The sequence below is a fragment of the Podospora pseudopauciseta genome, chromosome 1, assembly GCF_035222475.1.
Source record: "Podospora pseudopauciseta strain CBS 411.78 chromosome 1, whole genome shotgun sequence".
In the NCBI taxonomy this organism is placed as follows: domain Eukaryota; kingdom Fungi; phylum Ascomycota; class Sordariomycetes; order Sordariales; family Podosporaceae; genus Podospora; species Podospora pseudopauciseta.
In genome coordinates, this window is record NC_085892.1 from 6,160,314 (window position 1) to 6,389,018 (window position 228,705).

Consider the following 228,705-nt stretch of genomic DNA (forward strand, 5'->3'; position numbering starts at 1 on the left):
ATAAACACCAAAGCAAGTAAGATCAACCCGAGGCAAGTCAATCCCATTTACATCACAATCACAAGCAGCATCGGTCAAGAAAAAAGATTCTCTCCATCATCATCATCCATTACAGATTCATATACACGGCTAGTACTAGAAAGAACATTGAGACATGTTCTTGCCCTCCTGAAGCCAGCACTATCATAATAATCCGAATCCCTTTGCCCATCCACATATATCCTAGCAAATATTCCTACCAAAAAATAGATTACCCAATGAAGCCTCTCGGCAAACAAGACATTAACCAAGAAACGACATTAGATAAACCATTTTTTATCGCGACAATCTAAGCCAAAAAGTAATTCCAAAACAGGTTTTCAGAGGTGGTGAAACCCCCTTAGAGGCGGGAGCCATGGACGACCTTCATGTCAACAGCCATCTCGCGGCCGTGGTCAGTGACGACGAGGACGCGGACGGAGCCACGGCCAGACTCGAAAGCCTTCTGGAGGCGGTTCCAGAGCGAAGACTGGTCAATGACGGGGAGGTTCTGCTTGACATCACCGGTCTCGGTCATGGCGACGATGGCGCCATCCTGCATGTCAAGGACGCGGTACTGCTTGAAGACGGGGCCGAGCATGGTCTGGACAACGACGCTGGGGGCGGGGTTGGAGACGAAGCTGGACTCCTCATGGAGCTGCTTGGTGAAGAGGTCAACACCGAGGTAGCGGTGCTGGCCGGTGGCAGCAGAGGTGCTGATGCGGATGACCTGGCAGGGGCGGCCCTGGAGGATCAGGATGTCACCGAGGCGGATGTGGTGGCAGGGGATGGTGACGGTGTTGGGAGCCTTCTCAACGGCAGGGGCGGCAGCGGGGCCGCGGCGGACGGAAGAGACCTCAGCCTCGACGTGGCCTTCATGATGGTGGTGGAGCTTGTCAGCCAACTTGTGCAACTTGTTGTGGAGCTTGTTGTGAACCTCCTGGCGGAAGGAGTGGTAGCGGTCTGTATGTTGGTGGGGCCACAGTGAGTACTCGCTCACATGTCGACACTCTCGTGTGCATGGGGAGAGATGGCATCAAGGGGCACCACCAAGACAAGACGCTAGGACAAGGGCGAAAGGGGCGGGGAGATACTCACTGTCCTCATCGTAGTAACCCATGTTGTTGGTGGTGGTGGTGGAAACGGTGGAAGGCGTGTAGGGCTTGTCGTCCAAGAGCTTTACCTCCTTCTTAGGGGCGGTAATGCGAGGGGGGCGGGGGAAGTCGACGGTGGTGTCGGTGACTTGGAAATGAGATTCCTTCTTGGCGGGACGGGTGATAGCAGCCTCGACAGTGAACTTGTCACCGATGGAAGTGCTGGACTTGAAGACCGGGCGACGGGTGGGAAGGTCGACGGTGGTGTCGTAGCTGGGGGAGGCTACAACGGTGGGTTCCTTGCGGTAGTTGGCTTGGGTGCGGGCGCGGAATTCACTCTCAGCAAGGTCGACGACGGAGCTGTGAGGACGGTGGCGGTGGTCGAGTTCGATGCGAGACTCGAGGTAGTTGGAGGCGGGAGGGGGTGGTTGAGGTCTGAAGAAGGCAAAGGAAAGATGTGGTCAGCAAAAGGAAAGAGCAGAGAATGTGTCTTCCTTGAGCCAGATATTGTTGTGGGAGAAGGCCTCGCGTCGCTTGGTCAACCCCCAACCCCCTGGCCCCGAAGACCTTGGCGGTGCCCTAGGGTCGATAGCTCGGCCAGGGGGGGTGGGCTGAAGAGCGGAGCAAAACAGGACAAACGAGGAAAATGGCTGCTCTGAGGCTCCAGCGGGGAATCCACACCCAAGAGATCCGAGCCGGGACAGGAGGCTGGGGATCAGCCATTGGGGCGGGCCAGGCCAAAGGGGCGGTAAAGAAAAACAAATTGACGGTGACGGTGATGCCGGCGACAGAAAGAGAAGTCAAAAACATACCTGCGGATCTCCTCGTGGAAATGGTACTCTTCCTTCTTGATGACGGGGACGGGGACGGGACGGCGGTGCTCTTCCTCCTTGCGGGTGATGCGGACCTCCTCTTTGAAGCGGTTCTCCTCGACGACCTTGGGGGGCGGGGGGGCAGGGAGAGCGGCTTGGGCGGTGAAAGAAGAGTCTTGACCTATCCGTCCAGCTGGGGGAACTTGGATCTTGATCTCCTCGTGGGTTTTGGTCTGGGTAGCGGTCTCGGACTCCCTGTAGGCAGACGGGAAGACGCTGAAAGGGACCGGGACGCGGGCTTCAAAGTCCAGGTTGCCGGTTTACTGGGCGCAAGAAACAATCTTCTTGACGTACGACAAGAAGATATCTCTTGCTAACTTCCTAGAAAAGAAGTCGAAAGAAAGGAGATGAGAAGGCGGTCTGTGAATCGACCCGTCTTCTGTGCTCTGGTTTCTGTTCGAGTCCTTTGAAAGGGAGGGCGGGGAATGGATGGAGATGATGGTGATGACTTGAGCTGACTCTGAGTGGAGGATGAGGAAGGAAAGAAGATCAAGACCAGGAGGGCACAGCTGCTCGAGCGAGCGCGGTTCAAATACGCATGGGGCGGAGCGCTTCCGGGCTCTGAACGTCGACCTTGGCCGGTTGGCAGGGGACCGTCGACGACGAGAAGGATGTGTGACCACAGGGGGTGGTTCCAACCAGCTCTGGAAGCCCTCTGTTTACCTTTTGTGGAGAAGAGGCCTGCGAGTTGTTTATCCTGCACCAATGGGGGATAGCGGACCCTCTTTTTGGAGGAGCCATGGCCCCACGAGCATGTCTCTGATTGCTCGGCCGTGACCGGGAGCTGGGACGCGTCCAGCCATTTCGAGCTAGGAGCTGTCTCGTTGGGAGCTGAAAGCACAGAGCTCGATCGCGGTTGACCCCTGGAGATGAGACGTCAGAAAGAAAAAGGCGCGCTTCTCCAGCCTCTCCAGATCCGGGGGTAGCAGAGAGCGCTTGCTGGGTGATGGGCGAGGGTTGCCCGGGCCTCCTGTAGGGCAGAACATGGACCTGGAGCGTCAATGGCTCGAACTGGTCTCTCAATTGATGAGAAGACACAAACAGAAGTCGTATCAAAGCTGTCTCTAATTGAAATTGGTCCACCCCCGTCCTCCTGCAGCTTCGTGCATCTCAGGGCGCCACCGACCACACCCACAGGCTGACGGGAGACGGACTAGCCAGCCAGGACCGGGCGCCCACGCCGTACACACGCTTGTGCCGGCATCGTTGATAGGTGGTTGGGGACGCGGTGGGGGCTCTGGGGCCGTGGTGTGCGCAATTGGGGAGGTCGGGAGCAACTCCCTTTTACTTTCCTCGGCTGCAAGCCAAGGAGAAGAGCAGATCACCAGCAGCTTCGTCTGACAATTGGCTGTTGCATTTATCAAGGGGGTGTCCCGTCCCAGCCTCTTTTTCCCGTCTGAGAGCTCGTGGGAGAAGGCCATTGGGTCGATAGGGGAGTTCCAGCCATCCACGACTTAATGCACAATTTTATTCGTCTCGTTTGATGTCTCCCGGTCCTCGTATCGATGTCGCACAGGCCGGCCGGCTATCAGTTGTCAGGCTGTCATCGAAACAGATGGCATCTGCCAGACCGCCGCCATCCCCGAGGTGTCTCCAGCGCCGTCCCCACAAAGCCGATTGCTTTTGCAGCCGGGAGCTGACACGACACGAGGCCTGAAAGTCAAAAAGCTGGACTTCCTCCCCATGCGCTACCGAGGCCATCTCCAAAATCTCCACTGGGAACAGCACACCATTTCCAGTTGTCCCGGCAACTGACCTCCTTTTGCGTCTTCTGCTCCGCCCCTTTGCGGGATCAGCCGCCGAGCAGTCCGATCCTACCCATTAACTGCCGTCACATGCGCGATGCGAGAAGACGGAGCCGACGCAGGGGAAACAGCCGCCGTCGGGGTTTCAGGGACTTTGGGACCTTGTTTACTTGCGACGTCGTCGACATCGTCGTTTGCTCTACCTATGTTGTTCAGGCATCCGGCCGTCTGTCGACTTGAACCTGTTGAGAGTTGTCTGATCAGTTCAACAACCCGTTAACCCGACCCGAAAACCGACCGATGACCCGGATCCGAATTCACAATCAGTCCCCCGGAGCACCTGTGCCGGAAGAGACGGGGAAATAAACTTTGGATCTGGAGTCCGGGCTGACTTCAACCTGCTATGGTAAGTTTTGTGATAGGGTCGTTCCGGACCATCAATCGATTTCGATGCAAAATTGGGAAATTGGACAAACTAAGCATATGCAACATGGCGTTTCTGGCTTGATCATGGCGGATTGGTGGCTCTCCATGCTGCAACTGCAAGCTGGAGATCTCGAGCCCAAAGAGCTGGAGATTCAAACTCAACAACCTCATTCCCGTTGAGTGTCAGGATTTAACTTTTGACGGCTGCGCAACCCCGGTTGGTGGCTTAATCATGACCGAGGGGGCTGCCATGGGCCTCAACAGACCGCTGTCCGCAGCATAGCGTAAAGGTACGAATTGTAGCACCATCGTAACAACTTTTCCACTGCTTCAATTGATCAGTTTCCGTCTCGTGTGTTGTCTTGTCTGAATATTCCTGTATATGTTCAGCACCAATGGAGGAGGAACTTCAACCACACTGGCAACAATCAGGTGCTGCCTTTATCGTCGGAGGGCTGCTTGCTGTCTTCGTGTTTGCCGTCATCTACAAGGTGTGCCTGTGTCAATACTGGTTAGAAAGAAACCCCCATCCTCGTTACCTGCGTTCTCGAAACCAGCAAGGCTGCTGCTGCTGTTGACAAGAAGAGGATCTGAGAAGAGCTTTGCCGTCGCAGTCACAGGCCGAAGAGACAGAAGCTTGGCAGACGTCGAAGGTGCCAGGTGCACTTTTACCCCCACCTTGATTACCCCTCCACAGCTTGCACCAAACTTCCAACTCGGCCCCGGATATCGCTGTCACAAGCTGAGAAACCGCAGAGAACATAGTCAAAATGAAGCAGAGATTCTCGTCCTTGGACGTAAAGGTGTGTGTAACCCCCCCTATATTCTCTTCACACGCATCCTGACCCCGCTTTCCAGGTGATAGCCCACGAGCTCTCCGAAGCCCTCGTCAGCCTCCGCCTAGCCAACATCTACGACCTCAACTCCAAAATCCTCCTCTTCAAGTTCGCCAAACCCGACAACCGCCAACAGCTCCTCATCGAATCCGGCTTCCGCTGCCACCTCACCGACTTTGCCCGCTCCACCGCCCCGGCCCCTTCAGCCTTCGTCGCCCGCCTGCGCAAGTTCCTCAAGACCCGGAGAGTCACCAGCGTCTCCCAGATCGGCACAGACAGAATTATCGAGTTTCGATTCTCCGACGGAGCCTACAGATTATACCTCGAGTTCTTCGCCAGCGGCAACGTCATCCTTACCGATGCCGACTTGACCATCATCGCCCTGTTGCGGAATGTTCCCGAAGGCGAGGGACAAGAGCCACAGCGGGTTGGGCTGAAGTACACCCTCGAAAACAGACAAAACTTTGGCGGCGTCCCGGAGCTCACAAAAGAGCGTCTGAGAGCTGCGTTGAAGACGGCAGCGGAGCATGCGGTTACGAAAAAGGCAAAGAAGAAGGGGGCGGACGAGCTGAGGAGGGGGTTGGCAACTACCATCACCGAGTTGCCCCCTGTGCTGGTTGATCACGTCTTTCGATTAACCGAGTTCAACTCTGCCGCGAAGCCCCTTGAGATTCTGGAGAGCGAGACTTTGCTGGATTCTCTGTTTCGGACGTTGGAGAAGGCGAGGGCGGTGCTGGACGAGGTGACGAGCTCGCCCAGGGCAACGGGATATATCATTGCCAAGCCTAATCCGCGTGCTGTCGAGCAGCCACCAACGGAGACTGAAGGGGAGACGCAGAAAGAGAAGCCTAGGGGTCTGCTCTATGAAGATTTCCAGCCTTTCCTTCCAAAACAGTTCGAGGATGATCAGGGGCTGACAACACTTTCCTTTGATGGGTACAACAAGACGGTTGACGAGTTCTTCTCTTCTCTCGAGGGACAGAAGCTTGAGTCCAAGTTGCAGGAGCGCGAAGCTACTGCCAAGAGGAAATTGGATGCTGCCCGTCAGGACCAGGCCAAGAGGATCGAGGGGCTGGTGGGTTTCCAGACGTTGAACTTGCGCAAGGCTGCCGCTATTGAGGCCAATATTGAACGTGTTCAAGAGGCTATGGATGCGGTGAATGGGCTGCTTGAGCAGGGCATGGACTGGGTTAACATCAACAAGCTTGTCGAGCGAGAGCAGGCGCAAGGGAACCCAGTGGCCGAGATCATCAAGCTACCTGTGAATCTCGCCGAGAGCACAATTACCCTGTTGCTTGGCGAGGAAGAGAAGGAAGAGGCAGGTGGAGATGAAGATATGGAATTCAACTACGATACCGACGAAGAGGTCGTTGATGCTGCTCCCGAACCTGAGAAGGCCAAGGGGCCGGATAAGCGATTGGCAATCGACATCAACCTCAAACTCTCCGTCTGGAACAATGCTCGGGAATACTACGAGCAAAAGAGGACCGCTGCCGACAAGGAAAAGAAGACCGTTGCGCAGTCGGTTATTGCGCTCAAGAGTGCCGAGCAAAAGATTACAGAGGACTTGCGGAAGGGGCTTAAGCAGGAGAAGCCTGTGCTGCAGCTGATCAGGAAGCAGATGTGGTTTGAGAAGTTTGTCTGGTTTATCTCCTCAGATGGCTATCTCGTGCTCGGTGGGCGAGATGCGCAGCAGAATGAGATTCTGTACAAGCGGTATTTGAAAAAGGGTGACGTGTATGTTCATGCCGATATGCACGGTGCATCCACCGTCATTATCAAGAACAGCCCCAAGACCCCTGATGCGCCAATTCCGCCTTCAACACTGGCTCAGGCGGGTAGTTTGTCGGTGTGCTGCTCGAGTGCGTGGGATAGCAAGGCGGCGATGGGCGCGTGGTGGGTGAATGCCGATCAAGTGTCCAAGTCTGCTCCGACGGGCGAGTACCTCCCGGCCGGGTCCTTCATGGTCAGGGGAAAGAAAAACCCGCTGCCACCGGCTCTTCTGATGCTCGGGTTCGGGTTGATGTTCAGGATATCAGAGGAAAGCAAGGCAAAGCATGTCAAGCATAGGCTGTACGACGGCGATATCGATCTTGCTCCCCCATCGAAGCCCGAGAAGGAGACCGAAAAGGAAGCCGCCCCAGAGCAAGACAACCACGAAGACTCTGGCACCGACGGAGACGACGACGGCCCCGAAGACGAAAAGAGATCCAACCCTCTTCAGTCCAGCGGTAAACCCCAGTCCGAGGACGAAGATGAAGAAGCCCCTGAGCCCCCATCAGACCAACTCTCCAACCTCGACATCGCCCCCGTGGAAGAACAAAAGCAACAAGCTGAACCCGAACCAACCCCCGTCTCCAATTCCGACTCTGAGTCTGACCACGAAGAGGAAGAAAAAGAAATCGGAACTCCCTCCAGAACCGGCACCTTCACCCCCTCCCAATCCCAACCCCAACCCCAACCCAACAAGAGACCCCTCAAACGCGGGCAACGCTCCAAAGCCAAAAAGATTGCCCAAAAATACAAAAACCAAGACGAAGAAGACCGCGCCTTGATGGAAGAACTCCTCGGTGTGGCTGCTGCACGCAAAAAGGCCGAAGCCGAAGCAGCGGCAAAGAAGCAAAAAGAACTAGACCACCTCGCCGCGATGGAAAAACGGCGCAAACAACAAGAGAGGCAACAAGCACAAATCGCCAAGCACGAAGAAATCCGCAAGATGATGCTTGAAGAAGGTGTGGATATTCTCGACGAGAACGAAAAGGCCGATGCAGGACCGTTGGACAGTCTTGTCGGGACCCCGATGCCAGGGGATGAGATACTGGAGGTTGTGCCTGTTTGTGGACCTTGGGGTGCGCTGGGGAAGTTGAAGTATAAGGTCAAGTTGCAGCCTGGGCAGGTGAAGAAGGGGAAGGCGGTCAAGGAGATTTTTGAGAGGTGGAAGCTGGCTGCCGGCAAAAAGGGGGTTGTTGACCCCAAGGGGGAGGATGGGGAGAAGATGTGGCCTAGGGAGGTGGAGCTGATTAAGGGGGTCAAGGTGGAGGAGGTGCTTGGGGTGGTGCCGGTTGGGAAGGTGACGCTCATGGCCGGGGGTGGGATGTTGGGGGGAGGGGCGGATAAGAAGGGTGGTGGTGGTGGGGGCCAGAGTAAAGGCGGGAAGGGGAAGGGGGGTGGTGGTGGTGGTGGGAAGAAGGGAAGGTAAATAAGGTGATGATGTGAAGTTTTGGAAAATGAGTGTAGATATTCAGTCAGGTGTATTTGACGCTAGTGTGTAAAAAGCGTTGTTTCCACCTCGTCCCAGCTAACCTCTGCGGATTTCATCCCATCCCCCCACCGCATCAAACTTTATACTACCTCTTCCTAACGTAAACAAACAACCCCTCGTCCCTCCCGGCAAAGCTAGGCAGAGGCACTTGAACCACCTTTTCCCACTTTCCCCTCTGTTCTTGCGATTCCAACATGAAACTATCCATCGTCCCCTTCCCTCTGCCGAAGGAAGTATACCCGTTCTTGTTTTGAGTCCCGGCCACAACGACGACATCACCTTGATATTCTTTCATCAGATCCTTGGTAAAAGAACCAGAGCCGTCTGGTCCCGTGATGGGGTAGACAAGGAGAAGGATGTGGGATTTGTGTTGAGAATCAGGAAGGGAGTGGAGGTAGGATGTGCCGGTTGTCAGGTGGGTGTCTTTGAGCCAGGTGACTCTCCTAATCAGGGCAGTCAGTGTGTCGCTTATAAAAGAAGGGGAGGTGTTTTTGGTTGGCGGAAGATGGATGGATGGGTAAGGGGCAACATACCATTCACTCTGCATATTGTCCACAGCCACAGTCTCCAGCCCACACTGCCCCAGCATAAAACTCCAATATCCACTCCCACTGCCCACGTCCAAAATCTTGAGCGGTGGTGGCTTTTCTTTTTTGGCTTTCTTTTTGGATTCCTTCTTGCCGTTCGTCGCCCCGTTCCCATTTCCATTTTCGGGCCCAATATTGTCATTTCCGTCAGCTGTGCTATCGCTGTTCTTCTTAACCCCCTCCACGGCTAGGGTTTTGATAATGGAAAGACTCTCATAACTGGGAACCACACAGCCAAAATGGTGCATAACCACCGGCAAAACCCAGTGGCTCTTCAACCCCTGACCTCCCACCGGCCCGCACCACTCGAGGTTTTGACAGGTCCATCTCCAGAAGTCAAGATACGGGTTTAATGGCAGTGATGCAACGTTCTTGACCCTGGGGATTTGGAGGGAGGGCCATGCTGGGTTAATGTAGCGTTTTGAGGATAAGTTCTCCGCTACCAAGGCTCGGATGGAAGATTTCCTCGCGTTGGAAACAAAAGACTTTAGCGCCGAGGATGGGGAGAGGGAGGGAGTGAAGAGATTTGTATAGGCGGCTATATCCGTTGTTGACGGGGGAGGAAGGGGTGTCTGGAGGGGGTGTTAGCTAGTCGTGGAGGAGAAGGGGCTGGAAAAGGGTGGGAGGGATGATCACAATATACCTCACCGTCCTTCGCCCCCTCGTACCACCCATGCAGCCCCTTCTCTGCCCCCATCTCAACCCCCCTCTGCACCTGCCCCAGCGTCACACTAGCCAAAGCATGATACACATAATCGTCCTTCCCCGCCTCCGGCAGACCAAACCACAACCTGACCGCCCCTTCAAAATCATTCTTCTCCTCCAACAACTTCAAGGCAGCTTGATGCCTGTCGTGATCACCCACCGCCTTCTCCGGCTCAAAGTCGGGATTGCCGACGCAGTGAACAAACGGTTTGGGTGTCTTGGTTGGCATTTTCAGTAGCAGTAGTAGGAAGGCTGTCTATTTACTTTGGGAACATCCACTTCGCGAAAAGAAAAAATCATCTGAAGTTTTTGGAGGTTGCTTTTGGTAAAGTCAAAGGGCAACGACCAAAACACATCCAGGCCGGAAGCGATGATGTCATTGCTCTGTTTGCCAACCACCACCAAGCTCAATTTCCATCTCCACTACAACTATCACCTCCACCCATCACACAGGAAATGACATTTTATCACATTCCAAAGAGCATTGGACATACATATACTATGAGGCCAGAGTAATTATAATCTCGCTAAATCCCCGTTGGGTGCTGCTGCGCTATTCTACAGTAAAACAACACCGAGACCGCCAGTCAGATCCCGTTTACATGCATACGTCTTCAAAACAGCAGCAGTCAGCATGGTGGGTTCGATTCTTCTCCAGTCTCGTTATCATATTCGATAGTTCGGATTAAGACTTGATGCCAACCTCGGTATGCATGTGTACCCCGGACCGCAGGTGTAACCCGGGACCGCAGGTGTGCTCGCAACCGCATGTGTTTCCAGCATAAAACGCGGGCCTGCATGCCATCTGAGGCGCCTCCTCATTCTATACCATGATTGATATGTTAGGAGATGTACTCTCGCTGCCATCAACTCCCTGCCTTCTCCAAAGAAGAGTCACCAGCATCCATTCCCCGCCCAAACTGGGAATCCAAGTAGAGAGAAGTTTGGAGATTCGAATTCGCGAGGGGTCAAACGCCTTGAACCCTTCTAACGCCTCGAAGGCTTGCTCTTAGTTTGTTTCACGCCTGGCTGAATTCGAGCCATCATCTCCTCCTTTGTGATCAAGTGATCAATCCGCTCCAGGTGACCCAACAGGCTCTTCATGTTGAAGCTCCACTCGTTCAAGATATCATCAGCATCGCGAGGCTTGGCAAAGTTGACAATGCGGGCAGGCCGGTCAATCTTGGCATACACTGTCTTGGATGTCACCAGCTCGCTGATGTACTTCTCCGTCTCTTCCTCGGTCAGATCCAGGAGTTGTGTCAGACGGCCCATCCGGATGCGGGTGTAGTACTTGGCCACCACGCGCACATTGTGCTCAATCACACGCTTGCGCAAGTCTTGCCATCTGCCAAACGCCTTCTCATCGCCCGATTGTCCCTCGGCTGAATCAAAGATCTCGGTGCTGCACAAATGGGGGCCGAACATCTTGGATACTTGAGGCCACCGCATCAGCTCCTGTACCGTAAAGAGCTCCAAGAGCTCAGCATCCTCCGGAACGGCGGTGTTTCGCGTGTCCTTGTGAATGCGGTGGAGCAAATCGTGTTGCTCGTTGTCGTATGGTGCCAGGATGATGAAGTAGATGATTCTTTGCAGGACCTGATAAAGAGTCAGCTTGTGAAACTACCAACAGTGGGCGAAGAAGAAACATACAGCTCGTAGTTTGACGGGGTCCTCCTCCACCGTCTCCGTGTCAAGCACTTGTCGGTAGTGCTTGCAAACATCCAGGTATTTGGAGTCATGCTTGGCGAGCGTGATCTGTTGCTCGTAGTACCGAAGCTTGAGATCTGTGACATCGTCCTCCTTTACCTCTGGCACCTCTTCGCCGGCCTTCGCCTTCTTCTCACGTTCCTGCTGCTCCTTGTCAAGCTGCTCCTGTGTCTTTTTGGGCTTGCGCGCCAGGTATCTGGTGCTGATTTTACGACTGAGAATACCGGCTTGGGTCCAGTCGCCAATTTCAATGCACAGAGCCACCTGCGCCAGAATAAATTCGGTCTTTTCCCGACGTTCCATAGACCCAAACGTCTCGACCTGGAGCTCGCACAGAATATCCGTCGCCGCCTTTAGATCGCCTTGCTGCTTCTTGATGTCTGACAGAATCTTGGTCACACGCGCCCGCTCGACCTCGACAAAGATCTTGCCCTCGGTAACGGTACGGAGGGTCTCGATGACGGAGAGCTTGATCTCTAGGGTGGGGGTCTGGTCGAGGAAGTCCATGACGGTTTGCACCATCTTGGTGATGGCCTGTTTGAGTTGGCCATGCTTCTTGGAGAGGATAAGGGTCTGTTCGCTGAGGAGGGCCCAGTCACCGGCATTCTTGCAGAGGGTAACGATGGCGATGAGGATTCGGGATGTGGAGGCGAGATCGGATGCCTGACGGGCTTGCTTCTCAAGAATAGACAGCTTTTCGATAGCACCCTGGAGATCCGTCTGTTTTCCCGCGGAAACGTCAGTGAAAATACAATGCAATGATGAACCCACCCAATACACAGTACCTTTGCGAGCTGCTCAGCCTCGGGAAGCTGCTGGTCCACCTCCTTGGAGTAGTCCTTCTCAGGCTTGAACGCAGCGTCCGCCATTGTGAGAAGTGCGATGGATTAGTGTATCTGGTGCGTTCTGTGTTGTCGAATGCTATTTCGGAGCTGTGCGCAGGCAAAAAGTTGGTCTCGTGGAAAAGAAAATGGCTGTCTTGAAGTGGCTTGTGGTTGATGTCGAGTGGTGTTGCTGAAGGCAAGCCCCAGTCTCCAGCCCAGCCCACGTCAGTTCGCTCTGCCTACCACGAGGCTGGGCTTGGCAGCTCATTTGAGGCTGGAGCTAGGACCAGCCCCACCTTTCAGCAGCTTTCCAGCCACACAATGTGGCTGATGCTCTATCAGTCATCACCAGGATCACAGAGGTACCTTCCAGGTCCCCAGCTGCAAGGCACGGACAGAGACAAAGAACAGTCCGGGTGGGGCCATGCCCTCGTATGGGAGACAGGCTTCCAGGCCCCTTCCATTTCTAATCCAACAACTCTCTAATGGAAGAAATCCTTCGTTCGGTGTCCGATGCATGTCCGGTTGACCCAGATCTTGGACCAAAGATAAACCAAAGTATATCGGAGGGTTTTGGTGCTTGTATATGTGTACGGAGTGCCTGTGAGCATGTGTATGATGAACAGATCTTCTTCTTCGCGGGCGGAACGGGTTACCCGTTGCTTTGAAAGCAGCGCACTCCCGTTGCCACCAGCTCATCTATCCATGTGCTGCACCTGACAAGCAGACGGGGTTTTTCCAGTCTTCTCTCCCAATCTGATTGGTATCCCGACAATCCAGTTAGGGTCCGAGATCCTGCATCTGCAATCTCTTTTCGCCCTCCCTACCAGCGGTCGGGATGTCCCTGAACAGAGCCTGTCACTTCGGTTCTTAAACCCAGGCACCACCCCCCACCGCAGCCACGAGCTACCCCAAGCTTGGAGATCACTGGACCCCCGGCGGTCCACTCGCCTGTCTTTCTTTCAATAAGAATCACACGGTCCTCTTTTCGCGATCCCAGATCTCTGTTTCAACCTAACTCAGGTACAAGTGTTCAGTCTCCTGCCGCCGGCTCTGTCTTTGTGAGCAACCACCGGCCAACCCGACAATCGATATTTTATCCCTGGAGTGCTTTTTGCCGTGTCGCACCACCCAGACGACGAGTTGCTCGTCATTGTTGTACGCTCGTCATCGCTGTTCATTCAAAAAAAAAAGACGGCACGATGGTTCAGTCACAGGGCAAGCCATCCACGCCGGTTTTGCCAGGTCCAATGCATGAGGGTATAGCCCAGCCAAAAGATGGACCATCGGATTCATCCAACGCGGCTTCAAACACTACCACTCAACTGACCTTGACCGGACCCCAAGACCTCCTCAACAGCACAAAGGGTCATGACCTGCCTGGCCGAGCCTCATTTGACAGTCTTTCGTCTGACCTCGGAAGGCCTTCTCTGTCCACCGAAAGCAACCGCTCGGTATTCTCTCTAGCACAGAATTACCATGTCGGCAACTCTTCAGAATCGCTAGACACTGCCTACTCGGCAGATTTGACCCTACCACCCATCCAGCTTCCTCCCATACAGCACCTGCCCCACCACAACCAGGACAGCGACTCCGACGAGGACACAGATCAAGACCAAACCGCTGCACAGCAGGCAGAAGAAGGCAGTATCATTGTTGATTCCGACGACCTGGGTACTGATGACGGTTATGGCTCTGACACAAACACCACGGCCTCCACGTCACTGGCAGATAGTGTGAGGGAGTTCATCTACGAGAACGGGCGGAGATATCACAAGTTCCGGGAGGGCATGTACAACTTCCCTAACGATGATGTGGAGCAGCAGAGGGAGGATATGAAGCATCAGATGGTCAAGCTGCTTTGTGGGAAGTTGTTCTTTGCGCCCCTTGACAGGCCGCAGCAGGTTCTGGATATTGGGACGGGGACGGGGATATGGGCCATCGAGATGGCGGATGAGTTTGTGGGGGCCGAGGTGCTGGGGGTGGATTTGAGTCCGCATCAGCCGGACTGGGTCCCACCCAATGTCAAGTTCATGATTGACGACGTGGAGAGCCCATGGTTGCACCCGAGTAATCATTTTGACTATATCCACTCGAGGCACACGGTTATGGCCATCAAAGACTGGCCGAGGTTGATGAGACGGGCGCAGGAGTAAGTTTCCTACAAGATGTGGAAAACCGAGATTTGGCTGACAAAGGAATAGATGCATGAGGCCCGGGGGTTGGTTTGAAATGCAAGAGGTGTATCATTTTCCGATTTCAGTAAACGACTCGATGCCGCCGAACCATCCTATCGCGCGGTACTGGTCTTTGATCAACGAGGGTTTAGAACGGCTCGGTGTCGACTTCCACGCCGTTGCCGGGGGCAAACTTGCGAACAAGATGCGTGACGCTGGGTTTGTCAATGTCACGGAGAGGGTGCTGCAGATACCCATTGGGACGTGGCCCAAGAACAGGATCTTGAAAACGGTGGGATTGTATTGGAGGACTATTTTGCTTGACGGCATCCAGGCAATTGCTCTCGGTCCCTTGACAAGAGGGCTTGGGTGGTCACAGTCGGACGTGGAGATGCTGCTGATGGAGGTTAGGAGAGCATACAAGGACAATAGCTGCTTGTTGTATATGCCGTTTCACATCATCTACGGACAGAAACCGGCGTGATGGACAGTATTTGGGATTGTTTGGAGGTTATTTGTTTCACGGTCATGCACGATACCAACATTTGTTCTTCTTTTGGATAATGCGCGTCATGTCTGAATCCTTCCCGATGTTAAGGAACGCACGGATCTTGTGCTGCCAGTGCCAATGTGGTATCTCTCCTGTCAAAGGGCTTTGAGCTGTCAACACAACATGAAGAGGCCAACCACATGTGTGAGACAAGCACCACGCAGGAGAAGGGTGGCGGAACTAGACCGCTTACCCAAGATGACAGCTTACCACACATGTTTTCTCATGACCAATGTACGCTAATGCGGTGAGCCTATTTTCACCTTGCTCACCACATGTATGTCATACGCCCCCCGCCGTGATTCGACAGGAGTTGTCCTGAGTGGGGAAGTATACCAGACCCGACAGAACGACAGCGAACTGCTGTGCGGATACCATGACCATGATTCGGAGCGGCTAGACTGCTAGAGAAGAAACAGAAACAGAAGCTATGGATATCGGTGGGTTGCGGCCGTTGTCCCCACCCTCCCGCGCTGCCCGCCGAGACCAGCAATTTTACCCGTTTGGCTGGGGGAATTTCCGAACATCCCATCAATCACCCCCTCAACACTTCCCCCGGGGCGGGCGCCGGGCAGTTTCCAAGAGACCGGAACCTACCCAAGAGCTGCAAATCGACCAAATGAATCACGCACTTCCTTGCTTGTGTTGCTCTCTGATTGGGCATAATTAGGACACCACCATTGCATGTCTGGGCAGAGACACCACTCAGTGGGACATGGGCATCTCTGTTCCCGGCACCCTTCCCCTTGCCTTCGTCTCTCCGAAACAGGACCCATGGGTATTTTGCGCCATCCCCCACCACGGAGGAACCACGCTCGAACCACCACCACCACAACGACCCGACACCTTGGCTGCTTAATCTAGGATAATTTGCCGGATTGACCTGCATGGCTTGCAGGAAAGAGAAGTTTTGATCTATTGTGATAGGCCCGGGAAGTCCCGACTGGGTTTCCAGGGACACGGTTGTCGATTTTTGGTGATGATGCTGGAGGCATCTTGACGATGATTTTGGCCGGTAGGTAGACCAGAGTCAAATACCGAAAAGAATCGGTAGGACCAACTTGACGGCATCACGGATCTTACTTGAGAAGAAGACGATAGTTTGCTGTGAATTACCACACTATCCTCCTTCGCGGATGCATTAGCCTGCACAGAAAGGAGCCGTTTCGCTGCACCTGCAGGGGCAGGCACCCACGACATGGTTCCATACTGGGGATGCTGCGGGCAGCGGGGCATGGGCAGGTCGAACGGAGTCCCAACTGGAGTCGCGGCTCACCCCTTTTGGCCCTTTGGAATCATGGGATTATCCCTCCAAAGGGGGCCTGGTGCCTTCACAAACCCCCTCTTGGCCATCCTTGGGGTGGAATGGCCCGTCTGCTGGGTCTTTTGCCAAAAGGCGATAAAGCGTCGGCAACCTGCGTTTCTTGCTTTGACGGTAAGACTTTTTCTCTCCCGGTTATGTGCGTGAAGGACCTCTAGCATCACGGACTGCAATCCTCTCTCATTTTTCCCCCATCCGACAAAAGAAGCATATCAAAGATACTGATCTTTGTACTTGCAAGGAGACCCCTGTCATCCCTTTTCACACACCACACACAAACACACACACCATCACGAAGCTCAACCGCAGATATATCGACCGATCGACTGCCTTCTGGCCTTCTGCCCTTGTTCTCCAAGCCGGACGTGATCACTTATTAGCATTGCTATTTTTATTCCTTTTTTTCGCTGACGTTCATAACTGGAGTTTTTGTATCTCGGTGTAACCACATTAATGAGACAATCCCATGCCATTTCTGCATAGTACGTTTACCAGCGAGACGGCCCCGGGTCGCCTTGTCCCACGTGGGAACCTTTCTGTCGGATCCTGGCTTATAGAGATTTATAGGAATTCTTGACTCCAGGTTTCACCTCGTGGTGGCTCATCGTTGAATTTTGATACTTGCGGGTATGTGACCTTTTCTTTTGTTGCTGGCGTCTGTAGGCCAACATGGATACACGCATACATCTTGGGACGTGATCACTTTTGGCTGCTTATCGACTGGGGGCCATATGATCGAGATGCGGCTTATGGTTGACAGTTTAAGAGCGAGCTACTCATCATCCTTCCGCCATTATCTCCCTTTGGATACTCATCTGATCTCACCCCCGAGCAGAAATCGCACTGGTTGGACTCAACTAACGGATCCCCCCTAATAGGACGGTTCAACTGGCAGAATTCAGTTCGGTATCCCCGGTTTTTTCGGAGGACATAAGTTGTCATTGTGTAATTCAGTTTTGCCTCTATCGACAAAGAACCACACTTGAAATCGCCCAACATGGCCAAACTCAAGCTCAGTTCCATCTTCAGCCCCAGCAGCTCCAACAATGCTGCCTCGACAACAGAGGGAGAGCCCAAAGACCTCAAAAAGTCCAACCGCCGCTCTTTTTCGGCCCTCTCTGCTTCCCTCCTCGGTACCAAGGACACGGAGACGAACGGTACTAGCGCTGCTACCTCGTCCAAGTCTGCTACCCCATCCGTGGCCCCGGGTCCGGCGGCGCCGGCCACAACGTCAGAGATGGTCGCCCTGGCCCAAAAGATCACCAGGGAGACGGAGAAGCTCGAGGCCTACATGAAGGAGCATGACCTCCCCATGCCGAGCTTTGACGCCAGTGCCCCGGCAGATTTCCCCAAGCTGCCAGATGAATTTGCCCAGAGCAGGAAGGCGATTATCTCGGCGACGAAGGAGCTGGGGCTGTTGGCTCATGGGCCGAGGGAGAGTGTGAGATGGGGGATTTGGGAGGTGTGTTTTTTTATTCTTCGCTCCCACCACCACCTCACAATACTGACTTGTGCTCCAGTTCCTTGACACGCTCGCCCTTGCCGCCATCAACCACTATGGCATCGGCAAGCTCGTTCCCCTCGACGCACCCATCTCCCTCGCCGACCTCCAGGCCAAAACCACGCTCGACCCCATCAACCTCGCCCGTTTGATCCGTCTCGCCATCACCAACAAGATCTTTTACGAGCCCACCCCCGGCTTCATCGCCCACACGGCCGCCTCCAGGGTCCTGGCAGAGGACTCTGACCTCCAGGCCTGGGTTGGCTTCAACGGGGAGGACATCCTCCCCGCCTCCGCCCACGTCCTCCAAGCCCTGCAAACCCACCCCGAGGCCACCTCCCTCACCCGGACCGGGTTCCAGTTTGCCTTCAACACCGTCGACAAAGAACCCATGTTTGTCACCTTTGGCAAGGACCCCGACAGAGCCAAGCGCATGGGGAAAGCGATGGTGTCGCTGACGGGCGGGGAGGGCTACGAGCCGTTTTGGTTCGTCGACGTGGAAAGGGGCGGGTATGACTTCGGTGAGATCGACGCGAGGGGGGGAACGTTGGTCGACGTGGGCGGCAGCCACGGCTTCATGTGCGTCGCCCTGGCGGAGAGGTGGAAGAAAATGAAGTTTGTCGTGCAGGACCTGCAAAAGACGATCGACAGCGCGCCGAAGCCGATCTCGTCCGACGCTCAGGTCGCCGAGCGGATCACGCTGCTGCCTCACGATTTCTTTACCGAGCAGGTGACCAAGGAGGCGGACGTCTACTTCTTCCGCTGGATCCTCCACAATTACTCGACCCCCTACGCGCTCCAGATCCTCCGCAACCTCGTCCCCGCCCTCAAGCCGGGCGCCCGCATCATTATTAATGATCACTGCCTGTTTGAGGGGTCGGGGCAGGAAGACCCCTGGGACGAAAAGGTCATGCGCCGCATGGATGTCGTGATGCTCAGTCTGCTCAACGCGCAGGAGCGTACCGAGTCCGAGTTCAGAGAGTTGTTCGCCAAGGCCGGGGAGGGGAATCAAAAGGGGGAGTTTGTTTTCAAGGTAATGTTTTTTTTTTTTTTTTTTTTTTTTTTTTCTCAACAATACGTCTCTTTTTGCTTATGGTGAATGTTAGCTGACAGAGTTGGGGGGGGAAATAGGGCGTCAAAAGACCAGAGGGCTGCAGAATGAGTATCATCGAGGCGGTCTGGCAGCTCAGGGAGGAGACTCCTATTGTTGCGGCTGTCGAGGAGGTCAAGGAAGGGGAGGAGACCCCTGCTGCTGTTGAAGAGCCCAAGACTGAGGAGAAGGCTGAGTGAAAGGATGCTTTCAAGATTTGCTGAGCACGTTACTGTTTCATATGGGCCCATTTGTTTAGCGTGCAACAAGCATCATTCATAGTTACATAATTCATAGTTTGAATCATCCAAAAATGTTCTCTCCAGTTTCGTGATTGCTAAAATGAGCGTAGATTTGCCATTGCCACAAGCATGCTCTCATGATCTGTCGTCCACGACGATCGAGACATGCATCCTATACATCGCTTGCTCCATCAACTTTAAGCAACTATCTGTGCCAGAAATAAGAAAAGACATGACTGAAACGGTATATAGTACAACGATTATCCATACCTTCCATCATCCCCCCTCCCCCCGCAGCCTATCAGTGAACGAGCTTGATGCCCATGCCCCCAACATCAGCACCGATATTCTCCCCCTTACTGCAGCATGGACCCCCAAGACGCTTCTCTCCACGCCCCCGAGCTTGTGGTGTTGTTGTCGGTGCAGCAGCAAAATCCGTTGTCGAGGTTGTTGTGCCATCCACTGGGGGCTCATCCTGGTGTTTTATTGGCGCGGACTGTTCCTCCTCAATCGGTAGTTCCGGACCGTCAGCATGACACCCTTTATGATTGCAGCACGTCTTTCCCGTCATTGTCTGCGGCTGCTGGCGCACAGGCTCCGATGAAGGTCTTTGTCTCTGCTCGGAAGATTGCTTCCCCTTCCCAGCACCGACTGGCCGTGGAGGCGGGGGCGTGCTCGTGCCACGAACAGGACGTGGGCTGGCAGGGAGTCCAGGACGTGTAACGATCAACCGAGGCACCGTCAGTCCTGCATTTCCTGGGGGGCTTCCGTTCACTCCATGACCACTGTTTTCTGTGGCCAAGTTGGTTACTGGAGCCCTCGTGCCGTTGAGAAGCTTGCTGACTGCCCGGTCGAGGATGAGGTGGTGAAGCGCAAAGATGTGAGTCGTGATGGTGTTGTCATTGCGCTCGGCCTGGGCTTTGTGGTGTTCGAATTTGTGTTTGTCTATAAGCTCCCACCTCAGTTTTCTCCACATGCGAGTTTCGCCGTCATCGTCAAGGCCGGCAAGGGAGCATCTTTGAAGGATCTTTTCTGTGTCGAAATCAGTATGCTGTTCATGTTAAGAGACAAACGATTCGTCATACCACAATGCTCAATATCAGCCAGGGCCTTTTGTATGATGAGGTCAATCCGCTGCTTGCTCTCAGGCTGAGACGATAGCAGGTGGTTGTGTTGCTCCCAGAGCCCCCTAAGCTCTCCCAAATGGTTGGAGTAAGAGTTCACGGTGGCGATACACCGTTGCAAGTCCGACTGTTCCAGCTCCGCCGAGGTCTCAGACGGAGACAACAGGGACCTACTCTTCGTCTTCACATGGCGATGGACGCTGGACACCAGCCGGCGCAACTTTCCAGTGTTGCGGGCAGGTTGATTCGCGGACGACGACGGCGGCAGCTCCATTGTCTGACGAGAAATCCAAAAAGGGGATGGTCCCAAATTTTGTGTCGTCCACTGAAGATCTGAAAGTTGGTGTGATCAAGGAGGCATGACGGCAAGAAAAAAAAAGTTCCCACGTGTGTGAGACGGGAGAAGGTAAGGTAAACAGAGACAGGATTGGAAACAACCAAGACACGAGGCCTTAGCCCGTGCCGAATAGTGTTTTATGGCGAGATTTTTTTCCCACTCATGACGCACTGGAGATCTGTGGGACGGTCGGGTACGAGTCGGCCGTCGTGAAAAGGGGGGGAATGGTTCGAGTATGCAACTTGTTTTCGTCGGACCGGTTGCCGTAATACCGTCCATATAAAGCTGTCTCTTTTCACTGGACTTGTGCTGGCGCGCGGCATGACCGACAACAAACAAGACCCTCGAGCGAGTTCGGAAAGGGTGGATGGGGGGAGGGAGCGGGCGGTTGACAGCAAGCATCCGAAACAGTGAGGGGAGCATATCATGTCGTGCGACGACATAGATGGATTTGTTGAGTGTTTAATACTCTTAGTTTCTTAGAGGAAGAAATATGCCTTATTAAAGGAAAAGGGTAACGTCGCAGAACGATCCGCGCAGTTCTGTAGTGGCAAAAACGACATTCGACTGAGTCTTAGGATCTTGGTATGGTTCAAGTTGAAAGCGATGTGTTTTTCCGTGTCCAACGGAAATGAAACCTCAAGGTCCCGTTTTGTGCAAGGTCAAATTGCCAGCAGGAGTTGGCGGCTGTCAAAACTAGGACCATAGAGCAGATGAAGACGGGAGGCTCGACTGACGTGGCCGTGGGTAATGAGGTCATGCCTTTCAATCAGGTGGATTGTTTGTGTGCCACGATTTGTGCTAAATAATGATTCTCATAGCTGTTGACGGGCACCTGTTTGCTCAGTCAAGATGTTGAGTACGCGTTACTAAAATGCACTTGGGACTCGAGAATAACAGGCTGGTTCAAGGGTGTCAAGCCATCAACTTCAAGCAAATTATTTGGACTTCTCGTCAGTTCTGACCAGTATTTGTGACATCAGGGTGTGTGTACCTCAGGGGCAAGTGGGACTTCCCCAATGTAAACAAACAGCCAACATCGAGCTGCTCCCTCCACATTGCTCCCACGGTATATGTACCAGTTCCTCGCACCTTTCATCACCGAACGAGACTCCCAACTCGGCTCTTGCCAAATGACTTAGCAGTATTGAGAGTCGCGGCACGGACTTGGGTAAGGACCAAGGAGGACCAAAGAGGACCAAAGAGTACCAAGGGGCGTCCGTTCGAGTCAAAGTAAAACCTGTGGTTTTCGTAGCCGAGTACCTCCCATTAGGGACTGCGCTGCTTGGTGAGCTTTTTGCACTTTCTACTACCTTTGTAGGTACGATTCCAACTACGGCTTTTCTTCTTCGATTGCTTTTATTTTGTAATAAAGGTCATCATAGATTGCCTTCTGCTTCTTTTTCTTTTAATCTTCCTCCTTTACTCGTACCGCCTGCGGACAGTGAATTGTCCGACGAGAGTTCGCCATCTTGCCCAATCTATTGGATAGACCAATTGGCCGACTTGCCGCCACAGGTCACTGTTCCCTGTCCGCCAACACGCAAAACACCATCGAGAGTCGCCTGATACTTTGAGATCGCCAACTTGACAATCTCAGCCGCATCCTGGTTGCCAAAGATAATCTCGTTGCCATCGCCATTGACCCGAACTTGGAGGTGGCAGCTAGCAGATGCAGCAAGCTGCACCTGACCGTCAGAGGCCTTGTAAGTACTGTTTCGGCGTTAGCTGGACCGTTGTCAAGGTGGTGTCTGGGGCTGGGAGGACTTTCATGGACCATTCTTGGCTCTCGCCGGTGGCTTGGATGGCGTAGCAGTCCATCTCGGCGGGTGAGTTCCAGAGAGTCTCTCTCACATCGGCTGTGTAGCTCTGGCAGTTCTTGATGGCTTCGGCGACGGTGAAGAGACCGATGAAGGTGATGGCAAATTTGGCGAGCTGCATGATAGCGGTTGGTGAGAGTTAGAATGCGAGGAACAAGCTGAATTGAGATTGACTGATGGTGAAAGCTGGATACTGACAGCCAGATGTTCAGAACTGCTGGTGAGGGAGGTATAAGTACCACCAGCATCAAAAAGCAAGCGGCATCTCGAACCCACCTTCTCCTCCTGTTGATGGAGTTATGGCCATCGGCGGTTTGATGAACCGCTATGTATCCATATCGGTCGACAGACAAGGTTATAATTCATCACCGGTTTGACGGCGGTAAATAAACATGACGAATTCCTCGGTCTCTTGATGTTTTCGGCCGACACACAAAGAGATGTTCTTCTCCACACGCCAGCTGATAGTTGAGAACTGGCGGAAACCATGACATCAATGATGCTCGAGGTCTTCTGAAGTCAAGAGGCTTCGGGCCTGAGAGAGAGCGCGTTTTCTCGCGGCTCAAGCTCAAGTCGCAGCCAAACAGTTAGCTGGCCGCAGTTGCCATAGAGGAGTGGTCGACGGAGAACCTGGAGGAGTAGGAACGATTGTCCTGTCGCTCGTTCCTGCTCCAGCGGTTCATTTTGTCTTTGAAAACTTAATCTCACGCCGTTAATTGCTTCCAGAAACTTCCTTAGTATCTGTCCAAGAACCACCTGTCGAGTTCCAGATCGAAAGCGCAAAACACGACGACACACCTTCCCCTCTTAAATCAGACATCCGCCTGATCTTCGAGACACCAACTCCTACCTCGATCGTTCTGATGAAGCTGAACTGCCGACGTGCCACCGTGTCCCCAGCCCAGGGACCCGTTGTCTCTGGTCTTGACACCGATTCCGCCCCCGCACCTCGCTGCGAGCAATCTATTCGTTATCTCCCGGGGATGACAAAGAGTCTTCTGGCGCAATGCAATACGCATGTCTTGGTGCGGGAGGAGGCAAAAGGAAGACCGATGGCCGCCACCGTGGGAGACAACATATAGATATCAGAGACAGCATCACCCTCCTATCACCATCCCAGGCATTGGATCGCGCCGTTTCATAACACAGCATCAGATCCTGCTGCACCCACAGATGCCGCAATCCACCAGTACCTTCCCCCAAGGCCAACCGTCGGCAACGGCACTGCAACGCGCATGGTTCTATCTGTGTCACCACGCGGGAAGACCGGACGGACGCGGTCCCATATCCAGAATCCTCCCGCAGTTTCCCTAAACCAGAAGGGGACACCTGAGACCAGATCACCTCAGATAGATACGAGTGATCATACTGGTCATACATGACACAAAGTCAGATGAGCATACGGAAGTGAGGCCATCGAGATTTCCCTCGCCCTGTTTCACCTGATTCCACCAGCTCTCGAAGAACAAGAAGAGCAAGGCATAGTCCCCAAGATGTGGTGAATCAGGCCTTTCTGATGGAGTTCAGCCACGCGCCCTGTACCCCGAAACCATCACTTCCTAGTGACTCTCATATGCAGCTGCCCTCTCAGCGTTCTGGTTTGCGTATGGTATCCTGGTCCAGAAAGAGCATCTTGTATGCGCGTGACACTTGGCACAACCAACCCGTCATTGCTCACTGTATCATTGTCACACCCTAGAGAAACATGCGGTCTCGGCAGAGTCAGACTCAAATCCGAGGAGTTCACTCCTCAAGGGGAGATTCTAGTCGGTCTTGCCCGGGATGCTGTTGCTCAAGTGGCACCATGTAGGCAGCACAGGGCTTGAAAGCACGTCAAAAAACGGCCTCAAGCCATCCGCAGTTGTTTCCGGCATTGTTGCTGTCGCGGGCGAGAGTGAGAAGCGAGACACGGCAAGTCAAGGCGGATATTCTCGATGTCTCTTGATCGCTGCAACAAGTACAAACCTGTCTCATATCTCCGCTCGCAAAAGCCTGGCCCCGGCGGCCCGGTCTGATCAAGTGGTCAGACAAGTCATCAGCCAAGTGGTCCAGAGCGCACGTTAAGGACGAGGAAGCTCTTAGGGTAACCAGGAGGAGTATCGAGGTATTTGGGAGGCCGATCCTCTCTTTCCCAGGTGGGTTTTCTCTGCAACCAAGCAGTTTCCGTCTTGAGCTGTTGCTTCAGACTCCATCTTGACTAAGAGGGAGGGCAAGTACGACTGCCCCAGTGAACCGAACCAGGAGACCGGGTCCTGTCATCCGCTTGGCTCCATTACATTGAAGCAGACTTGAACTACCAGTCCAACCAACTTTGTACTCCTGGCTTTTCATTTCTGCGTTTGCGCAACGGCCTTACTGTTGCCGAGGTCTTTTGTTTTTGGGTATCTCGAAGTTTTGGGGAAAAACAAGACATTATACTGGCTCGCCTGGACCGTTTACGGGACGGTGAGGCCACGACGACAGCACCAACAACAAACACCAACACCGCATAGGCGTCTTTTTTGGTCGAGTCATTGTCACCAACACCAGCAAAGTCGCCTTTCCGTAGTCCAAGATCACGAAGGACACCAATGACAACAACAACAACACCGCCGCCAACAATGACACTCTCTTACCCCAACCCATCCCTGTCCTCGATGGATGGCGAGGACCACCCCCGGGCATCACCCGCTTCGATATCCTCCTCGATGACAGTAACCAACACCGCCGAACAACTAGAATTTGAAGAGGAGAAGCTATCAGAGCCACCTTCAAAGAGACCAGTCATGCGTCAGGTCCTCTTAACTCTCGTGTATGTTTCCCCATCTTCAACCCCTTGCCATTTCCACTTCCTCTAAACCCGCCTCAGAATCTGCCTAGGCCTAATGTTCTCCTGCCTCGACACCTCAATCGTCTCAACCTCTCTCTACAGAATAGCAGGCGATTTCCAAAACACGCGAGACATCTCATGGATCATCCTCTCGTATCTCCTGACGTACATGTCCTTTGCCGTGGGGTTCTCCAAGCTATCCGACATTTACGGCCGCAAAGCAATTATGCTGGCGGCATGGCTGTTGTTTACTCTCGGGTCGATCTGGTGCGGTTGGGCGGGTTCAATGACGCAGTTGATTGCGGGGAGGGCGGTTCAGGGAGTGGGAGGGTCAGGGCTGTACTCGCTGGCGCAGGTTTGTCTTGTTGAGCAAGGACCGGCGAGGCCGGAGGTGGTGGGGGGGTTGGTGGGGATCACGTTGAGCGTGAGTTTTGTGCTTGGGCCGGTGATGGGAGGGGGGATAAGTGATGGGTGGTGGTGGAGGGGGGTTTTTTGGGTCAATATACCGGTTGGGGTCTTGGCCATGGTGGGAATCTTGACTCTGTGGCCGTGGGAGAGGATGGCGTTTGGGAGGAGGGAGGCGGAGTATCAACACCAGGGGGCCAAGATGGGGGGGTTCTGGCACAAGATCGCCAGGGTGGACTTTATTGGGAACACGCTGTTGGCGCTGGCGTCGATATTGCTAGTGTTTGCGCTGCAGGAGGCGGGGAGGTATGTCTGGCGGTGGGATAGCCCGGTCATAATATGGTCGTTGGCTATTTCGGTGGTGAGTTTTGTGTTGTTCGGAGTGTGGGAGTGGTATTTGTATCGAGGGGGAGAAAGCGGGAAGGTGAGGATTGAGGGGATATTTCCGGTTGGGTTGGTCAAGGGGAGGGTTTATGCTTGTGTTTTGGTGTAAGTTTGTCTTTTTCTCCCTGTCTGAACTTGGTACTGATGTGAACAGCAACACGTTACTATCCGGGTTCGTCTACATCGCCCTCGTGATTAACATCCCCGAGAGGCTTCAGGTTGCATATTTTGACTCTCCGCTCTGGGCGGGGGTTCATTTGCTGCCTATGCTTGGATGTTGCGCCTTTGGAAGTTTTCTTGGGGGGTTGGTTTCCAAGAAAAGGGACCTCACCTCTCATACATTAATCATCGGCAGTTTAATCCAAGTTCTTGGACTGGGACTAACAGTCGGGTTTGACTCCCGCGCTGGAAACAAACTTCCCCTAGGGCAATTATTGGGGTTTACGGCTGTGTATGGACTAGGAGTTGGCCTGTCTTTTGCCAGCGCCACCATCATCGCTGCTGTGGAAGCAGGAAGCGAGGATTTGGCTGCTGCGCAGGGGGCCGTGGCGCAGGCGAGGGTGTTTGGAGGCGCGCTGGGGTTGGCGGTAGGGGGGATATTGATGAATCAACGCCTTAAGGGGGAGTTGAGCGGGGTGCTGAAGGGGAAGGGGTTGGAGGAGGTGCATAAGAGTTTGTATGGGATTTTGAGGCTGGGGGTCGATGATAGGAACAGGGTGGTGGAGGTTTATGTGGGCGGTTTTGGGAAGATAATGTGGGTGTTTTTGGGGGTGGCGGTTGTATCAGCTGTTGTTGCTTGTGGGACTTGGAGAGGGAAGGGAGGAGAGAAGACGGTGGTGGAGGTTATGGAAGGGCATCAGGTTGGCAGGGGAGGTGGTGGGAGGAAAGAGAGGGAGATGGAATTGGAGAGTGCGAGCAGTGTCAAAAGGTTGATGGGGTGATTCTGGGGGGGAGGTTTCTTGATGTTGAAGAGGTTTTTTTGGGAAATACCCTGTCTTTTGTTTGTTGAGGGGGGTTGACTGGGTGAAGCGAGATGTTTTGTTTACGTTCAACAGGCGTTTTCATTTAGCGGTGTGGGGTTGTTAGTTGGTATAGGTGTTTGAACCTTTTATGTATATCACCACGTTTTTGGAGGGGTTATATCTTTCTTTTTCTGTTGGGGGGTCATCTTTCTATTCTTTGGGGGTAGGTTAACTTTAGGTTTGGCTTTTTTGGACGTTTTATTCTTCTGACAGAGTTTTGTTGAAGTTGGGGGAGAGAGCTTTTGTTTATTAACGGGTATGTTAGTGGATATGATATTAAGTTGTGTCATTGTCATGTCAGATTACCTTGCGAGTCAGGGCTCTAAATGCTGCTGCTGTTCTTGTTGTTGTTGTTGCTGTTGCCTGGGGTGATGCCCCTTTTTTGTATTCTCAAGATCTGCGGTTACGTGAGTTTTCTTGACTGGTCTGTAGATAGTCGTAGGCGGGGGTACTAGATCAGGGTGACTGAGAGAGCAACAAAATCCAGAGAATGATGAGGGTGAACGGCTGTGGGAAGTTTTCCAACAATGAAAAAGAGGAGGTGTTGAGACATGTGGGAGCATGTTGTGCAACGTTGTCAGCCGGGCACTCTACTCACGTTTCTCCATCAAGTGAGTGGGTGTGTGTGTGTGAGAGAGAGAGACGCTTGTTGTTCGACCATGACTGGTGATGTCTCATATCGAGATGAAGTGAAGGTGAATCTGATGGGTGGGATCTGCGTGGTGGAAAGCTGCCTCTGTGTGTGTGTGTGTGTGTGTGTGTGTGTGTGTGTGTGTGTGTGTGTGTGTGTGTGTGTGTGTGTGTGTGTGTGTGTGTGTTTTGCGTTGTGTGTATTGTGCTGTGCGACGCCGCACCTCTTGGTCTATCTGTTTACCACTTGTTGAGTAGGTAGCTGACTCGTGGACCAAAGAATCAAAAAAGGGGAGGGTGACAGAGAGGTGGGCAACCCCCCGAAACCACCTTGACTACCTTTCCCAATATACCTACAGTTCAGAACCTGGTTGGGTATCCAACAGTGCACAATTTAGCCCCGTGTCGTGTGTCAACTACATATGTGATAGACAGTAGCTGTGTTCATATGTTGTACCTGACAGAGTGAGTGAGCGGTGCTCAGTGTATCAGCCGTTACAACCCCTCGGATTGGACAGAGTCATGTAGGTAGTTCTTGTTCTTGCGTTGTTTTTTGGCTATTTACAAACATTTTGTAGGCCCTGCCTCGCTAAGGTATTTCCGCTGTCTTTTTCCTGCTACCAAGTCCCCTAAAAATGCAACGCCAAGGTAGTGATATGTTGTTCAGCACATGATGGGTATTTGTATTGCTAACCATTGCCTCATGTCTCACCTCGACATCGATTCCTTTCCTCCAGCTGCTAGGGGGACAGGAGAAAGTTCGGTTCATCACTATAATTAAGGTGATGGCCATCCTGGATAACTTCCCAGATCACCCTGGTCTCTTCTCCCGCGGATTTGTAGACCATGGGGATACACTCTATTGAAAATTGTGATTAGGTGCTGTAAAGTGCGGGAGGTGGGCAAAAGAGAGGGGACAGACTGACCAAGTTCGTGAATAATGCCGCGGTGAACATGGCGATAGATCCTGGGCTTCAAACTATGCTGATACCCAGGATCGAAGGAGAGAACAACTGACGGGGAGTATACCAGTGGCGGACGATAGGGTTGCACTGGGGGCGCTTGTCCTGCAGACGCTGCTGGACAATTTGATGGAGGGTGATATTGAGGTACCACTAGAGCTTGTTGGCCCGTAGCTACCGTCGTCTGTACTGTGTATCCTTCTGGGATCGGTTGTCGATTTGTGTGTCCGTATTGCGATACGTGAACAGGCTGCCATGGAGGTGGAGGTTCCCGGGGGGACTGTTGCGGCGGTTTTGGTGCCCTAGGTGCCAAAGGAATGGGTTGCTCCAAGCGTCCCATTGTTGCGGCACTATCTGGGTAATCGTGTCCCTCTGGTGACTTTGGGGGAGTATCTCTCATATCAACATCTTGGCTTTGTGACGTGCGTCCCGTCGCATCAGGCATAGGTTCGTTATACTGCTGTTGTGGTGGCGCGGCCAATGGTGGCTTTTGGTATCAAAATGGTTTCCAGTTAGTGACTACGCCGGTCAAACAATGTCGAGTCAACACACCTCGGTGGGCTCTAAAGGCTTTGATGGATAGACATCGTTGGGGTCCATCTTGCCGTCGAGCATTTTGGTGTAAACAGATAGTATAGATGTGTGGTCAAGCGAGAGTCAATATCCGTCTTCGTTTGGTTGCTCGGAACGGCGTGCAAACGGACGAACCAGGCAGAACAGATTGCGATTAGGGCTGGCAATTCGCATCTCTGTGGTTTCTGGGGAAGAAAGCTTAACTTATCGACGCCCGTCTCCGATGCAGGAGCGGTCGTCCAGGTTGTGCAGTCCTGCCAGAAAGACGACGTTGCCTGGCACGTCGTGATGGCTGATAAAAGAGAGTCGGTGGTTTGTGGCGTCCAAGGGGATTTAAAGAAGTCACTGGACAGACCTCTCAGGTTGTTGTTTGACGCTTGAAGATAGCATTGAGACTTGCAATACAGTTTAATCGGTTGAGAGTCCTAAGTTGTCTGGCCGCCCAATAGAAGCACTCGTCTGTTACATCTTGCTCAACGGTCTGTTCCATCCCTTGACAGCCGTCAAAGTTGGAAGATGAAGTCGCTAGCTCATCACCTACAGGAGCGCCATCCCACGCCATGCCCGTCACAGACCAATTCCGATCCCTAAATGCGTGACGAGGTTAGTACCAGATCTTACAGGTCACATCTATGACGGGCGATAAAACAAGTTCTCCAAAGTAAAATTCTAGAGAGTTAACATTAGAAAAAAGGCCATATCTACCACCTTAACACCTACCTAAGCCACAATTAGGCACTCACAGATAAGTCACCTGCTAAAGCTAAGTAAGCCCACTACCTACCAAGGCTAATATATTACTTACAAATAACTTTAATTTATTGACATTACTGCGGTATACTACATTACGTATAGTATTATTTCTACTGTATTTTTTATAGTTGTAAATAATATTTATATATAATTTTATATATAAAAAATATTTTACAAGTAAAAAAATTAAAGTATATAATAAAAATAGACGAGTAATTATGCTTATAAGATATTAGTAGTGTATACATGATATAGTAGTTAAATTTACGAAAGTGCAGTTGAAGAGCTATTATCTCTACTTATATAATGGCGGGTAGGTAGTAAGTGTACTGTAAAATTGGAAATCAACTCTCTGGATTTTTATCTTGGAGAACTTGCCTTATCGTCCGCTATACACATCCATCCCATCCGGTGTCTTACACCTACAACCCGAGTAGATCTGGCTGGTCTGGCTTCAGACAGACCGTGATCAAGACACCTACCTTGTTGTATTGAGAACCACCTCAATTGAGAACTCCAAAATAATCATGAAGCATCAAACTAACAGGGCAATTCATAGTGTGACCATCAAATTAACGGAGGGGGGGCAAGGTCTACGCCGCAACATGATGTCCAATTTTCTTGGCATCAACCAACACCCAACAGCTCCAACCTCCAACATTATCGCGTGGTCCATCGTCGACAAACAGATTAAAACCGCCCGAGTTTCTCTCGGGTTCTTGCATTGGGACATCTCCAACTAGACATCATCGCTCTAGTCAAACAATGGCTCCGTTTTCCCTCCCCGCCGACGCGGCCTTCCCCGCCGGCAAAGCCGCCATCCTCCCCGCACCTCTCCCAACCCCGTCTCACGGCGCCGGCGGCAGCTTCTCAATCGCGTGCTCAACCCGCATCAACGCGCCCCCGTCAAAATGTCTTGATATCGTCCGCAGCCCGGCAGACTGTATGTCTCAAATTATTCACCTTTTACAACACTCGACTGTGACGTCATGTTCTTCATTGCGAACCATCTCTTGTATTTCATGATCACAGCTTGCCTCACCTCACCGTTTATTTCACTTATTCTCAATCACGTACTAACGTCTCCCCAGACCCCTCCTGGAACCCCTTCTGCCGCCTCGTCGAAATCGACTCTCAACCCCCTTCCACCACCTCCTCCCCAGACCAATTCCACCTCGGCACAGTCTTCACCTTCGATGTGCACTTCAACACCTCACCCGACTCCAAGCCATCCACCAAGTCTCAGGAGCGCGTCTCAATTTTGGAGGACATCGTCGACCCCACCAGCAAGAAGGTAATCGGGCACAGGATCGGCTGGATCCAGATCGGTCCGCAGCCCGACTGGATGCTCAAGTGTGAGAGAATCCAGGAGTTTATCGAAGTTGAGGGGCCAGATGGGAAAGTGACGACAGAGTACAGAAACTGGGAGACGTTTTACGGGCTTTTGGCGGTTGTGGTCAAGTTGGCTGCGGGAGAGGGGGTCAGGAAGGGGTTTGAGGGGTGGATGGGGGGGTTGAAGAGGAAGGCGGAAGGGGGGAACTGAAAGAGCACCTTTGAGCCAGGGGCAGGGCAAGGTCAGGCCAAAGTATTCACAGTCGACTAGATAAACTTTAGCATTCTCATCTTCAGCTCGACACCTCTGCCCCGATCAACTAGTTCACCATCAACGCCGGCGTCCCCTCAAAGTACACCACCAAAGGCGGCTCCTCCACCCCCAACCCAGCCCCGGCCTTCTTCAACGCCGCATGCGTGGGGCACTCGTTGTCATAATAATTCATATCATCCAAACTGGCAAACTTCATGTTTGCCACAACGGTATACCCCTTCGATCTCTGATCCGGATTCGCGGTGCCGGCGCAGGCGTAGAGGATGTACGGCTTGCCGTCCTGTTCCCACATATATCATCAATCAGCCTCTCAACCAAACCCCTTTCAGACTTTCCCGGGGCCGGGGGAAGAAAGGAAAAAACCTTCTTCTGCTCCTCAGCAAGCTTGTTGTACATCTCCACCAACTTCTTCTGGTTCGCCGGATCGGGGACCTTGAACATGGTCGTCCGGAAGATCTGCTGGCCTCTTGAACCCATTGTTGTTGTTGTTGTTATTGTTGTTGGCGTAGTGGCTGTCACTGCAGTGAAAATTTTCCTCTCGAAAAACCCCCTGTTTTTCCTGTGAGCTGCTCCAAGGGTGGAATTGATCCTCTGTTGAGTTGTGCTTCGTACTGGGTTATTATACTCTTTGTTGACCCCTATTCCGGCCTCCGCCCCCTTCCCCTCCGGCACCCACACCAAACCCGGCGGCTCGTCGTACTACAGGAACGCCGCCGAAAGAGCTGCCCGATTCATGACAGGGTGGAAGCGGCGGTGGTGGCCGACAGCTCCCTCCTCCATGGACCAACAAGGTTTTCACCACCCCCCGCATTTTCCCCCGATGTCGAATCATTCCAGCCTGTCGTGTCAAGGTGTCGTCGTGTAACCGCCAAACAACCCACTAGCTCCAGACACCAAAACTGGTGATCAGAAAAGTTTCCAGGGAATAAAAGAAGACCGGTCTACGCCTCCGGATTTCCCCCATCTTCGACGTCCGCCCGCTGTCGAAAGTTGTCTGCCTCATGGCCAATGTCTCAGTTGACTGGTGGCTCCAAGGGCGGCCGCAGTCAAGACTAGCTGACACCAAAAAAAAAAAAAAAAAAAAAAAAAAAAAAAAAGGAAGTGGAGGTCAGACAGTCCCATTCACTGCATGAGTCAGATAACAAGTCAAAAATAAAGTCCTGATATCATCATTATTATTCATCACCAACAACCAACAGCCAATCACCAACCCCAACATCAACTATCACGACTAAACACACACAACAAACAACAACAGCAAATAGATATCTCAGCAACACACGACCCCCCAGACACCACCATCAACAACAACAACCAAAATAAAAGACTTTAATTCACTGTTAAATATTCACCAACCAGTCCCAATCCCCATCCACACACCAAAAACTCCCCTTCCATGGATTGATAATAATGCCCCATTTATAAAAAAAAAGAAGTCATGCTCCCCAGTGCCAAAAAAAGTCGCGCCTGTTCTCTGCTAAATGCTAGAAATACCCCCATGTTCCCCCGGCTCCCCATAAATAAGAGCAGTGAAGAAAGAAAGAAAGAACAAAAGAAAGAAACAACAACATCATGTAACCTCCTCCCCATTCTCCTTCTTCTCCACCCCATTCCCATTCACCTGCGCAACAACAACCCTCATCTTCTCCAACAACTCGGGCATCCTGTACGGCTTCACCAAAACATCATCACACCCCGCCTCCTTCGCCTCCAAAATCTGCTCCATCCGCGCATTCGCACTCACAGCAATGATCGGTATCCTCCCCCCCTTGATCATCCCCTTCCGTTCCAGCTCCCGAATATGCCTCGTGCACGTCAGGCCATCCTGCACAGGCATCTCGATGTCCATCAGGATGACCGACAGGGAAAACTTCTTCTCTCTGCTGCTGCTCTCCCCCTCATCACTGCCCGAAAAAACAAACCGATCCGTCTTCCTCAACTTGTCCAGGCACTCCACCCCGTGATTGGCCACATCGACATTGAAACCCATGTTCACCAACCCTCGACGAGTAATAAGCTGATTGATCAGGTTATCCTCCACGACCAGAATCCCGCTGATCGTTGGCGGAGGGGTAGACAGGCTGTTGGTTGACGGAATAAAAGTAGTCGACAACCCTGACGGAAACAACGGCGGGGTGCTGACCTCGCTCCCTGTAGATGGGGTCATCGGACCAGGCCTCGAAACACTCCCCCCCGGAGTGATGACCGTCGATTCACTCGGCGAGCCCCCATTCGCCGCCCGTCTACTGGCCGAGTTGCCGATGCCGTTCACCTTACCACTCAGCTTAAGAGCAGACATCTTGCTTGCCGCCAGCGCCGCCGCCTCGGCTTCTTGTCTCGCTTCCTCGCTGGGGATGGAAGCCTCGATGTAAAAGACAAACGTGCTGCCCACCCCCGGCTGGCTGGCAACACCTATCGCCCCGTTTTGAAGCTCCGTCAGCCGGCGGCTGATAAACAGCCCCAAACCTGACCCGCCGTACTTGACGTGGGTGCGACTGGAGGCTTGGACAAAGCGCTTGAAGAGGCTCTTCTTCTCCTCATCGGTAAGACCTTGTCCCGTGTCCTTGACCTCGAACATGACAAACACTGGTTTCCCGCGGGTGCGGGGAGCAGGATTGGACGGGTCATGTCCAAAGTAGTCCTCCTCCGACCGAGGGATAAACTGAACCTTACTAGAGCTCGCCGCCTCCGTCGGTCGGGTAAGACTGGCGCTGATGGCCACCGACACATTTCTCGTCGGTCCTGTCTTAGTGAACTTGAGAGCATTGGTAAGAAGATTGATGAGAACCTGCTTCAGCCTTGACGGATCAAAGTCCAGATACTTGATCCCGAGATCGCGGTAAGACTGGTCGACCACCATGCTCAGATTGATATCCACCCTGCGAGCCTCAATCTCAAACATTTTGAGCGCTTCTTGAACCATGAGAATCGGGTTGACCGTGATGGGCGTGATGGCAAGCAATTTCGAGTCGAGCTTCGACATGGTAAGAATATCGTCCACAATCCTCTTCTGATGCTGGGCACATCCGACAATGGTCTCGGCACTATCGATGCTGCTCTCGATGAGGCCAATCACATCTGTGCTGCAGTCCTCACTAATGTCTGTGTTCAGCGACAGCCCATCGCGAGACTCGGGTCTCGGAAGAGCCGCACAGGCTGCAGAGCCGCAAGGTGGGTTGCTGACCAGTTCCTGGACCCTCGCAAGCGTGGCGATGATGGCATCTGCGCAGTGGACGATCGCGCTTAGCGGATTCCGCATCTCGTGTGAAGTCATATCGATAAAGTTTTCCTGCTGTCGCTTCGACTCAATCGCCTCCTCCTTTCTCTTCTTCTCCATGTCAAGCTGCCACTTCTGCAATGAAACATCGCTCAGACAGCCCGTGAAGCTTTGGATCTGCCCCTCTGTCGTCCGCACCGGCATCAAAGTAGCCTGCACCCAACGGTTCGGCACGATGACCTTGTGGCCAGCCCCGTCGTCGGCCGTCCACGCCGTCTTCAAGCGAACCTCCACATTCTGCACCTTGTCCTGCCTCACCATCGTCTCAATCTTCTCGGTAATCTGCAGGTGATCCTCCTCACACACACAATCCTTCCAGGGCCGAAGCTCGACCTCAGACGGGTCAACCTTCTCGAGCCCGCACATCTCAAAGAAGACATTATTGGCCCCTAGTAGCTTCCCCTCCAGATCCATGTCATAAAGCCCAACCGTTGCAAACTCGGCCATCCTCTTCAAGTTCTCCGCCTGCTGAGCCCGTCTGACCGCCTCCTCAGCAGCCCTCTTGTGCGCAGTAACGTCCGTAAGGCAGGTCAATACCCTCAGAATGCTCCCATCCACCGCCCTCTCCGCCCTCGCGGCAGCAAGAACATGCCTCTCCTTCAAATCCTCCACCGACGACAGATCCAGCCCCGCCTTCTCAAAACTCGGCGACGTCCTCGTCAGCGGCGCCTCCAAATTGGCCTGCTGCTTCACCCTAAACTCAAACTCGACGTTGTTCACCGACTTGAGCCTGTCATACTGCGACACAAGCATCTGTCTGTCCTCCTCCACAATGCACGCCAAGAACCCAGAGCTCTTCACCGGACCCGTCCCAGGATACCCTGTAATCTTATACCAGGCATCATTGGCAAAAGTGATGTTTCCCTCCGGATCTCCAAAGCACATGCCCACCGGCACGAACTCAGCCACGGCTTCAAACATTTGAATCGACTCGTTTGCTTCCTTGGTCTGAACCGCAAGTTTCTCCTTGAGCATAGCCTGATCATACGCAGCTTGCTCAGCAGCGTTGCGGCCCCGTCTCGCTTCCTCCTCCAACAACACAATCGATGCCAGAGATGTCGCGAGCTTCTGGTTCAGTAACGAAATGTACTGCCTGTAATCGTTGTCGTACGGGCGCCGGGGATTCAGCCCCAGAAAGAGAAGGCCCATGACATTCTCCTTCTTGGTAGGTCGGACCGGACAGATGACGGCCGCTCGGCAGGGGTCGTCGTTGAATCCCCTCCACTGCAGACCCTCCAGCAGATGTGTTGGCAGACTCTCATCATGCGTCTGTAACAAGAGCGGGTGGGGTGCCTTGAGCGCTTCTCTGAAGGCTGCCGCAAGTCCGTCATCACTCATGCGCAAGCTGATCGTGTGCGGAGCAATAGGATGCTCCTCGGGCACACCCAATGCCCCTTCCAACCGGCAAAGTTTGGAAGGTCCCAGGCTAGGAGAAGGGGGGACAGAAGAAGCTTCGGGGTCTTCGTCAACACTGTAGAGAATCGCCAGCGGAATGTCGTACTGAGGGTCAACCGCCTTGAGCTGCTCGATCGTCTTCTCCCAATAACTCTTGACGTCCCTCGCTGTGATCAAAACCTCGCCCAAATCAATCAGCATCTTCATCCGCCGTTCCCACAACCTCATACTCGTCGTCTCGGCCACGGCATGCATGAATCCCAAATACTCATTGTTTTCAACAACGGGGATAAGCGACCACTTGAGATACGTCTCCTCTTGCCAGTTCGGACCGCCCTCCACCTCGGCCTCGCGCTCAATAAAGAACCTCCACTCGTCTTCCACAACGCCCTTTTGCTTAAGGCTAAAGCTCCGCATCGTATCCTTGAGCATCTTTCCTGCCTCGTGCCAAGCGTCATCCACAGACATTCCCAGCATTTCCGGGTGCCGGGAACCGCACAGTTTGCTATAGGCTTCGTTATAAATCATAGTGTACTCCGGACCCCAATACAGTGCTATTGGCCGACTGTCGACGAGGATTTGGTTGAAGGTCTGCTCCAGTCTCGAAGACCAGCTCTTCTGAGGCCCAAGTGGGGTTGCGGCCCAGTTCACACTGTCGATTACATCTCCGAAAAACGGCTCCTCTGGAATTGCACGTCAGCCTATGTTCTGTATCAAAACAAAAAAGAACTTTTACCTGGGTCGATATCGGGCAGAATCCATCCTGGGTCTGAGGCGGACCGTTCCAGAGACAAAGACTGAACGGTTTCAGCGCGCAAAGCCAGCCGGTCTTTTGTAGTAGTCTGAACCACGGCAGATGTAGATTTAGTCCGGTTATCCAGCGCATGTACCGGTCGAGCCGGTGAGACCGGTGCGGAGGGGGGTCTTTCCGATGCTATCTCAATAATAGTATCCGTCTCCGCAAATTCAACAGGCGGCCTCGTGCGCCGAGGCGTCGGTTCCGCAATGCTTTTGTCTGGCCCAGGGCCAGGGGTCATCGACTCGACTCGTATTGTGGGCGGTACGGGCCTGGAGGGTGGTTTCGCCTGCTCGTTTGCGCCCACTACCACCATCTCTTCATTTACTACTGCTCTCGTCCAGTACGTGTCGGAGTAAGAAAGTGACGGTCCGGCGGTCGTTGCCGTCGAGCCGCCCGAGATCCATTCCCATAGAGGGGCATTGTCTTCCTTTGCGGCTGTTACAAGCTCGAGGAGGCCCGGGTGTTCCCCAAAGGCCGGGTTTGTGTAGACGACAGTGGGCGGGTGAGGGATGAGGGCGACAATGAACGAAGGTCTCGGGTCGGCCTCTAGCAGATCGATAATGCTCGTCTCCAAGAAAGAGGAGCGCATGGCTGTGTTCTCAAGGTCGGAAGTGGTGTGTAAGTGGCGGGTGGGATGCGGGTAAAGAGAATCAGCTTTCGCGATGGAACGAGAAAAATGGACGGCCGTATGGGCGGATTGGCAGGGCGCAATGCATTATCTGTTGCTGACGTATGGTGTTGTTTTCCAATGCGACACGCGAGTGTAGAGGTTGGGGGAAGTCGCAACCAGAGATCAGGAAATCGAGGTTGACGTGCAACCCGAATCGAGTTTGCCAGGTGACCAACAGTGTGCGGCAAGGCGGGGGTTAGCTCAGCTGCTGTTGGTTAGGAGAGGGGAACAAAAGAGCGTTGAGCAGTTCAGAAGAAAGGCCTTCTTTCCATCCTTACACCAGTGTCCGTCTTTTCGGGCCGGCCTGGCTTGTTGACGAGAAATGTGAGGTGTGCTGAAGCAACAATCGTGGGGAGGTGGGATGTGGAGGACCGGTTTCCGTCGATCTTTGTTTCCAGACCGCGGCCGGTCGACATGGGACCTGGAACCGACGCTGAGTGGGCGCCTGGTTCGCCCGCCCCTCCGTCCGCCGCACATCTTCAGTGGGTGTTCAGCAGCGTAATCCGCTAACGTCTCCTTTGGGAGTGGTGGCACTTGGCAATATCACCAGACATTGCAGAATTTGTGGTCAGCATGCATCCAAAAATCCCGTCATTCCCAGAATTTTGCGGTTGACTAATGCCAGCAGCACTGGGTTACCAGGTCGACCCACCGAACTTTGTAGTGGAGATGCAACCGCTCCGTCTTTGTCAGGACCCCTAACGGGCAAGACTTTGACAACACAGGCATTCCCATTCATCAGTATCCAACCAGGTGAAGCACCCGGCGCCGTCCTAGAATGTCGGCATCATTGGGGGGAAAACAGCCTCCTCCACCACGCTACACCCGACAGCGGGCAGCATTACCCGTCCCCATGGTGCTTGCCTGCAGAGGGCCAATGAGGGGTTCTACACACCACACTATTTTTATTCTGTGACATGCCCATCTCGATACGATAGGCCAACCCGACAATCCCATGCATGTCACTGTTAAATCTGCATCTTTGGGCCCCAATTGACAGCAATCACAGCGGGACCTTTCCGGCCCGGTCTGTCGAGCCATGTGTGAAGAGATGTGAACGAAGACAGCAAGGGTTCAGAGGAGGACACTTGTTAAATGGGGATCACCACTTCTGAAGACGCCCGGTGGCTTAATCGCATCTTCTTTCCTACATCAACTGCAAGCTGGTAGATGCCCCCGAGTTACCTGGTTGCCCTGGTCCAGCAATCAATGCTTGATTAAATAGGTAAGAGAGATAATGATGCTGCCCCTCATTCTCGGTGCATCTTTTTTTCTCACCACCCCGCAGCTGACCACGATGACGCCTTACCCCTGAAGAGCCTCTTGCAATGTCTTGCCAGTCAGACGTTTGAAAGCATCCAAATACCTCTCGCTGGTGGACTGAGCAATATCAGCAGGCATCTCAACACCATCCTTGCCCTTGAGCCCCTCCTTGGTCAACCAATTTCTCAAAAACTGCTTGTCGAAGCTGTCCTGGTCCCGGCCAACCTCATATTCATCCGCAGGCCAGAAGCGCGAGCTGTCGGGGGTGAGAACCTCGTCAATGAGGACAATCTCATCTGTCTCCTCGTCCAGACCAAACTCAAACTTGGTGTCGGCAATGATGATCCCCCGCTCAGCCGCATAGGCCGCACCGGCCTTGTAGACCTTCAACGCCAGAGCCTCGATGCGTGCAGCGTACTTCTCTCCAACGATCTTGGCCGCCTGCTCGGGGGTGATGTTCTCGTCATGCTGGCCCAGCTCGGCCTTGGTGCTTGGGGTGTAGATGGGCTCCAGGAAGGGGGAGCATTGCTGGAGGCCGGCAGGCACGGCCAGTCCGTGTACCGTGCCCGACTTCTTGTACTCGTTCCACGCGCTTCCCGTGATGTAGCCACGCACAATAGCCTCGACAGGGAATACCTTGAGCTTGCGAACCTGCATGCTGCGGCCGCGCACCAGCTCCTTGTCGGCATCGCCGAGGTTGGCAGGAGGGTCCAGGGTGATGAAGTGAGTCTTGAGATCCGGGATCCGCTCCTGGAGTACCTTGAACCAGTGGGCCGAGATGTTGGTGAGAACAGCGCCCTTGAGGGGCACCCCGTTGGCCATGATGACGTCGTAGGCTGAGATGCGGTCCGTTGTTACGAACAACAGCGTCTTATCGTCGACATTGTAAAGATCCCGCACCTTGCCGCTGGCAAGCTTGGCCAGGGAGCTGAGCTCAATGTTTGTCACCACTGGGATCGACATGCTGTACTGTGTGATGTTGTCTGATGACTGCTGCTGTGGTGGTGACTCGAACCCTGTTTTTTCAATGTAGTGTAAAGTTGCGAGTGAGCAAGTCAGTAACTTCTTTGCCCAATCAGACCAGCGAAAATGTGTGTGTGTTATGCCCCAATCCGATGTTCGGTGCGGTGTTTTTTCTGATTAACCGGGCCCGGTCTTAGAGCAGAGGTGGTGGAAGGTGGGGCCGAGCCGGCACCTCCCGCACGCACATATCGGATCACTACCGGTGCTGGCCAATCTGTAGTCTTCATGTCTGATGATCCGGTATCTGTTCTTCTGATGCTACTCTTGAGTCTTTGGATTTCTCGATGAAACCTTCGTCGTGGATCTACCTTTCCCTTGACATGTGACTTTGTAGTAGCACCTGCAATTAGCTTTGCGCTTTGCTCAGGCCGACGGTTACCGAGACTGACTTACATGCGGAAAGACTACCCTGCGTACTCCACAAACTTCACGTGATATCTGGTAAATTATATGTACAGTAGAGACACAGAATTATCCCTTACGTCAAGACACAAGTAAAATGGATGACAAGCCCCCAAGAACTGCATCGCTCGGTTTTGCCCTCAGGTGAGCGGATTTCGGCAGACATATGTTGGCCGAGAGTTGGGCCAAGTTGCTGGGCCTGAGCTGGGCAACTTGGCGACGTCAAGCAAGACGGTGAAAGGAGCAATCGACCGGAAACTCCCACAAAATAGTCGAGGTGAAGACGGACATCGGGAAATTTGAATTGCAACAGCCTGGATTCTTCTAGCGCCGTCAGTGCCGAACACCCGAGTGACGGAATATCTCAACGGCACTCGTCGTTCCCCCAAATGGACGACAGCCCTCCCTCAGCTTGCTCAAGAAAGGCATCGTCAAATTGTCAGATATGCATGTTCTGCGCGGTGCGTCCAACACCGCCCCTAACATTCGCTAATTTGTCGGTATTTGCTGCTTTCGCATGCGGCTCCCACCACCCTACTACTCCGTATTGACAGGGTATCTCAAACTGAAAAGTAATTGTAGTGACCGTTGAATGAGAAGACCCACCTGTCCGAGATATCATGGGACGCCCAGCAAGCCTCCCAAGATCCCAAGAGCCGCTTGGGCTTGGCATCTCGTACATTTTCCACGAGTGAACCGGGAGCGCAAACGCGAGATCAGGTCTTGTTGGGCACAGATTTGCGACAATGCGGAATCCTCTCGGGAAGAGGCGTTAGAGCTTGTCGGATGGCCGCGGTGCCCAAGATTGCCCAGGCCGTGAACCAGAGGAGCGCCCATGGCATTCCCCAAACGAGCACCTGCGACAGTGCTGATCGGTCTCGGCGCCAAGGACAAATACAGCGTGGATTGGTCTTTGCGTGAACGAGGGGTCCTGCCCAGAACAACGCCCAGACCAGTCCAAGACTTGGGACGCCGCGCAACGCCAAGGGCTGAGAGGGAATCAAGGACATTTAAAATGGCGACGGAACCCCAAGGGCGAGAAGCATCACCGGTTCCGTCCAGTGTTGCTTCAAGCTCGTGTATCTGTTTTGGTTCCTCACTGGTATGTTTCTCCCCCGTCTTTCCACGCTGGATTCCGACATTGTCGATGCTCCCCAGACTGCCATTTCCTCTTGACGTGACTGACATACGATAGAAACACCTCCGAGCCAAGCGCATATATCGCCCATTGCCAGCGGCGCGAAGTCTCGGCGATATCTCCGACATGCCTTGACGTTCATCGAGCTCCCCTTTCCAGCCAAACCGCCTCGAGGCCTCCATTCGATCTTCTTCTCAGTCCCAGCCGTCTGGACGGCCTGGATTGCAACACGAAAGCTTTCAGCAACTGGCTCAGGGGTCGAGCCCCTGAACGACTTCCCCCTACGATCAGGCCGAATTCGAGCCTAGAAGCCACCCGAAATGCAATTGGTTGCTGCTTCCGTGTTGGCTCTGGCATCGGGAGTTTTCGCGCAAAATGTCGTCCAGTTCAATGTCTCGAGAGGCGTGCCAGGAGTGCACTTGGGTTCCATACCCGTGCTGGGCAAAAGGGCCGCCACCCATTCGGAACGGCTGATCAACTTCATGGCAGGCGGAGGGTACTATGCGCGCGTCAGTCTTGGGACACCACCGCAGGTCATTACCATGCTGCTGGACACGGGCAGCAGCGACGCTTGGGTCCTGAGCCACAAAGCCGACCTCTGCATTGATGACGATCTCCAACAAGAGACTCAGTTAATATGCGTCGACACGTTCAACCCCAGCAAATCCTCCACCCACAAGGTGATCGACCCCCGAGGCTTTCAAATCAAGTATCTTGACGGCGGCATAGCCTCCGGGGGCTGGATGCAAGACGATTTTACCATTGGTGGCACGACGATCAAATCCCTCCAGCTAGCCTATGTGACCAAAGCCAAACGCAACACAGGAATCCTTGGGTTAGGTTTCGCCGCCAGCGAGAAAGCTGCAACCATATACCCCAACATCATCGACCAGCTCGCCAACCAGAACCTCATCTCGTCCAAAGTTTTCTCCCTCTACCTCAACGATCGCCGCACCGACGCGGGCTCCATCCTCTTTGGTGGTATCGATACGGACAAGTTCATCGGCCCTCTCCAAATCATCCCCTTACTGGCCACAAACGGGACGTACACCTCCTTCGAGATCGACTTCTCCTCGTTAGCAGTCACCCTCCCCAACTCCACCACTCTCGACATGAAAACCTCCATGCTCAACCACGCCGCCCCAGCAGTCCTCGACTCGGGCACCACACTCTCATACCTCCCGGACGACATGGTCGATATCCTCATCGGAAACCTGGACACGTTTTTCGACCCAGAACTAGACATGCTCCTCATCAACTGCGCCTACCTCACCTCTTCCTCCCCTTCCCTCTCCTTCCAATTCTACTTTCTCAACTCCACAGCCTCAATCCGCGTCCCGGTGTGGGAAATGGTCCTCGACGTTTTGTCGCCATCTTACGTCCCCCCAGATAACGCCCCCTTCAAAAACGCCTGCCTATTCGGTATCCAATCCACCGAAATCTTTGAGACGACTGGCACGGTCAAGCAACCCAACTTCACCCTCCTAGGCGACACTTTCCTCCGATCAGCATACGTGGTTTTTGACCTGGGGAATTACGAAGTGGGCATGGGGCAGGCGAACTTGAATTCGAGCAGCTCGAGGATCATTGAGCTGAAGGAAGGGGAAGGCAAGAATGCCACGGAGACGGAGACTGCGACGAAAACAAAGGGGTTGCCCGAGGTGACGGGGGTGTTGGCGCAGCAGACTACTTTTACACCTACTACGGGGCCGGTCATGACGTTGGTTACTACCAAGAATAATGCCGCCGTCAAACTTGGGATGACGGGAGTGGGAGAAATGATGGGGGTTGTGGGAATCACGAGTTTGATGGCGGTTTTGGGGGGAGTGTTTATGGCACTTTGAAAGATTTGATATATATATATATATATATATCATTCAAGAGGCGGGCTTGCTTGATTTTGTACATGTAATGGGGGGAAACAAAAAGGTACATATACTTTCCTCTATACATTTTTTACACACTAGATATCCGTACACGACACATGATCGTTCTAGCTCTTCCTTCTCCTCTTCAAACGGTGGGGAGCACTACATAGATAAACAAATTAATTCAAAAACAAGTCAAATACCCCTTGCTTTCTACTAACAAGTTGTTTGCTAGTCAGATGATCGGCCATGCAACCAACATAACGCATCACATTCATAACGACACAATTGAGACTCAAATCTCACAAGGCAGGATCTGTCAGCCCACCCTATCTACTATGATCGCTGCCAGAGTGATCTGGTCTAACATCAATGACAGTTCCTAGTAGTTTAGCAAAAGGTTCTCCCCAGAAATCCCTCAGGCTTCTCACCCAAGTGCACAGAAAAAAGGTTGTCCGACTTCCATGGCTGGAAAACCTTCCCCCAACCCTCCTGCCAACCAAACAACAATTCCCATTTTACAAAACATTCGTTCGTTCCTTGCAAACGCGTAGTTACAACTTCAGAAATCCAACTTAGTAATTCTTGTGCGAGATGCTGACAGCACGGGCCCAAAAGTCATCGGCGGAGGCGAGTCTAAGCGCCGCATCTTCGGAGGGCCGTGTTCTGGGGACCACGAAAGTGTTGGCCTGGGGCGTGGAGGCGGGATCAGTCTCAACCTTTGGCTCTCCCGAGGTGTCCTCCAGCTGGTCCCTAATCGCTCTCTGGGGGGATTTCTGTACGGAAGAGAGAGTTGTCGGCTGGACAGGAGATCTGGGAGGTGTCGGGTTGTTGACTGCCAGTGCTTCAACAGTCGTAGACCTGGCAGGCTGGACGACACTGGGAGGAGGTGGGCCAGGAGAAATGATAGCGGACAAACGACTGTCAGCAGACGCATCCATCCGTGAGAGAGCAATCTTCATGGCGTCCTGGAGGATCTGCGCAAAGACTTCCTTGACCTCATCAGGTTTGGTAAGCACCTTATCTGCTACCTCTTGGACAATTGCCGTGTAGCCGGAAAACGGCGTGTCCGGGGTGTATGACGATGGGGCCTTTGTCGACACAGGCTCCGAAGCTGACGCCATGGTAGGCTCGACAACAGTGGTGACAGGAGACTTGCGCACCGGGGATCTGGGAGTCTGAACTTCGGGAGCCGGAGTCGCGGCGGGAGGCTGGTGAATGCTGATCAGGGGTTTGTGATGCTGAAAAGCTGGTTCGATAACAGTCGTCTCCTTTTCCTTGTTAAATTTGGCTTCGTTGAGGAGAGCCTGTTGCAACGCAAACTCATCAGCGCTCTCCTCAGCTGGAAACACCGCACCGTCATGTCCGACATTGACCTGCGCCTGCTGAATTGGATAAACTGGGGATTGGTTCTGTTTCTCAAACCAAAGAGATGGCGATTCCTCAACCTTGGCCACTTCCTTACCCTTGCCCTTGTCGGCATAGACCGGAGCAACTGGGCTCGGGAAAAAGACCTCGAGGGACGGGCTGCTGGTATCAATCGCCCCCAGGATTTCCATGTTACGACTATCGCCGAAACCAATGGCGGCAAGCCAGCGAGAGCTGGCCTTGAGGACGTCTTTGTCTTGCAGAAGCAAGCCGAGTTGCAAATCCTTGACTTGGGTAATAAAGTCCGTAACACTGCTGTTGACGAAAATTTTCACGTTGGCAGTATCGGTGCCATCATTCGCAAACTTCATGGCAATGCAAGCCGAGAGCCAGCGCGATGCACGCAAGAATCGCACAACTTTGTAGTCATGTCGTCTCTCTCTAGGACGAACGGCGACTTGATCAAACAGGTTGTGCGCTTCGCCAAACGCCGCAGCATGCCTCTTGTAAAAGGCGTCATCCTGATCGTAGCTGTCGTTCCAGTAACGGCACTTCAGATTGCCAGGCATCGGTAGATGCAGTGCCTTGGCAACACAGTGAGCCAGTTTCATGGAGGAGGCTCGATAATCGAGTGCATCGAAAACTTGCTTGAAGTGGTCATCGTCAGGGTTGGGGTGCTCCGTGAAGCCGCGGTACAGCTCCTGCGTCATTCCGGCTGTCTTCTTGTTCCAGTCGCCGGGACAGGTGCTGAGCTCAATGTCAATGAGGTAGCACAAGTGAAAGAACTGCGAGCTGCGTTTTCCTCCGAACGCTTCTCCGAAAAACTCCACGCGCCGGACAGCCTCGTAAAGAGGGCGATCCATGAACCTCGGGCCCCAGTCTTTCAGTGGCACACCGATTCTGGGGGCGAGAATCTCCCAAGGGTCGGGCCCATTCACCACGGCTGTGTGGCGGCTAGCGAAAGGCGAGAATCCGTGCTCCAAGATTTCGTGAACTCGGCCCTGGAGGTGATGTAGAAAGTTCTTCTGTTCCACGGTGGGAGAAAGCGGCATGAGGTCGTCATACCGTGCGATGTCTTGATGCTCTCGGGCTAACAGAGGCGACTGACGGCTGGTAAAGACTTTTATGAATGTGTCCGCAAAAGCTCCTCCCAAAGATCTCGCAATCAACTCCATGGCCTTGGTGGTGGAACATCTCGACGGCCCCATGAGACTAGGCCGGCAGTTCCAACCCCCAGTAAACGCAGAAGGGGTCAACAAGGTGACGGGAAGATTGGGGTTTCCCGTGGCTTCTGCGATAGTTCTACAGATTTCTTCTGTAGTCAAGAATTTCTTCTCGCCGAAGTCAATGCAAATATCATGCTCGGGAGTGACAGGCGTGAACATGAAAATAACCAAGGGGACGTTCTTGGAGGCAGCAGACTTGGCACTTTCGCCAATCTGCGTGAGAATAACGTTGAGAAATCCGGTATTGTCGGCTGGAACAGTGGTAATCTGATCACCATTGGGGCCAAAGATTTTTCTGCGCACAGGGCTCCCAGGACCTGCATCCAGTTTGGTGGAAACATTCTCAAGGAAGCAGTGCAAATCGAGAGAGCTCAGCCAAGTCTGTTTTGGACATATCAGTACTCGACACTAGTCATCGAATCATCAGAAGCAAATGTCATCAACGTACATGATCACTTGGGCGACCAAGACCATAGCAGCCGACTTTATAGGCAAGAAAGTCGGCAACTATCCAGCCGTATTTGTCAGCTTTGGCGTAATTGTCGGCAACACCGCAGACGCCGAGAATCTCGGTGTTTTTGCTGATGGGGAAGTCAGGAGGCGCATGGAGAATGAGCTGAACCTCGGACATGGCCGCCAATGGGTCGGTCACGTAAGGGCCCAAGGATCCCATCTCGCCTGATAATAGTGTCAGTCACGTTATATGAAGCAGAAAGTCGGATGGAAGCCGAAATGAACGGAAATATACGGCTCACAATTGACTGGCTCTTGGCCGTCAACTCTAAAACAGTAGAGGTCGCAGAATGCGATGGGAAGAGAGAAAGAAGGGGGTTTTTCGAGAGACGATGGTGCCCACCAGTGGTAGGGTTACTGTTTGGGTTCTCTCTGCCAAGTGTCTGGATTAGGGAGAAGGGAATGTGAATCGATTGTGCAGTTTGAGCAGGTGGCACTGTCCTGAATTGTGGCAGTGGGAAGTGGAAGGGAGAAGGCGGGGCGAGGAAGAGAAGAAGGTCAGTGGAGAGAGGGGAAGCCGAGAGTAGAAGAGGGAAGGAGCTGGGGACTGAAGTCGCAAAGCAGCTGAGGGTTGTAGTGGGAGTAAGAAGGCAGGTGCAACCAGGCTGGTTTTCACCTTGACGACAGCAATATCAGCGGGGTTATTTTAGACAGGACTTCGGGAAGGTACGGGACCAGGGCAAGCCGTTCATTATGGCAGGTACCTTGGAGGACAGGCAGACACAGAGTTTGTTTGCAACATCCCTAACCTTAACCTAAAGTGTACAAGAAAACCTTCATCATGGAGTTACCTAGAACTTGCCAAGTTGTTTGCACATGGTAAGCATGGAGACAAGCCACAAGGCTAACATAGTTCATCGACAACAAACGAGAGCTGCGGTCTGCACATACACAATTGCATCTACAGCGGTAGCATGCGTCAAGCATCCATCAGATGACATTGACGAACACTGACAAGTAGACTCAGACCTCGATGTCCAGGACATAACCTTTTTCAATCCTGATACCTGTGTCCATCTGGTCAAACTTCGTTTTTACTACAAAAGATCAAGAGAGTCTTCAATTTGGTCTGAAACGGGCGGAAAGAAAGAAAGATGCCCAGCACTGAAGACGGAATGCACTCCAAGGTCGTTCACTTGTTCAACGTATTCAAAGTCATTCACACATGGGTTAAGTTGTTGGCCGATAGATTGCATATTGTGACGGAGCTCACAGATACTCAAAAACACCGGCTTGGGCACTAGACTCTATGAATGACCGACTTACTGAGCCTCAATCTCAATCCTTATACTATGTTCTCTCCGAAATCCTCTTCGATAATTGTAGTCTAGAACTTCGGATGTCTTTCCGAGACACAAGGGAAGTTCGGGACTGGTCCCCGATCGACGAACCCTGGATCGCCAAGATGAATCTAACTGATGACCACCCTCCAATCAAAGGTCACGAAAGCAGTGGCGTTATCGGCTGGGTCTTGGCAAGTGGAAGGAAGCTCAACAACCTCGCATCGTCTGGTGAAATGATAGAATTCAGAAACATCATTGCGTCTTATTATATCTCGCACACCTCAGGGTTGACTGCCTGTGAGAGGGTATAGTTCGTGTTTCTGGTGACTATACTGGGAAGACGGAGAACATTGCTTCGTTTAGTCCCGCATTTTCTCATCCTCCAGATTCCCCACAGTCACCCCGCATTACGCTCTCTGAGCTTTGAGCTTACGACTATCAAAGGAAGTCTTGTCATTGAGCTCAGTGAGACATTCTCACCACCGAGCCTCCCCAATGGCGTCTCCAACCGAGGACCTCTCCCACATCCCCCTGGAAACCCGATCCATCATCACCACCGAATCCTCAGATGGCATCCCCTTCCCCGCCTCCCCCATCCCTCACACCCACCGCACCTGGGCTCGGACCTTCAGCTCTCGCCCTGAAGTCTACCTCCAGCCTTCCACCCTCCCTCAAATAACCAAAATCACCAACCTTGCTCGCCGCTGCCGTCGCCGTCTGGTTGTTGTCGGATCTGGGCACTCCCCTTCGAACCTCACATGCACCTCCTCTTGGATGGTCAACCTGGACAAATACTCTCGTGTCCTCTCGATTGACCCCACCACCGGCATTTGTGTGCTCCAATCCGGCATCAGACTATGGCAGCTCAGCGAGGCCCTCAACAAGGAAGGCCTCGCCCTCCCCAGCATGGGAAGCATCAACGAGCAGTCCATCGCCGGCGCCATCTCTACTGGTACTCACGGCAGCTCCCTCAAGCACGGCCTGATTTCCGAAGGAGTGGAATCCCTCAAGATTGTCCTCGCCAACGGTGAAGAAGTCTTCTGCTCACCAACAGAGAGATCGGATCTCTTCCGCGCTGCCTTGCTCAGCTTGGGAGCCATCGGCATCGTCACCGAGGTGACATTCAGAGCGGTCAAGGCGTTCAGTTTGGCATGGGAGCAATCGATTGACTCCGACAGCAAGCTGTTTGCCGAGTGGGAGTCCAAACTTTGGAAACAATCCGAGTTTGTCAGGGTGTGGTGGTTCCCCTACATGAGAAGGGCGGTAGTTTGGAAGGCGGACAAGGTGGATGAGAATGATTTGGACACGGGGGTGGTGAAGAACTATGATCCGCCCACGAGCTTTCAGGACAGCAAGATTGGGTATTTTGTCTACCACAACTTGCTGGCGTTGGCGAGGTGGTTCCCTAGGATTACTCCGTGGGTGGAGTGGTTTGTGTTTGGGCTGCAGTATGGGTTTGGGAATGGGGAGACGACAACTACGCGGGCGGTGCAGCCGAGTTACAAGGCTTTCTTGTTGAACTGTCTGTACAGTCAGTTTGTGAATGAGTGGGCTATTCCGCTTGCGAAGGGACCGGAGGCGCTGCAGAGATTGGCGGCTTGGTTGCATAGACTGCAGCCCGGGGATGAGGGGTATGTTGAGCATAAGATTCCTTTCAGTGCGGAGGGTCTCTGGGTGCACAGTCCAGTTGAGGTCAGGGTCAGCGATACCACTGTCAAGACCAGCGGCGAAAGGGGAAACAGGCCTTGGTTGGATATCACTCCTGAGGATGGACCGGCGTTGTATCTCAACGCGACGATGTACCGACCTTACCACAAGGACCCAAGCTACAATGCGACGGAAAGGTACTACGAGGCTTTCGAGTGGTTGATGAGAGACCTGGGCGGAAAGCCACATTGGGCAAAGACATTTGCTGTCACGCCGGACGAGTTTGCGAGCAAGCAGTGGTATGGTGAGAATTTCCACCAGTTCAGGAAGGTGAGAGATGAGGTCGACCCTCTGGGCATGTTCGTTGGACCATGGCAGCGCAAGTTCTTGCTGGGAGAGCCGGCGGAGGAGAAGGATAGGCTTGCTTTGGAAGAAGTTGGGTTTGAGCAGAAGCCTGCGAAGGAGGGTGGTTATGTTGTGACGGGGCACCAAAATGTGGTTGTCGCATGAGTGTTTGTGTTAGAGGCAGATAACACGGAGTTTGGCTCGCTACATTAAATGACGTAGTCGCTGGAGCTTCAATCGACATATCAAAGAAATCGTGGTCTCTTCTTCAAAGTGAAGCTATCCCAGTGTTCGAGGCACAGTTTCCGGGTTAGAGATCTCCGGCTGCGGGTCGCCCCGCCTACCGCACGGACCACAGGTTATGCTTGGCGTGCCCCGCGTCAAAACGTTCACTTGGTCAACGGCCATGATCTCATCCCATCAAAACAGACTTCCAAATTGGATTACACGGGATGATACACGGCGTAACACAGACGGTGTCTGAGTTCGGAAGAAAAAGATCACGGCGCTAGGGAGCTGGTTAGTTAGCTGCAGTCTAGACAGGTGATCGCAACAAGCCTCATTTACCAGCTCTTGACGAATATGCAGAGCGTCGTCGTTTGATGGGGAAAAGTGGTGGCTGGTGTTCCCGTCACCCAACCACCAGCTCCCACGCCATCCTCTTGGCTCTCCCAGGGACAAGCCCAACCTCTCCAGAAAACAACATGAAGCACGGCAGTCCCTGGTTTCCTGCGTTTTTCTTTCTTGTGCATCTTGCATGATGACATGACGCGCCTCTTCCCTCCTTTCCATCCTGTTTTCGCATCCATCACGATCCAATTGGCCGTGTCACCTGTGGATTTCTGTTTCTGAGCGAGAAGCGCCCCATTCTTGTTTGCGCTCCGATTCGCAGAAGAGACATGAGCTTCCAGAACAACAAGCAGCAGCAGCCTCGTGTGTACACCGACAAACCCCACCACCCTCGATTGGATTGCCTTGCTCACGGCCAATTTTAGGAACACATCTGCAGTACAATCTTGCACAGCAACAACATCCAAGATCACACTCGAATTCTTCTTCCGAAGTCACACCTCCACAGCGGGACGAGGGGCATGCAGCATCTGCCTCTCATCCCAGCTCCCTCCCACCACCACCACCACCACCACAAACACAAAAACAATTCTCTCACTTCCCAGCCCGGCCTAGATCGACAACCACCTATTCGGAGCCGGATTACGGAGCGGACCAAATTCACAACCCTCCCTCTGTCGCGCGCGCACATGGACGGCCCGTCATAGTAGAGGGACCTTATCTTCGTGGGACAAACATGGCTTCACCGCCAGGATATCAGCAGCCCGACTGGGAGCCTGCCTTCAATGCCAGGATGTTGACAGATTTCAGAGAGGACCTTGCCCGAATGGACGGAGTCATAACACCAGGAGTAGACGACACTCCATATATTCACCAAGCCATTGAAGCACTCACTCGCCGCGATCGCGATACTGGTTATTCCGCAAATGAGTCTTCGAGCAGTGACAGCGCACAGGCTGGACCGTCGATATATCCGAACCAACCACACCGACAGGTTTACCAACACCCTCAGCAAACGCCACGACCTATCTCCACGGGACCAATTCAGGAGGGGGATGAAGTGCTGCAACCACCTAATCCACAATTTTCGAAACCAAATCCAGCCGCTTCCGCCGACTCGCTTGCCGAAAGTTTGCTCAAAGGTGCTAGGAAACCTGCGCAGCCTCATGAATGGAGACCAGTGGAGAGGGAGGAGATTCTCAACAGGACTGGGGAATGGAAGGCCCAGGGAGTACCGCCACTTACCTTTAGGCCATGGCCATTACGAGCACCCGCTCTGTTTGGGTTCATGGCCATGTGTGTGCTGATGATCGCGGCTCTTGCCTTTGGTGTTGTTTGGTCACATCAAAAGCAGGGGTTAGTTGGTTGGGACGACATCGTGGGCGGCCGGTATTTCGTCTTTAGGATCCTCCCGCAACTAATCGGGGCTGTCTTCCTGCTCTATGCGCAGTTCATCATCACAACCATCTTCCGGATCCTACCGTTTGTGCGGTTGGCTTCTCACGACCCTCAGGTCCGTGATGGTGCGGTATACCAAAGACTCTACCCTTCGTTTCTTTGGCCGAAGTTTGTCGGACCGTGGAATGTCTGGGTGCCGATCTTTGCTACTTGGCTGATGAACTTTACCATCCCGCTTCAGAGCTCGCTTTTTACGGTTATTCTTGCGGAAAAGGGGGAGGAGAGACAGTGGGTTTGGGCCACATGTCAAGGGGTGGCTTGGGCCTTGGTAGGGTTATACCTGTTGTTGCTCATTTCAACAATCATCGTCTGGAGATTCTGGGCAGCTACCAAAAAGACCGGTCTGATTTGGGACCCTCGATCTCTGGCCGATTACATCGCCATCGTCTCCGAAACCAACACCGCGACCGACTATCGCGGTACCCAACTCGCCCGCGGAATAGAGGGCATCCGCTTCGCCCTCCGCCGCCGTGCTCACGATAGACTAGGGTATTGGACCTGGAAAGATGGTCGCCCGGGTTTCTGGCATACTCTTGGGAGCCCCATGGATAACGAGTCCAACCTCCTTCCCTTTCCGGATGTCACCAGCGGTCAAAGAATGGAGAAACAACCATTCAACAACCAAAGCCCCCTAATCGAAAACCCCGATCACCATCCCGACCTCGAAGCCTCGGACCCGAACGCCACAATCCGACACAGATACCTCCCCTGGTCATTGCGAACAAGCCAACTCCTCTGGTTCATCATCGCGAGCGTTATCCTCCTTGCCGCCCTCTTTGTCGTCTCCTTCCTCCCATCAACTCGTATTAGCAAGGGCTTCACCCCCGGATTGCGCGCCGACCCCCAACCAGGCGCGTTCTCCGCCGCGGATTTCCTCTACGCATTTGTCCCCTCCCTGTTGGGGATGATGCTGTTCCTCAGCTTCCAGCACATAACCACCCACTTCCTCATCCTCACGCCCTGGGCGGCACTATCTTCCCCCGGCGGTTGCCGAGCGGAAGAGGGACTCCTAGTCGACTACCCAGCCTGCCTCCCCCTCGAATCCAGCTTCAAAGCCCTGAGGAACAAGCATTTCCGCGCGGCGTTTCTGTCGTTCAGCTCAACTTTGTTTCTGGCGATCCCGGTCCTGGCAGGGGGGATGTTTATGGCCTTGACGAAACTATCCAAAACGAGAAGGGAAGAAGACGGGGTGGTGGTCGAGGACTGGGAGCAGGAGGTGAGGATGTATGCTAACATGCCTGCTTATACTCTTTTACTGGCGGTGCTGGGGCTGTATCTCGTGGCGTTGGTGAGTCTTGTGCCAAAGAGGAAGGAGGTGGGGATGCCGCATGGGGTTGGGTGTCTGGCGGAGGTGGTGGGGTATCTTGTGAACAACGAGTTGAGGGAGGAGCTGGCTTTCAAGAGGTGTGTCAACAAGGAGGAGCTTCTGGAACGGATGGGGGCGGGGGGGAGGGGGAATGGGGGGATTGATATGAGTCCGAGGTGGTATTTCGGGTTTGGGGGGGAGGGAGTGGCGGGTGTGCCGCTTATTGGGGGGGAGCAGCAGCAAAATGGGGGGATGGAGAGTGAGCTTGGGATTAGGAGGTTGAGGAGGTTTACTGAGAAGAGGAGGGTTAGGAAGAGCATGATTAGGAGGGGGAATGATGGGTTGTCGTTGTGAGGTGGGGGTTGGCTTTTGGGATTGTTTGGAGTTTTGGGAGAATACCACGGTTGATACATTTTTTTTTGGAACATTTGCGAAGCATGGCGAATGTGAAAACCGAGGGGGGGAAAATACTCGAAAATTGTTAGATACCAGGAAGATGGAAGGGTATAATGTCTGAATGTTGGTCAATGTATGAGAATGGAATGGAATGGATGGCGATGGGATGTGTTATGAATAATGTACGGAAATGGGTGGGCATAGTTGGGAGGGAGATTCTTTGTCACATACTACTTACTACTTACTCTTGTTAGACATGCCAAACAACAAAAAAAAAAAAAAAAAAAAAAAAAAAAAAAAAGACAATGCCGAATAAATGGTAGATACCTCTCTGAAATAATTGGTCTTTGCATTTGGCTGATGTGCATTAAATCAGAAGTCTGCAGATCCCACGAGCTGGCTGGGTGAGTTATCCTCCAATATCAACGAGAATTCCTAGCTCCATGACCTTGGTGAGGAGGTGAATAGGCCGGTTCGACGAATCAGGATAGGCACGCATGAGCTTTTCAAAAACGTATCATACTTTGGTTTGCTAAACATTTACCATGCCCAGCGGTAAGATCCATGTAGCGTCATGATAAAACCCTTCCACCACGCCAACTTCTTTTCAGATATTAACAACAAAAACGTGGTAATAATATCAATCAGCCGTGAGGCCTGTCCTGTCATATTCCCTTCTCCCACCTATACCGATTCGCCCCCTCTTTCCATTTGCCGCGAGGCATCCTTGTCCGTCTTTTTGAATTAAATGAGTTTTGTAAGCTCAAGATTATGGGTTAATCAACCCATTAGCATAAAAGTGATTGCTTCAGCCCATCCCCTTTTACACCATGCAAGGGGTATAATATGCAGCCTTATGTGCTTCTGGGGGGGGTTGTATCATCACCTTGCTGCCTCTCTCCCTTCCGACCGCCATATGTTTGGAAATGATGCTGGTACTGTTTGTCCCGCCATCACTCCCAAAGATGTGATAAAACGTAGTATGTTGATGAATATGTAAACAAGCCGTGTGCTCTCAAGAGTGAGCCTGAGTTGTTATCCTTGTCCTGCGATTGGCCGTGTGACCCGAGTATTCCTTTTTTTTATCCAGTCCATGGCGAAGCGGCGAAACCACCTCCACTATTATCATGTCCGATGTCGATGTGACCGATGCCCACGATCCCGTCTCGACGACCCACCGCCGCCTGACCGCTCCAGCTCACGCTCCAACTCCTCAGCACGCCGGCGATAGTCCCTAACAATATCCCGGATGTGTCTGATGCGGTCAAAGTCCAGCTCGAGCTCGTCTATCTGCGCCATGATGTCGTGGTAGCGCGCAATCTCGGCATCGGCATTGTCGATGAGCTGACCACTCTGGTCATAGACGCTCAGAGTTACTATTTGCGATTGTTCCATCAGGTACTCGAGCCGCTGCTGAATATGCTGCATGACTCGGTCAAAATGTCGGCCCAGCGCGGACAGAGACGAGCTGTCAATCATGAGTAGCCCCTGCGAAGACGCCCTGCTCGCGGCGCGGGAGGACGAGGACCCAGCTGCCGCCACTGCCTGCTGTCCATGTCGAAGGATTTGAATCTCGTCTTCTGTCAGGCCTAGTTGCGTGTCGGGTACGGCATTCGTGGACGGTTGTTGCGACGACGACGACATGGCGGCTGAAGCGAGTTTGAGGGATTGGCGACTGGTTGATTCTTCCTGCTGCTCCAGTTGTGCCGCAGCAGTTCCCAGCACCGTCCCAGATACTCCCTCGCGCTTTTGTCTTGTTGTACGGAGAGGAACTCCCTTCCCGGCTGGCCTTGATCAGCAACCGGCGCTTTTCCGGAGCTTCAGAATTTCCCAGAGTACGGTGCAATTTGTACACCAACCGTCCTGCCGCACACAACAGTGTGCCGACGGTGCACGGCTTGACCCAGAAATTCACAATGTGCAGCAACCTTATCGTCTCTGGGGTTCGATATGTGTCACGGCTGCGGGAGGTATGAGCTGCGGGGTACTGAAGGTGTCGTCGATACTGGACGAGCCAAAGTATGCAGACGGCAACGAGCAGAGGGCGTATAGACTGCACCGGCCGGTAGCTTAAGCGTCGGCGACGTTTTCAGCGCGCACGGCATCATCGTATCGATCCGTTACTGTTCCGGTGCCATAACAGCTAGCGTTGAGGGCGCTGGGTGCGGCAGTCGAGGAGGTTTCGTCGAAAGGATCTAGCCGAAGTCGAGGCAGGCTACGAGCTGTTGCGCACAAGGAGGGGTGGTGTCGTGGGAGCAGTGACTGTGTAAGATGCAGGCGAGACCGAGCCGGCGGGACCAGATTCCCGGTGATCTTGCTACGTCGGAGTGATACACGATCTTCGAAGCTGCCCGTGCGGGTGGTCGTCTAGTTCATGTACTGCGTTGCGCCAGACGTGAGCTTGATGGCGAGCTGAGGGTTACAGGAAAACCCGTGTGTACGTCTGTCAAGGGATTGTCGTCGGCGAGTGCTGTGTAATTGCTATGGGGAGATGTCGGCCGGTTCGTCAGGGGCCGTCGAGGAACATGAGCTGTTGGAGTGGGAAATCAGCCAAGTTGTATCGAAGAAGTGGCAGCAAAGTGAAATAAATGGTCCCAGCATCCCCAATTCCTCGGCAGCGCATCAGCTGATAAGAGCTCCTTTGATCCAACACCGGGCTTGAAATTGAGCCGAAAAAGAAATCCTGTAGCGCAAGCAATAAATATATACCGCAAGCAGCCGAGTGATCTCCAGGAAATCACGGGAGCCCATCAATATGATAAGTGAAGAGGGGGTCACAAAGATGTGAGACCTGCCGATAATACGTACGAGGAGGAGATCAACCGCGGGGGAATATCTTGTGGCCCCGGCAACCTCAAATCGGGATAGCTATCGTGGAACGGTGATGGCTGACTGTGTCGCCGTTCATCAACGTGTCTGCCGCGCCAACTGCGGCAACAGGAAACCACGAGGATACGGTCAGGAATCGAGGAAGAAGCATTGTGCTAAAGTCGGCGACCCCAGGATTTGTGCTGTCATCTCCAGCGCCAGCTCTTGGCGTGGCGGTCCTAGTCGATGCGTCCGAGCTTTGGCGTTTACAGGGGTTTCGGTCGTACATCAGTTGTATTGAAGCAAGACACCAAAGCCTCCCGTTTCAAGACTGAGCTGTACATCTCATGAGGGACCAGCGTGTCAGAAATATATCTCACAAACGAGATCCGAGTAAGCAATATTCCAACAGCGAGTGCTCAGTCAGAGGCATCAGATCAGGTCGACCCACCAGGAGCTTGCGGTGTAAGTGCGTCAAGGCTCCATCACCACCAAACATGAAGAATCTCCATCATCATCTCATGAAGCAGATCCGGAGCAGCGGCAGTGGCGCGTGAGGTGCATGAACCTTGATAGCAGATGCCAATCTCAAATTGCGAATCAAAAGAATAGGATCTGCGAAACTGCCGTAACCTGGCGCGGCTTCTTGTCCTCTGGAAGCTGCAATTGAGAGCCAATGGCTTATCAGACCCACAGAAGAACCCCTGGTCTGTCACTTCAGCCTCACAACACTCCCAGACGACTACATAAGGGCGACATTGTATAGATGTCTAACGTTATGGCTCGACGGATACGGGTTGCCCTGAAATAGGTGCCTTACCGAATTGCCTGAAAGCTACCTCTCAAGATGTCAAGCAGCCAAAATACCCTGGGTGAGAGCATGAGAGGGGCATGGACGGCCCAGCACGACATATGAGGCCTCAATGATATACAAACTAACCGATAGCTGACTGAGCAGCTATCGAGAGGTGTTCCGAATAACGCAAGACGACAGTCGTCAAGTCGACCTAGACAATCGAGATTCCCCATAACTCGGGGCTGGATGCTGGAGAAAGCAGTACGGAGCAGCCTCCTCCGAGGTCGAGTGGGAGAATAGAAATCTCGTCAGTTCCCCGCCACAGGCCGCTGCAGCACAAACCCAGATAGTGACCCTTTACGCCTCTTGAAGCTGAAGACTGGTCATGATAATGTCCAATGCAGCCCCCAAGGCAAGCAAGTCACCCACTTGGCCGAGATGAGCTTGGCAGGGGGCAGAATGCAGTGTCACTTCAACTGCAGATTCAACGGCGATGGCAACCAAAGATGAACAATTAGCCTGCATATCGGCCTCGACCTCCCGTGTTCCCCGTCTTCACCTCTGGGCGGACCATTACTTCCATCAATGGGGACCAGTTCACGGTGAGCCCACCGTGGGCTGCTCAAGTATAAACATGGGCCTTCTTCCCGGCTTTACTCACGCTCAGTTCTTCAAGCTCAGGTTGATCGTTACCCGAGCTCACCCTCAGAATGTTGTCCTTGTCAAAACTGGCCGTCCTGGGCCTTGGACTCATCTCACAAGCTTCGGCCGTGATCCTACAAAACGGCCAAATCAGAGAGACCAACTTCCCCAACACCCGCCTGGACAGCTTTTCTCCCTCTTCCTACAGGACATATCCCGCAAACGCGAGTGAGATCTCCTATAAGGGACGCTGGGACTCCAAATATGTCTCCTGGTGGTCGTAAGTTTTCCCATCCACCCCCCATCTCAGCTCATTGTTTCTAACCCTCTCCTCAGAGCCCCCGGCATCAAATTCGGCTACACCGGCCAGACCGTCGCCATCACCTTCGGCAACTTGACCACCGACCGCGTCCTCGTCGGCTACCGAATCGGCGGCCTCGACTGGATCTTCACCAACATCACCGCGGGCGCCACCCACCTCCTTGTCTCCCCATCAACCCCCGGCTCCTCCCTCACCGGCCCCATCAACCCCTGGACCTTTGAACTCCGAGTCTCCAACTGGGCGTACGGCATCCAAATCGACTCCGTCCACGTCGCCAAAGGAGAGAAACTGATCAAAATCCCCGACCATGGCCGCCGCATCGAAGTCATAGGCGACAGCCTCTCCGCGGGCATGTACACCACCTACGAGGGCCTCACCAGCTGGGCCTACGGTCTTGGGGCTGGTTTAGGAAACACCGAGTACTCCGTCACTGGGTACCCGGGCATCTGCGCCGCAGATCAAGACTGCTGGGGCAACCCCCGAGGGCAAGTCCATCAGTGGTTTTACACCTCCGACACCAGCTGGAGAGCCTCCCAAATTTGGGGAGACAACCCTGAGCCATGGGACTTTTCCAAGCAACCCGCCGCGGACATCGTCGTGATAAACATCGGCACCAACGACCACAACCAACACAACAACGTCTCTACCGAGGCGTACATCGACGCGCTGGGTAAGATCATCCAGGGTGTCCACGGCAAGTGGCCCAAAGCACAAGTCATCGTCATGTCCCTTTGGCTAGGGTTCTACCAGCAGGGGAATACCTACCTCCCCAACGCGCCGGAGGGCTGGGTGAAAGAAATCCAGGACTTGGTGAAGTACTTCAACTCGGACAAGTACCTCAGCCAGCCGGTGATCTATGACGGGGTGACGAAGAAGAGCACCAAGTTGAGGGTGAAGAGGAAGGAGAGCCCGTTTGTGCACTGGTTCAACACCAAGGGGATCTTGCAGCATAATGATATTGGGCCGCAGTGGCATCCGACTGATGTGGGGGCTATCAAGGTTGCTAGTCACTTGCAGCAGTTTATCAGGATCAAGTTTGGGTGGGAGTTGGAGGCTACGGGGCCGGAGGTGTGGCATGAGACGCTCTATTGGAATGATGAGAGCGGTTATTAGGGGGGTAGAGGTGTTCTGTTCTGTTCATAAGGTTAGGTATGAGATTGCGAGACTGGAAGTATATGAAATATATGTTTGGGACAGCTCGCAAGATTGAAAAGTGCCTGTGCGTTGTGTGTGTTTAGAAGCTCCTACACATGGCCGTTTGGATACTGCTTCCTGACTTGTTGTTGTATGAACAGTGTCCGTAGGTACCTCACGCAAAAGAAAAAAAAATACCATTTCAGCACAACTAAAGCACTTGTCATTCTGATACGAAGACCATAGGGGGCTTACAAGTTTTGGAAAACAGAAAAGTTCCCGCTGAACAGATGATATCAAAGTTCTACCCCTTGGAGTGTCAGTGTCAAGCTTTTTGAGCTTGACACAAAACCCGAGCTAAGCCACAATCCATACTCCTCAGATAAGCCGAGACATGATGCCTTGCATCATCCGCAAAAGCTCAGTCCATCTGATTTCACCTCATGATGTTTGTTTGCTACTTTGAAACGCTTCACATCCTACGACCGTGGTGTCCGAAGACGGTGCGAGACGATCCTCCAGCGTCACTGTGGAACATGAAGTATAAGTAGCAAACAAAATCCCAAAATCCTCCCATCCAGCCTGTCGGGTCTGTGTTTCCTATTCAAGACCGAAACCGGTTTCCCGGGAAAATTGTCGTGGTGTTCTGGAAGGGTCTGCGGTCTGGACTGAAGCTGAACCGGCAGCATCACTTCGATACGATACGTAACTTGTTGGCCTCGGCGTTTAACCTCCTCCCTATGGTAGATGATTATGATGGCGAATCTAGAACACAGGTGTGTTTTGATCCATCATACACCCCCTCGTGATTCAGAACAAGCCTAGGAACGAATTAACCAGCTCCAGGGGTTGCCCGTTTAGACTAGGGCCGCCCTGTGTCTCGATACACTGCCGCGGTTGAAGACCCGGCCATAGTTCGCATGAAAAGTCTTCCGCGGTCCAGCCTCATCAATGCGCGCATAACGCGGTTGTAGACTATTACCTCCTCGCAGGATGCAGCTTTGCATGGAATTCTGTCCTTGTCTCCGAGCTGGCCGGCCGAGCTGAAGCAACAATGGTGAAGCGGCCACATCCAGCATCGTGGCCGCCAGCAGGTCCAGACGTTCTCGTGTTGTAAAGTGGATATACCCTCATCAGCCCCCGTTGGAGGAAAAGTATCGCCCCCAAGGTCTAGCCTCGTCGCCCAAGCTGATGAACCGATCTATCTTTATCAGCTTCACCATCTCCATACATACCTCCGAGGTATGTCCGGACGACCTGAATGGCTGAGCCGGTCTGAACAACAACAAGTTCATCCCATGACGGCAAGGGATCCCACGTTGTCCTGAACCATCACCGTTGAACCGAGAGCTCAGGTGAGGGCCCTCGGAGACCCGGTAGGCCCAGCCTCATTGCTACAGCCGACTCAGCCGAGCTGCATCACAGCATCCTCCCTGTAGCAGACACAATCCACCACGTGCACGTGGAAGTTGAAGAAAAACGTTGAGATGTTCACGCAAGGAGCCGCATCACCAGGTTCGCCGCTGTTGAGATGACACGGAAAGAAAAAAAAGCATGGACCAGGCTCACATACCAAACCAAAGAGCTAAGCCTTCGGGTGATTGCCGTGATTTTCCAACAGGCAGGTCGATCGGTTCCCGGCCGCCTGTTAGAGTGGTGGATCTGGCTGTAACCCAGACCACCTCATCCCATCATCGAATCTTTCTTGTCAAGGCCTGCTCCATGTTCAGAATTGCGCAAGATATCCTCCGAACCCGGCATCATACGAGGAACATGGTTTGCTAGTAGTTTGCAAGTGTCTTCGGCACTTGGGGCTCTGCTTTCTCTTCTCCACAGAGCACAAAGAAAGTTTTGCCTCTCCAGATTCACAAAAGTCTCGAGTTCGATAGACCCTCGATAGTTTTGCCATATCCATCGGAAATATTTGCTCCATCGCATGCTGAAAAAAAAATCCACTGACTCGCGAAGCTTCTTAAACCCCACGTGATTTTCCCCCCTCTCTTCAACATGGCGGTTCCACCCGCTGAAAACTGAATTTTTTGTTGGCCTTTTGGGGACTGTAGTCTCTTCGCCTCTCGCTCCAATTCATGATGTTTTTTTTTTTTTTTTTTTTTTTTTAAAAAAAAAAAAAATTCTTTTAAACTCACCTTCCCATTACGGACTGACGGATTGTTTCCATAGTTTCCACACCCTAAGACAAACGTGATCGACGAACTCTGTTCCACTGTCCCATTCTCGGTATCGGTTCGGGGTCTGCTCGGGGATGCATGGATAGGGATTGTTTACTGTCTGGGTTTCATGATGGGTTTTCCCCCCTCTGTGTCTGGGCCGATGATGAATAGCGGTGAGTTGTTCGCCTTTTGCAAAACCGCTTTGTCATGCTACTCCCCATCCCGGGGGAAAAGGTTTCATCCAGCCCCAAAAGACCGTTGGACCGTTGAAAGCCGGCAGGGATGGCCCATAGCTGATGATACACCTGCTCCGCATGTTCACCGCATTGCAAAAATGCTACCATGTCTTGCATCGAGGTCGTCTTGTCGCTCCTGTAGTAAGGTCGCAACCATCAGCCCCTTCTGTCCTGCCTTCCTCTGGTAGCGTTGCGATGTGATGTTTGGTGATGTTTTGGTTCGCCTGGTTGAACCAACCAAGCGTGTCTCGCCAATTCGGGATCTGGCCGAACCGTGTGTCAAAAAGGGGGTTGCGCGCCTGTGTTTGAAACACAGAGGCTTGTCCACACGGCCCCCAATCACCCGGCACTTTCAAGCCTTCTCCGTTCTGATTCCCCAAGATAGGCAACCCGACGCGCTGGCCAAGGGGGTTTGTTCAATAACAACAGCCAACAAGAAGCGAGGCTGAAATTTTATTGTTGATGAAGCTGCAGCCTCGCGCCAACCTCGCTGTATTCGTATGTGATCAGGCGAGAAGAAGCAAGGCGGCTCGTCTTGTCATAGCCCTAGGGACTCCTTCCCGGCCGCCACGAAAGATGATCATCGTCCCATTGTTCGTTTTGGCGTTGCCCGTTCCCGCACAAGGGGTTCGTCACACACGGGATTGCGGATGCGGAGTTCGTGATGGGTGTTCACCCCATTGTCTCATCCCACGAGCCTCCTCTTCATCATCAGCGTCATATACCGCTGCGGCTGATGCAGGTAAGCAAGCCCAAGACAGGTTGAGAAACCATTCTTCTGAGACATGCATACAGTCGAGATGAAAGTTCTCGAGAGTTGAGCAAAGTTCACGATTGGTAGGGCGAAGTCCCGGCAGCTGGGTAACGGGTCACGGCTTAGCGATTGCTTAGCGTCATGATCTTCATCCGCCTCAGCCGCCATGCAGAAGCACAGGGCACAGATCACCACCAACCACCACTACCAAGAAGCCCATTGTTTCAGCCATTCCTACCGCGGCTTATCAATATTTTGCTCACGGAGGTGCCCCGGGCGTGCGTCCATCACCGAATAAATCGAGCTAGCAGTTAGCAGCGGCAGCGGCAGGAAGGGACGGGCTGATCGAGATCAGATCATTTGATGATGGTTCTCGGGGAATGCCTGTGTGAAGGATTCGCCTACCCCGAGCCGGTATCTTCACTCTTTTCAGCTTGTCCGTTATGAGGATAGGCCTGCCACTCCGAGGAGAACCTCGCTGTTGATGAGGGGCTTCGTTATTGCCGGCGGTGAAGGCGAGACTGGGACAACGATGAGTGGGCTGATTGAGGGGATCGCAACGTTGCGAATCCCGCAGAGGCCGGCGCTCTTGGCAGTGTTGGTGGATAGGATGTCCCAACCAGGCGAAAAGTCGTGCTCAGCAGGAAGAAGCCAGGGTCACCGGTGAGGGACCAGTCAAGAGATCTTGCATCATGGAAGGCAACCTTCGGGAACGCCAACCTGAAGCCCTCAACTACTTCCAAGATTTGGGCAATGATGCCGTGGAGAGAGGTGATGTATCGCAGAAAACTAAAATGGGGTCAGTGTCGATCCTGTGGTCGGTTGAAACAGTCAAACTACCTTGGGGAACCCTTACACTGCAGCTGCCATTTGCTTCTTTCCTGTGGTTTCCCGTCCTGCAATGCATGGTCGTGTGGCACATGGCACAGCCATCACCACAGCGCACTTGCGCATGGAACTTGCCAGAGGGCAAAAAGGGTCGTGGATCGTGTGGTGTATCCTGCACCGTGGCGTTGGATAATTGTGTCTCACTTTAGCATCTCGTCCAAGGCCAAATACTGGCAGCGGATATCTGCACAATGCTGTGCTCACCTTCATTCTTTTCCGCCCACCCTTCGCGATGTCCTCCACCAACAGAAAGCCTTCAGCAGCGACAACTTGACGCTTTCCTCCTAGTGCCATATCTACTATAAGCAAGGCTGTGATCCTCGATCTGTCAATCTTGAGTGCCCCGAGTGATCTTCATGATCTGGTCCCCGTTCAATCGCATAATCCGCACAGACGAGCTACTTTCCCCTTCGGTACTACCTCCCCAGCTGCTGATTCGCCGATTGTCTCACCTTACCTAATCCAGCCGGCGCGGTCCGACACAACCCACTCCGCTGGGAAAATGACATCAACCACACACCAACTAGAACAGCACAGACCACCAACCGTGCCACACCCTTACATCCGGTGCTGTTGCTGATCATCATCGGAAATCTTGCTTTGCTTCTTCTTTTCTCGCGTGAGAATGCCACATTCGAGAAGTTCTTCCAAAAGTTCCATCCACCACGACCTTTCTAATCTTGGCAGACGTGCAGTAAACGTGGTGATCGACAACACCCTCAACTTTGTCGCTCCCTCCAGAAAATGTGATGGATGACCTCTGACTCGCCCAATCCACACGCACGAACCACCACGACTTTGCGTCCAGAAGCACGCTAGAACAAATCACCCCCCAACCAACTTCTGCATTGCTGGTCCCTGTAGATGGGATGGGCAAAAAGAAAAAAACCTTGGACGAAAGACCTCGTCTCCACATGGCTCCACGGACATTGCAAGGAACATTGGCAACTGCAGATCTTTCGCACTCGGGTAGCTTTCCTTTCCACTAACGAACGAGCCTGCTGTCGTCACTTTTCTTCTAGCCTTCTCCCGTTCCTTGGGATCGGGGACAGACGAACTGGTCTCTGATAATTTCTTTTTATATTGGCAAAAATGGCATAAACCCAACTACAAACCATGTGGCTGGTTCATGTCACCTGGTTACACAATGCATTGTAGTCAGTGTACCCTCAAAAGTAACATCGCTGCCAGAGCACCGACCCCCACCACAAAAGCCAAATGTTTTGTTTGCATAAACGGCATTTCCACCCCCCAATGCACCACCTCATACCTACCTTACACCACTGCAAGATTCGCTGTCATGGCTGCTGACCCGCCTTCAAGACTGAAGATCCCATCATCTATTGCCTTGCCCTATCCCTATTCAGTGCCCTATCTCCGTCCCCATGCTCACCAATTGATTTCCGCATTACAAAGACCGGGCCGGCTCGCCCGCTGTTGTGTTTTTCTCTCTGCCCGCCAGTGCCGGCCGAAACCTGCCAAAAATTGCCTTTTACCCCTTGTCATCAATCATCATGTCAGCGAGACAACCCCCCCTCCGAACGCAGATCCAAGTGGAGTTTAAACCCATCATCCCATCTTCAACCCAGGCGGTGCCAAGGGACCCTGCAGAATAGAACATCATCGAAAGTAGTGTAGGGAATAAAGCGGCAAATGCAATTGAGGCAAATAGTACTCGCCCAAAAATCCCATCCACTCAGACAAACCCGACCATTCTCGCGAAGAAAGTTGAACTATCATCCAAAAAGAATAATCGAGTCATGACCACCGAAAGGACCGATGACGCCTCCCCCCCTCTCCCCCTCCTCCCCCTGCCCATCCCCCGTAAATCTCATCTTCGCATTAAACCGTTTGACTTGTGGAGGATCGTCATCGTTCAACACACTTCCAGGTTGGCCGCCCGCGCTCTTCTTCGCCCAAAAAGAAAAAAGCAAAAGCGGTAGTCACATCGTCAACGCTTAATTATTCCCACAACGCAACCATCAAGAATGCAGATCATTTTATCCTCATTCAATCAGGGGGAAAGTCATTCTCCCCAATGGGAATTCCCAAAGTGCCATCCATATCCCCATTTACACAAGCGACAAAGAGTTCCATGTTTGTGATACCAGCCCCGACTCGGAAGGATTTCCAAAAAACTTTCAAACTTGTATCACCAAGTATCCTATTTCATCATCAATTTCGCCACACACCTCCACCATACCAAAATCCACACAATAAAACCGCAAAAAGGAGATAAACTCTCCTGTGTGACGACGATCTGTTTCCAATTTTTGGATTTTCAATTTTCCCTGTTTCTCCTCACCCAACTAAACTGTAGCTAGCGGGTCGTGACAGCTCCTCAAACCTAGCCCCCTAGAGAGGCCCATATTCCTCCTCCTCCTCCATCTATATACACGTAATTATTCCTTTTTTTTTTTTGGCGTGTATATGTCTTCGCAACACAAACACACACCAGTAAAAAGAGAGGGGGAATCAGATCGTCAGATACATCATGCCGCACATAAAACAGAAAAGACTACCTCCAAAAGAAAGAAAGAAACGCCCCATGTAAATGCTTTGCCAAAAACCCCCGATGTTGTGAACCCACGCCTCCCCCCACCATTGATTGAACCCCAAAAGTTTCGCCGCAACCCCCTTCAACCCGCCATGGAACATCCCAGTTATGACGTTTGTGTTGTGCTCCCTTTCCCTTGCGCCAGAAGCAGTGGAGAAAGTCCAAAAGAGAAAAAATTCCTTTCACCCTCCTGTGTTTTGCGCCGACCCCAAAACCCAGCCGCCTTTCTTTGTTTTAGAAAAAAAAAATCCCAATTTGCGTAAGTAGTAATCTGATGCGAATCATGTCCTCGTCTTTCAAGAAAACTCTCGGCTGAAAAAACACCACCCAGCCAGAAAAAAATTAGAAACTAAAAAGTACCAGTAATTTTGCCATGGTGTGGGGTCGTTGTATGGTATAACGGTTTTATCCTGCACCGCCAGGGTTTGGGATGTATTTTCTTCGGCTGGTTTGTGGTTGTCGAAAGGGAGGGGGGGTTGATATTAAAGATAAACCAGCACTGGAGAGACCTGCTGTCCAAGCTCACACACGCATTCAAGACCGGCTGGCGGCGCTGCCATTGCTGCTGCTGCTGCTGCTGTCATAGTTGTGGCAACCGCGCTCGTGGCGTTTCATGTTGCTTCGCACACTGAAGGCCTTGCCACAGCCGGCGACCGGGCACTTGAATGGCTTCTCGCCAGTGTGGGAGTGGCTGTGGATGCGGAGAGAGCTGGGACGCGAAAAGGCCTTGTTGCAGGTTGGGCAGATGTACCTGTCTTGGCTCTGGGGGAACGAGGCGGCCGAGGACGGGGCAATGTAGTGGTGATGTTGCCATGGGTTCGCACCGGCAGGCGCAAGAGTCATGGACAATGGTGGAGGGAAAGACTGCGTCTATCAGTTAGCTTGGTGTTGTCCGGCTGTGTGCAAGAAAGCAACATACCTGGGGAAGAGGCCGCTGGAAGTAAAGGCCCGACATGGGAGGAGGAGGGGCGGCGGCGGGATAGTAGGCAGGAATGGTGGGTTGGGCAATGTAGGATGGTGCAGCAAAGTGTGGTTGGTATGCTGAAGGTTGAACCGACATTCTCGGGGCGGCAGCGGCCATCGGGGGAACGCCAGAGTCCATGGGCCCCAGTGGAGGAGTGGTCTCATAGTAGTAGTTGGAACCGTTCGAGACCTGGCTGGCTGACCTCGTGGGCGGCGAGTTGTATCCCTCGAAGGATTCTCCCGAGGACATGGGAGGACTTGGTGGGAGTCCCCTCAAAGCTGGGTTGCCATAGTGCGAGGAGTTGGGCCTGGCGTCGGACTTGGAAGAAGACGATTGGGCTGGGGATCTTGTTAGCACCGGGTTCCATGCAGTCGTGCTGCCAAAGTCCATACATTCTTGTTGCTGTTGCTGTTGCTGTTGCTGTTGCTGTTGAGCCTGAGCGTGTGTCTCAGCGGTGGGAGACCCTTGGTCGGCAAGTCCCAAAAGGTTGGAGATGGAAGGCAACGAGCATCTCGAGCCGTCATCCATTGGTGGTGATGGTGGAGGAATGTATCCATAGTGAATGCTTTGCTGAGGTGCAGCGTACTGGGTGGTGACCATTGTGCCTGCCATTTTGTTTTCTGGTGTGTGAAAATTTATCCCTTGTTGGTGGGGAAAGAGCGGTCTTGTCGTCGCAACTTGAAGCTTCAAAGCTTTGATCAAGTGTTCTTCTTGTGTGGCTGGAGTGGTCGGGGAGGTCGAGTATCGAGTGCCAGCTGGATATATTATGCGGTGGGTCTTGTCTTTGTCGACGACGAGTGATGTGATGGTATGATATCAAAGATCAGGATGTCCAAGTCAGGTCGGTAATCCGGGAGTGAGAGGGGGGGTGTGGCGGTTTAAGTATGTGCATCACAGCAGAGGCTTGTTGACGTCGGGATGGGGAGGGCAGGGTGTTTTGTACCGTCAGATCTCCCGGCGGTACATCCATGGAGACTGTATGAATGATCAAGCGCAAATCCACCAGCATCCACAAGTTGATCCCCGGACCAAGGCGGCCAGTGAGTGTTGTCACAAAGTGGGTGGGTCGGCCTTGGGGTGCTGTGCCAGGCCAGGGATCAGGGCATGGGGCCGATGGTGATCAGAGGGGTCTCCCCCGTTGTCGCCGGGACCCCCAGTCCGGTACGTACCTCAGACTGGAAATGCTCGATACCCTTCAGAGCATGTCACCCGTGCACCCATCCGTCCAATTCCATAGAGTTATAACGCCTCATGTTATATGTTCATACGGGGCTCTGACTGCCTCATTGTGCATTGGCGCTGGGTGCCCATCTCTTCTGCCTGGCTGTGCCTATTATTCTCCTTCACAACCTTGGTCAGTGTTTTATTACCTACACTATCAGAAAATAGGCCGACTCTCTTCACTTCATCCTTCAAGAAGGATGCTCTCGAGGTAAGGTCCAGCCAGTGTCATTGCATGACCAGGTTCCGTAGATAGGTACATATCTCACATTGTGTGTGTGCCGTAGTTACCCAAGGTCGGTTATGACTGGCTGTCTTTTTTCTACTGTACCAAACTGCCAGCCGGGCGCTACACAACAACGGGTCGGAAGGTCCCAGGAGGGGTCTGAATGATATGATTGCCATTGATCTGCCGAGTCCAAACGTCTGAGGCTCATGCACAGAGGCTGGTCATTCGACTGGCGAAACCAGTGCTTTGCTATGCATTCCGAAGTTTGCTGTTCACGGGTGTACAGTGTATTGTCTGTGTAATTACTCCAGGCTCAACTGGCGTCAACAATCTGAATGGCTTCTTCGTGCTACCAACCTGACAGATCCTTTGACGAGGGTGGCATGCCAACCCAAAGAGCGGAGAGCGGTGCACACATTTGTGTGGCGCGTATGCTTCTCCGGTCTAACCCAAAGGGGGAGGGTGTCTTCACTTCTCCCACTTCCCACACCCATTTCGCTGGGCTCGTGCATCCTGCAAAGCCCGCGGCGCACTATCCCAAACAGGAACTTCCCCCCCGGCCCCAAATGCTTGGCTGTTGACGATGTTGAGTACGTACCGAACACCCTGGTCTGTCACGGACGCTTGGGCGTATGGGAGACAGGCCCCTGAGCCCGGACGCGTGAAACTTGAGACGAGCAGCGACTCCGGATCCTTGTGCCTGAGCTTGCACTGCGACCGGATTCTCGAGCTGATCTTATGCCGTTCATCGTTACCGCCATGTCAACAGCCCTCTCGAAACACCAGTCTACTATGATTCGCATCGGCTGCTGTGCACATCGTGATGTCTGTCACCCGTGTTCCAGAACCCTCCCCAGGAGCCGTTGTGGGCGATCATGACATGTAAGTAAATATGCCACTCATCATAGACTCTTGATCTCACTGCCGTTAGTTGTCCTGCCCTGTATATGGGCCTGGAGGAGCATCGGTAAACTTCCTGCTGCGACCATCAGGCTCCGGTTTCCAAGATCGAGACTAGCAGACGATTAATGTGCTCAGTGGAACGGTACTGCAGAACCAGACTCATCAGACCGCTCTTGCCACCCAACTTTGCAGACAGAGTTCCAGACTCCTGTCCAGGACGGAATGGATGGCGGTCATGCAGGGGCATTCCCAAGAACCGAACGTTTTGGACATATCGGCAGCCATGATCTGTGGCCCTACAGGCACAGCAGAGCAGATCTTTTGAGGGTGTGCCGACAGTCTCAGAGCCTTTTTGTTTCGCGTATTCTTTTGGATACTACTGTTGCGATCGCTTGAAGGACCTGCCCGGCTATCAACATGTTGGCCACCACATCCCGTATGTGAATCGCATAAACCATGCAGTAGTATGTTTTAGTCAGCTCTTGTTGATACTGGTCGTCCTATACTGACGGGATGATATGGGCCGAGCACAGTATACATGGGCAGGGAATGACCCTAGCATAGACACCCCAGCGTGGAGCTTGGAGCATGTTTCTTGACGAGATATCGGGGGATTTCCAGAAACAAAGGCTAATCTCAAAAGATCCTTTCCAGTCGGGAATGGCGATAGCTTCTGGCATCAAGCCGAGATTTGCATCGGAGGCCAAGGGGATTTGATCTCCAGCGGAAGCGAGTCTTGAGAGCTGTCTGGGCCCTTGCCCTACCTACCTGTCTGGCGCTGCCGTTGTCATGTCTGGGATGCAGCAGGGGCTGCTGACAGATGGATCTTCCGCACTCTGTTGAAAATCCGGTACTCAAGTGCTCGGTGCACCTCTGGGGACGCTTGGTGTACGCTTTGGGCTATGGACTGGCCAGAACAGGCAGGGCGTCCAAAGGCATGACAACGGGATGAAGTTTCCGAGGGTAGCGTTGGCAGTCTGTCACCGACCTTAAACCCCTCTGTAGGCGCTTGGGCTTCGAAGTTGACGATGGTAAGCTTCAAAACTTGGGATGACACTCGGGCACCGCCCTCGACAGCTGCAGCCACCCGCGATGAAGGTCCTCGTGGCAGTTTGGCTCTCTAGGGTTTCCTGATGTTTCGATCCTGTTGTGACTCTTTACCAGAAAGGGAGCCGTAGTCTGAACAGCTGATGTCGCGGGGTTGCTGAATAGGTAGTATTCGACGAGAATCCGTGTTTCGGGCAACAGCTTGGCAAGACACCGGACACAGGGCTTTCCGAAAGCTTCAAAACAGCCTTGGGTCCAGGGGCTCTTCTCAGGTAGGTGGACTTTTGGACTTTTGGATATGCCTTCAAAGTGGAATATCGTGTGGAATATCGTGTGCAAATAGAAGTTGCACAAGACCTCAGGCCGAAACCAGAAGGGCAAGAATTGCCCCGCATGTCGTTGCTCCTTCCGAGACAACGAACATGATGTGTCACGGGAGGTTCATTCCATTCCCCACATTTTACGGGAGTCTGAACCTTATTTTCTTCAGCCACAGTTTGCAGAACAAGGTGTTCCTTTCTATTTGCCCTATCTTGCGGTAAATAATTTTGCACATGAATTGAACCCGACACTACGGCACCCGAGCTTGGGGTATTCTGCTGTGCCTCCTCATCCCATCACCACTGCCGCCATCCCCCGCCTTTTGACACCTTTGCATCTGAACTCTTCCCACTCTCCGGGAGCTTCGCCGCCGGGATCACGGTCGGCGGTTGGGTGAGGCGGTGCGGAGCCGGTACCCGCCCCGACCGGCCGACAACCCCGGCCAGACAGGTCCCACAAACGGCCACTAGATTCATTCAACGCCCGCTAAACTTCCACACTTGGACAGCCGAGTTCCAGGCCACCTCGCCGGCCAACTCTGCTGCAACTTGCGGCACGGAACCTTATCCCCCCATGTCTCTGTCTTGCTGTCATCGTTCATCAATCTTTCTGTCCGCCCCCCGTGCCGAGCCTCGAACGGATGGTGGGAGCGGTCCGGTCTCGCCAGCAGCTCGGTTGGCGAGAGTCGTCGTTTTTAATCATCGCCTGTCACTCTATTGATGATTGATATTAACGTTCCCGACTTTTCGACGGCGGCAATCCCACGTCAAACCAGGATCGTGAGGCTAGCCGGCGCCCCGTGGAGGCCATCTTGACGGATTGGTTCAGGGACAGCCGTAAACGGAAACCGAGCCCATATTGCCTGACCTCCAGCGAGCAGCGCCCTGTGGCATCGCTGTGGTGCCGTGGGAGTCGCGTCCCAGCCACTGGAGTATTACCTCGATCCTACCGCCCGCCGCCCTCGTTTTGTGGTAACGGGCTGGAGTTTGCTGCTGGTGTGTGGTGAGGAGCGGTGGTACCTCGGGCACTCTTTGATTGCCTGCCTATATGATGGCTGCTATATACCAGGCTCTCCAGCACTTCTTCCAACAGCGGGGTTACATTCAGCGTTCCCTGGTGTTCCCTGGCTTGTGCTCAAGCTGTTGCTCCAGCTCCAGCCAGATGGACCGTCCAACGTCACACGCTGAACCTCTGCCCCCCCTGCGAGCAATACCGGTTCCCAGGCGGATATTATCCGACTTGCGGGCAGATCGACGTGGCGCACGTCTTGGTGCCCCTCGCTTAGCACAGTCAAAGGCATTGGTCCCTCTTTAGGAATGGTTGATGATCGACGAGCGTTTTCGACGTTTCTGGGCTCGGGGAATATGCCACGCTGCCCTCGCATGCCATCGTCATGGTCTTAACCAGCTTCCTCTTTGGGCCACCGCACCACCATCCACATCGTCATGAGGAGAGCTGCATCGCTGACTTGATTGTCCGCCATTCGGGGCGATGCAACGTAGGCTTCTGGAGCATGCCAGTGTACCGTTGTTTTGTTTCCCTTTCGATGGCGGTGGCCTTGTTCTCGTCGTGCCCGCCTCCGAGTCAATAACGAGCGCTGCCATCGCTCCGGTCATATCACCGCCGCAGTATCGATAGAAGACGCCAGCTATCAGACCATGATGCTTACTACGCCGCAGTATCCAGTTCCGCCTGCCTCTTTTGAAGCCCGAGCCACATCGCTTCGCTGAGTGTGGTAGACAAGATCTGGGTTCGGTCAGACAAATAGGTACAGCGGTCACTGTCTTTTATCACGAGCCAAGCTGCAGCACGATCCAGGCATGCTCGGCGGGCAAGCTAAAGGCTTTGTCATGCTTTGTTGAGAGTGTCTCTCCGTACCAAAATACCTGGATATCCGCCAAGGTAGAAGTCACCTCATTGCAGCCTTATTCCATCGAATACCTACGCCAGTAGTGACGAAAATTTTCAGCTTCCCAACGTTTGCCTTGCGTAGCTAAGCTCCATCATTTGAGACATAAACGGAGTCACCAGTGGTGCAGCCAGATACCTACGTTAGCAATGACGACTGCACGAATTGTCGGGCTTGCTTCTACCAGTCACGACTGCAGCTCCGTCGCTAGAAGCTTGCCTCGCATGCAGAGAGCTCTTGAAGGCTGTTGGAGGTCGTCCCTATGATCTTCGGCTTCCCATGTCGATCAGCATGGTACCCATGCCTGACCTGAGCTTGATGGGAGGTGTGACGGCAACAGGGGAAATCAGCAAGTGCAACGTTCATCTGCTCCTCCACAGGCTTTTCATCCCTTCAGCCCGGATTGCTACCCAATCTAGTTTGGTGCACAACGGGGCAGCCCTGCATCTGCCAGGGTGTTATTATCGATCTCCCAGTACCAAACCTCTGGCAAACCAACCGCAAGGCAGGCTCTTGGAATTGTCCTTTGTCGCTGCTCAGGCGCGGGTACAAAGTAGCGTACGTAGCCTACCAGCCCTTCTCGCCGCCTTTACCGCAGTATGGATGTCCTTCATGCATTTCACATTTGTGGCGTCCCGTCCTGAACCGCCATAGCCGAATGCGAGTTGCAATTTACCACAACTCTGCCGCCGAGCAACCCCTCCTCCCCATATTATCGATATGATAGATATCAAGACCATCACAAAGCAATTAGCGCGCCAAGGCCCCCAAGCTTTTGTTTAGAGCGCCAGGAAATGATATCTTTTAGACACGATATGACAAACTGAGCTCTGGTGCGAAGCTACTCCAACACAACTTTACTTGTCTCCTGGCCTCTATCTAAGCACGATGCCCTCTGGCGCCAATGGAAGACTGGACCAAACCACAACGTAACGTCGTACTGAGTTGTAAGCCTAGTGAGCAGCGTCACTCAGTGTGGCGCAGACAGCTCAGGAAGCAGACAGGATCGTACTGTGCAAGCTCTGGAGGGATTGGCGTTATCTTCACTTCCGAAGACATATCTCGGTAGTTTTTTTTTAAAAAAAAAAAAAAAATGGTGGAACAACTGGTACTGGTACTCGGGGGAATTTGCGGCCGAGATTTCGTATCAAGGTCCCTCACGGTACCTTCACCTCACGCCTCTTGGGCCGCCCTAAGACGGAACATCGCTCGTGGTATCCGGTGGTTAGGGAAATTTCGCACCTTGGCAACGCTTTGTTGGGTCACCGACGCACTACGGCTGGAGGAGAAGGAAGCGAGGCCGTTAGTGTGGCGGTTGGCGAGATCGTGCTCCGGCTGGCAGTGGCTGCTGACCCAGGCTGTATATCAGTGTGGTGACTGCGATCTTTGGGTCTTCGATATTGCGACCCTGAAAGCCTTTTATCTACGCCACACAACCGAGCTTCCGTCATGTTCAAAGCTCAAATAGGAAGCTCAGTAGCGAGACCACCACCAATTCAAGTTGCTAGCCGTCCTAGCCGTTGGATTATCACCAGTCCACCAGCAGTGGAGGTGCCTCAGGGTACACTCGCGACTTGCTTCTGGCACTTCGTCGGTTTGGCTGGTACAAGCGGGTCCTTCAGGACCTTCTCCCACACGTATTCCGGAGAAAGAATGACGGAAACATCTCATGAAAGTGTGGAACGCGGGAGGATGGGCCTCGAGATATGGCCATTCTTAGCTCCCCAGCAACAGCATGCTTCTTCTGGCCTTGAAGCAACAGACTGTCTCGCGAAGCTTGCCGTTGGAGCCAGCGATGGGAGGACCGTTGCCTAGGAGCTTACTCGCTGATGGTACATCTGTCACCTGCATGTCGACGACGTCTTGCTGGCACCTCAACATCACGAGTTCCCAGGTTATCCATAGCGATCCCTGCGATCGAATACATTGGGGACCCGCAGACGCACGTTTGCACCGCTCTGGCCATTCTCAGTATCTCTACTTGTGCACCTGGCAAAACTCACAGAAGGGTAGGCTGGAACAGATCTATCATCCATGTTGAGGCACAGAAAGGACAGTCCTTTCCGCCAACTAAGATGAAGCGCCGAATGTGATTCAGGACTATCGCAAAGAAGATGACGAGCTTGATACAAGTGGTCCGGCTTGTCTGTGTCTCGCTCCTCTGGTCGAACAAGCCCATGGTGACAGAGGAACCTTCACCTCTAGACCGGGCCTTTTTTTTCTCGTGTCACCGTAATCCAGGCTCGAAGTTCCGGCTGGAACAGATGTGGAGTGATAGCTGATTCGGGAGATTGGATTTACTGAAGCATCGACAACACCAGAGAAAACTCATCGGCCATACGTACGTCCCTTGACCCTGGCACCGTGAGCCTACTGTCGTCGAATGAGCACGCGACGTCTCGTGTTCGCAACGTAAACATTACATTCGCGCCACAGGAGCAACGACGATGGTCTAGGCATGTGGTAACGAGCCAAAAGAACAATAGCCTGTGTATCACCCCGACGTCGGAAGAAGGCTCAATGAACACCACTGAACAAACTCGGAGTCTGCACAGCTGGCGCGCAGTTGCTGCCAGCCTATATCCAAAGAAGAAAATCATCTTGCAGTAACCAACCAGACCCAATGCTACGCAACTCAGCCCTCCCTCCCCAATGCGGGAGTCGCACCGGCACTTGGACGGTCTTGTCATGGGCCTCCTGTGATCGCTGTTACCCTCGGGAGTGTCACTGTGGTCAGGGGTGAGCACACGCTGCCGGCTCTGGAAACGGAGACGGGGTTTCATTCTCCATGAAGATGACAGTCACTCCCGGCACTTTCATTTTGCAGAGAAGGCTACAACTGACTGGGTTCTAGTGATTCAAGACTAAGGAAAGAATCAGTTCAATCGTACTTTTCTCACCAGCGACGTTGGCGTCGTTGTTCAAGACGCTTACGATTAAGCCTCAAGGTTTTACCTGTTTGGACTAGTCTCAACGTTCATTGGGCCAAATCAGGGCCGTTTTCTTGACCGTTGCAAGAAATGTCTCACTTTGTTTCCATCGCTTCTGGGGCAGGCGTCAATCTCTAGTCTCCCCCAATCAAACCCCCCTGACGACAGAACAGCCGATCCTTTCTCCACTTTTCCCATCTTTTGATTATTTCCCTTCTGGGCTCATTTTTTCATCTTCTCCTTCTCTCGGTGGCTGGGGAGAAGAGCTGGGGATCAAGATTCTGGCCAGCGCCAGTGCCACCCCCCTGCTGTTGCCCACTGGCAACTTGGAAACTGTGGCTGACACTTCCAGGTTCTTGACCCGCTGCCTAGCGTGAAAAAGAAAGCAAAGATCGTTCGATTATCTGCTGCCAACATCGAAAACGGCTTGGCTTGGGAAGAGACCCTGGAACATCGGGGGTTCCCCACGGACGCTTGTGAGTAGCTACACCCACGCAGTGCTTTTCACATTCAGCACAAACTCGATGACCACAACTGGTTTTCTGTCATCTTGAGTTGCACTGCTGGCAAGGAAACAGCCATGATCGACACTTTTGAGCTCGTCTAGTGACGTGAGGAGCCGGCGGTCGACAGACCTAACACATATCTTATACCTGGCAAACAGTCCACATCCAGACCTGTTGGGTACAGAACTGCATGATTGTTTGTGTTGCCCAAGGGACGGGCTGGCGAGACCCTGATGCATGGACAGCTAGATAGGCCTCCCTGTGCAGCAGGTGCATACTGTAGGTACAGAGGATATGAGGTCTATCTGGTTGCTGTTGCTGCTGGACTCACCGTATTTCTGACATGATCGTGATGTACTCTGTGAGGGAGGGAAGAAGGGGGGGGGGGGGGCACAGCTGCAAGCCTCTTGAGCCCAAACCCTGTTTATTCCACCCCCGCTCAATCACAAGACGGACTTTTTTCCGCTGGCCCTCGGTTTCCGATACGAGCTTGGAGAGGTGGCTTAGCATATGAATATGGGGGTTTATTTTGATGGTTTGATCATTGATATCAAGATTGGGTGGGGAGGGTTGTTGATGGCAGGTGGTTGTTATCTTTCTTGATGTGTACAACATGCAGCAATCTATCAGGATGCCCTTGACATATAGAGGATGCAGGCCGGGATGAACACAACAGCAACAACAACAAGTCAGAAGTCATCAACGAGATTTCCACAAAGCCAGCGGCGGGCGGCAGATCGGCGCTCGCATGCCGGGGCGAGACAAGGGCAGCGACAGCCGAGACATGACAGGGGTTGTGAAAGGTCCATGGAATTCGATGCAACATGGGGTTTTTCTGGTCGTGGATCCCGCGGATCTTCTTTTTCTCTCTCATCAGTGAGTGGTGAAGTCGTTGGCTGCACGGCAGGGCCGTGAGATTAATCGCTCCTCTCGTCTCCTCATCCACTTTTTGTCATCACTTTCACACACACACACACACACACACACACACTCGTTGCTTTTCCACATGGCTGCTGCTGCAATGTTCTCGACGCCTCAATGAAAAGGGGGGTTACTGATGAGGGATTGGGGCTGGAACGCTGGGTGATCTACAGGATATCGATTTCTTTGGATTTTGATCGATATCACTATGCGCGGATGGTAGGTTGTGGCTTGAGAAGGGGATGGTACGGAGGAGATGGGTTTCATTCCTGCTGTTCTTGCTGCCCAAGTGTGACGACACTGGACTTTGGATGATGAATATCCCTCGGTAGGTAGGTAGTGTCGGTAGGTAGGTAGTGTCGGTAGGTAGGTAGGTTGCATTATTACTCCCGCTGATGACTTTGATCGGTAGGTTTCAATCTAGATAAAGTGGCCATTTCATATCCAATATCCGTAGACGATATTGCACCCTGCCTGTTTGAACACGAGTCTGACGAATAGATGAGAAAAGAAGAAAAAAACCTGGCTAGAACCTTTTTTCAAAGGTCCCAAAAGTACCGGGTCGGCCGCGCCCCCCCCCCCAAATTGGATCGCCCATCATCGTCATTATCGTTCGAGAATCCACTCCTTTGATATGATGGGGAAGTGATTGGCGTGCATGTGTGTATGTACAGTACAAATCTATCGAGGTTCGGGACAAGACAAGAAACGACGATGATCATGCCCCAAGCTCGGAAGTCTCATCCGAAGCTAATGTAACCTTTTGTGTGTCACCGTCGGAGTAGTGTATCTCTGCTAGATGACATATACAGCAAGTGATACGTCAAGATCAACGGGCTTTTCTATCTGGGGAATCTAAAACTTGGGTTCTAGGATGTTCTCCAGAGTGGGAAAAGTGGTGGGCCAATAAATCCCGGATGGGGGTTAAGCTTGAAGGATAACGGTTACAACGCTTGGAGACGTCATTGTCGATCTTTGGGGATCTTTGACGGGGTTGGGTTCTGGATGAATGGGCGATTTTGAGGAAGTCTAGGTGGCATGGGTGGTGGGAATGTGATGTATGTAAGCGGCCACACAGCAGTGAAGGGGGGAGCTGGTTTTGGAGGGACTTGGGGAAGGGGAAGTGAGAGCTAGACAAGGGAGTGGCGTAGGGATTGCGAGGAGCGAGGGTTGGCGGGTGGTCATGTGATTGTGGGTGAATTGGGGGTGATGTGGATTTTGGAAAGGGGGTGGGGGGAGAGGAGAGTGTCAGCAAAGGGGATGTAAACATTGAGTGATATGCGGTCAGTGACACTGACAAAGTATGTATCTGAGCAGAATGAAAGCCCAGTAAGAGGGCGAGTACTACTCAACTTCTTCTTCTTCTTCTTCTTCTTCTTTGCCGATGTTCTACCTAGGTACGTCACATCATCAGCATCACTCACCTGTATTTCTGTTACCCATCCTCCCATTCTGTCCTCTCCTTGATAATACCTAAATGGCAAAGATGAAGATTCCCTAGACCACCTCTACAATCACATCTGAATATAAAGGCTTGATACCCGTTTCCACTATTCCCTCGTTCGTTCCCATGATAGCTCGCTGAGGAGGCTTGGAACCTCCAATACCTGATAGGTGAAATAGAGGGTAAATGCATATCTCAAAGGACCTCCTTTCGCTTTCCTGGCCACTCCCTGGCATCTAAAAATGCGTGGACCAGCCCAACCACAAACACTCAAAACCCCATCAACATCAAAGAATGTACTTCTAACAGTATTCTCTACCTGTACCTGACCAATATATGCTAATGATGGCGATGAATGAGAGGTGTCTTTCCTCCCGCCCCCCCCCCACCTCTCCCCCCCAAACTCCCAACTCCGCGTGTGCCCCTTTGAACGAGACTGCTATAGGTAAATTGACAATTGTGTAGTCCAAACAACCTTCATAAACACACCAAACACCCCACCATTTCCTCCCATTCCAAAAGAACGCCCTTTCGTTTCTTGCTCCTAGGAGATTGTTTCCTGAAATCATATCATCCAACATGTGTGCACCTCCCACAAAGAAAGCCCAACAGCAAAAGAAAAAACTCCAGACGCTCCATGCCACACCCCCTTGTTTTCTTCCCCCCTCCATCTCCTGTGAAATTCTGACAAAGGAAAGTGAAAAAAGCAATGTAAACGAGCGACTTGGGTATCAATCCACCTCTCCCCTCGGAATATACATAAACCAACACCCACACATCTACCCACTCTCAGGAATTAATCCTCTATTCCATCCCCATTTCCACCAACCTCCCCACCCCCGCATTCAACACCGGCGGGAAATACCCATCGGCCTTGCCGCCATGCTTGCCCCCCGCCGCCGGGCAATTGTCAGTCGCCCTTCTGTCAAAAGCCTTCTAAGCCTTGACAATCGGCTTCCTCCTCACCAAAAACGGACTCGGCATCTCGTCCGTCTCCGGATTCCACACAGCCGCCGGCTCAGCGCCCAACCCCCTATTAGCAGCAGCAGCATGCTCCCTAAACGCCCTCACCGGACTCCCTCCCCCTCCCATCCCCCCCGTGTTCGCATTCAACCCGCTGCTGAACCCCTCCCCAGTCATGATCCCGCTCAACGGCCTACCCCCAGCCCTAGCCTGCTGAAGCTCAACCAGTGTCCTACCCTGGATATTTGACCTCATCCCGCCAGAAATCTTGTTAAGACCCGTCATACTGACCGTTGTATGCAGCTCCCCTTCCTTCTTGGCGTCAGAGAGATTCTTGTTCAACCCCGCCGCACTAGGAATCTTGCTCAACCTCCTCAACCCAGGGCTGTTTCCTTGTTGCTGCTGCTGGTGTCCAAGAGCACCATTGCTCCCCGCCTGCCTGAGCGTCAACCCCCCAGTTCCAAAGTCAGGGTTGCTCGCCACCGCCCCAACAGTCTTGCTTTGCAAGGTAGTCGCCTGCTTGCTTTGCAGCCTATGCACAGGCATACTCTTTTGCGCATGCAACTGCGGCCTCCCCTTGCTGGTAAAGGGGTTCTTGCTCGAGGCCTTGATATTCCTCGTCGGGCTGGGCATATCCTCATCATCCGAGTCACTCCCATAGTTTACCGGTGACGGAGGCCTGTCGCCCGAAGCTTGCGTGTTAACCGCCGCAGCAGCAAAGATATTCGATGGGTTGTGTGGAGCCTTGGTCTCGATTTTCCTTCGGGGAGAAAGAGACAAGTGGGCAATAGCGACAGGACTGGCATCAACATCCATTGGTGTGCCAACCGGCGGCGCCATCACAAACATGGTCTGGGCTCTCCCAAAGGGAGTGCGCGCCGTCTTGAAGGACGGTTGCGTCATGGAGGTATCGGCCGGCGATTCAGGCTCGGTGATATCGGTCGTCGAGGGGAACTCGTCCTCTGTCGGGCTGATAGAAGAAATCGACGAGTGCTGATGTGAGTCCTTGGAAGAAGAGAGCTCCGCGGGGCGGTGCTGTTCCTTTTCCTCGAGCTGCTTTCGACGTTGGAGTTCGACTTCCAGGCGGGCCTCAACCTTGGCTTCCGCCCTGGCCTCGACTTCCCTCTCAAACTCCTTCTTGAGCCTCTCAATCTCCAACCCTACCAGCCGGTCAATCTCCAACCTCGCCTTGACTTCCCATTCCCTCCTCAGGGAAGCGTCGATCTCCTGCCTGATTGCCACTTTGTCATGATCCAACAAGGCCAACTTCTGGTCCACCTCCCGAATCCGCCTGTTGAGCGAGTCCTCCTTGGCCTTGAGCGTCTTGCTGAACTCGACCACCTCCTTTTCCTTTCTCATCAACCTAACCACCGGGAGGTTCAACAATGCCGCCGTGTCCGGTCTCCTATCCGGATTCACCCGGAGGCAGTCCTTGATCACCGCGAAAAGCTCCGACGAATAACAGGCCGGAAGCGGCGCAATCTTCCCCTCCTTGATCTTCTGGACGAGCTGAAAGTGCGTCTTGGCGTTGAACGGTGGTTCCCTAGTGCAGAGTTCGTAGATGATGCATCCCAATGACCAAATGTCAGATTTCAGTGTGTATTTCTCGGCGGCGCAGATTTCGGGGGACATGTAAAAGGGGGTTCCGACGTAGGTGGAGGCGAAGTCGTGGGAGGCCATCACTTTGGAGAGGCCAAAGTCGCCGAGTTTGACCGAGTTGTCCTCGCCGAGGAAGACTGGAAAGGTTAGTGACGACACCTGATGGACAAGGCACTTTAACCAAAGACTTACCATTCTCTGGCTTCAAATCACGATGAAGAATGATGGTGCCACCCGACGGCGCCTTAGGCCTCGCTGTCGTTCCCAAACCCAACACGGTCTTACCAACTTCTGGTGGGTCGACGCCGTAGTGGCAGCGGTAGAGGGCCGAAACGAGCTGCGAAAAGATGCTCCACACAAACGCCTCCTCAGCATACTGGTTCTTTTGTTGCAACTCCTTGATGACCCGACCGAGATCCCCATTCCCGCAGTATTCCATGTACAGGTGCAAATCTTGGGTCGCCTTGAGGTGTTCGCGGTGGTAGTAGCCGACAATGTTGGGATGGCGCAGCGTCGAGAGGATCTGGAACTCGGCATGTAACTGTTCGCGCTCCTTTTGGGACATTTTGAGGTAGCTGATCTCTTTCCGGCAGAGGATCATGCCGTCCTGCTTGCGGCGTACTCGTCGGATGACGCCAAACGAGCCGTGGCCTGTTTGCGGGTGTCAGACAGAAGAAAACAGAGGACGACGAACAGAGCAAAAGCGACAGGGAAGGACGTACCAATCTTTTCAAGAACTTCATATTTGTCGCTTTCCGACATTTTGGCTTTTTTTATTTATTTTTTTTGGATTCTGGATTCCGGGACAGCAACTGGCAGAGCAATTGTCGAATTAGAAATTCCCTCGCTCCATGCGCCGGATCGATTAACAAGAGATGATTTGCGATTTTTTTTAAAAAAAACAGAACAGATCAGGCACTCAGGGTGCCCTTTTGCTTTCTGCTGCTGCTGTTGGAGAGGAGGGGGAGGTTAGTAAATTCGTTTTCTGTCGTTGGGCGGGTGGTTTGTCGAAGAATGGAGTGGCAATGGCTGGCTGCACAAAAAGGAGCGAGTTCGAAGATGTGCGTTGCGCTGGCTGGTCGGGTTCAGAGTCCAAGAGTCAACAGACCCCAGCGGTTGCCTAGGCAGCGGCTACCCAATTCGGACAGCCAGATGCACCATCCCCCATAAAAAACGTCAGGGGTTTAACAACCAAGGGGAGCGTGCCACGCCATTGGATGGCGGGGCTTTCAACAAGCGCCTTAGGTAACCCGGCCTATCGATAAGGCTTCGCCCTTTCTTGGCCGGGGGGGTGCGGGGCGGGCACTGCGGGATCTCAACGGCATCACCAAATGCCGGGGGCCGTGATTGGGAACAGATGGAGATGGATTGGCTTGGCTCGTGCATGAATCTGAAGGCGCCCGCCACCACCAGTGACCAACATCGCCTCTCACCATTTGAATGGTATTTTTGTGATCTTTTTTACATGGTGGTTTAGAGCATCGTTTTCTTCTCATAGAATCCCCTCGCATATAAACTGTGCAGAAAAGATAGATAGACCATGGTGCTCCGAAAGTTCGAGCTTGAGGCTAAGCTCAAAGACGACAACCAGCTTATTCAGACTGGAGTCTTGCGAAATGAGCACCCCTTCGACACATCGCCAGAATTCCACGATTTTTTGATGGCATGTCGCCGCGGTGATTTGAAGCGGTGTCAGGAACTGATCTCTGAGGGCGTTAACATCAACGGCAAAGACGCTTACGATTATACTCCGCTCATCATTGTAAGTCGTCATTCTTTCTTCCTTGGTGTCCCAACCCCAAACACATCATGCATTCCCTCCCATCTTACATACAACTGACTTGTAAAGGCCAGTCTCTGTGGTCATTATGAACTGGTTCAGCTGTTGTTGGAAAGCGGTGCGTCAACATCTCAGTCAACAAGCTCATAAGTCGAAATACTGACATCATTCAGGAGCCCTGGCCGACCCAGACTCGTTTGAGAGAGAAAGAGCTGTATACAACGCCTTGAACAACAAGATTCGGAATTTGCTGCTTTCATATGATTACACCAAGACAGCGGATCCGTTGCAGTACTGGTCGACCCATATCACATCTCTGCTGTCTCGCGAGATTCCACCAACATCAGACATTACTCTGTCAGCACCAAACGAGGACTTTCACCTGCACAAGTTCATCCTGTCAGCGAGGTCACCATATTTCAAGAGAAAGTTTGCGGAAGCGCCCGACACTACCACCTGGAAACTGTCTCACAACATTCCTGTCGAGGCCTTCCGGATAGTCCTTCGCTATCTTTACTTGGGTGACCTCCCCCGAGATTTCGTCACCCCACGAAGCACCGTCACCGAGGAAGAGGTCTTCAAAGGCATCGACAAGCTCTGCAAGCAACTGGAAATCGACAAGCTCTGGGAAGCCGTCCTCTCCAATGACCGCCGACTAGCCCGCCAACGCCAGCAAGACGAAGTCGCCCGCGCACAAGCTCAGATCTCGGCCTTCTTCCGGGACACAGTTCTAAAACACAAAATCGAAGTAGACACTCGCAAAGCCGGCCAGGTAAAATGGCCCCAGCACAACGCCATCTTTGCCAACGTATTCCTTCAAGCCGATGAGGAGCTCCCAGAGGATGACACCCCAGAAGAAGAAGAAGAAGATGATGATGATGAACCTCACCCCCCAACTCCAAACGGAGGCGGCATCCCCATCGGCCCAGCCGGCTCTTCCAAACCACCCACCAAAACCCCAAAGAAACCCCGGCGCTCAACCCTCTACCCAGTCCACAAACCCTTCCTGATCCGCTCCCCCTACTTCGCAACAATGTTCGCCTCCCCCTTTCTGGAGTCTCAACCCTCCTCCCACCTCCACATCATCCACATCGACTGCACCCCCCCGGTCCTAGAAGTAATCCTCTCCTACCTCTACACCGAAGTCTCCACCTGCCCCCTCGAGCACGCCCTCGAGCTCCTTTACGCCTCCGACATGCTTCTGCTCGACGCACTCAAGTCAAAGGCCGCGGTCACGATTTCAACCCTCGGATCAGGCAACACCAACGCTTTGGTCGACCGCACGCACCACCACGATGATGGATCGACAACAAAGGAAAAGGTAGAGCAGGAACCGATCAACGTCTATGATGTCATCCACGCGGCGTGGGACTTGTCAGTTCAGCGGCTGGAGGAGTTTTGCGCGAGGTATCTGGCGAGCAGGCTTGAGGATTACATTGACGAGAAGGAGTTTCACGACTTGATCGCGGAGAGTGCGAGTAGGCTGAAGGCGAGGCAGGAGACGGACACGATCGAGTTGTTGGATGATATCAGGTATTATTTGGGGGAGAGGTTCAGGTTGAGGTTTGAGGGGGAGGGGTTAGAGGAGATGTTGGATGATGAGCAGTTTGCGGAGGAGGAGTATCAGGGGTTGGACCTGGAGGGACCGGATGTTGGGTTGGAGGAGTTGGCGATGACGATGGGGGGAGGGGAGGATGCGGGTTATGTGGGGAATGGGGATGAGGCCGTTGTTGAGGGGGTTGATAGGGGGGATGAAGGGGAAAGGGGGGGAGTGGTTACCTTGGGGGGGGAGGTGGTGGAGGATGAGTTTGCGAGTGATGCGGTGAATTATCATATTTTGGTGGAGAAGATTGATCGGATGTTGGAGAGTCTGAAGTTGGATGCCTGAGGATTATATATATACGAGTAGATATTATATGATACTGTTGTGTCCTCGTCAATATGGACGACTTTTTTTTTTTTTTTTTTTTTTTGGATGCTGTTGAAGATAGCTATGGGTGAGGAATTGTGACTGCAGGCTTGATTCAATTGGCGTAAAGCTGTACCTCTCCCAACCAGTTCAGGTCGTAGAATCGATCTAGACCTTATTGAGCTGTCCTCTCGGCCTACATCATTGGGCGCAAAGTCTCGGTTAAACTGTCTGGTGTACCTCGGGGCTGAGAGATACAAGAGTACATCGACACTGGACTCAAACATTTCTCCGGGAATCAGCAGGCGAATGATTCGGTCAACTGTTGTGTAGTGGACACAAACGAGGGATTTTTATTCTTTTCAGTGTTTCCCTCTCCAGTCCGTTTCACGGGTACTGTAGGCGAAGCAGATCGTGAAGGTGCAAGCCACCGAAAGAGGCGCAGAAGAAAAGTCCGGATTCCACAACCCGGAGAACCGGATAAGGCCCACGGATGGCGTCAACCGGTGGATCTTTGATAGTCTTGGTTTTGGCCTGTTCCTGCCGCGAAGCCGATTCACCAGTGTGACATCTTATCAGCTGTGATATGCCGCATGTTTGGTCGTTTCTGTTCTGTTGTACCTGTTGGTTAGTTGGTTGGTTGGTTGGGTGTCAATATTCGTTGTCCTTAAAGGAAAACCATGTCCAAATCCCATCCAGGCACTCCTGGGTATCTCCCTGACAGGCGACACGCAACCACATGCACCGATGTGTTGGTGGTCCCGGTGAGCATCTAGAGCTGTCGCCAAGATCAACAGAAGGGGAGCTTGTGGGGGAAAGAGGTTCGGTTCCCGCCAAATGCTCCAACTGGAACCCCGCACATGTTCCATTTCTCAGCACCAAGACCCCAAATCCGAGAGAACACACCATGGAAGCTGGGGATATCAGCCAGTAAGGGATGGCTTCTATCTTCAGCCGTCTGCATGCTGCACACGCCTAGTAGCTGCTGCAGGTTGAAGAGGTGTGGGTGCCCTTTGTGCTTCCCGGGCACCCCCCTCCTCAGAGAGCAAAGAACACGAACACCTGCCGTCTTGAGACCCAACCTCCAACCCCCCCTCCACCGCTTCTGCCCTGATCTCCATGCCTCTCGGTGGTTACACTTGTCTTGGGCCTCACGTGTCCGCATATCTGTGGTTTTTATTTCCTTGCTTTGAACGTTTCGAAGCTCTTTTGTGAACAATCAAGTTCCAAAGCTTAGCTTCCTGTTCACGATAAACTAGCTACATAGCTAGCGGCTTCATCCCATCTCTTCCCATCCATTTGCGGTCAAGCAGCTTGTTGTTCTTTGACCTTTTGCCTTCCCTCTTTTCCCCGCGCACGCGCTGTCATAGCCACCCTTCAAAAGGCTGGGCCGTCTCCGCTGTCACTGTACAGCATTGTTGTTGTTGCTGCTGTTGCTGTAGCTATTGCCGAATCTATCTTATCGTCAAGGTACCTGGCCGTTTGCCGTGATACAAGTGCGAGCTTGTTGAATTTCTTGAGCTTTGCCATTCTCGATACCGAATTCCCCCATCTCTCTCGCCAGCTCTCAGCTCCTCTAGAATGGCAACCATGATCGACAACGACGCCATCCCCTCCTACAGCCGAACAACTCTCGACGCCCTCTCCCCCGAAGACTTCGAAACAGCTTCCATTCGCTCCGCCGCTCCCTCGTACAGTAAGTCCCTCAGCTTTCCCCCCACCTCTTCCCTATTCCCCCAGTACTAACTCTCCCTTCAGCTAGCGACGCTCCCAGTTACCACACCTTAAACCCCCACCCAGACCCAACACCCCCCTATTCCCCCCCTCCCCCATCCTCCTCCTCCACATCTGCTTCTTCCCTCCCCCCCTTACTCCCCCCATCAACCTCCCCCACTCCCACCCGGGGCCTCCCCCCGGTGCCCACCGGCCCAATCCCCTCCCCCTCCCTATCCCTATCCTCCTTCCGCATCCCCTCCTGGTCCCCATCCAACCCCCAAGCGCGTCACTACCACAACGTCGCCCTCCGCCGCGCCGCCTCGTCGTCGACCTCGTCGCCGAACAACGCCTCCCAGGAGACACTGAGAAGAGTCATGCTGGAGCGCATAGAGGAGGAGGAGTTCCGCCGGAGAATCAGACCGTTGGAAGACCCCTATCTGGTTGGGGAGGCAGCCGCCACGAGGGCGAGGCAGGAGAGGTTGGCGAGGGAGAATGGGGATGATATCCTGATTAGGGAGAACAGGAGGTGGGATTGGTTTCTGAGGCAGATGAAGGAGCGAGAGGAGCGAGAGGAGAGGATAAGGCGGTTGGGGGGAGGGGGGGCAAGTGGAGAGGGGAGCGGTGGGAGGACTGGGTTTGGCATTGTTGGGAGGGGGGGGAGGTTGGCCTTTAGGGTTGGGGGGAGGTCGTGATTGATTGGTGAGGTGAAGGCGGCGGTTTCCATCATAAAAAAGGGGGGGGGGTATATGGCCTCCCTTTTCATGTTGCCAAGGATTGTGGTCTTTGGGTCTCTTGCTTCGTTTCTTTTACCGTTCATTTCGGGATGCCAATTTTGGGAAACATTTTTGGGTTGCATTGGGTCGGTATCCCTTTCTTATTTCTCTGTTCTTTTCTTCTCTCGTAAACGAGAAACATTAGAGACGGCGTTTTTTTTTTTGTTTTTTTTTCGAGGCATCTGGCATGTGCTTCGGAACGCATTTTCATCAACATCATTGCTGGGTTGGACGATGGAACATTTTGCTGCGTATTTCTGGAGGAAACACTTTTTCTTCTTCTCTGTTTGGGGTGTAAAAAGTTAGGTTTAGTCTGTATCCCGAGGAGGAGAGCTCTTCTAGTTAGTCTGGCTAACCAAGAAACTCAATCTGAAAGCAATCGGTTCTACTTTGTTTGGTGTCTGCTAGTTCCCAGAGTGACGGGTGCTCGAGCCGACTTACGAACCAGACTAGGGTGACACTATTGTTTGATGATGATAACGGACTTGCTCAAAGTCTAGTGTATTTCTTACACTCCAAAAAAGTGGCAGGGTCTATTTCTCGTATCGAATTCTGTAACCCTGTTTGTCGCCTCCGTCATTCATCCCATGATGCCTATATAAACAAGTAAACATCCGTCAACGCCGGGCCAAATGCTACTGATAACCGCCTCTCACCAGCCGCGTCTCGGCTTGTTATACACTGTTGTTGTACAAATTGTACCTTCGCTCGCTTCTCCGGTAAACAAATGACACTTAGCCCTTGCTCTTGGTGTTGAGAATGAGACCGACGATGAGGCTGGAGATGATGGTTAGCACTAGCAGAGTCAGTTGTTGAGAGGTAGAACATACCCATAAAGACCAAGAACTTCTCCGAAAATGAGAATAAGCACCATGCCGACAAACACTCTCGACTGTTGCATGTACGATCTGACACCCTTGTCGCCAACAACGCCAATGCAGTAACCGGCGGCGAGACCTGTGAGTCCGACTGACAGCCCACAGGCAAGATGCATGAAGCCGTTGAACAGGCTGTAGTTGGCACCCCCAGCATCAGGTGGCGCAAGGTCCTGGGCGATCAGGACTGAGATGACGAGGGCATAGACGGCGATGATACCCGACATGACGACGGGGATCAGACACTTCATGATCAGGTCTGGCCTGAAGGTGCCCACACCCGCGATACCAATGCCGGCCTTTGCGGTACCATATGCTGCACCCATGCCTGTGATGACGATGTCTTGTTAGTATGTCTTCGGATTCGCTGAGGATATTTCGGTGGAGAGTTCGAGAGATGGGTTGAACATACTGCCAAAGATCATGGCTGCAGCGATGCCGGCCTGGAAGAGAGTCTGTCAGCAAGCTTGCGATATGCGACAGCCAACAACACCGGGAACTGGACTTACCATTCCGAAGAAGGGCGCGAACTTGGGGGAGAGCTCCGAGTCAGCCATGGTGAGATGTCTCCAATTCAAGACGGATTCGGGTTGTGGATGACGGCTAGAAGCGAATGGGCGACGATAAAGATGGACGTCGGCCAGGCGTAGGGGTTTGGGAGAGCTCGACGTTGTTGTCTCTGCCTCCAGTGCACTGCACGACAAACAGCACGGCACAGCTTGGATGTTACGAAGCCGCCAAGGCCAAGCACCACCCGCAGCTTGGGGGAGCCGTTCAGTGCTAGCCTGCCAAGATCAGCCTTCCCTTTGCTTCAGGTGACGGCGCACGTGATATTTCAGTTGGCTTGGAATACCTTGTTTACCGTTACACAGGGTCACAGTGCCACAGAGCTTGATTTGGGGCCACCTGCATCATCGCCAACCAGACGCGATAAGCAAAACAGTCCGGAAACTTTCGCTCCCCTGGTTGGATAAATACGCGTCGTTTTTTTTTTTCTGCACCTGTGTCTGTGAGACTCACCAAAACTGGTTCAGCTGATCACATGGAATATACGGGATAATGCGAGAAATTAATCACGAGGTGCTTATCATGTTGACCTAAGGTAAGGTAACTAACTGTAATTCGAGATTGCCTTGAAATTTAGGCCCAAGATGGAAGAGACAGACAGGGGCGGCGGGATGCTGCGCCCACTCTCCGGCATCCACCCTTGAGGCCCTGTAAGGACCACTTTGGCCTCGCTGGGTGTGAAGGCTCTCCTTTCTGTCGAGAGATTGATCGTGTCGCCATCTGATATCGTGCCCTGCCCATTTCCATTCTCTTGAACAGTCGGTGAGGGATGCGTCCGTACATCTAATCGGCCGCTGTGCACCCCCGAGCCAGCCACTCAGAAGTTACCGGCTCCTAGGCCCATCCGGCCAAAAATTGTCGTTAGGGGGCAACGTCCAATAACGTCAGCTCTGGCCGTCCGTGACACCGACCGGAAACAATCTCGACGAACGGCAGCCCTTCTCCGACGACACACGTTCCTTTACCTGCCATTACCTACAATACTCCAGCGATAGCCAGCCGTTGGCAACGGATACACCGTGGTTGTCAGGAGCACACTGGGCTTTTGTAGCTGGCTGAGACCATTGTTTGCCTGCCCTGTGAGGTGCGACATCTAGACCAGACCGTTTCCCCGTCGAGGTAGCCGGCGAGACGTCGACACCGAGATACGAGTAAGTTTATTTCCTTCCCCACTTTTTGCTTCCATTCTCGAACAGGAGGGCATCCCGCCGCCCATCTACTAGAATACCCAACCCAGATTCGGCTGCTGATGGGATACACACGCAGACATGGCCGATTATCAACCGGACCGAGTGCCACAGTCGAGGCATCACCAGCAGGGACATGCCGACACCTACCAGCGAGATGCCGCCTTCTCCAACATCTTTGGCGCCGCACCGCCCCCGGGCCGTTCGCAGACTATGACCTCGTCCGTCCACCCGCCCGAATTCATGCAACCGGGTCGCACCCAAACTATGACATCCACTTCAGGCATGTCGGACATGCAGCGACCTCCGCCTCAACGGCCACCTCATGGCGGGGGAGGAGGAGGAGGAGGATACGGCGGGCCTATGCCGCGACAGCGGCCGAACGACCGAGGAGGGTACGACTACTACCAGACGCAAGGTCAACCGCGCTCGGCTTCGACCGGAAACCAGGTCCCGTCGCCCCAATTTCTTCAGCAACAGCAACAACGGCGCCCCTTCCCCGGAAGCCCGCCGCCGCAGCAGGGGCAACAGGGCTACCCGCCTCAGCACTATAACCAGCAATATCAGCAGCAACCGCCGCCGCGCAGGCCACCTCAGGGGTCGCCGCCCCAGGACTATCACAGCCCTCAGCAAACCGCAACCCAACGGTTCTACCAAGGCGGCAGACCCGCTCCGGCGATGAATGCCGACCCCTATCGATCTCAGTCTCTGGCGAGCTATCCGAGAGGACCCCCGATGTATCAACCTCCTCCGCAACAATACCAGCAACAAGCCCCATCTGCCAACGCCCTTCGCAATGCTCAGTATAGTCACCAGCACTCGGCGCGGACCACCGCACAGGGCCGGGTTGTGCCCGAGAGACACTTTGAGGATCGTTCCAATACCATGACCGGTTATCCCTCCCACGATCGAGATTCTCACCAGACGATGAGTGGCCGCGTGATTCCGAATAGAAGGCCGGCGGGGCGCGACAGTAGCGGTGGTCATTCGGTGACGGCAGACTATCTGGCCAATAGCTCGCATAGCTCGCCAAATCCAGGGCATGCTATGGGGTACGGTCCCCCCGGATCTCAGACAAGGACGGTCAGTATGGCCTCCTCAGTTGGAAACGACAGTCAAAGGACAATGTCAATGGCCAGCACCATCACACCTTCGATAGCCCCAACAGACAGAAGCGACACTACGATTGTTCAGAGGTCATCTGTAGGCAGTGAGAGACCACCGACAGCCAGAATTCGGCCACCAATTGTGTACCCGGCTCTCCTATCTCGTGTTGCCGAGTGTTTCCGGCGAAAGATCGTGGTGGGAGACAGGACCAAGAACGAACTGACATACACCAACGCCTTCAGCGGTGCCGAGGCGGTTGATGTTTTGTCTTACATTATCAGAACCACAGATCGAAACCTGGCTTTGCTACTGGGGCGCGCACTCGACGCACAAAAGTTCTTTCACGACGTCCAGTACGAACATAGGTTGCGCGACTCGACCTACGAAATGTACCAGTTCCGCGAGACGATGTCGGACGAAGCGAACGAGGAACCGGGGGTGAACGGTGTCTTTGTACTGCTCTCCGAGTGTTACTCTCCAACTTGCACCAGAGATCAACTGTGCTATTCTATTGCATGCCCAAGACGACTGGAGCAGGTGTCTAGGCTCAAGCTGACTATGGGTCCTGGTCTCAAAAGAGAAGGAGAGGCCACGGTTGGTGACGATGATGTTGATCAAACAGACGAACAAAGACTCTGGATCAACACCGTTCCCAAGGAGATTGCTGACAGCATCGGAGATCGTGAAAAGAAGAGACAGGAGGTTATTGCGGAAGTCTGCTACACGGAAAGAGATTTCGTCAAGGACTTGGAGTATCTTCGTGACTTTTGGATCTTCCCACTGCGTGGAAAGATCAACGGCATGTCGCCACTTCCACCACAGAGACGAGAAAAGGTGGTCAAGACGATTTTCAGCAATATCATCGATCCGCCAAGTATCCACGCCGTCAGCTCCAAGTTTGCCAGGGCACTTACGGAGCGTCAGCAAAAGACGCCGGTTGTCAAAAACATTGGTGACGTGTTCCTGGAGTATGTGCCGCACTTCGAGCCGTTCATTCACTACGGTTCCAAGCAGCTGGAGGGCAAGCACGAGTTCGAAAATGAACGGGCCATAAACAAGGACTTTGCGCTTTTTGTGGATGAAATTGAACGGCGGAGAGAGTCGAGGAAACTGGAACTGAACGGTTACCTGACAAAACCGACGACGAGGCTGGCCAGGTATCCGTTGCTGTTGGAGAACGTCTTGAAATACACTGAAGACGGCAACCCTGATAAGGAGGATATTCCCAAGGTGCTGACCTTGATCCGTGATTTCCTCAGCAGGGTGAATGCCGAGTCTGGAAAGGCTGAGAATCGTTTCAACTTGCGCAGACTTCACGAGAACCTCAAGTTCCGTCCCAACGAAAGGGTCGACTTGAAGCTCACACATGAGGGCCGTGAGATGGTGTACAAGACTCAGTTCAAAAAGACGCCGACGGAAACGACAGCCGATATCACTGCTTACTTGTTTGACCATGCTATCCTTTTGGTTCGGATCAAACAGGTGGGCAAGACGGAGGACATTAAAGCCTATAGGAGGGTAAGTGATCGGGACAGGTTGTTCTTAGATACAGGGCTAACATGGCTCTAGCCGATTCCGCTGGAGCTTCTTTCCATCAAGGAGATGGACGAGGTTATTCCGCAGTCTGGTTCCGTCAAGAGGACATCGTCTAGTTTACTGCCTCTTCGCGCGGCCAATGACACCAAAAAGGGCGAATGGCCCGTCACTTTCCGGCATCTAGGCAAGAACGGTTACGAGCTGACGCTGTATGCTTCGAGCCAGTCCGGACGACAGAAGTGGCTCGAGTTCATCGATGCTGCGCAGTCCAAGCTGAGAGCCCGTGCCGACTTCTTCAACACGACTGTCATCTCGTCTGGCTTCTTCTCGCCCCAGAACAAGATCAACTGCATCACGCCTTTCGATGGCGGTCGCAAGCTTATTTACGGTACCGACAGCGGCATCTACATGTCGGATCGTCGCGCCAGGGACGGAAACGCAGCACCGCGCCGTGTGATAGACGTGACGGGTGTGACGCAGGTTGATGTCCTGGAGGAATATCAGCTTCTGCTGGTTCTCTCCAACAAGTCGCTGTTGTCGTATCAGCTCGGTGCGCTGGATCCCAACGAGCCGCTCTCGTCCAAGAGGGCCAAGAAGATTCAGAACCACTGTAACTTCTTCAAGTCGGGTATCTGTCTGGGGAGACATCTTGTCTGCTGCGTCCGAAGCAGCGCGCTGTCTACCACGATCAAGGTCTACGAACCGAACGACGCCATGTCCCGCACCAAGAAGCAAAAAGGTCTCTCCAAAATGTTCAACGCCGGCCAGGACGAACTCAAGCCGTTCAAGGAGTTTTACATCCCCACCGAATCGACGTCGGTCCACTTCCTTAAATCCAAACTGTGTGTCGCCTGCGCTAGAGGGTTTGAAGTTGTTTCTCTCGAAACGCTGGAAACGCAATCGCTGCTCGACCAAGCCGACACGTCACTGGATTTCGTGTCGAGGAAGGAAGGGGTCAAGCCTATTCACATTGAGCGCCTTAACGGGGAGTTTTTGCTGAATTACAGCGAGTTTTCGTTTTATGTGAACAGGAACGGGTGGAGGGCGAAGCCGGAGTGGAGGCTGGACTGGGAAGGGTCACCGCAGGCGTTTGCGTTGAGCTACCCGTGGATTCTGGCGTTTGAGCCGAACTTCATCGAGCTAAGGCATTTGGAGAATCTGTCGGTGCATATTGTGCCGCATAGGAACTTGAGGATGCTGCATTGCAGCACGCATGAGGTGAGTTTCAACTCTGTTGACACTTGACATTGGACTTTACAAGTTTGTGTTGAGAGAGAATGGCTGGGAACTAACGGGTTGTACAGATCTTGTTTGCGTACGAGGATGAGCAAGGACAGGATGTGGTTGGGGCGATTGACTTTTGGAAGAGCCAGAGGGGGAGTATGTACCCTGTTGATGGGGCGGCGCCGGCAGCGTTGCCGTCGACAGAGGGGGGTGGCCAAGGGGCGGCGTCGGGTACTTCGGGGCAGCAGCAGCAGCAGCCGCCTAGGTTGACGGTGAATATCTAAGTTTATCAAGAAGGTAAAGGGAAAGTAATATTCCGGTTTGGAAGTCTTTGAGTTCAAAGTAAGGGGGGGAGCGGTTTGCAGACGGGGTTTGAAGGAAGAGGAGCAGTAGCAGCAGGGTTGGAATATCTGGGAGAGTTCTCTTTTTCTTCAAAATTTCGGGAAGTTTCTATTGTAGTGTGGTTGGGATCGTGGAGTGATGTTTTTGTCTGTCTAACTTTTTTTTTTCTGTTTGTTTTCTACATAACACACAAGTCCAAGGTATTATTACCTTTTTAACATGAGCAAGAAAGTTGTTGTTGGAAAAGTTTTGGGGTAATAACTGGAGAAACCAGGGGGCAGGGGGGTTTTTGAGTTGGGTGTAATGCTAGGAAGGTTTGAAAGACAGATGGGGGCTTTTTTTTTTTTTTTTTTTTTTTGTTTCGTGTGTGTGTGTTGCGATGTTGTTTTTGCTTTGTGTTTACTTGGGAGGGAAAAGCATTTAGTTTATTTGTTAATACCTATGTGTTCAAAGTTCTCAAGGGGGGGATGATGGCTTTTTGTCTGTTGAGATAGTTTTGGGTGAGAATATAAGGGTGTCGAAAGTCAGTTTGTCTATTGTGCAGAATGTAGGGTTTGTTGGTGACTATGTGGTACAATGATGAATGCAACGGGTTTGGGAGGGTAGGTAGCGCGATGTCATTATCAGGAGGAGGCTTGCATTCATTCAGCTGTGGTGGTGGTGTGAAGTGGGAGGTAGACATGGTACGGCTGAACTGTAGAGTTAAACAGGACGGAGGATCATCATGACGAGTGCTACTACCGATGTCCACGATGGTGGAGGTTGAAGGAAGCTTTTGGGAAAGTGAACCCCCGAGAAAGAGATTATGGTCGTGATGTCCGCAGATTTGGCATCTGTGCGGTTTGTTTGTGGCAGAATTGATCATCACCACCCTTGGTGATTCTAAATTGGGTCAACGGGAATTCATGCACCGGATCGACCGATTGATCGGCTTCTGGGATTTGTGGATTGCGTGGTTGACTCGAGAGAAATCTTTCTTTTTCACTTCGAGGAGTTGGGAGAAAAGGATTGGGTAGGTTGTAGGCTCGGGAAGCAGGGGGGTGGGACGGACGGTTGATCCGCTGTCACTTTGCAGGTGATGCATGTTGATGATGCATGGTGACCTGACGGGAGACATAGGTAGGTACGAAGCTGATTTGACAGATCAAGGGAGAGGTCAAAAGAAAGGGAAATGCCACCGATATCGCTGTTGAGGAGGGAGGAGGGGGGGGGCGCGGGGGTTGGTTTGTGAGACTTTTTCCTGTTTGCCATGTTGATAGACACACTGAGTTTGTCGTAGTTGAGACGGGTACAGAAAGGGAAAAGGTCTAGGTTGTCTTTTGATGTCATAATTTTTTTTTCTTCCTGTTGTCGATTTCTCGATGAAGCCAGGAGAAGGCCAACGGGAGTGCCGAACAGCCAAGTTGTCAGTGTCTGTAGACGAATGCCAACGTAGCTCTCGCTTGCTTTTTGGTTCTCGAACGGACCGATCTTGGGCAGTTTGGCAGTCCGGTTGCTGCTGCAGTGCACCACTGCACCTCTGCCCTGTTGATGAAGCAGAAAAAAAAAAAGATATTGCACAGACGCCCAAAGTAGGAAGACGAGGGATCGACGTTGTCCAAAAGGGGGTTTTGGTCCTGGTTTTGCATTCCCAAATCAAGAATAGGGTTTTGGTTAGCCTAGCGAATGGACATGCAGCTACTTTGTCTTGCCGGTGAGGGCATCTCAATGGGTGTTCAACAAACGTCGTTGGACATTGTCCTCCCCTCCTAAATGGAGGATTTCTTGTGAGACTCCGTAAACGCGCGTCATGTTGCACTCAATCGGCAGGCAAAAAAGTGATAATTAGGGGATCAATGGAGAGGTGGACGGTGGGAGATGCCCCGCTATGAACTCACCATGGAGCCATGTTGGTGTCTCTCACTGTGACTTTGCAGTAGTGCTAAGATAGCTCTCAGGTGTGATTGTGATGTATGCCGAGTTGATCCGTCTGTCTTGGAGGAGGCTCAACTTCTTGTTTTGCATCAACGCATATCTCTCATCACATTGTTATGAAGATGATGCAAAAGCAGCAAGACAGAGTATTGGTGACAGCTGTCAACCCCCGAGCCGTCGAACGCCGTCACAGTGCACTTGTAACCGTTACCGAATGTTACGGTGACCATACCCAACCGTTGCCCAGTCCTATCCGCTGACAAGGGTCTCCCCAGACTCGAGATATTGTGGGGTATCGGTAACGGGGAGATGCTGAGGAGTGAGAAGCGGGAAAGGGGGTCTCGCGGACAGGGGCATGTGACGATTTCAAATGTGAAATTGACATGTGTCGGGTACGGGAACAACGGGATCTTTTTTTTTTTTTCCCTCTTGCTCTCTAAATTCTCCTACCGAGCGGTGGCGGCAACAAGGAAAAAGGAAGAATGCGCTCGGGCTCTTCACAGACACAGACAACAAGATTTCGGATCGAAGGGAGATCAGGGCCGAGACCTTGTTGGAGGGGGAAAAAAACCCAGGATCTACGCCAGACAGGAACGGGTGGAGGAGTGACTGGGGGAAAGATGAGAGTCGGCTGTCCCCGGTGACATGACCCTTCGGAGCAACTCTGCGAGACATTTCACTGTTCTTTCTTGACTCTATCTGAGCGACGGACGGTGATGATGTGGCCATGGAAAGAAAAAAAATCCCGACAGCCTGGTTTTGGTGGGATTTGGGGCGGTGGAGAGCTATCTGCTGTGCGACTCGAACTGCAAAAACCCTTATGAGAATCCTGGCAGCTGAACCCCCAGATAAACAGTTTGAGGTCATTCTCTCCATCATCTGCGGGGAGAATGAGAGAAAAGAGAAGGTTTCTGCGCTCATCATGTATCATCTAGAATGCAGGAACAAGGGTGTGTGTATAGGTGGTGTGTCGCTAAGATGGGCGTGTGTATGTGTGGGTAGGATTCGGACCCGCGTACTGCGTCCAACAAGTTAGACAACTTTGGCATTTTTGTCGAGTGTGGTGGTCCAATCAGAAGGACAGGATTGGTGGTTCAAGACAGATTTCTCATATGACTTCTTTTTTCCTTTCCGTCTGATCTAACGTCGTGGTAGATCTCCGCAAACCAAGCAGCCTGGCGGATCTGACGGGTGGACGGATGAAGCTTATCTCAACTTGGAAAGGAATGAAAAACCTGACGGGGAACAATGAGCTAACGGCCCGGCCGCTTGGACAACCGCTCAGTCTAGCCCCGACTGGGGGCAAGGGGGGGACAAGGCCATCAGGTTCCTGTCTTGTCTCTTTTCTTACCCTCTCTTTCAGTCGTCCGAGATGACTGATTGATAGCTACCCGGATCTAAGTACATGGATACAACATGATGGGAGAGGCTAAGACAAGCTATGCATTTCTGGGTCTGGGTGACCGACTGATGGTGATGTATTAATATCCCTCTGACGTCTCCCTCACATGCTTGCTTGCCCTCGGCCGTTCTTTTTTCTCTTATTATTTACTACGTGGACCATTACTTTTTGTGCTCCTACCCACTGCACATCGTCGTCATAAGCTGTCATAATTAATGCATCTCGACGACCGCTCTCATACGGTCTGATATCAGTTGTTACTACCACCAGCAGCTACCTCCACAACCACTCTGTCTACGAGATATCGGTATTTGTGTCCATCTACCTACTCCGACCGCCAAAATGAACGCCTGCCCATGTGCAAACTATTACAATGTATGCTTTCGCTATCATCGCCTGAATCTTGGTGACGGATACTAACGGCTCTGACTTACATAGAGACCCAACCCGAACCGTTGCACAAATTACGTATCCAAGTTCGGCGAGCGGTGTAAGCTCTGCGTCGTGAGTCATATCCCCATTCCTCTCGGAATTTGTCAAATGTGCAATTTCTAATCAGCTCTCACAAATTCTCAGACAGTCAAGGACGGCCAGTCAATGACGCGAGGCTTGCTGCCCGAGGATGAGCTGTGGATGACTGCCACACCGGGGTACAATGACCAAGCTTATGGCAGCGGCGGTCAGGGATCCAAGAGTGGCAACAAGAAATCTGGGAGCAGCAGTGGCGGGTACATATCCTCGTGGTTGAGGAAGTGACTGAGGAAGATGAAGTGACTTTTGGCTTTTGTCGGAATATTGGTGCTGGAAACCATGGCGCATAGGAAAACCTTACTATAGGCTGGAGTTCACGGGGAAGGGATACTGGAGTCTTGGAGTTGTACTTTGCTTTCGTGATGGGATGGGAAAAGGCACAGACTGAATTTGGGGATTTTGGCAACTTGGGTGGAAGGGGCATTCAACTGGAACGATACCAAATATACTATAGACGGGGTAGGAACAATCAACACAGGACTTTATCATATATAATAACAGTTCATCAAGCATCAAAGCTGTGCTCCCTCTTTACAATCCAAAAGTGATACCCCCATGCGCCGCCCCGTACCTAACTCAAAAAAAAAAATGATCATATCTCATACTCAAAAGAAATGGTGGGCTTTTTTTTTTTCATCACACGCGTGAAGTTGGACCCCCCGGCCCTACCCAGCCTCAGTTCCCGCCAGCACGCCCAGACAATCAGTACAACCTCCTCTGATACCACCCCCTTTCTTCACCTTGCGCCAGTCTCATCAGCTCCTCCTTGATCCTCTTCCGTCTCTCTGCTCTGCTGATTGGTTTCTGTGGCCCTTCCTCCCCGTCTTCCCCTTCTTGCTCACCATCGTCTCCTTCTGTCTTCTTCTCAGCCTTCTTACTAGTCCTCATCCACCCAAGCAGGCCCCCCTCCTTCTTTTCCTTCTCCTCCACCTGCTTCTTCTCAGCCAGCACCTCCTCCTCAGTGGGAACAGTAGGAACAACAGAGATCACCACCTCCCTCTCCCGTTCCAGCTCCTTTTCCTTCTCCTCCTCCAACAAGATTTCTTTCAGTGGTCTCGGCGGGCGGGAGATATTCTCATCCTCGATGATCACTATCGTCCCATCCTCGAGCTCAGTGGTCGATTGCTTGAACCGATCAGGGAGGAAGATTTTGGGGGAGGGTTTAGGGCGGTTGATGCTCGCTCTAATTTCGCGGAGGGTGCGTTGTTGGATTGTGTACCCTGACAGGAAGAGAGCTAAAGTGAAGAAGAATACTATTTTGCGGAGGGGGTGGGTGGGTGGAATGTTAGTGACATGGAACATGGGACACGGGAAGGACGGGTAGGTGCATACCGACGCCGGAGGAGACGGCTATGGAGACTTGGCTGGAGGTGAGGAGCATTGTTTTTTTTTTGTGTGTGTTTTATTGTGTGTGTGTGGATATGTGTGTGTATGTGTGTGTATGTCGTCTGTCCCTCGTTGCTCGTGTGTGCGTGTGTGCTTGTGGTTCCCGAGAGGGTGAGGTATATATATATATATATTTATATGTATGTATGTATCAATAGAGGATGTTGTTGCTACAACAGCTCAACAGAGAAGTCATCCATGGTTTGTTGAAGAGAGAGTGGTCACACTTGGATTTTGTACCCACCCACGCCAACCTTGGCTTGCGCCTCCAACCAAAGAGCGAGGCAGCGGCGTGCCTTGGAACACCCCCGGCCTCAAACACCACGAACCGCGGTTGGACGGGCAACAATCGGTTATCAGCTGTGTCTTGATCGACGCCGCCGCGCCGCGCGCGCCAAGCAAAAGCTGGGGGAAGCTCTACTTCTTCTTGGCACCCTCTTTCCCCAAAGCCCCACATAAATTTCAATGTGGGGCACCATCTTTCGCGGCGCGCTCTGCGTCCTTCTCCAACAAATGTTCGCGATTCAAACATCCCAATCCCCATCCCCCCTCAAGCCGACCACACACAATCACAATGACCGACCGCAAACCCAAAACTTCTGAATTCCACCGCGCCGACGAACGCCGCTTTCTCGACGAGCGCGGCTCCTCGGGTCCCCTAGCCCCCAACGGCCTCAACCCAGCCACCATCCTCGAAAAAGCCGTCCGCGAGCGCATAGTCGATTCCTACTTTTACAAAGAGCAATGTTACGCCATCAACGAAGCGGACATTGTTGACAGGGTGGTCGAGCACGTCGACCACATTGGCGGCGTAACCGGGACGGTCCAAAAGCCCACGCCGTTCCTCTGTCTTGCCTTTAAACTCCTGCAGCTTGCACCAAACGATGATATCTTGAACGAATATCTCAATTTCGGGGGTGAGAAGTTCAAGTATCTGAGGGCGTTGGCGGTGTTTTATATTAGGTTGACGAGGCAGGACAAGGATGTTTATACGAGGCTGGAGCCGTTCTTGGAGGACAGGAGGAAGTTGAGGAGGAAGGGGAGGAACGGGGTTAGTTTGACGTACATGGATGAGTTTGTGGATGATTTGCTGGTCAAGGACAGGGTGTGTGCGACGAGTTTGTGGAAGATGAGGAGGAGGGATGTGTTGGAGGATTTGGAGCTGTTGGAGCCGAGGGTTAGTCCGTTGGGGAGTTTGGAGGATTTGCTTGAGGAGGAGGAGGAGGATGAGGAGATGAAGGATGGGGGAGAGGATAAAAATGGGAGGGGTGGGAGTGGGGGTGAGAGGTCGAGGTCGAGATCAGTGGACAGGCGGGATTCAAGGTCGAGATCAAGGGACAGGCGGGATTCAAGGTCGAGGTCATATTCGAGGTCTAGGTCGATAACGAGATCGAGATCGAGATCAAGGTCAAGGTCAAGGTCTAGGTCTGGGAGGTATAGGTCACGGTCCAGGTCGGGATCGAGGCACAGGTCGCCATCACGCTCGAGGTCGAGGGGAGAGCGGTCAGATCACGACAGGATGGATATTGACAGGTCTGACAAGGACCGTGAGGAGGGCGAGGCAAGTCCTTGAACTCTGGAATCAAGGCAGGGGTGGAAAGGTATCAGGGTGGGTATCTTGAGGGTCTAAGGGACCGATCTGCATCTAGGCACAAACAACATGCATACCTGTACAATAATACCTTAAATCACATATTCGTACAAAGTGCCTTATGTTCTGACCTCCTTGGCCACAGCATCCGCAACATCCAGCAGCCTTGCATCGTCCCAGTACTGCCCGATCAACTGCAGTCCTGCTGCTCCTTCGGTCACCACCTTCATCGGCACGCTAATCGCTGGCAGGCCCGCCAAGCTGGCCGGCACAGTAAACACATCATTCATATACGCATCCACCGGCTGCTGCTCCATCACCCCCTTCAGCTTAGGAGCCAATGTCGGCGCTGTAGGACACAGCAGAAAGTCCACCTCCTCCGGTCCCCATTTGTCCTCCATCTCCACCTCCTCAGGCAGATCACTCAGCTCGAACGTCTCCCTCTCTTGCAGCGGGTTCTCCAGCGCAAAAACCCTGTTGAAATCCCTCCTCACCAGTCTCCGCACTCGTTGCGCCTTTATAAAGTAGTTGTCCATCGCCTCTGAACTGAGGGTATATGAGCCCAGCAAGATCCGCCTCTTGACCTCCTCACCGAAACCCTTTCCTCTTGTCGAGGCGTAGAGAACACCTCCGGCTGATGCATCGCTTGCTCCCTCAGCGTCCCTCGCTCCATAGCGTACCCCGTCGTATTTTGCCAGGTTGGAAGACGCCTCGGCCGGAGCAATGACGTAGTACGCCGCGAGGGCATGTTTAGTTGTCGGCAGCGACACTGGTACGATCCTAGCACCGGCATCTTGTAACCTCTTCGCAGCGGCAGCCCAGGCATCTCGGATCTTGGGGTCCAGCTCGGCGATGTTGTACTCGAGTGGGATACCAAATTTCAGCCCTTCCAACTCTGTAGTTTGACCTTGTGGGCTGCGATACCCCCTTCGCTGAGCAGCGCATCTTTTCCTGGCCGCCGCAGTCAAACTCGTCGGATCATTGCTGTCGTGTTCCTTCCACAGCCCTCGCTCTCCAATAATCAACTCCTTTAGTGGGCTGATCTGCTTGCTGAGAAAACCCACTGTGTCTAGGCTATTGGCGTAAGGAATGACTCCATAGCGTGAGATCATTCCGTAGGAGGGTTTATACCCGATGACACCGGTGTATGCCGCTGGTAGTCTTACCGATCCACCCGTGTCTGTCCCGAGAGCAAGTTCTACCTCCCCGTTGGCTACTGCTACGGCGCTGCCTCCTGAGCTGCCGCCTGCTGATGTTTCTGGGGGGGTGTCTTGCGATACTGGACCATAGTGGGAGTATATCGAGTGGCTTCCCATGCCGAACTCATCGAGGTTAGTCTTGCCTGTAATCACTGCACCGCGAGCGCGGAGCTGGGTAATGATTGTGGCTTCGATGGGGGAGACGTAAGATTTGGAGAGGATGCCGGAGGCGCATGTTGTTGGGAGGCCTGGGATTGTGGTGGCTATGTTGTCTTTTACGGCGAGAGTGAATTGTTTTGGACTGGGAGAAGAAGACGGAGCCGGTGGGGGTGGTGGTGGTATTGGCTCGGCGGGGTGTGTAATGAAGTGGTTGAGAAGACGACGTTGTGAGGTGAGGCTCACAACGCGCAGCCGGGCACCGCGGAGACCCGACCGGGATAGCATTGGGCTAGCTTTGAATATTACAGCCAACGATTTGTCGACTCCAACTGACTCAAACGGGGGCGTGGTCCGGCATCATTGAAGCTTGTCGTGATCGGGTTGATGCGTTGGTGGTGTTGAAGATTGATAAGATTCATGAGCTCAGATAAGGGTTAGGGTGTGGCCCAAGCTCCTCAATCCTGGCCATCAAAGGTTGCATTTCCACCGGGCATGACGTCGTCACCGAAACCCGATCTTGAGAATGGAGAGCCGCGGGGCGACGGATGAATAATCCACTTGACAGGAAACGGCCAGGAGCTTTCAGTTCAGCCGCTTGATATATCACAAGCCACCAGGCGGTCCCCATGTGAAATTTGAGTTTGTGCCATTCCAAATCGTTTTGAGTGCTGAGGTCATCCCAGCTGCCGAGGTCAATTTCCAAATTCAGGGGACCTTTTGCACCCTTGATCGCATTAACCTCACTCCTGCGATTGCGGCATCCCCGTCGCAATTGTACGCATCGAGACTCTATTGGTAAATATCCGCTTCAAAATTTGAGAAAGCTGTTCTTTGCCGTTCCATGCGCGTGATTTGCAACCGCCAGGCACTCCGTTTGTAGTGAGGCGCAGCTTTGTTCACACCACCTCCCAATTACTAAGTGCCATGCCAAGAATCGTCCCATCACCATTGCGCTTTCTCAAATACGGCCTTGTAAGTGACGATGTCATACCATATAAGAGTGGAAACACATCATCTGTTCTCTTGGGCTCATTAATTGACTTCTCGTTTTCTCAGCCAAAACAACCTTACCATCACCAGCAACCACTTAGAGCTTTATTCAGACCAACCCACCAATACCAATCTCTCAGACATCAGTCTCAAGGCCCGCGCCAGTCTCGCGCCGGTTACAACTACAACTACGACCACAACTCTTACCGTCAATACAGGCCTCCAAATCGCTGGTCTATCAAAAGACATATCGGCAAAGGCTACTTGGAAGCTCTCATCCTCATCTTCTTCCTCTACAAGTACAAGTACCCCAAAGCAATCATGTCCTCCTCCCTCATTCCCGACAACCCCGACGAGGTAATGGTCATCCGCGACCTCACCCCCAACGTCGCCATCTTTTCTGTACCCTTCTCCCGTTTTGGTAAAATCCCCATCGGCGGCCGCGGCACCGCTGTCCGCCTCACCTCTGGCTCCATCGCAGTCTTCTCCCCCGTCGCGCTGACGGAAGCCACCAAAGCCAAGATCGCTTCCTGGGGAGGTCAAGTCAAGTACCTGGTCGCGACGGACATTGAACACCACATCTTCCTCTCGGAATGGAAAAAAGCCTACCCCGCTGCGAAATTAATCGGCCCAGAAGGTCTCCCCGAAAAGCGCCTCAAGGTGAAGAACGACCCTAAAATCGGCCACGAACCGTTTGATGTTGTCATTGGCAAAAACACACCCAGGCCGTACTCGGTAGATGCCGAGTTCGACAAAGACTTCGAGGTGGAGTATATCGCCTCCCACCCCAACAAGGAAGTGGTGTTCTTGTATAAACCGGACAAGGTGCTCATCGAGGCGGATTTGTTGTTTAATTTGCCTGCGACGGAGCAGTACTCCAAGGTACCGGAGGAAAAGAAGCCGAAGCCGGGATTGTTGGGGGGATGGTTTATGGGGATGAACAGTACGGAGGGAGAGGCGAAGGGGATGAAGAGGTTTTTGTGGTGGGTTGTGAGCAGGGCGGATAGGGAGGGGTTCAATGAGATTGTGGGGAGGATGTATAGGGATTGGGATTTTGAGGTGATTGTGCCCTGTCATGGGGAGGTTATTGAAAAGGGGGCGAAGGAGGTCTGGGGGAGGGTGTTTGAGTGGCATTTGGAGGGGAAGAAGTGAGTGCTTTTCTTGCTGTCTTTTGGTAAATAGTGGTTGTTAATATGGAGGGGTTTTTCTTTGCAGGGGGTCATGTTTGTAAGATAGGTGGCTAATGGCCGTGATTAGGAAGAGCCTTTTGTGTTTTTGATGGGATAATGGGCGATTGATTGTTTGTTAACACACCTGGAATTGGGCATTTAATGGGAATGCTGTGTGGTTGCGAAACCTCGACATTGGGCAAGTGTGACAATCCGTCTTTGAGGATATGTTGGCTAGTGAGTTGATCGTCTGAGACATTGATGCAGGTACCGTCATCTTGCCACTCGGGTGTTGTACCCTGACTGGTGACATATCAGATCTCAAAAATACAGCGGCAACTAAAGCATCATTGATAGGCTTGGGCTTACCAGGCTACGAAAAAGGGTTGGCTGATGTCAGGCTTGGTTTTCGCGGTTCTGTCCTTGTTGTGGACTTTCTGGATCACTGTTGCAGTTGTTGTGACAACCTGGCCCATCTGCGGTCTCGCAGTTACTACAGTTTTTGCTGTTGGGCCTAGGGTGGTCCTTATCCATATTGCCGTCGTCCTGGCGATGGCCAGCCCTGCCCCTGACCAGGGCACCCGCTTCTCCGGTTGTCCTGCCGGTCCTGCAGCCAGGACCGGTGTTGGCATTGCTACTGCCACCCTTGCTGCCGTCGCCGCGGCAACTCGCCGTTCCTGGGTTACGCAACCCAATTCTAGCTCCGTAGTCTCCATCACATCTAGTCAACCCGGAACTTCTAGTTAACACGGCATTTCTGGTCAACCCGATATATCTAGTCAACCCCAACACTTGTAGTTAACCTTGCACTTGTAATTGTACCACCCTAGCTATTCGGAGTCTTCTAAAGACCACAACACAACAGAACCTCTACAGTTATTATACATATCGACGCCTTGGACTGCAGACTCGCTTGCCATGTCTTTTAATAAAACCAGACGGAACTGGAAGTAAAGTAGAGTTGCTCACTGCTACTTCCCTTGAAGCTCGGGGCATATCTTATATCCAACACTACTAGCCTATGATATGGTTGATGGAAGTTAAACACACATCCTCTTGGAACCATGGGACTAAGATACAAGGTCTTTCCGTTAAGTCTTGGTTAATTCCGTCTTTGTTAGAGTACTTAACTATGAAGTCTCTAAATCGGATCAACGCCTTCTCTCAACATCCCTGATCTAAGATAGACGAGAAGTTAGAGCAAATAGGGCCTTGTTAGTATTCATTTACACAGCTCTAGCTCCGCTCTACAGATTCTTCCCGATTCATTAGCATTATAGTTATTCTATTAACTAGCACCGTGTATTTACTTTCCATCAGCTCATCAATAAATGTCTCTATAGTTTACAGACAAGAATAAAGCTCAGCAGTGCTCACAAGTGTGAAAGGTACCAACTTGATGGTGTTTGCTAATGCAAAAAGAACTGAAAGCAGCGTTCACACATAATGTCTTCGTGAGAGTAAGATAGGGGATTCTTTGAGGAATATTGTATGTTGAGAGGGCTGTTGTCCTTGGGGGTTCATGAGCATTTGATTGGGATTTTCTTCCTACAATGTCTTCTCTCCTTGTGGAGTGGGATTGATGGGGAACGTTATCTGAAGTTGATGGGTTTATTGAGACGTTGGCGACACGAGTAAGGGGTTGATTGATAATAGGACTTAAGCCGATGGCACCAAAATTATAAGGTCAGCAGTGCTCACGAGGATAAAATCCAGCATCCACCCGCATTCAGACATCAATATAGCATGTATTTATCAATATTAGTGGCAGGTGCAATGGGCCTACAGTTCATGCTTTAAATTTGGAGTTCCTGGTGGCAGCTCATAGCTCATAGAAAACAACCAAGATTTCCCCTTTAATTTGATGATTTGCTGCTACATACCTTGCGACATGAATCCATCCAACTGACCTGCAATATAGTCCGGGAGCATGGACACATATATGTCTTTATTGTTTCTGACAAAAGTGTTTATCAGCATTTGCACATACCTAAAATTAAACCTCAACAGCGCTTACAAACAAATATCTTTATCGTTTAAAATCAAAAGAAATGAAACTCAGCAGCACTCACACACAAATATCTTCATCGTTTATAAACGAAAAAAATGAAATTTAGCAGTGCTCACAAGTGCAAAATGCATAATCCAAGAGTGCTTACACATAAATGAATGTCTTAAATCGTTTAAAAGCAAAGAACAAAATACTACTCACCAGCACTCACACACAAACATCTTCTCCGTCTACAACCAACAAAATAAAACTTAGCAGCGCTCACAAGTGTAAAGTTTAGAATCCAGCAGCGTTTACATATGATGTCTCGATCGTTTGAAAACGAAGAATAGCGCTCACAAGTGCAAAACGCATGTTTAGGCAGCGTTTACAAATGATGTCTTAGTCGTTTAAAAACGCAAAAACAAAAACTCAGCAGCTTTCACAAACGATCTCTCATGATAAAGCTTGGATGACGATTGTTCAAACATATTTACCTTTAAAAAATCTATGCAAATTCCATGTAGACTTCAGGCAAAAGACTTCAAATGCAGCATTTTTGACCAGTTTGGGGGAGGCGGGGAGGTAATGTAGGGCTTTGCAGGGCTGTGTGAGACCCCTTTTGGCCCCCATGTCAAGCAGGCAAAACTCCATTTTGGTCGACTCTTACAGCCTCAGTTGTGAACATGGCGTGTTTGAAGCTTGGTATTGAGGTTTTTGGGCGTTGAACTGAGGTGGAAGGGCTGTATTTCTGACTGTATGCAATGTTTTAATAGCCTCGAAGAGGTCTACCATATGGGATTTGAGGCTCGGGCAATGCATCATCCCACACAAGAAGGCCTCAAAAGCCACTAAAATGTGGATTTCTATGCATTAATATGCAACGTTATGTTGTTGAAGGACATCCAACTACCTCTTTCTAGCCTCCCCTAAAGCGGAGAAAACAGATTTCTGTGACGTTTTCAGACCTCGGTTGTGGAAATCCTTGGATTTGATGCCTACAATCGACAATAACGCCCACAGCCAAGGATCACAGGTCTCAAACGTAGGACTGGACGTCCAAATAGCTACATCAAGTCACAAAAAGACCTCAAAAAGTCATAGATAAATGTCCGCATGTATTTGAATGTCTACAACGCTATGAATTCCCTCCCCCCCAAAACTCCTCGCCATTTACCCCCTATAAAAACAAAAGCAACATGTCCACAAATATTGCGCCCAAATCGACGTGCAAATTACCCCCTAAGATCTCCACGATATCCTCCGAGGCCTCAGAATGAAACTATTATGCATGGGAAAAACGAAAATTGCACGAGAAAGCCCAAAAGAAAAGGCGACAACAACTTGGAAACGGCTCAGAAGCCGTCGTACTCAAAAGCCGCGGCGTATTCGGGGATGGTGCCCTTCATAAGGGCGTCATCTCTGTCCGCCTGAAGCTCCATCTTCTCCGGGTCGATGAAACGGGCGGTCAGAGCGAACCGTCGCTTTCCCTCGGGGGTGACGGCGTGCTGCAAGGCTGAGTGTTAGAGATAGGTACACAAGTTGCGGTCAGGGAAGGAAGAGCGCACCTCATACAGCTTCTGGATGGTGCACCCAGCCATCACCATCATATCACCGTGCTTCATCTCCACCTCCAGAATATCCTTGTGGTTTTTCTTCCCACCGGTTTTGGTGAAACCATTGGTTCCGAAACCCTTGTTTCGCTTGGGGCGAAACCTCATCGTGCACGGCGACCCAAGTGATAGAGCGGCGACAACAGGGCCAAGCTCCTTTTCACCATCATCATGATACTGTGCAATGATAGGTTAGTACACTACAGTAACGTCGCCAGCAGCGATAACATACATTAATCTTATCATCCTCCATATAGCCCAGGGCGAGCAGCTCATTGAAGCTTTGGCTATGAGCGTCAAGCTTGGTGATGGAATTATCACCAATCTCATGATCAGCCGGGAAGTTTGCCGTGGCAGAAGACACGGCAACATTCTTGGCCCAGTCAAGACGCTTGAGAGCCTTGAGAATGGCAGCGGGGGCCTCGGCGAAGCCCTTGGACTGTACCGAGACTCCAAACTTGTAGCGGGCACCCTTGGAAATCATTGTGAGTTTGATACCCAACAATCTGACATAAGTGTTGGACTTACAAAGTTTTGCTGGAAGTGGCGGGTCAAACCTTCAAGCTTGTCTGGAAGAGGATCAGTATGATCTCCCTACTGGAAACGACATGGAATGAGTATGACTTACGACCAGCGACGGCAGCGGGGTTCCTCTTCAAACCAATATCCTCCACCTCCAAAGACCTGAATAGCTCATCTGGGCCACCAGGCCTGGCATTGATGACCTCATTCGACTGAAAAATTGTGAAGGAGCCAATAATACGTTCCTGGGCGTCGGTCAGGAAGAACTGACGAACGTTATAGCCTCCAAGGCCCATAACAGATGATCGAATGGCATATTTCTCAAGCCAGATGGTGGTGAGGGCATCGTTGGCTTGATGGCGTGATCTTCTGGACGCCATCTGCTTTGTGAAGGCCTCAACCTCAGCCTCAAGCTCTGCCTGAGGGAATGGAGTCATGGGGGCTGCCTTCTTGAACCCGCACCCTGGGATCTCGCACTGCAGCCAGTTCCAGTACCGACGTCTGCAGGCATGATGGCACTGGGGGCAGACAAACCCTCCGCGAAGACCCAGCTCTGTGCCGTGGTGCTGAGAATTGACGGCGGGCAACTCGGGCATGAGCGAGGGAATGGTTCCCGTGAAAGGCTGGCGCTCGTCAAGAAAGGCTTGGCTGTAGGCCAGAGCATCGAGGTCGACCAGTTGGCCGGGCAACATCCGATAGTACATGTTGCAGCCGTATTGGAGGCAGAACCATCCAATGGTAAAAATTTGTTTACTCTCCTGGTGACAGGAAGAGCAAACTCTCATGGGACAAGTGACCGGAGTCACGATCTCCTCCTGCCCAGCAGGAATCCACCAAGACGGCGTGAAGGGGTTGGCTTTTTCGAACCGAATACGCCAGACTGAAAAGATCCTCTGAGTCTCAGGGTTTCTCAGAATTTCTTTCCACATGTATGTGATGTGGAACCAGTCGAGAACAGCGTAAGGGGCAGGCGGCTGGCAAGGGTAAAGCGGATGATTCTCACCTTCAAAGTGGGTTAGCATGCTCTGGTTCATGGAAAACCTGAATTTCACTCACCCGCAATGATAGCAATCAAAGTACGTTGCTCGTAAGCGTTCTTGATGGATCGAACGTTGGTGGCGTTGTCATCGGCGTCGCGACCACGAACCATTACGCTTCCTTCTCTCACTCGGCCACCCCCACTGTACCTAAGTTAGCAGCCATAGTAAACACTACAAGGGACTACGGACCCAAAGAAGGTGGATGAGGATGAGAGTACTTACACAGTCGAAATGACAACGCTTTGGTCGAAGACATCGCCCTTTTCGACCTCCAAGTCAATCAGAAATCCCTTGGCAAGCAGACCGATGTTGTAGAGACTGCTCTTGTAGGACTTGTAGTAAGGGAGGGCCTCGCATAACCCCCCGCGGAACCTCGAGTGAATTGGAGGCGGGCCACGAGGGGCAGGCCTGGCAACAGGGACACGAGGGGCGAGCTTGACAACAGGGGCAGTCTCTTCATCCTTGTCGGCGACAGGCGCGATAGCCAGGTCAATCTTGATGTTGGCGGCCTGGGGGATGATGTCGTCAATGTATGGGTACTGAGCCACGTCCAAGATAGGACTGTAAGGGTCAATCGCGGGTAGGCCGACCACGGGAGAGCCCACCGCAGGACGACTGGCGACAAATGGGTAGACACTCGAGTCCCAAATTGGGATCTGAGAAGCCAGAGCACCACTGTTGTGGTTGTAAAAAGACAGCGGCTGTCCGGCCTGATGGGCGAGCTCGGGATGGACGAAAGGGTCGACCATCGGAGGGTTAACCAATGGAGAGTTGGCCGCGAGAAGGTTGACCACGGGCGGGATAGCGACAAAGGGGTAGGCGGCGGGATGATAGTTTTGGGTGTGAGGGTTGTACCAGTTCTGGTCAAACACCGGTTCATTCATAAAAAATTGCTGGTGGGCCAAGAAGGGGTCGACGGCACCATGGTGAGTTGCGGCTTGATGGTTAACGATGGCCCTCAGGTTAAACATGATCTTTTCAACGTAGTATTCCGAGGGCACATTGGCCAGCTGCATGTCCATTACGTCTGCTTGCATGTGGAACGGAATGACGGACTTGGCCTCGTGGTTTTCGGCTGCAGCTGGGTAGAGAGGCACGTTTTCGCGCCCCAGGTTGGGGTCAATGTTATTCTCGACATTGGCGCCACACTCGGCATTGACGAGAAAGTCAGCGTTCATGTCATTCCTGACGACAATCTCATGCTCGGCGTCAACTTCGTGTTCGGCATCAATTCCGTGCTCGGCATCGATGTCAGTCTCAGCCTCGTCATCGACATCCTTGGAGTGAATCTCGGAAAATTCCCGAGTCCGCAAGCGCTTGCTGATAGATTTGGTAACCGCACGCGAATCCTCAAACTCGGGAGTGTCTTCCCGGGACCGCTTGTTGGCCCGCGGGAAGTCGTCAAAGGCACCAAACCCCTGAATAATGCTCGTCAACTTCTCTGTGGCTCGCAAGGCAGCCTGGCGCTTGGGCCTGCCAGAGACAGGCATGACAGGAGACGAGGGAGCTGAGCTCAGGGGCGAGGAGACGCCGGAAAAGACACCGTCAGCCTCAACGGAGCTTGTGCCAGTCACCTCGGTGGTCATGTCAGACATCGCTGTCAGATGTGTGCAGGTCAGCTCTGCGAGGTCGGCGAAGTAGGTAATTGGGCTGGATGGAGGTTAGTATATAGACTCGAACAAAAAAGGGGAGCCAATGAGAGGAAATTCAGGTGCTCGCAGGCATCGCGATGAACCAAAAAAACACTCTCCGTTGACGTCCCCAATGTGAAAAGAAGAACCAAGACTTGCCTTGTGAGCCCTATCGCGGGTTAAGAATAGGGAATAAGACTGATTGCTGGGCAGTCGGGGCTTGATGGCTGTTTGTCTCTTGCTTCTGCTGGCTCTTGTCAAAACAGACTCTGAACAGTACCAATCATTTGGCAAAGCAGAAAAAAAAAACTGAGACTTTCGCAAGATTTTGAACCGCTCCACGCAGGGAGAAAATCCTGAGTGGTCATGTAGTTGCTCTGCCCATCTCTGGCCATTTCTCATTGGCTGAGGTCTTTGAGATGATATTGGGATGGTATAGAAGGTGGAATGAGGAGTTTTCTCGAAGCAAAATGACTTACCGCAAGGTCCGATTGGGCTGGGAGGATCTGGGGAACTGTAAGGTTGCGCCGTGTTAGCCGCCAAGATCAACTGTGGCTTAAATACTGTTGTGCAGAGGGTACCATTCACAGAAGTCAAAATGAACCGTCGAAGACATTTTGAATTCACGATTCTTTGTGACGACGCGCGCGATAATCGTGGAGGAGTGTAGGGGAATTCAACTTACTCGACATTCACGAACGGTGCTCGCAAGCGAGCAGGCGGAGGTGGGAGGGTACGGTGGTGTTTAGGAGAAGAAGTAGAAAGGGAAAGGAAAAGGAATCAAATAGGTTGGGGAGGGTAGAGGAGCAGGGAGGTGGTCCAGGCCCCAGGTCCCAGGCACCACTCGTGCCTTCCGTCTTCACTAGCAGATAACAATGAAGAAAAACTCTTCGAGCCTCGTGGATAGCTGTGGGAGGTGGGAGGGAAGGAGGAAGGACTCTGGTACCATGTAGACTAAGGGCTGGGGCCTGGCTATCTATCCTATGGACGGCTGAGGCAAGGTTTGCTCTTGCTATTCGTCCCATCCTGAGTATTACAGGACAGCAAATCTCTTCAGCAGATATGTCTATCTCGGACGCGTCTTAGAGACTCAGAAGATTAGACGAGATGATACTGGTGCTGTGATGTGTTGTTTGAAAGTGAATAATAATGACGAAGGTTGCTTGTAAATATATTGGTTTAGCCGATCTCTGTTTGATTACTTTGAACATATTGAGTCAGTTTCCTCATCAATCACCCCCCAAAGTGTCTCCAGGCCAAGTACTCCTGCGTCCTCTTTGATAGTCTTGAGTCTATGGAGACACGCAAGAAGTCGAGCATAGGATCACCCGTCCTCTACGCGCAGGGAAAGAGGTGGGTTCTTCCCAAGGTATTTGAATTGTGTGCACTGTGCCATGATCGCCGACAAAGGACCGACCCCTTCCCCTGAACAGGGAGCAAGAGCGACTGGGCTCAACGGCACCGAATTACGTCATTCCGCTCCTTACTTCGCCAGGCAGCCACGGATTGCAATGCGCTTTTGAAAATCGAGTCAAGTCCCAGAATCATTCACCTATATCTATATTATTGTCTCTTTTCAGCTAGGTGCTGTGAGAAGACAAAAGATAATGGAGGGAGTATGCGAGAGGAACGGACTGCCTACATTGTAGGTGTTGTCTGCTCTGTGAGACATGACCAGAGCGGAGTTTCAGGCACATGGAAGCCTCGTGTGAGAGGAGTCGTCTGAAACCGTAGCCCTGTAGGACTTGAGGCTCTGCGGGAGATCGAAACCAAGCTTTTTCATATCTTGGATCATCCGATGTGGAAGGAGAGATGGAGCCCTTCTACCAACTCACCTCATATGTGAAGTTTGCCCTCTTGGTGAGAGCATACCAACAACTCACTTGTTATCTTCTTTCAAAACGGTAAAGCTTGAGAATCGGCCCAGTTCCCACCAGCTCAACTCTCTACCTGGTTTTAAACCCAATCAGAGAACCACAATAGTCATGAAGAGGTGACGAAGGCGGGCAATTGTTTGTGAATTGTACCTGCCTGGCAAGTTTTTTCCCCCAAACAAAGCGGCGATGACGTATGTTGAGAGAAATTAGGATTACGGCGACGGAAGGAACGGACTGAGGTGGCACCATTGGGGCATCTTGTGGATTCGAACACGTAGATTGGCCATCTCACTCCCACATAGTTTTGTATGTACTTCTGAATTGCCCAATAGCAAACCTATTGTTCCTGAAAACGTCATCCAAGTGCCACAGAACACCGGCAATGACTCGATGTTAGCCAAATGCCTTCCGAAAGACCTGATAACCGAGGGGAGACCGGAAGTTGAGCAGTTGGTGGAACTGGCTCGTGCATGTCTCGCGGTCAGCTACCCCGCATGTCAAACAGCGCTAGAAGGGGGGTTTACCGAGGAGCTTGGGGCAAATGCGGGGGAGACTGCGGGGAAGCCTTGCAAGCGAGCAAGCGTTGGTGGGAATGGAAGCGCCAAGTCCTCAATCATGGGGAAAGTGGGCCAGAAACGGGATCGTGAACGGTTCGGGGATCCTTGTCAACTGTGTCCAAGACGGTGTAGAAGGGATCGAGGATGGCTGGGTCGTCGCCTTGTCTCAGCATTCGCATGTTATCACAGCATTGCGTGCTGTCAAAAACCTCCTCTCCTTTTCTTTTACCTCACCGACTGTGCTACGCTGAAAACCGGTTTCGTTGACGCCGAGTGGTTGAGACAGCACCACTGATCAAACACTGTTGTATCAAGAACAACATTCCCAGCCAACAGGTTCGGCTGTGCCAGTTTAACAACTAAACACACTACAACCGTGACAAAACTGCGTCAAGATGGTCTTTTACCCCCCTCCTTGGGTCCCGAAGCTCCCATTCGGTGAGGCTTACCCCAGAATCCGGTTGAGATGTAGGCAAACATGGCTAACTGGTTCATACACAGACCCCCCTGATTCGATTACCATTGGAGAGTTTATGAAGAATGAGATCTACGGTCGTCGCCCAATTGCAAAGAGCCGGAATCCCTTCACCTGCGGCTTGACAGGCAAGACATATGGTGTAACCGAGCAGCACAACCGCACCGAGCTTCTCGCGAGGGCCTTGTCTAAGGTTATGGGCTGGGAGCCAAATGTTGATTCGCCGTGGGACAAGGTCATTGCTGTTTTCTCTGTCAATACTGTAAGTAAACGAACAAAAGGAGGTCAGGGTGCAGAATCAGTGGTGCGCGCCGAGCTTTTCGCTGACTTATCGCGTGCGTCGCCGACAGATTGACTACCTGTCTGTGCTTCATTCAGTCCACCGACTGTCCGGTATCGCTACACCTGCCAATGTCGCCTACTCAGCCGGAGAGCTTGAGCACCAGCTTCGTTCTTCAGGAGCCAAGGCACTGTTCACCTGTGTGCCAGTTTTGGAGACGGCCTTGACGGCTGCAAAGGCGGTAGGGATTCCAGATGACAAGATCTTTATCATGGATGCGCCAGTGCATTCAAAGAAACTCCCCTACAAGACTGTGGATGACTTGATTCAACTGGGTCAGTCCGTACCTGAACTCGAGCCTCTGAAATGGGTTAAGGGTCAGGGTGAGAGACAAGTGGCATTTTTATGCTACTCCAGTGGTACTTCTGGTCTGCCAGTAAGTCGAAACAGTTGAGTCTTGGTTGGATATGGGTTCAGCTAACTGGGGGCCAGAAAGCTGTCATGATCTCGCACAAGAACGTTATTGCGAACACCATGCAATTTTGCATCTACGACTCAGTCTCAAGAGAAAAGTTTGGGGTGGAAACACAAACGGCTTTGGGATTGCTGCCATTCAGCCATATTTATGGGCTGGTGGTCATCGCTCATTCTTCAGTTTGGAGAGGCGATGGCGTCATTGTCCTCCCCAAGTTTGATTTAACAGAGTATCTCCAGGCCATTGAAAGGTTCAAGATCAACTATCTTCCTTTGGTGAGTGTGCTTTTCGCTTCGTTTTCGGCATCTGTTAACAAACGTAGGTTCCTCCAATCGTCATCCGTATGTTGAGTAGCAGAGACATCCTCAAGAAATATGACCTGAGCAGTGTCAGACTTCTTTTTACCGGAGCAGCGCCTCTTGGAAAGGAGACAGCTGAGGAGCTCCTGAAGATCTATCCAACGTGGCATGTGGGTCAGGGATACGGCATGACTGAATCGGCTACCGTCGTATGCACCACCAGCGAACACGATATCCACCAAGGCACATCTGGGTCTCTGGTGCCAGGCACACGGGCCAAGATCATTGATCAAGACGGCAAGGAGATCACCGAGTACAACAAGCCGGGGGAGCTTCTGGTTCAGTCACCCTCCATCACTCTCGGATACCTGAACAACGAGAAGGCTACCGCCGAAGCTTATGTCTGGGATGAGGATGGAAGATGGCTGAGGACCGGCGATGAAGTCATTGTCACCAAGGCGCCCAGTGGGTATGAGCACATTACCATTGTGGACCGGCTCAAGGAGTTGATCAAGGTCAAGGTGAGTTCATCATACCCCCTTGAAAATATCGACATTGAAACTCACAACGTTATTCTGAACAGGCCCACCAAGTCGCCCCAGCCGAGCTCGAAGCCCACCTCCTCACTCACCCAGCCGTCGATGACTGCGCGGTCATTGCGGTTCCTGACGAGCGCGACGGCGAAGTACCCAAGGCTTTTGTGGTAACACCGGCGTCCATGGCCGGGCGGAAGGACGAGGACATGGCGGCTGAGATTCTCAAGCATGTCCAGGATCACAAGGCGCACTACAAGTGGCTCAAGGGCGGTATTGAGTTCATCGATGCTATTCCCAAGAGCCCGAGCGGCAAGATCCTGCGTCGCTTGCTTCGGGATAAGGAGAGGGAAGCGAGGAGAGCGGCGGGCGCGAAGCTTTGAGTGGTGTCTGTTTTTGGATATTGAGTATTGTTTTGGAAAGCCATGGTAGTGTTTGCGTGTTGGATAGTAATGGAAGCTAGTATTTCGGAGAATCTTCAACCTGTTAGCCAAATTCTGGAATGCTTGTCGTTCAGAGTGGTTGAGGACTTGATCTCTACCTACAAATCATGTCGCCATCATTCAACGCTGCAGCTGATAAATCTTGCTTGCCGGTAGAGAGAGACTCTGCACAATGACTCCACAGAGCTACAAAAAGGAGATCTGGACGAGAGAGGCATTTCATGTTGAAAAGTTGCAGTTGCTTTACTGGGATTTTTTTACTTTAGGCCAGTTCCCAGAACAGAGCACATTCCATCACCTAAGCACCACTTACACGACGTCTCCACCTTCCCAATTCGACCACTCAATCTCACCTCTCGCCACAGGTACCAGGTATCTTTCGACGACGTCTCGTAAGGTAAGCTATGCAAGTTGACTACCGTCCTCCTCATTAGGACTTGGCTAATGACTGGCTTGGTATGGTTGGTGCAGGAAACATGTTGCACTGCCTCGGGTCCGGTGTGCTTTTTGTCAGACCATTAACAACCGGCCACCCTTGCCCAACCCTCTACGCCAGCCAGCAAGATTCCCAAGTATAAGATTCTTCACCATGCAGCTCCATGTCTACCAGGCACTATTTCAGTCTTGTCAGCATCTGATGGGGTGGATTATCTGACGGGAGAGCAATCAAGCTACACCCCCGAGGCCATGGAGACTTGTTTAGCTACTTCACAGGGTGGGGAGACGGGGTGAGATGCCTCTACAGGGGATTTCCATCGGCCGGCAAAGAACAAGAGTGTGACAGGAGGGATTAGCCGGCGATGCTGCATGAATTCATAAACGATGAAGAGTAGGAACCGGCGACCTCGGCTGGCTACCTCCCCGGCCTCGCCGTTGACTCCCCTTCCGCTTCGGTGGCGAGATCAGCAAGGGGTTCCCCTGTAATAAGCTGGAGGATTTCTCGATTTTCGAAGGGCAAGGCAGTGTCTTGTCATCTGCCATGCCCTTATCACGACAGGGATGAGATGGGGTTTTTGAGGATGGCCATCGGGAATGTGATCTTGACTTGGTGGATAGAGGCCGTCCAAATCACCAGGCAGCTCATAGTCATCAGGAGGTTCACCTCCTAATGTCGTGGAGACGGGGTAGACAAAGGCATCCTTACATTGAAGGAAGGCAAGGAGAGAAAGCAAGCATAGTTGCTTGGAAGGATCAGTCGGTGAGTGAAACCGTCGAAGAGCAGGTTTGAGAGGTTGTATCGGAGGGTGCAAACGAGGGCTGCTCGACTAAGCACCCCTTTGTGACGGACCTCAGGAGTGATATCTCCGGGAGATATGGCCCAAAGCCCCCTGTGCTCCCCAGCAAGAGCAGTTGTGATTGGCAGAGAGGGTCTTTTAGGTTTCCATAACTCAGCCAAAGGAACGTCACCCACCTCATTGCCCGGCGCTACCCTTAGCACCAGCCAGACCTCACTCCCTCGAGCCTATATGAATGAATTTCTCCGGACAGTTTCCGTGGCGCGGTAGTATAGCGGTTCTTACACCCCCAAGCTAGAGCGAAGATTCAGGTTCGACTCCCGGCCCGCCACACAGCCTTTGATTTCTCAGGGAAACGTTTCCAGCGTTTTTTTTATGAGCAATAGTTTTGGTTTTATTTGTTCACCACCGCCATACCCAAGGTATAGATATTGAGCCATCCTAAGAATAGATAGCTTTTGCCACATCAACAACACCCACACAGTTCACTCATGTATCGGTCAGGGGTATATGACAGATCCGCTCTCCACCTTGGTCCATTGCAAGTCCAGAATCTTCCTCAACTTCTCGTGCGGCCCGACATCCCGTGATAATCGCCTTACATTTTGCAAATCCTTCGTCGCGAAAAAACATTTACATCCTGGTCTTGGCTATGTTGTCGCTAGTCGCGTTACATAGTCCTGTCTGTTGGTAGTTGGGCGGCCAAAGTCTTCTTAAAGCCGTTGTAGTTGAACAGGCATGTCTGCGGCAAACCAACAACCCACAGCCAAGGGTCACGATCCTTTTCATATATCGCTTCACCGTTGTTAGGGAAGGTAACAATGCTCCTACTCGACATTGTTTCATTCGACATCACCAAAACCTTCACCGACATGCCGGATAACCGTCGAGGGAGCCATGACACGCCACGGGCAGGTTTTGCCAGAGTTGTGGTACAGGAGCCACTGCATCGTGAGTTGGTGATCGACTGATCATTTCGAAGGAGTAGGTCAGGAAAGTGGGTATAAGTATCGCGACTCGTGGGCCTCAACTCCTGCTCATCTTTCACCATCATCCCCCCTCATCAGCAAACCTCAAAAGCCAAATCCAAAATCCCCTCTGCAAAGATGCAATTCTCGGTCACTCTCATTTCCTTGCTGGCTTCCCTGGCCATGGCCGCGCCTGGGAACAGTCCCGCCCCCGACTCCATCCACCTCGACCTGCCCGCTCTCAATGATGGTCTGGGATACATGATCAGCCCGGAGTTGAAGCCCGAGACCAACCAAACCATTGTCAAGAGACGCGAGGGTTGTGTTGCATGCCAGTGGTGAGTGCTTCATCGACCCATCACACCAAAGAGAAACTCACTGACAACGAACCCAGGTGCGGTGGATGTGGTGTGAACCAGGGAATGTGCTGCATGCCTATCTGCTGCCAGAAGAGCTCTATTTCGAAGGGGACCTGCTTGAGCAGCGGATGGCACTGGTCGACCAACTGCTAAAGTCACGGGACATTTCCACAGGGGGGGTGCGAGCTGGGGAAAGGTATAGTGGTTCATCCTTTCAAGGTGTTCTGCGATATCGGTGTTATTTCGGTGAAGCAGTTTGAGCTAGAGATAGGAAGAATACGTAGGAATAGATCCTGTGATCACTTCAGCCTCCAGCAACCCAGATCATCACCCTGAGAAGAGGATCCACCTCCACTTGGAGTGGAAACTGGGATTTGCTTGTGTACTTCTCTCCACAGGTAGCTGACATTCGCGGGGGAACGCGATTCGTGGACGAACCGGTGGATTTGAGGTGACGCAACCAGGATGTGTGACAGAATTACTCTAGCTGAAGCTATTTCGGGTTGGATGTGTTAGTATGGTTCAGGACAGGAGATGAAGAAATCTGGGAAACCGGTATCGAGCCGCTTGAGACTGTGCATGCGACAACAGCAGCTATATGGCCCGTGCAGTGCTCTGCTATTCCATTATCAGTGATATGAACATATCTAGTATGAGGGCACTCTCCCTAGGTAACCCATGCTGCAAACGGAGCTGCCAAGATTGGCCTTGCCAAGCGCGGGGTGAATTGCAGATCCAAGCATCTTCCCTGGGCGCACAAATGTTGAGAAGGCCGAACATGTGCTCGTTTCTCAAGCAGTTGAGGCTTGGAGGGAGAGGGTAACGATCAGAGCAACAAAACACCAAATATACCGATTCGGAGATAGAGAGTAAGGACATACGATGGAGACGGATCTACGGATCTCAGAAGCTCAGAAGCTAGGAAGAAATGGGATTTTTTTTCCCCAGGGTCTCCGAGAGTGGCAAGCCCGGAGGACGAGATGCTGGATGCAGTTGCGGATGCGGGGGTGGTTGGCTTCGGCATGCCGCGGCAAAACAATTGACAGCCTCCGCTCGAGCGATGGTGTAGCTCCCTGTGGCAGCTCGCGGCTTACTTGAAGAGAAGATCTCCTGTTGCATTTTCTTTATTTTTTTCTCTCTCGAGTTGTCCCGTCCCTAATCAACAAACCCACCGTCAGCCATTGCCAGGTGCCATTGCTGCCATTGACGATGTCTGCTGTCAACCGTGGGTTGCGCCAGGCCACCAAGTCCCTGCACACACGCCTTCCCCAGCGCATCTCGCAGCGCTCCGCTCTGCCATTGTTGAGCAGCACATTTAAGACGGCCGCCCCCCTCACTCCCGCCGCCCTCCACGCCCGCAGAAGCAACTTCTCCACCATGGCCTCTCTTCAGTCTGCCGCGACCACGGCCCCTTCCCCCGCCGGGCACAAGGGCTACGATCCTGAGATCCAGGACATCGCCGACTATGTGCACAACAAGCCCATTGACTCTGAGCTTGCCGTGAGTTGAGCCTCCCGGAGCTAACCCCGCTTTGTCCCATCTTTGGCTGATGCTGACCTTTCCCCCCTGAACAGTTCGACACAGCGAGATGGGTGTTCCTCGACACTCTCGGCTGCGGTCTGGAGGGTCTCCAGTTCAAGGAGTGCACCAAGCTCCTTGGCCCTATCGTCCCAGGGACCGTCGTGCCCAACGGCACCAAGGTTCCCGGCACACCCTATCAGCTCGACCCCGTGAACGGTGCCTTCAACATTGGTGCTATGATCAGATGGCTCGACTACAACGACTGCTGGCTCGCTGCTGAGTGGGGACATCCCAGTGACAACCTGGGCGCTATCCTGGCCGTGGCTGACTGGATCACCCGTACCAACAAGGCCGGTGGTAACCTCGCTGGCGGCAAGATCTTCACCATCCGCGATGTTCTCGAGGCTATGATCAAGGCGCACGAGATTCAGGGCTGCCTTGCTCTGCTCAACTCGTTCAACAAGGTTGGTCTGGATCACGTAGTTCTCGTCAAGGTTGCCAGCACGGCTGTTGTCAGCAAGATGCTCGGCCTCAACGAGAAGCAGACTGCCGATGCCATCACCCAGGCGTGGGTTGACGGCCAGAGCTTGCGTACCTACCGCCACACCCCCAACACCATGTCCCGCAAGTCGTGGGCTGCCGGTGATGCCTGCCAGCGCGCCGTCAACCTGGCCCTGAAGGTTCTCAAGGGCGAGAGCGGTGTTCCCACCGTTCTCTCCGCCCCCGTCTGGGGCTTCTATGATGTCCTCTTCAAGGGCAAGAAGTTCGAGTTCCAGCGCCCCTATGGCAGCTACGTCATGGAGAACGTCCTGTTCAAGGTGTCCTACCCTGCCGAGTTCCACTCTCAGACCGCTGTCGAGGCCTCTGAGAAGATCCACGCCCAACTGAAGGCCATGGGCAAGTCTGCCGCCGATATCAAGGAGATCACCTGCAGGACACACGAGGCCTGCGTCCGCATCATCGACAAGCAGTTCAAGCCCATGGATAACTTCGCCGATCGTGACCACTGCATCCAGTACATGTGCTCCGTCATGCTCGTCTTCGGCCGTCTTACTGCCAACGACTACGTTGACGGCAGCGAGGCTGCCACCTCCCCTCTGGTCGAGTCTCTTCGCAAGAAGATCAAGTGCGTTGAGGACCCCCAGTTCACCGCCGACTACCATGACCCCGCTCTCCGCACCATCAGCAACGGCCTCACCGTTGAGCTCAACGACGGCACCGTCCTCCCCGAGGTTGTCATTGAGGCTCCTCTCGGCCACCGTCTCCGTCGTGAGGAGGCCAAGCCAGTGATCATGGCCAAGTACAAGCGTCACTTGGAGCCTCACTACAGCACCGAGAAGGTGCAGGAGCTCCTTGAGCTCGGCCAGAACCCCAAGAAGCTCGAGGCTATGGAGGTTGACCAATATGTGGATTTGTATGTTAGCGAGAACAGCAAGTTTGTCAACTAGAGAGTGACAGACAGGCTCAAAATAGACCTTACTAAATGTAAATACAAAAAAAAATTAATTTTATATATATATACCCTCATGTTGACACTGTATCGCTGACTCGGGACGTTGTTTCGGCCCGCCCCACTGTCGGGACGGGGTTGCACAGCCCCTGGTTGAGTCCCTTGACGGTTCGGGTACCGGCACACAGTGCATCCCCGGCGCCCGGGCGCCACTGGACTTTTGGTGGGGCTCCGGACTCGTCACAGCACTGCGCCACCCTGTAACCTTTCTTGCAACCTTTGACCAACACCACAATACTTCTGTTGACTGCAACGACAAGCGCCAGACTTGAGACGACATTTCCTTTTACTGCAGAACGAACCCTAACGATTCTCCAGTAAACTTTACCGAACTCAGTCATCATGGTCTCCGAAGACCGCCAAAGAGTCATTGAGACCAACCGGTCTTTGCGCAACATCAAGAATGTAGGCAACTCTCCCCTCAACCACATCACAAACGCCCATCTAACCTGTGTTTTCTGATTATAGGAACTCGAATCCCTCCTCGAAAAAGGTGTAATCACCGACGAAGCCTACGACACCATCTCGGGCCTCCTCCCCGCCGAGTCGTCGTTCAACTCGCGGTCTACCCCCGCCCCTCGCACCAATCCCTCCTCCCTTCCCACTCCAGCTGCCACCCCATCCGCCGCTGTCCCTCCCACAGCAGCAATGGCAGCCCTCTCAGTAGGCGGCAACCCCAACCCTCCCCCTTCATACGCCCAGTCTACCGGCCCCCCTGCCCTCCCGGGTCGGAACCCTCCCCCCGCTAGTGCCCCGACCAAACCGATCATCGCCCACGCGAGAGCGCTTTACAAGTACAATGCCGCCGACGCGAGAGACTGTAGCTTCGACAAGGACGATAGGGTTGCTGTGTTTGAGTATATGAATGCGGATTGGTGGATGGGGAGGAATCAACGGACGGGGCAGGAGGGGATTTTCCCACGGTCTTACGTTGTGGTGGAGGACGAAAAGGCTGCTCAACCTGCGGCGGTTCTTTATCCTCCCCAACAGCCGGTCTATGGTCAGCCTGCTCCGGGGGCGTATGGAGGGGGTTATCCGGGTGCGCCACCGCCCGGGCAGCCGTATCAGCCGCATGATCAGGGGCAGCAACAGCAGGGAGAAGAAGGGGGGAGTAAGATGGGTGAGCATGGGAAGAAGTTTGGGAAGAAATTGGGCAATGCGGCGATTTTTGGAGCGGGTGCGACGATCGGGTCCAATATTGTGAACTCTATCTTTTAAGGGGTGGGATTGGAGATGGATGGGTCTCAATGGACAAGAGACTGTGAAGGGGAAAGGATGTATCTTTCTTGACTTTCACTTATCACCTTTACACCTGAAGCCTTTTTTTTTTCCCTTTTTTCTTTTTGCGTCTTTGGGACTCTTCATCATATCATGTTAAGCCACGCCATGTTCAGAGTAGGGTTTGGGAGTTTGGGGATTCATGTTGATTTCTTACGCTAGGTTGGGATAATCTATCTTTTATTTTGTGAGAGATGCGGGAGTGGTATTGGTTGAATGTTGCTAGACATGGAAAAACCAGATAAAACAGTATTCAAACGTTATGGTTCCTAAAGCGGGATAGATCGTTGCCGGGAGAAGTGTGAGAATATGTCTGTAAGGAAGTACTGATATGATGGTTTGTCAACTTGCTAGTGATTCGGTTTCTGACTGTCAAATGTCATCGACATGTAACCTAATTCTGTTGGTCAAAACATGAACAAGTAACAGCATCAGTGGTTTAGTGGTAAAATCCATCGTTGCCATCGATGGGCCCCGTGTTCGATTCACGGCTGATGCACAACAGCTTATCTTTTGTTCTTTCCTTGCATTTTTTTCTTCTCCACTTTGCCCAACAGAGAGTGTCTGATTATTTTTTTGGGGGGGACAGATTGGGGGTTTGATGTGATTTTTGCTGGATTTCCACCCATGTAAAGTTCGATTTGTGAAGGTTGTGGGAGTGGACAGATGCGCGTCGTCGTGGTCGAGACCAATTCAAATTCTCCGTTTTACCCAGCCACAAAGGATGGTGCCATCTGGAAAAGCTATGTTGTTGTTGGTGCGTCGTATAGGCGAAAGCACCTGCTGGCAGGGCGGGGACCAGTCCAGGGGAAGGGGATGCACGCTGTCGGTCCAGACCTTACCCATACCAGAATAGCCCCAACCAACCATTGGAATGCTACTGGGCGAACTCCGAAAAGGGTTGTTGCAAGCACCCTTGTCACATCACCAACCCCAGGTGGAAAATGTGTGTACACAGTCAGCCGTCTGCGGCAGTGCCTTACTTTGGCTTGCCGACAGTTTGGTCTCTTTTATTTAAGAAAGTGAGATGGTCTGAATTCGGCCCTCCTCCTCATCTCAGCTGACAGGTTGGTTTCTTTTTGACATACAACCCAAGTTTTGTTAATCTTCCCTCTCCAACCTTCTCATATGCACTGTTTCGGAGGGCTGTTGTTCTCTTTGACGCTCACACAACCGACATCCCACACTTTTCCAATGTGGATTGTGAAAATACCACTGTGACAAACGAGACAACCATCATCACCCGCTGCAGGGCGTGTGAACCTCGCAGCAATGTCTCGAGATCTCTCCCCGGCGCACTCCGGCTTGTCCTCCGGCGCCAAGAGTCCGGTCGCCGGTCCGTCATTGGCAGCACCGCCAATGCCGGCTCGGTCTCCGGGCTCTGTTGCCGACGACGCCGCGGTAGAGTCCGACGTCAAATCAACCCTCACCACCGCCGGCAGCATCAGCAAACGCCCCTTGATCGGCAAACGCCACGCCAGCACCCGGTCTGACGCCTCCGGTCTTCTACCATCAGAACCAGGATCACACCCCGACTCCCCATTATCACCACCCTCCCCCGGCTCCGACTCGGAAGAAGACACCTACCCCGAAGGCGGCCTCCGCGCCTGGCTCGTCGTCTTCGGCAGCTGGCTCGCCCTCTTTGCCTCCCTCGGCCTGATGAACGTCATGGCCACATTTGACACTTACCTCTCGGCGCGCCACCTCGTCGACCACGACAACGGCACCGTGGGCGGGATTATTTCTCTGTACACCATCCTCAGCTTCACTCTGGGGATATACGTCGGTCCGGTATTCGACAAACACGGCCCGCGGTGGCCGATTGTCGGGGGGAGTGTTTGTCTTTTCGCGGCGTTGATCGTGGTCAGCATATCGACCAACTACTGGCATTTGCTGGTGGCGTTTGCGGTGTTCAGCGGTCTGGGGAGCGCCTTGCTCTTCACGCCGTCGATCGCGGCGATAGGACATTTCTTCAACGAGAGGAGGGGGTTAGCCACCGGGGTGGCGACTACGGCGGGGAGCGTGAGCGCGGTGATGTTTCCGTATGTTGTGCAGGAGTTGTTTGTCATGGTTGGGTGGCCGTGGACGATGAGAGCGTTGGCGTTGATTTGTCTTGGGGTTGCGGTGGGGGCGAACTTCTTGATCAGATCGAGGTTACCGCCGGCGAAGCATGCCAAGATCACTCCCAGTGTGAGGGTTTTCCAGACAAAGGGGTTTGGGTTGACGCTGGGGGCGGTTTTTCTGATGCAGTTTGCGGGGTTTGTGCCGCTGAGTTATCTTTCGGGGTATGTGCTTGCCAAGGGGTTCGGGCAGGAGTTTTCGTTTGATGTTGTGACGGTGTTGAATGCCAGTTCGGCGTTTGGGAGGGTGGCGGGTGGTTGGTTGGGGGATTGGGTTGGGGTCTATAATGCGAATGTGGTGTTTTCGGTGGTGGCTTCTATCGCGTGTTTTGCGGTTTGGTTGCCTGTTGAGGAAGGAAAGGCCGGGATGATTGGGTTTGCGGTTTTGTTTGGGTTTACGTCTGGGAGTAATGTTAGTTTGATGCCGGTTACGGTAGGGAAACTGTGTGGGACGAGGGAGTATGGTAGGTATTATGGGACGGTGTATACTATTGTTAGTCTTGGGGTTTTGGTTGCTATTCCTATTGCTGGGAAGTTGGTGTTGGGGAGTAGGGGCAGTTGGGATGGGTTGATTGTTTTGACGGGGGTGGCGTATCTTGCTTCGGCGGTGGTGTTTGCGGTTGCGAAGATGTCGATTGTAGGGTGGAGGTCGAAGCCTTGGGTGATTTTTTGAGGTGAAAGGAAGGGGGGTGGTGTATGAAGTTATGATCTTGCTTTCGGCTTTTATTTCATTTCGGGGGGTCACTGGCCGCAAGCTTTGTAACACGCTCAGAAGGGGAGCTAATCTACGATACCACAGCATGGCATGTATATAAAGTGCGCTCACACAGCGAGTCTACAGTTTTCTTGCATACCAGTCAGGTTGTTTGAACAGAGATACCATATCAAGTCCTTCGCGCGAAGATACACATCAGAGACCTTCCTACTCAGCGAGTTATACACTGGGAAATCCAAATTACTACCTTCTACTGCATGAACGTGAAACATTTCATACCCCCACCTTCATCGCTCAAGGCGAAGAATATATTCCCCTCGTCCCACTCCCCCCCATCCCCGTAGCCAAGCTGACACTCCTAGGCGTAACTGGCAACCCCATCTGCCCCCTCCTCTTCATGGTATTACTACTACTCCCCCCAAGCCTCTGCCCAGGACTCCCCAACCCAGGACTCCCCAACCCAGGACTCCCCAACCTAGGACTCCCCTGCCCACCACCAACATCCAGCCTCCCACCACCCCCTCGAAGCGCAACCATCAACTCCATACACCCCCTGACCCCCTTATTAACCCCCCTCAATCCCTCCACCATCCCCGGCCCAAAGCTCAAAATCTTCTTCCCTAGCGCCTCCCTGATTTGTATCCCCAGGTTCGTCCACTTGTTGAACAAGCTCTTGCACGTCGACCATATCGGACCATTTTCACTGTAATTGAGCGGCGATGAAGAAGACAGCATTGAGCGCAGAATATCCGTTTGCTGGAGGACAGAGCTCGTTTTGGAGATGAGGTCTTCGAATAGGGGTACCATGGTGGATGATCGCAGTAAGTCGGTGGTTGTGGCGTTGTTGATGACGGATGAGAAGAGGTTGTCGAGGGACGGGAGGAAGGTGTGGATTAGGGTTGTGAGGTTGCGGAGGGAGGTGAGAAAGGCGGTTAGCTGGAGGGTTATGGGGGTCGTGACGTTGAATGTGGTGTTGGTGGATGAGGGGGTTGGGAGGCTGGGGAGGGGCGTTGATAGGGGTGGCGGGGAGGCGAAACGGCGGTCGTCGCTGTCGTCGTCGTTGGAGGAGACGGCGGAAGTGAAAGAGTCGGCTGATTTAGCGGTTTGAGGGATGACGGCTATGGTTGTTGTTGGGTAGCTTTGGGAGGTGGATCGCGATGATGAAACAGAGACGGTCACAGAGTTCGACTTGGGACGGTAAGGGATATCGGTGCGGACTTGCATAGGTGTCTTGGGGGTGATGGCCGCTCGTTTTGCACGAAGAGACGATGGCTGTTGCGGCTGAGGCGTTTGGGACCTGGGCGTCATTGGCAATGGCTGCGATGGTTGCCGACGACGGACAGAAGGAGGTGTCACTGGTGGTGGTTGGGAAGGACGAGCAGTCAGGATGTTGTTGCGGTTATTCAAAGGCCGGCTGGAAATGGCCACGCGCAGCTCCATGATGCCATGATAAACCTGCATGAGAAAGGTGCGCATATATCGGGGATCTCCATTGTCGACCAGTAAATCAACATTGCTGGCCAGCCGAGCACAAATCTGGACGTAGGCCAATATCAAGGCTGTGTAAGCGCGTTGCATAGGCCCGTAGTCTCGTGCTGATGTCCGACCGCCTGACGACAGTTCAAAATCCTGGATTGCCTGCTCCAGCTCTTCAAAGTACTTGTGGGTGTTGTAAAAGATCATCTCGAGACTGGAGCGCCGTGAAGTCCCGTCGTTGGTCAAACTCATTAATGTTTGTACGCACAAATGGATCTGATAAATGGAATATAGGACCCCTTTGAAAAACTCCAAGACCGGGTCTGGAATTTGAGATTGATAACGACGTATTGGCAGAGCGGAAAGCTCGCGAACACACAGCGGCCTCTGTAGAGACGGTTCTTCCGGACTGAAAGGATTGGAGAAGGTCGGCGCACCACTGTAACTGAAACCGCGAAAATGACTGCTAAGCCGGTTCATATTGGGCACATCTGTCGAAAGGCTTGAAGCCGAAGACGGCGCAAGAAAAGAGCTTGCTGATCCAGGGGTGATAGTCCTAGAAGAGATGGTAGACTCTGTCGTGCGAGAAGATGCCGTATCTGGTCTCTTCGGCTCCGGTGATACGGCCGGCTGCTCAGGCGGGCTCCGTAGATCGTCACTCGATGCCGTCATTGTCAGTGGTATCATTCCCGACGGTCTCCTGGTGAACCCATTGCTGTACTGAGAAAGAGACCGTCTGCTGGAAACCCTCGGTGGTCTAGACAAAGATGCAGATCTCGATCCTGGCGAGGATGCAATTCCGGATCCATTTACCTTGACCGGAAACCGGCCGCCTCGGCGTGATGGCACTCGCGGTGTATCAGCACTCTCACTCGACTCATCCCCCGTCTCTGTATCAGCCATCCCTTCAATGATACTCACACTGACACTCCGAGCTAGGAATTTCTTGATACGCTCAGTCACAACACGGTCTGCCTCGCTCTCGGCCAGAGCCCCACTGGACTGTTGATCATGGACCGTTGGTAGCTGCAAGACCTCCTTGGGAGGGTAGATGATCGGATTGCCCGTGAACCTCAGCCGCTGAAGGGAGACCATATTCGCCATGCTAGCGGGAAGTCTTGTAATTTGGTTCTCCTGAACCGAAAGCGCCTTGAGCGAATTCAGCTTGGAAATCTCGGGAGGGAGCTCCCTCAACCGATTCCTTCCCACATCGAGGAACTCCAATGATATTAGATCACATAACTGTAGCTGTGGTCAGCATTAAGGCCTCAGATCCAGGTCAAGCAGTACTCACTGCCAAAGGAAAGACCTCGAACGCATTGTTCCTCGCCGCGAGGTACCTCAAAGATGTACATTGCGAGAACCTCGGTGGAAGTCCCTTCAAGGCATTGTGTGATAGCGCGAGCCTTTCAACCCCTGTCCTCAGGATATCGACAACCTCATCAGGTAAAACAGGAATGTTTTTCCCAATCAAATCTAGCGTGATTCCCGAACCAGTTGCCCCAGTGGTCCCCGACACCGGCGTTCTTGTCTCCTCATCTTCAATCGCTTTTCTCCTAGCCTCCCGAACGAGAGCAACGACCTGATTTGGCGAAAGCAACGGCCCAGTGTTGGCATTACTCGCATTGGGTGATGTACCCCTCGATGTACTCTGCCCTGTCGACAAAGGCGGGAATCGCTGCTGCTGCTGATGAAGTTGATGTGCTCTCGAAAGCGGCATCCCACCTCCAGAGACCGACCGGGCTGCCATCGGGGGAGCCTTGCGATGGGTGTCCATTCTTTATCAATAAGTCAAACTCGATTCAGAAATTAACAATGCAAACCCCAACTGAAAATTTCATCAGTGGCAGTATCAACGGAAACGCATATCTCAAAACTGAGAACCACTGTGTAAGAAGAGAGCTGATTGATCGATCCCGTCGCTGTGCTGTGTGCTGCCGTGCTTACCTCCTGCAGCACCATATCTCTAACCCTTCTGTGCCAGCCTGCCGCGCTGTACAACACAGCCAATCCTGGCACATCCTCGCGTGCTTGCTGCAAATCCCGCCAGCTCTCAGCCGTGTTTCTTGCGTTGCGTTGCCTGCCGCTGGGCGGGTGACGGGCAGCCCCCAATTACACACGAGGGCGCGGCCAGTGAACTGTCATGAATTCCATACCATCAAAGCTAAAGATCACCCACTCCACCAAAAATAATACATGAAGCCCCTCTCGATTTGTGTTTGGATCCAAAGCTTCCATAGTGGATATTTCCGATTATTCTTGTTATGAGAGTTTAGCAAAAAATCATAGTTTTGAGCTCGTGGAAGACATCTCCAGCCGAGTCTGCATTATTCTGTAGCCACAGAAACTCACCCATGTGCACGGGCCAACTATGGGTAGCTAACCATCACCTCCATCCTCCCACTATCCGTCCGCTCACAACTCAATGACATGAAACTCGGCAACACAATCACCCGAACACATGTCACTATCATGCGTGTCACCACTTCTTCAACTCATTCGTCCCAGCTCATAATTTTGAGCATTCTATGGGAATCCATCTCACAGGGGAAGTTGCCTCACTTACATGTCCCATGAGCTGTAGATATGTCGTGCGACGATCATTTTGCCTTTGTGGTGTGTGTTGGCCCCCTCTCACTCGCTCATGTTGTGACCAGCAGCCTTGTGAGCTGGCCCATCAGTCAGTCATCGGATGTAAGTGAGATTACAGCTGTCATCTCATCATGTGACCTCGCTCCTGTTGTGTTGCATGAGGTAGGGTGTTCCAATGACGATGCCCGAGGCTGATCACTCATTATTGAGAGTTATGAGAGGTGTGCTTATCTTCATATTGAAGTTGAGATGGTTGTCTTGAAAATATCTTCTCACAAATGAGAACCGGTAACTCTGCACTACTGCGTCGCATCGCATTATAAAAGCTTGATGAGTTGGTAAGCATTTATTGAGCCAACCTTGTAAGTGATGAGTCAACCCAAGACAAAAGCTGAACGTAGCCATCACCACAACCACAAGCGTCAGCCTCTCCGTTTGTGAATTCTACTCATTCACTAACCAGATTTCCAACAGTAGAAACCTGCTTTCTAACCCACCTTCATCAACCCTCCCTTTCCTTACTTACACTGTGTACTTCATCTTGAGTGACAAATATCTCCTCTCCCTTCAACCCAAATAGCCACCAATACGTAAACCACCACCCAAAAACATCACCCCTTGACACTTCACCAAACAACACCATGTTACGGCAAAGCTCAAAATTGATAATGCCAAACCCGAAATAACGTACGAATATTGTAACAGCATTCACATACCAACCAACCGAATGCCCTCTTATACTCCCAAAACCAACGTCTCCACTTGAACACCAAAACTCCCGAAACTCCGCTCATAAGCTATCTACTGTTCTTTGGCGTCATGTTCATCAAGGTGCTTACCTACCTCACATCGGTACCTAACCTACCTGCCGTCCGTCACCCATCACAACAAGATCACGATCGAAACACCCACCTTCCCCTAACATGGAGAGCCGTGGCAATATGTTATCCAGGCAGTCATAAGCATAAGCCAGGCAGAGGTGGGCCCAGATCTCCCATGCCATGCCCATCCTCCCTGTCGTCACCCTTCTTTGTTCCATTCTCCCCGATGAGCGATGGCGGCGGCAACAAATGTCAACCGTCCCTTGTCCACAACTGTTAGGGTAGCCCCGCCCAGTTCCGGAACGGAGAAACGGGATTTAGAAAATTGTGTTGTGTCCTGTCTCTTGTTGTGGTGGTGGTGTGGTGTGGTCCTCAGTCCGCCGAATGACTCACTCTGGAAGAGCGACCAACCCGGGAAGGAAGGAACCCGGGCCCCGGAATGCCGCCATCGTGATTCGTGACAAACCCAGCTGGTTGGACAAGAAAATTTAGGTAAGAAATCGGTTGACTTTGGAACGCATTGCATTGGGCTTGGAATTTTCCTGGGATCGGACCAGTTAGAAATGCAAAATGGGAACGCGAGAAAAACGCTGCAAAAAACTGGGGACAAAGGGACACAGCAAGCAACCAGATCGACCCCCGTCGTTACCACACCAACGATCCCATCTCCAAATACATGGTTGTGGCAAGTTGCTCGGTTGCCTGACCGTCGCTCATTTGGGCGCCCAAACAGGGGGTTGATGGTAAGCGCAGGCAGGACACGTCGGAGGCACGATTGCTTCGGTTTTGAGACAGAAAGGTAGCTGCTAGCTCCGATGATTTTGGCTAATAGCATGGTATTTGTGCGGCTGCTAGTCGCGAGTCGGAATGATTTCCTTGAAGAGGATCAAGTCTGTCCGTCTTGGTCCCTTTCAGGGCCCGAAGGTCTCGGTCTTGGTAGAAAACCTACGGCGTTCCTATAAACTCCGTTTGATGCAATAAGCCTCAGGCCTAAATGCAGAGAGAATTGTTCTGGCGGTTGCAAATCGTCAGTCTCGTTGCTAAACGAGAAAAGGCGTTAGCAGCTGTCCAGCTCTCCGCTGCCCAGTGTCCGTCCATTATGCTCCTAATAGTTCCCAACGCCCCCTCTCTCTGCGCCCTCGGACGCGAGATACTGTGTCCTGGTATGTAATAACGACTTAAAAACAGAAAAAGCACGACAAACAACATCGTACACAAAAAAACACCCACCACCGTTCGCCATCAAAAAATGACCAAGATTCCCCGCCTTCGCCTGTCGCCGTTTACCCCAAATCCAGGATGTCGCATGCAAAAACCCCCAGAACACGCTTTTGCCCATTTTCCTTGAGCCATCTCCAAGCCCTCTGCTAGGGACTTAATCTCTTCCGAGAATTACCACTTCTTCTCCCTCTAGCGAGGGACTGACAAAGAAAGAAGAATGATGTCACAGCGAAGGGTTTGGTTGATTGATATGATCGTTATGTGCAGTTGGCGTATGAAACGCAAAAATAATAAACAAGGTGTTTGTCGAAACGTGTGGTGTAAAAGAATTACTGCAGAATTCCCTGCCACATCCCTGGACCTCCTGGTCCTCCGACTGCTGGATGAAGCGAAGAGATCATGTACGGCTGAGCCGCCTCGGTTGAGCAACAGACTCTCTTGTGACTTCCTCGAACCATCGACTCGGGCCAGGCACCGGCGTTGGTCGAGTCCATTGAAAGGTATCCACGCACACTCTCCTGCAGCTGGGCATTGTCCATTGAAAAGGTCCGGCTTCGCTTGGTTCCGATTCTGACCGGGGCTGACGAAGAATCGACCGCTTGACGCTGCAACTCTTGAAGGGCCATGGCCGCATCATTCATCTCACGCTGCCTGCACGCATATTGAACATCCAGCGTGCCATCGTAAAAGTCCTTACCCGCCGGGCCGGTGTAAGACTCTGGCGACGCTGTCAGACAATGACCCTCCTCATAGACTTCGGGAACCGAAGCGATGGTGGGCTTCAGGCTCATCCTCTCACTGAACGACCTTCCATACCGGCATCGCGCCTGAGCATCCAATTTGGCTGACGGCGCGCTAACCGAAGAAAGAGACGAGATCGAAGAAGAGCGAGAAAGACGAGAAGAATCCGATACCATTGACTCGGGCGAGGAGGCGGTCGAGACCGAGTTGGCAAGAGATGACCTGCGGGGAAGGTGATTCATGGGAGACGAGGTGACAGCGGGGGGCCACCGATCCAAGGTCTGAGCAACAGACGTGGAGGAGGCTTGGGCCATGGCGAAACCCATTGATGAACTTCTTCCAAGAATGTGGGAAGCAGCACTCACAGCAGGAGTGCTGAATCCACGAGTTTGGGGAGTCATGCGTGGTGTAGGCAACAGGCCTAATGCAGGCGCAAAGCGGCCAGGAACGTATGCTGAAGGAGGACTTGGCTCCATAACGACTGGTGCCAAACGTGGCTTGAGAGCCGCATCCAGATCGCCCCAAGGATTGGCACTCTCAGGGGAGCTGCAGATGGCCTGAATAGATACCTCCCGAGTGGCCCGCAGCCAAGGAGCCAACTCTTCCAAGTTGTCGAGCGAGGGCGTCAGGTTGAGAATAAGCCGTTGAAACTGTTCGCACTGCTGTTCGTAAACGCGCTGTGCTGAGGGGCTGGGAGGTGAAGGAGGCTGGGGTGTGAACTTGAGAACTGATTCAGACCACTTCTTGTAGGTTTCCTCTGTGATGTGCAGGTTCCAGTTCACAGCCAATATGAATGCCATCTCGTTTTGGTTGATCTCGGATGTTTTGAGTCCAGAGATTCTGCTCCAGGCACGGGCCGAGTAGTTGCGATCTTGCAGATACTTGGACGCCAAGATGAGAGCTGCGAGGAACATACGGCGACCACATTGGAGGGCCTGGCATTCTCGGTTGCTGTCGGGCTGTTCCATGGTGAAATCATGGCTCGGAACGTGGGGTCTAATCAGGACAAGGTAGTACAAGGCAACTTGAAGGGTCGAGTAGCTGGTGCGGGACCGGCGCAAAGTTTCTTGAATAAAACTGCGCAGCGGGAGCACAGCACTGCTGCCCACCTCTTTGCAAGCTGGCGATGACGTAGGCCAGATGGCTTCGACCATGTGGGTCGAAGTGTCTAGAACAACATTGTTGAGCATATATCCGTTACATGAAGCAAGCGCATTCCTTACCGACGAGGTTGTCAACGAAATTGACCTTCCGGTCAGCCTGGCGCACGAGCGCAGGGGGACGCCCAGTCCTTGAAGTCGCAGAGTTGGAGGTTCGGCGGGGGTTCTGGCGCAATGGCGCGCATGATTCGGGCTGAGAATACTGTTCATGTTGCTGGCGAACCCAGGGATCGCAGCTCTTGATGACTGGCTCGCAGTAGCTTCCAAAGGAGCTTACTGAGCTCTGAGAAGATGTGGGCGCAATAGAAAAGCAGGATTCGCTGAGTTCGGAGTCCGAAGAGGGTCCGTTGGAGGTATTGTCGTCTGAGTGCTGGGAGGATGCGTCGGACCAGATCGAGGTGGTAGAAGCGGATGCCAACGCGGCTAAGGGTTGGCTGTAAGTGGCATTGTGGAGGGAGGTAAGGGGGTTGATAAATGCGGGGGACAGGTATGTGTCGAGCTTCATCTTGGGTTATGGTGGGTGGAAGTGCTTCCAACAACCTCCAGTCGCCGTCACGCCGTGATTACCGATTAAACCAGTGTGCTGAACAGATCGTGAAATTAACGAGATGCAAGTCCTGCAGCAAATCTTGACGATTGCTGCCAAACTTTGAATGTCGAAATGGACAGAAGACTCCTAAAACAGGGTGCTAAAGAGAGCCAACTTTTCACGAACGAGCAGACCGGTAGACGGGACGGAGACGGCGACTGGAGTAAAGTTATTTTTCGCAAGAGGCATCGTGTGTGTGTCCCTTCGCTTTGTTGGAGCGGAAGAGCGGTGGTTGAGGCTATATGGCAGCTAGTTGCGTACCATAAGGGGCGGGAGGCGAGGTGTTGTTGATGGTGGTTGGTGTAAGGGTGCAATCGTGTGGATGGCTAACAGCGGGTCGAGACTCGACGATCGGATTCGCAATAGCTGAAGATGCAGGCGTGGTGGACTAGATGGTCCTTGACAGTGGCAGGCTATGCAGGTACCGATCGGCTGTCTCTCTCCAACTGCGGTGTGGCTGCGAGGCCGACGAACTCTTTAAAGTGAGAGTATGGTGATGGCGACGGCCTGAGGAGAGCGGCAATGTGACTCCTATGAAGCGCGTGTCTTCTGGGGCGACCTAAGATAAGCTGCTGGCTACGGGTGGCCCCCCTGGTCTGGATGACTCTTCCCGTTAGATTCAGAGTGGCGAAGGCCTAACCGACTGTTGCCGCTAGGTGAAAACAGGTGGCCCCAACTGGCAGTGTGCCCCCTGTGGTCTGTGTGGTGTGACCTGGCGCTCAGCAACGGAAGCCTGAAAACGGGTCTTTCAGAAGGGCTGTGGCGACTTGGTAGTCACCGGGCTGGTTAAGTTGCCTGTGCAGCTCAAAAGGGGAGGGGAAAAAATGAGTGGTTAGGTAGCGTTCTCGCGAAGCTCCCTCTTTTTCTCGCCTTTGTTCGATAGGCGGCGGATTCCTTGTTCTTTTTTGACGGGATGGTGTGGTGTATACAGTATTGGAGAAACACAGAGCCAGCGGGGTGAGTGTGTGACGGTTGCTGGCTGTTGTTGACGAGAGCGGCGCAGAGGCGGACTCCGCGGGCTGCTGAAGAAAGATGATGAACTCGGTGGAGGAATGTCTGTTGGTCCTATTTTCCTTTGTCGCAGAGTGCAAGCGAATGCCGCGCGAACAAGAGAAAACGTTGCTAGACAAACAGGCAGGCAATCAGGAGAACGGAAAGATACCAGAGAGTAGAGATGTAACAAATTAAATTAAGAGTAGTGAGGAGAGATGGTCCGTCCAGATCTCACAAGCAGACTGCCAAAGAGTCGCTTCTTCCTAGATCTTGAAGTTGAGCATGATGGCTGCTCGATGGGGAAGAGAAGAGAAGGGAGCGTTTTGGCCTGGCTCCTGGGTGCCGAGTAGTTTTGAATGGGACTCCCTAGGGTCACTGGGAGATGCCCACAAGTGCCAACGAATTGCCAAACCGCCAGCAAGCCCGTCGCATGCACAAGACAACCTTGCTCCCCACTTTGTTATGCACGCTCCACCCCTTCACCAACTCCACCCTTCGAATGTTCCCACCTTTTCCATCGACAGCCTGCACGAGCCACTTTGTTCTTCATTCATTCATGGACAGAACTTCCTTTCACGACGCATTCGCACTTTGTCCCCCCTCCTTTCTGGCTGCAGCAAGACGGCAAGCACAATTTGCCAACATCGGTGGCTGTTCCTATGCCCCGTCATCCCCTCCTCTCCCCTTCCCTCGCCGCCATCCTCAGCACATTCAAACACGGAGGAATAATAAACTATGATGTACCCGATCTTATCGCCTAGCGCCATAGTTTACTTCCATTCTCGTGCAGCCAGGCCAACCTAGAGGTCATCATCGCGAGGATTCGAGTGTCCATCATCAGTTCCTAAGTCCAACCCCTCGCCCCTCCTCCCTCTTCACAAGGCCACCAACTCTCTGCGAGACACTCTTGCAGTTTCAACTCGCCCGTAGGAGGGATGAGATGGCATCGCCTATCTCCTGATTGGCTATGTTACTGCATGGCAGAAGGGGGGCGGGAAATCTGGGTTGCAGGAGCGTGGCCAGTTCATCCATCCAAGTTGCTCACAAAGCAGATTACCCCTGTCTAGCGCCTGGACTGTTCTCAAAACAGCTAGCCCGTAACCAAAGGCGCAGGATGCATCATCACTCATCAGCACGGTGTTGATCCTGCCACACAGTCATCATTTCGTTCATTTCTCAACCCTCCGCCTTCATCATGCTCTTGATCGAGGCAACAACCTCACATCAATGAAGCTTGTGGCATGAGAACAACATCGCGATGGTGACATCTTACAACGTGGATTTGAAATGCTCGGGGCTTTGGTTGATTCACCGCAGTGGAGGGAGTGACCGAGAGGCCTCATGAGTGATGAGTGAGGGAGTCTTGGCTGCGAAACATCGTCGACTCACTTTCACAGCTGAGTTCGGAGTGTTGCACAGCTGACAAGGGTTGGTCGGAACGGCAGTCTCGAACACCACCAAGTCTTTCGCGACCACCGAGAGGTGTGTCAGTGAATGCGACACCCCTCCTTCATGGAGATTTAAATGATGCCCAATATGGGTGAGAAGAGAGGCATCTGTTTTATGATTTGGATGTTCGTAAATCATTCTCTAAGAGACGTAAACCCTGGCATTGCGGTCAGTCATAATTTGGGCCCGCATTTCCTACCATCGACTCGGAAAACTGGATGGTCGGCGACCGGCAATAGACAGAGTCCGTTTCTCGTTGGCCCAGTGCACGCTACGGAGAAACCCTCCAAGGCAGTGACGCATGTTCATGGATCGCTCGCGCTCACAGCCGCATTACCTCCTCATCTGTTCAGTGTCCCTAAATTTATCTTTGACCAGGCATTTACACAGCTAAACTCCATATCCCGTTAGTAACCTACCCAGCAATCATCTAGGTCCATGATCACATCACAAGTCTAGCCTGTTCTCAAGATTGCTTGAACACTTGCAGCTTATCTGCTACAGTTGCGCAATCGTATCGGTGCTCTCCCGTCCCGTCACTACCGGCGCCCAGACCTTCTAGAATGAAGTCGCTCCACCATGCTACCACCAGGGCATCGCCGGGAGGTCTGGAGACCGTTTCATGCCTCCGGACAGGAATGAAATCTCCAGATATTCAGAAGCCTCGATACGACTTCATAAGTGTGACTCTCTCGGGTCCTGATACAAATGTTTGTCGATCATGTGTTGAGTCCAAAAATGGCCATGTCCTGGGTTCCCCGCAAAAGGCTGTGCTCGGGAGTCTCAAGCCCCATCAATGCCCCCTCACACAGCCAGTCGGGGTACTATGTACATGATCAACCACTTTTTACGACCGAGAAACAAGAATATCGCCTTGTCTGGACGAACGAATGCCACCGCTACCTTGGAGAGTTATGGGCTTCATGATGGCTTCGTTCATCGTGGGTCGCGCAAGTCGGCCGTGTCCACTTGCACAGTGTCCACTGGCTGTTGAAGGTGTTGGCTCCCTTTGCCAACCTCAAGATCTGCCTCTCATTCGTCGCCATATATCGCCATATAACCCTCCTCCACTCATAGCTGTACCAAGTGATGCAGTGTTGTCCTGCACACATCACCAAACCCCCGCCGAGACCCAGCTCCTTCGTCGACGCCTATCTGCCTTCCATCCAGCGCTGTGTTGGCACAGTTCGCATGGATGGATGGCCTGGACGCGTAGCACAACCCTCAAAGTTTTTCTTTCTATCAGGCCTGACCGCAAGATTTGGCCTTGTCGCACCTCAACCGTTGCCCAATCACAGTGGGAACTAACTTTCACCCCGCCCCTCAAGGCTGTCACCATGACACCAAAAGAGAGTCGTGAAAGTGGCTCGCGATGAGACGCCCGTTCTTGATGCAGAGCAACCCAAGTCCAAGCACTCCACTGCCAGCGCCTTCTCGCAAGGCAGAAGGACCAGGGGGAATCATCACAAGTGTTGCTTTTTCGCACTTCACGCCGTTCTCGGCCATTTGCTTGTTGCGTACGCTGATCACGCCTTCGGCAGGTTTTATCTTTGCTTCAGTTAATGACTGGTTCTCAAGAGGTCGAGACGAGCTGGAAACCTCTGGTTTAGCCCCGCCCAGACTTTCCTCCACCATGACTCAACTCCAAAGATCACAACTTCCTTACCAAAAGTCAACACATGACCGCGATATCGGATCTTTTGTCTCGGTCCCTGTCAACACTAGAGGGCTGATGCGATAATACACTATGGAATCACCGGCACCAGCCGTTCATGTGTATGGAGATCCAACATCTCGGTCGCCGATAGGATGAATTGCTCTCGGCGACATTGTGGAAATCGCGTTGTCGTCAGCTGTTAAGCATCTCACGGGATCAAACCCGCTGCAGAATTCCCATGCTGCTGCTGTTCCCGTCTCCGTGCGGCGGGTTCTTACCGCGCGGCCCAGCGGCTGAGTGTCTTGTGTGATACCCGGTTGGGGGCGCTTGTGAGGCGGTCACAGCTAGCAGATCAGTCTTGTAGGTTGCTGATCTCGAAATCATTCCACATTTGCACATATTGCCATACCTACTCTTACGAGAGCCTTCCCCTGTAGGTTACCTGGACAATAACCACACAGTAACAGTCTAGAGATATTGTCGCGGGCGGCGCCGGGCTGAGTTTACCTGCTTCGGGTGCCTCGAATAACCGCCAAGGCTCAGATCCGACTTGCTCATCATCGTGATGCTCCACACCAACCGGGCTCTCTGATGGAAACACCATGATGGCCAAAGAAGCCTTTCCAAGGCGAAAGACGGGAGAGATCTAAGCTGAAGCTGAAGGGGGGGGCTCCGTAACAATTATTGACTCGGCTGGCCTCGTCCGGGCGACAAGAGTCACCACCTGCAACACTGATCATCCCCTCGACCAAGACCTTCTACTCAGCTCTTTGCCCGGTACTTGGCTTGTCAAAGACAAGCCAATAACACTGCTCGGATTTCCCGAGGCCGGAGAGCAGCACCGTGAATGGGAGGGAGCTAAAGGATGGTGGTGAGTGGTAATTCAAAAGGTTTGAGTCAGCCACCGACCACGGAGACCGTGAGATGATGATATGGAATATTGCTCTTGGCTTTCCACAGGGTCCTCCTCCTCCTGCTCCTCCTGCTCCTCCTCGGCTTCGTCATAAATTTTGAGGCTGAGTATTTGTCAAACAAGTTATGGGGGGAAAACCTTCCCAGTCTGGTGTTGTTGCTGTGTGGTTTGCTTGGGAAAATTGATGCCCCACATTCTTCTCGGTGGTTCGGAACCTGTCATCGTTCATTCGCTCTCTCTCGGCCGAAGGATGACGATCGCGGGGACGGGGATGGGTGAGGGACCCGGTGAACTACCGACCAGCTTTCACATCCACCATCAATTTTCAAAAAAAAAAAAATGAAAAATAAAAAAAAAATACAAAAAAAGGCTTGCATTGCGGACTCCCCGATCGCGCTTTGTCTTGCCGAGGGAAATAGTACAATTCAAAAGGACACTGCCGCCTATTTTGGATGGAGGTTGGAGGAAAGAGAGCATGAGATGCGGTTCATCAAACAGGCACAGGCAACAAAAGTGTGGGGCCAAGGCAGCAGTGGGATTTGGGGGTTGGTTCCACTTTTGACCTCGTTCGTACTGCAGAGCAACACCAGTTATTCTTGACCAGAAACTCCGTCGGGAAGATCGGGACAGGTTCAACTATGGGATCTCGGATGTGAGGCTGTTGTCTTGGTTGTATGGTAGCCAACGTGACAACTGGCCTCGACGAGGGCCATGATGAAACTACACACATGAGAAATAGGGCTGGAAACCGGAACCAACGGGGAGGCGAATCACAGATAGGGGATTAGATATTACGAACTTGAGCCATCGGAGATTTGAGTCGAAGGGGAAGGTAGGTGATCCTTTAGCAGCAGTTGTGGTACAAGCTAAGTGAGGCAACGCCAAAGGGCAGGTGAGCTACACACCATTACGGGCTTGGTCATCCAACCATCTCTCACGAAAAATTAGCAGTGGGTTTTGCCCACATTTGCCCTTGAGCGTAGGATACGAAGAATGTGGCGGTTGAGAGCCTGTCATTCTCGCTCAATCTTTTAACCTTGATCCCTACCTCCTTGGTTTCTGAGGGGATGGGTATCTCATGTGATTTCAAGCTTTGAAATTCTCACGAGGGGCGCTGAGGGGGGCGTTGAGTATGAGGATGGGAGGGGAAGGAAGGTAAGCCGAAACTTACCGGAGCTGCTGTTGGTGGAATTTTGGCCCGATCGATCGGAAAGCTCTTATTTTCTGGGTTTGGAAAGTGCGAGAGTTTGAACGCGGCGCAGTTGTCTTACGACAATAGTGAGTGAAATTTCGAAGGTGAGGTGAGGGGGGTTAAGGTGAGGTGGGGGAATGGGCTTGCCGTGATTTGCCTCCGTCACTAGAGTGAAGTCACTTGTTCACTTCATTCATCACAGTTAGCTTATTGCCACATCGGAACCTTGCTTGTGATGTGGGATCTTGCCATTCGCGGCGTTGTGCACGTATCTGACCATGAAGGACACGATAGTCACACAGAGGACACATTGACCTGCGGTCAAGCTCGCATACGAGCTCGCATCTGATCGAGCCTTGCTGATGATGATAGCGGGAAGTTGTGAGGATTTCACTTTACACATGAGCAAGAGCCTCATTCGGTGCGGGCTATTTACTTCGTCACAGTCATACAGGTGGCCAGTCACTCGCTCGTGCATAGTTTTTCGTTCACTCAGTCATACAATCTGCCTTCATTCTGTGGCCCTCATGTGTAGGCCTTTCGATCTGGCTTCACTTTTATTTCCCCCATATCTCAACTGCCAGGCATGATAATCACGCTCGAGATATGAGATGACAAGCAGGCAGACAGGCAACAAGGTGAGGCAAGGTGAAGCAAGCTCACCATGAGGCCTCACACAAAACCAGTCACATACTTCATGACGTTTTCAACAGCCCGCATCAACCCGAGTACGATCACCCTCACACAGACTGCCTCACCTGCCTTGCCCATCTTCCCGCTCTGTGTCCTCCACAACAAACATGCCGGTAGTTCACAACCCCAGCCCTGTGATAATAAACAGGTTACATACCTCTGGCCCCCTACATTGCCCTATATCGTAGAAACAGCTCGGCAAACATTCTTTGCCTATTGGCTCCCGGTGGAATGACAGCACTCGACCAAGAAGTGATACCCATATCACCTCACACAAACTACCCAGTGATATGGTATGGTATCATGGTGCCACAAACAAACAAACAAACACTCTTTCCATTCGGTAAGAGTGTTATGTATGAGGGGGTCGTAGACAGATCGGCCGCCTTGCCGCTGCTGAGCCGTGGTGGAAACATGGGGGAGGCCATGTTCGTGACCCATACACACTTTACAAGCCAGCAAAGGTAGGGTCAGAGAGGCCAACCATGGGGGCCAAGGCTCATCATTTAGATGGAAATGAGTGTGCTTTGTTGACCGTCAGTCTGAAGGCCATGTATGATGATGTGGTCATCATAAGGCTTTGCCAACAAGACACATAGGCACGTAAGAAGGGTAGATTACTGCACTCAGATGTGAACAAGCCTGTGTTTGGATAAGTATCTAATATTGTAACTCAGAGCTTGTGAGGATGATTCGGTGAAGCTCTGCTAGGGTGGAAACAAATCATGATGATTCTGCAAGGTACCTTAGGTAGCTATGAATCATACCTGCCTCACTCACCCACATCCTCACTTTGTAAGGGGTAGCTACCGGCAGGTGATCCCACAACTAGAATAAACATGTTATCATCCAAAGTACCTTGTGGCTGCTTAAAGTCATCGTGGATATGTTTACTCACTCATGCTTTATCTCCATGTTCTGCTTCCTTGCCCAAGTCATGAACGAGCAGCTACCATCATCAACCCAATGACCAAGAGTTTGATACTCGGGGTAAGTTCGGTTCATCGTAATAAACTTGCATGACATCCACACTTCAATGGAGGTACACCAGACCCCAAAAGAAGTACACCGTTCTTGCCGCCGTGACCAGCCAAGTAATGATATCGTGCATATGCCCCCCTCACAAGGAACCAAAAGGGGTAGACCGACTCTCATTCCATCCGGCCAGCCAAAAGTGGAAAGAAGCCTAATGCAATGTTACAGATCATCACCCCCCAAACTTGAAACTGCAATAGTGACATTGTTTCGGGACAGTCTTCTCAACACGACATAATCCACAAAGTATACACCAAGTTACTCGACAATATTTCCCCCTGACCACAACACCTTCCTTACCAGCTCAGAGTCATACCCCCCTATTAGTCTCTGCCAATTCACCAGCAACATGTAGATACATCAAGGAGGGGTATCCCGCAAGGCATAACCCGCGAGCCCATACCTAGGTGCTCGAAATAGCTTCCCACGATCAGATACCTACCTACCAAGGTAAGATGGAGACAAACACAAGCCCCCGGATGAGTCAAGCCTGTGTGGTCACAAACATTCGCCATCATCACAGTTACTCATGCTTGTATGACGCATACGGCGTAATAAAAAAACACCTACCTATCGCTATTGAAAGTCGTGATCATTATTCACAAGACTTATCACTCCCAGCTGACTGCTGTTGGGTTGTTGGGCACCGACGCCGAGACTCGCTCCTTAACCACGAAAGCTTCAGGCCGAAAGTAGAGTCAAAACAACAATACAAGACGGGGGTGGGGAGGTTGGGGGACTTGACTTATGATTGACGATGAATCATCCCGACAAGGAGTTACAATTGGGCAGCTCAAGGCCAACAAACACCAACCGTCATACCACATGGAGAAAATCTAGGATGGTGTCAGAACTCTAGTCGCCAACAATGTAACAATCATTGCCAGATAGGAGAACAGAACATATCCATTGAGCAAGGTAACTAACTACCGAGGATGTATACGAGCCTCCCAACCCAAACCAGTTCGGCCACCCCAAGAGGAAACGCATCCCACCACCCCTTTACTTGAGACAAGCGATACAATGCAGTGTTCCAATAACAACCAGTGGCGATGTGTCTCCCCTCATGCAGCAATTGATGTTGACACCAACTCAGCATGAGCACCAGCAAGAGAGAAGCTGTTTCTGAAAGCATGGCGATAATCGATGGTCTGTACTAATCATACAAAACTAAACCACCTATTGGGCCCTTGCTGCATATATTCTGCCACTTTTGATGCTTTTCCCTTTGCAACCATATCCGCCGTTTCAGAAAAAAAAAAGAGGAAAAAGCAATCGCCAAACTAATTAAAAGTGAGAAGTGGTATGCCAGGGCCAAGCTCAACAAACACCAACAACTCGTCTAAGAGGCCATGTAAGTGGAGGCATCAATACCCTCCTTGGGGAACTCACTAGTAAACAGTTAGCAGACAATTCCGGAAGTTGACTAGGAAGGTATTACGTACGGAAGAGCGACCTCAAAGCGTTTCTCAATGGCTTGGAGGACCTCCTTGTCCTGCTCGGTGGTCACGAAGGAGATGGCGAGACCCTTGGTACCGAAACGTCCAGCACGACCGACACGGTGGAGGTAGGAATCGGCATCAGCGGGCATGTCATAATTGATAGCGAGGTTGATCCGCTCGATATCGATACCACGGCCGAAAACGTCGGTGGCCACGCAGATACGCTTGTTGAACTCCTTGAACTCTTTGTATCTCTTGATACGCTCCTCTTGGCTGACACCGGAGTGGACGGCAATCGAAGGGAAGTTGCACTCGCGGAGGAGCTTATCCAGCTCGGTAGCGCGCAGGGTGCTTTTGACAAAGATGATGACCTGGTTGAACTGGAGGTCGTCCAGGAGCTCGTTCAGCTTACGGTTCTTCTCCCTCTCTTCAAGGGCAAGATAGTACTGCTGTAAGCCGTGGAGCGTCAACTTGGTATCCTCATCGACGTAGTGCTCGGTGGGGTTCTGCATGAACTTCCGGCAAATGGGCTTGATCTCGTCGGACAAAGTGGCCGAAAACATCATCACCTGCTTCTGCTGAGGAGTAGCACGGAAGATCTCCTGCACGTCACGGCGCATGTCTGATAGATCATTAGCGGTTTGGCCCAAAAAAAAAAACCACAAATGATAATCGCCTTACCAATCTGATCAAGCATCTTGTCACACTCATCGAGGACGAACATTCTAACACTGCCAAGACGGAGGTGCTTGTCGCGGACAAGGGCGTTCAAGCGGCCAGGTGTGCCGACAATGATGTGGGGGTGGGTGTCCTTGTTCTTGAGTATCTCGGCATCCTTCTGGATAGGAGTACCACCGTAGAAGACGCCGGTCTTGATGTCGGGCATGTACTTGCTGAAGCGGTTGTACTCGTTGCGAATCTGGAAGGCCAGCTCACGGGTGTGGCACATAACCAACACGGAGCACTCGCCGGCAACAGGCTCGACCTGCTGGAGGGTCGTGAGGACGAAGACGGCAGTCTTACCGAGACCGGACTTGGCCTGGCAGATGATGTCACCACCAAGCATAGCCTGGGGAATGGTGGTCTGTTGAACTGTAGTCGGGCATCGGATTAGAACTGGATACGCAAATTTGGACAGAACGATGTGTGGGAAGGTTCATCAGAAGCCCGTCCATCGTCGCAGCAAAGACATGTCGACCACTCCTCCTCCTACAACACCAATCTTCTCCTTCCAAACCAAGGTGTGCCCCGAGACCAGCTGAGCGAGATGCAGAAAACGCGACCACCTGTCACGGCAACGACGTTCCCACGCATCCGCGAAAACCACGACCAAAGGCCAATGGATGATGGAGACGGGGGAACAAGGTCCCTTTGTGAAACCTCCCGAAGGAGTTCGAGGTATGGAGCTCGAGTGAGCAATGAAGCAACCTTGTCGCTTTCCAAGCGCCGACTCAACCCAAGCGCGACAGCCGAGGCCATCTATGAGAGGTTTCTCTTGCGCAAGAGCTCATTGGATTTTCCAGAAGCATGGTTTGCCGCTCGGGGTCGCCCCCGAGCGGTCTGACGGTCGCATGGTGAAGAGTCACCAGGTGCTTGCGCAAAGCGCGTCGACGGCGCGCCAACCAATAGCTCCATCCGATGATAGTCTTGTTTCAAAAATTGCTTTGCGTAGCTTTGCCTTTGCTTGCGAGATGGACGGACCCGTGATGATAGGAAGGAATAACGGGATGCTGGGGATGAGATTTGGTCACTAACCCTCCGAGGGATGTTCGAAACCGCAATCGGCAATCGCACGGAGAAGTTCAGGCTTCAACAGAAAGTCGCGGAAACCAGTCGAGTGAATACCGACATAGGAACCCTTCTTGTCGACATTTTGGGCAGCAGCGGCATCCGCCTTCTTGCCGTTGGAAGCGGGAGCGGTGGTCTCCTGGTTGAGCTCGTCGTCGGAGTAGTCGATGAGATCCTCCTCAGCAGACATGTTGGCTAGTTATTTGGCGAAAACTGGAAACGGTCGCAAGGCTTGTCGTGAAAACAAAAGAGGCGATGGCGCCAAAAGTCGTCAGGAAGAGTCGCGTCTGGTGAAGAAAATAAATCACCGAGTGGAAAGTCGCAAGGTGAGAAGAAAGAGGCGCGCGTTGGTGATGAATACCAAGACTGTCAGATGGCGAGGGGTTGGCGCGTTGATGAGAAGAGGATGTCAGAAAAGGAAGGGAGGGAGCAGAAAGGCGAAAATAAGGTTGGAGGTCAAGCAGCACGCACAGCCTCAAAACCTGACCGCAATCAGCTCTAACCACGAGTGGCTTAGCCAGAGCCGGAAAGGTGCCGCTTGGCCCGTGCACTGGGCGCTGGTGGGGCCAACGGAACCGTCAGAGCACAGGCCACCCTGTGACAGTTCCAATTCACTTTTGATGTCTTTTTGATTCACTTGGCCTTCTTGGCCGGGCAAGCTTTTTCTGTGTCAGTTGACATTCACAAACGATCGTGATAAAAAGAAAAGACAACTCGACCTTCATTCCGATTTCCTTTCATTATGGCAAAGGCAAAAAATGGTGGCGGCGGGGTGCAAAACAAGGCCATCTATTCTCGACTATCATTTCTTCAGCAAGCAGCCGTTTTCCTCTCGACAGCAACTCTGGACGGTGATGGTTCCAATATCTCAGAGCTCAACAAGGATCAAAACCCCCCACTTCAAGGTGCTGGAAGACGTCTAGCCACTGACTTGCGCGCTGTGTCCCTGAAGAGCCGGATTCGATTGAACCCAGCAGTAAAGCAGAGCATCTGCAAGTTCTGTGACTCGGTCCTCATTGACGGGGAGTCTTGCACTTCGGGAATCGAGAACAAGAGTAAGGGAGGTAGGAAGCCATGGGCCGATATTTTGGTTCGCAAGTGCCATGCTTGCGGCAAGGAGAGAAGGTATCCAGTGTGCACCAAGAGGACAAAGAGAAAGACAGAGAGGCCGGTTGCGACCCCCGATGAACCAGACATGATGGACCAAACTGGATGAAGAATTCCGAACTTGAATGTCAGTTTATAATTTCCTCGGGGATGCATTGGCTTGCTCCTTGTAGATGAGGGACATATTCAAGGCCTAGGTGCCATGTCAGACAGCAAAACCGATGAGGAGATGTCGTCTCGAATCCCCAGGTGCCCTCGATATCCTTCAACATGGTCCTCAGAAGCACCAGCATTGGTACTACCCAGGTGATCAGACCAGAAGCTCTCAGCGTTCAAGAACACCAACTTTCCAGTGCCACCGTCAACAAACTGCAAGGCATCGGATATCAGTCGTTCCACCACCAAGCACCTGCTATCATTCGTCTCTATCTACACAGCAGTAACCATGCTGCCCACCAAACAGTCGAGCCACGCGTCTTCTGTCGCCATATGACAGAACCTCATCCCAGCAAACCACCCGCATTGTCTCAGAACCTGCACCTACCCGCCGGTCCTTCAGTTTGGTCCGCCGCCGCCTCCTCCTCCTCCCTGCTGCTGGTTCTGTTGCACCGACTCCTCCCCGAGGACTTTACTCGCGGCCATGAATCTATGATCCGACAACGACGGGCGGGTGTCTGTCAGTTTCAACCGTATGTAAAGTACACCAAAGCCAAGTAGGGTTACTCACAACCCCGCATGCCAACTTCCCAGTCCGCGCATGGACTCGGCCTGTACGCTGGTCATACGGAGGAGGTTCTCAGTGTCGGCGAGGTTGTTGGAAAGCTGGGCTAGTTGTTGTTGGAGTTGGGCCTGGGTGGTGTTAGTATCAGCATCAAATATCACAATATCAAGGACAGAGAATGTAAACAAACCAGTTGTCTAGCTTTAACAGCCCCCCCAGATGAAGCCATAGACTGGCGTGTTTGTGTGGGGGCGCTGCCGTAGCCTCGTGATGCCATGGTGTGTGCTGTTGTGGACTGATATGCAGGTGGTCTGATGGCTAGGTAGGCAAAGGACGAAAGGAAATAAAGAAGTCCAAAGTGGGCCCACCGCTGTATAGCGGGTTACGTTGTGATATTTCAATGTGGGATTTTGTATGGATGGGAATCCCAAGCACGCGTGTTGTTCAGTGATGCGGATGGAACAAAAAGCCCTTAACACGAGAGCGGGGCCGCAGGGCGTTGTCAAACGCGTTTTTGGCGGGGTAGCTTTGGGGGGTTATAGCAGCAACAGCACTGCCTGGGCGATTCAATGCCTTGGACTTACGGAGATAGATAGATGACTTGAGAGAGGCTTCAGTCTGGAGGCTCGGATTTTGACTGAGAGCATACTCAAGATATGCCTCTTGTTTTCGATCTGGAAGAACCCTATCATCCATGACTTCATCACACCTGAGAATTCAGACGAGACACCACACAATGGAATCCCGAGGAGATCATAGCAACTTCCCATGCAGTACTCTTCAACACAGCATAACAACATCAACAAAAACAACGCCCTCTTTGCTCCCGTATCTGCTCCCCCGCCTCATGCCCGTCTCCCGAGGCGGACAACGTCAAGCTAATTCTTAGTTTCCGTGGCATGTTGCTGTTCTATGGCAGCAGCAATTGATCCCCTCAATGATCAGATCATACGCTCAGATCGCTTCGTCGTCAACCAGCCAACCTTGGTGGGATAATGAACCCTTTCAACAGACGTACCGAGCTGGCTCTACACCTACTTGTTGATTAATTTCTGAGTTCCTGAGTGTTTGGAAGCCTCTCGCCACAGGATCAACAACACCAAACACATATCAACTCAAAATAGCTAGAATCCATGATCAGTATATGTTTCAATCATCAACATTGTAATGCTTTGTATTTACCATCCAACTTCTTCGGCAAGCCCTTCCTTCCTCCTTTTACTTCTGTGTGTCCACACACTTCCCTCCTCTCCCCCCCGGCCCCTTCTCTGGGTAGGTATTACATCCCTCCTTGAATCAAAGACCCCAAAAGACAAACTACCGCCCTCTGATAGCCCACAACAAAACAATGCTCGTAGCTGCATAATGAATTTACCACCAATAAACATTGCATTATCGTCCTCCCTTTCCCCCTAAAGCACCCACACCGTTGAAACACACAGACAGAAAAAAAAAGCAACGTCGACCAAAAGGAAAAAAAGTTGTCATATGTACTTTGTCTCTTTCACTCAACTCTCTCTCTTCTTCTCTCTTACACAATTTCAACCCAACCTCCCGCACTCTTCATCATTTCCCCTCCACCTCTCCTCCTCGTTTTTGTACCCCTCTTCACTCTCTTCCTTCCCATCAAAAAATGCGATACTAGAAACACACAAAAGAAAAAGAAGACCAAAACACAAAGAAAAACTAACATTAATTTGATTTTTGTACGCGCGTTCGCCATGTGTGATTGAGAATCTGAGTGTTGTGTGTCAAAAGAAAAAGTCAAAGAATAGTCCAAAAATATTTCCCACTTCTTGCCCTTCCCACAACACGACATACACACACACAACACGGGTTCTCCCGCCACTCCCAACTCTCTAGACCATAGAAAAAATATGTGTGTATAAAACCTGTAATGTTCGTATCATTTCCTAACCCGTGAGAACGAATTCCATCTCGAAGCTTTGCTCCCCTCCCCGTTCCTTTCGCTCGCTTAATATGTTGTTGTTGCAATGTTGTGACTTTGTGTGTCGTGTGTAGATGTTCAACTTCTTCCTCCCGCTCTAGACCAAAACTGTCTTCTTCCCTCCGATCTTCTTGCCTCAGCTCGGCTCGTGGGTTCGTGGGAGGTGACGCAAAGGTGAGGAGCTTATGTGCCCCATTGGATGGGTGCTCCCTCATATCCAACACCAGCCTCTTAACGCACTCCAATCGGAGGACGGGGGCCTAGGCTGCTCTGACTGCTGGCAGCTGATGGCTCTGAATCAAGGTGGGTGGAATCACCACTGCCCGCGCTAGCACTCGCACTACCGGTCAGACTTCGCACAGTTTTAGTCTTTGGCGGTTGGAGGGCGCTCACCCCAGCGTGCTGTTCCACCTGTTGTGGCGCAACCATGTTTCCGTGACCGGGTGGGTATCGGGGCATGGGTTGTCGCACACCATCCGGAGGTGATGGTCTTCCGTTGATTGGCGGTCCAGCATAGCCATTTGGTGGTGATGGTCGTCCCTTGTTGGTCCCGGCACGCACAGATGGGGTGTAGGGGTTTCCTGGAGACTGGCTGGCACGCCGTACGCTGCCATTCATGCCCATAGGTGGGGGCCCTCCCTGATTGTACTGCAATTCATCGAGACGAGCAGCCGTCAGAGAATTGGCCCTCGAACCTGCGTGCATGGCCCCTCGATCCACGTTACCGTAGCGGTTAGACGTAAAGCCCAGCAGAGGATCGTCTAAGATGTTTTCGTGCAAGTTCGAAATGGCGGGTGTCATGACTTGACTTGAACGGTTGCGTCCAAAGCTAGGCCGGAACCTGCTGCGGGTTGACGGTATTGAGTCTGCCTCTGGGTTTTGGCGGAACTGGGCGGCATTGCTAGGCGCTTTCCTATTCTTCTTTGACGTGACGCTCATCATGTCGAAGTTATCAGGATCGATCATGGGGGCCATCGGCGTGGGGTCGAAGTAGTCTTCTCCGTCCTCGTCGTCGTCATCGTACATGCCACCCGGAGGGGGCCTTTGTGGTGGTGGCGGCCCTCTTCGGGGGCCGGGGCCAGGTCCGGGTCCAGGTCCAGGTCCGATACCAGCGGCAGCGCGCCTAAGTCTCATCTCCTGCTCCCTTAACGCAAGTTCCCGTTGCCGAAGCTGAAGCTCTCTTTCCCTGATGGCAAGGTCTTGTGGTGAAGTACCAGAATAGCCATTTTCGCTCCCCTCGGGGATATCATCATAGACCACCAAGTGGCTGAACTCTTCCAGATCCGTTCCTTCCATCGAACCTCGCCTCGAGGGCACACGTGAGTTTGGCCCCATTCCATTTGGCGGCATTCCATTAGGCGGACGTCCGTAACCGTTTGGTGGACCTCCGTTCATGGGCGGTGGTGGCCGGCGCATTCCAGGTCCGGGAGGGCCCATTTGCGAAGGAATTCTTGGACGTGGCCGGCCAGGAGGCATACCGTTCCCGTTGGGCATACCGTTCGGCATCGGTCGGGGTGGACCTTGAGACATCCGGGGCAGTGGGGAAGGCGTAGCAGACGGTGAGCCTGGCTGCGCTGGCGCCATTGTGGCGTCACCTTTCGGCCGGTTGCGATTGACCAAGTTGAGATTGTGGAGGATGGCGTAAAGCGTTTCAATCCGGGGAACTGCGACTCCAGTTTCTTGCGACAGCCTCATGGGCGATCCAAGATACGTCTCGATTTCCATGGGACGTCGTGCAATGTAGTCTTGCCACATGATGTTTTCGGCCCCATTTCTGGCAAATTCGTCGATCGTGCTCTGCTTGAATTCAGGAGGGAACTTACAGCCCTGCGCGTCCGCGAGCGCCAACATCTCGTCGATAATGTCGGACACCAGCTTGGCCACCCCAACCTTGTCGAGTAACGCGGCATAGTTGGGCGTTTCGAACAAGACCGTCAGTGGGTGAAATGCAATCGGGCTACAACACAGTTAGTCACCAACTGATATGCCTCCAGCTCATCAGCGTCCCAAGACTTACCCAATAACTCGTTCGTATTGCTGCTGTCGAATATTAGGCGACACCTTGCAATCGACCTGGCCGGTGCTCAAAGTCATGGCCAGAGCCTGTGCCATATCCTCTTGGATCGTGGGCGGAATGTTGGGGTTCTTGTTGGCAGGACCAACCCATAGTTCGGCCGACCCCTTGTGCTCGAATTCGCTTCCGCCAAGTTGGGCCAAGTCAGCGCCGCAAACGAGTGAGAGCACTACGTTTGTCGGGAACCGTTCCTCTATAGCCGATTCAAGTCCGAGTGCGTGGGTTGTGTTCACGAGGATGCAGGTATGTTGAGGCGTCACAACTGAATCGATCACCGAAGCGAGGTCGTAGACATCGGGGAGAGCTTTAATACAGAGAATGACGTAGTCGAAAGCTCCCTCCCTGCGTGTAGCAGCCTCCTCTGGCGTCCGGACGACTGTATATCAATTCCACGTTTTAGCAAATGAAAAACACACTGGTCGGTCGCTGGTGGGGAGCGCTCATCAATGGGGTGGAGCGTAGAAAAAAGAAGTTGCATACCATGACGGGGCTTAAACCGCTCGTTCCCAAAAACGAGAGATCTGGGCGCAGGACCGTTAGCATACACATCATCGCACGCATGCGTCAAGCAAAGAGGTTGGCAGGGCGGCTGCGTGGGTGAGAGGTAGGTGCTTACTTGAACGAGATGCCGTATTGCGACACATGCTCGTAGCCCGTTTTCCACACGAGGGTGACGTCGCAGGCATTAGTCGCTTGGAGCCTCCATGATAAGAAGGCAGAAACCGGATTCCCACCGACTGTGACAACATTCATCAGCTCATAGTCCGACATGTCTGGCTGCTCTGGCTAGAACACATGTGCAGCAATCCGTTGGGCAGTCTGTTCTTTTTGTTTTTCTGGGAAGAGGGTCGGGGGGGGTCGGGGAAAGAAAACGAGTGTGGTGGTGGTGGACAACGGGAAGGGTGTCAGGGGGAAGAAAGCTGGACGAGGGGAGCGCCAGAGAAGCGATGCCCACTCTTTTTGGGCTCCCGTCCCGGGAATTGAGGTGACACTAGGCTGAAGACGGGGATGGGGTGCACAGGAGGGGAATGGAGACAGAGGGACAAGAAACAGGACGAGACGGCGCAGCTCCAATTGCAACTGGCGCCGGTGGATGGGCTACTGACCTGATAGGATCTTGAGTCGGGGTGTCATGGGTGCCATGGTGGAGGCCCGATTCGGGATAGTGGGTAGGTCAAGTTTCGAAGCTGCGAGACCAGCAGCTGTGTCTGGCGGGCAGTGATCGACCAGCAGAACGGGACAAGAGAGCCAGCAGTGTTCTGCGAGCTGTGGTGGTGGTGGTGTGTGTGTACAGGTGTCCCACCAAGCGCGACCAAGTTCCCCTTTGTGGCTGGCTTGTTCTGCGGCTTCCAATCAACAATTTTTGTTTTCTTTTTGGTCTCTCCCGCTGTCGACTTCGAGATCTCGTTTCCGCGGTGGATCTTTAGTTTCTTTTTCCTCTCTCTGCCTTCTCCAATCTCCCCCACACAAGGCGGTCTCACCCACGAGAGGCCCTCTCGGCGCAGACTGTCGCGAAGACACCGGTCGTTCCCGAGATTTCGTCCAACGGGGCTTGCAGATCGGGGACTTGATGATAGAGCGATTGAAAGATATCACACAGACCCTTCGGGTGCTGGCTCAGCAAGCGAACGAGCTCCCCTCGGGCGCAGTAGTTTAGCGGCAGTGACAATTCGACGATCGTACGTGCGCGCTTCGCAGTGGCGCCGGGGGATCTAACTCTTTGGCTAGCTTCAGGCAAATGCAGACGTAGTGCAAAATGTCAAGCGGCGGGCTGGTCTGTACGCCAGCAAACGAGCGTGACGCCTTGACGCCCAGAAGGCCCCGACACAAAATCTAGGGTATTCCTGGGTTTCGATATGGCTGGATTCGGATGTGTGGCTGGCGGCGGCGTGGGCTGCTTGTGACGAAGCCGGTGATGATAGGCCGCAAGAGTTGAAAAGGACCGTCTTTTCCCCCGTCTGTTGCGTGTTGCAGGCCTCGCCGTCTCACACTGTTCTGCTCAAGAAGATGCGGTACAGGATGCGGGATGCGGGATGCTGGGACAGGTATTCTGTAACGAGCGGACGAGCAAAGAGTCGGGGCGGTCTGGGCAACGATCGAACCACGAGCCACGGGGAAGACGCCTGCTGTAGAGAGACTTTCGAGACACTTTGGGGGTTGGTGCCAAGGTATGTGCCGTCGGCGCCGGTAGCAGCTTGGGTGCAAACTGGAGCGACTGGAGCGGACTGGAGCCCGAAAAAAAGGTATTTGCAGGACACAAGACAGGCAGTCCCGTCACAGAGCAAAACAAAAATAAAATGGCGATAGGATTCGTAGGGAGGGGACCGGATAATCCGACAGAATCGCAGGCATGGAATTGACCTTTCTCGCAAGGTTGCGTGTTTCGCCCGTCGGGAGTGGATTCTCTCTGCTGGCTGCCCAGGGCTCTCGTGTCGTCTGCAACGGGAGCGCTTTCTGCCCTACCCAGCAGTTGAATGCTCCCTGGCCACTGCTTGGATGGATGCTGCGATGGCAGGCACCGTCCGTCTCCATCCCCTCTGTCAATGGTAGACAGCCCATTCGGGTGCCAGGGGTGCTTTACGGGTAGGAAGGCACGCACGCATCAACGCACCCGACATTCTACTGTTGTGGAAATGTGCATTCGGAAGCCCGTGTAGGTAGGTGGGTAGCAGCCACCAGCCACAGCCTACTAAGATGCCTACCTTGCCGCTTGAAAAGAAGATAACAATCTCACTGTCCCTGTCTTCCACGGCGTCGTGGCATTAAACAAAACCAGAATATCTATATTTCTCAATGGTACGGTATCTCGTGCCCTGAAACGCCAACCACCGACCGAGAGGCGTCAGATGTCAGAAAGGAGAGCACCTGAACCGCCAGCTTCGTTGTCAACGCTCCTGATGACAATCGATATTCTCGAACCATCGCCAGCTTCTGAAAATAAAAAAAAGGCTCGCCAGGGGCAGACCCCCACCTGTGGATAACTGATCGCTTGTTCCGCAAGCCGATGCGACCGACAAGACTTGTTCGCGGTCGGCCCTGGACAATTTTGCAGGTGGATCGGAAGGGATGTGAACAGCATCAACAGGGAACAGGGGCCCATTTGGCCTGTGCCTGATCGGTGACGCGGTCTTAGGCGTGTGGCTTTGAGCGGAAGCTAGCCCGTGTTCAATGTCAACATGCCTTTCCAGTGACGTGGGAGGGGCCAAGGGCAACTGAATTTTTTCTCGACCGCTCTGACGCTCTGGGAGGCCGAAAATAGATTGGATGATAGGAGACGGTTTGAGATGGCAGTTTGGCATTTCTCGCCGTCCGAATCCTTCACTCATCAGAGTGCGAATGGCCCGGAAACAGATGTTGGAAATTCCACCTGCTGGACGTTGGATAAGATGACAGCTGGTGTGGTGGGAGAGGCAACCTGCCAAGGCCAGAGTGGGTGGGGGTTTCCCAAAGCCCGGATTTGGCTTCTTACCACGACTTGTCGCTGTTTCAGGCCAATGAAGAAGCTCCAGTTGAGGGTTCCTGATGGCTCTCTTCGGTGTCCGCTTACCGTCCGGTGCTCTTCGGAATTGAAAGCAACCTCAAGTCTGGCCGACTTCCAAGAAAATCTTGTAGGCACTGTTCTTCCATGGAATTATCCTGGCTTTCATATGGACACAATCTCTCTGCTCGTTCAATAGTCCAATGGCCCAAAACACCTTGGAATGAAGTGGTAGTGCACTAGTTGTCTCTTTGATATCCAGACACTCGTCCTACGCAGATGGATACACGCAGAGGATCCTCTCAAAAGGCTCAAACCAACCCAGACCAAGGACAGAATGTTTGTTGACCCTGGGGACGGCACACCGCTTGTGGATTGTGTCAATTGTCGAACGATCTGATGACACGAAGCAATGCAATGGTGCTGGCTTTTGAGCTCTGCATTTGCTGCATGCATGTTTGGGATAAGTATCGTATCCGTACCTATGTGTACTTGTCTTTTTATCTGGATGGATGACACGGAGTCCTTTTGCCATGTCGATGTTTGGTATCAAACGATAGGCGAAGTCTCAGACATTTCCAAAGGATTGTCTCCTAAGCCGCATATCAATATTGTAGCTCTCACCAGAATAGGATGAGTCTCTGAAAGAGTTCAAGAATTAGAAGTCTATAGTGTAAGACCGCTTATCGAAACATGTTCGGTATTTGCGCCTTCTCCAGCCCCTTGCTGAGCTGATACTGGGCAGTCGCGCTTGGCCGGGTCTGCGGCTTGGCGCCACGCACCTGGCGGACCCCTGTCTGTGATTTCAGAATTTCAGATGAATGACGCACGCTGATGGAACCCTTTCCAACTTTCCCAGCCTCAATCAAGCGGGGTCAATTGGCGAATTCAAGAACAGCCAATGATCATTCCAGCCTCGCGACCACTCCTGGTGAGACGCGACCATACATCTTCTTCAGTTTGCTTCTTCAACCTAGAATTTCGATGCTCACAGACATCCCAAAGAGGGACTCCTTCACGTCCGAAACGGGGAGCATGCGAGCAACTCGGAGTTCGGTACTGCAATGCAGCCCCTCTCACATCATGGAGCTTTCCCCATGAGCTCCTCTCTTCATCACCGAACACCCATCACAAAGCCCCATATGCATCTCGATTTGTATTCAAGGCCAGGTACGGATCCTACCTCAACAAGATCCACCGTTCAAGATGGCAGCACTCCTCTGGCAGGTGCTAATTCCGCTGCAAACGCTCCGTACCAATAGCAAAGTTCTATCACTATCCCGCTATCTCTCAAAAGCTGGGTGATAGATTCCCATCTGCGAAACGCCATCCTCCCACGTCTTCCCGCGTCTCAACAGCCTGGGGGTTTGGCCGTTACGGCGCAAAATCTCCGGAAGCAACCCTCGACGGACAAGCCCTCGATGCCGAGCGCTTGATGAGGCCAGTGTGCCCAGCCTCAACACCGAAGAGAGCCTCATCTTGGCAGGGCATCACCACGAAAAGATGAGGATTGGCATGGACAGAGACAAGCCCTCAGTCGACAAACGCCACGGCGGACACCATTGACAGAGCCCTTTCCAGACTGACATCTCGGTGCTGCTTTCCTCTGGCCCCGTCAGCCCGTCCGTGGTGGGTCAAAGCGACACTCGAACCCTGCAGGATACAGGGGGTTCGTCCAGGAAACCTGAATGATTTCCAAGAAAATGGAAATTTGGGTCCAGCTTTCCCTCAGTGAATCCGATTATAGATGCAATTGCACCATTCACTGCACGGCAGTATTGCCCTCCTGCAGTTGGGTCACCCATCATTTCCTTGTACAGTTTGATGATCAGGGCACGCAGGACACCAGGCTGCAGTTGACGCAGTGGGGAACCATTTTGCCGGCACTTCTGATTATCATCTCTTCGGACGCCCAACCGAACTCGACATGCTGCACAGCTCGCGGTCGAGATGGGAGCGGCCAATGAAGAGGCTGTTGGTCAGATGTTTGTGACACAACAGCAACCAAGTACACACAGCGAGAACTCCCCTTGGCAATCTTTCTCTGACACAAAAGTTTCCGTGATGCATTTCCGAGCGTCTTACCAACTGTCCGAAGCCTCGTGAACTGGGCCGAGAGTCGTAGGCACCACGGCCGAGTGCAGGTTCATATTGACGCTTATTGCCGCCGACATGCCCCTATCGTCAACATTGGTCCATGAGCTCGTAGCGTACGGCTAATTGTGCAAGGTGCATGAGGGTAAAGACGGCATTGAGGGGGCACGGGCGAATCGGCTAGATACCAACGATCCATCCACAAGTGCCCGTTGTTCGGGACGGCCCAGGAAGTGGTAGTTTGTTCGTCAAGTGTCAAGCAAGGCTTGTTGTTTATCTGCATTGCTGGGTTGGGTCTGGTAGACCAACCAGAAGACGATGCTATGTAGAAACTGGGAGAACATGCCTTGGTTGCTGTTGATGAAGGCACCACCATGAAGGTTACCGGAGCAGGCGGCTAATAGCTGACCATATGTCAGGTCTGCTTTTTGGCCATGATATGCGCTGTCAAATATGGTCAATGTTGACTTTTTTTGCCTCCCTGCTCACCATTTTGGTTCCCTTTCAGGAAGCTGAGGGAAGAGATGGACATTGATTGACAATTGACAGCCAATTGTCGGCATATGGGATTATCGGATGGGAAGCCACCCGTTCCAGCCGCTGCCTCCCCCTATTCTCAAAACCTTGATATTGAGCAGTCTGCTTTCACACGTGGCGCCACTGCAACGTGGTAGAGAATTAGACTGGAAGGAGAAATTCAGCTCCGTGGCTGTTGGGCGTTATTAAATCAGGTAGGTAATATTGACTGTAGGGGCGTGTGGGGGATTGATGACACCGAAAACGATGGCGGCGGCTTTTTTGCTTCTTCTTCTCTCTTGCCGTGTTGTCTATGGCTCGGCCCGTAATTGCGTGGCGGTTTGGACAGTAGGATTGTCAATGGAGAATGGTTAGGGGTACTGTGCTTTGTTTTCGTGGGCTGAAGAAGCTTGACTTCTTTTAGAGGGAGGGTGTAGGATGTCTCAGATCAATATTGGGCTGTTGACGTTCAGCCCTGCCCGGTTTTGTAGAAGGATTTACAGAGCCTGCAGAGAATCATGGGAGCCGTTGGGGGGATTGGGGATAGTCCTGAAAGGCGGCTGGGGGGGTGTTGATATTTGTCATTCCGTAGTAGATATGTTTCAATAAGGACGGTAATACTCACTGCCGAACCGAGAGACAAGGTGGCGTGGTGGATTTTGAGGGTCGTCGTACGAAAACTGCCTGCCCGAGGGGGGGAGACATTGATAGGGGGGTGCAGGAGGCATGTCTGAGATGGGAGGAGGAGGCTTAGAAGGGTTTAGAGACATCGACTGCAGATAGCCGACCGCGGAGTCCGAGGGTTTGTCTCTGGGAGCCCCTTTTCTTATCATGGACTGCCTTGGAATTTGAAAGGGGTTTGAGTGGTTGTTGATGGGTGTTTGGTGAGTTTTGGGTCTTTAAGCTTTCCCCCTTTACATGGAGAAGGGACGCATGGTCTGATTTGCTCTGGTTCGTACACCTTTATACTGAGGCTAGAGGGAAGTTGAGAATATCCTGTGTTGATGCCGAGCTGGACTTGCTTGTGATATTGTCTTTCAGTGAGAAAGGGCGAAGAGTGAGTGTGGGACTCCTGGTTGGACATGTGCTTGATCAAGTTGATTCTGCCAATCTTCAACAGCAACCGCAAAAATGACTGGTTCTTCATCAACAGGAGTGTTTTTTTCCAGCTCTCGTCGGCCTCGTGGGCATCTCACCTTGCCGTTTCCAAATCAAACCCCCAGGACTGCAAGTCTTCAGTTTACGGTGAAAGCAGTCCCTCTTCTTCCACTTGTGCAACTGCCTGTTGACAAAAAGACCTTCATAGAATCCCATCCCAGTGACTAACTCTCTCCAATCACGACGAGAAAGTACGAACCTATCTGCTCCTGTCGGAACCCCCCTTGAAGTAAGCCAGTTAGCTCTGGACTGACAACAAGTCTCGTCATGAGAGGTTGTCGATAGCTCTAGGTCTAGTCCACTCATGTTAAGGTACCTCATCACACCATATTTCTCACGACAAAACTCTGTGGAGGTAGGCAAACCTGGTACATGATGACTTCGGGAGGCAAAATCAGACAACACAATACCTTATACCTACAGAAGTTTTGTTAAAGAAAAAAAAAAAAAAAAGCCACGATCCTGCAGCTCATACAAAAAACGAAACCTCCTCAACCTCACCACACCTCATCTGCAGGTTTGTCAGAAAGACCTCTTCGAAAATGTTTAACATCGTTCATCATGCACCAGACCATAACCACCTTGCAAAGGGCGAGTAGTTGTGGCTGTCTCCCCCTTCAACTACACTCGAAACCTCTATTCCCAACTAACCGCAACAGCAATAACAAAACAGGGCGTGTGGCTCAGTTGGTAGAGCGTTCGCTTAGCATACTCAAGTCCCCTGACTAAATGTCAGGGATACCCATTGTATGCGAAAGGTCCTGGGTTCGATTCCCAGCTCGTCCAAAGAAACTTCGTCTTTTGCCCACTCTTCCCCAGTGGTGTACATCTTTTTTTAGTTTGTGTTGAAATTTCGCCTGTACAAGTCAGCATGACGCTTTACTACTGCGTTGGGGGGTTAGGGATATGGTTAGAGGGGGTTAGTTGGTGAAATTCAGGCATGAGGCTGTCACCAATATCTTCGACCCGGTCATCAGAAACACACAATGGGTGTGATTGCTGTCGCGGAAGCACGGCTAACCTGCGTATACTGCTGTAAATTTCATGCTGGTGTAAGAACAGAAAGCCGCGATGCATAATACCCAATTGCCTGCTTCTCATGCCTTGCCGTCTACGTGCCTAAGCCAAATCATACACTGCTTTCTCACCCTTCCCTAAGCCTCCAGCTTCTTCCCCTCCATCGTCTTGATGTACTTCGTGTGCAACTCTGCCACAGCCGGAATAATCAAGCTCTCGATTTCCGCCTCCGGCTCCTGCTCCGGCAAGCTCTTCGGATCCAACGGCTCGTCCTTCTCCGCCTCCTTCGCATCATCCAGCTTACCCCCCTGCGGTATCCGGATCCACTTGTCCGGATTCCCAGGACTGACAAACACCACCTCCCACTTCCTCGTCGACAGCAAGTTCCCAATCACCAGGTGGTGCTGATACCGATCCAGCGAGTACTTTGCCTTGTGCACAAGAATCTTGGGGTCAGTCTCCAACTTGAAGGAGACGATCATCCCCTCTGGTGACCACCCCTCTACCAGATTCTTGAGGAATTTGGGAACGGGATCAAGGTCAACAACGAGACGTTTGCTGCGTGGGACGGAAGGGGAGGAGTCAAAGTTGTCAAAAGTTTCTTCCTCTTCCGAGGCTGATGGCTTTGACGGCTTCTTGTTGAAGGCCTCAACTGCGTCGGTGGATTGGATTTTGTGTTCGGACATACGTTCGGGCTTGGGGTTTGTCAGTAAAGAGCAGAGGGTGAGGATAGGGAGAACGTACAGGTACAAAGAAGTCGCTGACTGCCGCGGCGAGATACAGCAACCCTTTAGGCCCCAGTGGCTTCATCAACTGCGCGATGCCGCGGAGCTCATGGAGGTAGTCAGAGATGCTGACAAAGGGGAGGACAAGAAGCATGTTCTTGTCACGAGCCTCACGGTATTTCCGGAGGACGTTGAGCATCTTGCCGGCATCCTCGTCACGGGCTACCACGCTTCCGTTGGGGCCTTCGCGGAGGAAGTCGAGGAAGCAGTCGGTGGCATGGCTGTAGTGGCGGGAGTAGGGGAGGAGGGAGAATTGACGGTGGCTGTTGGGTCTTAGCTTGACTTATACATTTGGAAGAAGATGCAACTGTAGGTTACCCACAGGAAGAGAACCGCATAACCAGCTTCTAGGAAGTACTCAGCGCTAGTCTGAGATCTGAAGTCAGTATTCTTGTCCGTCAAGTTCCACCACATCAACTTTTCTTCAGAGACAATGTCCCTAGGGACAAGAGTGGGAGGACCCCTAAACACCATCCCACAATACGCCTCATCATTCTGTAACAACACCAAAACAAATAAACAAAAAATCACTTACAGCTCCTCTCGTACCAGCCGAAAAGTTATCAATAAACCGCACAGTCTGCTTCTCTGTTCATCACCTCGTCAGCACTCACTCATCTTTCCCCGATTCTCACTCGTCCAGACGTCAACATACCCAAAGGCACAGTAGTACCCCCCGAAGTAACCAACACTAACCTCCTCCCCGCCTTGGAGTGAAACTCGATAAAGTCTTTCGCCAGCTTCATGTGCTTCTGCAAGTCCTTCGGCGGCGGGTTGGCGCTGAAATAATGATCCTCCGCTAACGCGGCAAGGTTGGAAGGGGGAGACTCGGAGGGGGTGTGAGGGATCATCTTGGCTATTCTTTCTTCTGCCAACTGACAATGCTGTGTAAGTGTGCGTGGAATGAGAGCTATCCTTAAGTTAGCTTTTTTGCAAAGGTAACAAACACATGACGCTGCCATGGGAAGTATATATCCCCAAATTTTGATCATGACCCCCAAAAAGTGGTCTGACACTGACTGACCTTCTTCAATCCTTCAACCACGGGATCAAATCAACAACAGTTACTGTCCTTGTCCGAATTGAAGTTGGGATAAAATAAATCTGTGTACAACCCGGGACTGCCGGTCGGTGTAAGCAATGTTGTGTCTGCTCTCTCGAGTATACAAATTGATGCAAGGTGTGTAAGAGATCCAGTCGAATCAGATAAAGCTGCGCTGCGGCAACAGAGGGGCGGCAAATGCGTCACTTTCGGAATATCCCTGGGAAGAGATGCTCGCTCGCTCTGGGGATAGTGGGGTAGGTACCCCATGGGTGGACTGCGGGGAACGCCTTCAGCAATCGACTCAAGTGCCCTGGCTGCGGATGAAAGGGGGGATCAATTGTTAGGTAATTCGCACGTACATTACAATCGACCGACCCGAATGAGCCGAGTCAGTCCCGTGAGCTACGGCAGGTGCATATCTGCATGCTTTTGTTTTGTTCTTATGTCCTGTTCCTGTCCTTGATCATACATACATCAATCAGCCCTTCTCCCCCGCCGGCTCATCCAATATCTGTACAAGTCCTCTACGTCATGATAATACAAAAATATATGCTTGTCCTCCCTGTTGAGATGAGATGTCAAAGAAAATGGCCAATACAAGAGGATATAAAGTGGTGCCTTTCCTTGTCCTCCCTTCAACGCCCCTGTCTATTACTCGCTTTTGCCCCTTTTGTATGCCCCCAAACGCCAATGCCAACAGCACAAAAAGTGAGCAGTAATAATCGCACATGTCGCTCCTCCTTTTCATCTTCAGAATGGCCACTTCTTGGCCTTGGGCTGCTTAGCGTTCTTGAGCATGTTCATCCTCCTCAACCGTTCGCGGTTGGTAGGATCAAGGAGCACGTCGGTGCCGTCCTCACGGTACCAATGGCTCTGGCCGCCTCCTCTTCGCACGTCGTGAATGTTCATCTTGACCCGGCCGATCTTGCGGAGCTTGACCAATCCATACCAGCAGACAATGAGCGAGGCAATGGATGACACTCCAGTGACGGCCCCGAAACCCCAGTTGGTTTCCTCTATGAAATTCTCCAGGTTCATGCCGTACAGGCCTGCTAGGAAAGTGCCCATGGCAAGACCGAGAGTGCCAACACTGAACTTGAGGTCGAGAAGCATGAGCGAGTTGCGGTTGGCATCGAGAATAGCACGGATACTAGAGCACTGTCAGCTGGGTTCGACCAAGAACAAAAAGACCCGATATGCACATACATTTCTTCCGTGTTCCTGATACTCGAGACCAAGTTGCTCGCCTCCTGCACCACTTCGTCGCAAATCTTGTTGTACGATTCCAGCAGCAATTCAACCTCCGTGTGATCGTCCTCCCCACGGAACAAATCATGCGTCTTCTCAGTGAGATACATAGCCGCAAGATCATCATCCGCCTCAAGCAACTCCTCAATAGCGTCCCTGACCAACTTTGCCTTTTGCTCAAACGTGCTAACCCGCTTGGACAAGACGAGCAAAATCCGGAGCTTTTCCCGATCAATATCGTCCTCCAGCTCGCTGAGCACACGAATAACGGGGTCCCGCACCGACTCAAAGTCAGCTTCCAGCTCCGAAGTAACCGACATCAGCACCGCTTCCAGCGCCCTGAACTCGTATGGCAAGCTATTCGCCCCGGCCGCCTGCTTCTGCTGAAGCTTCCCTTGCAAATCATACATAAATGCCGACTGGGGATACGACGACTTTGACCCATACACATCAAACAGCAGCACCCGATCATGCTTAATCAGCACCTTCAAGTGCAGCAAGTTGAGCAGAATCGCCGACGGTCGAACGAGAATATGTGGCAGGTTGGACGAGTCAATCTTTCGGAGATCGCGAGGTAAGAGGCCGTACTATTTCGCACACAAAGCCGTTAGCCTACCAATTCCCCCTCCCATTTTGTCTTCTAACTTCTCATACCTTCGCAATAAGCTCACTCTTCTTCAACTCGCCATCCACCATGATAACATCCCCATTCCCATCCACCTCGGTACACCTCAACCTCGGATCCAGCGCCGCCTTGCTCGTCAGCGCCCTCCTCTGGAAAATACTCCCCGACTCCTCCTCCAACTGCACCGGCAAGTCATCCTCCTTCAGCAGCTCCCTCGCCTTCTTCGGCGCACTCCCAAACAACCAATCCTGCCACGACCTCTTGCACGCCACCTCTTCCCTCCCGACCGGTGATTTCTTTTCCCCACCACTACTACTACTCGAAGCCCACCTCTCTTTTGTCGCCCCCGGTTGTTTCCTCAGCTCCAGCTGCGGCAATAACCCGCCCTGTCTCTGTTCCCCCACACCCCGACATCTCGTAGAGACATTGCGCCTCGTCGAAACACCCAAGCGAATAGTATATTCAGCGTAACACAAGCCCTCGGATTGGGCGTGCAAATATCGAAGGAGACTCCGCGATGGCGTTGCTACTGCTGCAGGTCTTAATGCCGGAGGCATCGCAGCTCGGAAAGGGGGGGGGAAGGTCTGGTGCGGCGGTAATGTTTCTTTCTTTTCGCTGTCGAAACTTGGCGAAAACAAAAAAAAAAAGATTCCCCAAAGTCTGAACTCTCGATGATGCAGGTCCCCGCAGGGTCGGTCCGTGCGTTGCTCGGCAGACTGTAAGGGTATCTACCACAACAGTCAGGGTTAAGTGTAGGAAGAGCATCAATCCTCGTTATTTTCCACCCTCAGGTAAAGAGAGCTAGAGAAAGAGGTGAACATCTCTGTGTTGCAAGATGGGAAAAGACAGGTTCAAATTCTGCATAAAGAGATGAGAAAAAAAAAGTGCAAAATATAAATTTAAATGCATCAGCCGTGAATCGAACACGGGGCCCATCGATGGCAACGATGGATTTTACCACTAAACCACTGATGCTGTTTTATTGGGTGATTGTTTACTGCCGAAGCTGGCATTATGTTTAAATCTGTTGCATGCAGCCCCTTTTCCTCGGGATGACCTGCAAGCACACAGTATCTTTGACTACTCTCTTCCCTACAGGAAACTCCCATGATTCATCCACCACGATACACGAAGTTAATACGAAGCTCTCGTAGCAGTAAATAATATTATGCATTGTAATAATAACTATGAAAAATGAAGAACCGGGGAATCACTAGAATAAAACCGACGACTGAAGACAGTAAAGGCTCACCTCTGTGGTAAACCCATCCATCCTCTTCGAGAAACAAAAACCATGACACTGAAACGTCTGAGGGAAAAGAAGAAACCTTCCAAAGTACCCCGTTCCATCCTTCTTTTCTACTGCCTCCAACTTGTAACTTTAAAACACAAAAAAGAAACAATACAACCACACCATCATTACACTTCGTCATCCAACTCACGCACTCTTCTCCGTGTGCCCATCATTCAACAACATCTCCAACACGATCTGACCGCCGGGAACCTCAGGGTGGCTCATGCAAATCTTGACCGTCCCCTTCGAATCCGGCTGCCCGCCATTAGCTGATCCCACCAACCCGGGTGGCAGACCGCCAGGACCGTTTGCCATGCCGCTTCCTGTCGGCCCCCTAAATCCGTAATCCAAACACCTCACATCTCTACCCGCAATGATCTGTCTCAACCTCCCATTCTCCGCATTCCTAACCTCCACGTAATCATCATTGAACAATAGCAAGTACTGTCCAAACATGGTTGCCGCCTTTGCCTTCTTTTGCTTGCCCGAGTACTCCATAATCAGCGTCCGGCTGATTTCTCCATGCTTATCAACATAGACCGCACAGTCCTCGTATGTAAGCAGGAACTCTTGGTCGTTGAGCTTGAACATGCCCAGCGGTCTCTGATTGATTCTTGAGGCGATGTTGGCAATCGCTGGCGCGCTCAGGTCTCGAGGAATCGACTGCGTAACCTTCTTGTCGAGGGTCAACAGCTCAAAGCCCTTGGCCGAGGCAACAGCAATGTAGGACTGGAAGAGATTGAGAGAGAAGCACTCGGCGGGGATGTAAAACTCGTCAAAATCGCGGAATGATTCTGTGGAGCCGGCGCCGCCCTTACGGCCGCCAAAGAGCCGGGATCTCTTCTCAGTTGCCTTTTGGAAGACCGGCTCGAGAACCTTGAACGTGTTGTGCATGCCCTCCTTGCGCTTGTAAAACAAGAGAGTCCTATCCTTCATGCGTGCCGTGGCGAAGAAAGCGACGTCCTTGGCCAACCGCTGAGGTGCCCGGCGGGGGTTGTCATGGGATGGTGCAGGGAAATTGGAGACGGGGGCAACCACGTCGAGAGGATATGAAATTAGCGATCTGTCGGCGATGAGGAGACAGACCGAAAAGTCTTCCAAGACGGTGATTTGGGTGACTTTGCTGATTTGCACCGTCCTCGTCCAACCGCGAGGATTTGATGACTCCGATATGTACACGCCATAGTCCGTTCCAATGGCGATCATCGACTTACCAAAAGCAGTGAAGGCGCAGGCGCAGTTCACGGTAGCTCTGCAGACTGGTGGAGGTCCCCGACCTGGGCCATACACCTGCTCCATCTCTCTGATGGCTCGATCCAAGGGAGTACCCCGAATCGATACACTCGGTTGCCTGCCCATAAGTGAGATAGAATCATAGGCGAAGGCACCATCAGATAAGATGCGCAGCCGGAATGGTTCCGCATTCTGCGCATGCAATGCTCGTGCGTGTCTGGTCTTTGCTTCAATAATGGCTGAGCACCAAGCCGCCCTTTCCTGGGCCGACGAGGCATAGAGGGTGTAGATCTCGTGACCGAGATGCTTGATACGGAAGGGGTAGATGATCTTCCCGTCGTCTGTGCCACCAGAGCCTAGGCGAGTAACCGTACTCATAGATCCCATGGAAGAACTAGTTCCGGCATGCTCAAGCCCAGGACGCTCTGCCCCATTAGAGGCCACCTTATTCAGTTGCGTACCCGAACCAGCTGCGACCGTTGTTCTGGTCAGCGGTGCTGTCAAGCTCTTTTGTTTGGCAACCGGATCGTCATTCAAACTCTCCAAGAAGAGCAGCGGCATTGGAATTGGCTACATCAATTGTCAGCATCAGACATGAGTTGTAAATAATGCCAGGAACATTACTCACCTCCTTTGAAACATCGTACTTCTTGTCACCCCTCCCATCCTTTGAGGCGACACCCTTGGCCAGGATAAAATAGTGATCAAAAAGAAACGCGTGTGTATCAACCCAACGGACGCCTTTTGAGCCCTGTCTCTGTAGCTCGCCCTGCTTGAGTAATTCTCGGCCGAGATGGTCGAGGTTCAGTACTGACTGGAAACCTGGACGCAGCACTAATTGTCCTTGAAGTTCAATCAACTCAACCTTCTTCGTCATCTCAGCAACCTTCTCATCACATTCGTGAGTGACTGCTTTGATTTCCTCCAGAGCCTTGACAAGATTGGCCTTCTCCTCGCTTTCGCCAAGCATGTTCTTTTTGACCGTCTCCAAGAGAAGGCCGTATCGTTGTAGCCGGGTGATGGGTGCCTTCACGAATGTGGTCCATTCGAGACGCTTCGAACGCTTGTGATCTCTGACCACGTCGAGGAACTGGCGGAACAAAAGATTTCTGCTCGCCTCTCTCCTGATCAAGTATGTGGCGTGTGGGAATGATGAACAATACTCGATGTAAATCGGCCTAGCCTTTCTGATCCACTCCCTGAACAGATCACTAAAGCCAACAATCCACGGCCCTTGCTCCTGTTGGCGATACTTGAGCTGAGAAAGGAGGTGTTCTTTGTTGATTTGCTGGACGGCATCGACCTTTCCAAACACGGCCTCGAGGAACTTCTCGAGTCTGTTTGCCGCGATAATCGGTGGCTGGTAGACCCGAAGTTGATCCCTGTAAAGCAGCCGGAGAACATCGAGCTGGTTCATGAAGTCTTCCTCGCCCGTGACAATTTCGTGCAGAACGTTCTGTCTCTCGACTTCCTTCTTGTGCTTAGATTTAATGTCTTCCATGGTCACGCCGTGGAAAGTGGCCCAGTCAAGGGTGGGCGTGTCGTCCTCGGACATCATGTTATCCAGGTTCACTTTCTTAAGCGTCCGGCCGCAATGCTGGGAGTAGCATCTCACAGGAATGCCATCTCCATGCAACCTGGGGACCATGCCCTCATCTTCATGCAGCTTTGGAGCGTAGCACCCAGAGCCAGTAAGTTGCCACAGCACACCGGACAGTTGACCTTTGCCGAACTTGACCCATTCTTCCTCAGGTATCAGGATTCCAGCCGCAAACATGGATTCGACGACGTTGGCGCTCAGAAGCTCAGCGTCGGCGACATTCATGGTCGGAACTTTAGCACAGAAAAGCTTGAGAACGCCCTCTTCGATGGTCTTCCTTTTCAGATCTGGCTCACCCTCAGCCATCTCGCGGATCCAGGCAGTTATGCCACTAAGAGCCCATGGCTCTGCACACCGCTTAATATCGGCGGCATTAAGCTTCGAAGGAACAAATTTCTTCCGTCTTCCAGTGGGCAGGGTGATCATATCATAGCCAGCCATGGAAGATGGAGTACCCGTCTCATAGCCTTCATATGCGGCGCCTTGTGGGTAGGGAAGCTGGTGTTGCTGCGACATCTGCTTCTGCGCGCGCCTCCGCTCCTCGGCGGCATCTGTCCTAGACCTTGCAGGTGCCACAACGGGAGGGGTATTGCTGTGGCTCGACAAAGATATCGACCTTTCAACTTGTTGTTGCTGGATCGCATGTTGACCTGGATACATCTCGTGGTTATCAGGCGGATAAGGAAGTCGAGAGTCTGCACTCAGAGAATGATTGTGCTGATAGCCGGCTCTGTTTACCAGATCTGGGGCAAGGTGGGAGCCACTGTGTCGTCCTTCTAGACTTGGAGGGATGGCAGGCAGAGGTCGGTTAGACAGGCCGGGGTGCCAAAACATCTGATCGTACGGATACTCCTCTTTGGAAGGGGAGTCACTGCTCTGCCGCGAGTGAAGTGACACCCTCTCATCACCCTCATCAAAGCTCAGACGGTGGACCTGGGGCTGTTGGAGACCACCAGTGCCGCCATAGTCTACCGATGCTTCGGAAAAGGGTGCATAATCAGGGACTTGTCCCGGAACTGGGAGCGGCCGTGGTCCGTCATGAGCTGTAGCTGGCGGCGAGTTGATATCGTTTCCATAATGAAGATTCCCAGCATAGCCGCCGCCATACATTCCTAGATCCATTCCACCATAGTCGCTATCAGTGCTAGGCTGCTCCTCCGCAGGCGTAGAAAGCTGAGATCCCAACGGAGCAGGGATTGGCGTGCCTGCTGAAGGTGCAGACGAAGACGAGGGTTTGTAATCAGGATATCCAGGGAAAGACATTCCGCCAAACCTTCGGTCGTCAAGATCATCTTGCATAGCCTGGAGCCCCGCGGCGCCCTCAGGGTCGCTTTCCTCGGAGTCCCAGTTATATGTCGTCGAGATATCATTATTGCTAGTCAGAGCAGAGGAGGCATCGGATGGGTGTCGATTCAACAGGGAGTTCGTCGCAGTTTGCATCGTAGTGCCAGACGCATTAGAGCCATAACGCCGCACCATGTCCAAGTTATTGTCAGACAAAGCGCCATTAACGGGCAAGGGCCGCTGCCCACGGGAAGGAATCCCAAGGTCAGAAACAATATCCTGGATCAAGCTGTCCTGAGTAAGCCGCGTGTCGCTATTACTTCGTCCGTTCGCTCTCCAACTTGCTCCCTCCGTCAAGTTGTCCAATGGGCGATTGGGAAGAGGAGCATTTGTTGGGTGGCGGGATATCAGAGAGTTTTGATACCCATGATTTGGGGGTGAAGGTATTGGCGATGTGTGCGAGTTAGATCGAGAGGCCCGGTTGGCAAAAGAGGTGGGATCTGGAGAGTATCCTGGACCAACTGGAATTTGGGAATGCGTTGGATAAGGTGCTTGTGAGCTCGAGGCAGAGAGCCCAGGGCTCTGTGGGATGTTGGCTCCATTGGTAGCATAAGAATTGGAGTATTGCTGTCCGCCAATATTTGCCGGGTACTGTGATTCACGGGGAGAGCTAACGGATGATGGAGTTGGTGCTTGTTGGGCATACTGAGGACTGTGAAGTGTTGGCTCAAAAGAAGAGTTTGGAAGCGCCGGAGAAGTAGTGGCCGAGGGCTGTTGAGCCCCCCCATAACCTGAGGGCGGAGGAGGAACATAGGCCGCAGACACATGAGGGACCGTGGCTGAACTGTAATTATAACCATAGTTGTTGTTATTGTACCCTGCAACGGTAGAGTGCCTTTGCGGAACCACAGCAGTGGCATTCGCATACGCAGCTGGGTTGTACGCTTGGGGAGTGTAGTTCTGAGGGGGCGCGTTGTAAGTTGGGCTCGCTGTGGGCGTATATCGGTTCGCCGCTGGTGATGGGTGGTATGGAAGTGAGGTGGATTGCGATCGAGCAAAATGCTGGGGATTATACGTAGAATGTGACGGGGGTGGAGGCGGGACGTTGCCCTGGAACTGTCGTTGATAGGCAGTGTTGGGGGTCAGCGGAGGAGGTGGCATGTAGCTTGCTCGGTTCGACGGCGGCGGCGGAGGTGGTGGTTGAGAATCCACCGTCGGACTCGTTATGAAAAGCTCGTCTTCACCCCTTCCCACATTGTTGTTACCGATGTAGAGGGGCTGAGGTCTGGGTGCGGCCACATCCTGATCGAAGAAACTCGAGTCGTCCCCGTTATTGAAGCTCGGTTGTCGTTGAGGGTATCCTGCCGGCTGTTGTTGCGCATCGCCGGCAACAGGATACTGCGCGGGGGGCACATGGCCATAGCGGCGCGACTCGTCCCCGCGGAATGACATGGTGATGATTGTAGAGACAAGCGCCGGCTGGGAGATATTTCTGACACTGGAGAGAGCGCAAAGGCTGAGAGAGAGAAAAGGGTAGGCGCGGCGATACCTCGTCCTCTCGCGCGCAGAGTACTACCGAGCGGTTTCGATACAAGTGGACACCTTCGCGAGGGTGACCCGGTCAAACGACGGCAACCTGGAAGGTTCAGTGTAGGATCTGAAAGGCGAACGGGCCAGGGGCAATGTAGATAGGGTATATGGAGCTCAAGAGTCAATCGTAAGACTCAACCGCGTGGAACCGGCCTCCGCATATGTGCGCTACAAAGCACGGCGCTCGAATATCGATTATCGGCGACGGTTGGAAGCGTCGACGAAGTTATCAAGACATGGTTCGGATCCCTCGTGAACAGTGGATCGATGCCCTGGGTCGTGGGTCGGCAAAGTGGATGCAAGAGGTAAGACGCCGTTACAAGGCCTGCGTGCCTTGTGCCTGTTCGCCGGGCGGCGTGTGGGTGTGTGGAGGTGGAGTCCTCTGGCTCTGGCAAGGTCACAGTCAACCCTGGGCCTTGTCACTGGGCAAGTTGCGAGGTGCTGTCGTCAGATGCTGTCGGGTGCTTCTGTAGCACACCAGCAGATGGTTGAAGAATGGCAAAATGAAGCGCGAAGCGCTGTGGTGCTAGGTTCTCGTGATCGCCCCGAGGTTTGGGATCTCAAACAGCGGCGACCTGTGTGAGGATTGAGTTTGAGTTGTTGACTGCAGGTGAGCCCAAGCCACAGATGGCTTGAGCCTTTTCCTCTTCGTCGCGTCGCAGACGGAGACGGGAGTCAAAAGAGGCGCAAGGCCCGAGGCAGACAGTCAGGCTCGATGGCGACAAAAGGACGGCAAAAGAACCCAACAAGACACATATAAGTTGACACGAAGAACTGCTAATCTTGGCCCTTCCCGTCATTCGGTGTTCCCAAGCAATGATCACTGCAGTCTCCTCGGCTCTTCACCCTCTTCAAGTCACGTTGGCCTGGCAAACAATGGCTTTTGTCGCACAGCCAGCACTTTTTGGCTCGCATGGGTCGGAGTTCATCCTTTCGTGTTGAGGACTTGGCTTGGGACCTCCCGTTCCAATAGCCACTTATCACCATCTGGCTGTTGTTCTCCGTCACATCAACGTCTACAAACCAATAAGCCTTGAATCATGACGGATAACGGCATGTAAGTCTACGTGAGAGACTACAGTCACCAGTCGAATAGACAATCTACCTGTATTGAGCACGTATGTCATATATTTGCCCAGATTGTGAGTAAGTCGGGCGCCTCTCGACCACTTATGATTACATGGCGACAGCTTGATGTCACAAGAAAACGGTGTAGAAAGCAGCATGATCCTCGGCACGAGGGCACTCAAAAATATTCGAAAGGGTATTTACTACTCTCCAAGGTCTTGATTCTGCATTGGGGTCTACATTACTTTGTCCACATCCAACGTGCCATACATACCATAGACAGTGGACAGAATCTAAATCAGCATGCATGTACCAGATCTCAGTATGCGCCACATGAAAGTTTGCTCAGATATACATCAACCCAGGTCCTGCGAGCCATGTGGTATTCAAAAATATAGACCAAATATCGGGCCCTCCCACGCTCATCCTTCTCGCGAGATGTTTTGAGGCGCATCTCGAATACATACATCACTTTCCCTGTCGCAGCATTAGGATGAGGGGCACAGAGGGGTTAAGTGCCAAGCCAGGCACTGGCACCTTCCATCTAACACACGACCGGGGAAGCATGGGAGATTCCCAAATACCTATCAGAGGGCCCAGAGAAATCTTTGGGTTGTTTTCCGTGTCGCAGTGCCGCATTCGAAGTTTCGAGATGCTCTGCTGTTGGTAAGCGCCGCCCTCGAAATAAGGGGGATGACGGCAGTGCGGGGTTCAGCTAGGTCTCCGCCGCGGGAGCTCTCTCGTCATCCATTTGGACCCCACTTCACCAGCGATCCGATCCTCGGGTTTCCGAAGTGTCCCCCGCCATTGCTCCCGCGTGTGTCTGGATTTTCCCTTCTCAAATATCGCGAGCTTCCCCGAGTATCTTGTCTCTTCCGTCCAGCTCAGGCACTCCCAATCGATCACTCAACCTCAAGTAAACCTCCAACCTTCGAAACAAAACCGTCAAAATGGTCAAGGCTGGTATGTAGTTTTTGAGTCTGTACAGATTTACCCCACCTTCTGCACACTCCTCGTCCTCCAGAGCTGCCCATCCTAACTGAGCAAGATCCGACAACCTTGATGGGCACTTTATCTGGCCGGAAGGGTTCTCGAAGCCCTGGGAGGAGGGCTGGCTGGACCCTGCAGGAGCGGCCCGGTGCAGAGGCGCTTTGGTCCCTGGACATGCTGTTGCTAACACTGGGGATGTATAGTTGCTGTCGTCCGTGGTGACTCCAAGGTCTCCGGCTCCGTTGTCTTCGAGCAGGAGACCGAGAACGGTCCCACTACCATCACCTGGGACATCACTGGCCATGATGCCAATGCCAAGCGTGGCATGCACATCCACACCTTTGGTGACAACACCAACGGCTGCACCTCCGCCGGCCCTCACTGTAAGTCATCACATATTCATACCTTCAGCCTTGGACTCTGGGGAGCCACTTGCTAACCACCAATTCCTTCACAGTCAACCCCCATGGCAAGACCCACGGCAACCGGACCGACGAGAACCGCCATGTTGGTGACTTGGGCAACATTGAGACCGATGCTCAGGGCAACTCCAAGGGCACCGTGACCGACAACCTCATCAAGCTCATTGGCCCCGAGAGCGTCATTGGCCGCACCGTCGTCGTCCACGCCGGCACTGACGATCTTGGCAAGGGTGACACCGAGGAGTCCCTCAAGACTGGCAACGCTGGTGCCCGCCCTGCCTGCGGTAAGTTTTCTAACTGGAGAGCAATACCCCTGATAGGCCATAAGCTGACCTGTTTTGTTTCAGGTGTCATTGGTATCTCTGCTTAAGTTATTTCGTAGCACTATGTGAGTTGATAAGTCGGTGTTTATGGGACGTGGACCAGCCAGACAATATTACTTCTGGATAAAACCGTAGTAATTGATCCTCTTGGTTGCCTTCATCAAAGTCACTCGAGATGGCACAAATAAAAATAATAATTTTCCCAAAAGCCATTGCCGCCCTGTATAAGTTGCTTGGAATTACATATGACGAAATAGGGCGGGGTAATCACGGTGCTCGTGCAGGTATCGACAGATCCCAGGTCTAAGCTCTACTTGACCTCAAGCAGTTTGATACAGCTACTCATAACATGACTGTCGATAGAAACAACTATCATGGTTCAATGTGAAAGCTCTCCAAACATACTTGCTGTCATCCAAAATTAAAATACCAGCCATTGATCAGCCTGTGTTCATCAGCTCCTGCACTGTGTTTGTGCTCCCCGCACTTCACACGTCACACGCACTGTGTGGTGTGGTTTGACGGCCCCGAGTCACCTTTGTGCCAGATAATTTTTCGGGAAAGAGCAATGGGCTCGACAACCAATATAAACAAAACATAAGAACTCCTGTAGGCAGTTTATTCAACTCCAGAAGCTAGATACATATGATGGAGTGAAGTTAAAAAAGAGATGCTTCGGTTATCTGGGGCGGCGACTTGCCTATTTTTGCCTAGCTCGGGTGGTTCAAGTTACACAAGCAGCTGGGAGCTTGAGCCCCTGAAACTCGGACGAGTCCCTTGAAGCCTACCCCACAATATGCATATGGAGCCAATCCAAATTAATGATGAAAGCTGTCAAATAGCCACCACCTCACCTCACCACGCACCGCCTGTTGAAGTGTAACTTAAGCCTTCTTCAACTCTTTCTGAACATACTCACATTCTTCTTTCTTGCTGATCATCCATCAGCTTTCTTTCGGTATGTACACAGTCAACCCTTCCTGGGACTGGGCATCTCGGCGCCCACCATCCTATCCCATCCCATCCCCAACATCAGTTCTAGGCATTTTAGTGGGGGGCATGACACGACGGTGAGGGCTGCCTGCCCAACGCCTTCGAACTATCACCAAGCCGTTATCATGCTCCGAACTCCTCATCCCAAGAAACAACAAAGAACTGTTTGATTGGAATACCGCCATCTGATGGAACTGTCGACAAGTGATATCAGCTGTGAGGAGCAGTTCAACTGACAATTCACTATATAGAGGTGGGATCGTTGGCTCTCTTGCCACTTGCTTCCCTTATAATCGACACTCCGTTTTCCCACTCACCTGGCCATTGGTTTTCTAAACAACACACAATTCCATCATCATGGCTGCTCACTTCGCCAACGTCAAGTCGGTCCTCAGCGGAGACACCTTTGTTCTCTCCAGCCCAAACAACCCTTCGCAGGAAAAGACATTCTCTCTTGCTTATGTCTCTGCTCCTCGGCTCAGCAAGGACGGTGATGAGCCGTACGCTTTCCAGTCCCGCGAATTTCTCCGGAATTTGACCGTCGGAAAGCCAATCAAGTTCACTGTCTTGTGTAAGATCTCATATCTCCTCATCATGTACCGTTGTCACTGTCTCGCATATTGGCTGACACATCTCAGATACCATCCCCAACTCGGGCCGGGAATACGGTACTGCTCAGCTTCAAGACGGCACCACTTTCCCAGAAGCCTCTGTCAAGGCTGGTTGGCTCAAAGTTAGAGAAGATGCTGGCAGAAAGGAAGAGTCCGAGGCTGCCCTGGCCATGATCGACACTCTCCGAATCTACGAGAGCGAGGCCAAGGACGAAGGCAAAGGTCTTTTTTCCGGCTCTGGCGGTGTTATTGAGGTCCAAAACGATCTCGGTGGGCCTGACTTCCTCAACAAGTGGAAGGGAAAGACGGTGGAGGGCGTTATCGAGCGCGTTATTAGCGGCGACCGATTGCTCGCTCGCCTACTCCTCACCGAGAAGAAGCATTGGCAAGTAATGACTCTGATTGCTGGCATCCGCACCCCATCGACGGCCCGAACGAACCCATCCAACGGACAAGTCCAGCCGGCCGAGGAGTTTGGAGATGAGGCCCGCGCCTTTGTCGAGTCTCGCCTCCTTCAGCGCCAGGTCAAGGTCAAGATTGTGGGTGTGAGCCCACAAGGACAGCTGGTTGCCGCTATCTTGCACCCCCGCGGAAACATTGCCGAGTTCCTTCTTCAAGAAGGTCTCGCTCGCTGCAATGACTTCCACTCCACCTTCCTTGGCCCCGACATGGCTCCTCTTCGGGCCGCAGAGGAGCAGGCCAAGTCTGCCCGTAAGCGCCTCCACAGAGCGTTTGTTCCCAAGGCTACCGACAACAAAGAGGCTGAGGCCACCGTCACGAAGATTGTTGGCGGCGATACCATCATTGTTCGCAACAAAACCGGTGCCGAGAAGAGAATCAGCTTGAGCAGTGTCCGCGGGCCCCGTGCCGGGGAGGCTTCAGAGGCACCATGGAGAGAGGAGGCCAAGGAGTTCTTGCGCAAGAAGCTCATTGGCAAACATGTCAAGGTGTCTGTCGACGGGACAAAGCCTGCTACTGATGACTTTGAGGCTCGTGAGGTTGCCACCGTTACCCAGGGCGGCAAGAACATCGGTCTGCAGCTTGTCGAGGGCGGTTACGCCACTGTTATCCGTCATCGCAAGGACGATACTGACCGCGCTCCCAACTACGATGAGCTCTTGGCCGCTCAAGAAAAGGCTCAGGAGGAGAAGAAGGGTATCTGGTCCGGCAAGTCTCCCAAGGTCAAGAACTACGTTGATGTGTCAGAGAGCGTCCAGAAGGCCAAGATCCAGGTTTCTACTCTTTCCCGGCAAAAGAAGGTCCCTGGTATCATCGATTTCTGCAAGTCTGGCTCCCGCTTCACCATCCTCATCCCCCGCGAGGGCGTGAAGCTCACCCTCGTTTTGGCCGGCGTTCGTGCCCCCCGTGCGCCTGGTAGAAATGCGCAGGAGAAGGGTGAGCCCTTTGGCCAGGAGGCCTTGGACTTGGCCAATAAGCGTTGCAACCAGCGCGACTGCGAGATTGATGTTCATGACATCGACAAGGTTGGCGGTTTCATCGGTGACCTCTACGTTAACCGTGAGAGCTTTGCCAAGATTCTTGTCGAGGAGGGTCTTGCCTCCGTTCACGAGTACTCTGCTCAGAAGGCCGGCAACGCTACCGAACTGCTTGCTGCCCAACAGCGTGCCAAGGAGGCCAGAAAAGGTCTCTGGAAGGACTGGGATCCGTCTCAGGATGCCCAAGAGGAGGAAGAGACCGCCCCTGCCGAGTCTGCTGATGCTGATGTCACCATCGACAAGAAGCCAGAAGACTACCGCGATATTGTCATCACCAATGTTGACTCCAACGGCCGGATCAAGGTCCAAGAGATTGGCAAGGGCACCGCTGCTCTTGAGACGCTGATGAACAAGTTCCGCAGCTTCCACCTGAACCCCAGCAACAATGCTGGCCTCAAGGACAGCCCCAAGGCTGGAGACTTTGTTGCTGCCAAGTTCACTGAGGACGGTGAATGGTACAGAGCGCGCATCCGCTCCAACGATCGCACCGCGAAGGTGGCTGAGGTTGTGTACATCGACTATGGCAACACCGAGAAGCAGCCATGGTCCAAGCTCCGTCCCCTGAGCCCAGAGTTCAACACCCAGGCCTTGAAGGCCCAGGCGATTGATGCTCAGCTCTCGTTTGTCCAGCTTCCCGCCTCCCCCGACTACCTCAACGACGCCATCAACTACATCTACGAAATCACCGAGGGCAAGCAGCTTGTAGGCAGCTTCGACTTCATTGACTCCAAAGAGGGCGTCAGCTACATCACGATCTATGACCCCAAGGCTGAGGGTTCCCACAAGGTCACCGAGTCCCTCAATCGTAGGATCATTGAGGCTGGATGGGGCCTTGTCCCACGGAAGTTTAAGCGTTGGGAGAGCAGCAAGGCTTTCGAGTCTCTGGTGAAGAATCTCAAGGAGGCTGAGAAGGTGGCGAGTGATGCCCATCGGGGTATGTGGGAGTACGGTGAGCTCTATGAGGATTGAGAGGAGGTGGTTCTGGGCATGGGCATGGAGAGTGTGGGGGTTGGTGCCCGTTAGGTGTGGGCGATGACCGGGAGCTACTCCACGGGTTGTGGACGGACTACTCTTAGCAGGCAGGTTCGGTTTGCTTAATGCTAGGTCATTATCATTATCATCATCATCATCATTGGTAGAATAAAAGTACTAAGTTGTGTTTAATGTTCATATAGCATATGTCAGGAGTCGGTGATAGTGTTGTAAGACAAGATATCCATTATATAAGCTTCTCCGCGCCGAGGAGAATAAAGGGTGAGGTTGAAGGTGGGTAGCGTCTTTTCTGACTTTTGGCTATTTGAGGAAGTGGATCTGGCCTGCAGGATCCAATCATGCCAATGGCTCGCGGCACGCCCGATGCTGGGTGTTCCTGGTCATGGCTGAGTAAGGGGGGGTTCTTGTTAGTGGTCCAAAACCCCACTGTCGGAGCTATGTCGGATGGCCGGGTCCGATGACAGCACTCGCGCGATTCCAAAGGTCTGTCTGGTAGCTGCTGAGCTGAGCTTCTTGCCTCTGCAGTAGCGGGAATAGTTTGGATGGTTGTATGAGTGATCGCCATGTCAAGTCAGCCAACAACGGCCACCCTTCTCATCTGATGTTGAGCATGGGATTGGCTTCTCCGTGCTAAGTTTGAAGGAGGCGGCAGCGGCGAGGGGCATTGACTGCTTGGAAGACAAGGGGGGTGGGGGGGCGATGTCTGGGGCGCTCATGACGAAGATGCCCCGCTAAAAGCCGTAGAGAAAGTAGGATATTATCCGCAACGGTTCCCAACACTCCCTTGGGCATTCTTTCCATTGAACTCTTTTCTGACACATACCAACCTGCGACAAATTCCCTCTCCGTCTTCGTTCTTGCTCCTTTCATTGCAGCAAACAACTCAGGCGTAACTCGTTTTTTTTTTCTATATCGATACCCCCTCAAATCCTAATATCATCAAAATGTCCAACTCTCTTGAGCAGCTCAAGGCCACTGGCACCGTATGTTCCGTCCCTCCCCCGTCCAAATTACCCCGCCAAACCTTCCCCTCGTTGGGGATTGAAGCTTGATGAGCCCAACACACTTCGTCTGGGCGGTGTCGCGAAGCTGGTCTTTTCTGAAGCGGAAGCTTTGGTTTTGAGGACTGGGCTAACATGTTTGCTATTCGTCTTGCTTAGGTTGTTGTCAGTGACTCTGGTAAGCTACCCCCTGGATGATGCCTGTCTGGCAAGTCTCAACAATGCGGTGGCTAACATTGCTTCTCTAGGTGACTTTGCCTGTTAGTATTACCCTCGATTGCGTCTTCCTCGAACGACGACAACTACCCCTCCGCCTTCCTTTTGGATACAATACTCACATCTCTTCCAGCCATTGCCAAGTACAAGCCCCAGGATGCCACCACCAACCCCTCCCTGATTCTCGCTGCCACCAAGAAGGCCGAGTATGCCGCTCTCCTCGACGCTGCTGTCGAGAAGGCCAAGGCCGAGGGTGGTTCCGTTGACAGACAAGTCGACTCTGCTCTCGACCACCTCCTCGTCGAGTTCGGCCGCAAGATTCTTGAGATTGTCCCCGGCAAGGTCTCCACTGAGGTCGATGCCGCTTTCTCTTTTGACACCAAGAAGTCCGTTGACAAGGCTCTCCACCTCATCCAGGTATGAATTCTTGAGGTCAGAAACGTCGCCACGGAAAGCTAATGTTCCCCCAGCTCTACGAGAAGGCCGGTGTCTCCAAGGACCGCGTCCTGATCAAGATCGCCTCCACCTGGGAGGGTATCAAGGCCGCCGAGATCCTCCAGCGCGACCACGGCATCAACACCAACCTTACCCTCATGTTCTCTCTGGTCCAGGCCATCGCCGCCGCCGAGGCTGGCGCTTTCCTGATCTCCCCCTTCGTCGGCCGTATCCTCGACTGGTTCAAGGCTGCCCACAAGAAGGAGTACAAGAAGGAGGAGGACCCCGGTGTCGCCAGCGTCAAGAGCATCTTCAACTACTACAAGAAGTTTGGATACAAGACGATCGTCATGGGTGCCTCTTTCCGCAACACCGGTGAGATCACCGAGCTGGCTGGCTGCGACTACCTTACCATTTCTGTAAGCTATCTCCTTGTCTGTTTCCTAGCAGACTTGTGGCTAATACGTTCTGTGCCAACAGCCCAACCTCCTCGAGGAGCTCATGAACTCCTCCGAGGCCGTCCCCCAGAAGCTCAACGCCGAGGGTGCTTCCGCTCTCGATATTGAGAAGAAGACCTACATCAACGACGAGCCCACCTTCCGCTTCGACTTCAACGAGGACCAGATGGCTGTTGAGAAGCTCCGTGAGGGTATCAGCAAGTTCGCTGCTGATGCTGTCACGCTGAAGGATATCATCAAGGCCAAGGTTCAGGCTTAGATGGTGGAAGAGAGAAAAGGGGTAATGATTAAAAAATGAATAAATACACTCGGGTTTCAAGCACAATTGCGGGTTAAAAAACTGGGATGGAATGACTTCTTTGATGAGCAATGGGCTGTTAGTTCAGTAATTGATTAATGGCTTTTGAGGCAATCTTGATGTTTGTGTGTGGTGTGGTCAAGGCGGCGTGAGAGATAAAATTAGTGTGGTGGTGGCTGATGACGTATAAATGCGTTTTGAGGTCGATGATCTTGATAGTCTAATGAGAACCTTTCGGTATTACATCTCATACCTATATGTATCATGCTGAAGACAGACAATGGCGACATCGTGGAACATCACAGAATATGATTGATAATATCTCTCTCTCTCTCTCTCTCTCTCTCTCTCTCTCTCTCTCTCTCTCTCTCTCTGTGTGTGTGTGTGTGTGTGTGTGGGTGGGAGAGAAAGAGAGAGAGAGAGAGAGAGAGATTGTGTGTTATGGGTATGTACAGTCTACTTATACCCAACTTGCTTGCCAAACCTCCCAACCCAATAGCCAAAAGCCAAAAACTCAACGCCGCTATAAATGCGCAATGCTTTGCTTGTAAGCAATAAGCCAGACACCTAAAAACGCAGTGACCGCTTTTCTAATGCATGCAAACAACCCTTTACTGAGCATCATTCCCCGTGCTCATGTCATCACACCCCACCTGGACAATCTCATGCTTGATCTCCCCTTGCCCTCCTTCGGTAGTAGTCGTAACCGGGAGATTGATGACCAAAGCAGTCAACTTCTTCCCGTGCCCACACCCACTGTCCAACCCAAACGCATATCTGATGCCCCTTTCCTTTTTGGGCCGGTTACCTTTCTTATTGGAGCCCTTTTGTTTCTGGAAGTAGGGCGTGATATCCACATGGGGATCGACCTGCAGTCCGCGCCTAGCGTCGTGGCCGTAGATGACGATTGTTTTTTTGGAAGTGTCGTGTGAAGAAGAAGGGGATAGGTGGTTTTGGTAGCGGCTCCTGGGGGGGGGCATTGTCAGTACACACGCTGAGCGAGGGGGGCATCAAGGGGGCAAGACAAACCAGGCTTTTGACCAGGGCTCCCCGTCGTCGGTGCTATCTACCGGTACGGGAACCTCTTCTTCTTCCTCCTTGTCATCATCTTTGCCGTTGTTGTGGCCGTTGTTGTTGTTGTTGTTGTTGTTGTAAGAAGGGGCATATATCAAACTCCGCATATTCATCACCGCCCAGGGGTCTTGCTTTTCAAGGTCAAGACCTGGTACCAAACCACCGTGGACAACGACAACTTCGTTGAGGGGGTTCCATGGCTGTTGCGGACCTTCATCCTCTTCGCCGCCATTGCCGCCCTTCTTTTTCTTGTCATCTTTGTGGTGTTTCTGCTCTGTCGATAGCTGGGGGAGGTGCCCCAGCTGGCCAACGTGCAATATCACAGGGCGTTCTGCCAGCCACTTTAGTTGTGACTTTGATAGGCTTTTCGCGACAGACTTGGCGTGCTCGTCCTTTTGGTGCTCCTTTTGCCTGCCACGCTCCTTTTTGCCTTCTGTTTCGACTGAGTCGCTGTCGTCCTGTTGCTGAGGCCAGTAGTCTAGCTTTTTGAGACCGTGGGCTGCTGCTAGGACACGGTCTTCGTGGTTTCCTCTCACTGCTGAGGCGCCGATGGACATGGCTAGGGCGACGACGCCTTTGCTGTCTGGGCCTTTGGTCACTAGGTCACCGACGAAGATGGCGTGGTCACCAGAAGGGGGGGAGAAGTTGAGTTTGGAGTAGAGGAGTTTCTGGAGAGGAAGCAGGTGACCGTGGACGTCGGAGATGATGATTAGGCGGCGGAGTGGGGGGTAGGAAGGGGGAAGGGGGGAGATGAGGTTTAGTGGGGGGTGTTTGTGGTGTTTGTGGTTGCTAGCCGTGAGATCCATTTCTTCCTCCTCCTGACTGTTGGCGGAAGCACCGCCCATGGGGTGCTGAGAGGGATTCATCTTAAGGTTGTGATTGGTGTCCATGTCGATGTCGTGGGATGGTGGTGGTGGTGAGAGAGGTCTGGGTTGGGGTTCAAGGTGGGGTGCACCTATCGACCCTGAAGACGTCATCCCGCTTTGCCCATCTTCTTGCCCCTGCGTCGGTGGTGTCACTGTCACCACGACTTCTCCTGCAGCTTCTTGGTGGTGGTGTGGTTTGTGATGCCCTCCTCCAATCGTATCAAACACTCGTAGTGTAGATAGCTGGTTGAGGATTGGGAAGTGAATGGTGAACATGCATAATGTCAAAAATGACAGGGTGCCAAAGATTATGAACAGTGTCCGCCGTGGTGGTTGGCGGTTGAAAAGGTTGGTTATTGCCGGCATCGTGTTTTGGTCGTGTGACGAGCTGTTGCAACGGGAGTGCTGTTTCTCGGTTTGCTGAAGGAAGGGTTCACGGAACCCCCATTTTGTCAAAGATCAATTGATGGAACCAAAAACCGTTTGAAAGGGGTGATCCAAAGTTGAAGTCGGTGAGAATAAGTAGCAGGTCCACGAGTCACTGACCATTGGCCATGATGCGCAAAAGTCGATGGTGGATATCTGATTTCTGTGCCACGGTCAATCGCTCCGGGGTCCTATTTTAGTGCTGCGTAGCAGGGGTCTCTTTTTTTGACTTTGCGCTGTCACGTTGCACCACCATTGGCTCTTGTTCGTCTGGGTGTTCAGACCGGAGAGGCCAAAGACTGTCGACTACCTGAAGTTTGTTGAAGAGAGTGTGCCTCCTTTGTCTGATGAGTTCTGAAGGGTAGAAGGAATGCTGTACCGGATGTTTGGAAACGAAAGAGCATGCCGTCACCTGCCGCTGACCTCTACCCCCAACAACACACCCAGGTGACAGTCATGCCTCTTTGCCCAGAGTCTGATTTTGTTTTTGCCAAAACGCCTGCTATGCCCTAATGACCCAATTCAAATATAATACAGCTATCGCACATATGTTTTCCTTATCCCATTACATTGCGCAACCCCGGTATCGTCCCATGCTTTCCCATAGGTCTGCTACGACTTCTTCCCTGCAGCTTCCTGTGCTTCTCTGTATTTCCTGTTCTCAGCTTCTCTCCAGTCCTCTGGCGCCTTGTTGGTGCCGTCTGTCTCGCCGCGTGTCCCTGCGAAAGCAGACTTGCCCGCATACAACTGGTATCCCTCGCCGGTGTCCTCTGTCTTTTGGATCTTCGTGAAAGCGATGGGCTGGTTGCCTCTGAAGCGCTTGCGCATGTCGACCATGCCACGGCGGCATTCACCGAAGCCCTTCTTGAGTTGCTTGCACTTGAGCGGGAGGGTATCGACGAGAGGTTCGCGGAGGCAGTCGGCGGCCGAGTTGCGCTGCACCATGACGCATTCAGACTCTTGGAGGCATTGCGCCAAGGCGTCTCCTGGATACCAGAGGTTAGTTTCGAGAAGGCTGTAGCAATCGACAACGTGGAACACACGAATATCTTTACATGAGCTGGTCGGCATCTTGAGGGCTGTGGAGGGGTTGTTGTATTGGTGATCGCTTTTCCGATGCGGCAGGCAAGGAATTAGACGGTGCTCGGCAAAGCACAGGCCGCGGGTGCAAAGATGGCAGCTCAACCTTGATAAACACCATTAGGGTTAGGGTATCTGCAGTCTCACTTACACAAAGGTACAGAGTGAGTTCATGTATGTTCATATTGCAACTTGTTTATACAACTTTCTTGTGGTCATTGTATCCCGTAGAACTGCCGCAATACTAACCCACCAACAACTTGTTCAACAACTAAACAAAAGCTCACCCAACCGCTCACTCACCTCTGTCTGCAAGGAATGGACATCATCAGCAAGACACCATCACTTTGGAGTCTTGGTTTGTCTCATGATTACAGCTCCTTCACCCTCCTTGTCTTTTTCCTTCCCCTGGTGTCCTCTTCATCTGACCCATCAGGTCCGAACACCCCCAGAAAGTACAAACTCCTTACAGTGAAGAGAAATCCCTTTACCCACCGCACGTGTCAGCGAATATACCACAACAATGGATTGAACTTACAGTAGCACCCAAGTTTCCCCAAGTCATCTCGTTCCACCTCAACATCCCAACCGACTCTTCCCACCCAAGAATACGGCATGTAACAGCCATGTGTCCAATGTCAGCCAACCACAGCGCCCAGAGGTAGCTCCTCACGACTTTAATCTCGGTGGTACTGTGAAGGACAAAGAGGCCGAGGAGGAAGGCGAGGAAGTACATGTTTCCTAGTTGTTGGGAGACCAGGAGGGATTGTTCTGGAAATGATAGCATGGGGGTTGGTGTTTGAGCTGCGAGGAAGTAACGGGGGAATACAACGGCGCCAATAGTGCCGGAGATGCTGAGGCATGTGGTTAGTGGGTGACGTCGAGAGCGACCAAAGAGATCTTACAGTGATATTGGCTCTGCTATTGTAAAGACAAATCGAGGGAAGGCTGGAAGTTGGGAGGTCATTTTTGGGAGAGTGTCGTTGTCTATACAGGTTGGAGCGTGTGTATCAGAACTGAATTTCAATGACGCTGTCAACAAACTGAAGTGCTGCAGTTACAGGATGCGAGTTTGAGGGAAGAGCCAATCGATGCGCAAAATGAGAACAGTATGAACTCGAACATAAAAAGTAGTAATATATCAGTCAAGGCTTGTTTTAAACACTCAATTCATGCCACGACTCCTGAGATCAACCGGCTTTCATAACCACGTCCCTCACCGTCGCGGGTTCTCCGCCTCCGTTCAGGTAACTAGAGGGTTAGGGTCACACCGACACCTCACCTGGCCAGTGCTCACCAGCGCACAGACATTTTGCAGTTTCCCCAGATTTTGCAGGCGTGCACAGACCACTCCCACTCAAGTACAAATTCAGCAAATTCCTACCAGAATTTCAACTCTCGTTTCTCTTTTTCTTCTCCATCCAAGTGCAGGGGTTTTACGCGTATCAGTGAGGATTCGTCCGAGATCGCGTTTTTGCTAGTTGAAAACTACATACCTGACCGCTCCTGCCAGGCTTGTACTGGTAGGGAATTTTTGTAACCTCTCTCTCCTTGTGGGATTTCTCATCTCTTCATTGCTGTCGGTCTGCGGATCGTGGTGAGGAAGACGTTGGTCATACACGACATGTGAAGCACTGGGCCGGGTTTGAAAGTTTGTCCGAACATATAAAGTCTATTAAAATCAAGTCTTGCAATTGGGTATCACATTCTGCTTGTCTGATCAACAGCCAACCATGCCTACGCGGTATCCAAAACCACAATCTCAGCCTCGACTTCGCCAACACTTTCCACCCAGAGCTTATCTCCCTTGTTCACTCCTTCGATGAACGCTCCATCTCCCTCCTTCAATACAGCATCGTCTCTCCCATCCAACCTGATACTCGCCTTCCCTCCCTTGGTCATGGGCAAGTGAACAAACACCTTCCTCTTGTTCTGCTCCGTCACATTCCCTCTTCCTCCCACAATCCATTCAAACTTGTCACCACCAGTGATAATCCCCGCCCCCATCAAGAAGTCAGCATGAATAGGAATTGTCCCTTCGACCACCGCCTCCGCCTTGGCCTCTTGCTCAGCAGTAGCGTCCACACCCCCCTTCAGCGGACTTAAAATCGTCACAAACCCTTTCCTCTTATCCTCCTCACTAAAACGCCTGGTATGATACCTCGGCTTCAGCCCTCTCTTCCAAGGCAAAGCCCAAATCTGCAAGAAGTGGACAGTATCCCTCCTGTGCTCGTTGAACTCTGAGTGAGCGATCCCCGTTCCGCCGGTGGTGAACTGGATGTCACCGCGCTTCATGCGGTAGAACTGATCGGGGGAGACATTGTCACCCTCGGCGCCTTTGGTGAGCATGGAGTCGCGGTGGGTGAGCTCGCCGGAGAGGATGTAGGAGAAGATTTCAAAGTCGCGGTGGGGGTGGGTTGGGAAGCCGGATTGGGGCTTTACGCGGTCTTCGTTGAGGACGCGGAGGGAGCCGAAGCTGGTGTAGGAGGGGTGGTACCAGTTTGCAAAGGAGAAGGAGTGGTAGGTGTTTAGCCAGCCGTGGTCCGAGTGGCCGCGGGTGGAGGAGAGATGGGGGGTGATTTTGGCGTGGTGGAGGGTGCGAGACATGGTTGTTTTGGCGGTGTTCATGTGTGATGGGGTGGTGATGTTGGGGTTGGTGGTTAGGCTTGTGAGGTGGGTTGTTAGGGTGAGGATGGTGGTGCCTGTGTATGTGGTCAAGATCTGAAGAATGTCAGGCTTGTAGTATGTGAGGATGATTGCGAAAAATGCGATGAGAATTGAGAGGAGAAGGATAGGACGCCTCATATAGATTATAGGATTGCTTCTCGATGGAGGCGAGAAGAAGCTGGTAGACACTGGATTGGGAGAGAAATCGTGACACGATGCTTAAGTGAGATTGAGTGATCATATATTCATGTATTAGAGACCTAGGGTTCTAGATCATCATTTTCCGATCTCTGGATTGTTTTGTCTTCATGATGGTTGAGGGTGGTGGAGAGTTGCCTGCCGAGACTTGCTGACCGACGATTACCTCATGATTATCCTTCAGCTGCGGCATCGCGCCTCGGCTTTTGACGGCCCGATGAGTAAGCGTTCACCATAACAACATCAACGTTTCCTACTTGCAGGCTCGTCCATTCCCGTGAGGATCATGTTGAAAATCAACCTTTTGGTTTCGTTACGTCGCAGTATGGGACATTATCTGAACGAGAACGGAGGTGCCACCTGCCCGCATAATAATTGACACACAAATAAGTTGGCCTATATTTTATCTACACGTTAAAGGATGACTACTAGGCTTTTAAATAAAGTTAATAGGCTTTCGAGATAATTAAAGGCCTTTAAAAGGTATTTAAAAGGCCCTTTAGTTTACTTTCGATGCATGGTTTACAACATCATATGGGCCAACATACTTATGTGTATCAACTATTTGTGGTGAAGGAGGATGCTTGCTCCAAAATCCATTATAGCCACTGCCTCACCTGTTCGCTACTCTCACCCAATCATTTTGGTGACTTTGAATAATACCATTATGACCTCTTTGTCCCTGAAGTTGCCAAGTTACTGTCTGATACTAACGCTCACAAGAGAACTGATGCCGGAACAAAGCCATTGTTTTGACTACTGTCAATAATTCCCGACTACAATGCAGTTATATGCATCAATGATGTTGGCTTCATCTCGTGTATTTAAGGCCAATGCTGGTCGTGATGGCACTACAACAGCATCGTTTCACATCCCACATCTCAGCTTGCTTCAACATTCGTGCTATCGTAAAAGCCTCTCTCGATATCGACCTACTTAACCTTTTGAGTATAGAGATAAAGCTAGCCCTTTTTGACCATCAAAATGTGTCAACTCGAGCACAAGGTTTATACGGTGTGTACACACGTCTACGAACATGCTGTTCTGTGTACGTTGACTTCGAGGACGCGGGCTCGGTGTGACAACCCGGAGGTGATTACTAGTGCAAAATTCGGTTTCTGCCGAGAGTGCCGTGATTTCTACGCGCCTCTTGTAACTGACAGCCCTTACATCATCTTGAGCTACTGGGCTTACAAGGCTGAGCGTGGCATTAATTATGCTGTTCATCCTTCGTATGTCCCTAGTGCTGAGCTTTTCTGGGTATCTTGTGACCCTGCTGAAGAGTACCGGAAGCGTGTTCACTCTCCCCGTAATGATCTTTCCACCCTGGCCAAGGTCCTTCCTCGCTACAGAGGAGAGACACGGGATGAGTATCTTGAGCGCCTTCAGTATATCCGCCACGCTACATTGGAGTGGGCTGGACGAAGGCGCAGGGAGCGGATTGAGAGTGAGGAGGTTGTCTACCCGCCGGCTGAGAACTCGCCCTCAAGACCGGGTCTGAGTGAGTCGTCGAGGCAATCCTCTCAGAACTCCATCACTGATCGAGAAGCCCCACAGGTTCATGATGAGACTCTGGCTCGATTATGCGGAACCTGGACGGGCATCTCTTCGAAGAACAACATCGCTGAACCCGAGCGAGAGGTACGCTGGACACAACTGAGCGTTGAGTCAAATCAGGCGAGCGAGAACCTTTTTCCCGAGTCCGCTGGGTTATCTCAGAACAATGATTTTGCTCAGTTTTCTCCTGGAATACAGCCCACTTCTCGGTTTTCATTCGACTAGGTGAACAAGTCTCGTTGTCTGTATTTCTTTCAAGGTGAGATAACAACAAGAAGTGGGTTTGGAGTGAGCTGAGCGTTGAGTTAAATCAGCCTAAAAGATAGGACTAACTTGTCTTTCTCGTAATCACGATTCCGCTGAGCTTTCTCTTTACACAAGCCTCTTCTCGTTGTTCATTTGACGAAGGCAGGTGAGCCGTATTTAGTCGTGTGGATCTCCCTAGGGTAAGGTATATCGGTAGGCACCAAGTGGTGTCTCGATTGTAATAATTGATATTCTACTTTTGTTTTTTTCTTAATTGAGCCCTCCTCCCTCTTATTAGTTTTATGCAGTGAATCATATATAGTTATCTGAATCTTTTTTGTCTCTTTCCAGTGCTAAATCACTGTAAGGGTTAGGGTCCGTAGAGTGACGTATCTCGGTATGACTCTTATCAGTGTACCACTTGGCGATAAGGAATTGCCCCGCGCCACCATTCGTGAAGCTTTGAAATAATGATTTAAAAAGATTGTGTGGGAAAGCATACTATTACTTGGAGCGGGAGATAGAGCCAGGTTTCTCTCAGTCTAATTGTTCCCATAAAAAGACTGGTGTTTGATTGAGCTGCGATCCAAGTCCTCATTCCACGAAACCTCCAACCATCAACGCTCCCTATTATCGCCAGTCGCAAACGCCCCGAAACCAAGCGCGCAATGGCAAAACCACAGGACGAGCTCCTGCGGCGGCCACTTTACCTCTACGATCTCCCACCAGACGTTATTACCACTCTGTCCCTCAAGACCGATGCCGATGCGAGCGGTGGACTGGCAGTTCCAGACGATACCACAACAGCGACCCAAACTCCAAGCCCCGCGACGGCCGACAATGTGATCGGATCGCAAGCTTGTTCCCTTTGCAGTCTGTCGTTTGTCACAGTACAAGAGCAGAGAGAGCATCTCAAGACCGATCTACACCACTACAACCTCAAGCAAAAGCTCCATGGCCTCAGCCCAGTCTCCGAGGCCGAGTTCGAAAAGCTTGTCGATGAGCTCGACGAGAGCATTTCAGGTTCCGAAAGCGAAGATAGCGAAGACGAAGAGGAGGATACCGGGCGCAAGGAGACCACTCTTACCGCTCTGTTGAAGAAACAGGCCAATCTGGCGGACAAGCGCAAACCGAATGACGAAGGTGACGACGTGGATACAAAACAGAAGAAAGGCACGGGCAAGGCACCATTACTTTGGTTCGAGTCCCCCAAGCTGCCAGAAAAGACATACTATGGAATCTACAGAGCCCTTTTCACCGCCGAGGAGCTGGAAAATGAGGATGTCATCGTGGAGGCGATCAAGAAGAGACAGCTTGCGCCCATCTCCATGCCCAAGCCTCCAAAAGATGCGCAGTCTGTGCCGGCGAGCTACAATGGGCAGCACATATTTATGTGTATGATCGGAGGTGGCCATTTCGCTGCTATGGTTGTTTCACTGGCACCGAAGAGGAGCAAACACGGCACTACAGGCCCCTTGAACAGAGAAGCTGTTGTCCTGGCGCACAAGACGTTCCATCGGTATACCACTCGTCGCAAGCAGGGTGGCTCTCAGTCGGCGAACGATAACGCAAAGGGAACGGCCCACTCCGCTGGTTCGTCCCTTCGTCGTTACAACGAGCAGGCCTTGGTTGAGGATGTTCGAAATCTCCTGAAAGACTGGAAGAACCTCATTGATACCTCGGACCTCCTGTTCATCCGCGCAACTGGCATGACGAACCGGAGAACCCTTTTCGGTCCATATGAAGGCCAAGTCCTTCGCGCCAACGACCCTCGCATCCGAGGCTTCCCCTTCAACACGAGAAGAGCAACCCAGAACGAACTCATGCGGTCGTTTATCGAGCTCACCAGACTAAAAGTCAAGGAGATTCAGCCAGAACCAGAAGCACCGACTGCTGAGCCATCCAAGATTACAAAGCCAAAAGAATCAAAGCCAGCGGCGCCGAAACTATCAGAAGAGGAAGAGGCGGCCATCTTCCACACCACCCAGCTACAGTCCATCATCCGCCGGTCAAAACTCCCTGCCTTGTTGTCGTATTTGACCAACAACAAACTCGACGCCAACTTTGTCTTCCAACCAAAAGACACCCAACAAAACCATCACACTCCCACCCCTCTACACTTTGCCGCCTCGCAAAACTCGGCAGCGGTAATAGTAGGTCTCATTACCCGCGCCGGCGCTGATCCAACGATTCTCAACTCGGAAGGGAAAACTCCCTTCGATCTTGCCGGTGATCGCGCCACGCGGGATGCGTTTAGGGTAGCGAGGTCAGAGGCAGGCGAGAAAAAGTGGGATTGGGAGGCTGCGCATGTTCCTGCTGCTCTGAAAAGGGAAGACGCAGATAAGCGAGCGGAGAGGGAGAAGAAGGAGGAGGAGCAGAGGAGGAAGGCAGAGGAGGAGAGGCTGAAGAAGGAAGGGCCGGTGGTGAAGGAAGGTAAGCCCAGGAAGGGGGGCGTGTTGGGAGGGGCTCCGCTGAATCAGAGGGAGGAGGAGACGAGGGGGTTGACGGCTGAGCAGAGGATGAAGTTGGATAGGGAGAGGAGGGCGAGGGCGGCGGAGGAGAGGATTAGGAGGTTGCAGGGAGGTGCGTGAGTGAGTGTGCGGTGGATGAGGTGATACGAATAATAGACCAAGATCTGGAGCTTCTTTGATGACATTTTGATGTTGACTCGGTGGTGATTGTTGCCCTATTTTTGGTTGTTTAAGCAATGGGATTCTTAGTCTATATCCAGTCATCGATTTCATCCAAGGGTTGCATAGGCAGTATGTGAAAGAGATTGTCCACAGCACTGAGAAACTTAACAAGATGTGCCTGGAAGCCATGACATATACCACCAGTGTCGACTTTTTACGGAGGATGCGGCAGATAAACAGCCGATGTGGTATCCCTGTATGAAATGCGTAAGATATGCCATGATTAGACAACAAATAGCAACATTTTATTTATTATGACTTCTCGCCGACGACTTTCCCGTCAGGTGCTTTCTTACAATACATGTACCTCACTAACGTCCGAGAAGAACTGATAGTTACTGTTGGACAGAGAGCAAATAGGTGCCATGCCGTTTGCCATATTCATCTTCTGGAGGACTAAAATAATGAAATCCATTACTTGTTGTCGCTCGACATGAGTCTATTGGGGTTTGTTTATCAGGCCTTCGAACGGTGACATACCACCAGAATAATCAACCATCATCACAATACGGAACAGAAAACAAAGATGGAGAAGCCAGCAAAACGAATTTCCCATACCGGGAATTGAACCCGGGGCTCCAGGGTGGTTCAGATTCCTCTTGACTGTTGTCAGTAGGTAGGTGAAAGCCTGATATGCTGACCACTACACCATATGGGAGTTTATTGCTTGTTGAGGGGAGGTGTGGAAGGAATGGCTATAAGCTGGAAGGAGGGGAAGGAGAGAAGGAGTTGCGGCTGGCAGACGAGGAAGCAAGGGGTGGATTGGATGCTGGGGAAGGAACTAGGGCGGTGGGAAGGAGAAAGGGTTGGTTGGTGAGGAAGGTAAGGAGGGAATATGTGTGAAGGGAAAGAAACGTATGATGAGAAGCTTCAAGCTACGCCGGTCTGTTCAGAATCTCGTCTGTAGCTGATGAGCAGATTTGACTGTGTCATTATTTCTCCACTTGTAGTTCTGATGAATGGCTAGGGAGATACTACGGTGGCAGGCACAGACATGCTTGTCTTTATGAAGTTTTACATGATGTTGAACACACCAGTTCTTACCTAGTAGCCACTAATGCAGCTTGCAAACTGATAGCTTCACCAGATAAGCGGCCTCAAATCAACCAACTTCACGTCGACAAAAGTACCGCTCGACCATAAGAAGGCCCGAATAAAGTTTCCGGAGCGCAGTTATCAAACTTGACCGAATGAGAGGGACATGCTTTAAGGTTGTGTAGGTGGTCCCAATGCCTACAGATCTACAAGGTCTACGAGGCCGGCGGGATTTCAATGCTAACCCCCCACTGAATAGAGCTAAACTATTCTATCTGATGGGTGTGGGTGTGGCGTCTTCCTAATTGTCCTCGTACATACGCCGGAAGACAGTCCGGCCCTGTCGACAGGACACGGTACCTCGAACACTTGGCTGAAGGCCGAGACTCGCTTGTATGGATAGTAAAGCTTACAGCATGTTTATGATGGCCAGTTTACCTGATACCAAAGCTGGTTCTTTTGCCTAGCAGTGGCCGGCGGTCACTCTATCAGACCAGCCGAGGTAATACAAACGCCGGTATAATATCACCTCAAACAGACGGAAACGGGCCGGCGTTCAAGCAGACGGGCAGGCAGCTGTCGTTGGACGTTATGTATACAAATTAAGTAGTTAAGAACGAGGCCAGTCGTCCGGGCCAGAAGGAAGACCCGGAACGGGACCTGAAAGGCGGTGATATGCGGCCATCTGGTGTGTGCCGCATTTTTGTGCCCCCATCCAACGTTTGACAGCCGGTGGAGGGAGGATAAAAGCGGCCGATTCGTCTCTTTTTAGGCAGTCCAGATGGTCGGGTTGGCTACGCCGTGCCGTGCCGTCCGTCTTTTGAAGAAGTGCATTGAGCTTTGGATGAGTGATACAAACATGGTCGAGGACCAGAGGTCTGGTGTAACGAGGCGGGCACGACTGGTTAGGAAGGGGGTAAAGATCTGATCTTTGTTTACTTACAATTTGATCGACCTGGGCAGCGGGCCGGCGCATCAGGATGAATATCCTGCCATGGGTATGACAGATGCAAAGTAGGATTGTAAAGGATCTTGGTGTAGCGTATTCGCCGTTCGTGTGGTGTTGCTTTGTTTCATCCAGACCGCTGGGTTCTTGTTCAGAGCTTTGACTTGGTGTTATCGAGCCGGGCTGAGCTGGGAGGGATCGTGATTTTCCCAACCCAAGAGACGATGACACAAGAAATGCCGAAGTCGCAGCCACGAAGTAGGATCCCCATATCCGTATGGCTGGAATCGCCGCCTCGGTCTCATCAGACATCGGTGTTACCGGGTCTCCAAGACGCTTGAAGACTCCATACACTATGAACTTGTCCAGCGCACGATAACTTTGCGCTTTGAACCAGCTGTTGGTGGCTCGGGCCTTGGGTAATCTCAACATGACTTGGGTGATGGACCACAACTGAATGGTCTCTTTCTCGCAGGCGAAGCTATCTGCACATTCTTGCGGTGGCCAGAGCTTTGGTTCATGTGTGTTCCAGCGTTGGATACGAATGTGATGGCTTCAACTCGAAACAAGACTGAGGAACCCCTGAGCAGAACACAACAAGGGGTTGTGCTTGGCATAACTCTCCACCGTTGCACCACCTGTCTGAACTTGGAAAGAAACGCCTGGCGATGGTTGCTCTTGGCAGTGCGTGCTCCAAGCGAGTTGTGGGGTTTACACCCTGTCCCTGTCGCGATGTCTCAGTCGTCCACCAGTTCTCGTCAAAGTGCCCGGACACCGAGCTATCAGCGTACCATTTGTCATTAGCAAGAAGTTATTCACAATTACTGCGTATGCGAGAAGAATGTCTGTGATGAGCGTTTTTGAGAGTTGTGTTGACACTGAAGGCGGCGTTTCGGGCGGCTTCTAGACGCCTTCAAGGGCTGGGTGGGCGGTTGTCAGAAACGGAGGCTGCCGATCAACCCGATCTGACGGGGCGATTCGCTGGCGGCAGCGCCTCGTGGACCCAGGAACCGCGAATTTGGCGAGCGTCAACCGGGATTTTCTGGCTGGATCGCTCCTATTTTGGGACTACACTAAAACGGCACCAGCGCTTGATATGAACGGCAAGCTATGTTCGTTTCTCGATGATGCCAGTTGAACCCGTGACAGCTGTGTTGAAATTGCAGACTCCATCTCGTCGTCAAAGCGGCCGATACCAGAGGAATTGGCCGTCCAGCAGATATTGGAGATCGGCAGCTCGATGAGTCCGTGGATACCGTTGCAATGTGATCCAGTTTTCCCTATTTCGTTGAAGGTCGTGACTGTGAAAAGCGCACAGGACGCTCCGTGGTCAGCCGTCAGTGTAGCAGTGCATATGATCGTTTGGCCTCTGCGAAATTGAGTTCACGATGCTTCTGGACATCAGTGACATCGTGGAAAGGGAACAATGTTCTAGTGGAGACGTCGGTCCGAGAAAAGCGGCTCATGTTGATTGGTCAGATATCCCCAACCCAGACTCTGATGGGCTGGTCAGACCTGAAACATGAAACTGCTGGCGCCAGTCCAGGGACAACTGACAGCGGGTGCGGTGAAACGCGGCACTTCGATTCTGCGGACACCCGTTCGATTACGGAGTACTAGGTAGCGATTCTTTGTGTTGACTGCACTCACAGACACAGAAATAATACCAGCTCAGCTGACCTCAATTAACGAGTGTATTTTTGAAGTTATTCTGAGCATTGACAATATCTCTTAGCAGCGGAGATGAGGCGACGACTCGGTTGCGAGCCCCCTTTTGCATCAATCGATAAACTCGGTCGATACTCCCGGCGTGGACAGATCGGAGGTCCGTTTGTTGGAATGACGAACAGGGTTGACTCTTGAACAAGCAAGTCGGGCCGTGATTGAGCATCGTTTTGGGAAACGCTTCATTGTGGGGAATAACGAACCACAGCCGTTTTGGGCGGGGGTGGAGTTTTGATGATCGGTTCCTGGTAGCCAACGATCCCAGAGCCGAACGCTGGGGAAATCCAGGAACATCGCTGAAGCAGAGAGGGCTGCCAGAAGTCGAACAATGACAGAAGGATCAATTGGAAGTCAGCAGCTGCAGCCCAAAATGCATCGTGCGGGAATGGCTTCGTACCTGCAGTAGCGCCACCGTTCGAATGTGGCTGAGCAGCCTGAAGCAGACAGCCACCTGTTTCAAGCTTTTGGGCAAGTCCCCATTTTGCCTGCACCATCAAGGTGCCATCCGCGCGCTCATCACTGCCTTCTTTTGCCGGAATCACTCTGTGTACGGTGAAGGCACAGGACGTAAAGGGGTGCGTGCTCGTGCTCAACATTCAATATCATCACAGAAAATGGATCCTATCTCGTGTCCGGCAGCATGGCTTTGCTTACCCAGCAACGAGAATAGGGTTACCGACATGAAGAATTCCCGGATTGTAGCACAGTGAGCTGTGACAGAGAGGCAACAGTGAAATGCTCATCGCATTCGCCCTTTTTGCCGCAGGCAGGCCTCTTGCCGCTCACGCAGAGCCATTTATAATTGCAGTGCCTGAACTGACCCTTTTACAGGACAGCAGTGAGAGAGTAAGACATTCCCTTTCCGTTCAGACGTCGAGATGTGTAACCGATTGGGCCACATCGATGGGCAGCTTTCAAAGCCTTCAGCCAACCCCTTGACCAGATCTCTAGCGCACCCCTGTCGCTTACCAGCACCCCCTGCCTGCCGCCCCTGGAGCCGCGCGCCACCAAGAGACAGCAGCGCAACATCGGCCGGGCATTTTCAATGTGGAGACGACTGTTTTCGTGAACTTTGGCCCTGACCTCACCCCTCGCCAAACGTCACATCGCCAGAGGAGCAAAGGGTCCTAGCGCCCACGAAGCCCTCACTGGCTGCCATGTTGGGCCGTTCTGCCCGTTCCCAACGACACAGGGTGTGAACGCAGTTGCTAGGGGATGCTGGTCTGGCTGGCCCACGGCCTTGTCTGGGCCAGACTCTCCACCATGAAGTGACATGAGTTCTCCTTTGCATGGGGGTCATGGACCCGATGTTATGCCCTCATGTTGGTATAAACAGAGTCCTGCCCTCGCCTCCGTTCCCGCTCTTCTCTTTCTCGGTCAGTAGTGTTCAAACGTTTTGTGGTGTGGCATTTCCTTTACCTTACTCTAACGAACAACCGACGGCAAAGTCATTCGCTTCTTTGCCTCAAGCTTCTTTTCTTTTCCAACCATTATTGGATTTCCTTGTCGACACAATCGTTCAGACGACATCAACATTTTAAGCCAGCATTGTATCTGAAGGCGCAAGGTTCGCCTGATATTCTACCGGCATTCATTCAGCCCACCGCCATAAACTATACCCGGTCTATCGTTCTACTGTCTATATTGACACGCAGCTCGTCACCATGAAGAGCTATATCCCCCTTATCGCCCTCGCGGCCGGCGTAGAGGCCACTGTAAGTTGAAAGATCGTCATCTCTTCCACACCTTGCTCAGTCGCTTACACCTCCAACAGTTCAAGAAGGCTCCTGCTTTCACCTGCCCCGAGAACATCGACAACAAGTGTACCCCCAAGCAGCAATCCGGCTTCGACTGGGCTGATCTCATTCCTGGTCCGTTCGCCAACTACGGAGACTTCACCTTCAAGGGCTTCGAGTGCGGCAGTGACGGAAACAAGGGTCGTTTCGACTCTCGCCCCGGCAGCGGCAAGTTCATTGGTGGTACTTGCCACCCTGAGAAGAACAAGTCTCCATCTTTCGGCTGCGGTCCCGTTGTCGACAAGTTCTCCCTCGGCACCATTGTTGTCCAGCCCGAGTTCGACTGCGATCTCGAGTTCCACTATGACATGCCCAACGGCTCTGTCTGCAAGACTCGCCACGCTTGCAAGAAGTCCGGTACCACCATCAAGAACAAGCAGTGCGGTGGTGCCAAGAATGTCACCATCATCTTCCCTCCTCAGAACAAGCCCAAGAAGAGCTGCGCCATCAAGGTCCCCACTGTCTCTTTCGACTGCAACACTGCCTCTAGCACCAAGCCTGTGACCACCAAGCCCGCGACTACCAAGCCTGCCACCACCACTGCCGTTGTCACCACTCCTGCCGATGTGACCAGCACCGCCCCTGTTGAGACCTCGCCCGCTGAGACCGAGACTTCTACTGCTATTGTTCCCGGCGAGACTTCCACTGCTGTCCTTCCCGAGACCACTGCCCCTGCTGAGGAGACTTCCACTGTCCCTGCCGAGGAGTCTACGGCTACCGTCCCCGCCGAGGAGACCTCCACTGTCCCTGCTGAGGAGTCCACCGCCACCGTTCCCGCTGAGGAGACTGCTACGGTCCCTGCTGAGGAGACCACCACTGCTCCTGCTGAGGAGACCGCTACTGTTCCCGCTGAGGAGACCGCTACTGTTCCCGCTGAGGAGACCACCACTGCCCCCGCCGAGGAGACGGCCACCGAGCCTGCTGGTGAGACTACTACTGAGGTTGCCGGCGAGACCACCAGCACTGAGCCTGCCGCCATCACCACTCCCATCACCACCGTGATCACCACCGAGTTCGAGACCATCTCCACCATCTTCACCACTCAGACCGAGACCATCACCCAGTGCGAGCCTACCGTCCCTGACTGCCCAGCCAACTCCATCAAGACCACAATCGTGACCGTTCCCGTCTCCACCACCATCTGCCCCGTCACCGAGACTCTCACCACTGTCATCGAGACCCCTATTGTTGAGGAGACCTCTGCCCCCGCCCCTGTCGAGACTTCTCCTGCCGCTGGCGAGACCACCCCTGCTGCTGGCGAGACCACTGTCCCTGCTCCTGGTGTTACCGAGACCCCCGCCACCACCGTCATTGACATCCCCACCACTGGCATTGTCACCTCTGTCAAGCCCGTCGAGACTCTCCCTTGCCCTGAGGTTGTCCCCTCGTGCTTGAACACCTTCCTCTTCCAGGTCGGCTGCTCTGACAACACTGATGCGGGGTGCTACTGCCCCGATGCCCTCTTCGTCAAGAACGTCTACGACTGCTTGTACGCCCACGGTGGTTCCGATCAGATCATCTCCGAGGCCGTCATCTTCTTCCAGGGTCTCTGCGCTCCTTGGGCTGGTGGCAACCCCGCCGTAGTCACGGCTCCTACTGTCACCACCTACCTTACCATCACCGCCACTCCCACTGTTGCTCCCATCTACACCACCATTACCATCGACACCACCACTGTTGTTCCCTGCACTGATGATGCCGGTGTTGAGATCCCCGGTAGCAGCACCACCGTTGTCATTGCCACCACTGTCCCCGTTCCCGAGATCGGCTTCACCACTGGCACTGCCGGCGTTGTTGATGTTGTTCCCATCACCGCTGCTCCCATCGTCGACGGCGGTCTCCCCGGTGTTCCTGGCAACAACGGTGGCGGTGCCATCATCACTGCCAACGGCACCACCATCTCGGTCCCCACCGGCACTGAAGGCCTCGTCCGCCCCACCCAGAGCGTCGTCCTCGCCGGTGGTGAGCGTGTTGCCGCCAGCTTCGGCCTTGCTGCCGTCGTCGCGGCTTTCGCCGCCTTTGCCCTCTAAATCTTTTGATTTGAGCGGCTACAAAACGTGTACACTACAAACCCCATTTCCTTATTTTTATCAAAAGTGTCTTTTTCGGCGCCCTGGTGGGTTCAGCCTTGATATCCAATTCGTACGATCCTTCACGAACACATAGCATTACTGCATTGCATTATTTGGCGGCTATTTTGGGGGCGGGATTTTTTTATTTATTTTTTGGCTTTATCGCAAATACCCCCCATAATCTCGTCACCCCCTTGAGTTTTCTTTTTGAAAGTTTACATGATCGGAACAATTGATGGGCTAAAGAAGGATATGCATCTTGGGCAAAGAGAAGGTGATGAGAAGATTCATGGGAAGGGTTCACTTATTATACATGGGACAGCTGGGAAGATATACATGGCAAAACGTATACTGTACATAATAGTTAATACCCCCAAATGGAAAGACCACAATGTTCCGATCAAATACTGTTCAAACTTTGTGAGTTTTGGTGGACACGTGATGCATTATACAATTTTCTGTCAGATCGAACATACCAAACCACTTCCAATCCCGTGAATGTTGATACTGACGTATTATTCACCGTGAAGAGTATCGCAATATCCTAACTTCTTGATACCTAGGTAAATGATTGCCATGAAAGCTAGCACCTATTCGTTCATTCCTCATATCAACCTCAACCCTTTCCTAGAAAACCCACACAAAACCTCCAAGTCTGTTCAAACAGTTTTTTTAGTCTTGGACGGCCCATGTCCCACCTGCGGATATCTCTAATCACCGGTGAGACTTGCCCGTCAATCGTCGAGATATGTCCTCCTATTATCGGGGCAGGTCCGCCGACCATCCACAGAGAATTATACCCCCTTCCATCCAGCAATCACCCCCCTTGTGCACACCGTACCTATCAAACAACTGCAGGGCACCCAAACACTCTACCCCATGGCATATTTCCTGAAACTGAGAATCAATCGCACCCTCGCCCTCTAAGAGCTCTAGCCACCTCATGAACCGGGGCCCGTCACGGAAATTGCAGCTCTCTCTATCGGGATGAGGGGCTTCCACACGGAGCGAGCGGGCGCGCGAATCCACCTCCCAATCCAGTCCACAACCAACAGTACCTTAGGTACCTCACCCAAACTTTTGACTATAATGATCCAACTCGGGCTTGCTTTGGTGTTGGTTGATTGTTGGGGGAGGGGGCCAATGGGTGGTCATTGGTGAGGGTTATTGATATTTACTGGGGGAGTGGCGTCGAAACAAGTCATTGACAGAGGAAGATTTTTGGGACGGGTTTACTTGTGTCGTATGGATGTTTCGGGATATAGCTCGTTGGCTTTACCATACTAAATCGTTCGATTCTTCTTATTGAGAAAAGAGCTGTCGGACCAAGTGGTTATAAGCTCTTGAATACTCCGTGGGCTGTATCACTTTGCCAGATATCGTTATGCTGGAAAGACTTCAGACGGTCGTGGTGGAATGATGTTCACGGTTTAAGTGATGCAACATGTCTCATGCTTGATATGCCTGGAATCGGCGCCTCATTATCATTATTTCATGCCTTTCAATGCTATCATATGAGTACACCAGCCCCATCTACCCCCTCCCAACTCCATACTCCCCAATACCCACCCTCATACCCCCCGTCTGAGCCTCCGTCACCTTCCCAAAAGTAACATATCTCCCCCTCCCCCCCTCCGATCCCTCCGTCTTCTCCCCTCCTTGTCCCCTTCCCTTCCACCATCCCCAAACCCCACCCCTGTTCTCAACCTCCTGCCTCCTGCTATAAACCTCCCCCAACTCCGCCCTCACATTCGAATCGCAAAGATAATACACCCACCCAACCAACCCCATCCCGTCACCCCCCGGATTCACCGGCATATACGGGTACCTCACCGCAACTAAATTCCACCCAAGCACCAAAATCATCAACACCAACGTCCCCACCACCGACCAAGCACACGCCTGGTGAGTCTCCCACGTAAGCCAAGGAACAAACGGTATGTTGGACAACAACGGCGGGGTCAGCTTCGACAACACCGTCACAGCCGCCACGGCAGGGACGATGAATGATCCATCCTGGAGGCTGTAAAAGATGCTAGAGGGGGTGAGGGCCTCAAAGACGTGCAGGGGGGGAGGGGTGGTGAAGAAGCGGTTGGATCGTCTGGTGCCGTCTGTCTGGAGGAGGCGGGGGTGGCGGGAGAGGAGGCGGTAGGGTTCTCGGGTTGCTATGTCTGTTGGGAAGTGGTTAGCTATCTGGTTTTAAAGAATAGAAGTAGGTGAGGTACTTACTGAAGAAGTAAGAATCCCAAAACAGCGAGATGATGAAACCCAAAGCGGCAAATAAGGCGCGCACACCGAGGCTCTGTGAGTTCATAAAGATCTCAAAGGCCGAGTCGTGAAAGCTTGTGAGCTCGTAGTATAAGATCATGATGAGAAAGCCGATGATGGTGAGGAGAAAGAGGACCTGGGCAATGTAGTCTTGTGCTACTGGGTTGAGAGAAAACAGCTTCTTGGTTATAGAAGAAGACACCTCCTCGCTTGTCTTCTTGTCGCTTGTCTTCTTGCTCGCGCCGGGCTGTTTCTGCCCTTCGTTTGGCAGTGTAACAAGGGCCAGGTGTGGCCTGTTTGTGTTCGACCGATTCGTCAAGTGCCTCACTGTGCAATACGGACCATACTTTTTCTGTGACGACGACTGTGACGAGGACAGTCCCAGGGATGTCTCGCTGGATATGGACGTTGCTGTTGGGGAGTGCCTCGGGCTGGGCGGCAGTAGTGGTGCCTGCGCCACTTGACGCAGGGCAAACCTATGGTCGCTCAGTTCCTTGATCATCTTCTCTCTTTCGACGTACTTGTCCGTGATGTTGACTTTGGCCTTGTGGATGGTTTCTCGTGTTGTCTGCTCCGTAAGGAGCGCAGCAACACCAGCAATACTCCTCATATCCGATCCGCAGTTTTTGTGCCAGTCCCACATTGCGAATATCAAAAAGACAACCACACCTAGACTTAAACTCAAAAAGACCTGTACAAGCCGACCCGGCGCCCGGAAGATAGCAATCTCCATAAAACAGCCAGCAAAGCTATCGACTGTACAACCTCCATGGAGTTTAAAGCCAATAGCTTCTGTTGCGAACGAGGCGGTAGCAGAGGAGACAAGAATCAACATCTGCGAGAGCAGCAAACCTGGCTCTCTTGAACGAAACAAGAGACGCCAACTGGTGAAGAAACCCTTGATGCCACCTGTTGTAAGAAACAATGAGTCCTCGGCCGATGACCCATCGGAGCGGCGCGACATGGCTTTCAAAGGTAGTAGCGCCTTGACGTGCGAATCGATGATTTGCGCCAGGATAGTGAGCGGTAACATGATGATGATGGGCAGGAACGATGCCAAAAGATAAGCACCCCATGAAACCGTGTCCAAGGTGGCGGGATTCCCGTCGCTGTCATCGTCCCAGGCGCGAAAGATACCGGCGTCATCTTTGGACCACACTGTGGCCACAGGTCGACCGTTGGAATCTGTAATCGTGACCCCCCAGTCGTATGTTGTGGGAACCTGCGTGGTTACCGTTGCCGTGGGAACCCCGTTAGAATCACGCATAGTGATGGTCTTGGGAACAAGAGGAAATTTGCCCGTCACAGTCGTCAACACTCCTTTATCGTCATACCCAGTGACAGTGGCAAACTTCAGAGTCGCAAAAGCAGTGATCGTTGCGATCGGTGTAGTCCCATGCCCACCTGTCATTGTTCTTGTCCGCCATACCCATCGCCCGCCGTTCACAATGACTGTGGCCGTAGGTTTCCCCTTGTCATCGAAGAGGGTTCTTGGTTGGTTCGCTGAGCTCCTCCCATGTCCGGTGATTGTGGCGGTCGGCCTGCCATTACTGTCTGTCAAGGTCATGACGGTTGTTGTGTATACCGCCGTTTCAGCAGGCACCCAAACGGGCGTAGTCACCGTAGTGGTGGGCTTTCCGTCAATATCACTCAGAGTGTAGGTCGAAGGAACATATGACCCCTGGCCCGGTCCTGTCACCACGACATCTTCGTATATGAGCTCAGTGGTTGTGACTGATGGAAGAGGGTTAAACAGAGTAGCAGTAACCGGTCTGGTTTCCACAATATCTGGGGCGACCTTTGCACACGGCCGAGCACCGTAGAATTGAAATTCGTTGTACTCTACCATGATCGATGGATTGAGAGCGCGCATGTCGCGTTGGGCTGTTGCAACCCTTGACCACTCAGACCAACACGAGGGCTCCAGAAAGACGAAGGCAGGGCCGTCGCAAATGATCGTACAGTCCGATTCGGTTGCTTTATCCAGTGGAAAGAAGTTGATATTGCTGATAAACTTTACTGGCGTGCGGACGTATGGTATGTCCCCAGGCCGAGAACTTTTCCAATATGCTATATGCCAGAAGGATAGCCTGATTCGGTATCCCGCTATTTGCCCATACTTATCCTTGGGCGGCACTCGACGTTGTATCCCATAGGGGCTGGTTCTGTTTGAGCTCAAAGTTCCGTTGGTCGGAACGTGTATGACAGGATATCCGATACGCTCACCGAATTCCATGGCCTCTGTTGGCAGGGCATCCCATCCTGACATTGCCGTTGACGTTGACGCTGAAGTCGACGTTGAGATCAAGATCGGCTCCGGGGTGAACACTGAGCTGCTGGTGTTTTGCGGGAAGGATGTGAAGACCGGAGGAGCCGTGCTTGTTGCAGATGGCGTTCCAGTGGACGAGAATCCAGTGGTTGTGGACAACTGGGACGAGTCTTCCTCTGCTCTAGCCTTATAGAGGCGTGGTGCCAGGAAGGGGCCGTAGGCTCCAGTACCGTCTTCGTACCCGTACTCATTAAGGACGGGCAATCGGTTTTCCGCGATTGTGATTGTTCGAAAACCATATTCGAGTGCCACAATGAGGCCAATGATGCTAGCACAATGAGTCTTGTTAGCGAACCTTGATCATGAAAGTGGAGAAGAGGCACCTACTAGAGACCGATTGCAATCAAGAAAGGAGTTCTGAGGACCAAAGGCTTCGTGTTGTGAAGATCCTCGTCTGGTTGTTGAGACTGAGTATCACTCGATGGCGGCAACCTAGTCCGCAGGGCCTTGAAAGGCGCCTTCAAAATTCTGGACATGGTCGGCTTACAACAAGCACGCCGACTTCCGCGAGATCCAAGACAGTGAGAGAGTCGTGGTCAGGCGTGAAACTCGGGGTCAGGCGGGGGAGAAGCCCACTCCCTTGTATACCCATGAAGAAGGGAAAGCCATCACGTCGATCTGAGTCGTCTGCGGGCCATCTCTAATGCCGTTGCTCAAGACCCTTACTCATCTGTTCATCAATGCAACGACACCATCGTGTCTCAGCGACCAGAATGAGACCCAAGAGCCGCGAGGTGCCGGCATGACCTCTATGCATCCGGCCGGTTAGGGCTACAGTTTTCGGGTCAGTACTAGCCAAGCGTGTGCCGATATTTCTGTTGCCTACCATCTGAGAGGCACAGCCTCGAGATATACACCCATGTATCGTTGCCGTAGTGGCTCGCTTGGGTTGAGTAACCCCTCGGGTAAAAAAAAGCTAGTTCAACAGACAAGGTCTAGGTCGGCGTGCAACTGTGACTCCAGAGAGCCTTGCAAATTCGGGAAATGATTCTCGGCGCCGACGACTCATCGTCCACCTATAGAATGCTACGCTTACCGGACGACTAGACGTAGTAAGCTTAGCATAAGGCGCAGCACCAACAAAGGTACCTACTTTTAGAGGTAATTCAGACAAAGGTACCGGCATTTGAGGCCGTTGAGAAGAATCAAGAGGTGATAACGTGATGGAGTCTTTGCGCAAGCCTTTGGGGGCCATGGGGGCAAACCTCCACTTCCGTCCTCCCCGCCCCTTGTTTAGCCCCCACACACTCGCGTCCTCGAACGGCCGACCTGAGCACCTTCCTGTTAGAACATTGGGACAAACTTTGTTCATCCATCAAGATCGTGGGAGCAATAGAGTTGCTGTCACGTTACCAGATACCCGAAATGTAACAACTAGATCATGAAATCAATCGATATCCTAAACCGTCCAGAACAGTGTCATAGGCATCATACACATCATCTCAATTTGAGCCTCCCAATCCAGCCATGCAACGCCGAAACATCATTCAACTTCTTACATATCATATCTCTGCCTCCAACCTCCAGTAGCCACCCGCGGGGCATTTAACTTTTCATCCACCACTCTCCCCATTGCCATCCCCTCATCCTCACTCTCCTCCCCATCATCATCGTCAGCCTCGTTGTACCCATGCACGCTTGCCGTTCCCGTATCATTCGCCGAGCCGTTCCACGAACTAGCGACCAGTACCGGCGCATTCGGATGCCATCCCACATCTCTCACAATAGTACTCCAGTCATTCTCGAAGCTATGCAATCTATACCGCCTCATCCTGAGTCTCGTGTTGCTTCCAGTGGCTGGCTCTGTGGCTTTTTGAACGTCAATGGTCTTCGCGAGTGTGGCGTCCATGTTCCAAATGTATACATGCCCATCTGCACTTCCAGAGTAGACGTATCGACTATCTGTGCTGTTGGGTGGCGAAAAGTGGCATCTGATGAGTGTCCTCTGAACCTTGTGTCCACGGAAAGTCACGACTGAGTTGTCGTGGGGGTGCTGATACCATCGTGAGTCGTCATATTCTTGCCAGCGGTAGTCGAACTGATAATCTGGAGATTGAGTGATGGCCGTTGGGTTTGTTGAAAGGAAGGTGGAGGTAGACATTGCTTTGCGCAAGTCCCACAGTTTCATCGACTGGTCTTTACCATTGGAAAGGATGTAACGACCATCCTGCTTGGAGTCGATATAGGTAAGGCCTTCGGTGTGTCCTACAAAGGCCCCGGCTGGGCGGCCGTCGCCAATGGAACGGGTGTCCCATACTTTAATCGTACTATAGAGACATGGCATCAGTTACCATCTCAAGACTTTCTGTGCAGAAAAGAAGAAAACCTACCAGTCATCTGAGCCGGAGTACAGGATGTGAGGCGAGTTCTTGTCGGCAAAGCAAACGGCGTTCACATCGTCGTTATGCCCATGAACGTGATGTAATGTTGTGCGTGTTTCGATGTCATACACTACCACGGAGTCGGTATTCGTGCCCGCGACAAGCTGACGCCCATCGCCCGAGAACCTCACGGAGAAGATAGCAAAGCTCCCACCATACCCAGGCTGACTGTGCCCTCCGGCAAAGTTAAGTGTGTATGAATCGCCGGTATCCTTCGGGTCGGTGGGAGCAATCGCAACTTCAGGCTGCAACGACGTAAACGCCAGCCAGCGGTTATCAGGGCTGAGGTCGGCATCGGTCATCGTCCATTGACCAAACGGGTAGTCGAACGTTTTGTAGTACTTCCAGTCGTAAACATTCGAGGTATCGTATAACCGTACTTTAAAGTCTTTGTTGCAGGTGTAAAAGAAGTTGCCATCGTCGGAGAACTGGCCGCAACAAACGGGATCGTCGTAATGGATAATCATCTCTGGCTTGGATACCGGTATCATCTGTTGCAGCATCATTCCTCGATTCCTCAGCTGCTCAGCCTTGCCGCCCAGACCTAGCTCTCGATCGAGAATCCTCCTCGAGATATCCTTATACCTCCGATCACGGATATCAAACGACCCAAACGCCCCCGACTCCATCAGTTTCCTCCCCTCCTCACTCGGTACCTTGGGAAACCTATCCGGGTCTTGTCTGTTGGTCCGCCGCTGATACATCATCTCATCAACCTCGGCATCATCAAAAATCAAGTCCGTAAGATCATGCCCTCTCAGCAAAGCAAGAATCTGTCGCTGGCTCAACCCAACTGCCCCCGAGGCACCTACAAATCGTCAGCCGGGTCTCATCAATCACCCCCAGTCAACACTCACCATTCCCAACAAGTCTCACAATTCTCCTCAGTAGCTGACCCCCCTCCCTCTCCTCGGCAGTAGCTTGATTATCATCATCATCTTCTTCTTCTTCTTCTTCATCTTCTTCATCTTCTTCATCTTCTTCATCTTCTTCATCCTCATCATCCTCATTACCGACCAGAACCTGCTCCAACACAACCTCCAACTCGAGTCCCTCGGCATCGCCGGACGCATGAAGCCGCTCATGTTCTGCCATTTCTTCCCTCAAAATTTCATCATAATACTCCTGGTCATATTCCTCTCCGTCTTCGACCCGCTCGCGAGTAGCTTCATGCATCGAATACGGGACGTAGGAGGTCCAGTCGTCGGAATCCAGCGGGCCGCCATCGTTGGGGTCACCGCGGTAATTGTCGCTACTCATTGTGGTAGACTGAAAAACTGTTGAAACGTCGACGCTGAAAGTCCAAAGTGTTGTTGTATTTCGACCGGTTAAAGCCAGCTGTGGTGAGAGGCAAGTCGATTGATAAGCCACGAGGGGTAGTTCAAATGCGCTTTAACAGATCGCTCTTCAAAAGCGAGAAATATCACTCGTGACAAGCAAACGAGTTCTCAAAAGCGCACCATGAAGAAAAGAGCAAAGCAATTGTTTCATTGACTTAATGGATGACAGGGGCATGGCACCTCACTTCGCCGCCGTTGTACCAGAGCCACAAGCTATCTCACCCACCCTTCTAGCACTGAACACCAGCCGATATATACTAGTGACGACATTACTGGGACAAAATCGGATGCTGGGCTCTGGGGAGGTCACTATCATGCGGAGTTTAGCACCGGAATTAACTTGTGAGGGGAATGAGTGAGGGGCAATCAATCGGCTGGGTGGGGCGGTGATCGTGCTGACAAAGCACATCCTCAACATCACTTTCATCCGAAGATATGATCAACCCTAACCCTTCACTTGAAATCAGAAGGGACAAGTTCACCCAGGTCAATCAACTTTCATCTACTTTATATGTCATATAGAAGATATATTTTATGCGTTTTACACAGCCGGCACTCATCAAAACCACTCTGTCTCAGTATGTCTGTTGCCCCTCTTGACTCACCTGCCGTGCCCCCATAGCATCCAGCCCCTTATCGGCATGGCTCCTCTCCTCAGCTGAGAGCTCCCCACATATAATCCAATAAGCTGATGCCACATCTCACACAAACAAAGAACTCCATTGTTCCAAATGGCCGTGTGGTGTAGTGGTAGCATACTTGCTTTGGGAATTCCCTCTCATAAGCTGTTGCAAGTGGTCCCAGGTTCGAGCCCTGGCTCGGCCCCAATGTTTTGATGTTCATTCATCATTATCATGATACCTTTTTGGTACATCATGAGATTCGACTGCATAACCTCACAATTATGCACAAGAGTAAATGTGAAGGGCCATCCATCACACACACAGCATTCATTCCGATAAAATCAAAATCTACTATTTTTCATCTCTATCCAAATATTTACTCCCCCAACCAACATATCCCTTCTATCTAATCATCATCCCAATGCCTCCTACTGATAATGATGGGCCTCGCCGGATCCCACGGCCCATAAATCTCATTCTTGTACTTTTGCATCCCAATCAACCACCAACTGCACCCCCCAATCGCAACCGCACTGATCAAACACCCAATCACCATCCCGGCCAGTCCTCTCTTCCATGGCCACGACGTCGCCGGTGCCTCCCCTAATATGATCCCCACTCCACCCCCCGCTCCCAAAACCAACAGCACAGTCAAAAGAAAATGATACCGCCAGCTTCGGTGCCTAGCGTATGATCTGAAAACTGGAAACAGGCCAAACACCTCGATGCTGAAGAGCGTGAGGGAGAAGACTTGGCCTGTGGAGGGAAGGCGGGAGGCAAGGACGGTGGACGCCATGAGAGCGGCGTTGGTTGACAAGGAAGCGACCGGCATTTTCTTGGTTTTGTGCGGGCCAGAGATGTGGGAGGGGGTGCCGCCTGAGTAGTCGAAGAAGAAGATGTTGATTGCTAAGAGCCAAAAGGACATGGCCCAGATGGAATCGGAGGAGGTGGATCGGGTGAGGGACTTGAGGATGGGGGATAAGCCCAGTAAGGTGAAGTAGATGAGGATGGCGGATTTGATGGTTGATACGCGAAGGTACGCGCGTGTGTTGGGGAGGGAGTCTGGGTCGGAGTCGTGGGTTGGACCCCTGGTGCTGGTTGGGGAGTTGGCGCTGTTCTGCGATGTTACCGAGTGAACTGAGGAGACAGAGTGCGAGTGTGAGTGTCCTGGAGTCAGGAGCTTAGGTGCTGTTGAGTTGTGAGAGGTATTATCATGATGCTGGTGAGGTGTCGGATTTGGTCGGTGGTTGTATTGGAGGAGATTGGTAGTCGAGCTGGCTGCTGATGGTAGGTTCGAGGTGCTCGATATGCTAGCTGTGCTGATGTTATTCGGCAATGGTTGGTGAAGACTTGGCCCAGGTAAAGAGTCTTGTCGCCGAGGGGGTCGGTATTCTCTGTAAATTCGCCCATCCCGCATGCTCCTTGTCATGTCACCGCTTTCGCCAGCACCGGTCTGGTCCTCCTGTGTCATCCACCAATCCCATAGCAGCCAACCGAGAAACGTTGCAAAGCTCCCCCATCCGACTACCGACACGGGGCTCACCCTCTCCTGAAATATGCCCACAAAGCAAACAATGAATATTATGACGGAGCAGACATGCTGCAAGATGACAGTCGAATCGGCGACCAGGGGCCAGAAGTCATACGGCTGCACCCGTGGGTTGCGCTGTAGGTTCTCGAGAAAGGTCGCTTGGTCGGTATAGTTGTCGGGATCTGCAATGCGCTCGTGTTAGGTCAGGAGCAACCACAAGAGAATGGTGTCCAGTATGCGCACATGATTGCTTCACCCATAAGAGCTTCTGGAAGCGCTTCCGCCTTCTACTACGACTCCTGCTCGTGTCATTACGCCTGATGTGCCGTGGCCGCGTATCGAGACCGGTATCGAAGAGGCCAGGCTGTCTGGGTGGTGAAATAGGGGTATATGCGTCCTCGGGGGCCAGATGGGATGGGTCGGCGCGGTGCGACTTGAGGCTCGCTGGGACGGTCGAGGAGCGCACCAGGGCTGGGAAGGGCTTCTCAAAGTCGGAGGGAATGGCCGATTGATGGAGGCCCGACGGAGGGGCCATGGGGTGGAGTCACTGCTCTCCCATATGCACAATGATATTGTCGATGAATGCCACAGCAGTGCTAAACATGTAGGGGAGGAATCTGATGTGTTCGCCAGCAGCAAAGCCGCATTGGCAAGCCATTGCACTGGCGTGTGGCAGGCAATAGCTGCCCCTTGGCACCGAGCACGCTAAAAGCTTGGGCCACTTCTTGATTTGTGGGGCCCTCAGGTCCCGCCATCCACCTTCCGTCTCGACCACATCAAACCTCAGGAGAAAGAGTTCAATTTTCTGTCATCACTCAGTCCCTTGCTTGTCTTATTTTCTGGACATGCTGTACACGTACGCATGCTCCCACAGACATGGGTAATCAGGGCGATTTAACATGAGCGACTCCTACGACGCGTAAGCAATGATCATCGTCACCAACATATCTCCAAAAACAGCTGGAGCTTTTCACGGTTCCATTCACTTCAAAGATTAAGCATGCAACCTTTCCAGGCACAGGACCAGGATCCCGCCTTCGGACCGCCTGTGTAACCCAACAAAAGGCCTGATAACCACCCAAGGTGTACCTCATGCATGAAGGGGTCAGTCAAGCTTTTTCCTGTTCTCCTCCCGAGCGGCATCCGGGCCATGGCTGGCATCGTCAAGCTTTTTAGGTGTTGGCCTCGATCGCTCCAGCCAACGAGTTCCACTGTTTTGGATGCGTATTGATGCGGCGAAGATGTAAGTCTTCAGGGGCTGCATATTCAATTGCATTTCTCGGCGATGGATATACCCTATTCTAGCTCAACGGCCGTGGATGAGCATAGGAGGCACCCGTTGTCAAAGTGGGCCATCAGCAGCTCAGAAGCTCGTGTTACAGATGCAGACGGGCCTTTTATACAAGTGGCGCCTTGCTTCCAGTTCAGAGCCATTGAAACACCTACTGGGGCAGCTGAAGATGCAGAACTTACTTGCCCCCACGAAGCCAAGACAAAGATCGCATGAACCGCGGCTTGCTGGAGAATCAACACGATGGTCAAACGGCGTCGTTTTGGGTAACTCGTATGATGGGTCGTTGGTCCGGAACGGCGACCGATTATTGAAATACGAGATTCTCTGTGTCGCTACGCTTCCCCCCTACCTTTTCAGCACCCCGCAAGAGAAGGACGAGAAGGACAGGGCTGCCAAGTTGACCCAATCTTTTCCGGCACCTACCGATATGCATGCAACGTGCCGCTCACAGCTTGTCTCAGCACACCCAACTCTCTCGCTCGTCCTCGCCGTCGTCTGGCACATGGCCATTTTCTAGCGTGGGCCGCTCCATGATCGGCTTCGCCGTTTGCCCACCGGTGGCATAATGGTCGCGAAAAAAAAAGCTGGGGATTCGTTGGACGCCTTCGCCCACAACAGCCGACTGGCAACAAGTCAGCGCATCATCACATTGTTCCAAGAGGTGGTCACCACAGTATAAATCCGATACACGACAGACTGCCTGCCTTGGACCAGGCGCCAAGAGCAGATTGAGATGCACTGCGGCGCAGTGGTTCGGTTGGTGTAGACCCTCCGGGTGCATGGCGGCGTCTAGCACACGGGGGCCTGTTGGCCTGGTGCGCCCTGCTTATGGACGTCGTCCTATGTGAGCTCGACGCTATCGTGAAATGCCCTGCTTGGTGGTGGCTTCCCGTCTTCATAAAGACCCAACCACCCACACTACCTTCGCGGGGCCAACACGCCGTCCTTTTCAGCTTCTCCGACTTCCGCTCCCATGTAACGGCGTTTGTAAGCTCAATTTCTGCTCTTCCTCCATTTAGCCTGCTGCATAGCATCTGTACTCGGTGTTTCTTGTCTTTCAACATATTGCGCTCGGCATATTCAGCTGTCTGGGCCTGCCTCTGCCAATTACCCGGCCTCACTGACTTTCGAATTTCCTCATCGCTGCGCATCATTGCGCCTCGGCAAGCTCCTGCTCCCCTTCCTTTGTTTGGATTATTCCACTACCGCCCCCTCGGTTTCGAAGCCCGACGTCACTCTTTGTTCTTTGTCGCCGGGGTGCTCCTTAAAAGGACGCAAGAGCGACCACCCCGTGAGTTCTTGGATTTGCCCGAGTTAAATTGTCGCACCTTGGTCACATATCAAAATGAGGTGGTACATTGTGCTTGGCCTTGCGCATATGGCGACATGCTCGCCTGTGCCTGTTTTGTTGAAGGAACGATTGGAAATCTTCTCGGACGCTGCCAATGGAGTGGTGACTGTCCTCCAGTCCCGGTCGAGCGAGCTCTCCAGTGTTATCTCCGAAAGGAGTCAAGATGGATCTGCGCAAACACCAATAGAAGTCGCTTCACCGCAGTTGCGACCGCTCACAAAACACCGGCCTGCCGCGGAAACATGGGAGGACGAAATGGATGCGCCTGTCGTGACACTGGGCGATGAGGACTTGCTGGAGGTTACCGAGACCGACGTCGATATTACCACCTTTGCGTCGTTCGCCCGACCAGGAATGCCGTGTCGTCATGGGAGGCTACTACGCGAAAACAACGATATGCTCATCATCTATCTTGCAACATCTTTCCTTCTTGTGGTGGTAATGGTGGAGACTTGGGGTAGCTGTGTGAGGAGGTAAGTCATAGTTGACAAAGTATGGATGAAGGGCTTCACTAACGATACATGATAGACAAGAGCAAGGCACGATCAGGTTAGAAGAGAGCCCAATTCGAGAGGTGTGCTCAATCCAGTTAGAAGCTGCTCCGGATGTCCCCAAGGATGTGTCGGATGAGAAGAAAGCCTTGCTGTGAAGATGAGCAGAGCATAGCTCGAAATTCGCCTCGATACCTCTTTTCTGATGGCTATTAGGCCAACCTGAAGCTCGACTGTGTGTCAGCATATCATCAGAACCAAGAACGAATGGCCTCAAGACCAACATTCGTGAGGACTTGATAGGGCATGTTCATGTTCCGTTGCCATCGTCTGGCAACCGAGCAGGTGTTGCTTACTTGAATATATCTCGCAAAAAATATAATTATCATTAGGCTCCCTCGTGCACTTGCTTACCGAACAATTTGTGCAACAACACTCGAGCACGTGTGCAATTTCCGTATGGTCACTCAGGAGTGGGCCGATGTGAGCTCCAGAAGGCCTCACTGCAGTCCAACGAGCCGAGCCCAACGTGTTCCGCTTCCATCCCTCACCCGTCTCGAGGAGATCTGAAAGAGCAAGTTACCTATCTCAAAGGGCGATATATTAGACATCCTATGACGTTAAGTGCGGCTTCTACACCCGTGCCAAGGACCATGGAGGCTGAGCCGGCCGCCCCGGGATCCGCCTTTCTCGCATATCGGCGCCGGAATGCGGGGTTCGGAGGTCCCGACTGATCATTCCTACCCCGTGATGCCAAGCATTCCATCGCCAAGCCCTTGCAACTCCATCTTTGAGGCTGTTCGCTGTGATCACAAGCCACATCGGCAAGCGGCTCATGAGCAAGTCGACACCACTGACTGTATTCATTGCATAAGTCGAGCTCGGGAATGCAGAGTGTGAGAACTAAGATTACCAACGAATACATCGGCGAATAAGACCTCTTGATTATCGTCAGGATGCAGAGAGAGCGGCGTGGTAAATGCCCACTGATGTTTCATGGCTTATGGAACTCTCATGCAGCCCAGCCTCTTCAACCCAATCACGAGCGATCCCAGAAGCCCAACTCAGCACAAACCCCCCTCCCTTGATACCCATGCCTTGCCTCAGGCCTTCAGCCTTCCTTTCCCTGATCCTCATCCGTCAGCCGCCCCCCGACCAACATCTTTTTGCTCTTCTTTTCTTTCAGATAAAAAGAATTCGGTTTCCCTCTTCCTGCAGAAAGTCGAGTCCGAAGCTTGCTGCAACCGCGTCACCTGTATCTTACGCCAAGACCAACTCACACTTGGTTCACCCCGCATTTTGGGTCTCATCCGAACTCCGGGTCGACAAACAGTTTGCCGTGTGAAAGCTCAAACCCGGCATCTCACAGCTGCAAGCCAGCCGCGAGCTTACTTCCAGAAGTAGCAAGACATAATAATGTCTCTGCAGGTTGACGATGGCGGCCGGCGCGCCCGGTCCCGTTCTCCGGGCCGGCGCGCCGATGTGGTGGAAGCGTCACCGTACAGCTCTACCGACCGCGGATTCACGCCCTCTACGGTGACGGCATACAGCGAGTATGAACGGCTCTCACAGTGGGGATCCGCCGCCGATGAGGACTTTTACGGCGCGAGACCTCCCTCGGTGGTGAACCTCCAGGGACAGGGTCATATCTATGGTGATCCTCTTGAAGCTGAGTACGGTCGATATAGCGGTAGAAGAGCAGACCGCGACCGGGACTCGGACAGCGACAGCCAGAGACGGAGATATCCTGAGATCAGAACCGCCGAGCCCTCGTCTTCGCCGAGAGACTCCCGCGATTCTTTCGGGAGGGAGTCCGATAAGGAGCGCCGCCGCAGGGAGAAGAAGGACAAGCTCCAGGATGATCTCGCCTATGGGAAGCTGCCGGGGCAATCCAAATATGATGCTCCTGTCCCCCAGTCCATCCCGATCCCGATCCCCAACCCTTCTGCCTCGGCACCATCGTTCAACTACGCCCAGCCGAGGCCTTACGAGTATGGTTCCGTCTCCAAGACAGACCGCTACGGCGCCTCGCTCGAACCTGCCCCTCGCCCAGGCCGTTCCCCCTCTCCCGGCCCATCATCCCCCTTGAAATCCGCCATGAAGCGAACCTCCTCCCCTCTGCCCCCAACGAATCGCATGTCAACCCTGTCGGTCCACAGCCCCCACCACTCCCTCTCCCTCTCCTCCGCCCCCCCTTCCCCGCTATTGGAAGCCTACCACGGAACGTACCAATCCATGTCACCCATGCCCTCCCCCCTGCTCATGCCCTCCTCTCCCGGACATCATATCCTCGAAGCGCTCTCCCCCCTCGGTTCAGACTCTGAATCCGAACAGAAGAAGAAACGACGCGCGAGGTTCCACGACCCGGTCGACGACGCTGCCAGGCTGGCAAAAGCCCTAAAGGGCGACCGCCGCCCTCCCGAAACAGAACCCCTCATCGAAATCCTGCCAGGCATGTCCCACGAGCAAATCATGGAGCTGCGCCAGGAATACAAGCGCCTTGTCAAAACCGGCACGGAAAGAAAGGGAGTCAACATTGCAAAACATATCCGTGCCAGGCTCAAGGATGAGGATCCCAACTTGATGAAGGCGTGTTACGCTACTGCGCTCGGCAGGTGGGAGAGCGAGAGTTACTGGGCTAATTTTTGGTACCATGGGGATAAGACGCGGAGGGAGTTGCTGATTGAGAGTTTGATGGGGAGGTCAAACGAGGAGATTAGGCTGATCAAGGATGGGTTTAGTGACAAGAAGTATGGGAATTCTCTGACGAGGGCGATGAGGACGGAGCTGAGGGAGGACAAGTTTAAGAAGGCGGTGCTGATGGTGCTGGAGGGGGGGAGGCAGGAGGATGTTTGGGATGGTAGGGAGAGGAGGTGGAGGGTTGATGCGGATTTGGTGGAGCAGGATGTTAGGGAGTTGTACAAGGCTGTCAAGAGCGAGAAGGGCGGGGAGAGTAAGATGTTGGAGATTGTGGTGGGGAGGGGGGAGGAGCATTTGAGGGAGGTGATGAGGGTTTATAGGGAAGTTAGTAGAGGAGGGAACTTTGCCAAGGATGCGCTGAAGAAGAGTGGGAATTTGGTGGTAAGTTCTCTCTAGTCCTGCAAGTTTTGAGCATGATGTTGACGCGTGACGAATATAGGGCGAGGTTCTAGCGCATATCCTCAACGGGGTGATCAACAAGCCCATGAGAGACGCCATGTTGCTCCAGCACGCGCTCAAGGCGTCCAAGAAGGACGAGCTGAGAAAGGAGCTGTTGATTTCGCGGTTGGTGAGGTATCACTGGGATGCCAATCACATGCAGCAGGTGAAGCGGGCGTTTAGAGAACAGTATGGTCAGGATCTGAGCGACGCTGTAAAGGAGGGCACCAAGGATGAATGGGGTGCTTTCTGCAGGGCGTTGTGCATCACACGTATGCCTGATGCGGAAAAGGTTATTGCGAGGGTCGATATTCATCGGAAGTGAGAGAGACGTGATGAGCTGTTGAATGCAGGATGATAAGGTTGGATGGGATCACGTTGGAGATGATGGTTTTCTACGTTTGGGTGTGTATTTCCTTGCTATACCATTTTTCCTCTTTTCTTCTTTTACAGAAATCGCTTCCTTCATTCTCATCTTATACCATCGGAATTTGCTTTGAAGATTTGCCTGGATATCAATCGATTTACTTTTGCCACATAGCATTCTCAATACATCCCCATACTATTAGCCAATGTGTTCAAATCCCTTACCTTCAAAATAGCGCCATAGATATTCATACTTCACCACACAAAACACACACACAAAAAAAAGATAATTATCTTCCGACATATAGTCTGCTTTGCTAAAAATGACAAGGGTGAGATTCGAACTCACGCCCCTTTCGAGACCACGGAACTTGTTTGCTTTCCTCAAGAGAAGTATCCAAGTGTGGATTAAGGGAAGATCCTTAACGTGGCGCCTTAGACCGCTCGGCCACCTTGCCTGTTTGTTTCTGATGTTTGCCGAGGGCCGGAAGAGGCATTTTTGCACAGGGCGTAGTGGTTGTGGTGGATATGGGGGATCGTGGTGAGGGTTTGGCTGGGGTAGCCCTTGCTGTATGGGCTGTGGGTTGAGTGAAGCCGATGGAAAGCCGATAGCGTGCAGACTCAGCCTCGACACGACCGAGGGTTCTGTAGGTACAGAAAACGTTGAATGTACCTAGGGTAGCTAGGGATGAGTGTAGAAAGATCCTGTCGTAGATCTCCCCCAGAAAATCCTTGGCTGGCTTGATATTGGGAGCTGAGAGTAGACGGTGAGGAAGGATAGGCAAGCAACCTAATAGTGAGGCGGATGAGATTTCTGAAGAATGGCACGTGGAGTTTTGTCTCATGGGGAGCATACTGTGATCGGTATGGAGGATGTTGGATCTCGCTTCTCCCTGCTTCGTGGAAGCGAAGGCGCAGTTTGATGGCTGGCTGAGAGACTGAATGAACCAGCAAAGAGGCCCTCAAACTGGAACGATTCTGCAATTGGACGTTTCCCGGGGAAGTATATGAGCTTGGCATCTGTTATAAATAACATAGCACAGCAGCAGTAGAGTGGACATGTACATGTATGACCCCAGATAAGCCTGTTTCTGCCAAGAGACGGCAGGCGGGAGCCATGAGAATCTTACTCGCATGTTTCCTTGGCGAAACTGTCTCTCCGATGATAGATGTCATTGTTGTCATGGATTTTGGCGATGTCGAAACTCGCTGTCTCGGGCTTGCCGAACGGTGTTGAAAGATGCAGTTCAGATGGCCGATGCTTGGCTTTACCTGTGGGTCCGGCATTGTTAGTGCCAAGCATTACCGGCTAACGCCCACCAAGACGGGATGACGTCAAGCCTATGCGAAAAAGAATTTGGCGCGTCGGCGCCAGCTCCGAGGATCATGACGGCTCGTAATTTGCTTTTTATTCGAAGGTAGCGAAAAACTCTCTACGTATACGCTTGACTCTACGATAATCTATCCTGCACTATACTTCCAACACGATCTACAATTCGGTCGTTCAAATGAATAGGCGGTGTCTTCTCACGTTCGCTGGTTCGCTCTTCAGGGATGGTCACGCCACGAGAATGATGTTTCTCCACTCGATACAGCTTCGAGGCTCGGTAAAGTCTCGCTCGCTCTTCGGCATAACTTCAAGTTCTATGGATGGGCCAAATCCTGCTCTTTTCAACACGGCGATGAGGATGTGGGGGAGGTCGAAGATCTTTGCCTGATGCCATGTTGCACAGATATACGCTTCACATCATGAATCGCTATCAGTGCCCATAGCGGCAACAGCTAAGACTTTCGTTGTAGGACAACCGTTGTTCCATCAGTATCTCAAACACTCGGATGTGCCAACCGGAGAATACCATTCTCGACGTTTCACAGCGCCGGCAAACATGTTTGGGGCCCTGAAGGGCTGACTCATGCTGTACGCTCGCACTTAAGTGCGAAGTGAACAGTTGCCAGCCACATCGATCGGCAGGCTCTGTTCCCATCTCAGGGTATCTCTTGAGCAGATTACCCCTCACCTTACGAGTCTCATCTTTACCATTATCCAAAACCACTCAGGTTCATGACACCAATCACGAGGGAGCGAATGGCGTCGCTGGTCCAACTTAGTGTCCTGTAGTGCAGTCCCACAGGCCCTCGTATCGCGCAGATTAGTACTGAACCCCGATCTTAGGTTGCCGTTTCCCCGGTCATCTTCTACAAAGACAATCAAGCAATTGCCAAGGCCCGTCAACTCATCCCTTGGGCCTGGAGATGCAAGGACATCATGCTCAAGGGGGACAATGCAATATCGACAAGGCTGTGGCGTCCCGCGCCTTGGGCCAGGATCCGGGGACGGGGACCAGAGATATCGCGACATTGTTATCGTTGTCTCTGGTTTATGGTGGGTACCCTACCCAACTGTTGCAATGCCGAGATTCAGGAAGGCACGGGTGAGGCCAAAACGAAACAAGACTTGGTGATATCTACCAGCTTCGGTGGCTACAATACCGAGCGACCGCCTTATGGTGAGCGTCAGCAACTGCAACGCTGTCCCCTAATAACGGCGAACAGGAGAACCCCTGGGCGGTGAGAATAGTCTGTCTTAGTCTGACCAACGAAAACGGAAGATGCCGTGCTACCCTGCTATATTGCCTCCTTCCGATACAGGTATCCCACAAGGCTAAGGATGCGGCCGAGGAATGTGACGATGCTGGACAGGCCAATGACAGGTAACGACCCCAGTTTAAGGTAGCCAGCGCTCTCGAAATAGTAGGCTGCCTAGGTCCTGCTTTGCTGAAGCTGAGCTCTTCGCCATGATCCTTCAAGGCGATGCTCGAGCTATGAGTTTGCCGATACATCTGGGCACTTTCATACGGGGACGGACTCTAACAAAGGGGACAGCAGGATCTGTATCTAGAGGACTTCCCAGTGGGCCCATAAGCATACCCAAGGCGTGTCTCGAAAAGGGGCATCACCGATCTGATGAGTGACTGATAATTGGGCTGTTTTTACTTGAGAAATACTTTTTTTGATGGCTTGGTCAGCCAGGCTCAACTCTGTTATTTGGTAACAACATTGTTCCAGTCGGGATTCGGCGAGAGTTGGGCTGTCAACACCGATCCGACTGCTTCTCGCGCGATTAACAGGGCCCTGGTGCTTGCAAAAGAAGCAGGACGTCTGGTGGACGGGTTTCGGGTCTTCTAGGCTTCTTCCATAGCTTTCAGATGCATCGTGTCAAGTCGGGATGAAACAGCCAAGCGGTTGATTGGATCGAGTCAAGAACAAGCCCCTCGTCCGCCATGTGGGAAAACGCACACAATATCTTCCGTTAAGGGTTCGGAGGTCGGCCTTTGGCACACACGAGCTCCGGGAGGATGACATGGAAAGGCCCCACCCGTACCGAGCCAGCGAAACAGAGAAACCCCCACTAGGGCAAGCCACTCACAATTCGAATTCGAGAAGCACAGCAGCACATCACCAACCCAACATCACCAACAATCGTCATGAACACCACAAGAGGCATGTCAGACGCACAAAGGGCAATTGAGCTGCATATCTGCTCAGACACAGCGACAAGTACCGCCGGCAATACATTTCGACAAGAGTATTTGAATTCTTTTTCTCAAATGATATATCGACACTACTTCCCAGTTCGGTCGGCTCTCGGTTGCGGGAACACCCTGATCGGAAACATCCCGTATTGTCTCCGACCTTGATCATCCTGGTCTTGTCTGATAGCGAGCAAGCACCTCAGACTTCTCCACGTTGGGATCTCCCTTGTCGCCCTGCTTTTCCACTTTCTTTCAATTTCTGGTCTTGGTTAATGGTTTCCCTTTTTTTTTTTGCGTCGATTTGAGCACATCCTGACGAATCGAGCCTCACACGGCAGCGGATCAAATTCCCCTGGCCGCAACGGAGTAATCATGTTGAAATGCAGCAGAGAGAAGATCGACGCAGGAGCCAGAGGCGTATTGCGGCCGCAGAGGTTCTTTTTGAAGGCCAACAAAGTTGTTGCTGCATGTCATGAAGAATCTTTTGGCTGGCCCTAACGAGGTGTCCACAGTCTTTTCTACTTGGGAAAAGCATCATGAAGTTTGCGCGCTCTCGGGGATAACTAAGAGACCGACTGTTGAGGCCGTTTAAACACCGTCCAATACCACATTAAATCCCCCCCCCACACACCCACCACCACGAATACACAAAATCGAACGCCGCAAAGTGATTCATTCATACAGACAAGGTACTGTACGAACGGTATGATTCCATCCAGAAGAGGTGTTAGACCCGGCGCGTGGGCTTTGCTGGGTACACACACTCAACGAGTACATGAGACCTGCAGACATCGCCTCGCGACAAGAAGTACTTGTGCTCCCAACCCCAGTCCCCAGTCTCGAGTCCCCATGTTCCTCATGCCCCTGTCGGTCCCCTTGAACCCTGTCAGCATACCTGATGTACCCGTCATCCATGTCATCCATGTCAGTTCACTCACAGCTAAGAGAGGGCCGCGCAGCCCTTCATCTTTATGTACATTAATAATCCCCTGCTCTCTCCTGCTTCCCTCTGCTTATGCACCCACTCCCCCCTCGTTCTCGAACACTGGTCTTGGCCTCATCCGTGCAAACCACCCCGATCTCATATATTATTTCTTCATCCCACACCCCCCTCCAGAACTAGCTCACCATTATAAGACCTCATCTTGCCACCATCGTCTTAACACCTTCTCGGTTCTAGAAGACACGAACTTTGACTTGACAGCTTGACAGCTTGACAACCAATTTCACGGACGACATCAAGCTATTGCCACACAATACCTACACACTCAGCATACAATGGACGGCTTACCAACACCACCCAACGAGGACTTCCTCGGTCACAAGAGACACCACACCATCTCCAAGTCAGTCAAGGCCGTTCACAGGACATCAAAACGCACCAGCTATCACGGCCACCCGCCTTCGCCTGTCCATGACACCCACTCATCACACAGCGGAGATGCCAGACATAAGAGAGTGTGGAAGGCCTGCGAGAGGTGCAGAATGAAGAAGACCAAGGTTGGTTTCAACTACCTACCAACCTGATCTCTCTTCAGCTATCTGACTAACCACTTTTCAGTGCGACGGAGAGTTCCCCTGCAAGAGGTGTAAGGACGACGGCCTTGTCTGCACAGCTGGAGTTCGCAAGAAGACTGAGTACAAGCAACTACCGCGCGGTTACGCAGAGGTGCTCGAGAACACGCAGTTTGCCCTCATTGCTACGGTACACAAGCTTTATGCTATGGTCCGAAACCACCAGACATGGGATCTCGGCGAGCCAGATCTCAACGACAGAGGCCAGCCGGTGATTCACAATATTGCGTCCAAACTGGGGTGTATACGACCCAGCGGGGACATGGACCTGCCTCCTCATGCTGTTTTCCCCGAAGACGAAGCCGGCCTCACGGAACTTGCCAGACAACTAGAGGAGCAACAGAGGAGAGAAGCCATGGCCGCCCCATTATCCAGCAACGGCAACACCACTTCCATCCCCCACAGCCACCACAGTAGACAAAACACGATCGACTCGCGAATCGACGACCGGGCCAGCTCGTCCTCCCCCGAACTCGACCACTCGGACTTTGAGACTAGCATGGACAACTACCGAAAAGCGACCTTTGGCACCACCACGGGAGCAACCTCAGCGATCACCATGTCACCCGCCAGTCTGTCCTATCACGACTTTGACATGTCCGGCTGCCCTACGCCTTCGGTGGACGGCAGGTTCCCACCGCACACGACGCAGTCACCTACCTCGGCGGGGAGCATTCCCACCAGTCTGAACTGGCTCAACGCGGCAAGGACTTCTTCTACGGCTGTGATGGACGCGCTGGAGTTTACCTCGCAGCCTGCGGCGCACTACGGGGGGTATACGTTGGACATGGACATGCTTAATCAGAATCTGCTAGAGTCCGCGTTTGGAGTTGGAAGTGGGGTGGGGATGAAGGGGTTGGCTTGTGCGGCGAATCCGGATGTCACGCTTTTGGGGGGAATGGGGGACACGATGATGTACGGGGGGGTGTATGGGGGGGATGATGGGTTGAGGATGTGAATGAGATTGTGGGGAGTGGTGACGGGACTTTTTTTTTTGGGGGGGGAATTTCGGATGTCATGGGGGTCAGTCAGTCAGGACAAAGGTACAGACGCAAGAGAAGAGAATGCAGATTATCGGGTTTCGGTACACGGGTTGAAAGGGTTTTTCCATCCATCTAAACTTTTTTGTGAGGGAAGCGGTGGTGCGGCGGGACCGGGGACGGAGACGGGGAGAACCGTTTAGTTTTTGTGTGGATGCATGTATGTGTGTGTATGTGTGTGCCTGTCAGGGGGGTGTAGGATGTGTGAGGCTGCGGCGAGGGGGGGTGTTGAGCGGCGGGTTTTTGGGTTTGGCTTACCGTTTCTTTTTTTTCCTTCTCTACACGGGAGGGACATATGCAACTGTTCGGGTTACCTTGTTTAGAACGTTCGTTTCTGTTGTTTACATATTTATCCTTTTTTTTTATTTTTTGGGGTTGGATGGGATAGGTAGGATGGAGTTCACTTGGCGCCTTGTGGGGGTTAGGTAGGGGAGGAGGTATGGTTTGGGTACAAAGGGTTTTAGACAACACAACAATACTCTTTTTCTTTAATTGTTTTTTCTCTCATTGGAGCCGGTTGTCTTTCTGTTCGGGGTGTGTGTACTTTTGCTGATGGATGGTGGGACAAATTGAGGGTTCATTTTTATTACGTTGCAGTGGCTTTTTCGGTCAGAGAGGGCAGGGCTGAGTGTTGGGAGTGGTACCGAGGGGGTTGTGATAGTGAATTGAACGATGAATGATGATTACCACGCTTATCCCACTGTATCTTGTGAAGTCAATATCATCACCGAAGTGTTTCAAGATGAACGTGTGGAGGTATCTACTCGGGTACGTACGAACTGGGGGGGTGGTAAGGCATTTGATTTGCTCCCCCATCTTATCCCGTCCCGTCTTGTGGAATCGTTCTAGAAGAAAAACTTCCCCGGTTCCTTACCTACGGTTCATTCCCAGCCACGTTGTACGCTCGGTCGGTTAATCATCCACGTTTCTCTTTTCCACCCGCTCCGGTTCAGTCCACTAGGCTTCATCCTACCCAAATTGCTTTGTTGCTTAGCGGCTGGGGGGAATGGGAACGCCCACGCGAGAAGACCGGCGACCCCTTCTAGAAGGAGGTTAAAAAGCCACTTGAATAAGGCCGAAGCCGCTCAGCGGCGGATGTTTCCAGACGAAGGAGGATTGCAGTGTATAAGGCTCAGGCGAAGCCAAGGTATTGGTCGTCAGGTTGGGGTGGTCGTCGGAATGTCTCACCCCGCCTCTTGTTTTTCTGTTGTGAACGCAGGCGTTGACTGTTGTGCACCGTCGTCTGCCTTGCTTGTACGCTTTGGTGGGCTGGTAAAGGAACAGAAGGACTCGGTTAATTTAGATTACACGCATCACAGGGGCATGACAGGATTCCGGGTAGGCACTGGACTATTGTTTCTTTTGGTAACCTAGGTAGGTACGTACCGTGAAGACGAAAGAGACGGGCTGAGATGAAAATGCAGAAAACACCCCGATGGACATTACATAATTTTGATGATGCTGAAGGACTTTTTTTTTTTTTTTTTGTCTGGGATGTTTTCAGGTTTATTTTTTATTTTATTTTTTTTCCTTGGCCAGATCCTTCGTCACACTCCTTCGAATGGCATGCGTACGGCAACGGCGCGATTGTAGATCCCCGAGCGCCCTTTCCATCACGCTGAAGAAAGGTACGCAGATGCTTCGGTGGTATCCCGCGTCCTTGAGGGAAGTGATCGTCTTTTTTCTATGTGCCTACATATCTAATCACTGGCGATGTAGGCTTTACATCCGCCCGTCATGTCCCTTGTCTCCCACGCAGTCACATTGTTCTATCCTGATCTAGATCCCCCTCCCCCACGAGCATGTCATGGCATACCACACACTGTTGACTGACGCATCAACTCTGGGAAAAGATCGACGCTGTCAGATAAGGCACGTAGATGTTTGTTGTTCGCCCCTGATGCAGATTGAGTTGTAATGGTTAACGGGAGGAGCTAGTGTCGATATCTCCTCAGGGCTCCTTCGGGAGAGAACCAAGATAGGTTGCCAAATCTGACAAGGGCGGAGGTGCTGGTGGTGCGTGTAGATTAGGCACGTTGAATCACGTTCCTTCTGACGACCTGCAGGACCTGCATGTGTTGTTTATCTATCTATGTAGGGAGTTGGTTTTACCAACTTAGGGGACTCCGACTGTATCTGATAAATGTTGGTGGGCTGGCTTTTGATAGGAACGGCTACTGGAGGTTGGAAGATGAGTGAGATCCTACATCCTACATTCGGTAGACCTACGGCAGAGGAGGGAGATATCTTACGAGAGAAAGAGCTGGTAGTCCTTCTGTTCGGGTATTGAGAGGGTGGGTACAAGGGCGAAAAAAGGAACATGTGGTGGTAGCTGGTGTTGGTAGGAGCGGTCCCACTATCGATGATGCAACGCAAGGGTTGGTGATCAATGGTCAGATTGACGAGATAGTTTGGGAGCTTTGCTCTGTAGATCAAGGGTCCATTGGTGGAGGCCTTCGCGAGCCTGCGAGCCGATGCTACAACGGCCTCGTGGCTCGGGGATCTGTGTATACTGTAGTCACCACAAATCTCATCGCTAGAGCGGTAGAGGGATGAAGCGAGTGAACGAGCTGTCCAATCAGTTTGGTGACGATTTCAACCCAGCCACCCGGCCGGCCGGCAAGCAACCTAGAAGGGCAGGGTTTTGAGAGCTCCCATGTATCCTGCTCATATCCAGGGTCTTCAATGAAGTAATAGTTGAGCTTCCGTATCCGTAGAAGGCTTCAGAGCCTGGCTGGTGCTTACTTTCTTGCCATGAGTGCGAGAAGCAGAGACTCAGACAGTGTTACTGCTGCGTTCCAGGCAGATGTCACAAGCATCCAACCTGCCACGCAAGGCTAGAGTACTTTTGTCCACCCGTGTCCGTTGTTGTATAGGTATCCTGTATGTTGCTCTCGAGTCAAGCGGCGGGACGTGCGTATGCGCCATGATCTACACTGTACGTCTGCGGCCGCTGCTTGTAGAAAGTGCTGTGCCTGGTAAAACCGAACTGGGATGTGCGTTGTGTATCCTGTGCAGCTCCATCTACACGGATTTGGAACTTTTAGGCTAACCTGCGACTTCAAAGCGTGTCTTGCTTTCTAGGTAGTATCTATCGTTCAGGTAAGGGAGGGCATGTGTCACTTTGCTACCCGCTGTCAGCAATGCAGAAGCCAAGAAGTTGGTATGCACTCGCAATTAATTTGATGGGGGTGTCATCTACGACCTGATAGGATAGGCGGTGTCCTTTTTGTCTCAGCTTAGTAGGTATATGTTCGATTCGTCTCTGTCGGGTGCTGTTCTCCCGTTGGCAGGGTTCAAGACATTTTGTCTTCATACAGACCACCCAAGTCAACCTAGGGGTGTGCCTTTACCACATGAGGGAGTGTATCGTAGGCACGTGTGGTGATACAATCACAACATCACAGTATCAGTATTGGCCTTACTGTTCCTTCTTTGTACAGAATGTAGGGACAGCATTGTAGCATGTGGTACGTACACCGCCTCGTCTTTGATCGATCAACCCTTCTCCAGCGGTTGGCTTTGCGGCGCAGAACGGGCACCGTCGATTTCTGCCGAGAGTAGTCCCGAAGTGGGAGGATGACTGGACCAGATTCAACTCTGCGGTTGCTGGTGCTGCGAAAAAATGGATGGGGATTTCACAGAAGGATCATAGGCAAATGTTCAGAATTCCCGTCCTCGTTTGCCGCGCCCCGTCTCCGCCATGAGGAGAAGTCCCGACCCAAAGGGTTCAGATGTCTCAGCATGGCGTAGCCGATGCTCGTATGTGTCTGAAAAATGCATACACCCGCACACCAGCTACAGAATAAGCATAATATATGGTTGGTCTATTCTTGCAAGAATGCTTCTTCAGCCTTCGGCTCACCCGACCGTTGAGACCCGGGAGGATGGGGAGGAAGCTGTCTGTCCCGTATCAGCGGCAATGACAGAAGTCGACTTGTAGAATCAAATGGACTTCAGAGATCCGTGTATATGCACGCTTACCTTCTTGGTCTTGGCCCCATCTTCATAGAATGTCCTTCTTCATTTGGAGGAATGTTTCGGCCACTCGTATAACCTTTCCCACTCACGTCAAGGCTCGGCGTCAAGGATGATATGGTTGATATCGCTGCTGTGGTTGAAAAACCTAGCCTCATAATCGGCTGCGGGGTTGAAAGTTGGGGAAGTTAGTAGATGAGGCGTCGTCATGTTTTTAGAGCAAAGCCACAATCTGCAATTTCCAGCGGACTGGGCAACGATTGGGCGAGCCCGACAAGAGGCCACGCTGGGGGTCAACGTGGTTTGTTTCCAGCATGCGAAAACCGACGTGAGGTTCTTTTCTACCCCAAGAAGGAAAGATTAACAGTCAGACCAAAGCGTTTGTTCGAGAAGATTTCTCATCTTTGCAAACATCATAAAGATAGATGGGCCTTGGGGTTCAAGGCCGGACCAACAGCAGGTCTTGTCACCGCTGTCGTGGTACCCTAGAGCGCAAGTTCCTTAATCGCCGGTTTTATTTCCACCCAGTGATCGCTATTGGACGCAGTTCGCGGGACCACAGAACTCGGACTCCTTTCGTCGTCGGTGTCTCAATCCGGTAGGCGCTCACCTCCACCATCTATTACGAAACTGTGCTCCATACCAAGCTCGCCCAGGGTCGCTCGCTAGGCTGAGATGTCACGATGTCCGCACCTGGAGGCCGAACGGAAAACGGAGTGGTTGATCGACCCGGAGCTCCGATGCCGAGAAGTCGACGGACTTGAAGAAACAACGGGAATGGCCCCACAACGGGCGCCGATTCGATCCTAGTTTCGATCCCAGCAAAAGAAAAGTGAAGCTAGCAAGCATGCTTAGCGGTCCCGTTTTAGCGGCGGGTTTCAACGTCTTGTTCGAGAATGATTGTCTTGGCTCGATACCAACCTTCATCCTACATCGCCAGCGGCGAGGCGGAAGGGGATGCCGTGTGCTGAAGTGAGTGCGCGCAAAAACGGTTGGTTTCCTCAATCATGACATCTTCAAGATGACATGTTTTCGGCAAGGCTGCCGAATAGGTTTATGTCCCACGCCAGTCACTCCCACATAAGCCCGCTGCCTATCTCTGCCGAGTGCTGGTTGCGTTTCAGGGTGAGGTGTGTAACGTGCTTCAAAAGGCGTCGGCCTCGCTCATGATGCACAAGGCTCGACCGCCGATAAGCATGTTGGATCAGCGGGGGCTCAACAGCGCCAACAAGGAGGGTGACGGAAAACCAGCGAAGTTGTAAAAAGATCTTGGCATCATCAGGTGGGGGACCACAGCAGAAGTGCCCGACCCTTGAGCTCGGTGTGTTTGGGAGCCTGTGCTGCAGTGATGCGGCGGCATGAGAAGTTTGTGTAGACAGATGGAAGATATTGCCAAGATATCAGTTGATAGCTAGCAGAGCAACCCAAGCCAATATGACAAGCCGTGGGAATCCAGCTCACGGTCGACACTGATGTGACAATATTTGGGCCTCATGTTGCCAACGACCGAAGAATGATTTCAGCGAAGGACGAGATAATAGAGGCTTATACCTAGTCATGCTGCAGAGAACGGCGGTAAGCTGATGCCTCGAAAATAAACTCACTGTTGGCGCAATGATCGCCCACGGGTCCAGATCTCGCTTACCGGGAGAATGAGTTGGTGGAAGATCCATATCCATAGGGCTCAAGACACACGTCAGTAAGCAATTACTGATGGGTGTGAGCTGCTCTTTTCAGCAATGGCCAAGGTCCCCTTCGTCCGCATTTGGAATGAAGGCAATAAGAGAGCACTCCTTTTCATGTTGAACAACAGTCAGCCTCACGGAATTTTGAGCGGCCCAACAACCGCCCCCGCTTCAACGTACCTATCGTCAAACCCCGTAGGACCCTTTGCCTTCGGTGCGCTTGATTCAATGCAGAAGAGGTCTTGGAAGAAACTCGGCAGTTCATACTGTCTATTCCAATAGGTGGGTAGATAATACTCGGCGTAAAGCAACCCACTCAGCGTCGCTGCCCTCGGGCGAATTCACCACCTTCCATCACGGCAGTCATTCCTCGACGACCTCGTAGCAAGTCATTTCCTCACTGTGCTGGCGGCGACGGAACATATACTCCGCGATTGTGACCCTGCCAATATCAATAGCTTTGCAGATCTTGTCCTCTCTTGTCCCGTCCTGAATCCATATCTCTCAGTGAACCTCCCGACTCAAACGCGTGGGTGCCTTCACTATCGTAGGATGTGCGAGGAAGATATATTGGTGGTTGTTGGGCCATGGCACGTTGTTATCTAATGCTGATGCAAGCAGATGTGGTTGTAAGTGGGCCGTCTGGTTTGCGTTGTTGTTGAGCCATGGCTGTCACTATTCGCCTCATCAGTATTCTCGGTGCATCCGCTCTCGTCCCTCATAAGGAGCCGAGCCTAAAGTGAAGTGTAAGAAGGGGAACCAGCTCGAGATTGCTGTGCCCTCTTGTGATTCGCGACCTGGGCGGTGAAGCTGCAACCGAAGGAAGGGCTGTCGAATGGTGCCGATGGCAGTATTGAGTGTTCTGACAAGACGGAGCTCTCGATTTGTCCCGTCTACCCGCCTGCCGGATGGCTGGTCGCCGTCCGGGCGAGGATGTCGGGGGTGTCGTGACGTCGGGGGAGGGACGTGACTTGCATTGCGTGCTCGGGCCCGCTAAAGGATCTGGTTGCTTCCAGAAATCCCATAGGAGCTGGGGGTGGGATGAAAAGGTACCTTCGCGACCCGGCCCGTCATCCAGCGAATCATCAACACACCCCTTCTCGAGCTCCCAGGAGCGGTGTCGGTGCCATCGAGGTTCTTAGCTTACATCCCACGCTCTTGATCTGCTATCCGCTCCCGTCGAGATGTGGCTTCTCACCAGCGCAGGACAGCCGGAGCATCGAAATGTATGGGTACGGCCCGTTCGTTGGATCACAGTGTGTGCTCTTCTAAGCTGTAGAGGAGCCACGTCTGTCAGCCAATGCCGGTTAGTGCAAGTCGCAATCCCGAAGAAGATCGCACCACGAAAGCTGTCTGGGATGCGCTAGCCACTTACCCAGTGTTCTCTGATTATCTCGCTATTGGTCATAGTTGACCTGCGGTCTCGGTGTAATTGTTCCCTATCAGTCGGGCAATGAGGGTAAGCTGCTTTATCGCAGCTCTTGTCCATGCAGAAACAAAGGTACCACCCTTACTGCCTATATTGCACGTTTGATGAAACGTAAACCCGCCGATCAATCCCTGAACAGGTCGTTCGAAGGAGTCTAGAAAGGTTCTTTCCGAGTGCCGAATCTCGTGTCAAACACAAAAGGACCGGCAATATCGTCCTTCAGGCTTCTGCCAAGCCATTTTGGCGAGCAGTGAGGGCACCGGGCTGGGTGGCTGGCCACGGTGGATGGTGGTGTGTGGTGGCATGACGAAGGCCGGACTCCTTTCCGGACGGAGCATCCTCTTCTGGACATTGCTCCTGGATGGGCGCAGAGCTGACAGGTTGAGCGGTTCGGACAACTGCCGACGGGAGGGCTAGCTCGCCAACTAACAACAAGCTTAAGTCAACTCTCGTTCCAACGGTAGTGCTGCGTACCTGTCGATGGTATGGACGGGCATGGCTTCGAGGGATCTGTGAATATGGATATTTTGGACATGGCGCTTTTCCCAAAGCGAATCACGCGAATCAATTTTCGACGCAGTTGACACCCCCAGCCATGTGCTTAGGTGGCGCTTTCCTTATCAATGAACTACCAGTCCGGAGCCGGAGCGTTTTCGCAAGGTCACCAAACCCGTGCCTCGTTATCCCGTTCTAT

The 228,705-nt window shown here is 52.4% G+C and overlaps 71 protein-coding genes and 6 non-coding genes across 77 annotated transcripts; 39 read left to right on the plus strand and 38 right to left on the minus strand.

Annotated features, from left to right (window-relative positions):
* Positions 1-300: 300 nt before the first annotated feature.
* HEX1 (woronin body major protein) lies at positions 301-4,116 on the minus strand. The gene is made up of 3 exons (XM_062908277.1): positions 1,925-4,116; positions 1,117-1,547; positions 301-981 (listed from the first exon to the last, which is right to left on the minus strand). Exons 2-3 carry the CDS (start codon positions 1,136-1,138, stop codon positions 380-382), a joined length of 624 nt encoding a protein of 207 aa, XP_062771355.1. The 5' UTR covers positions 1,139-1,547; positions 1,925-4,116; the 3' UTR covers positions 301-379.
* Positions 4,117-4,721: 605 nt separating this feature from the next.
* On the plus strand, positions 4,722-8,190 carry QC763_117010 (uncharacterized protein; the record flags this gene model as incomplete). Its single annotated transcript, XM_062908278.1, has 2 exons — positions 4,722-4,958; positions 5,014-8,190. Exons 1-2 carry the CDS (start codon positions 4,926-4,928, stop codon positions 8,188-8,190), a joined length of 3,210 nt encoding a protein of 1,069 aa, XP_062771356.1. The 5' UTR covers positions 4,722-4,925.
* Positions 8,191-8,211: 21 nt separating this feature from the next.
* On the minus strand, positions 8,212-9,774 carry QC763_117020 (uncharacterized protein; the record flags this gene model as incomplete). The annotated part of the gene is made up of 3 exons (XM_062908279.1): positions 8,212-8,696; positions 8,787-9,412; positions 9,484-9,774. 3 exons carry the CDS (start codon positions 9,772-9,774, stop codon positions 8,339-8,341), a joined length of 1,275 nt encoding a protein of 424 aa, XP_062771357.1. The 3' UTR covers positions 8,212-8,338.
* A 758-nt stretch (positions 9,775-10,532) lies between these two features.
* Positions 10,533-12,637, minus strand: RPN5 (proteasome regulatory particle subunit; the record flags this gene model as incomplete). Its single annotated transcript, XM_062908280.1, has 3 exons — positions 12,041-12,637; positions 11,199-11,975; positions 10,533-11,144 (listed from the first exon to the last, which is right to left on the minus strand). The coding sequence occupies exons 1-3, from the start codon at positions 12,122-12,124 to the stop codon at positions 10,533-10,535; spliced, it is 1,473 nt and encodes a 490-aa protein (XP_062771358.1). The 5' UTR covers positions 12,125-12,637.
* QC763_117040 (uncharacterized protein) lies at positions 12,552-14,740 on the plus strand (the record flags this gene model as incomplete). The annotated part of the gene is made up of 2 exons (XM_062908281.1): positions 12,552-14,231; positions 14,284-14,740. Exons 1-2 carry the CDS (start codon positions 13,282-13,284, stop codon positions 14,738-14,740), a joined length of 1,407 nt encoding a protein of 468 aa, XP_062771359.1. The 5' UTR covers positions 12,552-13,281.
* Positions 14,741-17,124: 2,384 nt separating this feature from the next.
* QC763_117050 (uncharacterized protein) lies at positions 17,125-19,042 on the plus strand (the record flags this gene model as incomplete). Its single annotated transcript, XM_062908282.1, has 3 exons — positions 17,125-17,589; positions 17,648-18,661; positions 18,760-19,042. The coding sequence occupies 3 exons, from the start codon at positions 17,125-17,127 to the stop codon at positions 18,916-18,918; spliced, it is 1,638 nt and encodes a 545-aa protein (XP_062771360.1). The 3' UTR covers positions 18,919-19,042.
* QC763_117060 (uncharacterized protein) lies at positions 19,038-21,117 on the minus strand. Its single transcript, XM_062908283.1, has 2 exons — positions 20,046-21,117; positions 19,038-19,992 (listed from the first exon to the last, which is right to left on the minus strand). Exons 1-2 carry the CDS (start codon positions 20,356-20,358, stop codon positions 19,262-19,264), a joined length of 1,044 nt encoding a protein of 347 aa, XP_062771361.1. The 5' UTR covers positions 20,359-21,117; the 3' UTR covers positions 19,038-19,261.
* A 565-nt stretch (positions 21,118-21,682) lies between these two features.
* QC763_0020200 (uncharacterized protein) lies at positions 21,683-23,323 on the plus strand (the record flags this gene model as incomplete). The annotated part of the gene is made up of 2 exons (XM_062905391.1): positions 21,683-22,623; positions 22,980-23,323. The coding sequence occupies exons 1-2, from the start codon at positions 22,569-22,571 to the stop codon at positions 23,321-23,323; spliced, it is 399 nt and encodes a 132-aa protein (XP_062771362.1). The 5' UTR covers positions 21,683-22,568.
* QC763_117065 (uncharacterized protein) lies at positions 21,734-23,458 on the minus strand. Its single transcript, XM_062908284.1, has 2 exons — positions 22,199-23,458; positions 21,734-22,134 (listed from the first exon to the last, which is right to left on the minus strand). The coding sequence occupies exons 1-2, from the start codon at positions 22,360-22,362 to the stop codon at positions 21,903-21,905; spliced, it is 396 nt and encodes a 131-aa protein (XP_062771363.1). The 5' UTR covers positions 22,363-23,458; the 3' UTR covers positions 21,734-21,902.
* Positions 23,459-24,811: 1,353 nt separating this feature from the next.
* Positions 24,812-27,119, plus strand: QC763_117070 (uncharacterized protein; the record flags this gene model as incomplete). Its single annotated transcript, XM_062908285.1, has 3 exons — positions 24,812-25,032; positions 25,090-25,944; positions 25,994-27,119. The coding sequence occupies 3 exons, from the start codon at positions 24,812-24,814 to the stop codon at positions 26,778-26,780; spliced, it is 1,863 nt and encodes a 620-aa protein (XP_062771364.1). The 3' UTR covers positions 26,781-27,119.
* Positions 27,120-27,955: 836 nt separating this feature from the next.
* QC763_117075 (uncharacterized protein) lies at positions 27,956-29,499 on the minus strand. The gene is made up of 3 exons (XM_062908286.1): positions 29,006-29,499; positions 28,418-28,940; positions 27,956-28,350 (listed from the first exon to the last, which is right to left on the minus strand). Exons 1-3 carry the CDS (start codon positions 29,066-29,068, stop codon positions 28,232-28,234), a joined length of 705 nt encoding a protein of 234 aa, XP_062771365.1. The 5' UTR covers positions 29,069-29,499; the 3' UTR covers positions 27,956-28,231.
* A 674-nt stretch (positions 29,500-30,173) lies between these two features.
* On the plus strand, positions 30,174-31,322 carry QC763_117080 (uncharacterized protein; the record flags this gene model as incomplete). Its single annotated transcript, XM_062908287.1, has 2 exons — positions 30,174-30,722; positions 30,871-31,322. The coding sequence occupies exons 1-2, from the start codon at positions 30,545-30,547 to the stop codon at positions 31,320-31,322; spliced, it is 630 nt and encodes a 209-aa protein (XP_062771366.1). The 5' UTR covers positions 30,174-30,544.
* Positions 30,583-31,862, minus strand: QC763_117085 (uncharacterized protein; the record flags this gene model as incomplete). The annotated part of the gene is made up of 3 exons (XM_062908288.1): positions 30,583-31,245; positions 31,331-31,665; positions 31,749-31,862. The coding sequence occupies 2 exons, from the start codon at positions 31,860-31,862 to the stop codon at positions 31,432-31,434; spliced, it is 348 nt and encodes a 115-aa protein (XP_062771367.1). The 3' UTR covers positions 30,583-31,245; positions 31,331-31,431.
* Positions 31,863-32,955: 1,093 nt separating this feature from the next.
* Positions 32,956-37,445, minus strand: QC763_117090 (uncharacterized protein; the record flags this gene model as incomplete). Its single annotated transcript, XM_062908289.1, has 2 exons — positions 32,956-36,722; positions 36,794-37,445. The coding sequence occupies 2 exons, from the start codon at positions 37,443-37,445 to the stop codon at positions 32,956-32,958; spliced, it is 4,419 nt and encodes a 1,472-aa protein (XP_062771368.1).
* Positions 37,446-38,831: 1,386 nt separating this feature from the next.
* Positions 38,832-39,752, minus strand: ADE1 (Bifunctional purine biosynthetic protein ade1; the record flags this gene model as incomplete). Its single annotated transcript, XM_062908290.1, has 1 exon — positions 38,832-39,752. The coding sequence occupies one exon, from the start codon at positions 39,750-39,752 to the stop codon at positions 38,832-38,834; it is 921 nt and encodes a 306-aa protein (XP_062771369.1).
* A 1,920-nt stretch (positions 39,753-41,672) lies between these two features.
* On the plus strand, positions 41,673-43,196 carry QC763_117110 (uncharacterized protein; the record flags this gene model as incomplete). Its single annotated transcript, XM_062908291.1, has 1 exon — positions 41,673-43,196. The coding sequence occupies one exon, from the start codon at positions 41,673-41,675 to the stop codon at positions 43,194-43,196; it is 1,524 nt and encodes a 507-aa protein (XP_062771370.1).
* A 360-nt stretch (positions 43,197-43,556) lies between these two features.
* On the minus strand, positions 43,557-46,938 carry QC763_117120 (uncharacterized protein). The gene is made up of 2 exons (XM_062908292.1): positions 46,263-46,938; positions 43,557-46,195 (listed from the first exon to the last, which is right to left on the minus strand). The coding sequence occupies exons 1-2, from the start codon at positions 46,485-46,487 to the stop codon at positions 43,796-43,798; spliced, it is 2,625 nt and encodes an 874-aa protein (XP_062771371.1). The 5' UTR covers positions 46,488-46,938; the 3' UTR covers positions 43,557-43,795.
* Positions 46,939-48,105: 1,167 nt separating this feature from the next.
* On the plus strand, positions 48,106-49,767 carry ALO1 (D-arabinono-1,4-lactone oxidase; the record flags this gene model as incomplete). The annotated part of the gene is made up of 1 exon (XM_062908293.1): positions 48,106-49,767. The coding sequence occupies one exon, from the start codon at positions 48,106-48,108 to the stop codon at positions 49,765-49,767; it is 1,662 nt and encodes a 553-aa protein (XP_062771372.1).
* Positions 49,768-50,375: 608 nt separating this feature from the next.
* QC763_117140 (uncharacterized protein) lies at positions 50,376-53,290 on the plus strand (the record flags this gene model as incomplete). Its single annotated transcript, XM_062908294.1, has 2 exons — positions 50,376-50,535; positions 50,598-53,290. Exons 1-2 carry the CDS (start codon positions 50,502-50,504, stop codon positions 53,288-53,290), a joined length of 2,727 nt encoding a protein of 908 aa, XP_062771373.1. The 5' UTR covers positions 50,376-50,501.
* Positions 53,291-54,457: 1,167 nt separating this feature from the next.
* QC763_117150 (uncharacterized protein) lies at positions 54,458-54,976 on the minus strand (the record flags this gene model as incomplete). Its single annotated transcript, XM_062908295.1, has 1 exon — positions 54,458-54,976. The coding sequence occupies one exon, from the start codon at positions 54,974-54,976 to the stop codon at positions 54,458-54,460; it is 519 nt and encodes a 172-aa protein (XP_062771374.1).
* Positions 54,977-55,699: 723 nt separating this feature from the next.
* Positions 55,700-56,312, minus strand: QC763_0020330 (uncharacterized protein; the record flags this gene model as incomplete). Its single annotated transcript, XM_062905392.1, has 3 exons — positions 55,700-55,744; positions 56,141-56,200; positions 56,226-56,312. The coding sequence occupies 3 exons, from the start codon at positions 56,310-56,312 to the stop codon at positions 55,700-55,702; spliced, it is 192 nt and encodes a 63-aa protein (XP_062771375.1).
* A 175-nt stretch (positions 56,313-56,487) lies between these two features.
* Positions 56,488-56,890, plus strand: QC763_0020340 (uncharacterized protein; the record flags this gene model as incomplete). Its single annotated transcript, XM_062905393.1, is given in 3 exon segments — positions 56,488-56,533; positions 56,553-56,605; positions 56,753-56,890. 3 exon segments carry the CDS (start codon positions 56,488-56,490, stop codon positions 56,888-56,890), a joined length of 237 nt encoding a protein of 78 aa, XP_062771376.1.
* Positions 56,891-57,646: 756 nt separating this feature from the next.
* QC763_117160 (uncharacterized protein) lies at positions 57,647-59,317 on the plus strand (the record flags this gene model as incomplete). The annotated part of the gene is made up of 2 exons (XM_062908296.1): positions 57,647-57,858; positions 57,915-59,317. 2 exons carry the CDS (start codon positions 57,647-57,649, stop codon positions 59,011-59,013), a joined length of 1,311 nt encoding a protein of 436 aa, XP_062771377.1. The 3' UTR covers positions 59,014-59,317.
* A 6,857-nt stretch (positions 59,318-66,174) lies between these two features.
* QC763_117165 (uncharacterized protein) lies at positions 66,175-70,338 on the minus strand (the record flags this gene model as incomplete). Its single annotated transcript, XM_062908297.1, has 2 exons — positions 66,560-70,338; positions 66,175-66,510 (listed from the first exon to the last, which is right to left on the minus strand). The coding sequence occupies exons 1-2, from the start codon at positions 67,214-67,216 to the stop codon at positions 66,175-66,177; spliced, it is 993 nt and encodes a 330-aa protein (XP_062771378.1). The 5' UTR covers positions 67,217-70,338.
* A 7,696-nt stretch (positions 70,339-78,034) lies between these two features.
* On the minus strand, positions 78,035-81,610 carry KIN3 (G2-specific serine/threonine protein kinase). Its single transcript, XM_062908298.1, has 3 exons — positions 81,292-81,610; positions 80,790-81,248; positions 78,035-80,734 (listed from the first exon to the last, which is right to left on the minus strand). Exons 1-3 carry the CDS (start codon positions 81,338-81,340, stop codon positions 78,972-78,974), a joined length of 2,271 nt encoding a protein of 756 aa, XP_062771379.1. The 5' UTR covers positions 81,341-81,610; the 3' UTR covers positions 78,035-78,971.
* A 319-nt stretch (positions 81,611-81,929) lies between these two features.
* QC763_117180 (uncharacterized protein) lies at positions 81,930-84,265 on the plus strand (the record flags this gene model as incomplete). Its single annotated transcript, XM_062908299.1, has 3 exons — positions 81,930-82,359; positions 82,447-82,495; positions 82,551-84,265. The coding sequence occupies exons 1-3, from the start codon at positions 82,138-82,140 to the stop codon at positions 84,263-84,265; spliced, it is 1,986 nt and encodes a 661-aa protein (XP_062771380.1). The 5' UTR covers positions 81,930-82,137.
* Positions 84,266-85,107: 842 nt separating this feature from the next.
* Positions 85,108-86,694, plus strand: QC763_117185 (uncharacterized protein; the record flags this gene model as incomplete). The annotated part of the gene is made up of 2 exons (XM_062908300.1): positions 85,108-85,982; positions 86,045-86,694. Exons 1-2 carry the CDS (start codon positions 85,868-85,870, stop codon positions 86,692-86,694), a joined length of 765 nt encoding a protein of 254 aa, XP_062771381.1. The 5' UTR covers positions 85,108-85,867.
* Positions 86,695-87,156: 462 nt separating this feature from the next.
* VMA11 (v-type proton ATPase 16 kDa proteolipid subunit 2) lies at positions 87,157-88,207 on the minus strand (the record flags this gene model as incomplete). The annotated part of the gene is made up of 5 exons (XM_062908301.1): positions 87,157-87,235; positions 87,288-87,552; positions 87,606-87,978; positions 88,063-88,093; positions 88,160-88,207. 4 exons carry the CDS (start codon positions 88,205-88,207, stop codon positions 87,510-87,512), a joined length of 495 nt encoding a protein of 164 aa, XP_062771382.1. The 3' UTR covers positions 87,157-87,235; positions 87,288-87,509.
* A 17-nt stretch (positions 88,208-88,224) lies between these two features.
* On the minus strand, positions 88,225-88,741 carry QC763_0020410 (uncharacterized protein; the record flags this gene model as incomplete). Its single annotated transcript, XM_062905394.1, has 2 exons — positions 88,225-88,435; positions 88,728-88,741. The coding sequence occupies 2 exons, from the start codon at positions 88,739-88,741 to the stop codon at positions 88,225-88,227; spliced, it is 225 nt and encodes a 74-aa protein (XP_062771383.1).
* Positions 88,742-88,830: 89 nt separating this feature from the next.
* ROM2 (RHO1 GDP-GTP exchange protein 2) lies at positions 88,831-93,812 on the plus strand. Its single transcript, XM_062908302.1, has 4 exons — positions 88,831-89,368; positions 89,484-92,029; positions 92,081-93,265; positions 93,352-93,812. Exons 2-4 carry the CDS (start codon positions 89,486-89,488, stop codon positions 93,553-93,555), a joined length of 3,933 nt encoding a protein of 1,310 aa, XP_062771384.1. The 5' UTR covers positions 88,831-89,368; positions 89,484-89,485; the 3' UTR covers positions 93,556-93,812.
* Positions 93,813-96,755: 2,943 nt separating this feature from the next.
* QC763_117210 (uncharacterized protein) lies at positions 96,756-97,975 on the plus strand. Its single transcript, XM_062908303.1, has 3 exons — positions 96,756-97,304; positions 97,368-97,433; positions 97,506-97,975. Exons 1-3 carry the CDS (start codon positions 97,272-97,274, stop codon positions 97,683-97,685), a joined length of 279 nt encoding a protein of 92 aa, XP_062771385.1. The 5' UTR covers positions 96,756-97,271; the 3' UTR covers positions 97,686-97,975.
* QC763_117220 (uncharacterized protein) lies at positions 97,934-99,085 on the minus strand. The gene is given in 3 exon segments (XM_062908304.1): positions 97,934-98,713; positions 98,793-98,871; positions 98,884-99,085. The coding sequence occupies 2 exon segments, from the start codon at positions 98,839-98,841 to the stop codon at positions 98,163-98,165; spliced, it is 600 nt and encodes a 199-aa protein (XP_062771386.1). The 5' UTR covers positions 98,842-98,871; positions 98,884-99,085; the 3' UTR covers positions 97,934-98,162.
* Positions 99,086-99,420: 335 nt separating this feature from the next.
* Positions 99,421-100,419, plus strand: QC763_117230 (uncharacterized protein; the record flags this gene model as incomplete). Its single annotated transcript, XM_062908305.1, has 1 exon — positions 99,421-100,419. One exon carries the CDS (start codon positions 99,421-99,423, stop codon positions 100,417-100,419), a length of 999 nt encoding a protein of 332 aa, XP_062771387.1.
* Positions 100,420-100,556: 137 nt separating this feature from the next.
* On the minus strand, positions 100,557-102,080 carry HER2 (Trimeric GatFAB AmidoTransferase(AdT) complex subunit; the record flags this gene model as incomplete). Its single annotated transcript, XM_062908306.1, has 1 exon — positions 100,557-102,080. One exon carries the CDS (start codon positions 102,078-102,080, stop codon positions 100,557-100,559), a length of 1,524 nt encoding a protein of 507 aa, XP_062771388.1.
* A 262-nt stretch (positions 102,081-102,342) lies between these two features.
* On the plus strand, positions 102,343-104,724 carry QC763_117250 (uncharacterized protein). Its single transcript, XM_062908307.1, has 2 exons — positions 102,343-102,767; positions 102,852-104,724. The coding sequence occupies exons 1-2, from the start codon at positions 102,720-102,722 to the stop codon at positions 103,935-103,937; spliced, it is 1,134 nt and encodes a 377-aa protein (XP_062771389.1). The 5' UTR covers positions 102,343-102,719; the 3' UTR covers positions 103,938-104,724.
* Positions 104,725-107,118: 2,394 nt separating this feature from the next.
* QC763_117260 (uncharacterized protein) lies at positions 107,119-111,658 on the minus strand. Its single transcript, XM_062908308.1, has 10 exons — positions 111,436-111,658; positions 111,230-111,264; positions 110,910-110,994; positions 109,342-110,769; positions 109,136-109,260; positions 108,186-109,082; positions 108,086-108,126; positions 107,790-108,029; positions 107,513-107,734; positions 107,119-107,452 (listed from the first exon to the last, which is right to left on the minus strand). The coding sequence occupies exons 4-10, from the start codon at positions 110,712-110,714 to the stop codon at positions 107,300-107,302; spliced, it is 3,051 nt and encodes a 1,016-aa protein (XP_062771390.1). The 5' UTR covers positions 110,715-110,769; positions 110,910-110,994; positions 111,230-111,264; positions 111,436-111,658; the 3' UTR covers positions 107,119-107,299.
* A 1,197-nt stretch (positions 111,659-112,855) lies between these two features.
* QC763_117270 (uncharacterized protein) lies at positions 112,856-115,814 on the plus strand. Its single transcript, XM_062908309.1, has 6 exons — positions 112,856-113,622; positions 113,686-113,921; positions 114,010-114,375; positions 114,432-114,689; positions 114,737-115,234; positions 115,297-115,814. The coding sequence occupies exons 1-6, from the start codon at positions 113,580-113,582 to the stop codon at positions 115,627-115,629; spliced, it is 1,734 nt and encodes a 577-aa protein (XP_062771391.1). The 5' UTR covers positions 112,856-113,579; the 3' UTR covers positions 115,630-115,814.
* A 1,931-nt stretch (positions 115,815-117,745) lies between these two features.
* QC763_117275 (uncharacterized protein) lies at positions 117,746-118,234 on the plus strand (the record flags this gene model as incomplete). Its single annotated transcript, XM_062908310.1, has 2 exons — positions 117,746-117,875; positions 118,005-118,234. The coding sequence occupies 2 exons, from the start codon at positions 117,746-117,748 to the stop codon at positions 118,232-118,234; spliced, it is 360 nt and encodes a 119-aa protein (XP_062771392.1).
* A 779-nt stretch (positions 118,235-119,013) lies between these two features.
* On the plus strand, positions 119,014-121,299 carry PDH1 (ATP-binding cassette transporter CGR1). The gene is made up of 2 exons (XM_062908311.1): positions 119,014-119,751; positions 119,826-121,299. Exons 1-2 carry the CDS (start codon positions 119,461-119,463, stop codon positions 121,218-121,220), a joined length of 1,686 nt encoding a protein of 561 aa, XP_062771393.1. The 5' UTR covers positions 119,014-119,460; the 3' UTR covers positions 121,221-121,299.
* A 176-nt stretch (positions 121,300-121,475) lies between these two features.
* PIN3 (protein that induces appearance of [PIN+] prion when overproduced) lies at positions 121,476-122,917 on the plus strand. The gene is made up of 2 exons (XM_062908312.1): positions 121,476-121,687; positions 121,751-122,917. The coding sequence occupies exons 1-2, from the start codon at positions 121,625-121,627 to the stop codon at positions 122,498-122,500; spliced, it is 813 nt and encodes a 270-aa protein (XP_062771394.1). The 5' UTR covers positions 121,476-121,624; the 3' UTR covers positions 122,501-122,917.
* Positions 122,918-122,988: 71 nt separating this feature from the next.
* QC763_0020530 lies at positions 122,989-123,059 on the plus strand. The gene has a single exon. It is a non-coding gene; the product is annotated as a tRNA-Gly (tRNA).
* A 773-nt stretch (positions 123,060-123,832) lies between these two features.
* QC763_117300 (uncharacterized protein) lies at positions 123,833-125,353 on the plus strand (the record flags this gene model as incomplete). The annotated part of the gene is made up of 1 exon (XM_062908313.1): positions 123,833-125,353. One exon carries the CDS (start codon positions 123,833-123,835, stop codon positions 125,351-125,353), a length of 1,521 nt encoding a protein of 506 aa, XP_062771395.1.
* A 336-nt stretch (positions 125,354-125,689) lies between these two features.
* On the minus strand, positions 125,690-129,370 carry SOG2_1 (RAM signaling network component; the record flags this gene model as incomplete). Its single annotated transcript, XM_062908314.1, has 3 exons — positions 129,028-129,370; positions 128,166-128,905; positions 125,690-128,113 (listed from the first exon to the last, which is right to left on the minus strand). The coding sequence occupies exons 2-3, from the start codon at positions 128,646-128,648 to the stop codon at positions 125,690-125,692; spliced, it is 2,907 nt and encodes a 968-aa protein (XP_062771396.1). The 5' UTR covers positions 128,649-128,905; positions 129,028-129,370.
* Positions 129,371-131,170: 1,800 nt separating this feature from the next.
* On the minus strand, positions 131,171-131,623 carry QC763_0020560 (uncharacterized protein; the record flags this gene model as incomplete). The annotated part of the gene is made up of 2 exons (XM_062905395.1): positions 131,171-131,274; positions 131,515-131,623. 2 exons carry the CDS (start codon positions 131,621-131,623, stop codon positions 131,171-131,173), a joined length of 213 nt encoding a protein of 70 aa, XP_062771397.1.
* Positions 131,624-131,834: 211 nt separating this feature from the next.
* PCL5 (PHO85 cyclin-5) lies at positions 131,835-135,585 on the minus strand (the record flags this gene model as incomplete). Its single annotated transcript, XM_062908315.1, has 2 exons — positions 133,470-135,585; positions 131,835-133,414 (listed from the first exon to the last, which is right to left on the minus strand). The coding sequence occupies exons 1-2, from the start codon at positions 133,909-133,911 to the stop codon at positions 131,835-131,837; spliced, it is 2,022 nt and encodes a 673-aa protein (XP_062771398.1). The 5' UTR covers positions 133,912-135,585.
* Positions 135,586-137,769: 2,184 nt separating this feature from the next.
* QC763_117323 (uncharacterized protein) lies at positions 137,770-138,072 on the minus strand (the record flags this gene model as incomplete). The annotated part of the gene is made up of 1 exon (XM_062908316.1): positions 137,770-138,072. The coding sequence occupies one exon, from the start codon at positions 138,070-138,072 to the stop codon at positions 137,770-137,772; it is 303 nt and encodes a 100-aa protein (XP_062771399.1).
* A 4,739-nt stretch (positions 138,073-142,811) lies between these two features.
* SUB2_1 (Suppressor of the cold-sensitive snRNP biogenesis mutant brr1-1) lies at positions 142,812-144,435 on the minus strand (the record flags this gene model as incomplete). The annotated part of the gene is made up of 3 exons (XM_062905396.1): positions 142,812-143,318; positions 143,373-143,991; positions 144,051-144,435. The coding sequence occupies 3 exons, from the start codon at positions 144,433-144,435 to the stop codon at positions 143,270-143,272; spliced, it is 1,053 nt and encodes a 350-aa protein (XP_062771400.1). The 3' UTR covers positions 142,812-143,269.
* Positions 144,436-145,119: 684 nt separating this feature from the next.
* SUB2_2 (Suppressor of the cold-sensitive snRNP biogenesis mutant brr1-1) lies at positions 145,120-145,347 on the minus strand (the record flags this gene model as incomplete). Its single annotated transcript, XM_062905397.1, has 1 exon — positions 145,120-145,347. The coding sequence occupies one exon, from the start codon at positions 145,345-145,347 to the stop codon at positions 145,120-145,122; it is 228 nt and encodes a 75-aa protein (XP_062771401.1).
* A 552-nt stretch (positions 145,348-145,899) lies between these two features.
* Positions 145,900-146,373, plus strand: QC763_117340 (uncharacterized protein; the record flags this gene model as incomplete). The annotated part of the gene is made up of 1 exon (XM_062908317.1): positions 145,900-146,373. One exon carries the CDS (start codon positions 145,900-145,902, stop codon positions 146,371-146,373), a length of 474 nt encoding a protein of 157 aa, XP_062771402.1.
* Positions 146,374-146,819: 446 nt separating this feature from the next.
* QC763_117343 (uncharacterized protein) lies at positions 146,820-147,446 on the minus strand (the record flags this gene model as incomplete). Its single annotated transcript, XM_062908318.1, has 3 exons — positions 147,176-147,446; positions 146,992-147,113; positions 146,820-146,910 (listed from the first exon to the last, which is right to left on the minus strand). The coding sequence occupies exons 1-3, from the start codon at positions 147,260-147,262 to the stop codon at positions 146,820-146,822; spliced, it is 300 nt and encodes a 99-aa protein (XP_062771403.1). The 5' UTR covers positions 147,263-147,446.
* A 685-nt stretch (positions 147,447-148,131) lies between these two features.
* QC763_117350 (uncharacterized protein) lies at positions 148,132-152,385 on the minus strand. The gene is made up of 5 exons (XM_062908319.1): positions 152,114-152,385; positions 151,624-151,744; positions 151,488-151,528; positions 150,951-151,383; positions 148,132-150,890 (listed from the first exon to the last, which is right to left on the minus strand). Exons 1-5 carry the CDS (start codon positions 152,148-152,150, stop codon positions 149,165-149,167), a joined length of 2,358 nt encoding a protein of 785 aa, XP_062771404.1. The 5' UTR covers positions 152,151-152,385; the 3' UTR covers positions 148,132-149,164.
* Positions 152,386-155,386: 3,001 nt separating this feature from the next.
* Positions 155,387-156,452, plus strand: QC763_117360 (uncharacterized protein; the record flags this gene model as incomplete). Its single annotated transcript, XM_062908320.1, is given in 6 exon segments — positions 155,387-155,416; positions 155,463-155,655; positions 155,748-155,931; positions 155,940-156,021; positions 156,055-156,158; positions 156,218-156,452. Coding segments are annotated over 6 exon segments (828 nt in total).
* A 2,473-nt stretch (positions 156,453-158,925) lies between these two features.
* QC763_0020650 lies at positions 158,926-159,039 on the plus strand. The gene has a single exon. It is a non-coding gene; the product is annotated as a tRNA-Ala (tRNA).
* A 300-nt stretch (positions 159,040-159,339) lies between these two features.
* Positions 159,340-160,906, minus strand: CAB2 (Phosphopantothenate--cysteine ligase cab2; the record flags this gene model as incomplete). Its single annotated transcript, XM_062908321.1, has 5 exons — positions 159,340-159,965; positions 160,015-160,318; positions 160,378-160,424; positions 160,591-160,643; positions 160,711-160,906. 5 exons carry the CDS (start codon positions 160,904-160,906, stop codon positions 159,408-159,410), a joined length of 1,158 nt encoding a protein of 385 aa, XP_062771406.1. The 3' UTR covers positions 159,340-159,407.
* Positions 160,907-161,850: 944 nt separating this feature from the next.
* MRS2 (magnesium ion transporter) lies at positions 161,851-163,794 on the minus strand (the record flags this gene model as incomplete). The annotated part of the gene is made up of 3 exons (XM_062908322.1): positions 163,003-163,794; positions 162,307-162,935; positions 161,851-162,250 (listed from the first exon to the last, which is right to left on the minus strand). The coding sequence occupies exons 1-3, from the start codon at positions 163,528-163,530 to the stop codon at positions 161,851-161,853; spliced, it is 1,557 nt and encodes a 518-aa protein (XP_062771407.1). The 5' UTR covers positions 163,531-163,794.
* Positions 163,795-163,877: 83 nt separating this feature from the next.
* QC763_0020680 lies at positions 163,878-163,948 on the plus strand. The gene has a single exon. It is a non-coding gene; the product is annotated as a tRNA-Gly (tRNA).
* A 161-nt stretch (positions 163,949-164,109) lies between these two features.
* On the minus strand, positions 164,110-171,082 carry TUS1 (Rho guanine nucleotide exchange factor). The gene is made up of 2 exons (XM_062908323.1): positions 166,129-171,082; positions 164,110-166,070 (listed from the first exon to the last, which is right to left on the minus strand). Exons 1-2 carry the CDS (start codon positions 169,834-169,836, stop codon positions 164,412-164,414), a joined length of 5,367 nt encoding a protein of 1,788 aa, XP_062771408.1. The 5' UTR covers positions 169,837-171,082; the 3' UTR covers positions 164,110-164,411.
* QC763_117400 (uncharacterized protein) lies at positions 170,778-172,986 on the plus strand. The gene is made up of 4 exons (XM_062908324.1): positions 170,778-172,005; positions 172,236-172,415; positions 172,490-172,738; positions 172,802-172,986. Exons 1-3 carry the CDS (start codon positions 171,736-171,738, stop codon positions 172,595-172,597), a joined length of 558 nt encoding a protein of 185 aa, XP_062771409.1. The 5' UTR covers positions 170,778-171,735; the 3' UTR covers positions 172,598-172,738; positions 172,802-172,986.
* Positions 172,987-173,618: 632 nt separating this feature from the next.
* QC763_117410 (uncharacterized protein) lies at positions 173,619-177,087 on the plus strand. The gene is made up of 2 exons (XM_062908325.1): positions 173,619-174,341; positions 174,409-177,087. Exons 1-2 carry the CDS (start codon positions 174,128-174,130, stop codon positions 176,844-176,846), a joined length of 2,652 nt encoding a protein of 883 aa, XP_062771410.1. The 5' UTR covers positions 173,619-174,127; the 3' UTR covers positions 176,847-177,087.
* A 319-nt stretch (positions 177,088-177,406) lies between these two features.
* Positions 177,407-179,591, plus strand: TAL1 (Transaldolase). Its single transcript, XM_062908326.1, has 5 exons — positions 177,407-177,853; positions 178,031-178,061; positions 178,221-178,504; positions 178,558-178,941; positions 179,003-179,591. The coding sequence occupies exons 1-5, from the start codon at positions 177,815-177,817 to the stop codon at positions 179,237-179,239; spliced, it is 975 nt and encodes a 324-aa protein (XP_062771411.1). The 5' UTR covers positions 177,407-177,814; the 3' UTR covers positions 179,240-179,591.
* Positions 179,592-179,625: 34 nt separating this feature from the next.
* On the minus strand, positions 179,626-181,584 carry QC763_117430 (uncharacterized protein; the record flags this gene model as incomplete). The annotated part of the gene is made up of 3 exons (XM_062908327.1): positions 179,626-179,672; positions 179,722-180,244; positions 180,308-181,584. The coding sequence occupies 2 exons, from the start codon at positions 181,582-181,584 to the stop codon at positions 179,890-179,892; spliced, it is 1,632 nt and encodes a 543-aa protein (XP_062771412.1). The 3' UTR covers positions 179,626-179,672; positions 179,722-179,889.
* A 672-nt stretch (positions 181,585-182,256) lies between these two features.
* On the minus strand, positions 182,257-182,715 carry QC763_117440 (uncharacterized protein; the record flags this gene model as incomplete). Its single annotated transcript, XM_062908328.1, has 2 exons — positions 182,257-182,630; positions 182,688-182,715. 2 exons carry the CDS (start codon positions 182,713-182,715, stop codon positions 182,257-182,259), a joined length of 402 nt encoding a protein of 133 aa, XP_062771413.1.
* Positions 182,716-183,095: 380 nt separating this feature from the next.
* Positions 183,096-183,919, minus strand: QC763_117450 (uncharacterized protein; the record flags this gene model as incomplete). The annotated part of the gene is made up of 3 exons (XM_062908329.1): positions 183,630-183,919; positions 183,263-183,578; positions 183,096-183,209 (listed from the first exon to the last, which is right to left on the minus strand). The coding sequence occupies exons 1-3, from the start codon at positions 183,689-183,691 to the stop codon at positions 183,096-183,098; spliced, it is 492 nt and encodes a 163-aa protein (XP_062771414.1). The 5' UTR covers positions 183,692-183,919.
* Positions 183,920-184,461: 542 nt separating this feature from the next.
* On the minus strand, positions 184,462-185,782 carry QC763_117460 (uncharacterized protein; the record flags this gene model as incomplete). Its single annotated transcript, XM_062908330.1, has 2 exons — positions 184,462-185,579; positions 185,746-185,782. The coding sequence occupies 2 exons, from the start codon at positions 185,780-185,782 to the stop codon at positions 184,462-184,464; spliced, it is 1,155 nt and encodes a 384-aa protein (XP_062771415.1).
* Positions 185,783-186,573: 791 nt separating this feature from the next.
* QC763_117465 (uncharacterized protein) lies at positions 186,574-187,371 on the plus strand (the record flags this gene model as incomplete). The annotated part of the gene is made up of 1 exon (XM_062908331.1): positions 186,574-187,371. The coding sequence occupies one exon, from the start codon at positions 186,574-186,576 to the stop codon at positions 187,369-187,371; it is 798 nt and encodes a 265-aa protein (XP_062771416.1).
* Positions 187,372-188,060: 689 nt separating this feature from the next.
* Positions 188,061-189,983, plus strand: QC763_117470 (uncharacterized protein; the record flags this gene model as incomplete). Its single annotated transcript, XM_062908332.1, has 1 exon — positions 188,061-189,983. The coding sequence occupies one exon, from the start codon at positions 188,061-188,063 to the stop codon at positions 189,981-189,983; it is 1,923 nt and encodes a 640-aa protein (XP_062771417.1).
* A 651-nt stretch (positions 189,984-190,634) lies between these two features.
* Positions 190,635-190,743, plus strand: QC763_0020790. Its single transcript has one exon. It is a non-coding gene; the product is annotated as a tRNA-Glu (tRNA).
* Positions 190,744-191,888: 1,145 nt separating this feature from the next.
* Positions 191,889-194,117, minus strand: QC763_117475 (uncharacterized protein; the record flags this gene model as incomplete). The annotated part of the gene is given in 2 exon segments (XM_062908333.1): positions 191,889-192,044; positions 192,064-194,117. 2 exon segments carry the CDS (start codon positions 192,496-192,498, stop codon positions 191,889-191,891), a joined length of 591 nt encoding a protein of 196 aa, XP_062771418.1. The 5' UTR covers positions 192,499-194,117.
* Positions 194,118-194,391: 274 nt separating this feature from the next.
* QC763_117480 (uncharacterized protein) lies at positions 194,392-197,617 on the plus strand (the record flags this gene model as incomplete). The annotated part of the gene is made up of 4 exons (XM_062908334.1): positions 194,392-194,497; positions 194,623-195,506; positions 195,566-195,850; positions 197,000-197,617. Exons 2-4 carry the CDS (start codon positions 195,456-195,458, stop codon positions 197,615-197,617), a joined length of 954 nt encoding a protein of 317 aa, XP_062771419.1. The 5' UTR covers positions 194,392-194,497; positions 194,623-195,455.
* A 1,575-nt stretch (positions 197,618-199,192) lies between these two features.
* Positions 199,193-202,732, minus strand: QC763_117490 (uncharacterized protein; the record flags this gene model as incomplete). The annotated part of the gene is made up of 4 exons (XM_062908335.1): positions 199,193-199,830; positions 199,889-200,109; positions 200,146-202,524; positions 202,584-202,732. 4 exons carry the CDS (start codon positions 202,730-202,732, stop codon positions 199,193-199,195), a joined length of 3,387 nt encoding a protein of 1,128 aa, XP_062771420.1.
* Positions 202,733-203,751: 1,019 nt separating this feature from the next.
* Positions 203,752-205,897, minus strand: QC763_117500 (uncharacterized protein; the record flags this gene model as incomplete). The annotated part of the gene is made up of 3 exons (XM_062908336.1): positions 203,752-204,523; positions 204,587-205,445; positions 205,495-205,897. 3 exons carry the CDS (start codon positions 205,895-205,897, stop codon positions 203,752-203,754), a joined length of 2,034 nt encoding a protein of 677 aa, XP_062771421.1.
* An 813-nt stretch (positions 205,898-206,710) lies between these two features.
* On the plus strand, positions 206,711-206,802 carry QC763_0020840. Its single transcript has one exon. It is a non-coding gene; the product is annotated as a tRNA-Pro (tRNA).
* Positions 206,803-206,931: 129 nt separating this feature from the next.
* GPI2 (glycosylphosphatidylinositol anchor biosynthesis) lies at positions 206,932-208,904 on the minus strand. The gene is made up of 2 exons (XM_062908337.1): positions 208,375-208,904; positions 206,932-208,313 (listed from the first exon to the last, which is right to left on the minus strand). Exons 1-2 carry the CDS (start codon positions 208,664-208,666, stop codon positions 207,007-207,009), a joined length of 1,599 nt encoding a protein of 532 aa, XP_062771422.1. The 5' UTR covers positions 208,667-208,904; the 3' UTR covers positions 206,932-207,006.
* A 25-nt stretch (positions 208,905-208,929) lies between these two features.
* On the plus strand, positions 208,930-211,425 carry QC763_117520 (uncharacterized protein; the record flags this gene model as incomplete). Its single annotated transcript, XM_062908338.1, has 2 exons — positions 208,930-211,249; positions 211,305-211,425. The coding sequence occupies exons 1-2, from the start codon at positions 210,771-210,773 to the stop codon at positions 211,423-211,425; spliced, it is 600 nt and encodes a 199-aa protein (XP_062771423.1). The 5' UTR covers positions 208,930-210,770.
* A 1,258-nt stretch (positions 211,426-212,683) lies between these two features.
* QC763_117530 (uncharacterized protein) lies at positions 212,684-215,072 on the plus strand (the record flags this gene model as incomplete). The annotated part of the gene is made up of 2 exons (XM_062908339.1): positions 212,684-214,348; positions 214,407-215,072. 2 exons carry the CDS (start codon positions 212,684-212,686, stop codon positions 214,728-214,730), a joined length of 1,989 nt encoding a protein of 662 aa, XP_062771424.1. The 3' UTR covers positions 214,731-215,072.
* Positions 215,073-215,095: 23 nt separating this feature from the next.
* Positions 215,096-215,229, plus strand: QC763_0020880. The gene has a single exon. It is a non-coding gene; the product is annotated as a tRNA-Leu (tRNA).
* Positions 215,230-218,021: 2,792 nt separating this feature from the next.
* On the plus strand, positions 218,022-220,837 carry FCR1 (Fluconazole resistance protein 1; the record flags this gene model as incomplete). The annotated part of the gene is made up of 3 exons (XM_062908340.1): positions 218,022-218,450; positions 218,500-219,804; positions 219,866-220,837. The coding sequence occupies exons 2-3, from the start codon at positions 219,583-219,585 to the stop codon at positions 220,835-220,837; spliced, it is 1,194 nt and encodes a 397-aa protein (XP_062771425.1). The 5' UTR covers positions 218,022-218,450; positions 218,500-219,582.
* Between the last annotated feature and the right edge of the window lie 7,868 nt (positions 220,838-228,705).

Coding starts and splice junctions, on each gene's coding strand:
- HEX1 (XM_062908277.1), bottom strand. CDS start 1,138: ATGGGTTACTACGATGAGGACA. Junction 982..1,116: donor GGGTTACTACGATGAGGACA/GTGAGTATCTCC, acceptor ACCAACATACAG/ACCGCTACCACTCCTTCCGC.
- QC763_117060 (XM_062908283.1), bottom strand. CDS start 20,358: ATGGAGCTGCCGCCGTCGTCGTCCGCGAATCAACCTGCCCGCAACACT. Junction 19,993..20,045: donor GGCTGATATTGAGCATTGTG/GTATGACGAATC, acceptor ATTTCGACACAG/AAAAGATCCTTCAAAGATGC.
- QC763_117065 (XM_062908284.1), bottom strand. CDS start 22,362: ATGCAGCTCGCCAAATTTGCCATCACCTTCATCGGTCTCTTCACCGTC. Junction 22,135..22,198: donor ACCGGCGAGAGCCAAGAATG/GTCCATGAAAGT, acceptor ACGCCGAAACAG/TACTTACAAGGCCTCTGACG.
- QC763_117075 (XM_062908286.1), bottom strand. CDS start 29,068: ATGCTCGACGGCAAGATGGACCCCAACGATGTCTATCCATCAAAGCCT. Junction 28,941..29,005: donor AGCCTTTAGAGCCCACCGAG/GTGTGTTGACTC, acceptor TGATACCAAAAG/CCACCATTGGCCGCGCCACC. Junction 28,351..28,417: donor CGGCATTATTCACGAACTTG/GTCAGTCTGTCC, acceptor AATTTTCAATAG/AGTGTATCCCCATGGTCTAC.
- QC763_117120 (XM_062908292.1), bottom strand. CDS start 46,487: ATGGGATCCTTGGGCCCTTACGTGACCGACCCATTGGCGGCCATGTCC. Junction 46,196..46,262: donor TTGGTCGCCCAAGTGATCAT/GTACGTTGATGA, acceptor TGTCCAAAACAG/ACTTGGCTGAGCTCTCTCGA.
- KIN3 (XM_062908298.1), bottom strand. CDS start 81,340: ATGAAGTTCTTGAAAAGATTGGTACGTCCTTCCCTGTCGCTTTTGCTC. Junction 81,249..81,291: donor TTCCCTGTCGCTTTTGCTCT/GTTCGTCGTCCT, acceptor ACCCGCAAACAG/GCCACGGCTCGTTTGGCGTC. Junction 80,735..80,789: donor TGATTTGAAGCCAGAGAATG/GTAAGTCTTTGG, acceptor TAACCTTTCCAG/TCTTCCTCGGCGAGGACAAC.
- ROM2 (XM_062908302.1), top strand. CDS start 89,486: ATGGCCGATTATCAACCGGACCGAGTGCCACAGTCGAGGCATCACCAG. Junction 92,030..92,080: donor ACATTAAAGCCTATAGGAGG/GTAAGTGATCGG, acceptor ACATGGCTCTAG/CCGATTCCGCTGGAGCTTCT. Junction 93,266..93,351: donor TGCATTGCAGCACGCATGAG/GTGAGTTTCAAC, acceptor CGGGTTGTACAG/ATCTTGTTTGCGTACGAGGA.
- QC763_117210 (XM_062908303.1), top strand. CDS start 97,272: ATGAACGCCTGCCCATGTGCAAACTATTACAAT. Junction 97,305..97,367: donor CATGTGCAAACTATTACAAT/GTATGCTTTCGC, acceptor TGACTTACATAG/AGACCCAACCCGAACCGTTG. Junction 97,434..97,505: donor AGCGGTGTAAGCTCTGCGTC/GTGAGTCATATC, acceptor ACAAATTCTCAG/ACAGTCAAGGACGGCCAGTC.
- QC763_117220 (XM_062908304.1), bottom strand. CDS start 98,841: ATGCTCCTCACCTCCAGCCAAGTCTCCATAGCCGTCTCCTCCGGCGTC. Junction 98,714..98,792: donor AGCCGTCTCCTCCGGCGTCG/GTATGCACCTAC, acceptor TCCGCAAAATAG/TATTCTTCTTCACTTTAGCT.
- QC763_117250 (XM_062908307.1), top strand. CDS start 102,720: ATGCCAAGAATCGTCCCATCACCATTGCGCTTTCTCAAATACGGCCTT. Junction 102,768..102,851: donor GCTTTCTCAAATACGGCCTT/GTAAGTGACGAT, acceptor TCGTTTTCTCAG/CCAAAACAACCTTACCATCA.
- QC763_117260 (XM_062908308.1), bottom strand. CDS start 110,714: ATGTCTGACATGACCACCGAGGTGACTGGCACAAGCTCCGTTGAGGCT. Junction 108,030..108,085: donor GCCACTTCCAGCAAAACTTT/GTAAGTCCAACA, acceptor ATGATTTCCAAG/GGTGCCCGCTACAAGTTTGG. Junction 107,453..107,512: donor CCATCCAGAAGCTGTATGAG/GTGCGCTCTTCC, acceptor TCAGCCTTGCAG/CACGCCGTCACCCCCGAGGG.
- QC763_117270 (XM_062908309.1), top strand. CDS start 113,580: ATGGTCTTTTACCCCCCTCCTTGGGTCCCGAAGCTCCCATTCG. Junction 113,922..114,009: donor CTGTTTTCTCTGTCAATACT/GTAAGTAAACGA, acceptor CGTCGCCGACAG/ATTGACTACCTGTCTGTGCT. Junction 114,376..114,431: donor GTGGTACTTCTGGTCTGCCA/GTAAGTCGAAAC, acceptor ACTGGGGGCCAG/AAAGCTGTCATGATCTCGCA.
- PDH1 (XM_062908311.1), top strand. CDS start 119,461: ATGTCTGCTGTCAACCGTGGGTTGCGCCAGGCCACCAAGTCCCTGCAC. Junction 119,752..119,825: donor CCATTGACTCTGAGCTTGCC/GTGAGTTGAGCC, acceptor CCCCCTGAACAG/TTCGACACAGCGAGATGGGT.
- PIN3 (XM_062908312.1), top strand. CDS start 121,625: ATGGTCTCCGAAGACCGCCAAAGAGTCATTGAGACCAACCGGTCTTTG. Junction 121,688..121,750: donor CTTTGCGCAACATCAAGAAT/GTAGGCAACTCT, acceptor TTCTGATTATAG/GAACTCGAATCCCTCCTCGA.
- QC763_117350 (XM_062908319.1), bottom strand. CDS start 152,150: ATGGCACCCATGACACCCCGACTCAAGATCCTATCAG. Junction 151,384..151,487: donor GCGGTTTAAGCCCCGTCATG/GTATGCAACTTC, acceptor ATTGATATACAG/TCGTCCGGACGCCAGAGGAG. Junction 150,891..150,950: donor CAATACGAACGAGTTATTGG/GTAAGTCTTGGG, acceptor ACTGTGTTGTAG/CCCGATTGCATTTCACCCAC.
- TUS1 (XM_062908323.1), bottom strand. CDS start 169,836: ATGTCATTCCGCGGGGACGAGTCGCGCCGCTATGGCCATGTGCCCCCC. Junction 166,071..166,128: donor AGTACGATGTTTCAAAGGAG/GTGAGTAATGTT, acceptor CAATTGATGTAG/CCAATTCCAATGCCGCTGCT.
- QC763_117400 (XM_062908324.1), top strand. CDS start 171,736: ATGACGGCAGTGCGGGGTTCAGCTAGGTCTCCGCCGCGGGAGCTCTCT. Junction 172,006..172,235: donor CGTCAAAATGGTCAAGGCTG/GTATGTAGTTTT, acceptor GGGGATGTATAG/TTGCTGTCGTCCGTGGTGAC. Junction 172,416..172,489: donor CACCTCCGCCGGCCCTCACT/GTAAGTCATCAC, acceptor ATTCCTTCACAG/TCAACCCCCATGGCAAGACC.
- QC763_117410 (XM_062908325.1), top strand. CDS start 174,128: ATGGCTGCTCACTTCGCCAACGTCAAGTCGGTCCTCAGCGGAGACACC. Junction 174,342..174,408: donor AATCAAGTTCACTGTCTTGT/GTAAGATCTCAT, acceptor GACACATCTCAG/ATACCATCCCCAACTCGGGC.
- TAL1 (XM_062908326.1), top strand. CDS start 177,815: ATGTCCAACTCTCTTGAGCAGCTCAAGGCCACTGGCACC. Junction 177,854..178,030: donor AGCTCAAGGCCACTGGCACC/GTATGTTCCGTC, acceptor CGTCTTGCTTAG/GTTGTTGTCAGTGACTCTGG. Junction 178,505..178,557: donor AGGCTCTCCACCTCATCCAG/GTATGAATTCTT, acceptor ATGTTCCCCCAG/CTCTACGAGAAGGCCGGTGT.
- GPI2 (XM_062908337.1), bottom strand. CDS start 208,666: ATGGCCCCTCCGTCGGGCCTCCATCAATCGGCCATTCCCTCCGACTTT. Junction 208,314..208,374: donor CTTATGGGTGAAGCAATCAT/GTGCGCATACTG, acceptor AGCGCATTGCAG/ATCCCGACAACTATACCGAC.